Source organism: Pinus tabuliformis, chromosome 2_2 (genome assembly GCF_031772625.1).
Source record: "Pinus tabuliformis cultivar Carrire ecotype Pingquan chromosome 2_2, CPIR1, whole genome shotgun sequence".
In the NCBI taxonomy this organism is placed as follows: domain Eukaryota; kingdom Viridiplantae; phylum Streptophyta; class Pinopsida; order Pinales; family Pinaceae; genus Pinus; species Pinus tabuliformis.
The window spans coordinates 1,315,364,090-1,315,652,447 of record NC_142300.1 but is presented as its reverse complement, the minus strand read 5'-3'; the positions used below and the strand labels follow the sequence as shown (position 1 = coordinate 1,315,652,447).

Here is a 288,358-nt window from a genome sequence, read left to right as displayed (position 1 = left end):
AACTTGACGAGGAAGGAAAATTTATATTAGAACCAGAAGCAGTCATAGAAACAAGAACTCGACAGCTACGAAATCGATCAATTTCGGAGTATCTTATCAAGTGGAAGAACTTATCCACTGAGGATTCACCATGGGAGGATGAGAATTTTATACACAAGCATCCAGAACTACTCAAGCATTGAGGACAACACTTTTTTTGAAGGAGAGGGGCATGTTGGGTCCCTATAATACAAGTGATTACCCCATTACTATTGTATTTGCATCCCTTATTAATATTGTTGTGCCCCTATTATCCCCATATTGTTATTATTGTGCCCCATAGAATCCCTCTATTGTTATTTTTGTGGCTTTATATTATTATTGTTAGGTCGGCTGTGTTATATTGTGACTCCTTAGACTCCTATATATTGAAAGGAGGTTTTGTCATTTGAATCATCCAAGAATTGTTCATTTATGTAATGTAAAGGAGGTTGTCCCTTCGAAGAGGCTGAATTCTAAGGCGTTGATCTATCTTTTCTATCTTTTCTTGAGTTGGTTTCATAACACTTTTTCTCTATTGAATAGTGGATGGATGAACCTCTTAATGCAAGTTTCGGAAATTGTGGTGAAGGAGGGTTTAAAGGCCTAAAAATGACTCCCTTCAATGTAAGCCTTTCAACTTTGAGGCACAGAATCCACTTAGAAGAATGGAGGAATTTTACCAACAATGCAATCTAGATATGGATAATTTCCCGATCCTAGTGAAACTAATATTAGGGGGATCCTTTTGCTTACAAGTTACAAACTCATATCTTGTCTTTTCCCTTATGATGAGGATACAAAAGATGGTGCACATTCCTCATGGATGCTTTTTGCTCATTCATGAAGGGCAACAACTTTAGGATCAAAATCCCCTCAGTGAATATGGCATATCCAAGGATGCCATGATTCACATTGTAGCAAGAATTTGAGTTGGATCCAAAGGGGGAGGTGCATCCACCTCATCCCCACCTAGATCGTCTAAGGATGTTCTAAAACCAGGGCTTCCTTTGCCAAACCCTAAATATCTCTCTGCACTTACATTTGTGGTGGCGCAGACAGTTAAAACTCCTTCTCTCGAACATTTGTGGTGGCGCAGACATTTTTGGTGGTGCAAATGATTATCTATCGTTTCAATAGTTTTTTCCTTCATCGTCGACTCTTAAGTAGTGGGTACTGTTAGATTTTGGTAGCATATTATAGGTGTTCTAGTCTCAATTTGTGTCTAAGAGGCTAAGGAACACAAGATCTCCAAAACCTAGAAAAGGTTTCAAGAGAAAACACCTAGAGACCACTCAATTAAGTTAATCAATCAATAATTAAAATTCCTAAGTCTAACTTAGGAAAATTGATTAATTAATGAGAATTAGTTGAGGATATCGACTTATGCTTTAGAGACTTCTAGAAAGTGACTTGGATCAATTCTAAGATGTTATTAGCCATCGTTCACGATTAGATCTTAGTCGTTGATGCCACAATGAGAGATTATAAGAGCAAGTCAATGGGAGGGAGAAAGACATAAGAGGGAGAGCAAGTTACCTAAGACATATTGAGCTACCCAACTGCAGTGATTCAACAAGGGTATAGTTTGAGCCAAAGAGAGAGCATCATAGGGAGGGAGAAACATATAACTTGAGGAAGATATTTCAGGAGGTTTTCCAACATCTCTCTAACGCTGGAGTGGAAAGAGATAGGAGGCTGAATTATCTACAAAGAGGGTCACAGAAGCCAGTGTGAGTAGCCAAAAAACCCAATGTGATTTGTCGAGAGGATTCATTTTAGTTGTCAAAGGTTGGGAGAATCATTCGGGAGGCAGGGCAAATATTTCCAGAAGCAGAGGGAGGATGGAAAAATCACTTGGAGCTAGTTTGAAGGCAGTGTGAGTTATTTCAGGCCAACAGTGCACATTTCTAGCAGAGTGTGAGTTGAAAGGGAGGAATACAAGCAAGCCAAGTTGATTTGCAGAGAGATAAAATTATCTCCCAGGTATTTTTCCAGTATATTTGTCAGGGGATTTCCAGTTGGGCATCCAGATTATTGTACTCTCCAAATATGTTACATAATAATAAAATAAGCCCTCATCTACTGCACCAGTTTTCCCCTCGGGGTTCTTTTAGGGAGTTTTAGTCTAAAATAATTGTGTCGGTTTTTATGTGTGTGCATTTATTTCTCAGTTTTTTATTTTACTTCCATAGCATATTTATTTTGTGAATAATTGTAGTGTGATTTATTTTAATTGTCATAAATAATTAAATTTTCAATCAGTTAGGAGAATAAATTCCAATTGCTACAATTTCAAGGAAATTTCACATAGAATCATAGCATTATTGATCATATCGGAAGCTCAAAGGTGAAAGATAAGTAGATCATGCAGTTTCAAAGGGAGATCTGAAGCACGGGATTCAGATCTGCGCAGGTCAAGCTAGGGGTGTGAATTGTTAGGCTGGAATTAATTTCCAAAGCCAAGGTGTAGGAAAAGTTCAATTTTCTTAGAGGCAGAATTTTCAAGCAGTGTGGTTGTTGGATAAAGGGTTCCGGTGAGCAAATAAATTGATTCACTAAGCATATTTGGGTGTAGAAGATTTGCAACAAGGTTGTGGCCACATATATGAGTTGGGCAGGAAGAGAAAAAGCACATTAAATTATACCCATGACTTTTCCAGTAAAATTCTTAGATTTATCCAGTATGGATGCAAAGATATTAAAAATTTAAGAGGCTATGGATTTGTCTTCCAAATTTGAGGAAAAATTCGCTTAGACAACTTGCTTCTATATCTCAACTTGAAGAGGAGTCTGGTGCATAGGCATTCAAGCGTTAGCTCATATAACAAGAGTTAGAGAATACTTATCAAACTATAATGAGGAGAAAATGGACTTCTATATTTAGATTGGAAACAAAAGTAAATGTACTCCAGTTGGAGTAGGTACCATAGATCTTTAGAGGGAGTTAGGAGAAAGCACCAATGTTATAGATGTGTTGCATGTGATCGACTTGGGCATGAACCTAATTTTAGTGTCCTGGATACAGGAAAAGGAATATAATGTCCACTTTGTAGGGAATAAGGTGTTCATCAAACACCAAAACTAGAAAAAGGTGAAATAGATTGGAGTCCAAAGGAACAGTTTATACATGTTGAAGATCGAATCTCCAAAGGCACTAGTTAGAAGTAATAAAAATGATAACAGTAGTAGTGGGAGAACCCTAAATGAACTATGGCATAAGAGAATGGGGCATTTATGCTATGGAGCACTTAGGATGGTTAGGGAGACAGTAACAAGTGTTCCATAATTAAGCACTGAGTACAATGATGTGTGTAGGGGGTGCGTACTTGGGAAATATGCTAAGGAAACATTCCCAAGAAGTGATAGTAGATCAGATGGTATGTTACAACTTATACACTCAGATATTTGTTGCCCTATGTCCACTAGATCTATCAGAGGGTATGTGATCTGAAATGGAGCAGATTAGTAATGTTGTGTTGATTCCCCATTCAGAAATAAACCCAAGATGCTTATAATCTGCTTTTCAACTGCTTAAGGATTCAAAAACTTTTGCAATTAACAGATTCCCATGAGAGTTTCTTATGTCAATGTTATAAACAATTTAACATAAAAACATATGTTGAGAAACAACAATATAACAGTAATGAACATCAATATACAACACATAACAAGAACATGATAAAGGAGTTCACCCCGCCTGGGCTACGTCTCCTTGGCCCAGCTTCCAATGGCTTGGACCTCTCTATTATGCTCAAATTACAACAAAAGTGTGTTTACAGTGCTCATATGCCTCTGAAACATGTCTCCTTAAGTTCAGAATACCAAAAATTGCTAGAATTGACTATATTTGCATTCCATTTGGATAAGAACTGAAGGAGTTATTACTTTTCCCAGTTCCTCCACTATTTGTTCCACAAAAATTCTCCACAAAATCCGCTAAGTAAGCATGAAATTCGTCATTCAGCAGGCTATATTTTGTCGGCCTTATCACAATTACAATCGATAGTGTTGCGGGCTCTTAACACAACAAATGTTGCGATGCGTATTGCAGGCCTGATAGGATAATGAACTGCAATATATCAATTTTCCACATCTGGAACCTCCCGCTCATCGCAATCGAGGATCGGCTATGGGCAAAGGTCTTGTTTACACGACCGAACATTGCAATTGCGATTTTGCAAACCCGCTGGGGTGTTGAACTATGGCATATAAACCTATCATGTCCGAGGTGTATTGCAATCGGAACTCCACTATGTTGGGGTTGATTCTTGTTGACGATGCAATTCTGATATGCAATTACATCGCATCGCAACATCAACCTTGTCATGGCCGAGGCCAATAAGTTGTTATGTTCTCCCCTTCATCGATTTCGATTGCGATTTGTGATTGCCTCATCACATCGCAACCCTAAACCTGCCGGGGGACGATTTGTAATAATAAAACACTTACCACTGCGATATGCAATTTGCGAAGGCCAATGGTGGGCTGCCACTTGGCGCCTCCTTATTCACTAAAGACTTGCAACATCATCCTAATCCTGCCATGTATGCAAGTCAAACTTGAACTTTGACTTGCTCTAACTTTTGCATACGAACTCGGATTTGAGTATCATTCACATCATTGGATTCAGAATGACGAGATATTCAATCTAGAGCTGATTTTGAGAAGATTCTAACACTTTTGTGAGAATAATTTCGGCAAAATCACATAGAAAATCATTTGTCGACGCGTTTCGAACCAACTAGTGTGGTTCATTGTCAGGACAAGTTGAAGATCAAATCTGAGCAATAAGTTAAATAGGGAATGCAGGTCCTTCCAACAGCTATATTTGACTGGGCAATGGATAAAAAATACTTCTAACGGCTAGATTGACCAGGGCCCAGGTGGGAGGGGTCGAGGTTGTTAAAAAATCTTTTAAATAAATTATTGAAATAAATATATATTATTAATTTAAATTAATATTATTATTCTTATAATTAGTATCAATATTAGGGAATAATTGAAATTATTTGTCATAACATTATCACCTTATGGTAGGACAACTAACTCGTTTGGGGACGAACGAGCGAGGAGGGCTCTGCAAATTCGAGGGTTTCATCAAAACCTGTGGCAAGGAGCTTCAATGGCGACGGCATGTATTGTCAAAGTTTTTTCACCTCACGATTTCGTCAGGGCTTACGCCGCCCATCTTAAGGTTTCGGGAAAGATTGAGCTTCCCCACTGGACCGATCTTGCTCAATATGATTCTGAATGGCATCATGACAGTGTAGCTTCTATGGCATGTAAGATTTACCTGAGAAATGGAATCGGGTTTGGTCCTTTCCGCAAGATCTATGGTGGCAGCCAGAGAAATGGGTCTCGTCCACCACATTTCTGTAAGAGCAGTGGTTCTGCATGCCATACATTGCAGCAACTGGAGAAAATAAACATTACTGAGAGGGATCCCAATGGAGCGCAGGTCAGATCTCGCAGGAGGCTATGCGGCTCTATGAGCAGCGCTACTGGGATTCCCGGGCACAACAGGATCCATGCAAAGGACGGCGCACACAGATATTCTTTTGAGCAGAGGACTTCTGGCAGGACGAGATCGAAACCCGTTGGCGGCCAAACGGGGCCCAAATTTTTCAGATCCCAGGGTTTTGTGCTCACATCCGGCCTGGATCTACACGATCAGGCCAACACTCGAGAACAATCAGAACCCAGGAAGCAGATCAGCGGCAATAAGCAAAGATCGGGCAGAGGGTTGGTGGATCCAGGCATGCACAAGGAAAAACGACCCGACACGAGGCCAGATCCAGAAGATGGTTTACAGATGGAACAGGTAATAACAACTCCTTTTCAGATTTTTATTAAAACCCCTGTGGGGAAAACCTGCTTAGTGTGGGTACATGCAGAAAGCACTATCTTGCAGCTGAAAAAACAAATATGGGCAGTAACGGGATACCCGGTACAGATCCAACATTTGGTCAGCGGTAGGTGGTCCCTCCAGGACAGTAGATCGCTGAAAAGCTATGAGATAAGTCCAGGATCAATCATTGCTTTAAACCTCAGGCTGAGAGGAGGGGCTACGCCTCAGGGACAGCCAAGCTCCTTAGGAGGAGACAAGGGGAAAAAGACAGCACCTCAGCATCAACCCAAGGAAGGTTCCTCATATAAAAACATTTTACAGGGCAATAAAGAATCAGCGGCCTCTCCAGATCAAGGTGGATATACACCTCGGCCATACATAGTAGATCAGCTAGGGCAAACTCCAGCTCTAAACTTTGATTCTACCGGGCTTGATGATTTCGTTAAGTCCTATGAAACGCAGGCCCTAATCTGCCGTTTTAACAGTTTCTGGCCAAAACCAATGGACCTATTCCACTGGATCTTCACCAAATGGACCATGGAATGTGATATACACCTATGCTCCAAGGGGTTTTTTATAGTAATATTTGCATCCAAGGAAGTTAGAGATACAATCATCAATGCTGGGCCTTGGTTTTGGGGAACATCAGGGTTGTTTATGACCCCATGGTTCCCAGATTCCGATCCAAACAAAATGACGGTATCCAAAGTGCCGGTCTGGGTCCGCCTATACAACCTTCCCCTTCACTTTTGGAGTGAACGAGTACTGGAAGGAATCAGAAACAGTATAGGGAAATATCTCAAAACAGATCTGGAAAGGATTGATGAAAGGGTCTATACTTTCGCACGTATTTGTGTGGAAGTAGATCGAAGTAAAGGGTTGCCAGACAACATCAGGCTGATCTACAAACAAAAAAATTGGTTGCAAACACTAGACTACGAAAACACTGCATTCAGATGTAGGCTCTGTAGGCAGACAGGACATTTGCAAAGCACATGTCCAGAAGCAAAGAAAGTAAACAGCAAAAAGAAGCAGAAAGGGAAGCGGAGGAAGGGATGGCAATTTCCACCCCCCATCTCAGAGGATGAAGAATCAGAAGCAGAAGAGGAAGATACCCCCACAGAGAATGCAGAGGTCTCTCAAGGAATGGAGACCCAGAAGGGAACCACATCAGATAACAAGGCCTCACAGTTCCACACAAATCAGGGAGAGAAGGCAAACGAGGATCTGAATATGGGAGGGACCAAAAGGCATCATCACTCAGACACTTCAGATTCAGACAAGGAAACAGCTACACAGAAAGTAGAAACATAGTTAGTCATAGCTTCGATCGAGCCAACTCAAGGTGAGTGGCGCAAGGTCGAAAAGAAAAAGGGGAGAAAAACTTGAAGGGTGAGTCCATTACTCACTACCGGTTTTCAGTTTTTCTGCCTTCCCCCCTTATTCTCTCTTTCTCTTTTTCTTCTTCTAGTGCACGTTAATTTTTTAACGTTGCATGGGGTGTGAAAGCACTTGAGCCCTATGGGCATAATACAGAAATGCTTAATGCATCTGCAAGTGTAACTTTTCATTTTTTAAATAACAGGTTACCGTTTTTTTCCTTGGAAAAAAAAATATTATGGAATAATTCTATTAAGAATAATATAGAACCTCTTGCAAGTGAGTCAGTTGACGGTAAGCTTTTAGGTAGGAACCTCTCCGATCTCATCAATGGTAGTTTTTTTAGGTCTCTCAGTATTGATTCTTGTAATAACGGAGTGATTAATAATGGTGATAATATTAATTTTAGTAATGTATATGGTATAAACAAGGATAAGAATAATAATATTATTAATAATAATAATAGTGAAGTAAACGATAATAATAATTATTATTATTATTAATATTATTATTATTATTATTATTACTACTACTATTTTTTTTTTGCTAAGTAAGATTAATCTATTATTTACAAAAAGAGAATACTGTTACATCATTTGGGTCCTGATAATCATCGTGCCCGAGAGATAGGCCGAGTGAGCAAGTCTAGTCCAAAACTGTGAGTTGAGATAAGATATCCCGCGCAGGGGAATCACGAAGAGTCATTTGGGACTTGACTAAAATATCGACACATGAACATACACTGATACATGCGTTTATCGCTGGAACATGAAACATAACAGTAAATCCAACACAAGAACAAACACATATGAGCCGACAAACAGAACCAAAACTGAATCTTGTCCAGATGACCAAAAACCTAAAGAGGATTTGTGACATGGGATTAAACATCTGGGGGCTCTTCAGCAATCCTGCAGCCACCTTCGTCAATTTCCGTCCCTTCCATCTGAGCTGGATCAGTTGATATAGTATTGACAGCGCTGGCAGGCTGTGAAGTCCCGTAGTGCATTGCAGGAGGAGGTTCAGGGGAGTGAGGCAAAGTGATACCAGGCTCGCCTTCATCTTGGGTATCTTCCAGAAAAAGCACAGAGACATGAGCAATAATTCGGGGTCGACTGAGAGCACAGTTGAAAGTGAAAGTGGCGGAGCCGAAGGACGGCGAGCCGGTAGAATCTGGAGAACTTGGATTGATAAATTGACCCGGTCTCATGACGTTTTCAGATCTCAGAGGGTCTGGGACCTGCTCCTTGGAACCCGGCCCAACAGAATGTCGAGAGGGGCTGCCACGGTCGAAGCCCCTACGGCTTAACAAACGCTGACGAGGTCTCGTCATAGCTATCCAGAGATTGCAAACAGCAAGATGAAAATAATCAACCGCAGGCGGATATCCACAAGTGACTTTGAGAGAATTACCTGCAACCGAAGGAAGATTAGGCTCAACAGTGGGGATTTCGCTACCATCAGCGAGCTGTCCTTTACCGTGGCAGCCTCCTTCAGCTACGAAAGATTTCTTCTCCCCAACTATAAACCGGAAACAACAAACAGAGCCAGACCAACCCAAGACCTTTGCATAACCAAAACCCAGAATGTAACCGAATATCATGAAGCATAGTAGCATTTCGCTGCTGCCCGAATTCTTAAATAAACAGGCGTTGCTCCCTCGATCTTCACCCGCCATTACTGTGGCTATCAGGGTGGTTGCAGGCGAGTAATCCTCAGCGCGTGCGGAGCCAAACTTCTGATTAATGGCTAGACCCTTCATTCTGTCTGCTTTAATGCTTGCCTCGCTTAATTTCCCTTCTTCCCATCCGGTGTTCCGTCCGGCGCGCATGCTGGACATGTGCCTTTCACACCTCGCCGTCCTCCATCTCATCGCATTAATGGCTATGCAGAGCACCCGCATCCGGGGATTATTACTACTACTATTATAATAATAATAATAATAATAATAAGGACATTCTTAGTAACAATAAAAATAATTATTACAATATTAGTATTAATAACGACAATCATACCCTTGATCATAATCGTGGAAGATATTCTCGCCCTCTACCTCCTAGCAATAAAGTGGTCAATCTGTCCAGCTTTTCCTTTCCCCCGTCTATTTTCAGTCTCTTAGGTAAGGGTCTTAATTTTTCCTTAGCTCCTAAGAAAATTCCGGTTGAATACATCATCTGCGACGTGGAATTTGGTATTAAGAGCCTTCCTGATAAAACTAAGGACACGATTAGGCAAGATTGTGTCGTGGCCCTAAGGAAGGCAAAACCTCCCCGAAGTAATATCAGCAACGCTGAGTTTGAGGCTCTCAAAACCTTAAACCATAATCCCGATGTCGTAGTCTTGAAAGCTGATAAAGGAGGGGCAGCCGTCATCCTTGACAGAGAATATTACCGCAACAAGATGTTAGATCATCTTTGCAATAGTGGAAGCTATAAAAAGCTTTCCAAAAATCCTCTTAAGAAGGTTTCTAGAGCAGTTGCTCTTGCGATCAAGTCTTGTAATTCCACTAATCCTTTATCCCAGAAACTCATAGAGAGCAACCCCATTACACCTAGGATCTATGGCCTTCCAAAGATCCACAAGGAGGGGGTTCCCTTGAGACCTATTGTCAATACCATAGGTGGTCCTACTTACCTCCTTGCCAAATTCCTCACCTTGAAGCTTAGACCCTTGGTTGGCCGCACGGAGTCCTTCGTCAAAGACTCTGCATCGTTTGTTGATGATCTTAAGAGAATAAAGCTTGACCCTGAGGACATTCTGGTGAGTTTCGACGTGGTCTCCCTTTACACTTGTATTCCCATCAATGAGGCCATGGAGGTTATCAACAAGCTCACTGACCCAGATACCACTCGGTTAGTTGAGTTGTGCCTTACTTCCACCTTTTTCAGCTTCGAAGGAGAGTTCTATGAGCAAACCTATGGGGTTGCCATGGGCTCCCCCCTGTCCCCTATTGTCGCTAATCTTTTTATGGAGGATTTTGAGTCCAAAGCTTTGACCTCCGCCCGTCTCTTACCGAATCTATGGAAGAAATTTGTAGATGACATAGGTTTCATTTGGTCTCATGGTCATGATGAGTTGGATCTTTTCTTTTGTCATCTCAATAATCAGTCCTTCGCCATTAAATTCACTATGGAAAAGGAAGTCAATGGTTGTCTTTCGTTCCTTCATGTTCTCATCTCTAAGAATAATGATGGTTCCTTCTCCCACCAGGTATTTTGGAAAAAGACTCATACTGAGCAATATCTCCATGCTAGCTCCCATCATTTCCCTGCTCAGAAGTTGGGCGTTCTCAACACGCTTTCTACCCGTGCATTAAGAATCTCTGATGAAACGAGCGTGGAAAAGTAGAAGGCTCATATCCTAGATGTCTTTGTTAAAAATGGTTACAGTAGAGACCTGGGTCAGAAAGCCTTCCTCAAGACCCGGAAGGATCCTTCAGTCCATAAAGATCTTAAAGACTGGGTCTTGGGGGTTCACCTCCCTTACATCCAAGGGACCACTGATAGGATTTCCAGGATTCTTAAGAAGCACAATGTTCCCTCGACCTTTAGACCTCTTAATACCATCCATAGCTCCCTACGATCTGTTAAAGATCCTGTCGACCCTAAAGACATGAAAGGTGTCTATGTCATTCCCTGTTCTTGTGGGACCCCATACATTGGTGAGACTGGTCGTTCTATTAATCAGAGGATTAGTGAGCACTCGGCAGACTTAAAGCATGGGAGGGCCAAGTCCTCTGCCCTTGCAGAGCATGCCGAGAAGACTAAACATCATGTCTGTATCGAAGAGGCTTGTGTTATTGCGAAAGTTGTGCAGTTTCACCATCAAAAATTTAGGGAAGCCCTTGAAATCGAGAAAAGGCCTAATAATCTCAATAGGGATGACAACCAGAAGATTAGTAGTTGCTGGATCCCAACCCTTTCTTCCTAGCCTCTTCATCCCGTTCATCGTTTTTTCCTTTCCTTGGCCTTTTGGTTTCTTTAGCTTTCCTTTGTCCTTTGTTATCTTATATCTTCCCTTGATTAGGTTTTAATTGTATTTATTTACTCTTTAATAAAATATTTTAATAATTAGTAATAAATGAATTTTTTACCCTAAACAACTTTGGATTCTTTTTTTTTTCAAGGGATCGCTCGAGCTGCTGCGTGCGGCCAAGGGTTTCAGCATTGCAAGCATCTGGTTCCTCAATCATCGCCTATGGCCCCTCCGGAGGCTCCACCGGAGGGGAACGACATTCAGTAGGCCTTTTCAAATCTGGTAAAATCACTGCCTCCTCAGCGCCCAAGACCTGCTGTTAAAAAATTTGTTAAGAAACTTGAGGGCCTTCAGGAAGTTCACTTGCCTCCTACTCCACCTCGCTTGGCCGCTCTTTCACTGGCAAAAAAAGGGCTCATTGGACAGTTCACGGGCCTCTGGCCCTCTCCGAAAACCGTCCAGAGATGGGTTGAGAGAAACTGGTCAGATAAGATACAAGGGAAAATATCCATAAGATTCTGCGGGAAAGGGTATTATACATTTCACTTTGAATCCAAAGAAGACAAGGATTTAATCTTCAGAAGCGGGCCCTATTTCATGGATTCTAGGGGCCTGTATCTCAATAAATGGACCCCTGATTTTGATCCCGAGCTTGATGTGCCCAGCGCTGTCCCAGTTTGGGTTTGGCTCCCTCACCTCCCCCTCCATTGCTGGGGGGATGACTCGGTCCGAGCCATAGGGAATGCAGTGGGCAAATATGTTGACCGAAGCGAGCCCAAGGACAACATCCAAGCTTCTTCTTGGATCTGTGTGGAAGTGGATCTCGGCAAAGGCCTCCCTGAAGCCATCAAGCTAAAGGTGGATGACTGGAGCCATATTCAACAGCTGGACTATGAGCAGATCCACTTTGAAAATCGATGTACTAAGCTTATTAATGTAGAAAATGATTCTCAAGAGGAACAATGGGAAGTTGTTAAAAAAAAGAAATCGGCCTCCCTCGCAAAAGTCACCCAAGAAGCAGGCCCATCGACTTCAGCTGAAGGCCATCCTCCCTCCTCCCCTCATGTACCCTCCAAATCTTCCCCCATCTCCCCTATTCCACCCCTTCATCGAACCCCTTTTCAATTCTTTCTCTCCCTGAAGACCATTCTCTTGACCCTCCCTCCCATGAGAGCCACCCCAAAAGCCCTCCCAAATCCTCCCTGCCCCTGATCACATCCTCTCAGCCCCTTCAGGATCCTCCTATAAACAGAATTACCAGAAGCTCTTCTAAAGATCATGGAGGATCGAGTGATACTTACAAGAAGCCTGGTCCGGGCAGGAGATCTGCCAAGCAGCACCGGGACGAGAACGCGCAGAAAGACATCGCTATGGGAACCCAGACACCCATAGAATCCTTCATCCTGAGTCAGCATGATAAAGAAACAGCCAATAAAGAACAAGGGGGGCGAGCACCACCCCGGACATCACACCTGCAATGATAAAAATCCTTTCTTGGAATAGCAGGGGACTCGAGCACCCCTCCAAGATAGTTGCCCTCAGAGATCTCATTCACCAAGAGAAGCCTGGAATTATTTTGTTGCAGGAAACTAAACAAGGCCAGCGAGAAATGAATGGTATCATTGAACAGCAGAAACAGTTTAAAGGGAGTTTCAGCGAAGCAAGAGGAGCTTCAGGTGGTATAGCCACTATGTGGAATCATAACAAATGGAACAGCAAGTCGGAAACCATCAACCAGCACTGGATCAAAACAGTCTTAGAAAACAAGGAAGACATGCAAACTGTAATTATTTACAATATATATGTGCCCAATCATTACAGAGACAAGGACCGCTTCTGGAGTGATCTAAAGTCTAATATTGATGAAGAGGAATGTTATAACATCATATTGGGCGGCGATATCAATCTAATCCTCCACGACAATGAAAAGAGAGGCAGCACTTTCATAGCAGATCAATACAGAACCAGCTTGGAAAACATTATGCAGGAAAACGATCTAATGGATATCGTTCCCAAAAATCGGAGATATACATGGAGCAACCGCCGGTTTGGAGCAGGCAACATCATGGAACGTTTAGACAAAATATTAATTAACGTCTTGTTGCTTTCCAGATTTTTGATTGGGTATGCCAGCATTTTATCATGTCCTGTATCAGATCACTTTCCCATCATGCTCACGCTAAAAAAGCACAGCAATTTGGGGCCAATACCCTTCAGGTATAGCTCTCTTTGGAACAGCATACCAGCAGTAAATGAAATCGTTCTCAGAACCTGGAGACAGCATGTAGAAGGATCCCCTGGATTTATCTGGGAGTCCAAACTAAAAAGAACCAAACAGGCCATTAAAGAATGGGCCAAAACAAGCTATAAAGAACCTGAAGAAGAAAAAAAGGAGCTTAAAAATAATCTCAATAGCATGCAAAAGGAGATAGAAGAGTTTGGACTCACCCAAGAAAGCAAACAACAAGAAGACGACCTCTATTCACAGCTGTGCCGAATTAAAAAAGCAGAGGAATTAAAATGGAGGTTAAAATCCAGGCAATTGTGGCTGCAGGAAGGAGACAGAAATACAGTGTTCTTCCATAAACAATCAACTGCTAGAAAGATAAGGAATAGTGTAAGCTACATTATAGATGCTGAAGGAAACAAACAAGAGAACCAGGAGGCCATTCGAAGGGTAGCAACTGAGCATTTTCGAGACCTTCTAAAACCAAAGATCAGGAGGATTACAATGACCTTTTACAACATCTTCCTGTGGGGATTAGTAAACAAATAAATGACAGTTTAACCAAAGAGATTGACAAAGAAGAAGTGAGAAGATCGGTTTGGGCTCTTCAGCCTGATAAAGCCCCAGGTCAAGATGTCTTCCCAATATGTTTTTACCAAACGTTCTGGGGAATAACTAAAAGAGATCTGATAAAAATGCTACAGAGGACCCAACGAAAGTGCAAAGTAAGGGGATTCACCAACGCCACACATCTGGCCCTTATTCCCAAAGAAAATAGACCCTCCTCATTTACCAGATTCCGCCCAATATCTCTTTGTAATTCTTCCTACAAAATTATGTTCAAAGTCATCACCTCCCACCTCAAACCCTTTCTCCCATCCCTCATTTCTGAGAACCAAGGGGGGTTCATAGCAAACCGCCACATAACTGACTCCATCCTTCTAGTACAAGAAGCCATTCATTCGAGCCAATCCAGGAATGAGAAAGGATTTGTTCTCAAACTAGATTTGGCCAACGCTTTTGATAAAGTGAGGCACTCCTATCTCTTTGCAGTCCTGAAGAAGATGGGATTTGACGTAGGCTTTCTGAACCTCATCAAAGCCTGTATTATCAGACCTTGGATCACGCCCCTTGTCAATGGCAGACCAGGAGAAGTTTTCCAATCCACCCGTGGCTTTAGACAAGGTTGCCCCCTCTCACCTTACCTTTTCATTCTGATGACTGAATCATTTAGCAAATTTCTGGACTTCCATCGGAGAGTTGGTCTAATAACAGGAATAAAATTCAGGAATGGAGTTAAGAATATCAATCATTCGCAATTTGCTGACGATACCATGCTAATTTGGGGGGCCTCCATCACAATAGCTAGGTGCTTCAAAGTCCTTCTGGACAAATTCATGGATTACTCTGGCGGCCTGGTTAACCAGCAAAAAAGTTGTGTTTATGGCTGGAACACATCAGTGCAGGTCCTCCACAACATAGCATCAACATTTGGGGTCTCATGTAACTATGACTGGTCTCGTTTCTCATATCTGGGCATTCCTGTAAGCACAGGGAACTTAAGGGCAGAAGTTTGGGACACTATAATCGATAAGATGAAAAGGAAAGTCCAGCAATGGGGCTCAATGTGGCTGAACCTAGCTGGCCGCCTCATTCTTCTCAAATCTGGTATATCCTCTTCGCCTCTATACCATTTCACTCTTCTCCAAGTCCCATCCTCCTTTCACCACAAAATGGAAGGCATCCTTAGACATTTTTTATGGCAAGGAGGGAAGCAGGAAAAAAAAAATTCAATCTGATCAGATGGACGCAGGTAATTCAGCCCCAGGACCGAGGTGGTTTGGGAATCAGATCCCCTAGATTCCCCAATTTAGCATTTGGAGGCAAAATTGTTTGGAGACTCATAACTGGTCTCCCTGCTTGGTGGAAAAGGGTCCTGGAAATCAAATATTTAAATTATCCAAGGCATCAGCTCCTCGATCAAGACATCCCCAACAGAGATTCCACCAAAATCTGGCGCTTATGTAAGAAAGCAATTCCCATAATCACTCAAAATACCTCCAAAATTCCTAAGGGAGGAGCCAGCATTAACATTGGAGCGGACAAAATCATGGGGTAGCAACCCATTAATACGCAAGCAGGAGTTAACCCCATCCTCTCTTTTTTCAAAAGATCTAGTATCCACCATTTGAATCAGATCTCTCAGTGGGATCCTTCAACCCAACTCTGGGCTGGATGGTCCTTTCCAGCTATTCCCAACAATCTCCAAGTCAGCCTGTCAGCTCTTCAATGTCACATGCATAGCATAGCTCCTGTAAAAAAAAATGACTTAGATGGCTTCAACTGGGACCCTACCGGAGCTTCATACACCATTAAGGCGGCTCACCATCTCCTCTGCAGTAGCAACCACCCGATGCCAATCTGGAATCATTGGAAGGTTGTTTGGAAGTCCGAAGCTCTTCCAAAAATCAAATTTTTTATGTGGACTCTCCTTAAAGGCAAGAATCTTACCGTTGAAAATCTGCAACGGAGGGGCATCATCGGCCCTTCTCGCTGCCCCAATTGTATGGCTGCAGAGGAAACCATTCCTCACCTTTTTATTGGCTGCCCCTTTGCCACAGAATGTTGGGGAAACTTATATCAGAACAATCAGATTCCTTGGACCAGCCAACACACCATAGGCGAAATCTTAAACAAATGGAAAAAGAATTTCCCATGGCAGAGAAGAAAGAACAGCATAGCGAGGAGGGTATGGGACCTTCTTCCCTATACCATGGTATGGAATCTATGGTTGGCCCGTAACTGAAAAAATTTTAAGGACAAGGGATCGAATGCTAGAAGCCTTTGCAATAAAGCAAGGGGCCTCACCCTTGAAATCATATCGGCCAAAAATCAGAGGGGAATAGACATCACCGAGCTCAGTGTGGAAGAACGAAGTTTCATTGGCCCCTTGTTGGACTTGCACAATAGCAGGCACACAGGTAGCATATATAGCAATAGACAAAATGTTGTCCCTCAGAAATGGAAAATAAGGCTCAAAGAAAATGATTTTGCTGCCTGGATTCAACATTCCAAAAGGTACAGTCTTTTTTTTATGGGGCTTCAAAGTCGAATCTAGGGGTTGCAGGGGCTGGAGGAGTGATTCTTGATGAAAATGGAGAAACTGTTTTATCATATGAATGGGGTTTAGGACATATCTCCAATAACAGGGCAGAAGCCCTGGCACTATATCAAGGACTTCTTCAGCTTGGGAAGCTAGGCATCAAAGCAGCCTCCATCTTTGGAGATTCAGCAATGGTCATCAGTTCCATGGCCCAGAAGAGAGAACCCCTCAATGTGCACCTTCAGCAGACCTTAAGCCGTTGTCAATGTCTAGCTCACCATATGAAAGATCTTCATTTCTATCATGTTTTACGCAGCTTAAACAAAGGCGCAGATAACCAGGCTAATAAGGCGTGTGCCAGATCGCAGGGTTGCTTAGCTTGCAACGGAGTGGAGACTATCCATTATTTGCCATGACTGTCTACAGCATATCTCTCAACCATCTTTGCACCAAACCAACAAGGATAGACGCAATGGAAGGATCGAAGAATCTTAACTCTCTCATTGTTATTAAGATAGACAAAGGTTTCAGGAGCGCTCAAAAAACCAAGGGAATGAGATTCTAGCTAGGTGGTCGCCCCACCAGATCCCACCGCTTCAGCATTCTCGACACAGTCCCATCTTTTTCTAACTTTGCTCAAAATAACGCTCGGTATATGCTCAGCGTATGCACCCCTCCCACATGGATTCTCTACTCGGGCAACATCCTTCAATTATAGAGCATCAAGAGCAGAGTTCCCACGGCATTGCATCAGGACCAAGCCTCGGTCCACTCAGGAATTGTTTTCTTGCCCATTTTTGTCGCAGATCAACCAGAATCCACAATTAAACAATCAGGCCCCTTCTCTTCATTGGTGTGGAACAGTGAGGCATATCATTTTGGCTTCTCCTTATCTATCAAAGTCAGGCACAACAATCACCTTATTATTAAGTGAAAATGCTCTGCAAATGTTGCTTTTTAGTTTTTCAATTTGTCAGGATATACAGTAGCTTAGTTTTCATCTTAAAGCCTAAGTGGCGGGAATCAGGAGGATGTCGTAAATCTCTCACTCCCAGCATCACTCGACGAATAATCATGTATTACAGGAGAGCAGTCCCATTTTCTCCTCTTTTTTTCGAAACGTAATATAGCAACCGATGATGTTAAAAAAAAATGAATTTTTTACCCTAGACCATTATATTATTAGTATTATCTTATTAATATATTTTTAACATTAAGTCACTTTTATTTTTAGAAATGAATTTACCCTAATAATAAAATTTATAACAATATCACTATTATCATTAACAATTATAAATAATAAAAATAGTAACAATAGTTAGTAATAATAATATTATTCTTTTAATGGAATTATTCACATTATAAATTAGTAATATTGGATTATTTACCCTATGCTAGTATTATTAGTAATATTAATTTCAAGTTAATAATAATAATATCACTATTATTTTTTACCCTAGACTATTATTAATAATAGTAATGGTATTTATTTGTGAAGTTAATAATGATAATATTAACATCTATATAAGGAAGAAAGGAACAGAGCTGCAGCGGCGACCCAAGATCGAACCGGCGAAGGAATGGCTCTCACCCGCGCCTGCCAAACCACTGGAATCTCCCAAAGAAAGAAGCGTGAACCAGCGCGAGGGGTTTTGATCAACTTTGCACGGCCGAGAGCAAGGATACCACTAATTTCGCAGCAGTCAAAGGCGAAAAGAAGGGCTGAAGTGCAAATCTGGAGGGATCTGCAACAAAAGACGGCGAAAACTGCTGATAAACCCCTGAAAGGTCCAACAGGGGCGGCTCTGCCTACGGAACCAAGAAGGATCGAGCTATTGAAAGTCCGATCTGCGGCAGCAACTGCATCGGTGGGTGTTGTCCCGAGTCAGAATGGAGATCACAGGACGGCAGAACGTCAACAAAGCAAAAGGTATGATGAATTTAAAAAGCCCTTTACAGGTCGAAACTCTGATTTGAACTGTCGCGCAGATCTTGTCTTCCATATGACCAATCAACCGCCGATGAGCCCAGATTGGGCAGCATATCCACCGACCAACAGCACTGTGCTCAGACCGAGTCATGGGCCCTCAGAACAACCGCCGTTGAGCCCAGACGGGGCATCATATCCATTGAACAATAGCTTTGAGCACAGATCGGGTCATAGGCTTTCTGATCTAGACCTCTGTAGAGCAGATCTACCCCTATGCAGGTCAGATCTGGAAATACACTCACCAGAAAAGACGATTGAAGATAGAAAAAGCTCTCTCTTTATTAGATCTATGGGAGGGAACACAATATGCATCGAAATTGGGAAATGGGAGGCAACAGAAACCCTCAAACAGAGGATACATGAAAAGACTGGAATCCCACCATGCAAACAACTACTCCTCTACGCAGGGAAGGTAATTCAGGAGGGGTTCAAGCTAATGGAATACGGTATAGCAAAGGACTCTACCATCTGTCTCAGCATGAGATTGCGCAGAGGCTGCCCCGGCTCAAGTTCAAAAGCACCTACTTCCTTCAAAGATGCAATCAAAGGGAAGATGGAACCACAAAAGAAACCAGAACAGTAAGCTACAGCACCAGGGGCCTACATTGTTGAGCAGACAACACAGAACCCTGCTTTAACAATCTCCATACCAGAGGTAAATGAAATACAAGCTGATTATTCAATTAAAGCAGTGATATGCAAGTTCAATGGATTTTGGCCCAAACTGGAAGCCCTTCGTCAATGGATTTACTCCATAAGGACAGAAAACTGTGATATCCATCTCTGTTCAAAGGGATTCTTTATTGTCAAATTTGACACCATAATGGACAAAGAATATGCTTTGAATGAGGGAACATGGTTTTGGGGAAACGCTGCCCTTTTCTTGAAATCTTGGTTCCCGGATTTCGATCCAAACAGCATGGTGGTCACCAAAATGCCAGTCTGGGTAAAATTGTTTAACCTACCTATACACTTTTGGCACTACAAAGTACTGGAAGGAATTGGCAACACCCTGGGATCTTTTTTAAAATTAGATCATGAGCGCCTATCCAAGGATATCTACACATTTGCCAAGATATGTGTGGAGGTAGACCTCAGTCAAGGCCTACCAGAGCACATTCTCCTAATCCATAATGGAAACCAATGGGCACAACCACTGGATTATGAAAACACTGCCTTTCGCTGCCGCATATGTCGACAAAGAGGTCATCTTCAGAGTGCATGCCCACAAAACAAAAAAGATAGGAAAAGGAGACAACCACCAAAGCCGAAAGGATGGCAATTTACAGCCACATGGGCAGAGGATATAGAAGAGGAAAAGAATGCAGAAACCACCAGCATTCTACAAGAAGATGAAGACGGAAGGAATAATCCATAAATCAGCAAAGAAAGCTATCCACACCACCTACAGAATAATGAAAATATGATTGAAGGAGCAATAGATACAAATGCAAGTAACCCACAGCAGCAATATGAGAACTCCAGGCAGGAAATTGGAGGCAGCAAGCGAGAATACTCATCAACAAGCTCAAATTCTGAAAAAGACATCATGGCTGCCACAAATGAAGCACAAATGATTATTGTAACAGCTCCGCCTAACAATGAAGGCTGGCGGAAAGTGGAAAAAAAGAAGGGTAGGAAAGCCTAGATAGACTATTGATTGATTATTAGCTCCTGATTTTAGCAGGACAAGTTTTGTTACAGCATATGCTATTACAGCATCTACAACATGTAATTTTACTCATAATGAATAAAATTACGATTTTTCCAGTGGAAAAATATTAACATCTATATAAAACAATGGTCACTTTAAATATTGGATTTACCCTAAGATTAAAAAATTTAATATTAGTATATTATTCTTAATAGAATTATTCCCTAATATTGATACTAATTATAAGAATAATAATATTAATTTAAATTAATAATATTATTAATAATATAGATTTATTTCAATAATTTATTTAAAAGATTTTTTAACAACCTTGACCCCTCCCACCTGGGCCCTGGTCAAATCTAGCCGTTAGAAGTCTTTTTTATCCATTGCCCAGTCAAATATAGCTGTTGGAAGGACCTGCATTCCCTATTTAACTTATCGCTCAGATTTGATCTTCAACTTGTCCTGACGATGAACCACACTGGTTGGTTCGAAACGCGTCGACAAATGATTTTCTATGTGATTTTGCCGAAATTATTCTCACAAACATGTTATGGATCACAGAAGTCTCAACTCTATAAAGATTCTAACACTTTTATTTTTTAGCATAATTATGAGCACCTGATCACTCCTCCCCACTGGAAGCCTTTTGGACTCCAAAAGGGTCACTTTTAGTTATTGAAAAGATGAGGGTATTATTCCCTCACCTTCCCCACTTCAATCCATTTGGCCTTTGATGGATGTGTACCTTTGAGACCCACTCGAAAATAATCAATATTTCCTCTTTTAGTTGTCCTTGTCCTTCTGTCAAGTATAGTGTCTTGCTAAAGCACATCAAGGTATTCTGGAGAAAATTCTTGAATAGATGGAATTTGAACGTTCCCTCCTTGATCTTCAATCAAAGGAGGTTCATATAATCTCAAATTTTCAACATTAACAAAGAAATAGATTTGCATATATGAAGGCAAATCAAGCTTGAAAGCATTATTACCAATCTTTTCAGAATTTTAAATGGACCATAACGAATTGGTTTCAGCTTTTTACCTTCACCTTGAAGCCTTTCCTTGCTAATGTATAGCCAAACTTCATCACCTACTTGAAATTTATGATCCACACGATGCTTATCATGCCTTGTCTTATAATTACCTTGACTCTTTTCTAGTTGTTCTTGTACTATTTTGTGAATCAACTGAATTTCCTCAATGAATTTCTTTGCCTTGTCTATGTCACTATGTCCATCTATAGCTACATCTTTCTCAAAGATGAAATCCAAAGGCGTTTTAGGGAAATAACCAAAACATGCCTCAAAAGGCGAAGTTAGAGTAGAAGAGTGTTTTGCTCGATTGTAAGCATGTTGAATATATTGCAATTGTTCATCCCACGACTTAGGATGTTTGTTGCAATATCGTCTTAGCAAATGAATTACTGTCATGTTTACCACTTCAATTTGACCATCTGTTTGTGGATGGAAGGTTGTACTTTTCTTCAATTTGGTGTCCATTAAGTTCCATAAACTTGACCAAAAATTCCCAACAAATCGAGAATCATGATCACTTACAATAGAAGTAGGCAATCCAAAATGAACCCATACATTTTGAAAGAAAAGTTGAGTTGTTTGTTTAGCAGTAATTTTCTTTTACAAGGCATTAACATGCACATCTTGTTAAACCTATCCACAACTACATACAAATAATCATGACCTTTCCTTGACAAAGGAAGACCTCCTACAAAATCCATAGAAACATTGTCCCATGGTCTTGAAGGCACTGGAAGTGGTGTGTACAATCCTAGTTTCCTGTTACTAGGCTTATTGACTGCACACAATGAACAACCTCTGATAAAACGTGACACACTTTCAAGCATACGAGGCCAATAAAAATACCTCTGAATATTTGTCATTGTTTTACTTACACCGAAATGTCCAGCAATAAGAGAAGTGTGTGATTCCCTTGTGACATTTACTCTCTCTCCCTGTGGAACAAGTTTTCCCAAATGATACAACAGATTATCATGTACATGGTAGTCTAATTTCTCAACTTGGTGGCCTTGACTCAAGTTTAAATATACCTCTTGAAAGTCAGCATCCTATGCGTATTGTTCAACATAACTTTTAGGCAAAACATAATATTCTATGAGTAAAATGGCTACATTTACAACCGGTCTAGAAAGCATATCAACGACTCTGTTATAAATGCCTTCCTTGTACCTGATTACCAAGTGGAATTGCTATAAAAATCCCATCCAACAAAAGTTCCTTGACTGTTGCAATTTGGTTTGAGATTGCAGATATCGCAAAGGCTGATGATCAGTGTGAATAATGGTTTATTTTCCCGTCAAATAATGATTCCATTTCTTCACACTTTATGCCAATGCATAAAGCTCTTTATCATACGTAGGATAGTTTATAACAACACCATTAAAAATTTCAGAATGAAATGAAATGGGTTTACCATGTTGTAAAAGAATTGCACCCATGGCATAGTCACTTGCATCTCTATGTATTTCAAAGGGTTGTTTCAAATCTGGCAATGCCAAAACTGGGGTTGAACTGAACTTTTGTTTCAAAGAATCAAATGCTTTTTGTTGTTTGCCTCCCCACTGGAAGACAACCTTCACGCTGGTCAATGCATGTATTGGAGCTTCTATGGAGGAGAAATTGGCAATGAACTTCCTCCAGTACTGCGCTGCTCCTAAAAAACTCCTTACTTTTGTGACTGATTTGGGTATTGGCCAATTCGTAATGACCGAAACTTCAGAGGGATCAATCTTCAGCTCACCTCCTCCAACTATGTGGCCCAAATACACTAAGGAAGTTTTTCCAAATTCACATTTAAACATCTTTAGAAATAACTGTTCTTTTCTCATGATATCCAAAACTTTCCTAACATGTTTGACATGCTCTTTTCGGGATTTGCTGAATATCAAAATATCATCCAAATAGACAATTACAAATTCATCAAGAAAGGATCTTAAAACATCATTCATAACTCTCATGAATGTAGCTAGAGCATTGCAAAGACCGAAAGGCATAACCAGCCACTCAAACAATCCCTGTTTGGTTTTAAAAGCAATATTCCATATGTCCTCCTCATCTATTCTTACTTGATGATATCCACTTCTCAAGCCTAATTTAGTAAAATACTTTTCATTTTTCAATTGATCTGGAAAATCATCTATTCTGGGCAGTGGGTATAGATTATTTATTGTGATCTTATTTAAAGCTCAATAATCTACACACATGCGCCAAGTTCCATATTTCTTGGGTACCAATACTATTGGTGAGGCACATGGCAAAGTAGAAGGATGAATTACACCTTTATCTAACAATTCCTGGACTTATTTTTTAATTTCTAAACTTTCCAGAATTGACATTTGATACATACCAATGTTTGGGAGTGGACAGTCCTGTTGTAGCTGAATTTCATGTTGAATTCCTCTTTTTGGTGGCAATCCCTTTAGTTCTTGAAACATGTCTCCATATTGATTGACCACATCAAACAATTCAGATTTTAGCTTTACATCACATCCTACAAAGGATTTCTGCTCCGTGTCATTCTTTTGCTTGATCATCAGGAACACGAGACTCTCGTTGGAATTAACCAGTCATTTCATTTCACCTACGTTTTCCAAAGACAGATTAAGTTTCCTGCGATGGGCTCTCACAGTGTACTCCACTCTGTTTTTGAACAAATGGTATTTGTTCTCAAATATGTGGAAAACAGCATTCATGTCATACAAATATGGACTTTCCAACACAATTCATGAGATATCCAATGGCACAACATCTAATTCAACTTCATCAATAAAATTAGCGGTGATTGCAAACCTGAAAATACATTTCCATGTGACCTGTAAATTAGCATCCTTGGTTATCCATCCCAACAGATACGTTTTTTCATGGGGCACAATTTCTAGATTCATTTTCTTAACCAAATCCGCAGAAATTAAGTTGGCCTGCAATCCACTGTCAAACAGCGTATCGATTTTCATATCTTTGGAAATGACTCAGATATGGAATAGCTCTATTTAGTTTTCCTCATTTGAAACATTGTGGGTATTATTTGTTGTGTTGGTACTTGCTACAGCTGCCTCTTTGTTGACCTCTTTGCTTGCTTTTGCCACGACTTTCCCTTGGTGGCTATGGCTGCAATTTTTGTTTCATCTCCTGAGTCTGAACCCAAGTCTTGTTGTGCAACAATGTCGGTCTTTTGTTTCCCTTTATTGTTAAATTTCTTTTGTCGCAATTCTGAATGAAGCTTCCAACAATGTGCTTCATCATGTCCCTCCTTGGAACAATTCTTGCACAGTGTCTCTCCCCTTCTTTCTTAACAGAAGCATTTTTTTCTTCTTTCTTTCAAACTTCTTCCCTTTTTCAACACTCTGAGATGGATTCTTCTTACCTTCCTCCAATAAATTTTTCCCTCTTGCTTCGACGTGTGTAGCTTGAACACAGACCTCATCAAGATTCGTGGGACTGAACATAAGAATGGTATGTCGAAGATAACTATGCAACCCTCCTATGTATTTCAGCAAGGTATCTTGTGACTGTAAGTCTACTCCTAGCATAAGACCTCTTTTCCTAAACTCTTGATTATACTCTTGCACATTTTTACCTTTCGACTATTTGAAATTTTGCCAATTCATAATGTCTTTTTTCATATGAGATAAAGGGTAGAACTGTATTTATATAGTAGCAATGAAATTAGACCAAGAAATAGAGATCTTACCATGTTTTTTTATCTCGTCTTGAGTCTTTGCTTCCCACCATACAAGTGTTGCACCCTCCATTCTCAATGAAGCCAACTGAATCTTGATATCATCCTCTTGAAGCTTCTTAATTCTACAATACACCTCCAACTGAAGAATCCAGTTATCCAGCTCCTCTACATTAACTTCTCCATTGTACATAGGTGACTCGAATTTAACATCAAGCTTCTGAAAAGGTGATTTACCAGCCCCTTTTTAAGAATGATGATGAGTATGAGTAACGTGGTATTAGTGGAAGAGTGTGAAGATGATTTTGAAGAAGAAGATGAAGAATATGGTGTAGATGGTGGAGGCTTGTCTCCATTCCCATTATTTCCTTTTCCTTTATCTTCCTTTCCATTACCTCCTCCTGAATAGCCTTCTCCATTGGGAGGCTCAAAACTTTCTCATTGTAGTTTGTTGTTCCTCTCTTCATAGAGGACCTTAACCATCTCTATTATATCAAAGAAAACATTTCTGAAGGTCTTCTCATCTTATGTCATGATAGCTTCTCCTTCATGAGACATGGTCTCTAAAGACTCAACTACAACTTGAGGTTGTACTGGTGTTGGAATCTCAACTTCAACTTCTGCAACTTGAGGTTGAACTAGTGTAGAAGACTTTGGAAACCTTTCTCTTCTTCCCTTTGACCCAACTTCAGGGCTTTCAACCGGCTTTCCTTCACCTCTTTTAAGTTTTAACCTTGTGAGCATGACATAAACTTGCAAACAATTAAATCCTTCTTTCACAAAGAAAATATAGTAAGAAAAACCAGTGCTCTGATACCAACTTGATATGAAAAGGAGCATATTAGTAATGTTATGCTAATTCCCCATTCAGAAATAAACCCAAGATGCTTATCATTTGCTTTTCAAGTGCTTAAGGATTCAAAAAAAATTGTAATTAACACATTCCCATGAGAGGTTATTATGTAAATTGTTAGAAAATTATATATTACGGAGCAATGAAACACCTAAAATATTGCAGAAATATAAACACAGAAAACGCACAAAACAAGAGAGACACAAATATACGTGGTTCGCCCATTTTGGGCTACGTCCACCCCGAACAGCCAGTCCTTCCTTTCTATTATCCAGCAAAATGAAGAGACACAACCTACAGCAAATCCGCTATAATATCCTCTGTTTTCTCTCACAGTCTCACCTCTCTGTTTCTCGCTCACCGAATACACATCTATCACATAGCCTCAAATACAATGCCCTCATACAAAGAGAGGGGTTGCCTTCTAAGGCAAAAAACCCTAAACTAAACATAAGTTCTACCATCAGATCATCTGCCTAATGAACGACCCAGATTGACTAGAAATTACTATACTTTTACAAGGCAATTTTACAGCTGTTTTTAGCTTCGGGGGCGCTGCCCCCGAAACCCCCCACCAGGGGGGGGGCTCCCAAAGGTCACAGCCGCCCCCCCTGGACCCCCCCTGCAGCGAATATGTTACGGGCGGCGTTGCCACCCCCATTTCGAACTGGAGTCCAATGTGGCGATACCTTTGAATATAGAAGATAATCAGGCTCCACACCCAACATAAATGTTATAAACAATTTAACATAAAAATATATGATGAACAATAGCAATATGACAACAATGAACATCAATATACAACACACAACAAGTATATGATAAAGGATTTCACCCCTCCTAGACTACATCTCCTTGGTCCAGCTTCAAATGGCTTGGGCCTCTCTATTATGCTCAAATTACAACAAAAGTGTGTTTACAATACTCAAATGCCTCTGAAACCTGTCTCCTTGAGTTCAGAATACCAAAAACTGCTAGAAATCACTATTTTTGCATTCCATTTGGATAAGAACTGAAGGAGTTATGACGTCTCCCAGTTCCTCCACTATTTTTTCCACAAAATGATCCAAAACCGACCAAAAACCATTTTTCCACTCCAAAATCCGGTAAGGAAGAGTGAAATTTTGTTGGGTTGTGTTATATTCTTTCCATGACTAACCCACGTAGTTAACCGGGCGTTAGAGGGGGGGGAGGTCATAGGGGGTTTGAAGGGCACCCGTAACCCCACTTTATGGGGTCCGGGGCAGCGCCCCAGAAAATTTTGGTTTTGGACCCTATGTTAGGTTGTGCGGACCCACCTATGGTTTTGTGCATCATTTTCGCACATGCTTTTTTCACGTGATGGTTTTCGGTCCATGGTATTGGATGCTTCGACATGTATAAATATGTATTGTAACAATGAAAGGAACATAATGAAAAAATCAAGCTAGTAGTCTCGGTTTTGGGATCCAGGGGAAAATCTCTGCGTATATGTGTTTTATGTGTTATGATCTTGCATTGTTTATTTTATGTGTTTTAGAATTCGTATGCAGGTAATTTCTGTACGGGGTTAAAACCTACAAATTTTTCATTCTATGGGCTATATTATTTCGGCCTTATCGCAATTGCAATTGGCAGTGTTGTGGGCTCTTAACACAACAAACATTGTGATGCGTTATTGTGGACCCGACGGCATAATGAACTACAATTTATCAAATTCCCGTGTCCGGAACCTCCCACTCATCACAATCGGCGATCGGCTACGAGAAAAGGTCTTGTTTACCCAACAAAACACTACGATTGCGATTTCACGGACCCACCAAGGTATTAAACTGTGGCATATAAACCTATCGCATCCGGGGTCTATCGCAATTAGAACTCCACTGCATCGGGGCTGATTCTTGTTTTCGATTCGATTGAGATATGTGATTGCCTCGCATCACAACTTCAACCTTTCCGGGGTCGGGGCTAATAAGTTGTTCTATTCTCCCCTTCATCGATTGTGATTACAATTGCGATTTGCAATTACCTCATTGCATCACAACCCTGAACCTGTTGGGGACCAATTTGTAATACCGAAACACTTACCACTACAATATGTGATTTGTGATGTCCAATGGCGGGATGCCACTTGGCACCTCCTTATTCACTGAAGACTTCCCACATAATCCCAATCTTGCCATGTAGGCAAGTCAAACCTGAAATTTGACTTGCTCTAACTTTTGCATACGAACTCGGATTTGAGTGTCGTTCGCGATGTTGGATTAAAAATGACGAGCTCTTCAATCTGAAGTTGAGTTTGAGAAGATTCTAACACTTTGGTTTTTTAGCATAATTCTAAGCACTTGATCAGTATGAGTACTTTGCCACCTTCATTGATGATTATTCCATAAAAACCTGGATATATTTCTTGAAGACCAAGGATGAGGTCTTCAGTTTCTTCCAAGAGTTCAAGGCTCTAGTGGAGAATGTAAAAGGAAAGAAGATCAAGGTGCTTCGCTTAGACAATGGTGGAGAGTACATAGACAATGGCTTCACAGGTTTTTTTGCAAAGGAAGGCATCAAGAGGGAATGGATGACTCCATACAATCCACAACAGAATGGAGTAGTGGAGCGAAAGAACATATTTACAATTGGGACAATGAAGGCTATGTTATATGACCAAGACACGTTGAAGTTTCTATGGGCGGAGGCATGTAACACAATAGTGTATATACATAACAAGGTTAATCACAAGGCATTGGGGAATATAACAACATAAGAAGTCTTCTTAGGGAAGAAGCCAAAGGTTAGTCACTTTAGGATATTTGATAGTGTAGCTTACTACCATATACCAGTTGAAAAACACACTAAGTTGGATCATACAGCTAAGAAGGAATTTTTCATTGGGCATAGAAAAACCTCAAAGGAATACATGATCTATGTTCCTAGGAGTAGGATGATTATTGTGAGACATAACGTAAAGTTCATGGAGGATAGATCCTTCAAGAGATATTGCGAGATGTCAGTAGGTGATCAAAGTGAGCCAAAATAAACTCCATTGGTCCGAAATCAGGGGAAACCTTAGGGACAGTAGCAAGGATAGTCACAAGGATCTAGTATAGTTACCAGTATGAGAATGACATCAGGTGCAGGAGATCCTATGAGTTTGTAGCAAACGAAGTAGCAGAGGCAGGATAAGGAGTTGGTCGATCCTGCCACCACTAGTGGTCAAACTAGCAGGGAAGTTCGTCCGATGCTGAAGGATGTAGAGGAGTTCATAAGAGCATTTAGGACGAACAAGAGAGAATGCAAACATCCAGATAAGTACAAGACATTGGTGGCACAAGATGTTGAACCTTCCAACTATCAAGAAGTTGTATAACATCAGGTGTGGGTGAATTCCATTGTAGAGGAGAATAATTCTATCATGACTAACGATGTTTGGGAGGTAGTGTCAAGACCTGTGGATAGGTCAGTTATGGGCTCTCAGTGGATCTATAAGATCAAGTACACTACAGATGGTAGCATGGAGAAGCACAAGGCGAGGTTCATGGAAAAGGGGTATGCACAAAATGAAGGCATAGATTATGAGGAGACCTTCACCCCAGTTGCTCGATATACTTTCATCCAATCTATTATATCTCTAACAGCATAGATGGGATGACACGTTCACTGGATGGATGTAAATATAGCTTTATTGAATGGGGTGATAGAGGAGGACATATACATCAAATAGCCAGAAGGATTTGAGACACGTGAGAGGGGAACACATGTGTGAAGACTTAAGAGAGCTATATACAAGTTCAAATAGGCTCCCAGGGCTTGGTATGGTTGGATTGACAGTTACTTGCAGGAAATTGATTTATGAAGAGTGACGCAGATCCCAACCTTTACTAATTGATGGTAGAGGGTGAGCCACTCGTTCTAGTGTTGTATGTGGATGACCTTTTTCTGACTAGATCATTAAGGCTCATAAAGGATCTGCGGGATCCCAAAATGTACCCATACTCATTCAAAGAAGAGTTTGGTAGTGTCCTCTGTGATGATACTCTTCTTGCAGGCCACCAATATAGCCATCTTAGAAAAAAATTCCACGACCACAAATACATAGCCATTACCATGCTTGGTATAAGGGAGGCCAGGCATATAGTCCATGGAGATGGATACCCATGGATGGCTGGGATTAGGCAGAGGAGTGTAGAGGCCTTGCTTCTTGATGGTTGGCTTGGCGATGGCGTAGGTAGTGCAGGATCTGATATATTTCACAACATCTAGTCAGAGTTTGGCCCAATAAAAGTACTTTTGTAGTACAGCTACAAATTTCTCCACACTAAAGTGCCCTGCGACCCGACTGTAGTGCGCGTCCCAAATCAGATTGGCACGCTTGCTTGAAGGAACACAAAGGTGGCCTAGGTAGCATAATAATGCGTCCTGGAGGTGGAAATCAGGAACTTTCTTTCCATATACTAGCATCTAGTATTTGGAGGTGAACTCTAGATCATTTTTGTATAGTTGCAACAATCGAGAGGTCTCATGGCCACAAGAGTTGAGAACAATAATCAGTGCTGCAATTGGGGGTCGTCTGAGGTAGTCTACAACATGATTGGTGTTGCCCTTTTTGTATTTAATTCTCAAGTGGAATTGTTGCAAATATGTAGACCACTTCTGATGGTTATTGTTCTACAAATTCCCCTGTGTCTGTATAAACTGAAGAGGTCAGTTATCGATGTGGATGACCGTCTCCTTCCCCATAATGTAGTGCTTCCACTCTCGGCAAGCCTGCACGATGGAATAAATCTCTTTATCATAGCTGGGGTACTTCCGATTTGTATTGGAAAGTGTCTCACTGTGATAGGCCATTGGATGCCTATGTCGGGTGAGGACTACACCAATAGCACAGTCTGAGGTGTCTGTCTCGATTTCAAATGGTTGTTGCAGGTCTGGCAATGTGAGTACCGGTGCAGATCAGAGGCGGTGCTTCAAATTAACGAATTCCTTCTGTTGGGACTCGAACCAGGAAAACTTTGCTTTCGCCCCACCCTCAGTAATTTGACTCAAAGGCCAAGTAATATGGGAGAATACCAACACGAACCTCCAATAAAAATTTGCAAGGCCCAAAAAGTTGCGAAGCCCCGTTAGAGTGGTCGAGGCTGGCCAATCCAGAATGACTTGGATCTTAGTCGGTTCCACATGGACCCTACGCTCATCAATGATGTAACCCAAGTATTGGACCTGGCTCATGCCAAAGGTGCATTTCTCCAAGTCGGCACACAGTTTGTGCTGCCGAAGGGTTTGAAGGACCTGCTGAATGTGTTGCAAGTGTTCTTCCAAACTCTTGCTGAAGATGAGGATGTAATCCAGATAAACTAACATGAACGAGTTAGTGAAGGGCCGCAAGATTTCATCCATTAGCCTCATAAAAGTAGCAGGGGAATTTGTCAACTTGAAGGGCATAACCAACCATTCGAAAAGGCCTTCCTTGGATTTAAAGGTTGTCTTCCATACATCTGTAGGCTATATTGGAACATGGTGATAACCAGACTTCATATTGATCTTGGTGAAATATTTGGCCCCCTTTAGTTGCTCCAACATGTCATCAATCTGTGGGATTGGATACCTGTTCCTGACAGTGATTTATTTTAATGCCCAGTAATCAATGCAGAGCCTCCAGGTCCCATCCTTCTTCTTTACAAGTATAATCGGGCTCTCATAAGGTGAGGAAATTGGTCGGATGTGCCCTTTTTGTAGAAACTCCTAGATTTGACGCTTGATCTCTTCATTTTCTAGAATGGAGTGACGATATATCAGCGTTTTGGGTAGAGGTGCTCCGGGAGTTAGATCGATCGAATGCTTGACCTGATAATGAAAGGGTACCCCTATGGGTGAGGAGAAGATGTCCCTGTATTCTTCCACGACCGTATCCACCTGCTTCTGCTACTTGGAGGAACCCTTCCAAGGGGCCATGGATGTGACTACGACCTTCCCCTTACTTTGAGAGTGAATCGGAGAGAAAATAAATTTCCCAGTCTTGGAGATGACCTTACTACATTGCTTAGTGGAGATCAAGGAGATGGAGGTAGGTGGGGCTACCTCTGGTATGATGTATAACTTACTACCCAAATAAATAATAACAGAGCAAGGTATAGACTCATATACAACATGTCGCTTCCATAAGTATGTTTGTCCTAATAATACACCACAAACTTCAAGACGAGAAACATCATATAATGCCTCATCCATGAAGTGTTTGATGTTATAGGGAAGGCGACATTGCTAGCTGACGTGGATATTTCGTCCTTGGTGAAGCCACCCGATGGTGTACACTACAGATGTGTTGTAGTCGTAGGCCCAGCCACTTCATGACCTCTACTGAAATGAAGTTCTTTTGGCTCCCGTTTTCAACAATAAACTGCAGTGGAGAACCCTTCACCCACATTTGTGAGTGGAATAGGTGTTCCTCCACTTCTAGATCTTCAGGCTCGATCTTCTAGATATTGGTGGTGGCCATAGTGGAACTGGGCTTCGCATCAATGATCTGTTTCCCTTTTTCATTTCCCTTGTCAGGTTCTAACTCAGAGTCAGAACATGCATCTAACTCAGAAGCCTTCAACTCGGCCACCAATGACTGCTTGGCCTGACACTCACTTGTGTTGCGAGTGGAGATCTTACAGAACTCACACCACTTTCTCGTGTCCTTCCTTGTCTTTGTGGTGTTGTTCTTTGCTTATGGCTTCGGTGGGCTATCATGGGTCACCCTGCCTTGGCTTTTCCCTTTGTTCTGCGATTTAGGGGCGCCTTTCCCTTGCTTCAAATTCGCATATCGAAAGTCTCGTTTTTTTCTGTTTAAACTTATGCTCAATCTTGACAACATACCGGTACATCGTGCCAAGTGAGGAGATGTTCAGGAACTCCATCTCATACTAGATGTACCTATGTAGGCAATCGCGGTACTTGAGTACCAATTGTTTCTCAGAATCATTGATACCCAACTTCTTGTGAAGGGTATGGAAAACATTGGTAAATTCCGACACGTCCTAGTCTCTTCCCTGCCACAGCGTGGTCCACTTTATGTATTTATCCTCATAGCTCCAGAGAGGGTAGTAATTCTCCTTGATGGCATCCCAGAATGAATTCGAAGTGGGTGCGGCTGAAAACAATTAGGGTGTACTTTCATCTTTCTTCTCACAGTAGGTTTCCCACCAGTCCTTGACATGGGGGTTGGCTTTGAGAAGTGCAAAAGTAATCTTTTCCTGGCTAGAAAAATCATGAAAAAAATATCCTTCTAGCAGATTTAACCATTTATCTATGGCATCCGCGTCTATTTGACCTTCAAATATGGGGATGTCAAAGTTAACTTATACCTTAAAGTGTTTGGCGCTACCAAAGTAGCTGTCGGAAGTAGATGTCTCACCTTTGGGTAGCCGCTGAAGGATATGGGCAAAGTTGTCCATCATCGCATTCCTTTGTCGTTCGAGGGCTTCTTCGAGCAAGATTTTGAAAGGATATCCTTCCCCCTTGTCTTTCTTCTCTTCCGCCATGGGAGGTCGTCGAGATTTGTGAGGCTGGTCTTGCAAAGGTTCAACCAGTTCGAGTCCTAACTCCTTATATCGCATCCTCATTGGGGACATGCAAAGAAAAATAGAGAAAGAGAAGACTACTCTAATACCACCGATCCAAACTTAAACAAGAATGCAACAAATTATAGATATAACCATAAATACAGAGATGCAACAAAAATAACACTTCATTCCATTACAATCAAATATTGAAATATGCTTACAAACAGAATGGAAATAAGACTAGCTCGGGCGATGGTAGCTTATCTCTAAGAAGAGATGTGGTGGCTACATGCCTCTGAAATGTGTTACAGTGAGGCTCGAGGCCTATTTATTATTGAAAAACATGATAAAACCCTAAACAACCAAAACCCTAATGCTAGGAGATGTAATGCCAAGAGTTTGTGGGCTCCATTGGGGTTAGTTGGGCAGCCAACTTTCCAGGGTCATAAATTGGTCATATTATCTTCGTTTGGTGCATACAATACCTTTTTGGAAAGGTCTCTCCAAGTACTACAATATTTTCCATAGGCCCTTGCCTATGGCTTTGGGCCTGCAGCGGACCTCAAAAAAACGTTGTTTAGGGGGGTCAAAACTGCTCCAGAAGTTCAAGACCCAAAAAATTGCTAAAATAAACAAGGAAACAAATGAAACCAATAGGATGTATAAGTGGAATAGGTGGGTGGCCACCCATATCCACTTGGATCAAAGCACCCAAAACAAACTGCATAAATCTAGACCATCATTTTGTCTCATCCTTTTATTCCTCCCTCTAAGTCCCATCATCTTCTCATATAAAATACCCTTTTTCAGGTCTGGTTTCCTTTAACAAGCACCTCTTAACTTCAGATCTACCAAGCGTTGAGAGGTATCAAATCTCTTAATGTGTAAAACTCTTTTAGAGTGAAAAGAAATTTGATCCCTCTCGACACTTGGTAGGTCCAAACTTAAGATGGATTTGGGCTAGCTATTATTATTATTGCACTGAGAGGCGCTCCCCATCCTACTATGGAAGAGATGTTGTAATGTTATGTAAACATTTTGACTTGATCAAATTACCAGTAGTTTTTGGACTCTCGGTTTTGAAAACCCATGGTTTTTCCTATGGTATTCTTCTCTAATGTAGCCAATTTAAATGCATAAAAATCCAATAAATTTTCTTTTTTTTTTCCAAAGATAAGGATTTGATTGGGGCATAACCCAAGTGAAAATGCTAGGTGTCAATTGATATCTCAAAAAAATTGTTAGGCATTGGATAATCCAATAGTCCTTGTGTGTTTCGCGACATGTTATTAACCACCACTAGATGATCTATTAACTATGGAAATGTGTCCATTTACTAACACCGGCGGGTTTTGGTGTAACGACAATTATGATTCCAACAAGTGGTGTCATAGCCAAAGGCCTCGAGTTTGAAACAGCCCTCGATCGCATTGGGGGGGGAGATTATTGGGCATTGGATAATCTAGTGCTTCGTGTGTTTTGTGACATGTGCTTAACTGCCTCTCGAGGATCAATTAACTCTGGTGATGCATTCGTTTACTAACATTTGTGGGTTTTGGTGTAATGACAATCGTGATTCTAGTAAAAACAACTTTGTATTCTATAACTGATGTATGGTCATGTTGTTGCTCTTTCAATGAGGCCTTTTCCATATTTTACAACACAAGAAGCTTTGTGGTAGAAGGGTTACAAAATTTATAATTTGTGCAGGTTTGCTTTTGTTACAGGTCGGGTTTGTCCTCGAGGAAAGTTTCAACTAGCATTTGATGTAGAGGAAATGTGTTATCTACTGAGTGGAAAGGTGAAGGTTTTTCCCAAGGGATATTCTGAATAGGTTGAGTTCAGTGCTAGTGATTTGGTAGTTCTACCCAAGGGCTTCAGCTGCAGATGGTATGTCTCTATAGTTGTTGACACACATTAGATTTTACCACTAATATAATGGAACTATATCATTCCTTCCGCTTCCTTTTTTGGTTTGATTCTTGAGAGTATCATGTGCAGAAGTATCTATCAGTTTACGATTTATAATGCATGCATATACCTCTGTATCTGTTTGAAACTCTTCTTACAACTCTGAAGAGACGGGGACTTTAAACTTTAGACGATGTTTGTGTCCCACTACTGGAAAAAGATATCGAAAAGGCTAGTAATGATATTTATGGGAAATATCATTTGATGTTTGGTATTTATATTAAAACCATCTCTACCATAATCATCCATAACATCGTCATATTATAGCAAGGATTATATAAGAACAATCCATAGCTGATGGACCAAAGTTTGTAGAACATTTGCTAATTCAACCTCTTGGAATAGTTGTTGCAATTTTTACTTTCCAAGTTTTCTGAACTCATTGGACAGAAATACACCCATATCCAATAGCATGGAAAGTAAACTACATTTGGTTTTATCAAGAAGGATTAAATAACTTTAGAGTCTAGGTTTCGTTTACTATAATTTCTTAGATAATCATGTATCTTTGTATTCTATCTTTCTTCCTTAACTCTTTGATTTATTCCTAATAATTGGTCAAGGGTCCAATTTCTCATTTTATAATATATATTTAGAAAAAATCAAACCATACAAAGATCCAATGAGCCATTAATTCTCATGCATACACTAATATGAAGTAGAAAAGATATTTAATTGAGCAGCGAAGATACTGAGAGAAATCTTATGATGGCTTTCCATAGTCCAAACAGACTAATTAAGATGATAACTCCAGATCTATCAAGTTCCAAGAGGGATCAAATCTCTCAAGGTGCAAACCTTTTTCAAGTTTTGCACTCAAAAAAGAGGTTTGCACCTTAAGAGATTTTATCTCTCTCGACACTTGATAAATGGGAGTTAAGATGGATCTAGGATAGTTATTATTAATTTTAAAAAATAATTAATATATAAGTTAAACATATCTATATTTAGAAGAACATGTAACAAAATTCTTAACCATGGAGATTCACCCCTACTTTACCATGTATATTCTTAACCTGTAAATATGCTTTGTTACAATACCACTAGCCAATAGAATAGCTTATCAATACCACATGTCCAAAAAACCATAACTCATCTCTCTCTCTCTCATGACAAATTGTTTGAATAGTATATCCACAACAATTTACAAATCACTTAGCCTCGGCACCACTCCAAATTTTTCCTTGTCTTGCTACCACTCCAAATGTTTCCTTTAAACACAATTATGATATTGTTTTTAAGAATATCTATATCATGGATTGCATCCTTATCCACTTGCTCCAAATGGTCTAACTAAGAAAATACATCTCTTGTCCAACTACTTTTGAAACTTAAATGACCTTTACTAAGCTCAGAGCAATGAGAAGAAACCTATCGTTTAACTTATTATTATACATTAAAAGTTGGGAAGTAGAAGTCCAACTTTTAAAAGAGGATTGGATAAGGTTTATTGCACTTTATGTTTAGTTTATTTATTATTAAATGTTTATGGTTTTGGTTGGCCTCTTCTAAGTTTCTCTTGAAATGTGACAACCCCAAATCTTAGAGCCATGTGAAATCACTAGTGTAATAACAAGGGTATTGAAAAGTAGCTTTTATTTTCCTAAAACCAAAATTATACAACGTTGCAATTGTTTTCAAGGTGAAAATAACATTTCCAATCTCCATCAATTATTTTTTCAACAACATAATTTAATTTAGCTTGTGATGGAAACAATTTCAAATGCCTTATAAAAATGGGGCTTTTCTATGTAGATACTACAATAAAGAGTGAGTTAATAAGTGGACAAATTCAAGCTTTCTAAGTTTGCATGACCTTTTCTAAGTTTTTCTTGAAATGCTACAACCTCAAATCTCAGAGCCATATAAAATCACTAGTGTAACAAGGGTATTGAAGAGTACCTTTTCTTTTCCCAAAACCAAAATTATACAATGTTGCAATTGTTTTCGATATCAAAATAACTTCTCCAACCTCCATTTTTTTTTCAACACTATAAATTAATTTAGCTTGCAATGGAAATCAATTCCAAGTACCTTACAAAATAGGGTTTTTTTTTAAATTTATATTATCATAAAGAATGAGTTATTAGGTGGAAAATTCAACCTTTCTAGGTTGTTTTTTTCACCCAACAAGGTAAAGTTCTTCATTGATCATCACATTTTTATTTTTTCTCAATTATTTAAATCTTATTCGTAGACGATTTTATTTTATTTTTTAATTTCAATTATTTAAATATTATTCATAGAACAATTTATTTTATTTTTAAATCTTGTTGGAACCGTGTATAGGATTATTATCCTATCCAATGCTTTGGGTGGACACTCCACCCATCATAGGGGACCAAAGAATATTGAATGAAATTGAAAATAGAATATTTAATTCTTTTGAAAATACACTAAAACCCAAAAGAGTAAAGCTCCATGGTCAAAGTTCTCATTAATTCCTTGGAACTATAACATCCAACAAATTTGAACCAACAAAGGTTTGAATTTGTACACCTTTTAACATATATGATTTGTTTTAATTTATTTATTATTACTTTTAATTTATCCATATTTATATATATGTCAAATTAATTATTTTTTAATAAATTTAAATTATTTATTGAAAAAATATATTATTTAAAAGCAATAGCATCTCCTACATTAAAAAAAAGGGACAATAACTTGTTGAAGAATCTAGGGTAGTTATAGTTAATGAGATTCTTCTTGACTTGATAACTATTTGTGAGGCATTTTTAATTTTCTTATTAGCACAATCTTCTCTTTGACATTATTAGAGTGTGTGTTTCTTATTTCATCAAATAGCTACCAAAAGACAAAGAGACAAGAACACAAGATGTTGGCATTCTTCCAGGGCCAAAACCTCTCCCTCTTGGAGAGGAAAACCTACACATAATTCTTCTTATAGAGATTCCAATTGACGAACACCAAGACCATGACCCTTGACTTACTATGCCATTCCAAGACCAAGACACCAATCCTCTCCTTTGTCACTGTTGAGTTCTTCATCATCACTGTTGCTTCACTGAGGAAATCATTGTTGCACACCATTGCTGCCCCTTCGTTGATATCCTTGTTGCTTCTTTCCTGAGACTGAGATCATGGTTGAGTTCAGTATGCTGAGAAAGCATTACTATGTGATCACCGAGCTTCTTCTTGTCACAGTAAGATCACTGTAATCCTTCTTGTCAAGACAGTGACTCCATTCAGTATGTCGAGATAGTGATATCATTACTATGAGATCATTTTACCATGATTATGTTGAGATTGTGCGTACTACTATGTAATTTGAGATCATCTTCATTATCGAGATCATTATTGTCTTCTTCCTGTGCTAAAACCTTGTGACTATGTTCTCCTTGCATCGATAGCTTTATTATCATATTTAAATTGAGACTAATATCATTGAGAAGGTTACATTGTCCACTAAGATATCCGAGACTCTATTTTTCCTACACCCATCCGAAATTGCAGACTAGTTCGAGATTCACTGTGTTGTCCGAAGTTTCAGAGTGATCTGAAGTTGTGTGTTTCCTATGGTGACCCCAACGGGGTATTTATAGTAGTCACGTCTCCATAAATAAGTTGACATTACAATGTGAAGCGTTGTGTCTATTTATTGAACCAAAGTGAATGAATCTAATGAGTGTCTTTTACCTTGCTTTGCTGGTGTTCTTCTTCTTTAGAGGATGGTGCTTGTCTTCGAGGGCTACTTGACACTAGGTTGACCCATAGACATGCTCAAGAAGAGTTATTTAACATGACTTTGATTCTTTGACCTTTATAGTCCTATGGAATGAGCAATAAACTCATTCAAATAATTTACAAAAATAATATTTGTTTTTCTTGACAGGTACAAAGATCAAAATTACATTTACAAATATTGAACCTAGTTACACTTTTCTTCAATGCTCCCTCTTAACTAGGGAAGTATTTATAATGGTACTTGGTCATTCTCAATCTGAAGAGTTTCTCATAAGAAGAATCAGATTAGTATCCCATGTGTATAACATCAGAGTAACCAACATTGTTTCCACAACAAGGCCTTGACTGACAACTCTATCTCTCATTAGATCAGAGCACAATCTTGGTGAGACCAATGACTATAGGGACCTTCATCATTGTCTCTCAAGGTACATACCCACCCGGATGTTAACTGAGTATGACCTTCTAGAATATTCTTATCTCGAGTTGCCAGCCCTAAAAGAATATCGGTCCTCTTGCCTACTCTTGTCTTCGATGCCCTACGCATCCTCAAAGATCATCGGATGCCAGATGATTACCCAATCATCCATTCTTTCTTCCAAAGTGAAGACATTAATGTTGTGTCTATCATGTGTCTACATTTCCATTCATGGCCTTCACCTATACTTACGACTGTTAGTCCTAGTTTAGTGCATGACACATGAGATAGAAAAACACAAATGTCACTCCTTTTTAATCAGAGGTGATCTAATCCAAGCTCCCTCTTGATCATGGACCAGTCAAAGCTCCTTTTTAGCTACAGACTCTTCCATACACCAACAACTTCTTCTTCGTGGGTCTTTCAACTGCTTGATCAACTTCTCTCCTTGATGTCATGAAAAATAGTTGAGCTTATTTCTTGTAGAGAAACAACCATTGATCACTTTCCTCCTTCATTCGCCATGTCATTCCCTTCTTCATGGAAAGTGTCATTCTTCATATCTGGAACCTTCATTATAAGAATACTTCTTTCTCATCATGCTTTTTCCATCCACCACATGAATGTTAGTTGTATTTGTATTTACAACTCTTGTTCGAGTAGTCCTTCATTATCCAAATATTATTCAAAAAATCAAATCATCATATTAAATTAAATCATACCTTATGAGATGGCTCTTTCTCATGACATATTCTTGTAGGTATCAACATCCTGCACACATATTGACACATCTCCAAAGATATCCATTGTGAAGGGTCTTCATCTTTTTTAGACTTTCATCAAAGTCTTCATATCTTTCCGAGAGATTTCCTAGTCAAATACTCTTTTTCTTTTGGATGTTAATCGCCTTCGTCATGGTTGCATATCTTATGATCTCTTCCTTCCTTACACTGTCCATTCCTAGTAGCTTTCAGTCAGAGTTTCTTCACTGTAGTCAACCACCTCATACTTTATATGAGAACATATTATGTTGATTTCATCTAGTATGACTTATGCCTTCCTGCATCCTTTCATAGGAGGAGATCTTTTTCTCTTGATTGTGCTTCTCAAGATAGAAGCAATGATCCATGTTACCTAAAACCATATGACATGCCATTATAATAATAAACTCAAGCATACATACCTTATTTTACCTTTAGGTCATCGAGGCTTCTTCTAGCATCTTCCTTGATTGAAGAGGTCTTCAATCCCTTGATCTTCTTCATGTCATCACACCATCATCTCATGGATTTATAATTTGGAGCTCTTGTTGAAACACTTGGTTCCTGATCAGGTGCTTAGTATTTGGCTCAAAAATAAAAATTCTTAGATTGCATTGAAAATTGTACGACTGCGTCCGTCTTGTCAAGACGGTTGCAATGCAATTTGTTTCACCGACAACAAAGTCTGGATGAAGGAGAAAAGCCCTGATGTTTGTTTTCTCAAATAGCTAAAAAAATTGTAGAATAGGACAAAATGGTGACATGGCAGTCCAATCAGCAGTCCAGTCAGCAAGGGGAATCTCTTCTTCAGTTTCTCCCAATAGGGCTGTGACAAGTATCACCTCTGGATTCGCCAGTTTCGTTGTGTGAAGGTAAAATTGCCTAATTAGGGTTTTAATGTTTGCAAAATGGTGATGCTTACAAGGTTAAAGTTACAGAAAGGAGAAGGGAAGCTATTGGTTGAAACTCCTGAGGTAATTCCTAGAAGAAGGAGAGCCACAAGGCCACAATATCCACCACCCAAAGTTCCAATTCCAGCTGCACTTGAAACTCCTCAATTTTTGTCTTCAACTGAGATTGAAGAGGTACAATCAATACAAATTTTTGAGCCTCAATCCATAGCCATTATGTCTGGAGAAAGAAAGCCTGAAGGTCCCTCTTCAGAAGAGGAAGAATTCAAGAAAGCTTTCTATACTTTGACTAAGATGGTTAAAGTCTTCTATGAAGAGAGGAACACCAGAATGGTTGGAGAGAGTTCTAAAACTCCACATGGAGAAGGAATCTTAGAGGACAAAAAAGATGAGAAGAAGGATTCCAAAGGGAATGGTGGGAAGCCACCTCCATCTCCACCATCCTCATCATCTTCACCATCTCACACAACATCATCTTCCAGTACCACCATTGAAAATGTCCATACTCATTCCAAAACCCCAAAAGGAAACACTCCATTACTAAAATTGGACATAAAAATTGAACTTCCCATGTACAATGGAGAGGTGAATTCAAAAAAGTTGGACAATTGGATTCGACAGTTGGAGTTATACTGTAGAATTCAGAACCTTCAAGAAGACGATATAAAGATCTAGTTGGATTCATTGAGGCTAGAAGGAGCTGCACTAGTTTGGTGGGAAGCAAAGACTCAAGAGGAAATGAGAATCCATGGTAAGATGTCCATTACTTGGTTTGAATTTGTTTTTTCAATTAAAAGATAGTTTTGTCCTTTAGCCTATATGCAAAAATCCATTATGAGTTGGCAGAATTTTAGGCAGCTTAAAGGCCAAACAGTCCAAGATTATACACAGGAGTTTGGGAAAAGGCCTTTGTTATTAGGAGTGAATTTGAATTCCCAATATACACTACTGAAATATATTGGGGGTTTACATTCCTATCTTAAACATACTATCCTTATGTTTAATACAAAAAATTTGGATGAAGTATGTGAGCAAGCCACACATCTTGAATCTAGAGGAAGGAACATTCAGGAAGAGGGTAGTAATAAAAAGCCACCTAAGGGTAAGGAGAAAGAAAAGGGTGGAAAATGGAAGGGAAAGAAAAATGCAAGTGTGAAGAAAGTAGGGGAGAAAATCACATGCAAACATTGTTCCAAAGAGGGGCATGATGAAGCCCACTGCTGGAAATTGCATTCAGAAATGAGACCAAATAAGTTCAACAATAAAGGGAAATAGAAAACCACTGCTATCACTCAAGAAGATTTAGGTTCTGAATCAGGTGATTAAAACAAAATCATTGTCATGGAGATCAAAGGAAAACAAGATATTGCAAGCTCTAGTTCACATAACTGTAACACTACTACTACTCCAGATGAAAAGAGACGAATTGAGTTATTTCATGTTAGGTTCATATCTAAACACACCAAGATTGAAACACTCTTCGATAGTGGGTCACAAGAAAATCTAATCTCTGAAGACTTAGTCAACATATTGAATCTTGAAACTGTACCTCACCATAAACCATACCCTTTTGAATGGATAACAAGAGACACCAGTTTATAGGTTACAAGAAAATGTTTGTTTAAGTTTACAATCACTGCAAATTTTGTTGACGAAGTAGAGTTATATGTGGTATCGCTTGATATTTCAGGTGTGGTGTTGGGAAGTCCATATTTGTATGACCGGAAAGCAATCTTTTACTGCCATGAAAACAAGTATCACTTGTTCAAGGATGGTGTGGATTATATAGTGAGAGCCCATCGCAAAACGCTGAACATTTCTTTGGTTAATAATGGATAGGAAAAAAGACTAGTGAATTCAAGTAAAAGTTTAGTACTTCTCATGTTCAATCCAAATGATGATATTGTTTATGAAAATGTTGTTACATGTAATTCAAGTTTCAATTCTGATTTGGTTGTTTCAGTTCATCAGAGTGATGAAATATTTCAAGTTGTGGAAGAATCGTCCTTCAAGGAGAAAGAAACTTCACATGAAATATCTTTGCAGCAAGAGGTTTCTCTTTGTGATGTTAGCATGCAAGGGTTGACGAAATTTCAAAGTGTAGAGACACCAGTGCAATACAAAATTTTGTTGAACAATGGGCTCATTCAATCATCCCTTATGTCATGTTGTGCACTGATGGTTATGGTGCCAAAGAGGAATGGTGAGTATTTCAAGAAAGAGGACAAAAGGAGTAGTTTTCACCAGAGCAAATTTGTAAAAATAGGTTACTGCAAGAATATACATAACACCAAACAAGAAAGGATTATATGGTTTTAATGTTGTATGTTCTTTGTAGCACTTCTACTACATACATGTATTTGAGTTATGGCAAAAAGGAGTCATTCCTTGAAGAAGTTTTCCACTTGGGTGACATACACATGTTTAGAAATTTTTCTTATGCGCATGTCATCTATGAAGGAAAATTGTTTGATATTTTGAAGATATCAAAGCACAAGTTGGGTTTCACTTCTTTGATGCATTTGGGTCATGATATTAGAGGAGGTAAGTTGAAGGCAAGCCTCTCCAAGTTGGATGCCATTGTTGATTGGTCAACGCCCAAGATCATCATTTTGATAAGAGGTTTGTTGGGAGCAGCCCAATGTTGGAGGAAAGTTGTTGTTGGAATTTCTTCTTTCGAAGCTCCTTGGCATGCATTGTCATGTGTGTGCAAAGTCTTCTGGTGGGGAGGAAAACAGCAAGAGGCATGTGTTGCTTCAAACCAAAAGATCAGTTCAATTCTTTTTTATGTTCTTTCAAACTTGAAAGGTTCATTTGAGTTTCAAGTTTATGCAAGCAACTTCACCATCTTATTTCATTCAGAAGATTTTCATGGTGTAAAGATTAAGTTGCAGCGATCCATACACTTTCATTGGATAGATAGTTGTAAAAAATTTCACTTGGTTCGAAGGTACAAAAGAGGTATAAGCAACAAGTTCATTGTTATGCCTTTTAGGCCTATTGGTTATGTAACTGTTGTACTCAAGCGTCATTATGTTTTACATGAAAGCTATGTTTAGAAAATTTATACTTTCAATATGTACAATTGGGCTTGAGTCATGAAAACCAAGTAGTGAAATTTGTCGTCCATTTGCATTATATTTTGTTATGTCATTTTGGTAAGAAGGATGTTGCTTTTGATGGAGACATGGAAAAAACCATGAGTTTCTATGAACGACTGAAAATGGTGCAACAAATAGTGCAAGATCAGTTTTAAAAGGGCAAAGACAAGTACAAGTATTATAGAACAGGGTCCTCAAGGCAAGTGAATGTTGATTTCCTTAAAGAGGAGCTCAAGGAAACAAATTCGTCAAAAGCCAATTGGATCGAGCTTGGAAAGGTGGGGTGGTTGTACCCTCATCTACTTGTAAGATAATAGTATCTTTTGGGGTCCAAAAGGCTTCTAGTAGGGAGGAATGATCAGGTGCTCAGTATTTAGCTCAAAAATCAAATTTCTCAAATTGGCTCGAAAATTGTACGACTGCGTCCGTCTCGTCAAGATGATTGCAGTGCAATTTGTTTCACCTAAAACAGATTCCAGATGAAGGAGAAAAGCCCTACTGTTTGTTTTCCTAAACAACTAAAAAAATTGCAGAATAGGACAAAATGATGATATGGCAGTCCAGTCAACAAGGGGACTCTTATTCAGTTTTCGCCCAATGGGGTTGTGGCAAGTGTCACCTCCGGATTCGCCAGTTTGATTGTGTGAAAGTGAAATTGCCTAATTGGATCCAAGAAGGAATTTGAATTTGTTTTTATTTAAATATTATATATAATTATTATTATATTATATCATTTTTTAACTATATATATATATATATATATATATATATATATATATATATATATCTATAATAAACATTATAAACCCGCATTATATCAAACTTCCAAACTATATTCAATCCAAAGTCCAAACTATGCCAAAGTTCGCATATACATTAAATGGCACATTTAAATTTGGTGTGGGTAAAATGTATATGGGATGAGCGAAGGGCAGGTTTGAACCCATGACCTCCCCCTCCCAAACTCCATGTCATACTAATGGACCATCGGCAAATATATTGAAAACCAATGCCACGATATTGTATTAATTGCATACAGTGTCGACGGCGGGGGAAGGAGGGGTGCCAGGCCTGCGGGTCAGCCCCCACCCCATGCGACCACGCGCCCAAACCAAGGGCTCGGGCCAGCGCTAAGTGCGCCCTTAATCACGCTTAACGAATAATTAAACATGTTTTACATTAATTAGTTGGATTTTAAGTTGGCGGTGATTTCAGCGGAGCGCCAAGTTCGGTGGAACTGCCAGTTTTGGCAGTGCTAACTGGAGTCTCCTCCAGATTTAGCAGGGTTTCCTAGGGAAAAATTAAATGAAGCATATCTTGCTCAATTTTCGACCAATTTTGGAAAATGAATAGTCAATTTTGGATGATTTCGACCTTCTGAAGACATTGGTATAGGTTTCAGAGGCAATAGAAGACTTCTACAGGTGATTTTTCCATAGGGAAGTTCAGGGAAGCCTAGAGCCACCAAGGAAGGGGGTCATACCCAGAGCAGCCAGAGTCAGTTTTCAGAGATCCAATAGTCATTTTTGGCTAATTTGGACATTTTGAACACATTGGTACATGTATCAAGAGCCATAGAGCTTTGTAAACAACATTTTTTCCACATTGAACTAATATAGAGGCCTAAGCCGTGGAAGCTGGACCAAGGAGTTGTAGCCCAAGAGGGGTGAACTCATTCATCAAAACACTCTGTTAATGTGTCTCTTTGATGTTTTGTTGCACTGTACATGTTTGTTGTCCAATATTTTTTCTGAATCTATTTTTCTTATGAATGTCTTGTTTAACTTAAGGGAATTTACCTGTTTGTAAGCACCAAAAACTAAGGAAACCTCAGCACAAAAAGCAAGAAGCAAGAACATGTTTATAAATCTGTAATTGTTATTAGCACAAAAAAACTAATCATACAAAAATCGATCTGTTATGAAACCAGCTCAAGAAAAAGATAGAAAAGATAGATCAACGCCTTAGAATTCAGCCTCTTCGAGGGGGCAACCTCCTTTACATTACATAAATGAACAATTCTTGGATGATTCAAATGAAAAAACCTCCTTTCTATATATAGGAGTCTAAGGAGTCACAATATAACCCAGCCGACCTAACAATAATAATATAAAGCCACAAAAATAACAATAGAGGGATTCTATGGGGCACAGTAATAACAATATGGGGATAATAGGGGCACAACAATATTAATAAGGGGTACAACTACAATAGTAATGGGGTAATCACTAGTATTATAGGGACCCAACATGCCCCTCTCCTTTAAAAAAGTGTTGTCCTCAACGCTTGAGAAGTTCTGTATACTTCTGTATAAAATTCTCATCCTCCCATGTGGAATCTTCAGCGGATAAGTTCTTCCACTTGATAAGATACTCCGAAATTGATCGATTTTGTAGCTGTTGAGTTCTTGTTTCTGTGACTGCTTCCAATTACAATATAATTTTTCCTTCCTCATCAAGTTCTGGCAATATTGTTTGAACTGGGAGCTTGTCGCCTATAACCTTCTTTAAACATGAAACATGGAAAACTGGGTGCAATCGAGAAGCTGCAGGAAGCTCCAATTTGTATGCCATAGTACCAATCTTTTGCAACACCTTGTATGGACCATAATACTTTGGTGAGAATTTATTATCCTTCTTAGCTTGCTTGAGGGACATTTGCTTATATGGTTGTAGCCATAGGAATACCCAATCACCTACATCAAAACTTCTTTCGCTGCGATGTTGATCTGCCTGTTGTTTCATTCTATTCTGTGCCAACACGAGGTTATACTTTAAGAGTTGAAGGACTTATTGTTGATATTCGATGTGATGTGCCCTCCTAAGGGAGAAGTGTGCAATTCCATAAGAATCTTTTGTTTTAGCTGGGAATTCTTACAGAGGTATAAGCGATATTTGTACCATAACGAATCATTTTGCCAACGAAATGTATCAGACATACTGGAATCTTGTTGTAACTTTCGAATAAGTGCCCACACTTCTTCATCATTCTTCCATTCCTCCCTTGCTTCGTTTATCCAATCTGGTTGGATAATAGAAATGGTGCACAACAATGCTTCCACATCCTCATCCTTTCTTGAGAGTGCATCTGCCACCACATTTTGCTTCCCTTTTTTGTAGATGATTTCAAAGTCATAACCCAACATCTTTGTGACCCACTTTTGTTGCTCTTCAGAGGATAATCTTTGTTCTAAAAAGTATTTAATGCTATCATGATCCGTTTTTACCTTGAAGTGTCTTCCCATTAGGTAGGGTCGCCATTTCTTAAGTGCATGGAGTATTGCCAACATTTCCTTCTCATAAATAGCTTTGTGTAAAAACTTTCCCTTGATTGGACGACTTTCAAAAGCAATGGGTCTTTCATTTTGCATTAAAACAGCACCAATTCCATTTCCTGAAGCATCACATTCCACAATAAAGGTTTTTGTGAAGTCCGGTGTAGCTAAGACCGGTGCTTGGAACATTGCCTCTTTAAGATGTTCGAATGCCTTTGTTGCTTCTGGAGTCCATGAAAATGCATCTTTCTTCAATAATGTTGTTAGAGTTGCTGCTATTCTCCCATAATTCTTAACAAACTTGCGATAATACCCTGTCAACCCGAGAAATCCTCGCAGATGCTTTATGGATGTGGGAATTTTCCATTCCTTAATGGCTTTAATTTTGTAGGGTCTACCTTAACTCCTTCATGAGATACAATATGACCCAGATATTCCACCTCTTGTACTCCAAAGAAACATTTGGATCTTTTTGCATATAATTGTTTCTCCTCCAATAGTTGTAGCACCCTGTCAACATGTTCAACATGATCCTTCCAAGACTTGTTGTAGATTAGTATATCATCAAAAAATACTAACACAAATTTTCTAAGGAATGGTTTGAAAATTGAATTCATCAAACCTTGAAATGTTGAAGGTGCATTGGTAAGGCCAAAAGGCATGACCAAAAATTCATAATGACCCTCATGAGTTCTAAATGTTGTTTTTGGAATGTCTTCAATCTTCATTCTTATTTGAGTATATCTTGAACGAAGATCCAACTTGGTGAAGTAAATTGATCCATGCAATTCATCCAGTAATTCATCAATGACAGGAATGGGAAACTTATCTCTAATAGTGAGCTTGTTGAGCTCCCTATAATCCGGACACATGCGCCATGATCCATCCTTCTTGTGCACCAATATGAATGGAGCAGAGAAAGAAATTTGACTTGGTTGAATTATACCAACCTCTAGCATTTCTGCAACCATACGTTCAATTTCACTCTTTTGGGCATAGGGATATCTGTACGGCCTGATGTTTGGAGGAACACTTCCTGGAATCAGATGAATAGCATGATCATGATCACGAATAGGTGGGAGACCTTTGGGAGTCTCAAATACCTTGGAATGATTGTCCAAGACTTTTTGGAGATCTGGAGAAATATATGATTCCACTGTGGATACATCTAGCGAACATAATTTTGAAATTACACCTCTTTGTTCCTTTTTTAGAAGCTTTGTCATACCGTTAGAGCTGATTATCTTTCCTGGTTTCCCTGCAATACCCCTTAATTCAACTTCCTTTCCTTCCACAGAAAATTTCATGAAAAGTTCTTGAAAATTAAAAGCTATTGTACCCAAGGATTGTAGCCATTGGACTCCTAGTACAACATCAGCACCTCCCATTGGAATGGAAAGCATTGGGCTAGTCAATACATATTCTCCCATGGATAGCTTGATATTATGGCACTTTCCCGAGAAATTTATTGTTCCTCCATTTGCAACCATCACTTGACACTCTGGTGCTGGATATAAGAAGCAATTCAATTCTCTTGCTACCTTACAATGAATAAAATTCTGGGTACTTCCTGAATCAATCAACACTAATACCTTTTTCTTCTTGATTTGTCCTTCTATCTTGATGGTTTGAGGAGTGGTAATTCCCACCAATGCATTACAAGATATGGTCGGATTCATTTCTTCTTTATCTAGGCTTTGTTCCTGGAGTATATCCTCTTCTTTTGACCTTTCTTTCTCCTTTTCTTCTTCCTCTTCACAATCTATGTAGAATAATTTCTTCTCAGCACACTTATGACCTTTAGTGTATTTTCTATCACAACTATAAAAAATCCCTTTTGCTCTTTTTTTTCTTCCAATTGTTGTGGTGTTAACCTTATAGGTTGTGGAAGACTAGCGGCAACAACACTTCCGTCTTTATAGTTGTGAGTGGTATGCTTCCTGGTTGCCATAATTTTGCTTTCCTTTTTTCTTGCTAACCTAAATGCCTTCTCTAATGAATCAGGTTCCAAAAGGCGAACATCATGTTGGATATTATCCTTTAAAGACCCTATGAACACATCAATCCTATGCTCCTCTGGAATATCTTTTACCCTTATGTTCAATTTTTGGAACTCCTCAATGTGCTCCATTATTGAACCCTTTTGTTTGAGACTTATCAATTGGCTAAAAAAAGTGTTGCTTTTTGTATCATCATAATGTGCTATCAATTCTTCCGTAAAAATTGCCCAAGTGATAAATTGTTTACGAGATCAAAGCCATTGATACCATACAAACTGATTTGGTTCCAAATATAAAGTTGCAATACGTACCTTTTGTGTGTTTTGCACATTATTGAGATCGAAAAATTGCTCCATCTATAATATCCATGTTGCAGGATCCTTGCCATCAAACTTCCTCATATCGATTTTTGGAATATGGTGAATCTTTGATCCAACATTAGAGTCTATGGAATCATGATTAACATTTCTTTTTCTCTCATCGTGAGTTTCCTTTACTACCCTTTCACCATTAGTGACCCTTTCTTGTAGCAACTTATTCATATTTATCTTCAATTCTTCCATGTCTGTCTTCAAATCTATGTTCAAATCATCCATCTTAGCTTCTACACCTTTCTTTAAACAATCCATCTTAGCTTCTATGCCTTTCTTTAAACCATCCATCTTAGATTCTGTTCCTTTTTGTGCAAGGGACAGTTGTTGCACTTGGTCTTGTAATTTTGATATATCATGTTGCATTTCTTCCTCTTCTTCATGAGTCATGCTAGAGCTTTCAGGTTCCTTACTAGGTGTTTGCATTTTCTTTCCTCGGCGCATCAGTTACCGATAATAATGCTCTACTATGCCCTTTGAATTCCTTCAAAATAAATTTTAAAACCAAGCTTAAGCAAAAATTTAAGAAAATCTAAACACCTTTTTTCACTTTGTAGGAGCTCGATATTGCCTCTGATGTATCTCTGTACTTTCCAATCATCTAGATCTAAATTTGTGACCTGCAGTAGCCCTCTGTGTCCTCTTTCCAATGCCACAAGTCTGACCCAAATTGGATTCTCCAAGGAAGAGTTATGCGAAATCTCCCACACTAACTTGATTATAGACTAGTTCAGTAGAGCAAACTTGTACGTCGTGCCACGAGTCACTGTTTCAACCTTTGTGCATACAAGAAACTAGAGTCCGTCCTATTTTTGTACCTTCTTACGAAATTTCAATTCGATCCCCAGAGAGAAAGTTATGACGCTTTTCCCCAAGTCACCTATTTGGAATGTAATTCAGGAGTCTGCAAAAAGACCAGCTTCCTTAGGTCATATCTCCGCAAATATAGCGCGAACAGCTCTGAAATTCAGACCCGAGGTTCAACGCAATTTCTTCTCAAATGGGTTTTTTTTGTAACTTCTGAAACGTTGCAAAAAAAAAAAAAAAGGTTATAGCGAAAATGCCACAATGACCTGTTTGGAGCAGCGAAACCCTAGAATCCAAAGCTCTTATACCAAATGTTATGAAACCAGCTCAAGAAAAAGATAGAAAAGATAGATCAACGCCTTAGAATTCAGCCTCTTCTAGGGGGAAACCTCCTTTACATTACATAAATGAACAAATTTTGGATGATTCAAATGACAAAACCTCCTTTCTATATATAGGAGTCTAAGGAGTCACAATATACCCCAGCCGACCTAACAATAATAATATAAATCCACAAAAATAACAATAGAGGGATTCTATGGGGCACAGTAATAACAATATGGGGATAATAGGGGCACAACAATATTAATAAGGGGTACAACTACAATAGTAATGGGGTAATCACTAGTATTATAGGGACCCAACACGATCAGTTCCTTTCTATATTAGTGAACCTTCTAATGAATATTATATCAAAGAATTTTTTAGGATCTTGTATATCCCCAACTGGCAGATGTTTCCTTTTTTAGTTTGATGTATGATGACCCTTGTCCTATATGACTCCTTCCTTTCCTTTAATGCCCACTAAGGTTCCCAAGAGCTATATCATTCATGTTTTGTCTGTCATGGATTTTTGTCCTTCATGATTCCCAGTCACGAGCTCTTGTTTATAATGTTTCCATGATCCTACGATGCAGCTTATCATCATTGTCATATATTATAACAAAAGCTTATGATAGGACCATTTTGTGAGGGATATTATCCCAATCATAGAGATATGTTACTCCCTCTTTCCTGGGCCCTTTTCTTTAACTTCCTCCATCTATCTAGTGATATGAGCTTCCATAATTTTAGCTATACCTATTCTGCCTTGTTCGAGGACCAAACTTCCCTTTTCTTTCTGCACTTGATTTAGTCCTTTACCCTTCAATACTTTTGTCATCCACTTGTATTTCTCTATTTAGCATAGAGACCATAAGTTTTCGAATGTGGTAACCTTCTTATCCCATGGATATTTGTTACCTTGATTATATGTTAGTGCATTATGGTTATCTTCCTTTCTAGGTCTTGTAGATGGGAGATATCCTACATCCTTTGATATTCTTTACTTTCATGTAGATCAGATTTCATGTGACCTTCTTCATTGCATCTTTAGAGAATGAGTTTATCATCTCCATCACTTTGATGTATCCAATATTGCTATGTGAGGGGATCTTTCATAAGCATCCCTTTCCATAAATTCAAAGGAGACCTATTGATATGCTTAATGACTTCAACTTCTTAGAGGACTATGACTATCCTCCTTATTCATGCAAGGAATCTTGATGACCCATCCAACGTATAGATGTATTTGCAATCATGAAATCATTTAACCAAACTTAATTATAAAATGAAAAGATGCTTACTTGTCATGTGAAGATGAAATCTTCACCTTGATCATGTTGATGATCTTTGAAGAAGATGTATGCGGGCTTCTTCTTGGATGATCGTCTTTCAAGTGAGAAAGCCTTTCCTTAGATAGAAAAGGTTGCTCCCTTTTGCTGAGGATGGTTTGTTGCTTCCTCAGATGATCTTCTTCTAGGGCAAGGAGATGACCCTTTCTTGATTTCATAACCTTGGAGATGACAGTGCCTTCAACATGCTTTGCCTTCTTTTTTAGATCATGGTTGCTCCCAGGGTTTCAAATTTCTCTAAGATGATGTGATACTCATCTTGAAATCCTTCGAGCTGTCTTGTTTTGTATACATCTTGATGAGGGTCTTGGTAGCCTTTTGATGATGAAAGTGGAGACATAAGCTCTTGCTGCTGTAGACTGTCTCCTTGATTGGATAGACAAACTTGCTGATGTAGACTGTTGTTGTAGATTGCTAGGATTTGATCAAGATCAGGGTTTGTTTCTTTAATGCAGATCTTGATGTCCTTAATCTTGCTTTGATGCCCTACTATAAATTTTATTCTTGAAATGTCTCTTTTCTACCCTTCCTTTGACTGTAACCATAGATCTGATACCATGTTAAATAATCTAGGGTAGTTATAGTTAATGAGATTCTTCTTGACTTGATAACTATTTGTGAGGCATTTTTAATTTTCTTATTAGCAGTATCTTCTCTTTGACATTATTAGAGTGTGTATTTCTTATTTCATCAAATAACTACCAAAAAGCAAAGAGACAAGAACATAAGATGTTGGCATTCTGACAGGGCCAAAACCTCTCTCTCTTGGAGAGGAAAACCCGCACATAATTTTTCTTATAGAAATTCCAATTGAAAAACACCAAGACCATGACCCTTGACTTACTATGCCATTCCAAGACCAAGAAACCAATCGTATCCTTTATCACTGTTGAGTTCTTCACCATCATTGTTACTTCACTGAGGAAATCATTGTTGCACACCATTGTTTCCCCTTCACTGATACCCTTTCTGCTTCTTTCCTAAGACTGAGATCATGGTTGAGTTCAATATACCAAGAAAACATTACTATATGATCACCGAACTTCTCCTTGTCAAAGTGAGATCACTGTAACCCTTCTTATTAAGACAGTGACTCCATTCAGTATGTCGATACAGAGATATCATTACTATGAGATCATTTTACCATGATTATGTTGAGGTATGTGTACTACCGTGCAATCTGAGATCATCTTCATTATCGAGATCATGACTGTCTTCTTCATGTGCTAAGACCTTGTGACTATATTCTCCTTGCACCGAGAGATTTATTATCATATTTAAGTTGAGATTGATATCACCGAGAAGGTTACATTGTCCACTGAGATATCTGAGACTCTATTTTTCCTACACCCATCCAAATTTGCAGACTAGTCTGAGATTCATTGTGTTGTCTGAAGTTTCAGAGTGATCCGAAGTTGTGTGTTTCCTGTGGCGACCCCAACAGGGTATTTATAGTAGTCACGTCTCTATAAATAAGCTGACATTACAGTGTGAAGTGTTGTGTCTATTTATTGAGTTGACATGAGTGAATCTAATGACTGTCTCTTACCTTGCTTTGTTGGAAGTCTTATTCTTTGGAGGATTGTGCTTGTCTTGGAGGGCTACTTGACACTAGGTTGACCCATAGACATGCTCAAGAAAATCTCTTTAACATGACTTTCATTCTTTGACCTTTATATACCTATGGAATGAGCAAGAAACTCATTCAAATAATTTACAAAAATATTATTTCTTTTTCTTGACAAGTACAAAGATCAAAATTACATTTACAAATACCGAACCTAGTTACACTTTTCTTCAACATAACTAGTGTTATCTTATTTTTTGTTATTTTTCTCATTTTCTACTAGTTTTTTTTTAATGCTCTCCTCATTAACTTCAAACAAACATCTTCATTTGCTCGTGAGTGAAGTATGCACTCAAAAGTTTATATGTTTCACACAAATGCCATAGTTCTTTATGGAAATCACAACATATACTAATGTTATTATTCCTTATTTTTAATCTTTATTTAACTTCTCCTCATTTTTAACATTTTTCTCATTCTTTCAAACATACATTTTACATATATATTTTTTCAATTATTTATTTTTTCATTTCCATTTTTTTCGTAAATGAAGGCTTTATATTAATTAAAAAAACAAAGATATATAGTTCTTCCAAATTTCTCCCTGAGGCATCAAATCCTCCTATATACATTATGATTGGTAAACCAGGACTGGTCATTCCCCAAATATGCCCAAAAACAAAGGTACCCATATCCATCTTCGTTCCAAGACCGATGTCAATTCCATCAGCCCCTATTACAATACATATCCGACAAATATTTCATCAAAAATATACCAAACATGATAGCCACAATGGGCTTATAAATTACAAAAGACTTAACAAATATATCATAAAATATACCATACATAAGAGCCACAACTGACTCGCGACCAACAATACTAAGACCAAAATGCCAAAGCCAACAATTAACCAAACTAAAATTAAAACCAACAAAGAGACAAGAGACTTGCTAATTAGGCCAAAGACAACCACATATGCCAACCAACTGCAACAACACCCTGTTGAATCACTGGTCATTATTCCAGGAAGAAATTGTTGCAGCAACCCTTGCACTTGAGCTTGGAGGATGCACCAGGTTACCATTGTCCGATTCACAAGTAATGTGACCTTCCTCATGCACCAAGTGGGAGTCAATCTTGGAAATCATCTTAATGTCTTCCAAGGTGGCAAAGACTTTATATCACTCCACGTTCTTGTCTTACAAGACTAGACCCAACAAGGTCTTCATTTCCCAATGCAAAGACACATAATTCAAATATTTCTTCTTCCTGCCCTTAGTGTGTTAAGGGTCAGAAACTCGTGCTGACATGCCCTCCGTAATTTCAAAGTTTGAATGGGATTGTCTTTCAACCACCACTTGAGTCTCAAGCTTACAAATTTCCTTCCTTGTATATAGCAGAACAACATTGAAGTGCTAGTCGAATCATAAGCGAAGATTCTCGCTCCTCTCTGGCCCTACGGAGCACTGCCACCTCTCCTCAATCTATATTGCATTCTTTGTCTCAATGGCATATTTAAGACATGAGGGCCACACCTAGGGCAATTGTTGTGAATACTTCTACTTGCAAAGAAACAAGAGAAAAAACCAAACCCACTTTCTAATAGACTAGGGTACCAACCCACAATATCATCATTGAAACTCCAAACACAAAACTCAGACATGAAAGAATCCCCAACAAGAGAGACAAAGGACATGACAAGATCGAGCAAGCACTTACTCTCTGATACCATTGAACAAAGGAGCAAAAACCAATAAAATTGAAGACCACGAACACCTGTGGGATGTGACCATCCATGACATTCAACCCACAGGGGCTTTGTTTTCCACGATAAAGGCATCAAACACCAGTGCCCACAGAACTTAAACCAAAAAAAAGAAAAACTTGCTTGACCAAACTTAAATCGTTTCAATAATCCCCGAAGTAATACCATATAATAGATGACAAACCACCCCAAGCCCAAACAGAGTGACATAAACCTTAGCACTTCAGACCCAGACATAATGAAAGAAAGAAACCTAAACCATTGCCTTGCAAGAAGAAATTGATGCCTTCGCCAACCCACTAAAATTCCATATTCCAGACAACCATGCATGGACCAAGGCGACTAGAAATCTCCAAAACCAATAAAATTGAAGACCACAAACACCTGTGGGATGCGACCATCCATGACATTCAACCCATAGGGGCTTTGTTTTCCATGATAAAGGCATCACACACCAGTGCCCAAAGAACTTAAACCAAAAAAAAGAAAAACTTGCTTGACCAAACTTAAATCGTTTCAATAAGCCCCAAAGTAATACCATATAATAGATGACAAAGCACCCCAAGCCCAAACCATAGACTGAAACTTAAATTCCAAACAGAGTGAAATAAACCTTAGCACTTCAGACCCAGACATAATGAAAGAAAGAAACCTAAACCATTGCCTTGCAAGAAGCAATTGATGCCCTCACCAACCCACTAAAATTCTATATTCCAGACAACCATGCATGGACCAGGGTGACTAGAAATATCCAATCTTTATTTAAAGAGCATGGAGGGTCATTTGTAGGGTAATCCGTCTATGAGAGAAGCATATGTAAATTTTCATTCTTTTATTAATAAATTGCCTGAAGTGGCCGCGTTGGCTCAAGCCGTGGACTGTTTCCCTCTTTGAGGGTTTTAACCACGTCAAAATACTGGTGTATTGATCTGTGATCTGTTTGTGAGCGATGTCCTTTGGTGTTCTGTCAGAGGAACTTACCCTGTAAATTCCTACATGGTATCACTGATGAAGCACTGCAACAAATTACTAAAGTCTTTGGAATTAAAAATGAACTTAAAGCCCATCAACTTGAAAATGAATTGCTTACATTGGACCCCAATAATTTTTCTTGCATTGAAGATTTTTTGTCCAAGTTCAAAACCCTTAGACTTCTCTTGGAAGGTGTTAAGGTTAAGAAAGAAGATAGTAGCCTTATCTATTTCATTCTTACTAAGTTGGGACCAGCCTATTCTGTGTTTGTTTCCAACTACCATTCTACAAGAGAAGCCTCCATTTCTCAAGGACAAACCTACAAGTCCCCTTCCTTTGATTCCTTTTGTGATTCTTTAATAAGAGAACAAGAAAAACTCTTACACCTTGGTCTTCTTCATCTTGGAAAGCTTCTAAGAAAGCGTTAGCCGCCCAGCAGCAACCAAATTCAAAGAATCCTAAGAAGTCGTATCCTAAAAAGAATGGTCCTAAGCAATTTCTGCCTCAAAATGAAAAATCATTTCAACAAAATGATAAGACAAATAAAAACAAAGGGAAGAAGACTGATAGACATTGCAACTTTTGTAATCGAGATGGCCACTTAGAATCCAAATGCTTTAAGAAGATGGAAGCCTTGGAAGCAGCAATGAAGAAGCATAACATCCATTTGGAGCACTCTTCAACTTCAACTTCATCTTCAGAAATGGCACTTTCTGCATGTGGTTGTCAAGCATCTCGGTCCGGTTATGCACTAAATGTATCTTCTTCTTCTCATTCTCATGAGTGGCTCATTGATTCTGGAGCTTCTTATCACATGGCCAAAAACAAAGCCATGTTTTCTTCTTTAAATGATTGTAACACCAAAAATATATATGTTGGTGATGATAGATCTCTTAGTGTTGTAGGGACTGGAACTGTTCATTTAGACAATGGTCAATTTAATGATGTATTATGTGTTCCAACCTTATCCTGCAACCTTCTATCTGTATATCAGATAACCCATTCAGGTGAAGGTAAAATCGTTGAATTTTCACCTCACGATGTTGTAATTAAGGACCTAAGAGATCCTAGACAGATTTTAGCTACTGGAATTGCTGATGATTCTACAAGGTTGTATAAGTTTCACAACTTTGGGTCATCAAATCTTCCCTCAGTATTTGTTGCTCATAATGATGAAGTGAGCAAACTTTGGCATGAGCGATTTGGTCACTTAAACTATCGCTCTCTTCAGAGTCTATGTAAAGGAAATATGGTGACAAGTCTTCCAATGGTATCTTGCAGAGATGGTGTTTGTTCCGGATGTGTACTCGGAAAACATCATCGGGACAATTTTGAAAAACGTGCCTCTTGGCACGCCTCAGCCCCTTTACAGCTCGTGCATAGTGATTTATGTGGTCCACTTCCAGTTGCTTCATTCTCTGGCTACAAGTATTTCTTAACTTTCATTGATGATTTCTCCAGACACACTTGGGTATACTTCTTAAAACTCAAGAGTGAAGTATTTAACATGTTCTTGGCCTTTAAGGCCTTTGTTGAAAAACAATATGGACATCAAATTCTTAAGCTAAGATCTGATAATGGCGGAGAATATGTTAAAAACACATTCATCAACTTTTGCACTGAGAATGGAATTCAAATCAACATACTGTTCCATATACTCCACAACAAAATGGTGTAGCTGAAAGGAAGAATCACACCTTAAAGGAAATGGCTAATTGTATGCTTCAATCTAAAGGACTTAGTCTTAATTATTGGGCAGAAGCAATTAACTGTGCAAATTACATAATAAATGGCACTCCTACTAAGGTTTTAGAGAATATCACTCCAGAAGAAGCATGGAGCTCAATCAAACCAGATGTAAGTCACTTTCGTGTTTTTGGAAGTGAAGCATGGGCCCATATTCCAGAGGAGAAACATAAAGCTTTAGAACCTAAGAGTGAAAAATGTATCTTTGTTGGATATTCTGAAGATGTCAAAGGATATAGACTTATTCCACTTAAGTCCAAAAATGTTATCATTAGAAGAGATGTAAAGTTTGATGAAAATATATCGGCCTGCGAGCCTAGTTCGGCAGATGTGCCACCTCTCCCTATCTCTTCTACTTTTGAAAATATTTCTTCTTCAGATGATGAAAGCGAGGATGAAAATCCTCCCCCACCTTCTCAGGATCCTCCTTCAGCTCCTCAGATTCCAAAATGGTTCCGTGCTACTCGGGATGCAGCAAGTGATCTTGCCGGTGATCCTACATTTCAGCGACGTACACGTTCTCAGTTCGAGAGAGCCTCTTCTTTACTGGCTCAAGCTTCAGTGAATTATGATCCTGACACCTTTGCAGAAGCTTCAGGCCATCCAGATTGGGAAGCAGCTATGAATGAAGAATATCATTCATTATTGGCAAATGATACATGGGATCTTGTTCCTCTACCAAAGGGACGAAAATTTGTTAGATGCAAATGCGTTTATAGAACCAAGTATGGACCAGATGGGAAAGTTGATAAACATAAAGCTTGTCTTGTTGCTAAGGGTTTTTCACAAGTTGAAGGCATTGACTACACTGAAACCTTCTCCCCTGTTGCCAAAATGAACTCTATCTGCCTTGTTCTTTCCCTTGCTGCTTCTTTCAAATGGGAAGTCCATCAGATGGATGTTAAATCTGCCTTCTTGCATGGGAACTTGCATGAAGAAATATATATGGAACAACCTATTGGCTTTATACAAACAGACTCCAGCCTTGTATGTCAGCTTAAGAAATCCCTTTATGGTCTCAAGCAAGCTCCTCGAGCTTGGTATGCCAAAATGGATAACTTTCTTTTAGAATCTGGCTTCTCTAGGTGTCATTCTGACAATACTGTCTACACCAAGAAAGTGGGCAAGTCTCTTATAATTCTTGTTCTTTATGTTGATGATATTATCCTGACTGGTAGTGATCCCAACCTTATAAACCATGTGAAGTCTAGCCTTAAAAGGAAGTTTGAAATGACATACTTAGGACACTTACATTATTTTCTCGGTCTTCAAGTCTTGCAATCCAAGGAAGGTATTTCCCTTTCTCAGTCCAAGTATGTCTGTGATATTCTACGCCACTTTCACATGGAAGACTGTAAGCCAGCCCCTTCTCCCTTTCAGTCTGGAGTCAAACTTTCAGTCACTTGTACTTCTCCTGAAGTCGATGCTACCTTATACCGTCAACTTGTAGGAAAACTTTTGTATCTAACCCATACTCGTCCTGACCTTTCCTTTGTTGTTGGCCTTGTTGCGCGGTTTATGCAAAACCCACGTGAAAGTCATTGGAAAGTAGCTAAAAGAATACTTCATTATGTTCGAGGTACAGTTCAGTTTGGGATTCATTACAGTGCCGAAGCATCTCCTCTATTGGTTGGTTTCACTGATTCCGATTGGGCTGGTGACCCTGATGATCGGAAGTCTACTACAGGTTATGTGTTCACTCTTGGTTCAGGACCTATTACATGCGCTTGCAAGAAACAAGGTGCCATATCTCTTTCTTCAGCAGAAGCAGAATATCGTGGTGCCGTAGAAGCTAGTAAGGAAGCCTTATGGCTTCGTCAGATCCTGTCAGAGTTTGGCTTTCAGCAGCAGCATCCGACTACACTTTGGTGTGATAATCAAAGTGCCATTCAGCTATGCAAAGATCCAGTCCAACATCAGCGCAGCAAACACATTGAACTGCACATGCACTTCATCAGAAAGCTCATTCACGACCATGTTCTTGAAGTGCAATATTGTTCAACAGATGATCAAGTGGTAGACATCTTTACAAAGGCTCTCACAGAGGCGAAGTTCACTAAACTTCGATTTATGGTTGGAGTTTAGGAAGTTGTCACTAAGGGGGGATAGGCTCTAGCGCCTCCTTCCTTCTCCTATCGTGTCATATTTGTAAATCCTTCAATCCTATCCCAAGTTGTTCTTAAGGGGGGATGTTAGGATATTCTGACACATAAGAAATAGTTAAGTACAACTTGGTCTAGTATAGAGTTAGGTAAAGTGTGTTTCTTTACTATGTACATTTTGTAACTTACAATCCGACGGTCACGATATGTAGTGATCGGACGGTTCATTCTCTCCTCGGTATTACCGACACTTGATCCGTGGCTTAACACCCGATTGGTCCATGATCTCTATTTAAATAGCATGGAGGGTCATTTGTAGGGTAATCCGTCTATGAGAGAAGCATATGTAAATTTTCATTCTTTTATTAATAAATTGCCTGAAGTGGCCGCATTGGCTCAGGCCGTGGACTGTTTCCCTCTTTGAGGGTTTTAACCACGTCAAAATACTGGTGTATTGATCTGTGATCTGTTTGTGAGCGGTGTCCTTTGGTGTTCTGTCTGAGGAACTTACCCTGTAAATTCCTACAATTCTAGGGTGGGGTTGATGACCTCCTTATAATATCTTAATTTTCTTTTAGCTGCTAAATCTTTCTCACACCACATTTTTTCTTTGAACTTAGAAGTAACAATATTTTTAATGTTATTAATGTTTTGCAATGCAACATTCTCGTCGATCTCCCAATCGTTTAACCAGGCCGTGGTGTCTTTATACCAGCCTCGCTTGAGCCTTAGGTGGTTTTGGCTGGAATTTAAAGTTAGTTTAGGAAGTCTATGGTTTCCTATGTTATTGAGTTCGTGCTTGTACAACAGAAGCCTAGTCATAGCTAGGCTCTCGATAGGGGAAAGACCCACTTCTATAAGGAGAATAGGATAGGGTGTGTTGCTTTTAATTTTGAGGTTATACGTTCTAAAACGCTTCTGGATTTGCTCAATCTTTCTCCAAGATTCTCTAGAGATGCTACAACCCCAAACCTCACATCCATATAAGATAACCGGAGTGACTAAAGTTTCAAAAAGGAACTTTTTTCTATCCCACATTACAAGGTTTATCGTTTACAATTATTTTCAAGACCAAAATAAGCTTTCCACCCCCCATTAATCCTTTTCTCAATGCTATAGTTCCAGTTGAGCTTGTGATGAATATCAATTCCTAGGTACTTGTAGGAAGACACTTCCTCCAAGTTACTATTTCCATACATAAAATTAGCGTAAGTGTCCTTCTTGGATTTGATAATCATAACTTTTGTTTTGTCAGTATTAATAATCATACCCATGGCAGAGCAGAAATCCTTAAGAAGTCTAAGTTGCTTATCAAGATCAGATGGGCACCTTGCAAGAAGAAAGATATCGTCAGCGTAGAGAAGAAGGATGATGACTATCCCAGCTAAGATCATGCCAGCACATCCTGCTTCCTCTAAACAACCTTCTAGCTTGTCAATGTAAATGCCAAATAGGGTAGGGGAGTGGGGGCAACCTTGTTTAACTCCGATATTACACTTAATATCTTTCGACCACCCCTCATTGCTCTTTAACTTGGCAATTACATTCTCGTATAACCTTATAACAGCAGCTCTCAACTCAAAAGGAACCTTTAGCTCTTCTAATCTATTCCATAGGTTGTTTCTAGGAACCGTATCGAAAGCCTTTCTAAAGTCCACAAAGAAACAGAAGAGATTGGATTTATCATTGCAGAATTTCTCCATAATGATCCTAAGCGTAACGAGGTGGTCTGTTGTTGAGTGTTGCCTTCTAAAACCCGCTTGGCCTTTAGCCCACTTACCCTCACTTTCAAGCCATATGCTCAACTTCTTTTCCAAAATAATACCATATAACTTGGCTAGGAGAGGGCTGATCATAATTGTCCGGTAATTAAAGGGGTTATTTGTATCCCCACTTTTAAAAAGAGGGATAATGAGGCTTTGTTAGCATGGTTTAGGGAACCCTTGCTTGACCGCTTGATTGAAAAGCTTATGGATGTGGGGGATGAGGACAGGACCTCCAATTTTTAGGATTTCCGCCTGGTAACCTTCAATGTCCTTAGCTTTCCCATTAGCCAAACGATTAATCCCAAAATCAATGTCTTCTAATGAGAAAACTTCTTTTGTAGTGAGCAGGGTTTCAAAGTTATCCATGACATTTGGAGATTCATAAAGCTTTTTAAGATAGGAATTCCAATCGTGTAAAGCAATTTTATTATTATCTTTAGTTTTCCTAGTTAGAATCTGCCTCCAGAATTTCTTAGGAGCTACCTTAGAGAGGTGTAAGATATTCTCTGTCTTTTAGGAATATACTGCCTTTTTTTCCTTTTAGTTAGGGCTTTGTATATTTTATCTTGTCAATTTGAAGAGATTCATCAACAGCTTCCTTAATTGCTCTCCTCGCACTTTTACAATCTTTGTCATACCATGGGTTGGTTTTGCTATTTATTTTATTACTTGAAACTTCAATTGAGAACTTGTTAATAGAATATGAGAGGGTTGTAGTAAAATTATGATAGAGTTCTTCTATGTTGTCTATGCTAGATAAAGGAATCAAATTAGTTTTTAATTCATTTAGAAATAGATCTTTTTTATTTCTATCAGAGATTAAGTTCTTTTGGTTATAAGTATTACCTTCTATGGGATCTCTATGCATGACAAAATTGAGAGTTATAAGTGAAGGCCTATGATCAGAGTCAGGCTCATGGTCGTTTAAGATGTCAAAATTTATTATTTCATTGTATAAAGGGAGATCGGAGATAACATAGTCTACCACACTGCTACCAAGCCCATGGATGCAGGTCATCTGGCTAGAATTGGGCCACTTTTTTAGACCGTTGAAAATTATGAGATCCTGATCACTACAGAGCTTGACTAGCTCTGATCCAAACAAATTATCCCCTTGGTCTTTAGAGCTCCTTTTGTACTGGCTAGCCAGAGGAAAATCTTCATCTAACCAAAAAGGATTAGGGTTGGAATGATTGCTTAGAAGGATAGCTTGGTTGCTTGAAGTTCGAGCATTAAAGTCGCCCATTAAAAGAATATTGCCTTGATTCCTTAGGCTAAAAATATCATTCTCTAAACCATTGTAAGGACTATTTTTATCTAGATTCTTTTTCTTATAGAAATTAGCACTATCATAAAAATTTAAATTTCAAATTGTGTAGTTTACACACTCCAAATACTTCAAATTTTTTACACCACTAAATCTATTTATATTTTCAAAAATATATTTAAAATGATAAAAAATCACAATTTATTAAGGTATTTAGACTTCTGTGATCCATAAATAAAAAATTATATTATCAATTTCAAATTAAAAAATCAAAACATACCGCAATTAAATTAAACCATGGTCTTCTTTAATTCTTCACCAAATCTCACCGAAGTAAATAAATATAAATATTGTTTATAAAGAGAATACATTTTGATCATGATTCTCAAACCCGAATATAATCATTGATCATTATTCAAAATTGAGTGCTCCGTAATTATTTCATTCAACGAAGCGTAAAATTGACATCAATTTCCTCGATTATTACCATTTAGTTCAGTGAATGAGTACATAAAATTAGTTAATTTCTAGTGTCATATGATATTGTCCACCTATTGTCCTCGTCACGGGTCATGTCTTAAATGACATTTTCCAACTTTACCTGGGCGACATGGTCCATCAATTCCGAGAGATGGGGCACGTTTTGACTTACGTTTTTAAACTTTACTTGGGAAACGTGCAACATGTTATTACTGTAGTTTCAATTTTTGATGATTTTTATTTTTATTTATTTTTTAATTTTAATTTTAATTTTAATTTTAATTTTAATTTTAATGTTAATGTTAATGTTAATGTGGTTGTTTTAAAAATAAATAAATGGAATTAGAAATAAAGAAAGGAAAAAATTATTTTTTAATATTTATGAGGTTAAAGATAATTTATGGGATAAATTGATTTGTCATTGTATTTTTGTATTCAATTTTTTTCTTGTGAAGCCTCACAATAAACGCTCCAAGTTTCTCGACAAACCTCTCACTAAATAAATTATCCCAAGAGCTAGCTGCCAAAATATCTACATAACTTTCCCTAATGTCTTTGAAGGTCTCATATTCTAAAATGAAATGCTTTTTTGTTTCCCCTTTTTCGGAAGAGCAAAAAATACCTACTCTTTCTTCCCACGCTTCTTTTGGCCTTTTCCAATGCCCTATTTCAAAACGGAGTTGATGAGAATTAGTCCTTAACTGAGCAATAATAATTTTGGCTCTCGAATAAATATTAGCCCCTATATACATTTTTTGTTGATGGTTAAGAGTGGGATTAAACTATTCAATATAGTATTGTTTCTTTCTCCCTAGCTTCTCATCCCAAGTATACTTGTGGAACTTATCCATAACTAAGACTTTTATCTCTTTGTTCTTTATGGGACACATGTTCAAGCAAATACCCCATTTACTAAACCATTTGTTGTTTTGCCACATCCAAGTCTTCTTTCTTTTGCACAATATGTCAATAAAGACAACCTTATGCCACATGCTCTCTTCCATTTGCTCAATTTTTTTTAAATATCTTATGACTCGCACCATAGCAATTGCTTTAATAGAAGTAACCCCCATTTCACTTAAGAAGATATCACAAGGAATTGCGCTTTTAATTTTGAACTTGTTTGTAATCATGCGTTTCTAAATTTTCGCAATTTATTTCCACTGCATGTCAAATGTATTGCTGGCCCACAATTCACAACCGCAAAGAACCACCAGAATCACTAAAAGGCCAAAAAGATTCTAGTCCCATAGCTCTGCCTCTCTACTCCTCTTTGAAAAGCATAAAATTCTTTCCAACCCCCCAAAGTTCTTTTCTTTCTACAAATGTCCCAACTTAGGTTTTTGTTGAAGTCAATTATGAGGTATTTGTAATCCACAACTTCTAGAGTGCTACCTTCAAAGTAGAACTTATGCTAGTTATGTTTTCTTTTGTTAGAGAAAACCACTACTTTTGTTTTGCTAATATTGACTTGCATCCCCACCCTTCTACAAAATTGTTTAAGGGAAAGTAAGTGCTCTTGCAAACCAAGAGCAGATTTAGCAATTAGGATAAGGTCATCCGCATACAAAAGAAGCCTTACAACAAACTCACCCAAATGGACATCGTCACCCCCTTGTGTATTTAGCTCAATTTTGTCAATATATAAACCAAAAAGGGTGGGAGACAATGGACAACCTTCCTTGACCCCAATATCAATTTTAAAACTTTCAAAGATGCGTGTTGAAGTTCTAATTTTGGCTTTCACCTCTTCATACAACCTATGCACAACTGCTCTAAGATGTCTAAGAATCCTAAGTTCCTCCATTATGTACCAAAGCTTATCCCTAAGGACCGTGTCAAAGGCTTTTCTGAAATCAACAAAGCAACAAAAGACTTCTTCCTTTTTCTCCCAAAAATTTTCAACTAAAAAATGATAACTTAAAAAAATAGAATTATAAATTTGAGTTGTTTAATTTAATTAATTTGAATTTCTAATTTTTTTTAAGGTATTGAATTTATTTATAAATTTAAAAACACATTTTAAATCTCACACAACCTTATATTTAAAAAAAAGTCAACCTTATATTTAAAAAAAGAGTCAACCTTATATTAAAAAAAAAAAAAATCAAAATAGCCATGTACATGTATTTAGATAAGTATACAATAATAATATTGAAATATTTATATAATTTTTTTAAATGGTATCAAGAATTTATTTTAGTGCATTTTAATTTTTTATTATATAAAATATTTTAATTATTTTATAATGATTATATATTTTATTGAACTATTTTAATTATATAATAATATTAAAAGTATTAATACTAAATTGCATTAATAATCACTATTCTTACTATTTATTTATATGAAAAATTGTAACATCTCCCAAAGCTAGGACGATGCTACTCTCACACACATATATTTATATAACATAGCTAAAATGACATAATAACATGCATGATAGTCATAATTACCATAAACACATAAAACATGTTTGAACGCTTATATGATACAATCCACTGATTAGTTGTAGACCTCAGACATTCTACTCAACAATTGACCATGTTGCTCCTAACCTCTCAACAATAGGTCACCCCCAACTTGGGGCCATGTCTACACATGGCCAATAACTTACCTAAAGCCAAGTACATAACCAGTGCCAAACATGATCAAGGGCAAGATACTAAACTCTAGCTGCCTCCAACCAACACACTCACGTCCCCTATCAACCCACACAACCCAAGGTAGTTCACCCCCTTGTGTGCACTTGTAGTCCATTAGGTTGTGCCACTACCCTTTCAAGGTTTCCAACTTAGGGCAACTAGGGATGTCTCAAAGCCCTGTGGCTCTCAGAATTTTCAACTACCCTTAAGGATATCTAGATACCCTTTAAGCCCATACAAGGACACACGTCCCTACACTTCTCTCTTCGGGGCTCCAACCTCCCCCAAGGTAGCCCAAGGAGAAGTGCATTCGTACCCAAACCGGCCTAGGGTCCTTAGGGTGGAGTAACCAAGGATCCTTTGGTTCTGCCGAAACCGACACCACAATCATCACCTTGGTAGTATTTAATAGAAAGGAAGGTTGAATATCTAATTCCCCCCTTTACCTTTTATTTACGACTCAATATAACTATTCTTATATTAAATTATATTATAACATTATAATATATTGTAATATCATCTCATAAAGTTGCTTTAGGAATTATACATTAGTAAAAGTTATTTGCACGGTAACCATGCCTTGGTTTTTCCTTCTCACCTTTCCCTTTTATGGAGTCTTAGCCCCCCATACATTTTTCATCCTCTGGTCTATAGTCTTGAAGTCATTTATTAATACATATGTTTTTACAGGTTACATATGTTAGGCTTGTTGGCCTTCTAGTTCATAAGCTCTCCAACCTAACCACATAGACACTCCGACCTCAGAACATATTTGTACCCACTCCAGTAGGCCAAATACACTTACACACACAAACACGTAAACCTCAATAGTACCCAACTCACTAGCCGAAATATCATATGTATATATTCATTTACAATTCGAGGGTCAAGTCAGGGGCATTACATTCCTCCCCCCCCTTATTTATTCATTGTTCTCAGTGCATGTAGATGATGGTTCTATCTTGGAGCACCTCGATCTTTGTCCATGATGCGCACCAATGAGATCAGGAAGTCTTCATCATGCTTCGCTTTTACTGATATTCAACATCGAACATCTTTCAATATAATCATTATCATGCCTATAAAGCAATGCAATGAAAGGATTAGTACATGCAGGCAAAAACTCATGTATAATCTTAGAAATATTCAAAATTAAAAATTGTAAAACTCCCTTAAATATTTGAAGCTCAATGAAGCCAAGTTATTGGACCACTTTCTTAACCAATCTTGCATTTTCATTTTCAAACATCAAAATGAGGAGCATGAAGAAGACAACCTTTAGTTTTTGCTTGTTCTAACAACTTCCAAGATTTATCAACATTGCCTCCTTTAACAAAGTATTGCATGCATCTCAGCTAGAGCAATCAACAGCAATGCACCATCAACAGGTACAAACTTCCTACTTTTTCCTTTCCTTCTAATTCATCATTTAACTTCATGCAATGACTTTTCAAATTATAAAGGCTTTCTATTATTCCTCGATAATCCATTCTTGAATTTACATTGAAGTATATATCTTTGAACTAATTATCATGAGCATAGAGAAGATAAGGTTGCATCTACAATGTTCTTGGATTTTAGAGTGTCTAGAGTCTGCTTTGTCAAAATCACTGTCATGTTATGTGGGTTTAACCTATTTTGAAAATCCCAACAACACAATACAAGCATATTGAAATAGCAACTACCCAACACCTTTTTGCTTCTTAAGAGAAAGGTCATCGATAAATAATTCCAGAACTTCTTGTTTGGTGACATGAAATTCCTATTTACAAGATCCTCCTGAAAGGTTTGTTCCTCCTCTTTTGTTCATTTTTCTGATACACTTTCACCCATGTCATGAAATCTCCATGAATAAAATGCTTTACGAAGATTCAATTTTCAACATCTCCCAATATTCTCTTTGACACGCCTTATAATATTTGAGTTTGGATAGCTACAATATGTATAACTTTTCTTTATCATATTTAAAAAAAATTAAAAAATAATTAATTTGTTTTAAAATTGATTCACATGAAAAGTGATTTTGCTTTATCATATAATAATAAAAAAATCAGTTAGTTTTAAAATTTTGTTTTTATATTTAAAAGAATTATAGAGAATATTTCTTAGAATTTTATAGTTTTGATTTGTTAAGAGTTTGTGAAAGATCTACAGTAAACACAGATCTATCAAACACCGAGAGTGATCAAATGTTTTAAACATTGGGAGTGATAAAAAAATTTAAGGTGTAATATTTTTATCATTTAATATGAAGGATCCCTCTCAATGATTGATAGATCTTGGTTTATGATGAATATATGCTATTTTGTGTTGAAAATGCAGCAAGAAATTCCTAATTTAATTTTTCCCAAATTAATTAGGAGAAATTCAAATTTCTAGTTCAGTAAAATACTTGGAGGTAGTTAACTGAGGTGACATGGCCTTCTTACTCAGTTAACTCAGTTAATTCGAGTTGGAGACACTTGAGTTATGTTTAGATATGATTGATTGCTAATTTCTAGCAATCAGGTTCAGTTAATTTGAGTTAATATGAGTTTAACTAATTTTAATTGATTAAGAACTAGTGGAGGGTCTAGTAGTGGGGTGTAACTTCAACTGATATTTCAGTTAACTCTTTAATTAGCCCAAATAATTGATTCATGCAGATAACTCGAGTTACTTAGTTGGGATTGGAGTTCAAGGACAGTGTACTATCAATTGTATAACTTTCCAGGTTGTACAGGTGGTGCATGTAGTCAGAGAAAGGACTAAGGGAACTACGCAATTCTCAATGAGCAATTTCCCTAATTAATAGGGGGTTATTTCCTTATTGAACATCACAAGGAAATAGGAGCTTGGGCAGGCAGAAAATCGGCGACGTATTGGTCGGGGCCAGTTTGTGAAGCAATGAGATAGATTATACTAGTGAATAGGTTGCTTAGGCTTGAGCAAGCATTGCATTTCTTCTCTATTTTATGATTAATGCAATACAAATAGGAAGGGGTTTTGAGCAGTTACTTTCCCCTAGATAAAATTATGACCATGTGTGTTGAATCTTGTCTCATGTTTATGTTGTGATTTCTCGATTGATTAATTGCTTTTCGATGATGAGTTGAGTAGATTCAAGTCTTTTGTTTTAGAAAATTACATAAGCAGTTTGAATCTACAAGGAATTTCAACATGGTATCAAAGCAGAAATCACAATAGAGAAGAGAATTTGAAGTTGTCTTTATAGGTGGATCAAAATTGCAGGATCAATTCTTCAGAGCTAGCAGGATGGCTTTCTATGGACTAACACTCAAGTATGCCCTTGAGGGTAGCTCGAATTATTCTGCATGGAAGGAAAAGATGGAGGCAATGTTGGAAGATAATCGGCTAAAGGAATTCATAGGTAATGATATCCCGAAACCTCCAACATCTGATGCTCAAGATATAGCAGAATGGAAGAAGTGTGTAGCAAAGGCGAGGAGGATAATATTGGATGGAGTTTGAGACCATATTGTCTCGAATCTCCATGGGAAAGGGACTCCATATGTAATGTGGCAAGCATTGATAGATCTATTCCAGAATAGTAGTGACCACAAGAAGCTGACACTCTAGGACAAGCTTCAGAATATCAAGATGCAGAAGGGTGACACAATTCCACAGTACCTCAGCAGGTTCACTCAATGTTGTGATGAACTTGGTCAAGTTGGAGTTAATGTATCATAAGACAATCTGGTAAGCCTAGCACTTCTAGGCCTTCCTAAGAGCTAGCAAAAATACAAGGATTCGGTAAATGGGAGGGAGAAGCTACCTAATCGGGAATGACTATGGTCAGATTTGGTATAAGAAGCGGTAAGGTGGACCACTAGAGATGGAATCTCATCCAAGGGTGATGATGAGGAAAACTATACCTTGGTTGGAAAGAAAAATAAGGGGAAAGGGAATAAATTCCAATCCAAAGGGGATTACAGTCAAGGTAGCAAGAATAAAGACTTTCCAAAGATCAAGTGCTTTCACTGTCATGAGCTAGGACAATATTCCATGAAGTTTCCACAAAAGAAGGCTGGCAAGAATCCCTCAAGAGGAGCGAGAGGTGAAGCTTTGGCTTCCCAATTCGAATTGAACTTCGCCCTCATTGCCTACATGACAAGCACAGCGATGGGTAATGTTAGCTCTGCTACAGTTTGCAACATTTGATGCGTAAAATCAGGTCAGGTAGTGCTGGTTTGGGTTGCAAAGGGTTTGCAGCAGCTTATTTCATCCTTCCCTTTCATTTGCCTTATTCCCTTATAGCTCCCACACCTCCATTTCCTCTTTCCCCTTGAATCCTCCTTATTCTCCTTTAAACCCCTTTATCCCTGTTGTACACCCTCTTTTGGCATAAAACCCTTGTTTTCCTAGCTCCCGGATGGTTATGTTTAAAAAACCTTATAAAACCCTCATAACCCTTTTAAAACTCTGTATAAACCCATTATTTGCTTTATCCCTGGGCGCTTAAGTCTTAACAATTAAAAACACGCATGACCATAGTCATAAACCCACGCCCTCACCTGTCATATCAACTAAAACACATGTTTTAATCTGTCGACCGTCGAATCATCCTGCAGATATCTGACGGTATACGCTTTCCCCGCTCCGCGAAACCGCATGTCCGTTAATCGGCGAGAAAGTGGTTTTCCCTGCCGTCCTGTCAGCCATGTGTCATATTTTAATTGCATCGCTTGCCCTCATACGGATACCACCTTTGCCCATAAAGCGGTGCGGGGAGACCGCTTACCACCCTTCCGGTACGGTCCCCCGCTTGTTAACCTGTGCGCAGCTCCCGCTCCCGATAGCTGTCCGATCTTCCCCGCTGCGATCTTACGGCCCAAATCTATCTCCACCTGTCTTCCCCGATAGTGCCCTCCAATCCAATCTGCACCGTTCGTTTTCGTGATCCGACGGCTGCTATTGATCCCTGCGCCTCTGTGTCATCCATCGCCGCCCCATAGCTCCCCAAATCTATCTTCGCCGTCCATTTTGTCATCCAAAGGCTAATACTAAGTCTCAAGCCCTCGTTCATTTGCCATGCATCTTCTGTGTTTGACCTGCCTATGCACGCGAAGAAGGAAAGAAACCATAATGCGGTACTCTGCCCGTTAAATTCTCAGCGACCTGTATTCAAGAACAGCACGACCAAGGACGAGAATAATGATCCTCGAGCAGTTCAATGACTGCAGCAGTTATTGAAAGTCATGCAGTCAATATTTTACCTGTTCAGGAAGGACATCAAAGTACAGAAAGAGCCATTTTGTTCATTAAAAACAATCAAACTGTTATCAGAGACCCATATCTGATTGTAAATGTGGTTGGTGGACAGTTATGACACCTCCACGCATGAGTTATGCAGAGAAATTTTGTATTCAACCTCCATATATACCCAGAGAAAAGATGTAATAAAGGTGATGAGTGTTATTTTGTTGTAAGGTTCAACTTCTGGAGATTGTAACTGCTACGATACCTGCAACGTCTAGTCTTCATTTTCAACTAATGCAAGCTTCTTTTGTTGTTAATTGCTCACTATCCACTTCTTCTTCTTGTTCTAGGCTATGCATGTTTTGTATTTATCCATGTGTTGTTAATGTTTAGCATTAGAGGGGCTCTCATCCCACCTCTGTGTTAGGATTTAGCATGTATCATTGAATTTGTATGCAGGTTTCTGTTGTTTTAATGCCAGAGAGCTGTCATCCTGTCTATGCATTAGAAAATAGATTTACATACCTTTTAACTGGTTGCAGGCCGGCCATCACAGGGTCCTGTGCATCTGCTGGTGTGGTCAGTCTTCTCCATCATCACATTTTATCTTAAACTGTGAGTAATTGGTGGTCTAAAGCCTTGTAGTCTGGGGTTGTTCACCCATGTTTGGGGTTAAGCACAGTAGAAGTGGTTATCTGGCTTGAATATGCAGCATTTGTTTCATTCATCCACCATATATCCAACTTTTTGTTGAGTTTGTAATGTTCCCGAGCATCTCTGAGATACAACCTAGGAGAGTTTCTTGGGGTGATAACATTAATTGGCGCTATTGCCGGGGAGAGGAGAATTGAAGCTCAACGACGCAGCTTCAAGCCTTGATGATAGACAAGGTTTGAACACAGTTTTTGGTTGTAATCATCTATCTGGCAACTCCATTGGTGGAAGACCAACCTTTGGCGACTCCACATTGCAGGTCAGTTGGTGAGGCATACTCAAAGAAATCCTCAGAAATCACCAGCTGAACCAGTGCCTCAACCTGAGAGGACTGTTAAATCGAAGAAAGCTTCATAGAAAGGGGCATCAGGATCAGGTAAGCCTAAGAAGTCTCATGCATCTCTGAAAGATAAAGTTGTTGCTGAAGATTTACAGTTTGAAGATTTAGAACACAGCACTGTCAATAAGGAAAAACCTTCAGAGATTAGTTCAGCCCCTTGTTCAGTTAGTTCCCCTTTGAATCTCAGTCCAAAGAAAGCTTCCCATTCAGTCTAAAACATCCCTTAATCTCTGCCATCCATCACATTACTTCCTACCATTCAATCTGCTAGTGTTCCTCCACATATCCCAACCATGGCAGGACAGCAAGCACCTACAAGGATAGAAAGAATTGTAGCTGCCAGATATGGACCATTGGTATTGCCTGTGCCTTTAAATCCTATGCCTATATATGCCTAAATTCACTAGCACAGAGGGAGTAACAGCAGAAGAACATCTTGAAGCTTTTTATAGTTATGCTGATAATTTAGATATAAGTGAAAATGATGTGTGGATGAGAGTTTTTGTCTAGAGTCTTGATGGAGAGGCTGGGAAGTGGTTTAGAGAATTACCCCAGAGATCTATAACCAATATTGAAGCATTAGATGATGCGTTTTTGAAGCAATGGGGAGATAAAAAAGATTTGCTATATTATCATACTAAGTTTGGTAATCTGAAGAGGGAAAATGGTGAATCTTTGCCTGATTTTAATAAAAGATTCAATCGAATGTATAGTAAGATACCAACTGAGGTAAAGCCTACTCCTACCTCTGCCAAACTCACTTATGCCAATGCTTTTGACTCTGATTTTTCCCTGTTATTGAGAGAAAGGAGATGTGCCACGCTAGCAGACATGCAGGATGCAGCCCTGGAAGTAGAGTCTAATATTTTGGCTGCAGAAAAGCTTAAAAATCAGGCTGACAGAAGGAGGAAGAGAGGTCAGGCTTCTACTTCTTATGCATCATCTTTAGAGCCTAAATTAGACAAAATTACTAATATGATAGAGTCATTGGCTGCTGAAATTTCTAAGCTAAAGGTTGAGCAGAATTCAGCAAAAACAAGGCAGCAAAACACATTTGCTCCAAGAAATCCAAATCCTTTCAGAAGAGCAAATGAGTAGTTACAAATAATGCAGAGGGGTGAAGAATCAAAAGAAGAACAGAAAGTTAAAGCTCCTTTCCAAAATGTAGTCATGGAGGAGGAACAATTTGAAGAGAATGAGGATGAAATTCACCACATGGAAGATAAAGGCAGCGCTGCATTTTTGACATTGGCTGAGTATGAACAATCATTGCTGCAGGAACAAGAAAATAAAGAATGGGATGGAGGAGTTGTTCTACAAATTGGTGACTAGCAAAGATATAATCTGAGATCCAATGAAAAAAATGCCAAGTAGAATCCTGCACAAAGAGCTGCTGTCCAAACAGAGCCACATAATATCAAGCAGAGAAGACCAGCAACTGATCCAATCATCCTCAAAGCTCCAGTTCAAGAGGTAAAAAGTTCTTATAAGTCATCTTCTTCTTTCAACTTTGAGTCAGAAGTTCAGAAATTGAAAATATATGTGCCTCTGGTTGAGTTGGTAAAGAGTGAAGTGTTTAGAAAGCCCATCCTTGAAGCCCTTGAGCCAAAAACCAAACAAACCTCCACTTATTCTGTTAATTTGCAATATGACAAGGTTGCCATTGTGCTCAGCGCCATGTTTGAACCTGTTGATAATAATTCTCCATCTTTTTATGTCTCCTTGACCATTCATGACAAAATCCTCCACAATTGCCTACTAGATACAGGGGCCAGCCACAATCTAATGCCTAAAGTTGTCATGGAAGAGTTAGGCCTTGATATCACTAGACCCTATCATGATTTATTTGTTTTTGATTCAAGGAAGGTGAAATGTCTTGGATTGATTAAAGATCTGGCCATTACCTTAACTCAACTGCCCATGAAAAGTATGGTGATGGATATTGTGGTAGCAGATGTCCCTCCTAAGTTTGGCATGTTGTTGTCCAGAGGGTGGATTAAGAGGCTAGGCAGGACATTACAAAATGATCTATCTTATGCAACTGTCCCAGTTTTTGGAGGAGAAAGTAGGAGGTTATATAGAGAAGCACAGTTGGCATACATCATCAGTGATGAAAAGAATCCTACTAATCATCTTATATATGCAGTGGACATTGATTTTGGAGCATGTATTCTCCAAATAGAAGAATCTCATAAGGCCTCAATGCAGATCAGGAAACCAACAGTTCAGGCCGAGAAAGAGCAAGGAAGTCAAATTTTGGAGTTGTTCTTTGATGGAGCATGTTCCAGGGAGACTGCAGGAGCAGGGGTGGTGCTAGTGTCTCCAGAGAAAGAAAGCATTCAGCTGTCTTTTAAGCTGGTTTTTCAAGTGACAAACAATATAGAAAAATATGAAGCACTGTTGTTGGGCCTTAATGCAGCAAAAGACAGAGGAATCAAGAATCTAAAGGTGTTTGGAGATGCTAATTTAATCATTCAGCAAGTGAATAAAACATTTCAAGCAAAGCACCCAAGGCTGAAAGCATATAGAGATGAGGTATGGAGAATCAGAGACTCTTTTGATTATTTCTGTATTTCATACATTCCTAGAGCCCAAAATCAGCTTGTTGATTCCCTTGTTGTTTCTTCTAGTCTATTTATACCTCCCATGCCTCCTAGACTAGTTTATGAAGTCCAAATGAAATACAGACCATCTTTGCCTGATAATGTCCACCATTGGAAAGCTTTTGATGATGATGATGAGTTGAATAGGTTCTTGCAAGTCATTGATGAATTTTCTGAGATGAAAATTGACCAAGAAAATGAAGCCTTGTTAGAAAATCCCCAATCCCAGCTTAGAAATAAAATTGGTAAAAATAGCATTGTCCAGCTTCCTAGTAATCATATTCCTAAGGACCTGATTCCTCTTGAAATATTGTTTGACCAAAATGATGTGCCCTACAAGGCTACCCAAAAAGAAGACTAATCTGTAGTCTGTAAGCATGATATAGGAAGTCCAGGTCAGCCTAGATATGTAAATCTGTCCACTCATTTGTTAGCTGATCAAAGTACTGAATACTGCAATTTAATGAGGCAATTTGCTGATGTGTTTGCCTGGGAGTATAGTGATATGAAAACATATGACAAGAACATAATTCAACATAAAATCCCTCTGGAGAAAGACATTGTTCCTTTCAAACAGAAGCTGAGACCAATAAATCCTATGCTTCTTCCTCTAATTGAAAAAGAAATTAAAAAATTGCTGGCTGCCAAGATCATTGTTCCTCTCAAGTATTCAAAATGGGTGGCCAATCTAGTGGTGGCGAGGAAGAAGAGTGGAGAAATTAGACTGTATGTTGATTTCAGAAATTTAAACAAATGCTCAAAGAAAGATAACTATCCTCTGCCCAAGATGGAGCATTTGTTACAGAAGGTCTCAGAAGCCAAAGTAATGTCTTTCTTGGATGGTTTTTCAGGCTTTAATCAGATTGTTGTGCACCCAGATGATCAAGAGAAGACTGCATTTACCACTCCTTGGGGCACTTTTATATAAGCTAAAATGCCACTTGGATTGATGAATGCTGGAGCCACCTTCAAGAGAGCTATGGATATAGAATTTGTGGAGAGAAAGACAAATTTTTGCTTATCTACCTTGATGATATAACATTTTACTCCAGCAACCATCAAAATCATTTACAACATTTGAAAAAAGTGTTTCTAAAGTGCAGGAGGTTTGGAATATCAATCAATCCCAAAAAATCACAATTTGCTTTAAATGAAGGCAAGTTGTTAGGACATATTGTGTCTGCTGCAGGTGTTCAGATTGACCCAGAAAGAGTCAAAGCAATACAGACTTTGTATATCCCTAGATCAAAGAAAGATATTCAATCCTTTCTAGGCAAAAGTAACTTTGTGAGGAGGTTTATTCCAAATTTTGCAGAACTAGTGAAGCATATTACCTCCATGTTAAAGAAAGGGGCAGAAATCAAATGGACTGATATGGCAAGAAAATCATTTGATTCCATAAAAAAGGCCATTATGGAAGCTCCTACACTAAGCAGCCAAGATTACAGCAAGGAGTTCCATATTTTCTCATTTGCCTCTGAAGACACCATTGCAGCTGTTTTATTGCAGCAAAATGAAGAAGGTTCAGAACATCCAGTAGCATTTTTCAGCAAGAATTTGAGGGATGCTGAACTGAGGTATGATATTATTGAGAAACAGGCATATGCTCTCATCAAATCCTTGAAGGCTTTCAGAGTTTATATCTTGCATTCAAAGATAATCGCATATGTACCTTCTGTTGCAATTAAAGATGTCTTGACACAACCTGATGTTGATGGAAGAAGGGCAAAATGGATTGTAAAGATGATAGAATTTAACATAGAGCTGAAGCCCACTAAGCTGGTCAGAGGTCAAGGTCTTGCTAAGTTATTGGCTGAAGAAAATTGCAGATCTTTGGATATTGATTTCCTATGCACAATTTCAGAAAGTGGTCAAGCAGAAGAGGAAAAAACAGCTGAAACAGAGAGAAAACAGTCAGTTGTCGAGAATTTAGCTTCTTGTGATTGGTATGCTAAAATAATTAATTTCTTGCTGAAGCTAGAAATCCCTTCAGAATTTACTCAAAGTCAAGCCATAACTTTAAAACTTAGAGCAACAAAATATTGTATCAATGAAAATCTGCTCTACTGGAGGGATCCATCTGGAATATTTTTAAGGTGTCTGGACAAAGAACAGTCAAAAGAAGTTATGCAGCAGTTTTGTAACAGCATGTGTGGAGGGCACCATTATTGGAAAACTACAGCCCATAAAATTCTTAGAGCTGGGTACTATTGGCCCACTTTATTTTCTGATGTATTTGTTTTTGTTAAAACTTGTGACAGGTGCCAAAAATTTGAAGGAAAACAACAGTTGAAGTCCCTGCCCCTAAAACCAATACTTGCAAAAGGACCTTTTCAGTAGTGGGGTTTGGATTTCATTGGTGAAATCAATCCACATTTCAGTGGCCAGCACAGGTGGATATTAGTAGCCACTGATTATTTCACAAAGTGGATTGAAGCAGTCCCTACAAGGAAGGCTAATCATAGAGTGGTCATGAAGTTTTTGATAGAGAATATCTTCAGCAGATTTGGTTGTCCACATAAATTAATAACAGATAATGCAGCAGCCTTCAGGGCAAAAGAATTGGTAGAAATTTGTGATTCATTGGGTATTAAACTTGTTCATTCCACCTCATATTATCCACAGGGAAATGGTCTGGAAAAATCCTTTAATAAAAGTTTGATCAGGATAATAAAAAGCTATTAGAGGACAATAAAAAGAATTGGGATTCAAAGCTCAAGTATGCACTGTGGGTTGACAGAGTGACCATTAAAAAATCCACAGGGAATTCTCCTTTCAAGTTGGTATATGGCAGTGATGATGTATTTCCAATTCAGCTAACCCTCCCTGTGGCAAAATTCCTTCAAGAAGAGCAGAATGAGGAAGAAGAAATGGCAAAGAGAATCACTGATTTGGCAGAGTTACATCAGATTAGAGAACAGCTGGTTGAAAAGGCTGCAGCACATCAGAGAAAGATTAAGGAAGCCTTTGACAAGAAGGCAAAAACAAATAATTTTCAGGTTGGTGACTTGGTTTTGAAATGGGATGCACTAAAGGAAAAGAAAGGCAATCATGGGAAATTTGATGCTTTCTGGACAGGGCCTTTCATCATTTCATAGATTCAAGGGAACAACACCTTCATACTGAAAAGTATGGGAGGAGAGACAGTTTTTGATGGCCCAATTAATGGGCATTTTCTGAAAAAATATGTTGTTTAAGGCCTTTTGGCTTTAAAGCTGTAAATATTGTGTTTTTATCAGTTTTAGTATATATGCAATAGACTCCATGCCCAATGGAACACTAGGAATTTTGGTTAATTTGTTTGCAGCTGGAAAGGCATTGATCTGCAGGTTCTTAAGACCTCACAGGGAGGATCTCATCCCCAGAAGGAGCCAGTGTTAGCTCTGCTACAGTTTGCAACATTTGATGGGTAAAATCAGGTCAGGCAGTGCTAGTTTGGGTTGCAAAGGGTTTGCAGCAACGTATTTCATCCTTCCCTTTCATTTGCCTTATTCCCTTATAGCTCCCACACATCCATTTCCTCTTTCCCCTTGAATCCTCCTTATTCTCCTTTAAACCCCTTTATCCCTGTTGTACACCCTCTTTTGGCATAAAACCCTTGTTTTCCTAGCTCCCAGGTAGTTATGTTTAAAAACCTTATAAAACCCTCATAACCCTTTTAAAACCCTGTATAAACCCATTATTTGCTTATCCCCGGGCGCTTAAGTCTTAACATTTAAAAACCCGCATGGCCATAGTCATAAACCCGCGCCCTCACCTGTCATATCAACTAAAACACGTGTTTTAATCTCTCGACCGTCCGATCATCCTGCGGAGATTCGACGGTATACACTTTCCCCGCTCTCCGAAACCGCATGTTCGTTAACCCGCGGGGAAGTGGTTTTCCCTGCCGTCCTGTCATCCATGTGTCATATTTTAATTGCATTGCTTGCCCTCATACGGATACCGCCTTTGCCCATAAAGCGGTGCGGGGAGACCGCTTACCGCCCTTTCGGTACGGTCCCCTGATTGTTAACCTATGCGCATCTCCCGCTCCCGATAGCCGTCTGATCTTCCCCGTTGCGATCTGACAGACCAAATCTATCTCCACCCGTCTTCCCTGATAGCACCCTCCGATCCAATCTGCACCGTTCGTTTTTGTGATCCGACGACTGCTATTGATCCCTACGCCTCTGTGTCGTCCATCGCCGCCTGATAGCTCCCCAAGCCTATCTTTGTCGTCCATTTTGTCATCCAACGGCTAATACTAAGTCTCAAGCCCTCGTTCATTTGCCATGCATCTTCTGTGTTTGACCTGCCTATGCACGCGAAGAAGGAAAGAAACCATAATGCAGTACTCTGCGCGTTAAATTCTCAGCTACTTGCATTCAAGAATAGCACGGCCAAGGACGAGAAGAATGATCCTCGAGCAGTTCAATGGCTGTAGCAATTATTGAAAGTCATCCAGTCAATATTTCACCTATTCAGGAAGGACATCAAAGTACAGAAAGAGCCATTTTGTTCATTAAAGACAATCAAATTGTTATCAGAGACCCATATCTGATTGTAAATGCGGTTGGTGGACAGTTATGACACCTCCACGCATGAGTTATGCAGAGCAATTTTGTATTCAACCTCCATATATACCCAGAGAAAAGATGTAATAAAGGTGATGAGTGTTATTTTGTTGTAAGGTTCAACTTCTGGAAATTGTAACTGATGTGATACCTGCAACGTCTGGTCTTCATTTTCAACTAATGCAAGCTTCTTTTGTTGTTAATTTCTCACTGTCCACTTCTTCTTCTTGTTCCAGGTTGTGCCTGTTTTGTATTTATTCATGTGTTGTTAATGTTTAGCATTAGAGGGGCTATCATCCCACCTCTGTGTTAGGATTTAGCATGTATCATTGAATTTGTATGCAGGTTTATGTTGTTTTAATGCCAGAGAGTTGTCATCCTGTCTGTGCATTAGAAAATAGATTTACAGACCTTTTAACTGGATGCAGCCGGCCATCACAGGGTCCTGTGCATCTTCTGGTGTGGTCAGTGTTCTCCATCATCACATTTATCTTAAACTGTGAGTAATTGGTGGTCTAAAGCCTTGTAGTCTGGGGGTGTTAACCCATGTCTGGGGTTAAGCACAATAGAAGTGGTTATCTGGCTTGAATATGTAGCATTTGTTTCATTCATCCACCATTTATCCAACTTTTTGTTGAGTTTGTAATGTTCCCGAGCATCTCTGAGATACAACCTAAGAGAGTTTCTTGAGGTGATAACAGGTAGTGTGGGGTATATGGATAGTGGGGCTTCTTTCCATATGTCAGGAAACAAAGAATTCTTCAGTGACTTAGAGGAGAAGGATCTCCAGATGCACATTGAGATTAGAGATGATGGAAGCTATAGCGTGACCGGTATTGGTACAATTACTTTTTAGAAGGATTTTGGCTCCCCTCTCAGGCTCAAGGATGTAATGTATGTACTGGGTCTGAAGAAGAATTTGATTTTCGTAGTGGTATTGGAAGACTGTGGCTATGATGTGATATTTAGAAAAGGGAAGGCTTTCCTGTGGCACATTTCCATAGGACAAGTGAAGAAGATTGGGGTTCAAGTGAAGAACCTATACAAATTACATGTTGGAGATCGTGCAACATTGAGCACAAAAGAAGAGAAGGTACAAAACCGAGACATCGATGAATTATGGCATAGGTGACTTGGCCATTTTCACCTGTTGGCATTATGATACAGGTGTTGTTCTTGATGACAACTCACTCACAGGGCAGTTCAAATTTGATAAAGGGAAACTCACATTGTAACGGGTCAATTCAGAGGTAACAGGGCATTGGTACAGAAGAACAGGAAGCTGGAAAAAAGCTCTACTAATCATAATCAAGAAGTTGAAGGAAATGGATGTTGTAAGGTAGTTTAAGTTGTATACATAGGTTCACCTTGTCAAAGCAGTGTATACACATGGATTAACAGAACAAAAAGAGCGTATACGTATGCACGCACTTTCACAAGAGGAAAAATGCGTATGGGTTGGAAAATAAAGGAAATTCAAGATTAAAGAATACCAAGGGTCAATACCGTGGTATTAGCCCACAATATTGAGCGAAGTAACGACTATTTCATCCTGTCCAAGAATACCACAAGTTCTAAGTGTTGTTTTGGTCTGAGGTATTGAGAAAGGCCAAAACCTATATAAGGAGGAGAAGATCAAAGGGCCAAGTGTACAAGTGAAAGGGTTTCTCAGGAATACTTCTATCTGAAGTATATTTTATGTTGCAAGGGCTATGATTATGATATAATCTGAAATATTGTGTGCACCTTGAATTCAATGTTGGATCAGGATCATGAGACCTGAAATGACTTATCATTGAATGATTTGATATTGATTGGGCTAGATCTGATTTCTTACACATGTTTTATTCTTTAATTGTCATGATCTGGGTATGCCTGAAATATGGAATAGCAGCAAAGTTTTAAGTTAGTATTTGCAGATCTATACGCTGGTTCCCCTTGGGGAAGGCGCGTATACACGCTGGTTCGAATCTTCCAAGTAGCGTATACAAAAGAAAAGCCTGTTATTAAGAAATCACTGATCTATCTCATCAGTGCTACTAGTTTACTGTTGTCTGTCAATGATGTCTTCTTAGATCTGAAAGTAGAACTGAATGCATAAGGAGATTGAGTCTGTTTGATTTATTGATTAAGTGAGAAGGGTGATATTTACTGTTGACTGTCTAGATCTCTGTAATTTGACAGTAGATGTTCAGAATATTACTGGTTGGTACAGATTTTATTCAAAATTTTTTATGATTCAGTAGTTTTGTAGGTATACGCAGGTTTGGTTAAAGGAAGTAGTGTATACACACAGGTTGGGTTCATTAAAGTAGCGTATGCATTATGATGTATGATTTTTGAGGTTGCAACTGGTTCTGAATGATGACGCAGGTTTCTAGGTTCAACACAGTTTTCTGGTGACAGTGATTTGACTATTTAGATTGAATTATTATTGGTTGACGCAATTATTATTACAGAGTTTGGGCTTCAAAGTTTCTGATGGGTCCAATGTGAAAATTTGGTGAAACGAGGCCTTCATATTGTGTTGTTGTGTACCAGGAGCATCTAGTCTGAAAATTTATGAAACGTGGTCCCTGGAGGAAGAGATAAGGTCATAGCCTTCTGTAGGCCGACGCCTACATACTAGTAAACATATTGGCTAGTACAAGAGCTAGGGGGTTGTAGCTCCCTTCCAGTAGAAGCTGGAGAATGAGAAAAGGTTGTAGCCTTTTGCAGGTGGGTGCCTGCGTACTGGTATGAGTCTGTACCAGTACAAGATTGTAAACATATTTTCTTTATATTAAAAAGAAGGCAGAGATGAGAGAAGCAGGTGGTTTTTTTCCCGCATTGGGTTTCTACCTTAAATATTGGTGTTCATGTGTGTTGCTTATGTGTGATGGTTTATTATGTTATTACTGCACATAGTTACTGTATAATAAAGTAATGATGCACTGATTAAAGATCAACACATGATGAATTAACTAAATCTCTGGCTATACGCTGGTTTCTTTAATCACAATTGCGTGCACATGCAAGTTCACTTCACTGAAGTAGCCTATATAAATCTGATTGGGAAATGAAAAATGATTGAATTGTAAATATTGATTCGCCCCCCCTCTCAGTATTATTTCCAACAATTGGTATCAGAGCAGGTCCTCCAAAAGAAGCTTGATTGCATGAAAGGAGATCTTTCAAGATGAACAATCACGAAGGCATGGGATCTATCAGACCACCAATCTTCAATCGAAACAACTTAGTATATTGGAAAATAAGAACCAGAGCCTATCTTCAGTCACTTGGAGCCGATGTTTGGGAAATTTTGGAAGGAGGATACCAATTTCTAGCAACAATACCTAGAGATACAGCAGGTAAGAAGTTATACGAAACCAATGCCAAAGCAGTCAATACTTTATTGGGAAGTCTGTCAGAATCAGAATTCGTCAAAGTCATGCAGCTCAAGACAGCTAAAGAGATATGGGACAAAACCATTCAGAGCTATGAAGGAGACTCCCAGGTAAAACTAGCTAAGCTCCAAACTCTCAGAATTCAGTATGAAACTCTCAAGATGCATAGTGATGAAATTATTGCTAGTGACTTTTTACGTGGAGATGAGATTGTTAATTGTATGAAGAATCGGGGTGAAGAGATAAAGGAGGATACTTTAGTAGAGAAAATTTTGAGATATTTGTCTTCTAAATTTGAGTCAAAAGTATCTGCCATAGAAGAAAAGTAGGATCTTCAATCTATTACTGTTGTTCAACTTCATGGAATTCTAAATGCCTTTGAAATGAGGAAAGGAGGTCCATCAGATATGACAGAAGTTGCTTTCAAAGCTTCAGCAAAGGGAAAATAAAAGGAAGAGCTCAATGAATCAGGATATATTTAAGAAGAAGAAGATAAGGTAAACTTTGTCAAGAAGCTTCAACGAGGTTCCGGAAGATTCATAGGTAAGCTACCATTCAAATGCTTTGCTTGTGGTATAGTTGTCAATTATGCTTAAAAACGCCATCATAAAGATAATCATGAAAAAGGAAAGGAGTCTACAAAAGGCAATAGCAAACAAGTTGTTAATAGAATAAGTTACTATACTCATGAAGATAGTGATGGATTATCTAATAGTGATGAAGATGAAACTAAACAAGATTATAAACTACTCATGGCTTCTGACAATGATGATTTTTTGGATGCCTTAGAAGAAGAAGACCTTCTTGAAGAAATCACTAAACTCAAAAGCTGTTTGGAAGAAAATAATATGATCATAGACATGTTGACACATCAACTCACTGAAAGAGAAAAGCACAATGAAAAACTAGAATGTAAAGTTGTGGGTCTAAGAAAAGAACTTGAGAAGACAAAATATCTTAATATTAGATTTGCTAAAAGGTCAGAAACTTTAAATGAGATCATCAAGGTTCAGCGTTCTCCTCTTATAAAGACCGATCTTGGATATACTGAAGAATCATCCCAATCACAAAAACCATCAGCCTCCACCAGAAGCTATCTTGATGCAGCAAAGACCAGTGAACAGCATGTCAATCGTCAACAAAAGCTTAAAATTACTCGTCAAGTAAATCATGCTCAATTTACTCCAAGGATGAACATCAATAGAAGCATCAACCAAAAGGTAAACAATACCAAAAGATTCTATGATCACATAAACTTTTTTAATGGACAATTATTTTCATGCCATAACTTTGGGCATAAGGCTGCTCAATGTGTTGCTTACAAAACTATCATGACTAGAGAAGCACGAAATCAAAGAAGTGTAACAAGAATCAAGAAAAGTTCTTATAATAACTTTTCTCCTCTTGAAGATGAAATTGAATGTTCATTTTGTAATAAATTTGGTCATGAATAATCCGAATGCAGGAACAAATTTCGGCCAACACTTCAAAAGGAGAAAACATCATCAAATTCCAAGGTATGAAGAAAGAAGGAATTTCAATCAAAAAGATGTGGCATAGCTCTGTTTGCAGAAGGACAAGAAAATCAGTGGTACATTGACAACAGATGTTCTAAACACATGACAGGTGATAAAGAGAAACTTCATTCATATAATGCTTTAGAAAAAGGAAAAGAATGTCTCCTTTGGAAATGACACACCAGTTGTCATTAAAGGTAAAGGCTTTGTTTATTTGAAAGAAAAGGTTAAAGCTGGAAATGTCATGTATGTTGATGGCTTCAAACATAACTTGTTGAGCGTCAATCAAATGTGTGATCAAACGGATGTGTGGTTCATGAGCTTGATACAGGAAAGACGGTAATCAAAGGCATAAGAACTCCAAGCAATCTATATATACTAAAAGGAGGACAAAAACAATGCTATCTAAGAAAAGCATATGAAAATTGGTTATGGCACAAAAGATTGGGGCATCTAAGCTTTTCTCAAATAAGAAAAGCATGCAGACTCAAGGCGGTTCGTGATCTTCTAGATATCAGCATCCCAGAAAATACCATTTGCAAACCATGTCAAGTTGGTAAGCAAACCAGAGTTCATTTCAATGAAAAAGAAGGATCAACAAGTAAGCCTCTTGAACTCATCCATACTGATTTGTGTGGACCAACAAGGAAAAAGTCACCTCGTGGAGAATAATACTTTATTTTATTCATTGATGATTTTTCTAGAATGTGTTGGATAGGTCTACTAAATCATAAAGGTGAAGCATTTGAAAAGTTTAAAGCCTTCAAAGCTTTAGTTGAAAATGAATCAGATCGAAAAATCAAATGTCTCAGATTTGATCGAGGGGGAGAATTCATATCAGATGAATTTTTTGATTTTTGTGAACAACATGGAATAAAAAGGCAGTTCTCTATTGCCATAACTCCTCAACAAAATGGCGTAGTGGAAAGAATGAATATAATAGTTCAACAAATGGCTCGAGCTATGCTTGATGAATCTGGAACTCACGCCACCTTCTGAGGTGAAGCTGCATTTACTTCCGCGACTATTCTCAACAAAGCTAATGTTCGGGTAAATAGTGATCAAACTCTATATGAACTTTGGTATGGTAAGCCTTCTATTGTAAAACACTTTAGAGTTTTTGGAAGCAAATGTTTCATAAAAAAGGCTGATGAAAAACTTGGTAAGTTTGAACCTAGAGTAGACGAAGGAATTCTTCTTGGTTATTCATTTAGAAGTAAAGGATACAAATTTTATAACAAGAGACTTCGGAAAATTGTTGAATGCATTGATGTAGTAATTGATGAAGCATGCAGAAATCCAGAACAGATAAAGTCAACAAAGGATGATGACAATGAGGAAGACGATGAATGCTTTCCCGTATCAAATCAAAATGATATAGAGGAAGAAACCAATGAAGCATCAGAAGAAGATACAACTGACAGGGAAAAAACTCCATCCAGGTATGTTCAAAAGAATCATCCAGAATCTCAAATTCTAGGAGAAAAAGGGTCTAGAGTACAAACAAGAAGAACTCTTGTAGGAACTCCCAGTTATCTAGCATTCCTATCCTCCATAGAACCACAAAATGTTAATGAAGCTAGAAAATATGAGTGTTGAGTTAAGGCAATGAATGAAGAACTTGACCAAATTGAAAAGAATGATACTTAGGAACTAGTTCCTAGACCTCTTGATAAAATGTTATAGGAACAAAATGGATATTCAAGAATAAATTGAATGAAAATGGAGAGGTTATTAGAAACAAAGAAAGACTTGTTTGTAAAGTGTATGCTCAACAAGAAGGTACAGAATTTGAAGAAACATTTGCACCTATTGCCAGACTTAAAGCCATAAGAATATTTCTTGCTCTTTCAAGTTTTCATAAATTCAAAGTGTATCAAATGGATGTAAAATCTGCATTTATTAATGGAGAGTTAGAAGAAGAAGTTTATATTGAACAACCAGAAGGATTCATTCTAGGAACTGATGCAAAGCTTGTATGCTCAAAAAGGCTCTTTATGGACCGAAACAAGCTCCAAGGGCTTGGTATTATTGCCTTGATAAATATATACAACAACAAGGGTTCACAAAAGTATCTGCAAACAAAAACTTATACACCAAGATTGAGAATGATAAACTACTAATTATTATTGTTTATGTTGACGTTATCATCTTTGGCAGCAATGAAGAATCTATGAGTCAGAACTTTGCTTCGGTTATGCAGTAAGAATTCAAAATGTCTTTACTTGGTGAACTTACTTATTTTCTTGGTCTACAAGTACAACAAACAAAAGATGGTATTTTTCTTTCACAAACTAAATATCTCAAGTAGATTCTAAAGAAGTATGGAATGGAAGATTCTAAACCAGTATGTACTCCAATGGTAACAGGATGCAGTCTCAGTTCTAATGATGAATCACCTACAGTGAATCAACCAGCATACAGATCTATGATTGGAAGTCTGCTCTATCTAACAGGTACCAGACCTGATATCATGCATGCAGTAGGAATTGTTGGAAGGTTCCAAGCAAATCCAAAGGAATCACATCTTCAGGCTGTAAAAATAATATTCAAATATCTTCAAGGAACTCAAGACTTTGGTCTATGGTATCCTAAAGATACAGATCTTACTCTTCATTCATATACAGATGTAGATTGGGCAGAAAATGTTGATGATCGAAAAAACAATAGTGGAGGTGCATTCTATATTAGATCACGGTTAGTATCTTAGTTCAGCAAGAAATAAAGTTCGATTGCCTTATCTACAGCTGAAGCAGAATATGTGGTTGTTGCATCTTACTGCATACAACTACTCTAGATGATGCAAACATTGCAAGACATTCAAATCACATTTTCTCCACCCATCTCCATTTTATGTGATAATACAAGTGCCATCAATATTTCGAAAAATCCAGTCATGCACTCCAAGACCAAGCACATACCCATTAAGTACCATTTTCTACAAGAACAAGTGCTTGAACAAAAGGTTAAATTGGAGTATGTTCCCTCCAAAGAACAGGTTGCTGATATATTTACCAAACTGCTTCCTAGAGAAACATTTGAATATCTCAAACAAAAGCTAGGAGTAGTTTTTGTTGCGTGTGGAGCATGATTATCTTCTTTATTTAGAGGTATCGGCACATTGGACCCCATTTCGTAATGTGGCGGCAACACCGCCTGTAAAATGTTCGCTGCTAGGGGGATACAAGGGGGGCAGTGCCCCCAAAGCTAAAAACAGATGTAAAATTGCCTTGTAAAATGTTGTAATTTCGTAGTTAATTTGGGTTGTTCATTAGGCGGAGATCTGACGGTAGAAGTTATGTTTAATTTAGGGTTTTTTTCCCTAGAAGGCAACCCCTCGCTATATATGAGGGAATTGTATTGCACCTATGTAGATCTGTATACTGAGTGAGAAAGAGAGAGGAGATTGTGTGAAAGCAAAGAGGGAATTACAGTGGATCTGCTGTAGGTTGTATCTCTTCAGTTTACTGGATAATGTAAAAGGAAGGACTGGTTGTTTCTCCATCGACATAGCCCAAATTGGGTGAACCACATATCTGTGTCTCTCTTGTTTTCTGTGTTTTCTGTGTTTATATTTCTGCAATATTTTATGTGTTCCACTGCTCTGTAATATATAATTTTCTAACAGTGTCTGCATCATCCCGCTGTTAAATCTAGTTTCCATAATAAGGTTCCTATACGAAGGTTTCATGAAGGATAGTCATGTATATACGTGAGTTTCTGTGGCTACATGAGCGTATATGTTTTTCTGATAGAAAAACAGTGGGTCAGACTCTGACATGGGTGCTCAGTCTGATATTGATGATTACAGTCTGTTGATATGTTTTGTTCATTGATTTTTATCTAACTGATGAAGATGCCTTGATGAATGATTTGTTGACAATGGACAGGTAGAACAGGTTCAGGGGAAGCATTAGCCTTCACAAACATTCTGCATTGTTGGCATTATGGTTGTTGATTTCAACTATGGTTTTAGATATTCATATCAATTCTTGCATAGGTCATGTAAAGATCTAGGGTGTAATATGTCTCCTTCTGTCATAGTCTATTTTTGAATGAGTCCTATTGGACATATGATGTAATTTGTATCCCCACTATGTATGGGAAGGATGATGTAATAATTGCTATATTTCAGTCATGTATAAACAATTGGTATATCCCCACTTGGTTGGGTGATTGATGTATGAATGAGTCATTGGTGATAGGAAGGTCATACTCACATAGTTGAGTTATAAATTCATGTTATTCTTTTGAAAAATATCTCTGCAAAATCTGCATGTACTCAGGGGGAGCATAATGTATCTCAAAGGGGGAGAATATCTTGATCTGCCCTTTGCCCTTGATGTCAAAGGGGGAGAGTATTTTGGTGTTGCTTGATATTTTGGTGTTGCTTGATATCTCTAACAGGTTCAACAACTTGAAGTAATCAACACCAATATGGTTTCCATCAAGTCCAAAGGGGGAGATTGTTGGCATTATGATACAGGTGTTTTCCTTGATGGCAACTCACTCACAAGTTAGTTCAGATTTGATAAAGGGCAACTCACATTGTAACGGGTCAATTCAGAGGTAACAGGGAATTGGTACAAAAGAACAGGAAGTTGGAACAAAGGTCTACTGATTAGAATCAAGAAGTTGAAGGAAAAGGATGTTGTAAGGTAGTTTAAGCTGTATACGCAGGTTCACCTTTAAAAAGCAGCGTATACACATGGGTTAACAAAACAAAAAGAGTGTATACGTATGCGTGCACTTTCACAAGAGGAAAAGTGTGTATGGGTTGGAAAATCAAGGAAATTCAAGATTAAAGAATACCAAGGGCTAATACCATGGTATTAGCCCACAATATTGAGTGGAGTGACGACTATTTGATCACGTCCAAGAATACCACAGGTTCTAAGTGTTGTTTTGGTATGAGGTATTGGGAAAGGCCAAAAACTATATAGGGAGGAGAAGATCAAAGGGCCAAGTGTGCAAGTGAAAGGGTTTCTCAGGAATACTTCTATTTGAAGTATATTTTATGTTGCAGGGGCTATGATTATGATTTAATCTGAAATATTGTGTGCACCTTGAATTCAATGTTGGATTAGGATCATGAGACCTAAAATGACTTATAATTGAATGACCTGATATTGATTAGGCTAGATCTGATTGCTTACACATGATTTATTCTTTAATTTTCATGATCTGGGTATATCTAAAATCTGGAATAGCAGCGAAGTTGTAAGTTAGTATTTGCAGATCTATATGCTGGTTCGCCTTGGGGAAGGTGCATATACCTAAAATGTGATTACTTGCTGAAATATTTTCATATCTTGTTGACTGTACATCATCCATAAAGTTAATTTTATCATGCCTTTGTATCAATCATGAGGTCTTCATGTCATCTTGAAATTCAGTCCTTCAAGGTCTCGTTAGGTCTTTTAAGGTTTTTCAATGTTTCATTAGGTCACTAGGTTTCATTTTCCAAGGTTCAATAATACTCCATTTCACTGCATAAGGCCAGCAAAAAAGTATGAGAGTAAGCAAAATAATATCCCTTTTTCATTTAAAGAGGATTTGCAAACATGTAATTATGGTTGCCCCAGTTCTAATTTTCATTTCAAGTATGAGTTTTATTTTAGATTATAATTTTATTCCAAAAACAGAGATGTAATTTATTTTCATTTTTTATGTAATTTTATGTTCACTATATGTAATAAGTATTGTTTCTAAGCTGCCAACTCAAACTCTATATGCCAACTTCATCAAAGCAAAGTCAAAATGTTGCTCTATGGTTACCTCAGCTAGACTCTTCCTCAACCTTGGAGATCTGAAGGAGTGATAACATACTGGTGTCGTTGCCGGGGAGCGAAAGCTCTATCTTCCCCAAGAAAGAACGACAATGATTTAGATCTAATTGTTGATGGTGAACAATAGTTGGACACATAGGAAGGCTGTACCATTCACCTGGCGACTCCATTGACTGAAAGATCCAGAAAATCAACACTTCATGGCGACTCCACTTTTCAAGAACCAGTAGTTTGAAAACCTTCTTGGTGACTTCATTGTTGTCAATATGAGTTCTACTGCAAGAAGAAATCCCAGGTATGCTCCTATGGATCGATCTTAGATCCCTGGATTTCCAAATCCTATGCCTCATGTTGACTGGTTTACAAATCTTCCTATATTTAAAAATGAACAAGAAGATGATGCTACTTTTCATTTAGTAAGGTTTCATGTACATGTATGTAGACTAAGAGTTGAGTTTCCTGAGGACTGTCTCATGAAGTTGTTTATGGCTACCCTTGAAGATAAAGCTAGGGTATGGTATGAAGGGTTACCAGAAGGAAGCTTATGTTCTCTAAAAGATTTCCATAATGTGTTCTCCAACCATTATGTGAAGTCTTATCTTTCTTTACAAAGCTGTTGTGATTATAGTGAAGGTTTCATTGCATATCTTGAAAGTATTGATGATATCAAATGTATGGATGATGAAGAAATCATTGAAGCCTTCTCTGATTTTTCCCTTCAACAATAGTCAGAAGAAGCCAGTCACTTTGATACAAAAGATCATAATCAACATACATTAGCTTCCTCTTTGCTTGAAGATGAAGGAATTTTTCATATTAATAGTCAAAAGGAATCGCATGAAATGAATCAACAGTCTGATGAAAATTTATATACTCCTTTGCTTGAAATTAATGAAGATATTCAACATGCTTGTCAAATTTTAGGAGGGAAAGAAGACAATTGTTGTTTTGTCCAAAGAAAACAAAGAGTACTTCCTCCTTTAATTGAAGAAGAAATAAAATATATTCTCAATTTGAAAATCCATATTCCATCCATTAAGAATGATGATGTTATTGTATAGCCTTGCCAGTTTCCAAGTGAGTATGAAGAGGAGAACAGTGATAAAGAAGAAGTTGTTTTAGAGCCCCTTGCAGATACAAATCTTACTCAAGGTTCAGAAAATGAAAGGTCTATTGATGAAAATGAGTTTGCCCCAGATCCTATAGATATGGACACTTATGCTGTTGAAAATATTATGGAGGATCCTTTTGCTAATTTGTTACAACCATATGTAAATAATGCTTATTCTTCTCCTTTTATTGATTCACAAAAGGTAATGCTTCATAATTTTCAAGATCCCTTGGACAACCTTTTGCATTGGAGAAGATGAATGTTGTTTTGTTTACCATCATAAAACATGGTTTCAGTTTCATTGTGTGTTGCCTACATATATATCATTCTGCTTGCTCAGGGTAAGTGAGAGTAGAATTTCAGTAAGTAACCATCTACTGGATTGGTTACACTGGAAGGATCATTTCACCCAATCAGCAATGGTGGAATAAGGGAAAAAAGTGGAGGAACATGCCAATGTGTTGCCTCTGTCTCATGAAGATGAAACAATTCAACTTGATAGTTGTTCTGATCTTTCTGTTGATCATCAAGATCTCTTCTTTGCACATGCTTTACAAGATCCTTTTACCAGTTTGCTGCAGTAATCAGATCATGATGGTTATCTTGTTTTGAATCATATTTTTCAGCTTCAATTGTATGTTGAGTTTCCAATCTTCAAGTTTTTTGTAGATAGTGTAAATAGAGGACAATCAGGTATCCAGTTGCTTGATTGGCTTCATTGGCATTTTTCCTTTACCTGATTTAGCAATTATTTTCAGCAATTAGAATAGAATAGGGTGTGGATTTTGTTTCAGTAGAAAATTTCTTTCAAGTTCAGTTTTCAACAAGTGATGATAGAATTCATCAAGGTTTGAAGCCCGAGGAGAAGGCCCTAAGGCTCTGATGATCTAATAGTTTGGATTGAAGTTTTTAGTGTTCAATTTGGTTGTTAGTTTTTGATCGTATTGGGCCACATGGTTAGGCACTTGGTTTACGGTGTTCTTAACACCTCCAAGGAGCTGCCATCCCCAATAAGGCCGATGTTAGTTTCAGTATTTTCATACTGCCATCAGTGATCAAAACTCCTCTTTTCATATTCATATTAGGGTCTCACTCAGAAATTTTTGTCATTCCACCTGGCTCCTCATTCAAAAATTTACTCATTGATGGTAGTCCTAGTCCAAAAAAAGAACACTCTTCCCTAAATGTGATTACTTGCTGGAATAGTTTCATATCTTGTTGACTATACATCATCCATAAAGTTAATTTTATCATGCCATTTGTATCAGTCATGAGGTCATCATGTCATCTTGAAATTCAGTCCTTCAAGGTCTCATTAAGTATTTTAGGGTTTTCCAAGGTTTCATTAGGTCACTAGGTTTCATTTTCCAAGGTTCAATAATACTCCATTTCACTGCATAAGGCCAGGAAAAAAGTATGAGAGTAAGCAAAATAATATCCCTTTTTCATTTAAAGAGGATTTGCAAACATGTAACCATGGTTGCCCCAGTTCTAATTTTCATTTCAAGTATGAGTTTTTATTTCATATTGTAATTTTATTCCAAAAACAGAGATGTAATTTATTTTTACTTTTTATGTAATTTTATGTTCACTATATGTAATAAGTGTTGTTCCTAAGCTACCAACTCAAACTCTATATGTCAAAAGGTTGGTATGTGGTTACCTCAACTGGAATCTTCCTCAACTTTGGAGATCCGTAGGAGTGATAACAACGTATACAAAAGAAAATCCTGTTATTTAGAAATCACTGATCTATCTGATCACTGATGCTGGTTTACTGTTGTTTGTCAATGATGTCTTCTTAGATCTGAAAGTAGAACTAAATGCATAAGGAGATTGAGTTTGATTGATTGATTGCTTGATTGATTGAGAAGGGTGATATTTACTGCTGATTGTCTAGATCTCTGTAATTTGAAAGTAGATGTTCAGAATATTACTGGTTGGTACAGATTTTATTCAGAAGTTTTTATGATTCAGTAGTTTTGGAGGTATACGCAGGTTTGGTTAAAGGAAGTATCGTATACACACAGGTTGGGTTCATTAAAGTAGCGTATGCATTTGGTGTATGATTTTTGAGGTTGAAGTTGGTTCTGAATAATGATGCAGGTTTCTAGGTTCAGCACAATGTTCTGGTGACAGTGATCTGACTGTTCAGATTGACTGATTGTTGGATAATGCAGTTATTATTATAGAGTTTGAAATTCAAAGTTTCTGATGGTTCCAGTGTGAAAATTTAATGAAACGAGGGCTTCATATTATGTTGTTGTGTACCAAGAGCATCCAGTCTGAAAATTTATGAAACGTGGTCCTTGGAGGAAGAGAGAAGGTCGTAGCCTTCTGTAGGTCGGCGCCTACATTCTAGTAAACATATCAGCTAGTACAAAAGCTAGGGGGTTGTAGCTCCCTTCTAGTAGAAGTTGGAGAACGAGAGAAGGTAGTAGCATTCTGTAGGTGGGTGCCTGCATACTGGTATGAGTCTACACCAGTACAAGATTGTAAACATATTTTCTTTATATTAGAAAGAAGACAGATACGACAACAGCAGGTGGTTTTTCTCCCGCATTGGGTTTCCATCTTAAATCTTGGTGTTCTTGTGTGTTGCTTATGTGTGATGGTTTATTATGTTATTACTGCACCTAGTTATTGTATAATAAAGTACTGATGCACTGATTAAAGATCAACACATGATGAATTAACTAAATATATGGGTATATGTTGGTTTCTTTAATCACAGTTATGTGCACATGCAAGTTCACTTCACTGAAGTAGCGTATATAAATTTGATTGGAAAATGAAAAATTATTGAATTGTAAATACTGACCCCCCCTCTCTATATTATTTACAATAACACCATGATGCTTTGAAGATCATGCAACAAATTTCTACAGGCCTTCCCAAAGGTGCACTAGAGCAGCGAGATACATGCAAAGGGTGTACATTGGGGAAGTACACAAAATCCACCTCCAATGATCGAGACAGTAAGGTGCAAGCAGTGTTGGGAATCATGATTGTCGTTAGAACAAAAAACACAAGTCTTAGTCAAGGATCGCATCGCTAGAGATAAGGATCCACGAGAGGTGGTTAGTCCATGTCACGAAACATAAGGGGAGTGTTGGTTTATCCAATGTCCAACAATCTTCCCCCCTAATGCAAGTCGAGTGTGTATCAAACTCATGACCTATGCTTTGATACCAATTGTTGGAAATACTGAGAGGGGGGGGTGAATCCGTATTTCTTTTCAACTGTTATTTTTACCAATTAGATCACTTATATTTAGAACACAAAATGAACAATAAGAATAAAGGATTTTATTAATTTATTCTTTACAAAAAATCAAGTGCAATATATATAGGGATCCAACCCTAGATGAAGACACCGATCTTCAATCTCCCAGGCTCCAACTTGTATTTTTCCAAGCACCAACTTGAACTTCCAAGGCACCAACCTTGTCTTTTCGAGGCGCCAACCTCTTGGGCTTCAACCCTCACTTTACTTCATCAAGATGTATTTGGTTACACTCCATGACTTTCAATGTCTTCTTCAACGAGCCCTATGAATCTTCAACTATCCCTTCACTACGTCACGTCATCAATGACAACCTTGTCTTCTTAGAAGGTGTCATCACTGCTCTTCATCGTACCCAAACAATTTCTCCAATTCACCTCATAATGGCTTCAACAATGCATCATGGACTCCAACAATGTCTTCAAGATCAATGAAAGATTCTCAACAAGATGTCTTCAATAATCCCTCAAGGTGTCATCAATAGGCTGCCCCAAGAACTTTCCAAGGTGTTCAAATGTTCTCCAATATATTTGCACACCACTCTTAGAATGTTCTTCAACAGGCTATTTCACCAAAACTTAAAGAGTCCTTCAATTATTCTTCAATACAAGATCAACCTTCAATTAGGCCTTAAGTTATGCTTCAAGTGTTTTTCAGAATTTTCTCAACAATGATGTCTTCAAATGTTCTTCAAGTCAACCCAAGTCTTCACTGTTCAAGCCTGTCCAAACTTCAAAGCTTCTTCACTACACCTTCGAGAGTTCAAGAGCTACTTCCAAAAGGTGTTTTTACAATATTTAATAGGGTTGCTCTAAAGAAAATGTTTCAACAAACTTCACTAATATTACTCCAAGGAATTATTTCTGTTTTTTATTCTGTATGAGGTATGTTATTCATCCTACGTCAAGGTCTTCAAAAGTATGTTCAAACAATGATACAAGTTCCCAACTGAGATAAGGAACTAATGACTTTGGGAATGTTCAAAAAACTCTCCAAGATGTGTCTTCAAAGCAATTCTAGAATTGTACCTCAACTTGGTCTTCTATTCTGCTTTAATCTGCTCCAAGGTATCCTTAATTTTGTTACCAGGTTTCTTCGAAACAATGCCTAGATACTTCTCTCAAAACAATGATCCAAGTGTACATAGTTCTTGGTACAGATTTGAGGATGCAGGTTCAAATAAACTCGTACATCTGCAAAAGGGTCAATAAATCCTTTAGATCTGCTCCAAAGTGTCTTCAAAGGTTGTACCAAAAGATATTTTGAAGTGTTTTAAGAGAAGCTTAAGAGATAACCAATGTCTCAACAAAAAAAAACTGATTTGTCACAAGTTCTGCAAGAGGTATATGCCTAGAGGTAAATCATAGGTCTAAAATGCTTAAGCCACAGATCCGAATTTCAAAGCACAATTCTGAACTTTTTATACCACAGATCCGAGCCTTAAATGAACTCTCACAAATGGTTTTCTGAGCTTCAACAATGGTAACTGTCCACAGTTCTAGTCTCCCACAGGTCCGAGGTTTGTCACAGGTCCTCTAGTTTGCAATTAAGGTGACAGGGGTCTGAAATTACAGAGTTGCAGGGGCCCGAAATTACAGAGTTGAAGAGGCCCAAAATTATAGAGTTGCAGAGGTCAATTATCCCAAAAAAATATTCTAGAAATGCTTCTTGACCTTAAGCTCTTCCTTAGTCCTATATTCTTCTTTCCCTCGACCTCCTGTACCTTTTCCTTCTCTTATGAGATACCTTCACCGAAAATTATTGGTCAAATGAATGTTTCAAATCTTCTTTCTATATGAATTTGACGTTGAAATGAAAGGACACGTCTTTCTAGAGGTAGGCCCGACATGATGTCTAAGTGTAAGTTGGCTCAATATCAGAAATATATTTTTAAACTTTAAAAAATCATTTTCTCTTCAACCACCAGGAGTTTAAGGGCAAGTAAGGGCTCGTTAGAAAGAGTTAAAAATCCTCTTTAAGATGGTGAAGGAATCAATGCAAAAGGATGCCTCCAAGGTTTCAAAACATATTTTTCTTTGTGACTGTGTTTGAATTTTTTGTAGTGCAGACCATGGGATGACTATTTTGGAATTTTTAGTGAAGAATATAGGGACTATAATTTAAGGGATTTTTCATTGTCATCATGAGCAAGGACATCATCATGGTTTTAGGGATTTATCATCAAGAGCAAGGATATCATAATATGCATGAGATTATGACATATTCATGGTTAGTTCAAGGACATCTAGGGCACTATGATCAAAGGGAATCTAGGGCAACATCATAGCTCACAAGAATTTACCATATTGACATCAATGACAACCTTGCCTAACGGTCTCCCCCTTTGTCATTGATGGCAATATTCTTGCTCTTCAACATTCTCTCCCCCTTTGACATCAATGGAAAACAAGGTGCCCAAGTACTCCCCCTATCAAGCGGCTTCGCTTCATCATATTTTCTTCATCAATAATAGTTCTTCATAGGCATGTTGCTCCCCCTGTCATGGTTCTCTTCCTTATGACAATGTGGTCCATGATAGATGTGTTTACATTACTTCGAGAATTTCATAGGGCCCTTTCAAGGATAGCTTCTGTAATAATGATTAAGAACCATAAGCTCCCCCTAACTGTATGCATGGTATCCTTTTTGGTAGAGTCTCACCATTAAATACTTGGAATATCAAGGATGACTTCATCAACAACATGTGTTGTTGGCTAGAGTTTTCAAGAGACTTTCGGATTCAATTTTCTTCTTTCTCCATACTTGTGTAACTTTCTTTTCTGGCTTGGTTGTCATGGTTCTAGCTTGTGTAGGGACCCAAGTCAAGTTACAATCACGTGCCATATGTCCAATGTTATGGCAATTGAAGCACTCCATCTTGTTTATGAATGAGTAATCGTGACTTCTTCTTGCAAAATTGCTTCTAGGATATTGACGAGGATCATTATATTTGTCTTTATGATATGCCCTACAATCCTTTTCCATGTGCCCAAAGTTTGTACAAGAATAACAATAACCAAGAAATATACTTTGGTACTTGGAAGATGAAGATTTCCTTGACGTACTTCTGAAGTCTTTTTGCTTTGGGATTCTTTGATGATATTCATTGCCTTTTGTATTCTTGACACCATTTGCAAGTCTCCTTGGAGTAGGATTCCTTCCATTGTTGTGTTGATTCTTCTCCTTGCCTTTGGGAGCATCAACACTTCTTTTTGGCTTCCTCACAACATTATCATTATTGCTTGAGTATTCACCTTTTTTATCACTCCTCCGGATCTCCAAGGCTGAGGAAGAGTCCTGTTGAGGTAACCACAAACCAATCTTTTGACTTGGTAGCTAGCCCTACCAAGTCGGAGGGGGTTCTCTCCAACAAATAACAGCCAAGAGGGCTGGATGGATTAGGGTTTTAGGTTAGGTATAAAGTGCAGAGAGTTTTGTTTGTTTGATTGGGTTGTTGGATGAGGATTAGGTCAACTAGGTCAAGACAAATGAGATATGATTGCAGACATTCCAAGTGGCAAGGTAGGCATAAAAACTAACACTTAAGGGTATTTGTGTGGGATGAATTAGACTGATGAGGAGCTAGGAAAAGCATGAAAACACATGAATTTTTCCTAAACTGAAGAAATGATTACATACTATGAAAGTTTCCCCAAAACAAAGCATGAAAACTCATGAATTCTGTTCATCAACTTGAAAACTATCACAAAATAGACATGAAATGATTGCTGGAATAAACAACACATTCAAACATATGAGACAATAGAAGAAACAATGCTAAATGTTCATACCACAAGTATCCCAAGGAAATAGTTGCAACTCATCTATTAAAACTGGCCAAATTCTGATACAATAGTGTCTCTGATCACTAGTACAACATCCAATTGAGTCCAACCTCTTCCAAGAGTGAAGAAGGGAATGATATAGACATCAAAACAACCTTCTCTCATCCTCAAGGGTCGAATCCCTGATTCGAGGAAGAGATCCACTAATATCTGAACTGATACCTAGAGTATAGGGAGCTCTAAGCGACTCCTCCCTAATTACATTGAAACTGATTCATTTGACTTGATGAAGTCTTTTACCTAATGTATTTACCCCTAGGTAATAGTAAAAGACCAAAATTACATTTGAAATATCAATTACACTGGTAAAAAGTTGATTTCCAAAGATGAAAATCAAATCTGGAGAAAAACAGTGAAAAATCAGGAAAATGGTCAAGTGCGCCATCTTTATGTCAAGTGTGCCCTCACAGTGTCATGTGCGCCCTCCATGTTGCAGACTGCTTTTGACTACCTTCCCAGTGTCCAAATTGAGCCCAGGATAGCTCATTGGAAAGCTTGTCCTATCTAGTTTCCAATTCTACCTTCAGTTTCCAAAATGGATTTGATCTTATTCTCCAAAACTTCATTTTCCAAATACTGGTCTGTGCGCAGTACCTCGGCAAAAAATGAGGCAAAAACATTTTTTTTGCTGGTTTTTTGCCCTTTTCACCTGCCAGTTTTGCAAAACAAGGTTGGAAACATGGTTTTCTTAGATGTATTTGTCATTTTGCATCTAGTAGTGGTCTCCATTTCTTCAAAAAGTTCCCCAAAGGCGCTACACGTTTGACCATGCTCCTGATATTAAATTGCCTTAAAAAACACAGAAAAGATAATATTTACAAAAAAGAGCCAAGAGGTTTCAAAATTGGTCAAGGAGCTGATGTTTGGTGTGGCTAGGCTTGGAGTGAAGCCTCTGCAAGTATATCAAGCTTCTTCTTCTCTTCTTGGTGAGTTAGGGCTTCAATTTTTGCCTTTGCAGCCTTGAGCTTTGCCCTTGCATTTCTTTCTCTGTTGGCATAATGTTTTTCCATCTTCCTCTGAATGTCATTTTGCTGATTAGCCTTGTCTAGGAGCTTCTCTAAATGTTGATTGACCTTATCAAGCCAATGCTCCCGGTTCTCATTGATCAAGATGGAAAACTCTCATTCCATGTGAGCTCATTTGCAAGCTCAGCCTCCTTTTGTTTCTCTAGTTCTAGAGCTCTTTTCAGCCCTCTAGTCCTAGGTCTACTTTTTGGTTCTTGCTCTTCTTCAGGTTCACCATACCTGTCATAGGCCTCATCAAGCAATGCCTTGACTTTCATTGCTTCCCTTTTTGCCTTGATGAGCTAAATCTCCATGACATCATGTTTGGCTTAAAGCTGCTCATTCTCCTACTCATAATATGAAATGATATATTTTGACCTCTTGATCCAAATTGGATCCTTAAACCCTCTTAAAGTTACCCAAACTCTATAAAGAAACTCATGCCGAAGTTCAAAGTCTTGTAGATATCGAGCTTATCAGAAATAACCTCTAAATAATGGTAATTTACAGCCAGCACGAAGCAACGAGGACCTTCGGTCAAAGCGCTTGACCGTTGGCCCATGGAGACTGTGCATGGTGCAAAAATGGTAGTTGGGAAGCTCAAACCCAGAAATGGAGGCTATTTTTATATCGATGGGAAAAACCCCTTGAGAAGGAAAAGCCCCGAGCGCTCGGTCACAAGGGAAACCAGGAAAACTGTGGGAAAGCGCTAAAACTGACAGGCGGTCCCGCACTCAAAACTGACGGAATATCGGAGGCATTTCGGGTAGTAAGCGGGTTTGGCCGAGGACCCAACGATTCCATACACTGAGTGCCGCGTGTCCGGCGGGGAGAGAGAAAAACTGCTTACATCGCGGACTAACGGTCGAGCAACTCAACCGCGCGATACAAGTGAAGATAGTAGGATTTGGGGGTCCCAGATCAATGGCGGAGGTTCCACCCGATGGATGACCGGACCCGAGGGAGAAATAAGCTACGACGCATAAAGATTTGAAGTCTGACAGGGACGATGAGTTGGCATAAATTCGTGTTTCACAAGCATTCTTGGAGTAAACGGAAATTATGGCCGTTTCAAACGATCGAGTGTTTCCGGTGAACCTGACACTTATCCGTTACGGAATAGGTGGCCACTTCCTTGTGAGGTGTGATGGAGTGACTATAATAGCCGAAAGAAGGGATTCAAACTCATAGAGGCAAGGAATGAGAGAGTTGAAAGTGGAAAAAAACAGTCAGGAAGCAGATGGCTTAAAGCCACAGACTGACAGAGATAGAGGAGGGGGGGATAGAAGAAGAGAGGAGAACGAACAACGAGAAAAAGCTGAATGCACAGAGAGTCTTTGGAGTCACTCGGAGGTCGAGTGAAAAGTCAAAGAACTCAATTGACAGTAGCATATTGTGTTGAAGTTGCTTGGAGGTCGAGCGACTCACAGAGGCATGCAAAGGATGAGAGAAAGAGCTTAGAAAAGCCAAAGAGCTCAATTGACAACAACATATTGTTGTTGAAGTTGCTTGGAGGTCGAGCGACTCACAAAGGCATGCAAAGGCCAAGAGAAAGAGCTTAGAGAAGCTAGAGCAGAGAGCCGCGAGCCACAGCCAGAGCCAAGAGCCAGAGCGAGCGCCAGAAGCGAGAGCTAAGAGCCAGAACCAGAGCCCGCGCCAAAGAGCCAGAGCTAGAGTCAGAGCCAAGAGCCAGAGCAAGAGCCAGAGCCAGAGCCAAGAGCCAGAGCTAGAAAGCCGAAGAGCTCCAAGAGCCAAGGGATAAGATGGTGTTCTGAGCCCAATGTTCCTGTGTAAAACATTGGAGTTGAGTGTGGAACTTGTAAAAGAACTGTTGCCATAATCCCAGGGAGCCTAGTCAAGTTGACTAGAGCTCAAGGAGACGTAGCCCAAGATATCAGGGTGAACTCCATATTATATTGTTGTCTTATGTGTTTGTTTTTACTGCTACTTTAACTACCATTATATGCATTTATATATCAGTTAAGCACATTCCCATATCAACACAAACAATAGATTTTAAAGTAAATAATCAGCTGAAAACAAATACAAGCATACACCTGATTTTCAAGCATTTCTTAATTCCGCATTGGTTAATCATTAAGGCTTGGGAAAAATTTAAAGCTTTGGAAGTGGGAGAGGTTCTTGTAAGTTAGACAAGAATCCTGACAGCCCCATTTTCAGATCACCTCTCTAAGTTGATCTGGAGCTCCCTGACGAGTGCATATTTTTCCTTGATGAAAATGTTGGTGTCCTTATTGTCATCGTGCTCACCTAGGACAACCAAGTCAAAATCCTGCTCTGTCTCATGGAGGTCTTCCTCCTCATGCTGAATCTTTGTCTCTGTCATCTTCTCTTTGCCTTTGTGTACCTGCTTTGTTGATGAAGAAGGCAAGGTCCCTCCCACAATCTGTGGGGAAAACACCTGCCTATGGCCTCTCTGATAAGTGTGTGCCAAAGTGCCCAAATCTGCCCCTTTAGGCTTGATGACCTCAACCTGCTCAATCTTCTCCGGCTCACTGATCTCATCTCTACTAGGTGACTCAATATGCTCATGAAATGGTGATGGTGGGGGTGATGGTGGAGGTGATTGATCTGATGATGATGAAAGACCTATAGGCTGAGATGGAGGAATGGAGGTGGAAGGATGAGATGATGAAGGGACATTTTGAACATTCTGGATAGATGGATCAATGAATATGGGATTGGCTATGAAGGTACTCCATGCAATGTTCAGCTCTTTGAGATGATAGAGGACTATGATTTTGATGAGGGAATGATGAAAAAGACTCTTCATTTGATGTTCATATTCCCTTTTCTGGACAATATAGGCCATCTTATCAATGCTCCAGAAAAGGTAGTAGGGTATGTTGAGCAGTTTTACCCTAGTGAAATGCATTAAGAGCTAGATGTGATAGGAATATAACCTAGAAAATCTACCTTCACATGAAAAATATTTCATGATAATCTTCATCATTGGGGCACATCTATCCAGGAGGTGAGAAAAAGGAAAATAGCCCTTTCTTTGATTTCGGTACCTTGGTTTTATGAAAGGATCATAGTAATATTTCTCCAACTCACCTTGTTTAAACCATTTCTCCCCAACATCTAGGATCCTGGTGGCAGCTGATATAACTGCAGTAGATAAAGTAAAAGTGACATCATCTAGACTAACTTGGTTGTCATGGATTTTGGATATGAAGAGTCTAGTCAACATAGCATGGTGTTGGACTGCTTGAATTTGCTCACAGAAATCATAACAGCCAAGATATTTGAAAGATGTCACAACCATAGGAGATGCCAAGAGTTCCCTGAGATCTATTGGCTCAAATCTAAGTATTCTGCCCCCTTTGTGTGGTTTCTTCACCTCTATTTCTTCTCCCTCACTGTGTGGTTTATTTCCTCTTCTACCATGGTGTTTTAATATCAAACCCTAGGGAGGTATTAGGTTGTTGGAATATGGTTTTTTAGGAGTAAGGAATGGGGAAGGGAAATTGAAGGAGATGGTTTTCGGGATTTATGTAATGGAGGAGGGGATAGGGAGTATTTAGTCAGATGGATTTTTAGGATGGGGAAATTGTTTACAATGTTGGGGGTTTGGGAGCCTAGGTAGTTGTAGCACCTAGGGCTTAGGGTTTTGGGATAAAGGTTATAGAGTATTGGGATAAAGGGTTTAGGGAAAGGGAATGAAAGTGTATAGGAATGTATGAAAGTGTAGGGGAGTATATGAAAGTGTAGGGAAGTTGAAATTTGGGAATTAAGAGTGGAATGGTAGTTTTAAGGGAGATACTAGGGTTTTGATGTGAGAATAACACCAAATCTTCAATAAACTTTCAAAACACCATATGAGTGACTTTAGGAGGAAGAAGCATGTTATCTTTAGCTGTTACATACTTGTTTGGAGGTTGAATACAAGTTTGGTGGAGCTTTGGAGGCGATTCTAGCTTTCATGGACAAACACACAGTGCCACAAGGAAGTGTGTAGCGCCTGAAGGGTGTGCGTAGCCCTTGAAGAAAGTGCGCAATGCCTGAAGGGAGTGCATAGCGCCTGAAGCAAGTACATAGCGCCTGAAGGGTGTGCAAGTGCGCAACGCCAGGTAAGTGCGCAATGCATGAAGGGACTGTGTAGCACCTAAAGGAAGTGCACATCGCCTGCTCTGTTTTTTTTCAATTTCACCCATAATAGGAGGAGGATGTCCAAAATTCTGCCTTTTTGGACAGCCTCCTTTAAATTCATTCTTTAATCAATTTCGTAAAATGACTTCGTGTTTACAAGGATATCTATAAGCTGGTTGGGTCATCGAAATTCCTTGCATGGATAAGGAGGATAAACATAGTCCTCGAAGAAAGTGAAGTCATTGAACATATCAATGGAAAGGTCTCCTCTGAATACATGGAAAGGATCAAAGGGCTCAAGAGATTCTTATGTAATTAGTTAAATATCATTGTTATGAATATAATTCATAACAAGTAAATAAATAAAATAAATGTAAATATTATATAATCAAATATTGATTATGTTAAATAGTCTGTAGTATACCTAGGGGGGATATTATGGGGTATAGAGGAAGGTACTCAAGGGAATAATGTAATAATGGGATGGGCCATAGTTAATAAATAAAGTGGTTAACTCGCATCATGTAAGGGACCACAAGGAGTTAGCAATAATGTGATAAGCCCATGGTATTATATATATGGTATTGAGAGAACCATGGTAATGTCCCATGGTATTGTATGTATGAATCCTATATAGAGGCTAGAAACTCCCCATTGAGAAATACTGCAGTGGCAAATTTCCCGAAAACTTGATCCTTCCCAATGTCTTGCGAAAATCGGGCCCAGACTATAGCAGCCACAAGCCTTACTACGCAGAGGGTCAGATCTGCCTGTGAAACCCCAACGACTGAATGTGAGTTGTACTGCGGTGGCAGAACCCCAACTGGTGGATCTGATTGGTGCAGCGGCGACAGAACCCCAACTGCTAGATCTGAATGGTACTGCGGCGGTAGAACCCCAACTGGTGGATCTGATTGTGGCAGCGGCGACAAAACCCCAACTGCTAGATCTGAACCATACTGCGACAATAGGGCTTGTGGCTACTATAGTCTGTGCCCGATTTTCGCAAGACATTCGGCAGGATCAAGTTTTTAGGAAATTGACCACTGCAGTATTTCTCAATGGGGAGTCTCTAGCCTCTATATAGGATTCATACATACAATACCACGGGTCATTACCATGGTTCTCTCAATACCATATATATAATACCATGGGCTTATCACATTATTGCTAACTACTTGTGGTCCCTTACATGATGCGGGTTAACCACTTTATTTATTAACTATGGCCCATCTCATTATTACATTATTCCCTTAGGCACCTCCCTCTGTACCCCATAATATCCCCCCTAGGTATATTACAAAGAGGTTGTCCTCTCCAAGTAATTGGAGGAACGATACAAAAAGGAAGAAATCTACCGGAAGAAAAAATCAAGAGCGCACTTGCTCAAAGAGGGAGAACACAACACCTCCTCCTTTCACAAATCCACCATTCAACACAGTACCAACAATCAGATCTCCCTCCTCCGAATGAAATCAGGCACCAACACAAAGACTCGGGAGGACATATAACAAGAATTTGTCATCTACTTCTCCAACATTCCCCAGGAACCACCCACATAGCACAGAGAAGCCATCAACCAAATCACTGCCAATATCCCTCATCTCGTCACTGTAGAGCACAATGTTGCCCTCATGAGACTAGTCACTGAATTTGAGGTCTGGGAAGCTCTCTCTCAAATGGCAGACAACAAATCCCCTGAATCAATAACCGGAGAATCCATAGTATGAACATTTTTATACCAACGTTTCAAATCCCAAATGGGATCCATCATCAGGATATTTAGAATGATGATAGAAGAAGAGCTATTTTTGAGAATAAACAATAATGAGGAAATTTTTTAGGGAACCACATACTGTCGGCTTGGAATAATAATTTAATTTTTAATTTTTAATTTTTAATTTTTAATTTTTAATTTTTACTTTTATTTTTATAAATAACTTATAATTTAATAATTAATAAATTAATACAAAACCTAAAGATAAAATTAGGGAATAGAAAAATAAGACTAATATAATAATTTCTATATAAATTAAATTAATATATTAAACTACTTTATATTAACAATTATAAATAATAAATATTTATAATTGGTTAATATAATAATTAATATATTAATTAATCGTTATATCGAAATTATTATATCCAAGCATTAAAATGCCAATTCTTATATTAAGAGGTTAATTAAAAACATTAGGGAAACCTATATTAATTTCTATATAAATAAACCTAATATATTAAACCAAATCATATTAACAATTATAAATAATTAATATATCAATTCATAGGTATATAGAAATCAATATATTATAGAATTTTATGCTAACTTTTCAACCTTGATATTAATAAAATGTACAGGCTAATAAAATAGAAAAGGAGAGGGATAACTTACCTGTTGAATGCTTTACCTGGGGATGCGTTGGCGTCTTTGGCGTTTTTGATTTCCCTGATCAAGGGAAGCCAGCTCCCGCTAATCTCCATACCATTGTCTCTGTACAGATTTTGAGGATGCTTGATAATTTCAAGGGCTTCTCTGATCTTTCGTCTCTGATGCTGCTCTTCCCTTGCGATAATGGATGATATGTAGCATAGAGGATGGTATCAGTAACCTTCCTCTGGAAGATAAAGAAGCATTGAGACAAGAATTTTCTCTCATCATGAGGAAAGCCAAAACTCCCAAAAGCAACTTAAGTAAAGAAGAACATAAAGCCTTCAAATCCTTGCAGAGCAATGACAAGGTCGTGGTTCTTAAAGCAGATAAAGGTGGAGCAGCGGTCATCTTGGACAAAGAAGAATATGTTCGTAAAATGAATGATCACCTAAATTGTGGCAGTTATAAGAAGCTGAACAGTAATCCCATCCCCAAAATCATGAAGGATGTAAAAAGGATCATCTCAGATTCCAACCTTGACGAAAAATTAAAAAAGAAATTAATCCCCTCTTGTGAAACTATCCCTAGAATCTATGGATTACCCAAGATCCATAAGGAAGGGGTCCCCCTTAGACCGATAGTTAATACTATTGGTTCCCCTACCTATGAACTTGCTAAATATGTTGCTAAAATTCTTAAACCCCTTGTCGGAAATACTGATTCCTTCATCAAAGACTCCCAGGATTTTGTGAATCTTATTAAAAATGAAAAGATGGAGCGTGATGACATCCTTGTAAGCTTTGACGTGGTATCGTTATTCACAAAGATTCCTCTCGATGAAGCCATTCAAGTTATAAAAGATGTTACTGATCCAGGGACTGCAAAGCTGGCTGAAATCTGCTTAAGGTCAACTGTGTTCACCTTCCAAGGAATATTTTATGAGCAGACATCTGGAGTGGCAATGGGATCACCCCTTTCGCCAATCGTGGCCAACCTATACATGGAATACTTTGAAAAGAAGGCTTTGGAATCATATCCGTTAAAACCAGCTTGGTGGAAGCGTTTTGTCGACGATACCAATATAAAATGGACTCATGGTAAAGCAGAACTTGACAAGTTTTTCATTCACTTAAATTCTATCTCTCCAGAAATAAAATTTACAATGGAGCTTGAAGAAAACATGAGCATTCCTTTTTTAGACGTTCTAATCATCAGGAAAGAGGATGGCTCGCTAGGCCATAAGGTTTTCAGGAAGTCAACCCACACAGAAAGTTACCTCCATGCTGATTCCCACCACCACCCAGCCCAGAAGTTTGGTGTTCTAAACACTCTTGCCATTAGAGCCCTTCGAATTTCCGACTCAGAGCATCTGATCGATGAAAAGAAGCATTTAGTTTCAACTTTTAAGAATATAGGCTACAAAGAGCAAGAAATTAAAAAAGCCATAGAGAAAGCTGAAAGAAAGTTGTCATCTCATGAGCCCAAAGCTCAGGACCAACCTCAGTATGGTAAGGTTTTTCTTCCTTATATCCATGGGGTTACAGACAAAATCGCAAAAATCCTAAGAAAGAAAAACATTGTCACTCATTTCTCAGCCCCTGGTACGATCAGGCAAGGTTTGAAGTCTGTAAAAGATGATATTGACAAGCATCAGCTTAAAGGAGTCTATAAAATAGATTGTTCCTGTGGAAAAAGCTACATAGGTGAAACAGGTCGCTCCCTCCAGACAAGGCTCAAGGAACATGGTGCTGATATTAGAAATGGAAGATCTCGTACTTCAGCCCTGGCAGAGCACTCCTCAAAGACTAAGCACCATATCTGCCTGGAAAGCGCATCCATTATCGCAAGGGAAGAGCAGCATCAGAGACGAAAGATCAGAGAAGCACTTGAAATTATCAAGCATCCTCAAAATCTGAACAGAGACAATGGTATGGAGATTAGCGGGAGCTGGCTTCCCTTGATCAGGGAAATCAAAAACGCCAAAGACGCCAACACATCCCCAGGTGAAGCATTCAACAGGTAAGTTATCCCTCTCCTTTTCTATTTTATTAGCCTGTACCTTTTATTAATATCAAGGTTGAAAAGTTAGCATAAAATTCTATAATATATTGATTTCTATATAACTATGAATTGATATATTAATTATTATATTAATTAATTATAAATATTAATTATTTATAATTGTTAATATGATTTGGTTTAATATATTAGGTTTATTTATATAGAAATTAATATAGGTTTCCCTAATATTTTTAATTAACCTCTTAATATAAGAATTGGCATTTTAATGCTTTGATATAATAATTTCGATATAACGATTAATTAATATATTAATTATTATATTAACCAATTATAAATATTTATTATTTATAATTGTTAATATAAAGTAGTTTAATATATTAATTTAATTTATATAGAAATTATTATATTAGTCTTATTTTTCTATCCCCTAATTTTATCTTTAGGTTTTGTATTAATTATTTAATTATTAAATTATAAGTTATTTATAAAAATAAAAGTAAAAATTTTAAATTAAAAATTAAAAATTAAATTATTATTCCAAGCCGACAGTATGTGGTTCCCTAAAAATTTTCCTCATTATTATTTATTCTCAAAAATAGCTCTTCTTCTATCATCATTCTAAATATCCTGATGATGGATCCTATTTGGGATTTGAAACGTTGGTATAAAAATGTTCATACTGTGGATTCTCCGGTTATTGATTCAGAAGATGCAAACCACAGATCTCTAAAAAAACAAATCCCTTGGTTTGGATGGTTTCACTGTGTCCTTCTTCAAAATATGTTGGAACTTCCTAGGCAGCGAAATACATGACATAATGGAGGAGTCCAGATGCTCCAGGTCAATTCTCTGGGCTTTCAACACCACCTTCCTAACCTTCATTCCAAAGGAGGACAATGTGACATCGCCAGGTAAATACAGACTCGTAGCTCTATGCAATGTCATTTACAAAATCATCACCGATATCATTGCCAGCGGACTTAAACCTATCCTTCCCCTCCTCATCTCCCCGGAGCAATCAGGTTATGTGGAAGGGAGGAAAATTCTTGACGGCATCATCCTAGCCCATGAGACCATACACTCTCAAAACTCTCAAGAAACTTGGCATGCTGCTCAAGCTGGATATGTCAAATGCCTTCGACAAACTATGTTGGGACTACATTGAAAGCACCCTAAAAGCATTTGGATTATGTGCTCACTGTGTAGTATACCTAGGGGGTATTATGGGGTACAGAGGGAGGTACCCAAGGGAATAATGTAATAATGGGATGGGCCATAGTTAATAAATAAAGTGGTTAACCCGCATCATGCAAGGGACCACAAGTAGTTAGCAATAATGTGATAAGCCCATGGTATTAGATATATGGTATTGAGAGAACCATGGTAATGACCCATGGTATTATATGCATGAATCCTATATAGAGGCTAGAGACTCCCCATTGAGAAATGTCAAGGAATATTGTATTGGCAAGCATATGGCTTGTGGAGCGTTCTCCTTCCTTAAGGAGTAGTTGTATGGTGTTACCCTACCTCAAGGGTTTTCATTAATAAATAGAAGAATTTCTATATTTAGATCTTGTTATTTCTGGGCATATTTCTATTTCATATATTTGCAGGTCAGATCTTGGTTTCCTCGGAGTGGCCTTGAAGGATTATTTCTCGCTGAAGGGAGGCCATAACTTTTTCGAGAGCCTCTTTTTCCTGGTAGATATTTTTGAACTTCTCCTTGTTTCATTTTTTGATAAGGAGCTTGATTTGTTTGAGTTTTTGTTGAAATATGAACATTTTGGATCCCTTGTAGTGGCTCATCCCTCTCCACCAACCTTCAATCTTGGAGATGAGGTTGGGGTTTGTGAGCCATAATTGCTCGAATATGAAGGGTTTCTTCATTGGTTTGCCAACATTTCTCCAATAGAGGGCGATGGGCCAATGATCGAAGCTTGAGGAAGGTAGGATCACTACAGAGATCTCGTTCCCTTGACCAAGAAGTCTTCGGAGACCAGAAATATGTTAAAGTGTGAGGATATTTGGGTTGATCCCCCTCTTTTATTGTTCCAAGTGAAGAGGTCGTTGGTGGTTTTTATGTTAGCTAGGTTGGATTCCTTTATGAAGGTGCAGAGCATTTCATATTCATGGTCCAACTGTCTGTGACCTCCCTTTTTTTCTTTAAGGGAGGTGATGATGTTGAGGTCACCACCTATTACCCATTTAGAAGGATCTAGTTGGCCCTTTAGTGAAGACAGATATTCTAGCATAACTTGTTTTTTGGAGGGGGCTTGAGGTCCGTAGACATTAGAGATGTTACCACGAAGATTGGTTCCTAGAAGGTGAAAAGAGGAGGTAAGGACATCAGGGTTTAAAAAGAGAGGTTCCATACCTATTAGGGAAGGGTTCTAGGAAATATCGAGGCCGCCAGATGCTCCTTCTACGTCCACTACTAGACTTTTGGTTGAACTCCAGATTTTGGAGATTACGGTTGCAAAGTCAGTGCTAGAGCACTTGGTTGCTTGGATGAGCAAGATAGTAGGATGATCATGTTGGATCTTCCTATGAAGAATACTATGCTTTGAGGGGTTCTTTAGGTCCCTTATGTTCCAGAAGATTATCTTCATTATGGAAGGCCAGGTTGGAAGTAGTAAATATGTTAGATATGCTTACATTGTCCTCATTCCACTAGCTAACAACCTAGAGTATACAATCTTTGGAGTGTGGATTTCCTCCCTCGCTTCTTGAAGTCTTTGTTGCTTCCCTTACCTTCTTTAGTTGTGATGGTTTGAACCCCTAACTGAATCTTGGCTTTCACTTTTTTAAGAGCCACTACTAAAAGGTGATTTTTCTTATTTGGAATCAAGTTGGTTGCATTCTTGTGATAGGCGGCTTCCATAGTTATGAGGTCTAGCCCCCCCAAGTCATCGAAACCCTCATCTTCTGCCATGGGGGCATCCTCTTCTTGGGGTTGCAAGTTTGTCGATTCAGGGTTTTCCATGGGCACCGAGCCTTTTTACTTTGTCCATGGCCATGGTCTAGCCTTTGGCTTTGTTGGGCGCTACTTCTACTTGTCCTTTTGGGTTGTCTAGGGTATCTTCCAAGAGATCCTCCAACACTTCAAAGTTGTTACTGGACGCCAGTGGACCGGTTTGTGCTGGTTGACTCTTCTTCTTCGTGTGCCTCCACTTGGTGGGGATCTTTGTGAAGCCGTCCCCATCTGTTAGATTCACATTGATGGCTTCTGGCTTAGGGTCATTAAGGGGACAATCCCTGATCAAGTGGCTATGTTGATGGCACTTCCTACACCTAAATGGAAAGTGCTCAAGGTCGAGCATTTGAAACTAGTCCCTATCTTCTGATTCAAGGGCAATAACTTATGGTAGGGTTCCAAATATGTCCATGTAGATGCACATTCACGCATAAGCAAGATAAAATCCTTGGTGGGTTTGCTTTGAGAGGCATACAAACTTCCTCAGGCTGTTGCCTATATCGTGAAGAGTGTTAGGGTCCCAATATTCATAAGGTAAGGAGTAGAGTCGGACCCATACTGACGCCCATGAGAAATCCTCCTTTTTAGGGATGAAGCGTGGTATTCATTGTCGCATGTAGAGGCTTGCAAAGTTGAGGAAATAGGGGCCTCCTTCTAGGACAAATTTGAGGTCATATTGACGTGTAATGACCACCATGAAGAAACCCTTGGAGCTCAACTTGACGCCATAATGTGCTTTTGGTTTCCATCGCAGGGAAATCTAGTGTAGAAGGGTTTTCTCTATTGGCCAGACCTCGATGAACTTGTAAATTAGTGCATGGTCCTACATGTACTGAATATTGTTATTCAACCTTGCCAGGGGGATATGTAGTATGAGGATCTTTTCCAATTTAGCCTTGCATGTACTGGTGCTTCTCTACTTGGGTTTTGGGTGCGCCTGGGGCTCTTGTATGACAATATCCACATATTTGTCGTTTAGCGATCTTGTCTTGGCAGAATGTGCAGAGGGGTCAGGAGGGTTCGGATCAAAGGCTGTAGAGGCAACCACGTGACTGTGGGGAACAGAGGAGCTCGAGGCTCCTCCCCCAATGGGCGCCATGCTTGCAGAGCTCAGTGACCAAGGGGTTTGGAGGATGTAGGGGAAGAAGGGAGGGATAAAGGAGAGGGGACGGTTGCTAGTAACAAGGGGAGGAGAGCATCTTGTATGACAATATCCCCATATTTGTCGTTTAGCGATCTTGTCTTGGCAGAATGTGCAGAGGGGTCAGGAGGGTTCGGATCAAAGGCTGTAGAGGCAACCATGTGACTGTGGGGAACGGAGGAGCTCGAGGCTCCTCCCCCAATGGGCACCATGCTTGCAGAGCTCAGTGACCAAGGGGTTTGGAGGATGTAGGGGAAGAAGGGAGGGATAAAGGAGAGGGGACGGTTGCTAGTAACAAGGGGAGGAGAGCGCGCATTGTAGAGCTCCTACTGAAATCCTCTTAGATAAGTTCTTCTACATGTGTAATCTAACTTATAGACGAAATATACTTTTTTACCGCAATCTGACAAAACAATTTCAAGAAAGAATGTGATTTTTTTGTTAGTTAAAATGGATTTAACACCCTGAAAAACCAGAAACATTCAAATTTTATAAATTACATTCAAGTTTTATAGATTAAACAACTTAAACTAAAGTTTTTAAAAATCTCTGAAGAATTTTGCTTAAAATTAACCAAATTTATTATTATAAAAAACTCCATTTTATTTATAAATTAAACTACATCTATCTCTATATATAAAATACTAAAACTTTTGAACACATGTGAAACAATAGTAAAATACCACTCTCTACAAAGAATTTTGAAAAAGCCTCTAAATACGTGTGATGTAAGTGCGTCATGATCCCCCCTTTAGCATGAAACATCTCAATGAAAAATTAGGTAGTAAGGGCATATAATGAGTGTTGAATGGCCGAGTGGATTTTTAGTGGATTCAATGAGTGGGTTAGAGAGAAGTGTGTCCCACCCTTGTCCTCACCCCACCCACAGGTTAACAACTCACGGGTTAACAACTCCATGTGCATGGATGAGCATCGGCGTATGGTCGGGTAGGACGTTCCTGTCACTCTAACTGAAGGTGGTTGCATTTTTCTTTGCTTTTCTCTGAAAAGTGCAATCTAATTTCTGGTTAGTGTGGAATGGAATAAAGTCGAGGCACAGGAAGTGGGTGATCACCGAAGGGATACGTTCCGAAAGAAAATGATTTATCGTAGTTCCACGCTTTTGCTTTTTAGCTTTTTCTTGTTCTTCGTTTTTTTCCAATTTCATCGACCGCTGTTTCCTCGCTAACTGTTCTGCCATGAGATGCTACGACTGAATTCGAAAGACGACAATGGATGCCACAGTAGAAGTGATATTGGAGTTTCTGAAAAACAACAATTTCAGCAACACGGAGTCCGTACTGAGAGCCGAACTGATGGCAATGAAGGCTTCGACACCTTCACCAGCTCTTGCTGCTGCTGCTGATGAACTTCCAAGGCTCCCGCCTGTAAGACTTCAATTGGGGAATTACAACAAGTTGAATGGAAATTCTGAGGATGGAAATTCTGGTGGGAGCTTCGATTCTGCTACGTTTCTGAGCATGACTGATACACCAGAAGGATTTTTCGGGTTGGGCTCTTTCATGGGTCAGGACACTTCTTCAGGTATGAATCATCATCATCCTCTGACACTGTATTGTTAACTTACAAAACAAGCCTTAGAATTCGGCATTAAATATTTCAAATAATTTTTTGGGCCTCGCAAAATGAGTTCATAAAGGCTCTAAGGCGTTCCATCTAGCTAGTTTCCTAGATGCTCGATGGGTCTGTAGAACTTGATGCGCGTATAGATGTTTTCTTTTTGTTCGAATTGGAAACAACTATTTTTATCGAAGTGAAATTTGCAATGTATTGAAACTAGTCAGAGTCCGAGCGAACTAGATACGAACTGGGTTTCCAGATGGTTAAATCCAAATGAATCCCTTTTTCTGTAGGGAGAACAGCTTAGTGGACGGTGCCTGTTTGCTCCGCGGGCTCTTAATTGGAATGCCTTCAATTTTTTCAGGGATGAAAATTTCATGCGGAAGGCTATCGGCAAGTCGGGGGATGTCAGAAGATTTATCAGACCGACTCTCCGGATTCGCAACAGCCGCCGATGGTGATTGCCTGAGTGAATCTCCTATTGATTACCCTTGCCAAAATTGGGTTGATTACCCTGGCCAAAATTGGGATTCCGATGCATATGAAGATGATGATGATCCCGGGTACCATAGACAGCAAATTGAAGATAAAGCGTGGTTTTTGGCTCACGAAATTGATCATCCTAGTGGCGATGAAGAGATGAAGTTGGAGAATGATTGTAGTCTGGATGAGGATCCTGGAAAATTGGGTGGCGATATCAAGGGAGTTACGGAAGAGGAGCCTTGGAAACCAAGGTTGAGGAATATGCTTCAGGAAGGAGTACAACCCAATGTGGATGGTGTGCTTGTCCTTCATGAAGATAGTGATGTAAAAGTCTATGAAGGAGAGTTCGTAGACTTGTTAAAGATGAGAAATCCTTGGCGTTGTGTGAACGAGGACACACAGGTGAAAGTTGGTGACAAGGATGCTTGCGGCAAAAGGAGTTACCATTGCTCAACAGAACATGGTGCTATATTTTCTGAAGTGGCAAGATTAAATAGCATATTGATAAACAATGATGTGTTAGTTTCAGGAAGCGAGTGCGTGGCAGAGGAAAACAGCGAATGCGTGGAAGAGGAAAACAGCGGAGGAGATATAGAAAAATCAAGAAAGAGAGGGGCAGGGGTTGAGGAATCCATGCATGCTTTATGCCGCCAAAGATCCAGTTTTCAGGAGTTTTTGATTCCGTCTAGAATCGATCATCTTGAGTCAGAGTATGCAGCATTGAGGCCTCTTGAAGATGATTATAATGAGCAATATGGCTTTCGTGCATACGGCAATGAGTCATTAAGGCAGAATTTAGACTTGCAATTACCAGACAAAGTTTTGCAGGAATTGGTTGGTTTGCATTCAAGTAAGAGATCCAGGCTTTTCCTCATTATTAAGATAATCGTAGATTGGGGTTTGAAGTGTTTCTGATTATCTTCTTGAAGTATAGTGAATGCAACATCTTTATTTCTCTGATTATTCCTAGAAATTATGTAGAATATTGGTGACAATTCAAACTTGAGGAATTAAAATGTACCTTCTGATGTCATTGTAGCTGATCGGAAATGCCTGAGCAATGAATCCTCTTTCAGCAGCAGTGTAAAGAGTAAAGAAATTCTCAGCTTGGGTCTTTATGAACATTCAGATTTGTCTTCTCAGACCACTAATGACTATCTTTGCATGGAAGCAAAAGAGGAGGGTAAAGAAGAAGTGGATATATGCAAAGAAAGTGCCTGTGAAGGTTCTATATCAGCAGAGGATGAAGATATGGAAGCTGCACAGGATCAGATTCAGAGAATAGTAAGTGATGAAGATGAATACGAGGAATTTGATCTAAAGATTATACACAGGAAAAACAGGTTTGCCAATCCGGTGTTTATTTTGTCTTGCATAATATCTCATTTTCTGTTTTTTAGTTGATCAGGTACTCAGCATTTGCACATATCTGTTATGTGCAAAATATTTAAAGATTCCTAATTCTTGAAGATTGTTATTTTTTTCATATCTTCACAGAACTGGGTTTGAAGAGGAAAAAGAGATACTTGTTGAGGTAAATTCTGTGATAGCTGGGAGATATCATGTTAGTGAATACCTGGGGTCAGCTGCATTCAGTAAAGCTATTCAGGCACATGATCTGCATACAGGAATGGACGTTTGTATGAAAATAATTAAAAACAACAAAGATTTTTTTGATCAGAGCCTAGATGAGATCAAACTTCTTAAGTATGTAAATAAGCATGATCCTGCAGACAGATACCACATCTTGCGTCTTTATGATTATTTCTATCATCGGGTAAGCTACTTTTGAGGTCTTTTTATATTTTTATCTGGTTGAATTTAAAATGTCAATTTATAAAGAGAAAATATTTACTTAGCATTCCCATTGACCTATTTGTGGTCATTTGTTGAACATTTAATAAATTTATCACATTTTATCTAATGTATCAGTTTTCTCTTTTTAGTTACAGTTTCTCTGATACTGAGAACCAATGAAAAATTGCCACTTTCTCCTAAACCTGAGAGATACGTTGTTTGTTTTACACCCACCCACAGTTTGGTTGAACTATTAACACTGCAGTATTAAGAGACAAGTAATAAATATATATTAATGTAAAATAAAGGTCACATTATGTTGAGACTAGTGATTAGAAAACGATGGCAGGCCTGCTTTTTTGACTGAAACCTGTTGAAAGCAGGAAGTGCATCAGAAATTCCATTTTTGACATCCATTTCCCAATTTTGGACCAAACATGGGCTTGGTTCCTTGAGAAATGTAGGTAGACAAAAAAATACACATACACACCAGAGGAAAAAAAATTAAGTCTTTAGCATCTGGCTAAACTCTTCTACCTGGCAGAAGCAGCCATCTGTGAGAACACAGTTTCCATGCACATCTTTTTTCACACATGCTAGTTTTTCTAGGTCATACCCATCTGATTTACTCTTGTGATCTGAAATGGTTCAGAACCCATGAATGGTTGTAAGACTCAGTACCTGTAAGATTAATTTAGTGACTTATGAAGGTTAGCAAACATTGTAAATCAATGCAAATGTAAAAGTTGAATAAGACAAAATGAAAATGAGAAGGAAAAATTGAACAACTAAAATATAAAATAAAATAAAATAGGAGAGAAGGGTGAGGAATGGGAAATGGAGGGTCATGGCTACTGGCCTTAACCTTCCAGCTCTCCCTATTGCCTCTTTTAACTTCATTCTCAAAGGGCCTTTTGGCCAAGAAAGGAAGAGGTATAGACTCTAGAGAGCCATGAAAGCATTGTAATCTGAGATTGCTGGAATGCATCATTGGTCCCCATTTGAAACTGGTTTCCCATTTGGGTTTCCAAGGTAAAATTTTGAGTCCACTAGATCAATGGTTGTGTTTATTGTTGTGAGGATATTTCATATGTGCTGATATTGTTCTTGTTCATGTTAAATTGATGCTTGGTTATTTTATGGTGTGAGAATTCATTTTCTGTGTGCAAGTGAAGTACATTTACAACTACAGAATGTCCACCATCCAATTCCCTTCAAAGTTTGAGATCTATGGCTGTTAAAAATTGGCTGTTGCAAATTCTTTGCTGAGTTTTCAGTGCTCAATTATCGTAATTTACACTTGCATACACTTTCCCTCTCTAGGAAATTCTTTTTGGTGATTTGCATACATTTTACTATTTGCTTTGGTGATTTTCTCTTTCCCCAGAGGCATACACGCTCCCTTTCTAAGAAATTGTCGTTGTCTGGGCAAATTCATTACCCCCTTGAATGTAATTCCATTTCATGGGGCACATTTATCCTCCCTAGGTTGTTTCCACTCACCCATACTGCTGTACAGCGTCTCTATAGCCCATATGCTGGTCATATAGGCTATGCACAATTGTGTGAGATGCCTCGTGCTCCTTGGCCATTTTCTCACTATTTGGGTCGCTTTGTTCTTGTACTTGGCCATTCTCGCTTGCCAAGTTGACTTAAGTCGACTTAAGTCAGAGTTGGTCGTTCATTCCTTGTTTGGTCGATTAAGTTTGTTGCTAGCCGATTTTCCTTTCGACTAGTCAATTCACACTTGCTTGGTCGACTTCTTCATAGCTTGGGTTGAATCATTATAATGCTAGTCAATTTAATTCATAGCAAGACAACTTGTCTTTTGATTGGCTATAGGAAAATTGTTGATGATTGTATCTTTGACAGGTATTTCCGCAAAAGCAAGTGTCTGAGTTGTGAGAATCATCATTAAATGACTCTTAGACTTAGGACTCAGGAGTTCACTTAATTAATAAAGTAAATGTCTTTTTATAAAGTGAGTCTAATTTTATAAAGTGCCTAAGTTTGGGTACTAGTGATTTAAGTTGAATTTAGGACCATTGATTTCAACTCAAGATTAGATTTAATCTTGACTGTTGAGATTAGGGATTTGGCCCAACCCAAAATTATTAAAGCAAGCCAAGTGAAAGAGAGGACACATTAACTATCTTTATCAAGAAGGATTTTGAGGGACACGTTAATTGTATTTCTCAAGAAGGGTTTTGAGAGAGAAAATCAAAAGGACCTTTTTGATTATCCAGGCAAGGAGAGGAATTGCAGCAGCAGCAAAGGAGAGGGAAGCCATTAATTTGTAGGCTGTATATACTACATACTGTATGGTTCAGCACAGAGGTGATCCGGGGCACATTTTCGAAAGTTGGAAATTCAATTTTGCTGGGTTTTGTTTGTATTTTTTTTTTCTGAGAGCCATTTTCCCAGTATGGGCACTCTTGTAATTTTGAAAGTTACTTGAATGATGAATTGATGTTGAAGAACAGAAAAATCGTGCATGCACAAGATTTAGCTTTTTCTTTTCCTACCTTTTCTTGCTTTTCTAAGTTTTTTACCGTTGCCTTTATTTGGTTAAAGAATTCCAGGTGTGTAAATCTAGGTCTAATCTATTTACCTAGGCACTGGTTTTCAGAAATAAACAGGTTTTTGTGCATTGTAATAATCTATGCATTGCTTGTCCTATCTAAATAGGAAAAGTTTCAGGACCTATGATATCCCTTTAGAGGTTGGCTTAAATTCAGCTAGGGAAGACAAATCTTATGTTATTTGTAAGAGCAATTTTAAACCCCTATATTGGACATTCGAACAACAATTTGCACGACATAAGATCGATGGTTGTTATTTGAGGCCTAGAGATCATCTAGGATCCGGAGCCATATAAAAAAATGGTTGAAAGTTTTGGTGCCCCATCTAAGTGTTGATTTTGGGTAGCATCGGATGTGCTTTAGCTCTGAAATTTTGTGGAAGGGCTAGGACACATGAGATCTCCAAGACTCAGAAATCGTTTGGAGAAATTCCACCCGGATAAGGAGTTATTAAAATAATTAATATTTTTAATGGGTTCCTAAGTCTAAACTTAGGAAAATAAAAATATTAATGGGTATTAATAAGAATATGGGTGAGAAACTTCTAAGTGACGAGGATCAAGTCTGTTTTAATCTTAGCTGTTGATTAGGGACTTAATCTTAGCCATTGATTCATCAACGGGAAAAGTATAAGAGGAGGCTTGAGGGTCAGTTGGAGACACACCATATTGATTAGTCAGTTCGATATGAGTTGCAGCAGAGGGGCAGGGATAGTTGTGGTTGGAGGATCTTCTTTGAGACCCTGAATACTCAGCAGAGAGAGGCAAAGATAAGCCAGAGGAGCCAACGCAGACCAAGGAAGGCTATCGCTGGGCCAGGAGGACCCATGCATTGCTTGACGCAGTGCCAACGCAGGGGAAGAGATGCCCTTCTGCAAAAGTCTGAATTTAGCGGGGAGTAGTAGGATCAGCCGAGAAGGCTAACGTCAGAGCTCCAGGAGGCAGAGGAGGCAGCGCAGAGCTGATGCAGTGTCTCAGAGTGCTCCACGCAGGCCCACACAACTACTGCGAAGGGGCAGCGCAGTTGTAGCCGGGGATAGTTAGTCCAGTTTCCAAATCAGAGGGATTTTGCCAGGTGAAGTGAGGTAATCTCACTTAGGTTTTTGCCAGTATATTTTATCTCTGTAACTGGATAGCCAAGAGGGCATCCAAAGTTGTATTCAGAATTACTGCTTAATAATAGAAAACCCTCATATTTGCTGCACCAGTTTTCCCGCATTGGGTTTTTTTGGGGATGTGTTGTCCAAAAATAATGGTGTCCTTTGTGTGTTTATCTCGTATCTATTTCAGTTTATGATCTGTATGTTAGTGTAGTCTGCAATAATGTTTTTCATCAGTGTTTAAATAATTGAATAACTTGTTGAACGTAAAAACAAGTAGGAGATGATAAACCAGTGATTGCAGTAGGATTTCTAATGTGTAGATTCAAAAATTTTCACACTAAGATCTAAACTCCAATAGCTAGAAAAGAAATTGCTGCTAGAAAAATTAGAGTGATACAAGGACTGTTGAGGACCACAGTTCAAAACACCCTAGCGGGATGCCACCAGAGGGAGTATAAGGGGAAGGGAAGAAGCCTTAGTGCCGATCTCTTGTAGAGGAGGGAACACTGCGTTCTTTTGGGTCATCCATCTTTGTATTGCACTTAGGTCAATCTTGTATCTTGGATAGTGAAGTGGGCTTAGTCTTGAGTAGAGAATATTGCCCCAACTTATGTCTTAAAATTCTTTAACACCTTCGGATCCAACTAGGAGTGGCCCCTAGTGTGGCATCTCCTATTTTTAGATCAACTATTCGGTGAGTACTACCCTTCTAGTTGAAGTTACCTCCTATAAGATTGGTCCAACCTTCGTCCAAGTGACCCACCCACAACAAAAGAAGGAAGGGGACTAGCACCTAGTCCACCTTTTTCGCATGGCTATGTAGCCCCCCATTATATTGTTCCTCCAACTACTGTGTAATCTTACTTAGTGTGAACATTTTTTTTTTATATTAAACCTGATCACAACAATGATAAGGAAAATGCAAAGTAGGAAAAGCCAACCCACACAACGTTTTTACATAAAGGTTTGCATAATGAGTTCTTTATTATGGAATATAGTGATCTCACAAATCAACAACCACTTGAAAGAGAGGAGTTTCTAGCCTCTTGTAATTTCTTTTCTAATGGCTAGGTCAACCTTGTTGAAAATTGTGTAACTAGGTTCGGTCTTCATAAATATGAAATGTACTTTTGATTCTTGTATATTGTAAAATGAAAGAAAAATTATTATTATTGGAGCACGGGTTTCATTTTCAAGGTCTTTTATTTTAGAGGTCAAGCACCCATTGAGTGCTTCCAGGGTTTGTCCTAGGCCAAGAACTCAAAAGAGTCATTGTCATAAGTTGAAGACCCCATCGAGCACATTGTAACTTGTAAAGAAAATTATTTTTGTCATTAAAAGTGTCAAAATACCCTTCAAGGCCAAGTCGGCCTGGAAACTGAGAAGTCAACCTATTTTGAGGAGCCACGTCCACCTTAAGAAGCCTATATAAAGGAGTGAACTCGACCCCCTTGAGACACATTCATCACACTCTCATTCTAGCGAAGGAAGAAGAGGAAGAAGGCAACGAAGAAGGAAGAGGATGAAGAAGATTTGTTTTGGGCTAATTCTTGTTAATCTAGGTTGTCATTGATGTCAATATGGCAGTGGCCGGGATGGCAAATATTCTTGAAGATGCCAGAGGATGACTGTAACTCTTGCTCAATCACGTATAAGACAAGAAGTGTCAATCATGCCCTTGATGATCTAGAAACCCTTGATGACCTTGATGACATATGTTGACCACACTTGATGAAGGACTAGATGATGTCCTTAACTTTGATGGTCATGATGATTGTGTGAAGCCATAACCTTAAATGTCCTTACCTCCGGTGATCTTGATGATGGAAGGCTACATGATGACATGATGCTGCATATGATTGATGACATATCACTGCACTATCTTAATGACATGGTGAATTGATGAGATTGACGATGACATTATGACCCTATGATGAAGAAGGCAAACAATGAAGAAATCAAACTATGAAGAAGCTTAACACTCGAAGGCATTCTGCTCTACCTCCATTTCTGCACTAATACATGACCAGTCACATTAAAGAGTATTTTTACTACCTTAGAGGCAGAATTTCATCATGGCACCTGCACCATCCTTTAGAACATAATTTTGCTTTTCCAATGAGCTATTACTTGGCCCGAAACTTCAAACGGTTAGGGAGAACGAGAATTTACAAGTTAAGTGTATAATTCTGACAGTGAGCCGACTTGTTTTAAGTCGGCCCTCATGTCGGCTCTCTCTCCAATAGTCGTGTCCTTTCAGATATGGTAAATTACTATAAATATAAACCACGACTCCTCAGTTTTGACAAGTAAAAATTTGGTGGAAAATAAAAAGAATATAACGCAGCAAGAAGTTCACAACTCGTGAACTGTAGGAGGCTGAGAAGAAGTGTTTAAGGGTAAATCTGAATTGGATAATCTAAAGAAGACCTCCTCTGGCTTGTTTTCATTGATACATTGCAGTTTTGACGGCTAACAGAACCTCAGTCCAGTATTAAGAAGCCTCTATACACTCGGACCTATGACAGGAGTTTAATCTTCAGACCTATGACAAGAAGTTTAACTCTCGGACCACTTTGCATCTTTGACTGAAGAACTCAGATCACTTACAACACTTCAGTCTTGGTTTTGGTGCAGCTCAGATAGTGGCTTGGACTTATGCTTATGTGCCTTGGACCGATAGTCATATGTGGAAGACACTTGTAGTGCAAACCAGTGACCTTTGCTTGGAGATCAGAAAGGATAGTGGAGGATTGATGAGATAATAAACTTTTGGAAGGCTCGGTGAAGGCCTAAATAACTATGGAGTGGTTCAGCTATATTTTTGTGGAGGCTCAAACAGTCAAGGCTTGAAGCCTTAAGCTCAAACCTGTGGTGTAACCAAGACCTATGGATAACTCGTTGAAGGGATTTGTTAAAGGGATTTTTTAAAGGGATTTTTTGAAAAGGGCATCATTGGAGAAATTTGAAGGCAGACTTGAATATGAGGAATTGAAGGAACATACCATATATTGGAGTAATATTAAATAATCATTGAAGTCTTATTGGTGCAAGAATTGTCATTGCTGAAGTCTTGGTGCAGCATGGTGCGTTGGACAGTAGTGTAGTCTCGTGCAAGGATTGTCATTGCTTAAGTCTGGCACAACATGGTGCGTTGGACAATGGTGTAGTGTGGTGCAAGGATTGTCATTGCTGAAGTCTTGGTGCACTGGGCAGTGTGATATTTGAACAATGGTTTGATGCAGTGAAGGATTATTGCTCATAGGAAGATTGAAGCTTGGGTCTGAATTTTATTGACTTGTGAAAAGAACAGTCACTTGGAACCTGAGATGTGTGGATGAGTAAGACTTGAAGAAGCCTTGTAAACATCCTTGGAGACATGATGCTGTGCTGAAGTCATCATGAAGTAAACTTGGAAGATTTGATTGGGTACCATGAAGAACAATGGTGACACCTTCTATATGACAAGGTTGTCATTGATGACGTAAAGTGGAAGACTACAGTGAAGCTGAAGATTGACAGGGCTCGGTGAAGAAGATTTTGGGAGCCGTGAGTTACTACCAAACATATCTTGACGAAGTATTGCAGTGGGTTGAAGCCCAAGAGGTTGGAGCCTCGAAAAGACAAGGTTGGTGCTTTGGAGGATAGGGTTGGAGCCCTAGAGGATCGGTGTCGTCAAGAAACCAGGTCGGACCCTGTACCATAGTAGGGGTGGTGCCCTAGGGGTTGGAGCCTCTAGATGCAAGGTTGGTGCCTTGATAGGGTCGGTGCCCTAGAGGTCGGAGCCTCACAAAAGTCCAAGTTGGTGCTTGGCAACAGGTTGGAGCCTGGGAGATTGAAGATCGGTGTCTTCATTTAGGGTTGGAGCCCTATATACATTGTACTTGATTTATTGTGAAAAAGAAATTAATAAAAGCATTTATTCTTATTAGATATCATAAATCCCCCATATTTATTCTTATTGTTCATTTTGTGTTCTACATATAAATGATCTAATTGGTAAAAGTAACAATTGAAAAGAAATACTGATTCACCCCCCTCTCAGTATTTCCAACAATTGGAATTAGAGCCAGTACCTCCACTCAAAGCCTAATAGCTTGAAGGTTGATCATTAGAACACAAATGGCGAAGCCAAGGAAGAAAGTCTCCAATCCTCTTAAAGATGTGTCTCCCTCAACCACCAAAATTGAAAGCAATCAATTTGTGAAGGCTCCATTGTTCAATGGAAACTTTGATATATGGGAGGCAAGAATGAGGAATTTCTTAAAGACTCAAGGCACTGAAGTCTGGAAATCGGTGATTGCTGCTAGCATGATGGATGGAGAATCTAAGGAACATAATACAAGAGCAATGAAAGCAATCTTGAATGGGCTACCTGATTCTATGAAAGCCAATTTTGAAAAATGTTCGTCAACAAAAGGCATATGGGATAAAATTCATGATCTTCACTCAAAAGGAGCATTGACAATGATCTCTAGTCAAGAAAATGATGGAAAACAAGAAGGAAATCCAGAGCCCATCAAGGAAGCTGAAGATAAGAATGATAACATCAAGGCTAAAGAAGACCTAGAAGATGAAGAGAATGAAGAAGATTTTGAAGAAGATCTCCTCACTAAACTTATGGCTGCCATGGAAGAGATTAACAATTTGAAAAAGGAAAATGAGGAACTTAAGAAGAAAGCACAAATTGGTGACCAAGACAAGACAAGGAAGGAAGTTGACTTTGTCAAGCTTCAAGTACAAGAAAGAGATGAGGAGCTCACCAAGATTAAGGAAGAATTTCATCAAAACAAGAGAAAGCATCATGAAGAAGTCATATCCATGACAAATCAATTGGATAAGGCAAAGAAACGAGAAGATACCTTGTCAAGCCACCTTGAACAAAGGGACAAGAGCTTGAACAAACTTGAAGCGGAGATTGGTCAATACAAGGAAGAAGTCGCCTCCCTTAGATCTCAACTAGAAGAAGCAAGGAAATAAGCAGAAGGAGCTGAGAAGGTGATGGAAGCTTTAACATTCATAGAAGGACAAGTTGATGAAGTAGAAAAGGAGAGAAACACCATGATGTGCCAACTAGAAGAAAAGGATGATGACATCACCAAGTTAAAATCAGAAATCACTTCTCTTAAAGCCCAATCATGTGAAGCAACCAAGATGATGGAAGAAATGAAGCAACAACTAGTTATGAAAGATGAAGATTGTGAAAAGTTGAAAGGAGAATTTGCCTTTCTTAAAAAGGAAGTTGACTTACTGAATAAGAACTTGAAAAGCTCTCAAACCCTAGATGACATCTTAAATCATCAAAGGTCTCCCCTTGATAAATCAGTTCTTGGCTATGCCGGTGAATCCTCAAGCAAGGATGATAATGCTTCAAACAAGAAGGATGTGAGGAAGCCTGGAAGAAATGTTGATGCTCCTAGCAAAGGCAAGAGTCAAGTTGACATTGGAAGAAATCCTACTCCAAGAAGAAATGCAGATGGTGTCAAGGATGCAAGAAGCAATGGTTGTCATCAAAGGATCCCAACGCAAAAAGACTTCAGAAGTACATCAAGGAAATCTTCATCTCCCAGATACCAAAGTATATTTCTTGGTTATTGCTATTATTGTACAAACTTTGGGCACATGGCAAAAGATTGTAGGGCATATCACAAAGACATGTATAATGGTCCCCGTCAATCTCCTAGAAACAATTTTGCAAGAAGTCTTGGTTTCTCATTCATGAACAACATAGAGTGCTTTAAGTGTCATAACATTGGACATATGGCACGTGATTGTAACTTGACTTGGGCCCCTACACAAGCTAGAACCGTGCCAGAGAAGAAAGTTACACAAGTGTGGAGAAGGAAGCAAATTGAATCCAGAAGTCTCTTGAATGCTCTAGCCAACAACACATGTTGTTGACTTGATGAAGTTATCCTTGATATTCCAAGTATTTGATGGAAAGACTCTGCCAAAAGGAAGACCATTCATACAGTTAGGGGGAGCTTATGATGATTAAGCATTCTTGTAGAAGCTATTCGTGATAGGCCCTATGAAATCCTTGATGAGCCACATGGATAATCATCCGTTGATAGATCATCTCTCGGGGGTAGCTCCATTGAAGAACATGATCCCTTATCTATCTGATGGATTGTTGTTAAGATGCCTTCCACTTGATCAACTAGGTAGGTAATCTTTCCTGAGCCAGAGGAGGTTGTGCAGGTAGGAGAAGCTGTTTCATCACATGAAGAAATGCAAACATATCATGGACCACATTGCTAGAAAGAAGAGCACCATGACAGGGGGAGTAACATACCTATGAAGAACTACTAGTCGTGAAGAAAAGGAGCAGATTGACAGGGGGAGTTCTTGGGCACCCCGTTTGCCATTGATGTCAAAGGGGGAGAGAATGTTTGAAAGGGCAAGAATATTGTCATCAATGACAAAGGGGGAGAGAATGTTTGAAAGGGCAAGAATATTGCCATCAATGACAAAGGGGGAGATTGTTAATCTAGGTTGTCATTGATGTCAATATGGCAGTGGACGGGATGGCAAATATTCTTGAAGATGCTAGAGGATGACTATAACTCTTGCTCAATCATTTATAAGACAAGAAGTGTCAATCATGCCCCTGATGATCTAGAAGCCCTTGATGACCTTGATGACATATGTTGACCACACTTGATGAAGGACTAGATGATGTCCTTATCTTTGATGGTCTTGATGATGGTGTGAAGCCATAACCTTAAATGTCCTTACCTCTGGTGATCTTGATGATGGAAGACTACATGATGACATGATGTTGCATATGATTGATGACATATCACTGCACTATCTTAATGACATGGTGAATTGATGACATTGACGATGACATTATGACCCTATGATGAAGAAGGCAAACAATGAAGAAATCAAACTATGAAGAAGCCTAACACTCGAAGGCATTCTGCTCTACCTCCATTTCTGCACTAATAAATGACCAGTCACATTAAAGAATATTTTTTACTACCTTAGAGGCAGAATTTCATCATGACACCTACACCATCCTTTAGAGCATAATTTTGCCTTTCCAATGAGCTATTACTTGGCCCGAAACTCCAAATGGTAAGGGAGAACAAGAATTTACAAGTTAAGGGTATAATTCTGACAGTGAGCCAACCTGTGTTATGTCGGCCCTCATGTCGGCTCTCTCTCCAATAGTCTTGTCCTTTTAGATGTGGTAAATTACTATAAATATAAACCATGACTCCTTAGTTTTGACATGTAAAAATTCGGTGGAAAATAAAAAGAATATAACGCAGCAAGAAGTGCACAACTCGTGAACTATAGGAGGCCGAGAAAAAGTGTTTAAGGGTAAATCTGAATTGGATAATCTAAAGAAGACCTCCTCTGGCTTGTTTTCATTGATACATTGCAGTTTTGACAGCTAACAAAACCTCAGTCCAGTATTAAGAAGCCTCTATACCCTTGAACCTGTGATAGGAGTTTAATCTTTAGACCTAGGACAAGAAGTTTAACTCTCGGACCACTTTGCATCTTTGGTTGAAGAACTCAGATCACTTACAACACTTCAGTCTTGGTTTTGGTGCAGCTTAGACTAGGGTTACAAAACTCCTCACCACAGAAATTTGACCCTTGACTATAGTAGAGCAACATTCCTTTTGAGCTCGAATAGTGGCTTGGACTTATGCTTATGTGTCTTGGACCTATAGTCATCTATGGAAGATACTTGTAGTGCAGACCAATTACATTTGCTTGGAGACCGGAAAGGACAGTGGAGGATTGATGAGATAATAAAATTTTGGAAGGCTCGGTGAAGGCTTAAATAACTATGGAGTGGTTCAGTTATATTTCTGTGGAGGCTCAAACAGTCAAGGCTTGAAGCCTTAAGCTCAAACCTATGGTGTAACCAAGACCTGTGGATAACTCGTTGAAGGGATTTGTTGAAGGGATTTTTTGAAAAGGGCATCATTGGAGAAATTTGAAGGCAGACTTGAATATGAGGCATTGAAGGAACATACCATATATTGGAGTAATATTAAAGAATCATTGAAGTCTTAATGATTCAAGGATTGTCATTACTGAAGTCTTGGTGCAACATGGTGTGTTGGACACTAGTGTAGTGTGGTGCAAGGATTGTCATTGCTGAAGTCTTGGCACAACATGGTGTGTTGGAGATTGGTGTAGTGTGGTGCAAGGATTGTCATTGTTGAAGTCTTGGTGCAGCATGGTGCATTGGGCAGTGTGATATTTTGAACAGTGGTTTGATGCAGTGAAGGATTATTGCTCATAGGAAGATTGAAGCTTGGGTCTAAAGTTTATTGACCTGTGAAAAGAACAGTCACCTGGAACCTGTGATGTGTGGATGAGTAAGACTTGAAGAAGCCTTGTAAACATCCTTGGAGACATGATGTTGTGCTGAAGTCATCATGAAGTAAACTTGGAGGATTTGATTGGGTACCATGAAGAACAGTGGTGACACCTTCTATATGACAAGGTTGTCATTGATGATGTAAAGTGGAAGACTACAATGAAGCTGAAGATTGACAGGGCTCGGTGAAGAAGATTTTGGGAGTCGTGAGTTACTACCAAACATATCTTGATGAAGTATTGCAGTGGGTTGGAGCCTCGAAAAGACAAGGTTGGTGCCTTGGAGGATATGGTTGGAGCCCTAGAGGATCGGTGTCCTCAAGAAACCAGGTCAGACCCTGTACCAGAGAAGGGTTGGTGCCCTAGGGGTTGGAGCCTCTAAACACAAGGTTGGTGCCTTTGATAGGGTCGGTGCCCTATAGGTCGGAACCTCACAAAAGTCCAAGTTGGTGCTTGGCAACAAGTTGGAGCCTGGAAGATTGAAGATCATTGTCTTCATTTAGGGCTGGAGCCCTATATACATTGTACTTGATTTATTGTGAAAAAGAAATTAATAAAAGAATTTCTTCTTATTGTTCATTTTGTGTTCTAAATATAAATGATCTAACTGGTAAAAGTAACAATTGAAAAGAAATACTGATTCAACCCCCTCTCAGTATTTCCAACAGTTCTCTTCCACACGTGCGAAAGGAAGACCAGGGTTTCTGCTGCTGGACTAGGGTTTTATTACTGCAAGATCGAACTTGAAGAAAGAAGAGAAATAAGGTCAGCGAAGGTCACATTAGGTCATCCTCAAGCACTGGAAGAAGGAGAAAGCCAAGTGAAGGTCTGAAGAAGCCTTAGGAGGCCAGAATAAGCTCACATGTGTGGTAACAACTGTTGCTGGGAAGATTGAAAATTTTAGACCCGCAGTAGAGGCCAAAATTCTGCAGCTGAGGGGTTGAAGTTGTACTACTAGAAGAGATTTGACTGGGTTTGACTTGGACAAAGGAAGCACATCATCTAGAAGGGTTGGACTTTGTCTTGGAGGTTATTGGCCTTGGTCTAGAGGTCTTGGAATTCATCAATTGTAGAATCTATAAGAAGAGAAGAGATTTGCGCGTTTTCCTCTCAAGTGGAGAGATTTGGCTCTGGCTTGCAACTTATATCTTGTGTTCTTGTGTACTATTTTTCTTCTTGTTTTGGTAGCTGTTTGATGATAAAGAACATTAAAATAAGTGAAGAAGCTAATAAGTAACAAAAAGTAAAAAGAAATCACAAGCAGTTATCATAGAAGAGAAATCATCCTATCTATTGCCCTATTGATTTCTCAACAAACCTCTCTCTCAAAAGATATATATTTTTTACTTTTCATCCACGTGTGGGAGACTAGGTAAATAATTTTTAATTACAATGATTTGCCCACTAAGGGGTTCGACTTGGCTCATTTGTCCCTTAGAATTCCAATGTCCCACTTGCATTGACCCCGAAAGAGAAAAATATGAAAATAGTAGTAAAAAGATGCTCAATGTTCTACCTTGACGACTCCAAGGGCTAGTTGAAGTGGCTAGTTCCACTAACTTGTTAATTTTATAGCCCCAACAACTTGTCCAATTACTATCTAGCAGATTCCTTGCATTAATATTTAATTATTATGTGGATCTATTGAATAAAAGACACAACTAGGATCTTAATAAATTATAACAATAAAAGCAAAACAATATACCAATTTCAATCACATGCACACAAGATTTTCAGCCCTTGAAATCATTTCTTCATTCAAATAACTTTAGAACTCACAAGGGCTTGCTTCTTGGGATAGTAGCTCTTGGAGGAAAATACACACAAAAATAAACCTGGAATGGATCTAGTTGATCAAACCCTTGATCTATTGGCTGATCTAGATCCTTTCGTTGATTCCCCTTGCACTTTTCCTCAAACCTTGCACACTTGAATGAAAATCTTGCTCTACCTAATCAATGAAATCTCACTCTCATTATGTATTGTGCTCAATACGTGTCTTCTCCCTTAGCCTAACCTTCCTTTTATATGTTTGAGTTATTGACCGAATCCACAACCACATTCTTCAAAGTGTTTGATGATTGAGATTAGATCTCAACATCACTTGAGATCAACAATTGAGATTCATCTAATTCATTAATGCAAATAACCTTTGTATTATAATAGATTAACTCACTTCATTTTATAAAAGTCATTTTGTTTAATAGTTAAAGTAATTGCTAAGGTTAAGGGTTAATTAGGTAACTTTCACATGCCTAGACACTTGCTAGATGCCATGAACATCAAGATAACTTTTGTCAATTTGGTCCTTGGCAATTCAACTTGGTCCATGGAAGCTTTCTTTGTTTGAAAAGATGATTTGACTCTTGTAATGACTACTTTTTCTCCACACAATGGTCCAACAGTCCATTTGACTCCCAAACGGCTAGTTTTGATCCCCAATGTTCCTCTTGAATTGAATTTAACAACTACTAAGAGGGTCTACTTAGCCACCTTGGCTAGATCTTTAACTCTCGAGATTTTGAGGATTCCGACACATGGGTTATCTCCAACTAATTTTTTAAATAAATTTTGATGTATTGCATCCCCTTTTATGCCAATTCTCTTGAACCATATATGCCACCTCAACACAGGTAGAGAGGGATCACCAACACCCTAGGGAATCTAGAGAATCTGCCACCTCGGTATTACTTGGTTGATTTTGTCGATCACTTTTGACATATTGCATGTCAAATTTTGTTAATATTTGCCCTTGTTATGCCACTTCGAAGCCCCACATGCTATTAGGTCACCTTTGGATTCCATTTTCTTGATGATGCCTTCACATTTTGAAAAAATTATAATATCGCACGTCATCTAGATCTTTTGTTGAGCATTTTTGACTCTTGAGACAAAGTTGACTTTTTGACATCCGAGACCACATACATTGGGAAACATGATCTTCCTCGGGAAATGTGAAAATGAATTTTGTGAGATTGCCATATTGAGAGCTATCTTAGGATTATTGCACCAAGTAGGCCACATACAGATTCAATGACACACATAACCATGTGGTAAGACGTAGGTGCACCTTGATGCAGGTTTGATTAGCCCATACATTGGTGATAACCCCTACATAAGCAAGGCTCCTTTAAAACCATGGGTCCCCCCCCAAAGATCGATCTAGAACCTCTTGATGCTATACAGGACAAAGAGACCAAGGACTTAACCCAAAAAGATAGGCCATGGTTGACCATGACAAGGCATGGACATCTAAATACAAGGACTCACATGTTTTTTACAAGGCTTTTGACTTGCGACCTTGGGATTGCAATGGTGATAATGCAAAGTGAAAATTTTTTATGTACCCCTACTGACATGAAGGGTAACACAGGACCCATGGTGTCCATGTTTGTTAGTAGCACCAAAACAAAGAGTGTAATTGTTTAAGTGGTGTTCAACAGGGGTTTGGCCCATGTGTGGAAGAATGGAGACCTGGTGCCTCCCTCATAAAGAAGGTTAAGTACCATTGGTTTGGGTATGAAGAAAAGATGGAGAGAGTTTTGCGACTCCCTGATGTGATAATCGAATCATTCTTGCATCACATAGTGTAGATCATAGTATTCAAAACCGAAACCGGTGCTCCTAATAAACCGGGTTTCAAATAGAAATTGAGCAAACCGAGACTAGTTAGATCTCAATGAACCGGTTTTAAAAAAACACATGAAATAATTAATTTTTAATAAAAAACTATTTTTAAGATTTAAAACCATGATTCCAAACCAATAGAGACAAAACATGCAAAGTTTGCTCATATATATACCATGTAAAGATGAATATATCAAAATGGCATCAAGTGCAATACATATCAACAACAAAATATATAATCAATGAGGCTCTAAATGGCGTCTAAGGTCCAAAAGTAAAGCCTACAATCTATGGGGCCATTGGCCTACTACAAGTCTACATATTATTGATCAACATTATCACTTGAAACTTCTCGTCATGATCAAGCTCAGTTGGTTGAGTCTTGACTCTCAAACTTCGCAACTGCTTCATTCACAAACTTCTCAGCTGATTGAGTGACTTGAGTCTTAAACTTTTGAACATATTTTGCCCTAATATGCCCTATTACTTCATTTGGTGCTCTACATGGCCTCTTATCCTAGCCAAGTGTTGCTTGAACTTGTTAATACCCCTTCCTTCAATAGAATTTTGGGAATATTTGCATATCATTTTCCATCAATCGTATCACAATGAGCTCGTGTAGTATCCTTGGCTTTTGGAGGCATGGTGGCTACTACTTAGCCCAAACGCTTTGCTGTTCCACTACTCCAGCAAAAGCTCAACATTCAAGCTCATAATGAAGCTCACAAAAACTCCAAATGAGATGTGTGAGGCAAATGAGAGGGTAGACATCCTTTTAAAGGCTTAGAGGGCTTGTTTTTGGAGGGAAACAACCCCTAGTTTCCCTCAAAACCACTTGAAAAACCATGAAACAACCTTTTGTGGGGTCCGCGGCTGGCTTGGCAATAAACTAACCGGTTTATGACGGAACCGACCGATTTGTGGGAAAACCGACTGGTTTATGGCCGGTCAAGGCCAAAATTTGTGGGTTCGCTAAAAAAATGGGGTTTTCAACCAATTCGATGGCTGGGACTAATGAACCAGCTGGTTTGATAGGTTTACGGTTCGAACTGGACGGTTTTGAATACTATGGTGTAGATAGGACTCTAGAAAACAAAGTGCTTCCTTGACTTGGTCTCTTGTAGATGACATAGTTGGCATATCTTATCTTCCCATGGAATTTGATGCTCAACTTTGATGCAAAGCCTATGTGAATTACTCAAAACTAGTCTTAGGATACTAAGCATGTGCATCTAGTGTTTTAGCATGTATGGGTGTTGGAAAAATGAGGCCATTTTTTAGCACCAAGAAGTGCTCTACGTAGAATGGTATCTTGGACCTCAGTTCCCTTGGTGGGTTGAGACAAGTGCCTTGGATATATTGCTTATAATTGTCATATTGAGTAATGTTGTTCAACTCTTGTTTATTTGGTAGTTGATGTTTGAGGGCATCCAAAGAATAGGTGAAAGGAGGGACGTGGTCCATTGAGATGCCATTTGATAGGAGAAGGCATGAGACCTCTAAAAAGCAATGACCATAAGCCTGTCTACTAGGTCTGTTCAAGGCAACGGTCTATGAGGAGTAGTATGCAAGATATGTGTAATGGTCCCTACCAAATGTCGAGTTAGCAAAATCCTAGATATGATGTAGAGATGAGACCAGTTTGAAAGTGGTCTCGATTTTGAAAGGTTGGGCTATAAATTCTATTTGAATAATGGCATGGGAAACTACCCTCTTGCTCTTTTTGATATAATAGAGCAGGAGGGCTTGTACAATCGTTGCCTTGGCATAGTCTAAATCAAGTAGACAAGGCCCCCACACCTTCAAACCATTAAGAACCATGCGTTGAATGGTAGAGTCCTTGAGATCTAGCTTTGATGATATGTCTTGGTAGTGGTTTAGGAAGCATTGCCACTCAAGGAGAGCATGGGACCCATATCCCTTATTTTATTCAAGGTTTGATTGTCTGCCTCAACCCAAAACTACGTCCTAAAAACTGGACCACCAAGTATGTGTAAGTCATGGTAATCTCGACCTTCCACTAGAAAAAAAATGGAAGTCTATAAGGACATTGTTCAAATTGTTCATGGTCATCACCTTGGTTTTACCTAGTTTGACTTTGAACTATCAAAGATTACAAAATTTGGATAAGGCATCCAACTAGCTTTGCAAGCCCTTTAGGGTAGATACTAATAGGATCACATCATTTGCAAAGAGGAGGATATATATGTAGACTTGATGCAAAAGACAACCATCCTTGGGTTGTATATTCTTATGTAGGAAGGACCCTAGCTTATCGATATAAATCTTGAACAAGGTAGGGGTAGGAGGCACCCTTAATTCACCCTAATTGTGCTCCAGATAAAGTTAGCAACCATTTGTGTAGTGTGGAAGTGATGAAGAATGGAGTCATATAGGCACATGATGGCGGGAATGGTGGTCTCCAAAATATCAATGTTTCGAAGCTGCTGTATGAAGGCCTCCCTTGGAATTTAGTCAAAAGTTTTCTAAATGTCTACAAAGTAGCATAAGGCTTTCACATGGTGGTGTCTTAATCCTAAACAAGGTAGGGGTGGGATGGCACCCTTATTGTACCCCATTGGTGCTTTGGATAAAGTTAGAAACTAGTTGTGTAGTGCGGAGGTGACAAAGAGTGAACTCATATGATCATGTGGTGGTGGTGATGAGAGTCTTTGAAATGTCGATGTCTTGAACCCATTGGATTAAGTCCTCCCTTGGAAATGAGTCAAAAGCTTTCCAAAAATCTACAAAGTTGCAAAAGGATTTCAAGGAATGGTGTCTCGCCACCTTAATGATTGCTTCGTGGGGAGAATATGGTCAATTGGCTGATGCTTGTGGTGGAAATCTACTTGCCCTTTGGTCCATAGTTGACGTCTCTAAAGCTTGCTTGTTGGATTTGATGGCATATGTTAAATCCTTACTATCACAAATCCAATGAGTCCATTTTTAGGACATGCAAGAGATTTTGAGGGTCTGCTAATTTTGACACTTGGAAATTAGAGGGCTGGTATGGCAAAACAAACAACATATTCTTGTTCCTTGGAGGCACGTGAGGCAAATGACCCTTTCAACAACATATGAGATGGTGCTATTTCTAGCAACATGTACTTTTAGACATGTTATATATAGTAAGTGTTTCCATTGGTTGTATCTTTGGTATTTTGAGTTTTGATGGGGAACTTTAGATTTTTAGTGAGTTCTATTTTTAGAAGGTGCTAACATTAGCATGGACTACATTGAGAATGTAGAAGGGCTAGCAGCGGTTGAAATTTGGTCATGGTGGTGAATCTCAGTATTTCTTGACAATGTTTTTAGAGGTTATTGCTATTTTTTTTGTAGAAGATAATTTTTAAATATATGAAAAACTGTTTATATCAGGAGAAGAAAAAAATGGAAGGGTATATACAATGAAATTTACATCCTCTTTCTTATTACAACTAAAACAGCCATGCAATTGGAATAAGTGGCAGAATCTAATAATTTGGCATGATTAACCAATAATGCCTATCTTCGCAGCAGTTGCATACATGCCTCCTGTCTCCATAACTGACAAAAAAATATCAAAGAATTGACCTCATTATTGAACACATATTTGCAATGGAGTTTTTACAGAACAAATAGTGCCGAAATTTTCAAACAATGCTGGATACCAGCCAAAGGGTCATGAATCACATATTTGGATACCCCCGACAACATTTCCCTCCAATGTAGATGCCACTAAAGAATACTCGCCAACTGCAATCAAACCTCATCCCAACAAGACCTCGCAAAAGAGCACTCCAATAAAGTATGCTTTAGAGTGTCCCTGTTTCGACAGGAGAGGCAAAGTCCATTTGAAAGGCCACTCTTGGCCAATCAAGCCTTAGAGGAGAGACCTTGATAGATCACCAACCAAGCAAACACACAGAGCTTATATAAAACCTGCACCAACCAAACACTATGCAATCTATGATCCAATGAATCTCAGCATCCAATTGAAACCCATCGAGCATTCAGAACTGGGCCTAGCACATGCCTCTGATGCAAACTGGGGTAAAGGCTACGAGAATCATAAGGAGTCAAAGGGTGTCCAAAACTCTATTTCCAATCATGCTAGAAGGGACTTGGCATATCAATGTTCATCTTGAATATATCATTCCATGGGATGAGCACAACAATCTCCAAGAAGGTGAGCCAATCTGCAGGACACAATGCAGACGCTTGAGCCACTATGCATCAATCCTTCCAAGAGTGAGAATTGGGATCCCACAAATCCCTCCCAAAAAATATTTTCTCACTACTTAGATTCCTTGCCTGAAAGAATGGATGATCAAAGAGACATGCCTTCCATCTTCGAGCTTCGAATTGGCCATCTGGCCAAGTCCCACCCAACTTAGTTGCTTGATGCCTGTGAACAAACCAAACCTGCCACCTTCCTTTAGGTTGCCCAAATACGTTGACTGCCGATAGATTTTCTCTGGGGATATCAAGAGGAATGCCATATCTGCATAATGAATCAGGTGTCATTATTCACCAGGACAGACTTCGGGATGGGTTGATTTGTATGATAATGTGCTGAACTGAGGTCAGTTAGTCCTATACTGGGACCGCCAGCAAGTTTCCCACATCAGAAAGACATTGAAAAGGGCATGTGGCTGTGTAATACAGTTGTGGTCTGCTACAGGGATGCATTATTTAGAAGCTGTTTTCTCTTTGTAAGGCTACAAGTCTTCCCCAACTTACAATGGAGGTTGGAGAGTGCCCAATTAAAGAATCCTCCTGAAATATTCATTCCGATTAAAAAGGAAACTTGTGCTTGCTGCACTCGCCGATGGGAAATGCAACCAGTTTTCATTAGATGTCATGTTTTCTAGGCCATTCGGGTTCTCACATAGTAGCACAATAGGATGTTTATTCTTCATTGATCATACCACAGTTGTAGAAGATGCAGATGATAGAAGGGGAGGATACAATGACTCAGACTCCAATTCTGATGATGATTGGGAAGCTTGGATTTGTTGGAAATACTGAGAAGGAGTGGGGGGGGGGGGGTGAATCGGTATTTCATTATTTTTAACATATTTTCACTTAGTTAAAACTTAATTCACATCACACAAACAATCATTCACAATATATGAACACCAAGATCAAAGTGCAAGTCATAACTTGAAGAAGAAACACTTGAAAATAATCTTCAATTTATTACAACCATTTGTAAGGACACCAATCCTCTGTAAGCACTAACTTACAAAAATTGTAGCCTCCAACCTATTGAGAAGATGAGGACACCGATCCTTGGTAAGCACCAACTTACAACTTTCATAGTCTTCAAACACAACTGCTTCAAGAGTGCACAAAAGGCCCTTTCCAACCAAGTCTTCAAGGTCTCTTCAAAGTTGCTCTAAGAGGCAGACTTCAATACTCAAATTTTTCTTCAACTATACTTCAGAGATACTTCCAGAGGATGCTCCAAGGTACTCTTCAAGATCTGTTGGCCAAGAACCTTGTGTCTTCTCAAGAATAGGCAGGTTCGAGTTGTTGTCCACACATTGGGCCAAGCTTGTCTCCTCACACAGATCCAAACTTGTCACAGTTCCGAGCTCCTCTATCACAGGTTTGAGCTCCTTCCACAAGTTCAAGCTTGCCACAGTACCAAACTCTTCTGCTACTATGCCACAGGTCCAAGATTATACCACAAGTCCGAATCTACAAGCCTCCATAGGGCCGAGGTTGCAGGCCTCCATAGGGCCGAGGTTGTAGGTCTCTACAGGTCGAAGTTGCAGGCTTCCACGGGGTTTGCTACTCCTCTGATTGTCCTTACCAAATCTCTCCACAGGTTGAGCCTAAGGTCTGAAAAATGATCTTAAATCAGAAAATAGTCCACAGGTCCAAGATTTCTTTGCTTCCTTAGACGAGTTCAGCTCCTTATTGCAACAAACAAAGGGGTCGAGGTCGCTTCCTTCAAGGCCAAAGTTTGCTCTTACTAAGACCAAATTGCAACAGGTCGAGATATGCCACAATTCTGAGATACTTTGCCACAGATCCTAGTCTAAGATAAAGCAAGGTCAACTGATCTGAGTTTGAGTAGCAAAATAGGTCTGCACTAGATGTCGAGTAGTCCTTCACAAAACGAAGTATAAGTCCAAGATCCAACCACAGAAAATACGAAGAAACAATACAAGATTTGCCCAACTGAAAAGTCCAAACAATCGTCATCTCCCTTGCCTCCTTTAGTTCACGAGTTGTGAACTCTTTTTGCTTTTGCTCTGCTCCTCTTCTATGTGTGAACCGAGTTGGATGGCCAGAATGAGGAGTCCAACTTATTATTTATACACGATTGCCCTATTGTGAAGAAACACATCCCTTTGAAGAGGAGCCAACTTGTTTTTATGTAGGGTCATGTCGGCTGGCTTCAAAAATATAAATTTTCAACTTGTAAATTCATTTTCGCTCAAACTATGAGGAGTTAGGAAGCAAGTGCTCGTTACAAAGGGTTTGATGTCCTCTACCAGCCTATGTCATCATTTCCTTGAGCTGGTGTCTCTTTTAACATCAATAACAGTTTTTCTTCCAACAATTGTTATGGTTTCTATATGCTAGTTCTTATTGAATATTTTTCTAAGAAATCATGGCAAAGTATTGTAGCATTACCATTTAAAATTTGTGTGACAATCCCTTGAGTGATCCTTCATGTTAAGTTCTCCTAGATGACTTTATTCCCTCATAAAATGGTAGCTAGGGTATCAAGTACTGGCCTTTCCACATCGGTGGTCACACCATAAAAATCTTTTGAACCTAATTCCTCTCTCTCCTCTAATTTTCAGCCCTTTAAGGCAAGTCACTAGGCTAGGGTTAGGGCCAAATTCAACCAGGGCAAGCGCATTTTGCTTTTGGAAGGTTTTTTGGAAATACCGAGAGGGGGTTGAATCAATATTTCTTAGCAATACTAGCTTATTAATCTTTTCAGAGCATTAGTTAATATTCAGCATCAATTCAAAGCATAAATAACCAATAGACAGTAGACACCATAATTTTTGGGTGGAAACCCCTGCGGGACAAAAACCACCGAACGGTTTTCTAATAATTTTGTGAGTACATCAAATGATTCAGCGCCAACTGAAAAGGGAAGCCCCGACTCCCTAATACTCTAGAAAAGCATTCAATTTTCCATCTCCAATTGGAAGGATGCTCCAATGCCCTGGGTTTTATCAGCTAACGCTAAAAGGATGCTCCAACACTCTAGCAAGCTCCAACTTGCCCTAGCACCACTCTACCACATTGAAGTGTTTTTAGGCTCCAACCTGAAGGTGACTTCAGCCACCTGCCTAGTACCCCCAACCACCCTGAAAATGATAATGAATTTTACAACTATTTTGGGCTCCCGTACAAGGGACAATGACCCACTTTACAATAAATAGACTGTTGCAACTTTATTGGGCTCCCATACCAGGGACAATGGCCCACTTACAATGAATAAAATTACAACAATAAAACCCTTACAATTGCACAATTCTAATTCAGAAACCCAACTGCAACTTGCTGCAAGATGACAAGACATGGCTGCAAAGTGAGGCCAACCTCTTGATTGGCAATAAAAGCACTGCTAAGAATAATTTGCTGAAGATGATGAAGGCCTTTAAGAACAATCCCCAACCACTGAATCAAAACTTTATCCTTCTCTGTATGAGTAACCAGACTTTCTGTATCATCTTGACAAGACAAAAACCACATCAAGTGGCATATAACTGCACCATAAGCCAAGTTTCTTAATACTGTCACTGTAGGTTAGGACCACTTCTTGTGTTACAGTGACTCTTGAATATGGTCGGCTTAATTTCTTTTAAAGAGACACAAGCACATGTATAAGCATATACATTTCAATTCCAGTTAATTGTAAATCATGCAAGGCTTCAGAAACAAACCACTGTGTTCAATCACCTTTTCAAATCTATCTTCTTTCTTGGAGCTGAATATTACCTAAGGACAATGCACAAACGATACCTGGATGCTAAGGCAGCAATAAGAGATTTCCACTTACAAATAGAACTCTGAGAAACAAAAAAAGCATAGTTCAACACTATAAATTTCAGATTTTGGATTGCATAATTTGATGTGGAGAGCTCTGCCCAACAACTAGACCATGCCATAAGCATGTGCACAGAGGTTAGGATATAAGGCCGCAGGATTTATGAGTAGTTTGGTCACAGTTCTGAATGGTATTCAACAGATCTGTATCTCATGGCCGAATGCTGCACAAGATGCTTAACTGAAACTTTTATGCCACAAAACCATATTCCTCGGTCTTTTCATCAGAACACAAGCTTAAGGTGATTACAGTGATGATTTTAGGGCTTCGTTTTTTTGGGTCTAACCTCAGAACTACGTTAACTTCACAAGTATCTTCGTGCCAAAAAGATTCAATACCGTATGCCTGAAATGCACAGAAGTATGCCTTAAACAAAGCTAATCCAAAACATAATTTTACCAAACTGAGTGCCCAGAAGACTGTTGAATAAGAAGGTCGCAAGACTAATTAGGTCATTGTTTAGTTTTACATACCTCTTCGCTGGTCCAGCCCAGAACTTAGATTCCAAGAAAAGTCGTACAATGTATAGTTGTTTCTCAAACCAAAGTCTACAGAAGTCTGAACTGTACTGATGATTGAAGTGAAGTGATTCGTCCACAGAGTGCACAAAAGAGTGACGTTTCTGCTCAGAACTTAAGCCATCCATGGATTGAAAACCTTACACAGATGTTTTCCCCTAATGAGGGTTGAGACCCTTCTTCCTGCACAGGTGACCAACGAGTCCCAAACTAACAGAAAAACAAGTGCAAAAACAATTGAACCTTAATCCTTGGACTTTCAGCTCCTTTGTTTGAACCTGCAATTAACCATAACCCCAAACGAAAACTCCTATCCAAGAACCTTTCTGCCTCTCGTCTGATATTTGAATACTCCTCAGGGCCAAATGAAATTGCAGAAGATGATCACAAAGAATATGCATTAAAGTGCATACTTTGGAGGAGAGATCGAGTGCCTTTTTATAGTTTTGGAGATCATAAGGACCAGTCCGAGCTGTAATATTGGAGGGAGACCAACATTTAAAATTTGAATTTTCAAAAGTATGGAGCCCAAGAAATGAGGTGGTCTGCCTTTAGATAAGGAAATGATTTTTATTTGAAGTCAAAAACCCCTTTGTGACTTGTGAATTTAAAAATCATCTTTGGAACCCTTCATAAAATATTTAAATCATGGGATTTTGATGTAAAACCTATTTTTATGATTGGTATAATATGTTGGCCATTGATGGGGTGCCACATCACCATCTTTTGGGGTTTTTACCCCCAATTTGGGTTCTTCATCTTCAAATGGGCATAACTCACAAACCATGAGGGCTCTCGGGGCATGCCACATAGCACTGTAATCGGCTTGACGAGGAGAATCCAACAAGGATGATCTGGACTCGAAACACCATGATTTTTCACGTCATTTTGGTCAACTAAAGTGGGGCATTGTCTAGTGTTGCTTGGTTGACATCAATGACAACCATATTTCAACTGTTAGTTTTTGATAGCATCAAAAGTACTCTAGCCTTGAAAATTGGTGGAGAGGCTAAGGTACATGAGTTCTAAAGAACCTAGAAACTGTTTGGTGAAATTCCACCCGGATTGTATTTTATTAAAATAATTAATATTTTTAATGGGGTTTCTAAGTCTAAACTTAGGAAAATTAAAATATTAATGGGTATTAATCAAAATATGGGTGAGAATGATTTAGAAGGCGGATCAAGTCATGTTTTAATCTTCGCTGTTAATTAGAGACTTAATCTTGGCCGTTGAAGATTCAATAGGAAAAGTATAAAATGGAGGCTTGGGGTTCATTTGGAAACACAGTGAGAGAGATTGAGGAAATCGATTTTCTGAGGTGATAAGTTCTTTGGAGGAAAATCAATTGGGGAGATCTTGCAGCAAAGGGGCAGTGAGAATCTGGGAGGAATTTATGGAGAATACTGACAGAGAGACAGAGAGCTTGCAAAGAGGTAGCGCAAAAGCTGGGAGAGCTGACGTAGAAAAGTTGCCTGTCACGCAGAATCCAGAACTGTAGGAACAACTGAAACTACTGGGAACTGCTGGAACTGCCCAGAACTACCGGGAGAGTTGGCGCAAAGGCAATGCAGTAACCGGGAGAGCTGACGCAGAAAAGCTGCCTGTCACGCAGAATCTAGAATTGCCGGAACAACCAGAACTGTTGAGAACTGTCGGCAATCGCCTAAACTGCCGAGAACAACCGAAACAGCCGAGAGAGCTGATGCAAAGGGAAGAGAAGGTGATGCAGGGCTAAAGCCTGATGCAGAGCCAACGCAGAAATAACCGAGGTTAGCCAGTATTGTGCCGGATCAGCCGAAATTCTGTTGGGTGAAGTGAGGTAAAACTCACTCAGATTTTCCGCCAATATTTTCTCTGTAAAGGATTGCTAGATGAGCATCTTGATTCCTAGATTTGTATTCAGATATTTCTCCTGCATAATAATAAACCCTCAGACCTGCTGCATCGATTTTCCCGCATTGGGTTTTTCCGGGGACTATTGTGTCCAAAAATAAGTGTGTCCTATGTATCTTGTTCTTTGCTCTGTTTTTTGTTTCATTAGATCAAATATTTAATTAGTGTAGGTTGCAAAAGTAATTTTCTTCAGTATTTAGAAGAATAACTTGATGAATGTAATTTAAGAATCAAGTAGGTGAAGTAGATTCAGATTTGCTACAGTTGGGGTTCCTTCGAGTGTAAGAATTTTCACATGGTATCAGAGCATTGATTTTGAAACAGGAAGAGCAGATCCAGTGCTGAGTAGTGAGGTCGAAAGATTCGAATCCCCTTGAAGGGATTGCATAGTCCTTGCCGAGAGGCAGATCTGAGGAATCTCTCTTTGAGTGAGACGACAGAGAGGTACGGTTTCCAGTTCGTGAGTTTGTAGAGGTAGAGGGAGGATGTTGAAATTTGGTACCGGAGGACAGGTGGTTCCCTAAGGCTTTGATCTTTGGCCTAGGGAAAAGTGTCCAAAAGAATTTAATTTTTCTCCTAAAGTAACTTTATAATTTTTATAAAGTTAAATCTAATTTGAAAGTGACTTTAAGTGATAAAGTTACTAAGTCTAATTTTAAAGTGACTTTATAAAGTCAATGAAAAATTAGAAAGGAAAAGTGACTTTGGAAATAAATGACTAAGTGGGTCTTTATTAAAGTGGGGTGAATTAAAAAATAGAAAGTGAGATTTAAATGAGCATTTAATCTCAGCCATTGATCTAAATCTATTTCAGCCATTGGATTTAGGGATCACCCAAAAGTCATTTAGGGTTGGGTTAAGGGAGGAAAAGGTGGAAAAGATCATTCATTCTTTCATGAGCAGATTGGGAGAAGGAGAGCAAGAGAGCAAGGGAGATTTCTGGACAAGGAGGAGAAAGAGGCAGCAGTTTGGCACACACACCAAGGCAGCATTTCAGCAAATCTGAACAGCATAAAGAACAAGCAGAAAAAGGCAGATTTAGTGAACAAAACAGTGAAAAAATTATTTTTCAGCACGAATATCAAGGAGGCGATTTTCTGCACTTTTCCCGAGGGCTGTCCGTACAAGTCCGTACGGCCGTCCGTACAGTCCGTACAGTCCGTACATCCGTACGGTCCGTACAGCTCTTCCAGCAGTTTTCAGATTGTCGTTTGGGCTGAAAACAGATAAGTTTTGCTTGCTGGAAAAATTTCTGTTTTGCTGATTTTTTGCTGAAAATATTTTCTCTGTAAAAGGCATTTTCCAGAAATAAAGAAGAGCTCTCAAACTGGTTTTCCCCAAGAGTTGTAGGGGGTTTTTCCAGGGTCAAGTTGACCAAAAATCACTGAGTTTAAATGTGTTTTTATGGCTGTTTTAATTGCTGATTTTTTATTTCTGCAATTTCCAGCACTCTGAAAAATTTCCAGAATTTGTGTTTTCAGCAATATTTATTTTTTCAGTCTGTTAAATGTATGGCTATGGGAATGGGCATTTAACTATATGGGAGAAATAAGGTGAAACTGAAAACCGGGGTGGGAAACAGAAAATTTTACATGGTATCAGAGCTTGAGTGCTGAAGGGCAGTTTGGGACAGCAAAAGAGAAAAAATACAGCTGCTGATTTTTTCAATCAGAAAATTCCAGCAAGCTGATTTTTCATAAACAGCAGGTTTATCTTTACAACAGCAGTGCTATTTTTTCAGTTTTAGGACAGCAAGATGTCATTGGGATTGAGGGTGGAGGATAGGTTGGATGGGCATACAAATTACAGCGTTTGGAAGGAGAGAATGCAGAGTATCTTTGAGGAGGCAGAAGTCTGGGATATCATGGTGCATACAGCACAGCACCCTGTTGTTGTGCCTACTGATGCTACTCAGTTGGCAGCTTATAATAGAAAGAACAACAAGGGTAAGAGGCTGATTCTAGACGGAATCAAAGACCATTGCATTCCTCATGTGAGAGGAAAGAGCAATGCCCATGAGATGTGGACAGCATTGTCCAATCTCTACCAGAGTACCAATGAGAACCGGAAGATGGTCCTGAAGGAGAAGCTGAAGAACATTAAGATGGGGAATGATAGTGCAGCTGGATATCTCACAAAGATTACCAATGTGAGAGATGAGTTGGCAGCGATTGGAGAGGCCATTCCATCCACTGAGTTGGTGCGTATTGCAGTGAATGGCCTCCCCCGTTCATGGTTGAACTTTGCTGATGGGGTTTGTGCACGTGAGACCCTTCCCACATGGGAGAGGTTTTGGGATGATTGTATACAGACAGAGATCAGGAAAGGACAGCTTGGGGCAGCCAAGCCAGTTGAGCAGGATGAGGACGTAGCACTGATGGCAGGAGGCAAGAAAGGCAAAGGGAAGAAGCAGGCTTCCACAAGCGGTGGTGGAGGCAAAGGCAAAGGTAAAGGTAAACAGGGTAACTCACAAAAGGACTATTCCAAAGTGAAGTGTTGGAATTGTCAGAAGATGGGACACTATGCAGTTGTGTGTCCGGAGAAGAAGAAGAAGAAGGGGAAGACCCAGGATGTGGCAGCGTCAGCTGAGATTGAGGACTTTGCAGGTCGTTTTGACCGGGAGTTTGCGTTCACTACATGTGAGTCCTCTAGTGCAGGATCACCTGCCACACAGGTTCAGAGGGAGCATGCTTTTCCCTCGATTAGCGGAGCATCTACAGGTATCTGGTATGTGGACAGTGGGGCTTCACGTCACATGACAGGAGTCCGGGAGTACTTCTCAGAGCTTTCAGAGAGTGGCACTGATATTGAGGTAGTACTCGGTGATGACAGAGTTGTTAGAGCAGTCGGGGTGGGGACAGTGACATTTCAGAGGGAGTCCAAACCTCCCTTGAAGGTGTCAGAGGTTCTTTATGTGCCAGGGATGAGGAAGAACCTCATATCCGTCTCAGCGTTGGAGGACAGAGGATATGAGGTACTGTTCAGGGAAGGACAGGTGTTGATGTATCCCAGGGGCTCTCCAGCTGATTCAGCTAGAGTGATAGGTGTACGCCATGCAAAGGTGTACAAGTTTGCATTCCAGCCCCCTTTGGCATTGAGCTGTAGTACCGACAGCAGAGCTAGCAGTTCTGAGCTATGTGAGATTTGGCCCCGCAGGATGGGGCACATGTCTCATGGAGCCTTGAGGACATTGCGGGAGATCACTACAGGTGTGCCAGATTTCAGTACTGATCACCATGATACTTGCAGAGGTTGTGCGATGGGCAAGTTTGCCAAATCCCCTTTTCCCAGCAGTGACAGCAGAGCGACGGGGATACTTGATTTGATTCATTCCGATGTGAGCGGTCGGATGTCTCATGTTTCCTTGAGTGGATATGAGTACTATGTCTTATTCATTGATGATCACTCCAGGAGGACCTGGATTTATTTCTTGAAGACCAAGAGTGAGGTCTTCAAGCGGTTTCAGGAGTTCAGAGCTCTTGTGGAGACTCAGACAGGTCGAAAGATCAAGTCCCTGAGGTCGGACAATGGAGGAGAGTACACCCTTGGAGAGTTTGTTGACTATTGTGCAGAGGCAGGCATTAGGAGGGAGTTCACTGTTCCTTACAACCCCCAGCAGAACGGGGTTGCGGAGAGGAAGAACAGATCCATCATAGGGGCTGCCAAAGCCATGTTATATGATCAGGGGTTGCCATTGTTCTTGTGGGCAGAGGCCTGCAACACAGCTGTTTACTTGCAGAACAGGAGTCCGCATCGTGCCTTGGGGCACATGACTCCGGAGGAGGCCTTCTTTGGGAAGAAGCCTGATCTTGGTCATCTTCATATCCTTGGATGCATTACATACTCCTATATACCCAAGGAGGAGAGGACCAAACTAGAGCCCACCGCAGAGAAGGGTATCTTTGTGGGCTACAGTGAGACCTCAAAGGCCTTTCGGATTTACATTCCTGCACAGAGGAAAGTTGTTGTCAGAAGGGATGTGAAGTTCGAGGAGGACAGGGCCTTTAGGAGGTCACGGGAGTTAGAGTATCTGGATCAGCCAGACCCTCAGCAGCAGTTGAGTCAGTCGCAGGGATCCAGTGGGCAGGGATCAGGAGGATCCGGAGGTACATCTATGAGGATGTCAGGTCCGTCAGTGAGCAGTGGCTCATCGAGCCAGAGGGGTGGTGCTCCGGGCAGCATGCAGAGCAGTTCACTAGGGAGTCCACTGATGGACAGTTCACACGGTACCTCAGCTTCTACAGGTTCAGGTGCAGGCAGGAGGACAGCAGACAGACAGTCAGGAGTTCAGGCTACTGATGGGGATGAGGAGGAGGAGTTTCATTCTCCTATGGGAGAAGCATGCTCAGGGAAGAGGAAGCCCAAGTGGCTTCAGGACACCTTGAGAGATGCCACATCTGTTGCTGAGCCGAAGAGGCCGGTCAGAGAGAGTAGACCACCTGAGAGATTTTGTAGCTATATGGCGATGGTTACCAGCATCCTTGACTCTGAGCCTTCTAGCTATGAGGAGGCAGCTAGCCAGCAGGTCTGGAGAGAGGCCATGCAGGAGGAGTATTCTTCTATCATGAAGAATGATGTTTGGGAGGTGGTGCCGAGGCCTGAGGGCAAATCCGTGGTTACTTCCAGATGGCTTTACAAGGTAAAGCATGCTGCAGATGGCAGCATTGAGAAATTCAAAGCAAGGTTTGTGGCTAGAGGGTTCTCACAGGTAGAGGGAGTTGATTATGAGGAGACCTTCGCTCCCGTGGCTCGATATACTTCGATCCGCTCCATTATATCGATAGCAGCAGAGATGGGTTGGAAGATCCACCAGATGGATGTGAAGACCGCATTTCTCAATGGCTTCATACAGGAGGAGGTGTACATTGAGCAGCCACAGGGCTTTGAGGTGCATGGGAAGGAGTCCCATGTGTGCAGATTGAAGAAGGCCCTTTATGGCCTGAAGCAAGCTCCCAGAGCTTGGTACTCCAGGATAGATGCATACTTGCAGGGGATGGGTTTCACAAAGAGTGAGGCAGATCCGAACCTTTACTTTATTGTGATTGGTGAGGAGCCTCTCATTCTGGTGCTGTATGTGGATGACTTGATCATTACAGGTGCAGAGAGACTCATAGAGCACTGCAAGAGAGATCTTGCAGCGGAGTTTGAGATGAAGGACATCGGCTTGATGCATTACTTTTTGGGTTTGGAGGTGTGGCAGGAGGAGGGGCATTTCTTCCTGGGGCAGGGGAAGTATATTGTGGACATCCTTAGCAGATTCCACATGGAGGATTGTAGACCCATGTCGACACCGATGATCACCAACTGGAAGAAGCTTCATGCTTCGGATTCCGAGTTGGTGGATCCCACATTGTACAGGCAGCTGATTGGTTCCTTGATGTATTTGGTCAACACCAGACCAGATATCTGTTTTGCAGTCAACACGATGAGTCAGTTTATGTGTGAGCCTAGGAAGGTTCACTGGGTGGCTGCAAAACACATTTTGCGGTACTTGCAGGGGACAGTGGATTATGGTCTGGACTACAGGCAGGGAGATGGAGTGAGATTGGCAGGATACACTGATTCTGATTGGGCAGGTTGTGCTTCTGATAGGAAGAGCACTTCAGGGTGTTGTTTTGGGTTGGGTTCAGCAGTAGTGTCATGGTTCAGCCGGAAGCAGCAGTCAGTAGCACTGAGTTCAGCGGAAGCAGAGTATATGGCAGCCAGTCTAGCTAGTTGTGAAGCCATCTGGCTTCGCAAGATGTTGTTTGGCTTATTTGGTCAGCCGTTGAGACCTTCAGTGATTTACTGTGATAATCAGAGTTGCATTAAACTCACGGAGAATCCAGTATTTCATGACAGGTCAAAGCATATCGGGATCAGATATCATTTCATCAGAGACCATGTTCAGAAGGGAGCTGTAAAGCTTGAGTATATTTCCACTGATGAGCAGGTTGCAGATATTCTTACCAAAGCCTTACCACGGGGCAAGCATGTCTACTTCAGAGACAAGATGGGTGTGGTGAGGAACACCTTCCTCGGTAAGAGGGAGTGTTGAAATTTGGTACCGGAGGACAGGTGGTTCCCTAAGGCTTTGATCTTTGGCCTAGGGAAAAGTGTCCAAAAGAATTTAATTTTTCTCCTAAAGTAACTTTATAATTTTTATAAAGTTAAATCTAATTTGAAAGTGACTTTAAGTGATAAAGTTACTAAGTCTAATTTTAAAGTGACTTTATAAAGTCAATGAAAAATTAGAAAGGAAAAGTGACTTTGGAAATAAATGACTAAGTGGGTCTTTATTAAAGTGGGGTGAATTAAAAAATAGAAAGTGAGATTTAAATGAGCATTTAATCTCAGCCATTGATCTAAATCTATTTCAGCCATTGGATTTAGGGATCACCCAAAAGTCATTTAGGGTTGGGTTAAGGGAGGAAAAGGTGGAAAAGATCATTCATTCTTTCATGAGCAGATTGGGAGAAGGAGAGCAAGAGAGCAAGGGAGATTTCTGGACAAGGAGGAGAAAGAGGCAGCAGTTTGGCACACACACCAAGGCAGCATTTCAGCAAATCTGAACAGCATAAAGAACAAGCAGAAAAAGGCAGATTTAGTGAACAAAACAGTGAAAAAATTATTTTTCAGCACGAATATCAAGGAGGCGATTTTCTGCACTTTTCCCGAGGGCTGTCCGTACAAGTCCGTACGGCCGTCCGTACAGTCCGTACAGTCCGTACATCCGTACGGTCCGTACAGCTCTTCCAGCAGTTTTCAGATTGTCGTTTGGGCTGAAAACAGATAAGTTTTGCTTGCTGGAAAAATTTCTGTTTTGCTGATTTTTTGCTGAAAATATTTTCTCTGTAAAAGGCATTTTCCAGAAATAAAGAAGAGCTCTCAAACTGGTTTTCCCCAAGAGTTGTAGGGGGTTTTTCCAGGGTCAAGTTGACCAAAAATCACTGAGTTTAAATGTGTTTTTATGGCTGTTTTAATTGCTGATTTTTTATTTCTGCAATTTCCAGCACTCTGAAAAATTTCCAGAATTTGTGTTTTCAGCAATATTTATTTTTTCAGTCTGTTAAATGTATGGCTATGGGAATGGGCATTTAACTATATGGGAGAAATAAGGTGAAACTGAAAACCGGGGTGGGAAACAGAAAATTTTACAGAGGACGCAGAGCCTCAACGCAGTGCTTAAAGGGCCCAGTTTCTGTCAGGGCATAAATCTGTTGGAAAAGAACGAAGACATGTAGAAAGGGAATTTTCTCCTCGTAGAACTTTCCGCCAGAAAGTTCGAATTTCTCAGTTGCTGAGCAACTGAGCAGTGACTAGAGGAGTCAGTGCAACAGTTGGGTGAGATGGCATCGCATGGGCTTAGAGATCAGGACAGGTTGGAAGGTGCTTCCAACTATGTCATATGGAAGACCATAATCTTAGTTGTTATGGAGGAATATGATTTCCAGGCCTACATCAATAGTGTTGTAGTTGTTCCTGCTGACAATGATCAAAAGAAGAAGTACAAAGCTGAGCAGGGGAAGGCAAAGAGGCTCATTCTTGATGGAGTTCGAGATCATGTGGTCTCACACTTGTAGGGCAAGGATACAGCCCGATAGATGTGGGAAGCCTTTTCTTCTCTGTATGAAGGCTCTTCTGAACAGTGGAAGATGTACCTAGAGCAGAAGTTGCAGCAGACTTTGATGCAGAAAGGAGAAGGGGTGAACCTTTATTTTCGGCATCTTCAGGACACTAGAGACCAGCTTGCTGCAGTGGGGTTTATGGTCGCGCAAAGTGTCTAGGCATTGTGACAACGCTCAGAGTAAGGGCTGTCACTCTTGATCCTTACTCCGTTTAGACTCTCTCCTAGACAAGTCAAGGGGGGTAGTCCCTAAGGTAAATGGATGGGAAAGCCTGTGGATCACGGGCTCTAGGAAATTTTAATGATGGACTTTAAATATATGTGACGAATAATGACAATCATGAATAATCAATATAAATGCCCAAAACTGTATCACGCAAGATATTCCAGATTTAAAGTGATTATCGTTAATGACCAAGATCTAGAATTAATTAACTTTCTCCAGCAGTGAATATAACTTAAAACAATTGTTGCACCTCGACCATAGAAAAACATGCATTTAAGATTTAGCATTTAACATTGGAAACACCAAGGAGCATTTCAATCATTCCTTAGGAAATTAATTAAATGCAACAAATGAAGAAATCAAAATTTCTTCAATGACAAAGTGAATCGAAAGGTTCAATCAATCAAAATTTTAATGGACCATAGGCCACATTAAAATTTTCAATGTGAAAATGCAAGCCCTTTAATTTATTTCTCTAGCCACCAAAATTAGATTTTTATGATTTTTTTTTCTAATTTTTCTAATTTTAAATTTTTAAAGATTTTAAATGTTTAGGATTTTTTTGAAAGTTTTTTTAGATTTTTATGATTTTCTAATTTTTAAGATTTTAAATATTTTAGAATTTTTTTAAGTTTTGAGATTTTAATTTTTTTTTTTAGATTTTTTAATTTTGAAAGATATTTTTAGTTTTTAAAATTTTTAAATGTTTAAGATTTTAGAATTTTTTATTTTTATTTTTTAAAGAATCAAACTAAAAAAATATAGAATCGAATTTGAAAATTAAAAAAAAGGGGGCTAGCCTAAGTTGAAAACCAAACCAAATAATAAAAAAAAAGGACCTACGCTAACCCTAACTCTAATAATATACAAAACTAAAATAACTAACACACAAAAAAAAGTCGAAGTGTGTGTTTGCTGTTGTGTATTGTGCAGGTCAATCCGACGGCGGAGAGTGAAGGAATGAGGGTTTTGTAAGGGAACAAGGTATGGCAGCGAAGTGCAGCGAATAGGTGAACTGAGGGTGAAGGTTGAGACTCCGGCGTTGAGGGAGTGGACGGAATGTAGAAGGGACGCGAATGAGGAGAAATGCGATTGGAGGAAGGAGCTGAGCAACGTTGGGAGGACGACGAAGGAGGAGTTGTGGGTATAGAGCTCGACGAACAGGGATGAGGGTTGTGAGGCAGGGTTCAATGCGGACGCGGGCAAGCAGCAGAGGAAGGAGCAAGTGAGAACGGATTTGAGATATAGCTGCAGGTATGCGTGGAAGGGGCAGTGTGGAAAAGGACGTGCAGATATCAATGGGCTGTGGATTAGGAAATAGCAGTTGACAGCAATGAGGTAACGAGAGACAAAGGGGTTTGCGGTAGCAGCGTGGAGAGTGAGGCCTGACGGGGTGAAGAATGGATGCGTGAGGGGGTTGATGAGAGCAAAACGTAGAAGGGCAGCGTGCTATGAAATAGAAATTGATGCGCAGTGTTTGCAGGTGGACGGACAACGAGTTGAAGGACTGCGTTAGGATGGAAGAGATTTCGAAATGCTGTCGGCGAGGTTTTGAGGATCTGGAGAAGGCTGCGTTTGAGAAACAAGCATATGGCAAGAGTTGCGTATAGAAGAGAGGGCAAATTTGATGGGCAGCGTAGAGAGCTATGGAGTGAAGGCCGAGGAATCTACAAGCTATGGCAACAACAGGAATGAGGCTTTAAATGCAGATGGAAAATGCAGATAACAGAGGGTAGTCTGAGAGGGTCCTTAAAAAAAATTCGAAATTTGAACACTGAACTGTTGTAGATCTAACCCAAGAATATTATAGATCAAATACGAAAATATAAGATAATGCAAATAAACCCAGAAATAATATGAAATGATTCTTTATTGATATCAAGACCCTTAAGGTAGGGCAACACCATACATTCACTCCTTAAGGAAGGAGAATACTCCACAAGCCATATGCCTGTTCATACAATAATACTTCTCTTCATTTCTCTCCATGTGGAGTCTCTAGCCTCTATATAGGCCTCATACATACAATACCATGGGTCATTACCATGGTTCCCTCATACTATCAACTAATACCATGGGCCCATTACATTATTATTAACTACTTGTGGTCCCTTACATGACATGGGTTAACCACCTTATTTATTACTATGGCCCATCCCATTATTACATTATTACCTTGGGTACCTCCCTTGGTACCCCATATTATCCCCCCTAGGTATATAACATTCCACCCCCCTAAGCATGTTTCGTCCCCGAAACATGGGAAGAACACAAATAATATGATCTACTCAAAAGAGTAGTCCACTGATACCATGCACGTGCATCTAGCCATCCAAGAGAAAGGTGAACCATCGATCTCGCTGGTGCCTCGCTCGCTTGAGATGGAAGTTGACCGTGGCAGTTCTTCTGTGTTGATGTATAGTAGGTGGATCTTTGTTCCTCTCGATCTGTCCTGCGGGGTTTGTTGTCCATGTGGCTAATTGGTTGCCATCTTGATTGTTGTCTTGCTGGGTGATGTGGGTGATGATATGTTGAAGTTTTAACCCACGATGGCTTTTTCTTTACTTCACCTTGCTGTGGTGCCTGTTGTGGTGTCTTCTTTTTCAATATGACTTCAACTACTGAGCCCTCCTCTGATGTATCATCACCTGTAACCTTTTCTTCTGCAGCTTCTGTTTGTGTTTGATTGTTGATCATCAAAGGCTCATCATTTGATGTGTCAGTCCCTTGAACATCTTCTGCTTCAGCCTCCTTGGACTCTACCTGCTTATTAATGGAAATATCCTGTAATGTAATTTTCTTCTTTTTATACCAAAGCTTCAGGAATTTCTTCTGCACATTAATATCGGTAGTACCCACTAATTCCATCCAAGGGTATCCCAAAACAACATCCATGTTATTCATATCTGAAGCATAAAAATCACCATGAAACACATACTTATCCATAGAAAGCTTCAAATCCTTATAGATTTGAACATCCTTATCATCAACCTGTGTACTTTCAATTTGTTTCGCTGGAACTTGCAATTTTTTTGCCAAGTTGACATTTATGAGATTATGCTTGCAACTAGGATTTATAGACACAATGATTTTCTCCTTCTGAATCAATCCATGAACCTGCAATAAGGATATACCAGTAGAAAATAGACCCACATGTTTCTCCTTATCTTGTTTTCTGGCATGAGACCATCTGTCTAAAAGTAACTTTTCAAATTCGTCTTCGGGCAGGTTGGAACACTTCTTTTGGTTAAGTAATCCCCACCATGTGGTTGCCTCATCTCTAAAGTTCTGCACTACCCACCATTTCCAAACGGGTCTAACTAACCTCTTGTATTTATTTATGTATTCCTCAATAGTAGGACCATCATCTTTTCCTGTAAAATGTAGATCCTTGCTAGAAGCCATGAATGGTTTGGAAAAAAATTCACTGACTTGGCGAAAATTTGAAAATGTCACAGTTTTGTCAATCTTGCTCAGAATCTCTATTATAACCTGTTTTTGGAAATGGAACAACCATTCTGCATCTACCCATGTGATAGAAATCCTGATTCAGACACTGGAATTACAGATCTGCGCTGCTACTTTCCCGCCGTCACCCAAAATTTCTGAAAAAAGAGCTGATTTTAAATCAGCGATATCTCCCTCATCCGGACTCCGATTCGACTGATTTTTTTTTGAAGTTGGGTATTTTTCCCCAAAGAATCCAGATCTGCAATTAGATTTTGCAGATCTTGTACCAGGACGTCTAGATCTGCGCCGCAAAATCGCTGCCCTGAAAATTGTCTGCAACCCCACTGATTTTTAAATCAGCGATATCTTCTTCATCTGGACTCCGATTCAACCGATTTTTTTTTGAAATCGGGTGTTTTTTACCAAAGAATACAGATCTACAATTAGATTTTGCAGATCTTGTGCCAGGACGTCCAGATCTGATCTGCAAACTCGCCGCCCCAGAAACCCTGCAAAAATGGAAAAAAAATTCTCCACGGTTTGCCCAAGAAAGAGCTCTGATACCACTTGTTGTAGATCTAACCCAAGAATATTATAGATCGGATACGAAAATATAAGATAATGCAAATAAAGCCAGAAATAATATGAAATGATTCTTTATTGATATCAAGACCCTTAAGGTAGGGCAACACCATACATTCACTCCTTAAGAAAGGAGAATACTCCACAAGCCATATGCCTGTTCATACAATAATACTTCTCTTCATTTCTCTCCATGTGGAGTCTCTAGCCTCTATATAGGCCTCATACATACAATACCATGGGTCATTACCATGGTTCCCTCATACCATCAACTAATACCATGGGCCCATTACATTATTATTAACTACTTGTGGTCCCTTACATGACATGGGTTAACCACCTTATTTATTACTATGGCCCATCCCATTATTACATTATTACCTTGGGTACCTCCCTTGGTACCCCATATTATCCCCCCTAGGTATATAACCCATAACCCAAAAAAATTTGAGAGGGTAGTCTGAGAGGGTCCCTAAAAAAATTCGAAATTTGAACACTAAACCCAAAAACTTAGGCAACAAACAAATCTGCAAAATGGTAGCCCCGAAACCCCTTTTAAAATAAAAAAAAATTCCTAGAAATCTTAATTAAAATTTTAAATCCTTCTGCTTCAGATTTTCCTGATGAAACCCTCACGAAATTTTCCAGATCCGAAAATAAATAAATTCCCTGAAAAAATGATGCTGATGGACCTCCATAGATCCAGATCTTACCCTCCAGGGCCTAGATTTGGATTCTGCACAACTTTCAGCTTCAGATCTGCAGTTACATGACAACAAGAAACACCCAAACGATATATACAGTGACCCAAAAAACTAAAACCCAAAAAAACCCAAGTTAGAAAACTAAAGAAAGTTACATATCTATGTACATAAATAGCAGATTTATCAGATCTAGGGAGTGTGAGTCTGACTCCGCTCCCAGACCTGATGATCTGAGGCTCTTAACAACTAGATCTAACGATTTAGCACAAAAATTAAATATTTTGAATTTTAGAGGAGGTACTGAGCTCGAAACCCTTCATGCATCACCCATAAAAATATATCTTATGATAAGCTCGGGATCAAATTTAAGCTGGGCTCTTCAGAAAACACGGATCGCGAGATGGCTGGTTCAACCGAGAACTTCCCCAAACGCCCGATGATCTAAAATTCAAGACTTTCCTGCAAAACTTAACTCAGCCATCAACATAGAGCGAGAAAACGATAATAAAATTTAGATTTAATAGAGATACCTGCTATTATATTCAAAAAACTTAAATTATCATTCAAACCCCAGCCACCGAGCAAGATACCTGTACTCAAATCGCTCTTGAGAAAGCTATCATCAATGGCTAAAAAAGAAATTTATGCATGAAAATGACACATCTTATAGTATTTCCACGAAGAGTAACACCAATAGAAATTAACCCCAAAGTCTTTCTTTATTGCTCATAAAAAATTACAAGAGAGCTTTTCGCTTAGTACACGATCCAGAGATCGGATGATACTGACTGACAAATGACCTCCTATTTAAAGATAAATCCTCCAACGGCTAGTTCGAGTGATCCTTGTCAAAGCAATCTCGATCGTTGATGAGGATCAAAATTTCTTTTAATCTCATTCGTCGAAATTTTAAATATTGAGGAAATTTCGAATTTTTCAATTAAATGCATTTTAATTAATTCAAAAATTAAAATTTTGAATTAATTTCCTCAAAATTTTGACTTTGACTTAACCCCAGGGACCAAAGGCATAAAATTTAGCAAAATAATCAATTAACCTTAGTCCCTGGACCTCTTAAAATTTAATTTTTTAAAGGACCCACGAATTTTGCCTTTGGAAAATTTAAATTCACTTAGGACCTAGAATTAATCAAATTTTTGGCTTAGGATTTTAATTAATTTTGGCCAAAAAATTTAATTAATTAACCTATGAGGGGATAAATTATTTTTCCAACTCTCAGGACACTTTTACATCGTGATTTTTCACATTTTTTACATCTCAAGGGGAAAAACCCATCTGAAAAGGACCCTCACAGACTACCTAGTTCTGCAACAGAAATATAATCTAGTAGATCAAGCAATTTGTAATAAAATAACCTAACCAAATAGTTAGGATTATTCCCAAATCACTTTTACATAGACTCGATCTAGAACACTAGGACTCCTCTAAGATCCCAGTGACAAAATCCATTCCAGCTTTGGGGTAAGGCTGAAGGAAAACTTTGCCGACCATCCGAGAATGGATCGGTGAGACAAAAAACCTCCTAGAATGTAGATCGTCACCAGAAAAGTAGGTTTACCTAGGTGATTACATACACGACACGGATCTGCTGAGATTATTTACATTATACACATGCAGACTGGGTTTACATTATAAGATGATGATCAAGTTGATGATGATAGCTGGACGACACGAACACATCGATTAGGCGCTATCCCTTTTGTGAAAAAACGGGGTGTACTGCTATGGGTCGTTGACACGTAGTGGTCAACAGGGTCCACTCCTCAGCCAACCGCGATGGTGAGGATAGCCCTGAATGGAGTCTCGGATGAATGGCAAGTTTTCGTCCAAAGCATATTGGGCAGAGAAAAACTACATGGGAGGCTCTTTAAGAGGAGGATTTAAGGAGGGACCTAGTGAAGGTCAACCTCAATGGCAGCAGTGACTCGTGAGAGTGGCACAAAGATGAAGGAGGAGGAGAACACAACTCTAGCATCGAAGGGACAACAAAAGCCGAAGCGAAAGGACATTTCGAAGGTGAAATGTGTTAGTTGTGGTGGGATGGGCCACTATGCATCCCAGTGTCCCTTGAAGAAAAAGGACAAGGATGAGAAACATGATCCGAAGGCTGCTTCAACAAAGATTGGCGAGGATGAGTATGCCATGAGTGGCCACGCATCTCCATGAGGGAGACGGGGCGATATTGAGCTGTAGTCGGGAGGACTACATGTGAGCAGGATCCTTGAGGAGTCCACCTCTTGGATCACTTCCTTGCTACGGGATCCCAAGATTCAGTAGTAGCGAGATGCACTTAGTGTTAGATGATGTAGTGGAGTGTTTGGAGGACAAATGTAGTAGATGAGGACCAGAGACTGATCAACGCAGAGCAAGGTTGGCAGCAGTGCAGTTGGCACAATGCAGGAGTCAGCAACTATGCAGAAGATTTAGAGGGTCAGAATCAACAGTAGTTAGATTCCAACATTAATTGTATTATGCTGAACACAGTTAAGTTCAACTAGTTTTGGATGCTTTTTAGTTGCTTCTCTCGAGTCTCAGCAACTGAGTTGTAGTACGGATGCAATGTTAGCAGTGGCAGTGCTAGAAGCATAGCCGTGGCAGTGCTAGTAGCATAAGAGATGCAACATTTGAGAGGGAGATGTAGTACAAATGCAGCAGTGGCAGTGGTAGTGTCATGGGTAGCAGTACAGTTGCAGCAGGAGTATAGTGTTGGTGGTAGCAGCAGTGCAGAAAGGAGGTGCTTCAGAAACAGAGCAACATGCAGGTTGGACATTGTTGCTAGAGCACTTTCCTCGCTAAGAGGGAGTGTTAGTTTTTGGTAGCATCAAAAGTAATCTAGCCTTGAAAATTGGTGGAGAGGCTAAGGCACATGAGGTCTAAAGAACCCAGAAACCGTTTGGTGAAATTCCACCCGGATAGTATTTTATTAAAATAATTAATATTTTTAATGGGGTTCCTAACTTTAAACTTAGGAAAATTAAAATATTAATGTGTATTAATCAAAATATGGGTGAGAATGATCTAGAAGGCAGATCAAGTCATGTTTTTATCTTAGTCGTTGATTATAGACTTAATCTCGGCCGTTGAAGACTCAACAGGGAAAGTATAAAATGGAGGCTTGGGGTTCATTTGGAAACACACACAGAGAGATTGAGGAAATCGATTTTCTGAGGTGAGAAGTTCTCAGGAGGAAAATCAATTGGGGAGATCTTGTAGCAAAGTGGCAGTGAGAATCCGGGAGAAGGACTTTCCGGAGAATACTGACAAAGAGGTGAAGAGAGCTTGCAGAGAGGTAGCATAGAAGCCAGGAGAGTTGACACAATAGTCCCCGGAAAAACCCAATGCGGGAAAACTGGTGCAACAGTTCTGAGGGCTTATTATTATGCAGGAGAAATATTTGAATACAAATCTAGGATGCTCATCTAGCAATCCTTTACAGAGAAAATATTAGCGGAAAATTTGAGTGAGTTTTACCTCACTTCACCCGACAGAATAATGATTGATCCGACACAAGACTGGCTAACCTCGATTATTTTTGCGCTAGTTCTGTGTTAGCCCTGCGTCACCTTCTTTGCCCTCTGCATCAACTCTCTTGGCAGTTCCGACAGTTCCCGATAGTTTCGGCTTTTCTGGATTCTGCGTGACAGGCAGCTTTTCTGCGTCAACTCTCCCGGTTGTTTTGGAAGTTCCCAACATTTCCGGGAATTCCAGGGAGTTTTGGCTGTTCTGACAGTTTTGGATTCTACGTGACAGGCAACTTTTCTGTGTCAGCTCTCTCGGCTACTGCGCTGTCTCTCTGCAAGCTTTCTCCGCCTCTCTGTTCTGTATTTTCCGGAAAGTCCTTCTCCTAGATTCTCTCTGCCCCTCAATTGCAAGATCTCCCCAACCGATTTTCCTCCTGAGAACTTCTCACCTTGGAAAATCGATTTCCTCAATCTCACTGTGTGTGTTTCCAATTGAACCCCAAGCCTCCATTTTATACTTTTCCTGCTGAGTTTTCAACAACCGAGATTAAGTCTCTAATCAACGGCTAAGATTAAAACATGACTTGATCCGCCTTCTAGATCATTCTCACCCATATTTTGATTAATACCCATATTTTAATTTCCCTAATTTTAGACTTACGAACTCCATTAAAAATATTAGTTATTCTAATAAAATACAATCTGGGTGGACTTTCACAAAATGGTTTCTGGGTTCTTTAGAACTCATGTGCCTTAGCCTCTCCACCAATTTTCGAGGCTAGAACACTTCCGATGCTACCAAAAATTAACTCTCTTGGCATGAGCGGAGAATTCAGTGGGGCTGCTTCTTTAGAAGACATTTCTTGTTCCACCATTCTTGTTTCTTCTTGAATGCATCTCGACATCAATTCTTCAAACCCTGGAATTCGATCATTGTTGAGTATAGTGGTTCTAAATAAATACCACTCAGGTGGGAGTCCTCCAAGGGTGGTGAGAGTAAGTTCCTTGTCAGGAATGACTTCTCCAATCGAGAGTAGATCATTCTTGATCTCAGTAATCCTCAAGAAATAGGATTGAATGTCCTCATCCTTGCCTTTCTTAATATCCTTCAACTTATTCTTGAGAAAAAGAATTTGATTAGCATTACTAACCTTGAACATGCCGAGCAACCGGTCGTAGATCTCCTTGGAGGTCTTCAATTCAGAGATATAGACCACCATATGCTTGTCAATGGAATCCTAGATAATCTTCTTCGCTTTCACTTCAGCCCTATTGTACTTGGTCTTCGCAGCAGCCGATGGATTTGAAGGAGGTTCAGGGATTCTACCATGCACATAATCCATCACTTCTTTTTCTTCCAAGATCAAATCAAGAGACATCTTCCATCCATGATAGTCAGATTTATCATGGAGCTTATCTTCAACCGGGAAGTAGGATGAGGAACCCATTGAGTCTTTTGTCCTTGTCCAACTATCTTTGGTGATTGGTCTTTCACTCTTGCTTGGGCTTCATCTTCACCTCAACTTTGATACCATGTTAATTTTAGGCAACAATGGTATGTTCTATGCTTAGAGCAGTTTTATTTCAATTTCTTTAGTAGCCCAATATCAATATCCAGTTTAGCAATCGCATCAACATGATAGTAAAATGCAGATAGAACATATACATAAACAGTAGAAGACAAGAGGACACAAAATGTGGCACCAGCCAGGGACAAACCCCAATGTGGGGAACCCTTGATCAATTCTTCTTATAGTCTTCAATAGTTCAATAGAGAGATATAGTACAATTTACAAATTTATAATAGCAGCAAAAGAGCCCTAACCAGAAAAGTCAACAGGGCAGATTTTACCCTCAACAATTCGGTCAACTTAGTCAACTTCGGCCTCCAAACAACAAGATGAAACAACCCTCAAAAAAACTGAATTCTGCCCAATCAAAGTCTGGTCAAACAGTCAACCTCCGGTCATCTGTAACCACAGTCAACGCTGATCAAACATTCAATGGATTGCCTCGATTTCTGTGCCCAGAAATGGGGCGTGCCCAATCAGAGATAAACCTCACAAATACGTAGTTAAACAGGGCAACGCTTGGTCAACGGAGCCCAAAACAACCTTCTGGAAATTCGGTCAAACTTGGTCAACGTCCAAAACATAAATTTAGCTGTCCTTTCCTTCACACGTGTGGAGAGATAAGCTGCCTCGAAATGTGTACCCAATCAGATGAGGAGAGAGAGAGACGTGTGAAGATGAGTGTGTCCAAATGAAGAGGAGGCATCATGTATTTATAACAATCATTGAGGATGGATAGATGTGACTGTTGGGCTTCTGAGCCTACATATGCTTGCTGGCCGACCTTGAAAAAAAGGGAGATAACAAAAAAGCAAAAGTTTGAGTAATTAAATATCAAGGGGGAGAGTATTTAGAGATTTTATTTTTGAAGACAATCACCAAATACAAGAAAATTGAAAATGATGAAGGAAGGAAGATTTCCAGAAACCTTACCAAGTTGTGCTAAAGTACTATTTAAAATTGAAGGAACTCTCGCAGGAAAAGATGTCACTATTACTATCTCACCCATCGAAGATAAAAATTATATAACTCCTAAAATCGAAAACCAATTAGTTGTTCCAAAATCAAATATAATTAAAAAACTAGACTGTTTCAAAAGAAAACAATACGAAATAACTGATTTACAGTTAAACATTAACGATTATACATTTATATCGCAATTCTCTATTCAATCCCTATGGAATGATCCAAGTGACATTATTCTGGGATCAACATGGATGGAAACCTTAGGTTCCTTCATCCTGAATATGAAAAATAAGTTTTTGACATTTTCATACAAAAAGAAAAAAATAACACTTCAAGATGTTACATTGAAGCCAAATTCAGTAACGCCAAACGACATACAAGATATTTCAAAAGTAATTTTTCAAGAAGGTAAAAAAGTTTTACAAAATATGCAAGGAGAAGTTGACAAGATCACTGTTGACAAAAATGAAGAAGTTTCTCGGCTTAAAAACCATAGTGAAAAATTGCTGACGCAAATTAAGAAGCTTAAGAAGGATAAGAAGTCATTAGAAAACAAGGTACAACAACTTATCGAGAAGGAAGCATCAAATGTAGGAATTCAATCTAGTGAATGTCACAACTCAGGAAGAACACAAGCAAGTTGAAGCAAATACAAACTTAAATGTTGTAGTTCAGACAATGAACATCCCAAGTGAATATTCCGTAACCAATTCGACAACATATTCGCCAGAAGAAAATAAAAAAATTAGCCAAAAAAGTTCCCTATCGACATCCGAATCATGAGTAGACAACTCAACCATGCTACATGTCGGGAGCATTCAGAACATAAACAACAAACTAATGTTCCAAAGATATTGATGTAACCTCAATCCAGTCCTATGATGACAATTCGTTACAAAATTCCAGTGATCAAAATATTCCACAAAAGATTAATCTAGGATGGTCTGATCCCTTCTCAGTGTGACATTTTTGCATTTTTGTTTGTCACTTAGAAGATCATATCAACTTGTATCAACGAAGATGACGGTGCCGAGACGAGAAGACATTCAAAACCAAAAAAGAGATCAAGTCTTTTGCATCAACAAGCTTTGAGGACAAACCTTTTTTGAGGAGGAAGGCAATGTTACGAATAATATATATATATATATATATATATATATAGTAATTAGTACTTAAGAGACATGTCTTCATGGGACATGGCCTTCCATGAAGAGGCACCTTTCTAGTATATAAGCAGGCCTCTCATTCTCAATCGTATCATCATCATTCTTATTCTTACATATTAATATATATTCTTGTATCTCAATGGAGATCTACATGTTTCAAGTCTTCTGGAGTATTTAAACTGAAGGACGAACTTTGTTCGCTTAAAAAATAATGGAAGGTTTAGGGTTTGCAATATTCTAGAAGAATGTTGACCAAGGCCAAGCAAGTTGAAGCTCTAGTACTGCTTCCCAAAAGAAGGACAAACCTCAGGTACAGTTTGAAACTATGCCCAAGCCAAAACCTCAAAACCCTGATGTTGCTTTGAATGCTGATATGACGATGTTTTGGCTAAAGTAAATTTACAGGTTCCTCTTTACGAGATAGCAAAGCTTGGGCCTCAAAGGAGGCAAATTAGGAAGGCTTTCAACTTTGAAGAAGAGCTTGGAGATCCTCGAGTTATTTTACAAAACATGTATATTGATAAAAAAAATGGAGGACATCAACCATTTTTGTTGTCTTTGGTGATCAACAATCTCATTTTCCATAACTGCATGCTTGTCTACGATGTCTTTGGAAATGTAATTCCTTTAAGAGTCATGCATCAATTGCAGATGGATATCACCAGGCTTACAAAAATGTATGTGGTTTTGATTCGAAATCTATACCCATTTATGGCCTTATTGAAGATGTCAAGGTATCTCTGCCATCCAATAAAGATATATCTATGTTGATGGATATTATAAACATTGATGTGCCTGATGCCTGGGGTATGTGATTATCAAGAATATGTTGTGCCTCAATTGGAGGGAAATTACAGATGGACCTATCATATGCGACCATACCCCTACCTTTGATGGAACACCATGTGTCTTGTATAGGGAACTGCAAATGCTTGATCATGTAGAAGATATGGAGTCATTCCCATTCCCTAAGACCATAGAAAAGGCCAAGCTCAATAGAAGTCACAAGGGTATGAGTCAAGATCGTTCCAAAAGGTCCCCAAAGTTGAACGAACCCAATTCTCCTCAAGATGTTTGTCATATCCAAAGCAGCAACAAAAGATAAACGATTGCGAAGAAGCAATGGGTCCAAAAACCAAAAAGAGAATACCAAGTAGGTGACCTTGTGTTGATTGATAAGGACCTCATCCCTGTTAGGATCCATGCCAAAGTAGGGGTTGGTTACTTCTATATTGCTAAAATTGATGGTAAATTCTTACCTTCACCTGTTACTCTGTTTAATGGAAACTAATTTAATTATGCATCTTAGTTAGTTGCATTGCACTTTGTTTGAGCATTCTAACATCCCGCGTTTTCATATTGTTATGTTTCATTATAGATTAGATTGCATTTAAATAGATTTCATTTTATGTATGGATTTTTATTATCATATAAAACAAGGGTGATAACCTACACCTAGTGAACATGCTCCCAAACAAGTTGACTTGGATGTGTAGGTTACAGGTTTGCGAGCCTAGGGATTGGTGGAGTTTTCATGAACTTCCCATTTGAGCATATGAATCATGCACTCTATGGTGGCTCATGTCCTTGAGTTGGAGCCAAATGTTACCCACCAAAATGAGTAACCCCATAGGAGAAAACTTTTCTCCTACATTTGACAGCCAACTGGCTAGCAACTCTTGACAACCACTATTTCATGATGATATGCCATGTGTTTCCGCCATTTACATTAGCCATATGCCTCTCACCATCCAACGTTACCACTTGGATGATGGTGGGCTACTATTCAAAAGGTGCTTTGATCATTTTGTAATCTGGTGCTTGGACTTGTTTGTTTTGGGCATTTAGTATGGATAAAGGGCCGATTTGGAAGATTGACCGATGTTGACTGTAAATCTGCTCTCTCACCTTACCAGGGGGGTTAATATTTAGCCCCAGTGGGACCTCCCTTGAGGCCTTAAGGTTTTAGGAGGGGCACTACTTGGAAAACCTAGATTGAGATAGTGTGTTCATTATCCTCTATACCATACTTGACACTTTCCATGCCACATTACAAACCTCATATACCACATCCATTCTTTGAGTCTAACTTGTCATTTGTTCTTTTGAATTTCGCACCCATATGTTCACACTGCTTGAGTAGGGCCAAAAAACATTGCCTTGGAGGTTGATGCAACTAAAAGAATGAAAAAGCATATCACGGCCACAACAAAAGCAAAAGAAGAAAATCAAAATGCAAAAGATGGTCAAGGACATAAATTAGCTTGTGGGAAAAAGCCTATCATGAGCTCTAGCCTCCTCATTAGCCATCACCTAGTTCCTGAGCACATGATGCTCATTTACATCAAAAGGTACCCTCGCATGTCCCAACCCTGATGAGTGATGAACTTTCTCATCTTAAGGGATAATAAAAATGTGACATTATAAACAACAAGCTCTAATTTAAGGACCTGACCCAAATTAAGCCACTAATTTCTACAGAATTTACCAGTTACAATTTAATCATAATTTATCAATTTAATTCACATATGCAAACCTGGTTTTCGAGTTTGACGTCGATTCCATGCTGATGTCGACCCAGTTGCTCCTGATACCAAATGACCAAATCCACCCAGCCAAATTAAGCACAACCTTGGTACCCAGCTCCAAAATACTTCACAATTGGAGTATTTTGGCCCTTGTGCCCAAAAGCTTCAAGAACAATTGCTCAAATCTCAAGTTTTGATTCGAATCTCCAACTCTGATTCAGATCTTCCGTTCTCCTTCCAATCTTTCTTACCCCAAAAACTACCCTCCCTTGGTGTCTCTGCGTACTCGGGATAAATACCTTACTAGGAGGCCACCGCCCTCTTCCACCGCCCTCATCTGATTTTATTTGACAGATATAACTTCTAGCCCCCGTGCCCAAAACTCCAAGAACAATCAAGCTTAATCCGTGACTCTGTTAGAAGTTCCAGCTCAACTTCCAAAATTTTCTAGTCAGAATCATACCCCGCTTCAGTCCTTCTTAACAGCCTTATATGCCCAAATTTCACCGACTCCCCCTCTGATTGTTAGTTAAATTTTCACAGTTTGATTTTCACAGTTTAGGCACTACATTCTGGGGCACTACATCTAACCCTTGAAATATATGTAGTTATACAAAGCATTATCCCCCTCTGATTGTTAGTTAAATTTTCACAGTTTGATTTTCACAGTTTAGGCACTACATTCTGGGGCACTACATCTAACCCTTGAAATATATGTAGTTATACAAAGCATTATCAAGAAGTAAAAGGTGCACAAGAGGGGTGGAAAAAACAGGCCAAGCAAGGTAACTCATTGTTGAAGTTTCTAAGTCTACCTGTTAAAAACCCTTCATGGACTTCACTGATTTATTCCTACCTACTTGTTCTGTTAATTAACAAGTTATTTACCATGTAAATACTGGAAATAAATACAAGTACATGCTCAACACATTACAGATCATCAATTGAAGGGAACAGAAACAAGCACACAAGTGACACCGTTGTTTTTGGACTAATGTCCCCGGAAAAACCCTATGCGGGGAAACTGGTGCAACTATCTAAGGGTTTGATTTATTAAGTAGTTTCAGAATACAATTTGGGTGCCAAATTCGGCTCACCAACAGAGAAAAATCTCGGCAGTAGTACCTCTCTACTCGGAAGTAGATATTCCGACTGAAACCCCGGATAAACACACCGGCAGCTTCACAGCTCCAATCTGCCCCACAAAACCCTAGCGTCAGCCCTTTCTGGCCCAACGTTTGCCCAACGTCACTCTGGCTTGGCCTGCATCAGCCTCTGGAGACACTGCGTAAGCCCTTTGGCCCTCTGCGTCACCCACACTGGCCCTCTGAGGCACTGCGTAGCCCCTGACTACCACTGCGTGAGCCCTGGATGGCTCTACGTGAACCCTTGGCTGGTTCTGCGTCCCTCTCTCTGGCTACTGTGTTGATCCTCCCAGTCCTATCTCTGCCTCTCTGCTTCTGTATTCACTGCGCCTCAACTGCAACTCTGATCACTCTCTCAACTTTCTCAGCAAGCCCAGCCCCAGAAAGTCGAAATCTTGATCTCTTGGTGTGTTCTCCAAGTGACCCTCAAGCCTCCTCTTATACTTTTCTCGTTGACAAATCAACGACCAAGATAAAGTCCCTAATCAACAGCTAAGATTAGATCTGGCTTGATCCATGACTTTTGGACCATTCTAACACAGTTTTATATTAATTCACATCAATATTTTATTCTCCCTAAGTTTTGACTTAGGGACTCCATTAAAAATATTAATTATTTTAATATTTCCCAAAGCCTCCTCTTATACTTTTCTCGTTGACAAATCAACGACCAAGATAAAGTCCCTAATCAACAGCTAAGATTAGATCTGGCTTGATCCATGACTTTTGGACCATTCTAACACAGTTTTATATTAATTCACATCAATATTTTATTCTCCCTAAGTTTTGACTTAGGGACTCCATTAAAAATATTAATTATTTTAATATTTCCCAAATTGTTTAGAATCCGCCCAAACTTTTTCTGGGTATTGGAGATCTTATGTGCCTTAGCCTCTTCACCAATTTTCATGGCTAGAGCGCATTCGATGCTACCCCAAATCAACACTCCCTCTTAGCGAGGACTGTGCTCTAGTAATACTCCTTACTGAGCATCACTCTGATCATCCGTCTTCGGTCCTTGTGCTGATGCTAGGCCTGCTGCCCATCATCTGCACTGCTGCATTCGTATTGCAACTCCCTCTCATCTGGTTGCATCGTGCTGCCCATAGCACTGCCATTGCTAACTGCTGCACTGCAACCCAGTTACTGAGAAGTAAGTAACTGATCTCCCAACTCTGACATCTCTGTCAGGATAGAGACACCCTCGATGTTGAAAATCCCTCTATCGCTGACAAGTTCTCCCTCTCTGACCTCTGCGCTGCTGCAACGACTCCATGCATCTCACACCGTTGCACACCTCTCTGTGCCATCGTGCACTAGTGCAACACTCCCGTGCTTCTCCACTGCTGCAACACTCCGTGCTTCTCACACTGTTGCCTCACGTTGTTCTGGGACTCCTGCACTATAGCTCCCTCTGTCGCTCCATCCGCATCTGTCTCTATCGACATCCGCCAGTACTGCTACTCCTCTTCGGGGCTCCCGTAGCAAGGTCTAATCCAAGAGGCTGGGTACCTCGAGGATCCTGCCCCTCATCGCTTGTAGTCCGTCTGACTACAGCTTGATGTCTCCCCACTTCTGCTCAAGTGGTGTGTGTGCACTCATGGCATAGTCATCGTCTGTCTCTACTTACTTCTTTGCCCTTGCTGGCACAACCTTGGTCTGAGAGGCTTCTCCCTTGCTCTTCTTCCTTGGACACTGGGTCGCATAATGACCCAACTCCCCACAGTGGAAGCATTTGACCTTGGAGAGGTCCTTCTTCTTCCGTTTCTCCTGCTTTCCCTCAGATGCTAGGGGAAAATCCACCTCCTCCTCCTCCTTGATTTTGATCCCCTTGTCGCTGCTTCTCGCCTTGCTCAACCTTCTGATTTCTTCTTGGCGAAGCGCCACCCACATTTCCTCCCAATCTAGAAGTGTTGCCCTGCCTAGTATGCTCTAGACAAACACCTCCCAGTCTTCTGAGACTGCGTTCAGGACTGTTCTCACCATCAATTTTTGATGCGGCGTGGCTCCTATGGAAGTCAGTTGATACCGGATCTCTTTCAATCAACCGAGGAAGGGGTCAATCTGTTCTCCCTTCTGCATCTGGTATGATTGCAATTGATTTTCTAGTAACATCCCTCTTTGCACAGAAGTATGCTGGTACAATTTCTTTAGGGCCTCCCACATCTCATTTGCGTGTTCTTTTCGACAATATGTGGTACTACATGGTCCTTGACTCTGTCAAGAATGATGCTCTTGGCCCTTGCCATTGCCTCCTCGTACTTGTCGTTATTAGCTGGGTCAACTGGGATAGCTATCGTCCTCAAGGCGAAATGCTTGACACAATTCCTGTCTAGAACGGATAAGATTCTGGCCTTTCAAATTACGAAGTTTGAGGCTTCGTCCAGTCTGTCATGGTCTCTTACCCCGTTCACTGCCATCTAGCTGCTCTTCTACTTCCCTCCTGGAAGTTCTTGGTGTGACTCCCTCTGAGTCTCAATTTCCCTCCTGGAAACCATTCTGCCAATGTCGAGATGCTCCTACTCCGATCGTTAGTGTAGTTGCACCACTGATCTGGATTTTTAGAAAATTATATATATTATGGAGCAATGGAACACATAAAATATTGCAGAAATATAAACACAGAGAACGCACAAAACAAGAGAGACACAGATATACATGGTTCACCCAGTTTGGGCTACGTCCACCCCGAACAGCCAGTGCTTCCTTTCTATTATCCAGCAAAATGAAGAGACACAACCTACAGCAAATCCGCTGTAATATCCTCTGTTTTCTCTCGCAGCCTCACCTCTCTGTTTCTCGCTCACAGAATACACATCTATATCTCAGCCTCCAATACAATGCCCTCATACAAAGAGAGGGGTTGCCTTCTAGGGCAAAAAACCCTAAACTAAACATAAGTTCTACCGTCAGATCATCTGCCTAATGAACGGCCCAAATTGACTAGAAGGCCCGCGGGGGGGACAAGTCCCCCCCGCACCCCCCGCGTGGAGGGGTGTACAAACTTCCTGGAGTATACATTCGTCTGAAACAAAGACCTCTGAACAATCATGCTCCACACACAACATGGATTTCTCGGCTAGAAATCCTCGGTAGCAACTTCCTCCTCCTTGGCCTTGCCTTGCTAGGTACTATTCTGACAACAGTACCCCACCAGCTCGACTCTGCAACTTACCCACAGCCTCCTAAACCCCAACAAACTGAAGGTTAGAGCTCCTAGGCTCTGCGCAATCCCCGCACCTGCAAACCAGCTTCCTCAGCCAACTGCGTCAGTCCTCCTGGCCTCTGCCTGAGCTTTGCCTCCCTCAGCCTATGTGCGGCCTCTTCCTGGCTCGAACTTGATGACGCAGGCACTGCATCACCCCTTCCTTGTTGCTTCTCTGCTAGGAGCAACTTCTGTCACTTGGGACAACTGTTTTTTGCTGTTGTTGCTCTGCATGGCTGATGTCCTCAGTTCTCCTGTGATCTGCAACCACGCTCTGATAGCATGTTGAAGTTTCTAAGTTTACCTGTTAGAAACCCTTCATGTACTTTACTGATTTATTCCTACCTACTTGTTATGTTAATTAACAAGTTATCTACCATGTAAATACAGGAAATAAATACAAGTACATGCTCAACACATTACAAATCATCAATTGAAGGAAACAGAAACAAGCACACAAGTGACATTGTTGTTTTTGGACTAATGTCCTTGGAAAAACCCAATGCGGGAAAACCGGTGCAGCTATATGAGGGTTTGATTTATTAAGCAGTTTCAGAATACAATCTGGGTGCCAAATCTGGCTCACGCAATAGAGAAAAATCTCGGCAGTAGTACCTCTCTACTCGGAAGCAGATATTTCGACTTAAACCTCGGATAAACACTTTGGCAGCTTCACAACTCCAATCTGCCCCACGAAACCCTAGTGTCAGCCTCTAGGGACAACGTAAGCCCTTTCTGGCCGAGCGTTTGCCCAACGTCACTCTGGCTTGGCCTGCGTCAGCCTCTAGAGGCACTGTGTCAGCCCTCTGGCCCTCTGCGTCACCCACGCTGGCCCTCTGAGGCATTGTGCAGCTCCTGGCTGCTTCTGCGTGAGCCCTGGCTGGCTCTGCGTGAACCCTTGGTTGGTTTTGTGTCCCTCTTTCCGGCTACTGTGCTGATCCTCCCTGTGCTATCTTTGCCTCTCTACTTCTGTATTCACTGCCCCTCAGCTGCAACTCTGATCACTCTCTCAACTTTCTCAGCAAACCCAGCCCCAGAAAGACGAAATCTTGATCTCTTGGTGTGTTCTCCAAGTGATCCTCAAGCCTTCTCTTATATTTTTCTCGTTGACAAATCAACGACCGAGATTAAGTCCCTAATCAACGATTAAGATTAGATCTCGCTCAATCCATGACTTTTGGACCATTCTAACACAGTTTTATATTAATTCACATTAATATTTTATTTTCCCTAAGTTTAGACTTAGGGACTCCATTAAAAATATTAATTATTTTAATATTTCCCAAACTATTATAATCTGCCCAAACCCTTTCTTGGTATTGGAGATCTCATGTGCCTTAGCCTCTCCACCAATTTTCGTGGCTAGAGCACAACCGATGCTACCCCAAATCAACACTCATGCCTCCACAATTGCTCCCTCCTTTACATTCATACACTCAAGATGTGGATCAATTGGTCCCTTTGACCATAACACTTGGCCATGAAGCCTTTCCCTCCCCATTATAAATTTTTTTCACTAACACCTATTAATTAAGAAGTTGACCTTAGAACTATCACTTCCCCTTGAGGGTTGGAACCACCTAATAGGGTTGAACATTAGCCACTTCTATCAAGGTAGGGAACCCCTTTACGGGACTTGGTCTTGTTAGATATCGGAACGTGATCCTTGTTTGAAGTATTGATATGCCCTTACTATTCATGTTTGGTCCACTTAGACACGTATATGATCTTAGTATCTGATGGATGGTTGCTTTCACGTGAGTTCATATTGTTTTGTCAGGTGGTCCACAGGTACCCAGGCATCTTCAGAGAGATAGATAGCTTAGTAGATACAACATTGAGAGAGTTCAACCACTTGATGAGTTGTGTAGATGTTAAATGTCCCAAAGCACCCTCATGACCCAAGACGTTGGTCTACTTTGACCTAGCATTGAGGATTCTTCATGATGACACCACTGGACCCAACATGCACCTAGGTTGGCCTTGACACAACTTAATGGGCAGGACTTGATTCAAAGCCCAGATGAGGATGGTCTCCCATTGAGACACTGGGGATTGTTGCACTCGAAGAAGCCCTAATACTAAACAGAGGAGGCCCTAATTTGACAGTTGGAGATCCATGGAGCTGACATGATGGCACCCCCGCTGATTTGGGATTGTAGAGGAGGATTTGAGGTGTATTTGAGGGACCTTCCTCAAATTTTGGATGATTCTAGCACTATGGCATATTTTCACACCTCGTCACACCTTGACATGGCATTTGGAGCCCTCAAAGGGCATTATGTCAACACTTCTGGAGGTTAAGGCACACACAAGTGCGCATTTATGGCCATTTTTGTTGCTTAGCTAGTGGGTTGGCTTGTAACGCAAGGTTATTTTGTGTCAAACTTAATTTAGGGGTTTCATTAATTATAAATTTGTTGTGGAAGACCTCATAAATAGAGGTCCACCCCATTTGTCTTTTTATCATCACTTGTGGATCAAATCGACCTATTTGAGAGATTTTGGCCTAGCTGAAATAGACATATATCCTATGGAAATGTGATCTTTTGTGGAGTATTTGCTTGTGGAGACTCTCTTGCTTTGGAGACATCATTTTGGAATAATAAAAGATTGGATCATGCATTTTCTTGCAAGTACTTTTTGTTGTTGAATATCTTTATGGCTATTCCATGGAATGGATATTGTTAGGGTTTCTATGTGCTAGTTTTTATTGAATATTTTTCTATGAAATCTTGGCAAAGTATTGTATGTATTACCCTTTAAGATTTGTGTGACAATCCCTTGAGTTATTCTTCATGTTAAGCTCTCCTCAATGACTTTATTCCTCATAAAATGATAGCTAGGGAATGAAAACTACGGTTTTTCATTATCCCTTACTCCATTCTACAGTTTGATTTTCCATAAGTAGATCTCCTTCTAGACTCCATCACCCAAGATCATCATACCATAAAAATCTCCTTAAACCTAATTCTTCTCTCCTCAAATTTTGAACCCTTTAAGGCAAGTCACTAGGCTAGGGTTAGGATTGAATTCAACTTGGCTGTGTTTTGCTTTTGAAAGGATTCTATGTTGAAATTTGATGACTAAAAAAAAGTTTCCTGCAATCCCAACCCGGATTTAATTTCACCTTATCATTCCCATTCAGTTAAATGCCCTTTCCCATAAACATACATTCAACATATAAAATTCTGGAAATGAAATTTTCAGATTAAAACACATAGGACTATCAACACATGCTGAAAATAAATATGGACATAACTAGACTAGCAACACATAAAAATACACAGATTTTTGGTCAACTTAGACCCAAGCAAAACCCCTCAATCTTCTCTAGGGAAAACCTGTTAGAGAGCTCTTCAAATTTATTTATCTTTCAAGTTAAGGAAAAATACATTTGCAGACAAAACAAAACAACAAAATACAACTTATTTCTTCAGCCCAAAACTCCTTGAAAACCGTGCCCACTTTGCCTCGATTTTTGTACCCATTTGAAGTTGAAAATATGTACTGTACGGATACGACTATATGGATTGTACTCTACGAATTTTTTTTTCAATTTTTTTTCAAAAGCTTCTCTCGAACAACGTGCAACTCATAGCATTTCAATGTTGTTCGTACTGTACCTTCCTCTGTCTTCTATGTCTTGATTTCCATGCCCAACTTTGCCCAGAAAGCACTCCTTCAGCTTGCTGCAACAAATTTCTCCTTTAGAACTTTCTCCAACTCTCAACCTTCTTTCTCCAATCTACTCATGAAGAATGAATGCAATCTCTCTTTTCTTTTCCCCCTTTTGTTTCCCTAAACGACTTTGGGCAACCCTAAGATCTAATGGCTCAGATTCATTTAGATTAAGGGATAAGAATAAATGTGCATTTAATTTTCACTTTCTATTTTTTAACTCACTCATTAAATAAAGTACCCACATTGTACTTTATGTCTAAAGTCATTTTTCACTTTATAATTTAACATTGACTTTACCACTTATAAAGTCACACTTGGGAAAATAATTTTGGACACTTTTCCCTAGGAAGAGACTAACCCATGGGAAACCACTTGTCCAAGGTACATTAAAAATCAATATTTTACATGTGGTTTGTAAGTCATTACCTCAAAATCACCCCATTTCTTTAGTGGAATCTTCCATTTTAGGGTTGGGGTCACAAGCCCTAGGCAAATTTTCCCTAAGGTAAACCCTAATATAGCCCTAGGCTTCAACATCGGGCTTGTTGAACTTGAAGGCTTGTTGTCCCAAAAATTGATCATATTCATCTTGTTGAGCCTTTTCTTGGTCTTGTGCACCTTGGTAAGCCCATTATCATTGCTTATTCACAAAACCCTAGGTTGCGTATGCCCTAAATAGGCCTTTGGAGGGTATGCTTTACCTTGCCTATGCTTGTTTGTGCCCTGTCCTTAAGTTGAGTGTTTTTTGTTGGCCTATCATTTTCACCTTCTGGCCTTAAATATATAATATCCATTAGGTAACCTACGTAGGGATGCCTCCCTTGTGGTGAAAATCCACTAAAGAGCAGGAGGTGGTGGCTATGGTGACATTGGGCCCATAGTTTTAAAAACCATATTCGGTGACCAGACCAGTCCACCTAATAAACTAGGTTTGAAACCGGAACCGATCGAACAGGGACTAGTCAGATCTAAATGAACCAGTTTTAAAAAAATTACATGAAATAATTATTTTTTAATGAAAAAAACTAATTTGAAGATTTAAAACCATGATTCCAAACTAATAGAGACAAAATATGCAACGTTTTCTCATCTATATACCATGTAAAGGTGAATATCTCAAAATGGCACAGAGTGCAATACATATCATCGACAAAATACATAAGCAATGAGGCTCTAAATGGCATATAAAGTCCAAAAACAATGCTACAAGCTATGGGGCCATTAGCCTACTACAAGACTACAAGTCTACTGGTACATATTAGTGATCAACATGAGCTACATATCAATGATCAAATTCATCACCACTACTAGACACAGGATCATCAACAGGAGCTACATAAACATCATCTGGATCAGAGTCTGAGGATGCCTCAACCTCATCTGCAACCTCAGTTGTAGCACTGCCACCAATAACAATAGAAGTGGACCTAATGGAAGCACAAGTTGGTCGAGCTGCACGACTAGTGCCTTCCATTGGTTGTTTGCCTTTGCTTGATGCGGCTACTAATTTTGGTTATGATGGCAATACCAAATCTACTTCATCCCCCTAATGCCATGTCAATATCAAAATTGGCATCAAACTTAGGATCTTCACTCTCCTCCACCCATTTTGATGTTGGATCAATATTGTCCAACACAATGGGATCTAGATCAGGTCTTCTGTTCATTATTTGGTTGCGCCTTCATCGCACGAAGACAATATCATTTAACCATTTTTGTTCCAAACAATTTCTCTTCTTCGTGTGTATGCGCTAAAACACAGACCAATTGTGCTCACAACTTGAAGCACTGCAAGTTTGGCTAAGGACTCTAACGGCAAACTTTTGCGATTAAGGACATTGGCTGCCAAATGACTCTCACCAATGTGTTGCAAAGAAAAAGACATTAATTAGTAACTTAGTTCATTTCATTACTTATTTACAAGTATTTACAGATAATTTGAATTGTAAATTTGTAAACAATTGAACTTTAAAAGAAAAACAAATTGAAATTGCTTACCTAGTTGATCCACAATCTTGCCATCTTTGCCAAGTTTTTGCCAAAGGTACCAGCTACCATACTAAAAAGATTAAGTTGTCTATGTATTTCGAACTGGTCAACATGGTTAGGGACCATGCGCTTCAAGCAATCATACAGTCCATCTTTGACCTCCCCAACCTGCAGATCTCCTAGCTGAGATTTATAATGATATTTTGGGTTCAAAAAATACCCAACTGCATGTATAGGACAATGGAGTTGATTGTTCCATATGTTATCAATGATCTCCCATATACACCCATATTTAGCTAACTTATCCTTGTAAGTTGCATGTATCTGCTCCTTTCCTTGATCCATAGCCTCATAAAAGTAACCCATGGCCAATTTTTCCCCATCCACCATCTGTAACACCTTAACAAGGGGATCGGTAATTTTCACAAGCTCTGCAGACCTTTTCCAAAAATAATTGTCAAAAACTTTCTTTTTGGTGTCCTTTCCATCTTGTCTACGAGCCCACCGAGATTCATTCCATTAATAAAAGGAAAACATTTTCCGCAATTTATTTTGTTGAGAATTGAGACATTGCAACATGAGGAAGTGAGTTGCAAATCTCGTAATTGTAGGCCTAACAAGCTCTTTGCCCCCAATGTTTTTCCTCATTAGGCTCAATACCCATGAGTGGTTGTAGATGTATTTTGTAATGCACTTGTTATGCTCAACAATGTTTTTTACCCACTCCGCTTTGCTTATCTCCTCAAACATGAGGTCTATGCAATGTGCATCACATGGAGTCCAAAATATGGTCTTATATTTGGAATCAATCGTTTTTTCAGCAAGAACATAGTTTGAGGCATTATCTGTGATGACCTGCACAACATTCTGCTCCCCCACTTCTTGAATAATGTCATCCAAAAGCTCAAATAGAAGGGTCACATCCTTCACCTTATCAGATGCATCAATTAATCTAAAAAACATGGTTCCTTGAGGGCAAGAAACAAGGAAATTAATGATAGTGTGGTTCTTTCCATCGTTTCACCCATATGACATGATGAAACAAGCTGTTTTGGGCCATGACTCTTTATACACAACCAAATACTCATAAATGGAAGAAATCGCTTTTTGCAAAAGAGCTCCCGTAAAGTCATGCATAGTAGGGCCTTTGAAGCCATTCTTTGCAGCTATAACGGAGTCCCACATAGGTTGGTAATTAGGTGAGCGAGCAACATTATATGGGATATCTGCATCATACCACCATCTAGCAATGTATTGAAAATAAGATTCTTTGCATTGTTTTTTCCAATGTTCATCCAAAGTGGGTTGACAACTTGGCTGGGAGGAAGTGGGATTAACATAGGCAGTGGTGGCAGAGGATGAGAAATAACTCTGGATGTTCGGCCTCTTTGTTCCTCTAGATTGTTGGCCTTGATGCTAAGGCCCAAGAGCAGGAGGAACATAGTGAAAGGGGTTATTGGTGGAAGGGATAGAAGAGGAGTCTTGAATCTCAAAATCATCACACCCACTCTCTTTCATGGCTTGTAATATTTCCCTCTTCCTTGCAATTTCTTCTTGGATAGACTTCTCCCTAGCCTGATTCTCCTCAAACTTCTCAAAGTAGGCAATGTATGCTGCCCTAACAGGACCTAACACTTCATTTGGTGTTTCACATGGCTTTACTTGGCCTCTAATCCCAACCAAGTGTTGTTTCAACCTAAGAATACCCTTCAAACACAACAACTTACAACTCCCCTAGCTAAGCTCTAAGTCAACAACTTTGTAGGCACCTACCTACAAGAGACTCCAATCTCCTCAGCTAAGCACCAACTTAGCAATTTGTAGGCCCCAACCTATGTCTTCAAGTTGTTCCTTGTACCTATCAAGTTTCAACAACGCTTGTCTTTCTTTAGTAGGGATTGTCACCTAGACATGCCACTTTTGGGTTTGCACCTTCAAGCTTGATCATCGCCACTTGTTCTTTTGATGGTCTGGTATTGTTGCCTCAAAATCTAGCTGGTCTTGTAAGAGGTCTCATTAAACAAGGACTAGACCAATTGACATCAGTATGAGGTGGGGTCCAATCATAGTTTTAAAAACCGGCCGGTCTCAACCGGAAGCCAGTCAAACCAGCTGATTCACTGGCAAATCGGGCCGGACCGGGCAAAAAACCAGGTTCATGGCCCAATTTCGCCTTTTTTCCGCATAAACCGGCGGGTTCCATCATAAACTGACCGGTTCACTGCCACAGAGCCTTGGAAGGCTGACGCAAACGCTGAGGAGGCCAGCGTAGGTGACACAAAGGCAACAAAGGTTGACGCAGGCAGTGCAGAGGGCTGCAGAGATGACGTTGCGCTGAAGATGCAGCGCTGAGGAGTTTTCATAGGGTAGACTGAGAGCTGAGAGGCAGACATAGAGCAATAAAGGGTGACGCAGTTCCAGAAAGAAGCTTGAAGCAGCTTTCGCTGTCTAGCTAAGGAACTATTGAAGTTGTTGTGGGATCAATCTTTCGGTTGTTGATCAGCCGAAATATCTGTCTCCGAGGAGAGGTACTTCTGCCAAGGAAAATCTTTGAAGGGTGATCCATTTCTGGCGCCCTAGTTGTATTCAGAAATTGCATAATAATAAAACCCTCATATTCACTGCACTAGTTTTCTTGCATTGGGTTTTTCCGGGGACAATTGTCCAAAACTAACGGTGTCCCTTGTGTGATTGTCTCAGTTATTTTTGTTGCTGATCTGTATATGTGTTGAGGCTGCATTTGTGTTTATTTCGATATTTATATTTATAAATAACTTGTTATTGGAAAGCATAAGTAGGAGATAATAAACCAGATAATGTAGTAGGAATTTCTGATGTGTCAAACTTAGAAATTTCAACATGGTATCAGAGCATTGCAGATCACAGGAGAACTGAAGGCACCAACAATAATCTGAAGAATTTGTAGCAGTAGCAGCGGTCCCAAGAGACAGCGCTGTTCCAGAGCAGAAGCAGCTAGAGAGGAAGTGACGCAGAGCCTGTGTCATCATTTCGAGCCAGGAGGAGGGTCAGCGTAGAGGCAGAGAGGGGCAGATCAGACCTACGCAGTGCCCGGTCATCTTTCTCAGCCAGGAAGGATCGACGCTGTGGCCAGGAGGTGCAGATTCAGCCGTTGTCGGGATTGCATAGAGCCTGAAAGGCTCAGTTTCTTCGATTGTTGGGGCTTGGGGAGCTGTGGGCAGATTGTGATTTGAGGAGCTGGTGGGACGCTGTTTCTGTCGAAGCAAAACAGTGTCTACGGAGACAGAACCAAGGTAGAGGGAATCGCTACCTTGATGGATTTCCAGCGAAGAAATCCAGATCTGAGTCGCTGTTGCAAGGAGGATTGGAGAGGAGCGGTTCGACAGCTGGCCAAAGGATTTCCTAAAGGGAAGTCGAGACTCAGAGGGAGTCCATAAGAGGAGCTAAAATGGCAGTGAATGGATTGAGGGATCAGGACAAGTTGGACGGGGCTTTCAACTTTGTTGTCTGGAAGGCCAGGACCCTGGTAGTCTTGGATTGACATCGCATCAAGGACTTTGCCTTGAGATCCGTGGCTATCCCAGTTGACCCAGCTGAGAACAAGAAGTATGAGGATGCAATGGCGAGGGCGAAGTGCATGATCTTAGACGGGGTCAAAGATCATGCCATACCACATTGCTAAAAAGAACACATCAAAGGAGATGTGGGACACCCTGACCACCTTATACCAGGGCTTTTCCGTGTAGTTGAAGATGCTATTGGAGAATTAGATGCAGTCGTATCAGATGCAGAAGGGAGAGCAGATAGATCCATTCCTTCTTAGGTTGCAGGAGATTCGCGACCAACTTACTTCCATGGTGTCTACATCGGATCCAGAATTTATGGTCGATTGTCCTGAATGTAGTCTCCCAGGAGTGGGAGACATTTGTCCAAAGTGTTTTGGGTAGGGCTACTCTTTCCGGTTGGAAGGAGATGTGGGCAACTCTTCGCCAGGAAGAGATTAGGAGGATGACTAAGGCGGGGAGTAGTGGCAAGGGAGGTCGAATCAAGAAAGAGGAGGAGGATGCGACTTTAGCATCTGTTGGACAGTAAGGGAAGGCGAAGAAGAAGGACATGTCCATGGTGAAGTGCTTCCATTGTGGGGAGTTGGGACATTATACATCCTAGTGTCCCAGGAAGTAAAACAAGGGAGAGGCTTCCGATTCAAAGGTAGCTCTAGCTAAGGCGGAGAAAGAGGTTAAGACTGATGACGATTGTGCCATGAGTGCTCATGCACCTCTAGAGAAGAGGTGGGGAGATAGAGTTGTAGTCAGGAGGACTACATACTAGGGGCAGGATCTTTGCGGTGCCCAATCCCTTGGATCACATCCAGCTACGGGAGCCCTTAACGACAGTAGCATGATGACAAGTGTCGGGTGGAGCAAAGTGTGGTGGAGCAGCAAGGTAGGGCCAGAGTGCAGAGTTCTGTAGCAATGCAGTAGAGGTTGCAGCAATGCGAGAGGCACATAAGAGGTTGCAGCAGCGCAGTGGCAGCAGAAAGAGCACGTGTTAGCAGTAGAGGCAACTTCAGCATCATGAGGCTTCTAGACTGACCGGGATGTCAGTACTTGGGTGAAGTCTGTTACTTACTTCTCGGTAGTTGAGTCACAGTGCAACAATTAGCAGTGGCAGTGTTGTGGGCAACATGATGCAGCATGTTGAGAGGTAGCTACAATACAGATGTGGCAGTGGCAGTGTCATGGGAGACAGTACAAGAAACAACAATGCACGGGATGTGAGGCAGCAGGCCAAACATCAACACAGGTACTGATGCGGAAGATCAGTGTGATGTTTCTATAGTGAAGCATTACTAGAGCACATTCCTCGCTAAGAGGGAGTGTTGATTTTTGGTAGCATTGGATGTGCTCTAGCCATGAAAATTGGTGGAGAGACTAAGGCACATGACTCAGTGTGTGGCATCGGGCGGGACTCGGTCAAAAATGCTTACCGCCTCGAGGCCTTTCGATACCCTGCCAGTTTTGTGGAATCCACGGAACCAAATTTATTACTTTTCCGCATTTCATAGCCATTTCGGGTCCGGGCACTTCGGGACTTTCCTTCACTGAGGGGGATGCCCTGCGGTACGCAGTTAGCGCTTTATCAGAAACCACCCCTGTTTCTTGAATTAGCCTTTGGTTTTGCCAATTTGCGCCAGCGCACGTTACCATGGGCCAACGGTCTGCACGCTTGACCGAGGGTCCTCGTTGCTCCGCGCTGATCACAATTGCAACTGTCGCGAGGATTCCTTCTGATAGCTTGATCTTTCTAAGACTTGAATCTGTTTGACATAATTTGAACGGGTTTATGAAAACTTAGAGAGTGTTTAGGATCCAATTCAAATCAGTAATAAACATTGACCCTAGACACTAGGACTCACCCAAGGCCTCACCATCAAGCTGTACTCCAACTTTGGGGTATATTTGGAGGAAAAAACTCAAATTAATTATTAAGTCGTGGTAGGGAGATGATAATTAACTAAGTGAAAAAAACCTCCCAGAGTAATACTCACTTGATGACAAGGTCCCAAAGTTACCTAGGCCTGTTACACGACTCAAAACTCCTCATACTAGCATCGCTTTTACAATGTTCCCGCAGGGTGTGGAATTTGGGTACAACAGAAAATGATGAAGAAGAAGAAGTAGAGTTTAAAAACTCTTGAAGTATGATGATGACTGATGGTACAAGCATCCTTTGGTAGATCCTTGGGCATGGAGTCTTCAGATAATCTTTAGGTGCCACTCTAGTGGTCAATAGACACCAAGCTTAGAATTATGCCATAATCTATTTTTATTTGTGAAGATTTATTTATGTGTGGAGTATTGCTCTCACCTGGAAATTTCTCTCACCTGTATCCATTAGCTTTTGGATGTGTTGGTGAGGCCATTCCTTGGGGTATAGCGTGAGTCTAGTGATAGAATTTTTTGGAAGGAGATGATTGAGCAATTGTTGAAAGTCTTTTTGGAGCCTAAAGAGCATAACATCTATTTTTATTTGTGAAGAGTTATTTATGTGTGGAGTATTGCTGTCACCTGGAAATTTCTCACTTGTATCCAGTAGCTTTTGGATGTGTTGGTGAGGCCATTTCTTGGGATATAGCGTGAGTCCAGTGATATAATTTTTTGTAAGGAGATGATTGAGCAATTGTTGAGAGTCTTTTTGGAGACTAAAGATCAGAAAACAGGATTGAGTAGAACATAGTAAAATAAAAACTAAGTTGGTGATGGATCTAATTAATTGTCTTTTCTCCCCCGAACTACTCCCTAAACGAAAAAAATGAAGATTTAACACTGTACTTTTTATTTAACATGAGAACAAAAAGTCACATGTGTAGGAATTTACAGGGTAAGTTTCTTAGATAGAACACCAAAGGACACCGCTCACAAACAGATCACAGATCAATACACCAGTATTCTTGACGTGGTTAAAACCCTCAAAGAGGGAAACAGTCCACGGCCTGAGCCAATGCGGCCACTTCAGGCAATTCATTAATAAAAGAAATAAAATTTACATAAGTTTCTCTCATGAACAGTCACTTTACAAATGACCCTCCATGCTCTTTAAATAGAGATCATGGACCAATCGGGTGTTAAGCCACGGATCAAGTGTCGGTAATACTGAGGAGAGAATGAACCGTCGGATCACTTAATGTCTAGAACATATCATGACCGTCGAATTGTAAGTTACAAAAGTACACATTAAAGAAACACACTTTACCTAACACTACACTAGACCAAGTTATACTTAACTATTTCCTATGTGTCGGAATATCCTAACATCCCCCCTTAAGAACAACTTGGGATAGGATTGAAGGATGTACAAATATGACACAATAGGAGAAGGAAGGAGGCATTAGAGCCTATCCCCTTTTAGTGACAACTTCCTGAACTCCAACCATAAATCGAAGTTTAGTAAACTTCGCCTCTGTGAGAGCCTTTATAAAGATGTCTGCAACTTGATCATCGGTCGAACAATATTGCACTTCAAGAACATGGTCATGAATGAGCTTTCCGATGAAGTGCATGTGTAGTTCAATGTGTTTGCTGTGCTGATGTTGGACTGGATCTTTGCATAGTTGAATGGCACTTTGATTATCACACCAAAGTGTAGTCGGATGCTGCTGCTGAAAGCCAAACTCTGATAGGATCTGACGAAGCCACAAGGCTTCCTTACTAGCTTCTACGATGCCAAGATACTCAGCTTCTGCTGAAGAAAGAGAAATGGCACTTTGTTTCTTACAAGCCCATATAATAGGTCCAAAACCAAGAGTGAACACATAACTTGTAGTAGACTTTCGATCATCAGGGTCACCAGCCCATTCAGAATCAGTGAAACCAACCAATAGAGGAGATGCTTCTGCATTGTAATGAATCCCAAACTGAATTGTACCTCGAACATAACGAAGTATTCTTTTCGCTGCTTTCCAATGACTTTCATGTGGGTTTTGCATAAACTGAGCAATAAGGCCAACAACAAAGGAAAGGTCAGGATGGTATGTGTTAGATACAAAAGTTTTCCTACAAGTTGATGGTATAAGGTAGCGTTAGCTTCAAGGGAAGTACAAGTGACTGAAAGTTTAACTCCAGACTGAAATGGAGAAGGGGCTGGCTTACAGTCATCCATATGAAAGTGGCATAGAAGATCGTAGTGTTGAAGTTTCTAAGTTTACTTAGTTAGAAACCCTCCATGCACTTTATCTGATTTATTCCTACCTACTTGTTATTTTCCTTAACAAGTTATTAAAATGTAAATATTGAAAATAAACACTAGTGCATGCTCAACATATTACAGATCAACAAGTAAAAGAAACAAGAACAAACACACCATATGACACCATTACTTTTGAACTAATGTCCCTGGAAAAACCCATTGCGGGAAAACTGGTGCAACTATCTGAGGGTTTTCTTATTAAGCAATATCAAAGTACTATCTGGGTGCCAAAACTGACCTACCCAACAGAGAATTTCCTTAGCAGTAATATCTTTCTGTTTCAGACAAATCTATTGGATGAAACCCCGGATAATCCTTCCAGCAACTACTCAGCATTAATTTGCCCCTGAAACCCCAACGTCTGCCCAATCTGGACTGCTTCAGCCTCTCCTAGCCCAGCGTTGGACTTGCGTCAGCCCCAGGAGGCCCTGCGTCAGTTCTATGAGCCTTTGCGTCAGCTACACTGGCCCCTTTGGTGCTCTGCGCAACACTTAGTTGCCTCTGCGTGGCCCTGCGTGAGCACTGGCTGCTCCTGCGTCTCTCTCTCTGGCTGCTCTGCTGCTATGCCGACACTATCTCTACCTCTTTGTCTCTCTGTACTCAATTCCTCTCAGCTGCTCTCCTGATCACTGATTCTATCTCTCTTAGCAAACTCCGCTCTAGAGAATAGAATCACTGATCACTTTGGTGTGTTCTCCAAGTGACCCTCAAGCCTCCTCTTATACTTTTCCTGTTGACATCTCAACGGCCGAGATTAAGTCCCTAATCAACGGCTAAGATTAGATCTGGCTTGATCCATGTCTTTTGGACCATTCTAACACAGATTCATATTAATACACACTAATATTTTATTTTTCATAAGTTTAGACTTAGGGACTCCATTAAAAATATTAATTATTTTAATATCTCCTGATCTGTTTAGAATCTGCCCAAACCCTTTCTGGGTATTGGAGATCCCATGTGCCCCAACCTCTCCACCAAATTTCGTGGCTAGAGCACATCCGATGCTACCCCAAATCAACACTCCCTCTTAGCGAGGATTGTGCTTTAGCAATACTCCTTATTGAATATTACTCTGATCATTTGGCATCGGTACCTGTGCTGATGCTAGGCCTTCCTGCCCAACATCCTTTGCACTGTTACATCTTGTACTGTTGCCCATGGTTCTGCGACTACCACCGCTGCATCTGTACGACAACTCCCTCTGCATCCGTGTTGCTGTTGGTCCTTTGTCCCAGCACTACATCTGCACTGCACCTCCTCTCATCATGTTGCATCGTGCTGCCCACTGCTGCACTGCAACTCAGTTACTGAGAAGTAAGTAAGTGATCTCCCAACCTAACCTCCTTGTTGGGCTAGAGACACCCACTGATGCTGAAGCTCCCTCTGTCGCTGACAAGTGCTCCCTCTGTGACCTCTACGCTGCTGCAACAACTCCCTGCATCTCGCACCATTGCACACCTCTCTGTGCCATCCTGCACTGGTGCAACACTCTTGTGCCTCTCGCACTGCTGCAGCCTGCTAGCCTCGCACCGTCTCGGGACTCTTGCACTGTAGCTCTCTCTACCGCTCTATTCGCATCTGTCTCTACCCGACTCAGCCAGTCCTGCTACTCCTCTTTGGGGCTCCCGTAGCAAGGTCTAATCCAAGAGGTTGGGCACCTCGAGGATCCTGCTCCTCATCGCCTGTAGTCCGCCTGACTACAGCTCGATGTCTCCCCACTTCTTCTCAAGTGGCACATGTGCACTCATGGCACAGTCGTCGTTTGTCAAAACTTCCTTCTCTGCCCGTGCTGGCGCTGCCTTAGTCTCGGAAGACTCTACCTTACACTTCTTCCTTGGACATTGGGTCGCATAATGACGCAGCTCCCCACAGTGGAAGCACTTGATCTTTGAGAGATCTTTCTTCTTCTGCTTCTCTTGCTTTCCGTCAGATGCTAGGGCCACGTCTTCCTCCTCCTGCTTGACTTTGATCCCCTTTCTGCTGCTACCCGTCTTCTACTGTCGTTTGATCTCTTCCCGGCGAAAGAGCTGCCCACATCTTGTCCCAAGGTGGGAGAGTCCCTCAGCCCAGGATACTCTGGACAAATACTTCCCAATCTTCTGAGACAACATTCAGGGCTGTCCTCACCATAAGCTCCTGATCCGGTGTCGCTCCTATAGCAGGTAACTGGTCTTGGATCTCATTCAGTTCTCCGAGGAAGGCGTCAATCAATTGACCCTTCTTCATTTGATACAACCTCATCTGGTTCTCGAGCAACATTCTTCTTTGCACAGAAATATGCTGGTACAGCTTCTTGATAGCCTCCCACATCTCAAATGCCGTTTTCTTCTCGGCTATATGTGGTACCACATGATCCTTGACCTCGTTAAGGATAATGCACTTAGCCCTCGCCATCGCCTCTTCATAACTGTCATTATCATTGAGGTCGACTAGGACAACTATTACCTTCAAGGCGAAGTTTTTGACACGATTCCTGTCAAGCACTGATAAGATTCTGGCCTTCCAGATTGCGAAGTTTGATGCTTCGTCCAATCTATCCTGGTCTCTTACCCCGTGTAGTGCCATGATGCTCCTCTACTTCCCTCCTAGAAGTTCTCTGTTCGACTCCTTTGAGTCTCTACTTCCCGTCTGGAAGTTCTCTTTTGGCCTCCCTCTGAGTCCTAATTTCCCTCTTGGAAATCCTTCTGCTGCTTGTCGAGAGGCTCCCTACTTTGATAGACTTGTACAGTTGCACTTCTGATCTGGGTTCCTTAGATAGAAACCCTCGGTAACAACTCCTATAGCCTTGCTCTGTCAGGTACTGTTCTGACTACAGTGCCTCACAAGCTCCACTCTGCAATATTCCTACAGCCTTCTAGACCCCAACAACTGCCTCTCTGTGAATTGCGTCAGCCCCTTTCTGCCTCATGCTGGCTCTGCGTCACCCCGGATGGGTCTACGTCAACCCTGGGATGCCCTATGTCAGCCCCTCTTTGCCTCACGCTGGCTCTGCGTCACCCCGAATGGGTCTGTGTCAGCAATGCTGGCCTCTCTAAGGCTCTGTGCAGTTCCCGGCTTCTTCTGCGTGGATTTCGCTGGTTCTACATCACACTTCCTTGGCTTCTGCGCTGCTAGAAACAACTTCTATCACCTCGGGACAACTGTTTTCTGCTACTATTGCTCCGCTCGGCTGATGTCCTTTAGTCCTCCTGTGATCTGCGATCACCCTCTGATACCATGTTGAAGTTTCTAAGTTTACTTAGTTAGAAACCCTCCATGCACTTTATCTGATTTTTTTCTACCTACTTGTTATTTTCCTTAACAAGTTATTTACAATGTAAATACTGACAATAAACACTAATGCATGCTCAACATATTACAGATTAACAACTAAAAGAAACAAGAACAAACACACCATATGACACCATTATTTTTGAATTAATGTCCCCGAAAAACCCATTGCGGGAAAACCGGTGCAGCTATCTAAGGGTTTTCTTATTAAGCAATATCAGAGTACAATCTGGGTGCCAAAAGTGGCCTACCCAACAGAGAATTTCCTTAGCAGTAATACCTCTCTGTTTCAGACAAATCTACTGACTGAAACCTTGGATAATCCTTCCAGCAGCTATTCAACACTAATTTACCCCTGAAACCCCAACGTCTGCCCAATCTGCACTGCGTCAGCCTCTCCTAGCCCAGCCCTGACCCCGCGTCAACTCTCTGAGCCTTTGCGTCAGCTACGCTGGCCCCTCTGGTGCTCTGTGGAGCACTTAGCTGCCTCTACTCTGCTGCTATCATGACACTGTCTTTGCCTCTCTATCTCTCTGTACTCAATGCCCCTCAGCTGCTCTCCCGATCACTGATTCTATCTCTCTTAGCAAACCCCGCTCTAGAGAATAGAATGACTGATCACTTTGGTGTGTTCTCCAAGTGACCCTCAAGCCTCCTCTTATACTTTTCCTATTGAAATCTTAACGGCCGAGATTAAGTCCCTAATCAACGGCTAAGATTAGATCTGGCTTGATCCATGTCTTTTGGATCATTCTAACACAGATTCATATTAATACACATTAATATTTTATTTTCCCTAAGTTTAGACTTAGGGACTCCATTAAAAATATTAATTATTTTAATATCTCTTAATCTGTTTAGAATTTTCCCAAACCCTTTCTGGGTATTGGAGATATCATGTGCTCCAACCTCTCCACCAAATTTCGTGGCTAGAGCACATCTGATGCTACCCCAAATCAACACACAGGAATACTTGGACTGGCAAAGGGAAATACCTTCCTTAGATTGCAAGATTTGAAGACCAAGAAAATAATGCAAGTGTCCTAAGTCTGTCATTTCAAACAGCTTTTTAAAGCTGGACTTCACATGGTTTATAAGGTTGGGATCATTACCAGTAAGGATAAGATCATCAACATGAAGAACAAGAATGATAAGAGACTTACCCACTTTCTTGGTGTAGACAATGCTGTTAGAATGACACCTAGAAAAGCCAATATCTAAAAGAAAGCTATCCATTTTGGCATACCAAGCTCGAGGGGCTTGCTTGAGACCATAAAGGGATTTCTTAAGCCGACATACAAGGCTGGAGTCTGTTTGTATAAAGCCAGGAGGTTGTTCCATATAGATTTCTTCATGCAAGTCCGCATGCAAGAAGGCAGATTTAACATCCATCTGATGCACTTCCCATTTGAAAGAGGCAGCAAGGGAAAGAACAAGGCGGATAGAGTTCATTTTGGCAACAGGGGAGAAGGTTTCAGTATAGTCAATGCATTCAACTTGTGAAAAACCCTTAGCAACAAGATGAGCTTTATGTTTATCAACTTTTCCATCTGGTGCAAACTTGGTTCTGTAAACCCATTTTCATCTAACAATTTTTCGTCCCTTTGGAAGAGGAACAAGATCCCATGTATCATTTGCCAATAATGAACGGTATTCTTCATTCATAGCTGCGTCCCAATCTGGATGGCCTGAAGCTTCTGCAAAGGTGTCAAGATCATAATTCGCTGAAGCTTGAGCTAGTAAAGAGGAGGCTCTATCGAACGTGTATTTCGCTGATCTGTAGGATCACTTGCAAGAGCACCTGCTGCATCCCGAGTAGCACGGACCCATTTTGGACGCTAAAGAGCTGAAGGAGGATCCTGAGAAGGTGGGGGAGGATTGTCATCCTCGCTGTCATCATCTGAAGAAGAAATATTTTCAGAAGTAGAAGGGATAGAGAGAGGTGGCACATCCGCCGAACTAGGTTCGTAGGCTGATATATTTTTAGCAAACTTTACATCTCTTCTAATGATAACATTTTTGGACTTAAGTGGAATAAGTCTATATCCTTTGACATCTTTAGAATATCCAACAAAAATACATTTTTCACTCTTAGGTTTTAAAGCTTTATGTTTCTCATCTGGAATATGGGCCCGTGCTTCACTTGCAAAAGCACGAAAGTGACTTACATCTGGTTTAATTGAGCTCCATGCTTCTTTTGGTGTGATATTCTTTAAAACCTTAGTAGGAGTGCGATTTACTATGTAATTTGCACAGTTAATTGCTTTTGCCCAAAAATTAAGACTAAGTCCTTTAGATTGAAGCATATAATTAGCCATTTCCTTTAAGATGCAATTCTTCCTTTCAGCGACACCATTTTGTTGTGGAGTATAAGGAACAATATGTTGCATTTGAATTCCATGCTCAGTGCTAAAGTTGATGAATTTGTTGTTAACATATTCTTTGCCATTATCAGATCTTAGCTTAAGAATTTGATGCCCAAATTGTTTCTCAACAAAGGCCTTAAAGGCCAAGAACATGTTAAATAGTTCACTCTTGAGTTTTAAGAAGTATACCCAAGTGTGTCCAGAGAAATCATCCATGAAAGTTAAAAAATACTTGTAGCCAGAGAATGAAACAACTGGAAGTGGACCACATAAATCACTATGCACAAGCTCTAAAGGTGCTGAGGCATGCCAAGAGGCATGTTTTTCAAAACTATCCCGATGATGTTTTCCGAGTACACATCCGGAACAAACACCATCTCTACAAGATACCATAGGAAGCTCTGTCACCATATTTTCTTTACATAGATTATGAAGGGAGCGATAGTTTAAGTGATCAATTCACTCATGCCAAAGTTTGCTCACTTCATCATTATGAGCAACAAATACCGAGGGAAGAGTTGATGACCCAAATTTGTTAAACTTATACAACCTTGTAGAATCATCAGCAATGCCAGTAGCTAAAATATTTCTAGGATCTCTTAGGTCCTCAATTACAACATCGTGAGGTGGAAATTTAACGGTTTTACCTTCACCTGAATGAGTTATCTGATATAAAGAGAGAAGGTTGCAGGATAAGGTTGGAACACATAATACATCATTAAATTGACCATTGTCTAGATGAATAGTTCCAGTCCCTACAACACTAAGAGATCTATTGTTGACACCTAATCACAGGGATTGGGTGAACAACTGTAATTAGTGTAAATAAATAATAGAGGAAATGGAGAGTCATCGGGAGATGAAACTGAATAGTGGCTCCCTCTTGTATATAATAATGAACAACCTAAATGAATAATACAATTTCATTTGAGGAGTTACCTCCTGGCCTGACATGGTATCAAAGCCAGCGCCATTTTTAGTTTTCCTTACCTTGAAACTCCCTTCTGTCATTTTCTGCAATCTACCAAATTCCTGTCATCTTCAAGCAAGGAGTGATTCTCGCTCCCTGTCTACCTGATGCACATGACCATAAGTTCTACGATGGTGTATTTGAAGATCGGTGTGGAGATTGAGTTTGTTGCCTTTGGTCTGAAAGGAATGAAACAGTGGCATTTTCTGAGAGATGATGTGGTTGGTGTGGCGAGTTTCAGCACCTTACCTTGACACAATAGTTTCAAGTGTTAGTATGCGGTCTGGTATATCTGGATTGTTTTTTAAACACGGTGAATGTTATTGTAATGCGTTATTATAGATTGTTACCTGGTGTATGCATTAGGCACATTTAATACCTCTCCAATGCCCAAAAGCAGCAAACGTTGTCTCTATCCTCCCGGTCTTGTGTATTAAATCTCAATCCGCTCTCAGTTTTTTAAATCCGCTCTCTGCTGTCTCAGCTCTACATTGAGCATACAAATGCTGGTCCATACAAATGCTATCTCGGCTCTGCGTTAACCATACAAATGCTGGCCCATACAAATGCTTTTTTGGCTCTGCGTCAACCATACAAATGCTATCTCGGCTCTGCGTTAACCATCTCTGCTCCAATAAATACGCTGCTTCTTGCTCTAATACATATCCAACTCTTGGTATATGCAGCCTCCTCCCAATATACGTTGCTCCTTGCTCATATAGCAGCCAACTCTAATTCGCAGCCAGTGCCTCTCATATGGACATGGTATGCAATTTAAAACACGCATTGTATTAAGAACCTCTGATATATATATCTATATTAGAATTGTAATTTTTTTTTTACAAAACTACCACTGGCAGTCCTATTTTTTGGCAGCAGAAGTATATTTTTACAGTACACATTTTTTTTTTTGCATTCATTGATATCTATTGTGGGAGTGGTTCTCACTGGCAAGGAGAACTATCCTGAATGGTCATGGAAAATCAAACACACTCTCATTTTTAATGAGCCGTGGAAAGGAGTGTGTGTTGGAGACAGAGACAGAACCAGAACAACCTACCTTAGACAAGGAATTCACCATTTGGGAAAATAAGAATAGCAAGGCTTATGCATTGATTGCAGCATCAGTAAATGAAGAGCTGAGTCGCCATATTTTGCCATTTTCAAATGCTTTCGAAGCCTTACAAAAACTGAAGGAACTCTATGACCCACACTCTGCACTTGAAGTTGTGCAACTCATGATTAAATTGTTCACTCTTGAATTACAGAATGATGATTCTCTTGCTCTTGCATTAGAAGTAAAATCTATTATGCATGATATCAAAGTCACTAATATTGAACTGGACATTACTCTGATAGCTTTTCCCAAGGCACTTTATTCCACTCACTCGAATTATCTTGAGTCATTACAAGCAAATGGAAACCTCAAGGATATTACCTTTGACTCCCTTGTGAAAATTTTTGCTGAAAGAGAGAGCTTTTGGGAAGAAGACAGCTCCTCAGTCTTCTGAAGAGGATGTGTGTCTTGCACATAGAGAGAAGAATCTTGCTCAAGATTCTTCTAGAGGAAGAGGTGGTCGAAGAGGAAGAGGAAGAAATTTCAGAGGCAGGGGGGGCAGACACTCTCAAGGAGAAAAGTCAGATTTGCACTGCATATGCTGCAAAAGAGATGGATCACATGATGCATCCACATGCAAGTTGCCTTGGGATAGAATTGAGCAGGAAAGAAACCAACCCAAAGGTAAAATTAATGACAGAGAGAAAGGTAAAGCACCCAAATCAGCTCACTATGTTGTGGCACACTGTAATATTGGAGTAAATGAAGATTTATTTAATGCTTCACTTGCTTCTTGGAAAAATGATCGGTTGCTTGATTCAGGAGCAACTTGCCACATGACTTTTAGAAGAGATTTTTTTGAATAATTTACTGACAATGTTGATGGAGCAGTGTACTTTGCAGAGAAATCAAAACTCAAGCCATCAGGGCTTGGTCAAATCAGGCTTAAATTGCTTGGGCTTCCAGACTTTCTTCTGCATCATGTTTTATATATCCCACAATTGAGGAGAAACTTGTTGTCCTTGGCCCACATCCGCCAGCAAGGACACTCCATTCATATGTTTGATGGCAAGCTTGAGGTGAGAAAAGCATCAGACCACTCACTTGTCATGACGGGGATAGAAGAAGAAAGGCTTCTCAAGCTGCAGGGTACCTTTGCTCGTGCACAAAATTTCTCATACAATTGACATTATGAAGAAGGTACATTTCCAACAAGTTTATTATGGCATGCTAGATTTGGACACTTGAACTATGACAACCTCCGATTGTTGAAGAAAAACGGTGTTACTGGTTTACCTACAATTCCTAGGAAACTTAAGCAATGTGATGCTTGCATTCTAGGAAAGCATAGCAAACAGTCTTTTCATGATTCACATTCCAGAGCACATAGAAAACTTGAACTCATTCATTCAGATTTATGTGGTCCAATGCCTGTTCCTTCTGCAAATGGAAATAAATATATGATGACATTTATTGATGACTACACCAGAATGTGTTGGGTTTATTTGTTGAAGAACAAATATGATGCTTTTAAAACATTCAAGAACTTTCATACATGGATTGAAAATGATGCACAATCCCATATTGACTCTATTCGCACTGATAATGGTAAAGAATACACTTCAAATGAATTTGAAAACTATCTTCGCCAACATGGGATCAAACATCAAACAACTGTGCCTTATAATCCCCAACAGAACGGAGTAGCTAAAAGAATGAATAGGACAATCTTAAATACGGTGCGCTCCATGATGTTTTTCAAAAATGTAAAATTGATGTTTTCGGCTGATGCAGTTCTATGTGTTGTATATGTAAAGAATAGATGTCCATCTAATGCTATTAGAAACAAGACTCCTTATGAAATGTGGTATGGGCACATTCCTTCGGTAAAGCATCTCAGGGTCTTTGGTTCCACACATTATGCCTTGATACCAAAGGAACATAGAAACAAACTTGGTGCAAGAAGTCGTAAGTGTATCTTCCTGGGGTATTCAAACACCTCCAAAGCATACCGTCTCTATGATGAAGTCAATAAAAAGTTTGTTGTATCTAGAGATGTAATCTTTCTTGAATTATCCAAAACTGACAGTGATGTTGAGCGGCAATTTGATCGCTTGGATAGATTTGCAAATGCAAAATCATTTCAAGAATATGATAATCAGATTCCACATCCTGAAGGGGGGATTCCTGTACTAGATCAACCTGTGGAATTTCCTTCGGAAGCACTCTCTCCCCCGCATGAAACTCCGACAACGGATGATACTTTGAGTGATGTCATTGACAGAATTGGGAGACTCAATCTTGATTTAGTCCCAACTCAATCAACGGAGCAGTGTGGACCATCTCAGAAAGGTCCCCCGAAGTGGCTGACAAAGACACTTGAAAGTGTTCATCCTGATGAGGTTGGAAAGACAGGAACTAGAAATTCAACCCGACAAAATGGAGGTGATGTAGATGACTTTGATTCACCTGTTGATATGGATGTTTCTTATGATTGTGAATTGAATTTGTCTATAGATTTTGAACCAACTTCCTTCAAAGAAGCTGCTTCCCATGATGAATAGAAAGAAACAATGCAAAAGGAGTATGATGCCTTGATAAAGAATGGCACTTGGAAGTTGGTTGATCCTTCATTGGGAACCAAACCAATTGGCTGCAAGTGGGTCTACAAGAACAAGTATAAAGCTGATGGCTTACTTGACAAGCACAAAGCCAGGCTTGTGGCAAAAGGTTTTGCGCAGAAGGAAGGGGTCGATTATGAGGAGACTTTTGCCCCCACAACAAAATGGGCTACCATCCAGACACTCTTTGCCCTAGTGGCTCAGAACGGTTGGAAAGTACATCAAATGGATGTAAAAACTGTTTTCTTGAATGGAGATCTAAAAGAGAATGTTTTAATGTCCTAGCCTGAAGGATTTGCTGTGAAAGGACATGAACATAAAGCATGCAAACTTGTGAAATTCTTGTATGGCCTCAAACAAGCACCATGACCTTGGTATGAAAAACTAACTGAGCATCTTCTGAAACTCAATTTCAAACATTATGATCTTGATGATGCAACTTTGTTTGTCAAGAAGGTTGGCAAAACAGTTGTATATCTTGTGGTATATGTAGATGATCTTTTGATGAGAGGGAACAGTGAGAGCTACATTGCATCCATAAAGAAGGAATTGAGGTAAGGTTTTGAAATGTGTAATATTCCTAATTAGCTATGGCTAATTGGAATATTTGATTTTGTTCAATTTTTACCTTCTATAGTTATTTGTAAATAAAAAGTGAGGAAGGGGAACATAACTCACTTTAGAATAAAAAGTCACTTCCTAGGTAGCACAACGTTGTGACTTAAAGCGGAGCCAAGGGTGCCAAAGGGGGACGCAGAAATGGAGCCCACACATACACATGGAGGAACTGCGCAAGAGGAAAAGAACACATGGCAAGAAGGGAATCACGCAGGAGGAGGTGAGCCTAGGGATTGTGAGAGGCAGAGGTTATAAAATAGGTATGAGCCCCCTCATTTTGGATCATTCAGTTATGTGCATTTTGAGCTAGTCGTTTCGACTTCTGAGCACGCTGGCTATTTAACTGGTCTGCAGCACTGTTTAGTGCATTGAGTGTCTCCGTTCGAAGATCTCACCCTTAGCCCCGGGGGACTTCGAGTGCCTGCTTGGGCAAGGTATTTCTATCGGCATTTCAGTAGTAGTTTCATCAACATTTCAGTAGTAGTTTCATCGGCATTTTGGAAGACTGCGCAGCACTTGGAGAGGGACGCAGTTCTTTTTGGTTGTAGTGTTCGATCGGGGTTTGCAGGTGGAGTTATGCTGGGAGATTGAGCAGAGGTCCAACTCTTGTCTCATTGGAGGATTTTAGCAGGGTTTCAGGCAGAGTTTAGAGGGGTTTCTTCAGCGGCAGCGCAGGGCATTGAGGAACTGCGCAGAACCCCAAGGGGGGTGATTTGTAGGGGTCGGCCATTTCAGGAAAGCTTTATGGGTTTTCCTGGGTTTCTTGAGTAGAGCCCGAATCCAGAGTTTCAGTTTTTTCTGAGGAGGGGAGCAACCCCAAATCATCATTTGTTTCCTAGCAGCAACAGTAGTACAGTGACAACATCCATGCAGAGAGGCCATTCTTGTCATTCTGAGAGTATTTCTTCACTTGCCTTGTGCAAGTTGAGGTGCCATCTGTCTAATCATCTCTTGTACTCATTTTATTGCTCAGTATAATAAAATGGCTTAGCATCTCTTGCTGCATTTCTTGTATCTGCTTATATTTCCAGTTTACATTATTATATGTTGTTCCACTGTTATTTTATCACTTCTGGGTTATTATATCATTTGCACATATTTGGTTGGAGTTTTTGCTGGGGTTTGAGGAATATTTTGGGTTAGGAATATTACAGTGGTATCAGAGCATAGATCTGGCTCAGCCTGTGGAGCTAGCAATCTATGACACTAGGGGAAAAACCCTACATTTGTTACAGAGGTAGGAGGTACAGAGACACTGGACATAGTTTGGAGAATACCTACGGGGAGGGAGACTACGTTCCTGTGGTGGACGCAGAACAGGTGGAGCCTGTGGTAGATGTAGAACAGAGAGAGCCAGTAGTGGACGCAGAGCAGATGGCCGACGAGGACGGGAAGAGATTTGCGGATATGCTTCTTAAATCAGTGCGGGATCTGTCGAGGCAGATTGAAGTGATGGGGCAGAGGTTCACGACAGTTGAGGCTAGACAGCGTGAGAGCCCACGAGTTTTTCAGATTGGTGAGGGATTAGGTGCATCCCATCACTTGCCAGAGCAGCGTGATACTGCGCAGCAGGTGGCCTCACATGCCCCTACACGCTTTACCATGCCCACTTTCTTAGGAGCATACACGGGGGCCGTAGCCCAGCAAGAGGCAGAGCTCGGACATATGGGCGATTATTTTGCAGAGTACCAGGTCTATGGGCAGGAGTTCAAGGAAGCCCTCTCATTCAAAGATTTTGTTTAGCTCCAGCGGGATAGCAGACCGCGCGACCATCACAGAGGGTACCGGTATTACCATGATGGCGACACCCACCGTGCAACGAGTAGATTCCACTTGCCTACGTTTGATGGCTCATCAAACAGTTCGGCAAAGTCTTGGGTGGAGAAGCTGGACATTTATTTCCAACTTAACCAGATGTTGGAGACAGAGGCCATCAAGGTGGCAACATTGCATTTGGATGGCAAGGCCTAGGATTGGTGGTTTCATGGGATGGTTACACTGGGGCACTCCACAGTAACGACATATGTCGAGTTTACTAGGAGAGTGATGGAGCGATTTGATCGGAGGGATCCAGAGCAGCATTTCGTTGAGCTGACGAGGCTGAAACAGACAGGGAACCTAGAGACCTACATTGCAGATGAAATCTCCGTGATGGTGCCAGACCTATCCACAACACGGAGGGTCTATATGTATGTTGAGGGGTTAGCAGAGCCACTTCGGGGTCTAGTCTGATCCACTAGACCAGCCACACTCCAGGACGCTATCAATAGGACCCGGGACTTACAGGATGTTTTACCCAAGACCCGGACACCTTACCCCAGAGACAGACTTTCCAGTCTAAGGGGAAGGACGTGAGGATTCCACCTCCAAAGGGGAATCCAGGACGAGTACAGCTTGATGATGATGCCAGGAGGGAGCTGAAGAAGAAGCGGTTGTGCTTCACATGTCAAGAGCCGTGGGCACTGGGACATAGATGTGCTGCTGGTAAAGCACATTTTATTGAGGTCTTCTCCGAGAGCAGTGGAGAAGAGGATGACGAGGATGATGGGGAGGTAGGAGATAGCCATGCCATACAGGGACCTTTACCACCTCCACCACCAGCAGCAGGAGGTGCATCATTTGCACCTACCGGAGGGGCCCTTGCAGCATTGCGAGGAGTACCCAAATATCTGACGCTACGCGTACGGGGGACAGTACGTGGCCAGCGAGTATCAGTTTTGGTGGACAGTGGGGTGACCCACAACTTCATCGATGCCCAGATGGTTGAGCGGAGAGGTATACAGATAAAGAGCTTCGATGGGTTTTCAGTCTTGGTCCCAAGAGATCAAACCATGACGTGTGCTCGATATGTTCCCGAGCTTTCAGTGACGGTGGGCACCTACACATTGATTGACGACTTTTTCGTGGTCGATATTCCGGACACCAACATGATACTGGGTGTTCAGTGGCTTATCACTCTAGGGAAGGTCACGACAGATTGGAAGACCCTGGAGATGGAGTGGGATGATGAGAAGACAGGTAGGCATGAGAAGATACGGGGATAGCACACATATCCACCTTAGACTGTTTCGGCTGATCGGATGGAGGCAGTTTTTCGAAAGGGGGACATAGAGTGGGCAGTGGAGTTGCGTGCATCAGAGGCAGGGATTACAGGGCAGACAATACATCCCGAGATCCAGTCCATCCTCGATCGGTATGCCATAGTGTTTGGAGAGATTCCACCAGGACAGCCACCGGATCGGGGGTTTGTGCACACTATCGAGCTTGAGTAGGGCATCCAGGCAGTGATCACCACCCCCTATAGGCACCCCAAGGCCTATCGGGAAGAGATTGAGCGAGCTATCCAGGAGTTGCTGGCTCTTGGGCACATTCGACCGAGCACGAGTCCTTTTGCTTCTTCTGTGGTGTTGGTGAAGAAGAAGGACGGTACACTGAGGATGTGCATTGACTACAGGTTCCTGAACAAGAAGACCCTGAAGAACAGGTACCCCATACCCAGGATCGATGAGTTGATGGACGAGTTGAGAGGGGCACGTTTCTTCTCAAAGATTGATTTGAGATCGGGGTATCATCAGATTCGCGTGAGGGAGCAGGACATTCCCAAGACCGCCTTTAGGTGTCATTATGGGCACTTCGAGTTCTTGGTTATGCCTTTCGGGCTAACCAATGCCCCAGCTACATTTCAGTCTTGCATGAATCACATCTTCCATAGTCACTTGAGGAAGTTTGTGTTGGTATTATTCGATGATATTCTCATTTACAGCAGGACTTGGGAGGAGCATCTCCAGCACATTGAGACAGTATTGCGTATCTTACAGGAGCAGCAGTTCTATGCCAAACGCTCCAAGTGTGAGTGTGGGTTGACGGAGATGTTGTATTTGAGACACATCATAGGGGTGGACAGAGTGAGGGTCCACGAGGAGAATATGAGGGCCATCAGGGAATGGCTGGAGCTGAGAAACGTGACGGAACTTCGAGGATTCATTGGCATTTTCACTTACTATCGGAAGTTCGTCAAAGGTTTCTCACAGCTTGCTGCACCCCTGACAGATTTGACGAAGAAGTGGGCATTTAGTTGGTCCGATACAGCGCAGCAAGCCTTTGACAGGCTTAAGGAGGTTATGAGCAGCTACCCAGTGCTTGTGTTGCCAGATTTTACGCAACCTTTTGTTTTGGAGTGTGATGCGTCGGGAGAGGGGATCGGTGCAATATTGATGCAGGGAGGTCACCCTATAGCATTTGAGAGCCGGAAGCTCTTTCCGCACGAGAGTTTGTATTCCATATACGACAAGGAGATGCTGGCCATCATGCATGCATTGGCTAAGTACCGACAGTATTTGGTAGGCAACAGGTTCAGGGTGAGGATTGATCACAACAACCTCAAGTTCTTTTTGGAGCAGAAGCAGCTACAGGAGAGGCAGTAGAAGTGGATTAGTAAGATCCAAGCATATGACTTTGACATTGAGTATGTCAAGGGTAAGAACAACGTGGTAGCAGATGCCCTTTCACGTAGACCAACCACATTGTCTTTTATGAGCTTAGATACAGATTGGAGGCCTCGACTCTTAGCAGAGTACTCTAAGGACAGGTTTGCATGTGAGGTTCTGGATGGGCAGGTGGCAGATGACAGGTACAAGGTGATCGATGAGATCATCTATTACAGGGACTGGATCTTCTTGATTGAGGGGTCTCAGCTCAAGAAGAAGGTACTCCAGGCATCATAGGATTCACCTTTGGCAGGACATCAGGGGTTTACCAAAACCTACAGGGCCATTAGAGAGAGGTTCTTATGGAAGGGCCTCAAGGAGGACGTGCTACAACACATCCGGGAGTGCGATGTTTGCCAGAGAAACAAGGGAGAGATGAGCCATCCCGCGGGTTTATTACAGCCTCTTCCCATTCCGGAGGGGAAATGGGAGAGCATTTCGATGGACTTCATCACAGGGTTGCCCATGATACAGGGCAAGGATTGTATCTTTGTCATCGTTGATCCACTGACGAAGTACGCACATTTCTTTGCCATATCCGCACACTATACGATAGCACAGGTGGCCGAGCTGTTCTTCAGGGAGATCTTCAGGCTACATGGTCTTCCTAAGACCATCGTCAGTGACAGTGACAGCCATTTCATGGGCGGGTTTTGGCATGAGCTTTTCCGATTGGTGGGGATGGAGTTGACACCGAGTACCAGCTATCACCCACAGACGGATGGGTAGACGGAGACAAGTGGCTGGAGGGCTACTTGCGTAACTATGTCAGTGGGCAGCAACGAGCATGGTTGAAGTGGCTGCACTTGGGGGAGTACTGCTACAATACTTCTCATCACATGTCCATTGGTATGTCACCATTCTATGCCTTATATGGGTATCATCCTTTATCTTTTGTCGACGTGATGTTTGGTGATAGCAGGGCTCCTAGAGCCAAGATTTGGGTCCAAGAGAGTTTGGATATCCTCCGAGCTCTCAAGGATAACATGGCTACAACGCAGAACCAGCAGAAGCTGTATGCCGACAGGGGTCGGGTGGAGAGGCAGTTCGAGGTAGGGGACATGGTCTACCTACGATTACAGCCATACCGACAGTCATCATTGAAGCAGAAGGGGGCTGAGAAGCTCAAGCCCCGCTTTTATGGGCCATACAGGGTGATACGCAGGATTGGACAGGTTGCATATGAGTTGGAGGGGCAGCGAGATTCATAACATTTTTCATGTATCATGCCTGAAGAAGGCATTGGGGCAGCAGGTGACCGTGACAGATGAGCTACCACCCATGGATGATGAGGGGCATTTGGTATTGCAGCCGGAGGCTATCATTGACACTAGGGAGAGGCAGCTGCGGAGCAGGACGGTCCGAGAATTCTTGGTGAGGTGGAACAATTTGCCGGATGAGGATGCCACTTGGGAGAGTGAGAAGATCTTACAACATCCATCACTTTAGTTGCTTGAGGACAAACAACATTTTGCCGGGGGAGACTATAATATTCCTAATTAGCTATGGCTAATTGGAATATTCGATTTTGTTCAATTTTTACCTTCTATAGTTATTTGTAAATAAAAAGTGACGAGGGGGAACATAACTCAATTTAGAATTAAAAGTCACTTCCTAGGTAACACAACGTTGTGACTTAAAGGGGAGCCAAGGGGGCCAAAGGGGAACGCAGAAATGGAGCCCACGCAGACACATGGAGGAACTGCGCAGGAGGAAAAGAACACGTGGCAAGAAGGGAATCACACAGGAGGAGGTGAGCCTAGGGATTGTGAGAGGCAGAGGCTATAAAATAGATAGGAGCCCCCTCATTTTTGATCATTCAGTTATGTGCATTTTGAGCTAGTCATTTCGACTTCTGAGCACGCTTGCTGTTTAGCTGGTCTGCAGCACTGTTTAGTGCATTGAGTGTCTTCGTTTAGAGATCTCACCCTTAGCCCTGGGGGACTTCGAGTGCCTGCTGGGGCAAGGTATTTCTATCGGCATTTTAGTAGTAGTTTTATGAGCATTTCAGTAGCAGTTTCATCAACATTTTAGAGGACTGCGCAACACTTGGAGAGAGACGCAGTTCTTTTTGGTTGTAGTGCTGGATTGGGGTTTGCAGGTGGAGTTATGCTGGGAGATTCAGCAGAGGTCCAACTCTTGTCTCATTGGAGGATTTTAGCAGGGTTTCAGGCAGAGTTTAGAGGGGTTTCTTCAGTGGCAGCGCAGGGCATTGAGGAACTGCGCAGAACCCTAAGGGGAGTGATTTTCGGGGGTGGGTTTTTCTGGGTTTCTTGAGTAGAGCCTGAATCCAGAGTTTCAGTTTTTTCTAAGGAGGGGAGCAACCCCAAATCATCATTTGTTTCCTAGCAGCAACAGTAGCACAGTAACAACATCCACGCAGAGAGGCCATTCTTGTCATTCTGAGAGTATTTCTTCACTTGCCTTGTGCAAGTCGAGGTGCCATCTGTCTAATCATCTCTTGTACTCATTTTATTGCTCAGTATAATAAAATGGCTTAGCATTTCTCGCTACATTTCTTGTATCTGCTTATATTTCCAGTTTACATTATTATATGCTGTTCCATTGTTATTTTATCACTTCTGGGTTATTATATCATTTGCACATATTTGGTTGGAGTTTTTGCTGGGGTTTGAGGAATATTATGGGTTAGGAATATTACAAAATGACTGATTTGGGCTATGTTCATTATTATCTTGGCATGACTGAATGCAATCCTCTGACTACTTCAATGGAACAAAACTTAAAGCTCACATCCATTGAAGGAAAAGAATTTGAGGATGCAACAAAGTATAGACAACTTGTAGGAAGTCTCAACTACCTGACTACTACCAGACCAGACATTTCGTTTGCTGTTGGAATTCTCTCCAGGTTTATGCAAAAGCCTTGTGAGGGACATTGGTCTGCTGCAAAAAGAGTTCTAAAGTACTTGAAGGGAACTCAAGACTTTGGACTCAAGTATACATAGGATACTCTGATTCAGACTTCGATGGAGACAAAGAAATTGGGGTATCTACTTCGTTTTATGCTGAGTCTTGGATCAGGCGCTATCTCCTGGAGATCAAGCAAACAATCAGTTCCAGCAGATTCCACAACAGAGGCTGAATATGTGGCAGCAACTGAGACAACAAAAGAAATTGTGTGGCTCAGGAAAATTCTGGAAGATTTGTAGGTAAAACAAGTACAATCGACTCCACTCATGATTGACATTACCTCGGCAATAAAGTTGGCCAAGAACCCAAAGTTCCATGATTGAACGAAGCACATCAATACAAAATATCATCTGATTCGAAATCATGTTGAGGCCAAAACAATCCATTTTCGCCATTGTTCCACTAATGAGCAGATTGCAGACATCTTCACTAAAGCGCTTGGAAGAGAAAAGCTTGAAAGATTCAAAATTATGCTTGGACCCCCAACATCCCTTCAGATTAAGGGGGGAATGTTGACACCTAATCATAGGGATTGAGTGAACAGCTGTAATTAGTGTAAATAAATAATAGAGGAAATGGAGAGTCATTGGGAGATAAAACTGAACAGTCACTCCCTCTTGTATATAATAATGAACAACCTAAATGAATAATACAATTTCATTTGAGGAGTTACCTCCTGGCCTGACATCTATCATCACCAACATATATATTTTTGGTGTTACAATCATTTAAAGAAAAAAACATGGCTTTGTTTTTGGCCATGTGATAAGAAGCTCCAGAATTAGTGAGCCACTCATGAGAATGAGAAGAAGAAGATACATTTAGTGCATAACCAGACCGAGATGCTTGACAACCACATGCAAAAAGTGCTATGCTTGAAGATGAAGTTGAAGGTTAAGTGTGCTCCAAATGGATGTTATGCTTCTTCATTGCTGCTTCCAAGGCTTCCATCTTCTTAAAGCATTTGGATTCTAAGTGGCCATCTCGATTACAAAAGTTGCAATGTCTATCAGTCTTCTTCCCTTTGATTTTATTTGCCTTATCATTTTGTTGAATTGATTTTTCATTTTGATACTGAAATTGCTTAGGACCCTTGTTTGGTTTAGGACCATTCTTTTTAGGATATCGCTTTTTAGGATTCTTTGAATTTGGTTGTCGGTGGGCGGTTAAGGCTTTCTTAGAAGAGTTTCCAAGATTAAGAAGACCAAGATGTAAGAGTTTTTCTTGTTCTCTTATTAAAGAATCACAAAAGGCATCAAAAGAGGGGGACTTGTAGTCTTGTCCTTGAGAAATAAAGGCTTCTCTAGTAGAATGGAAGGTGGAAACAAACACAGAGTAGGCTGGTCCCAACTTAGTAAGAATGGAATAGATAAGGCTACCATCTTCTTTCTTAACCTTAACACCTTCTAAGAGAAGTCTAAGGGTCTTGAACTTGGACAAAAAAATTTCAATGGAAGAAAAATTATTGGGGTCCAACGTAAGCAACTCATTTTTGAGTTGATGGGCTCTAATTTCATTTTTAATTCCAAAAACTTTAGTGAGCTGTTTCATTGCTTCATTATGGGTATCAAGTTTTGCGATATGGAATCTAAGGTTTGGAGAAATAGACATCCCTATCAACCCACATGCTTGATCTTGCCCATTTTCCCATTTGGATGCCTTATCTTTATCTTTAGGTTTAGTTTCTTGGCCTGAGGTTATTCTGTAAAGATCTTTACTTCTAAGTAAATCCACAATGTAGGACCACCATTGGAAGTAGTTGGCGCTGTCAAGAATAATTTGGCATGGACTTTCCATTTTAACTGAAACTGAAGCTGTAGATGCTGAAACTAAGTGTTCCAATGGAAAGTTCTCGAAAAATTAGGCCGATAAAGAAAACGGCTTTGAAAACGGTTTCCGGATGAAGAAGTTATGGCTTTTTGAAGAAAAGTTATTGAAGATGCCGATGAAGTGTGTGAATGTGCGGAAGTGAATGATAATGTTATATTTTAAAAATAATCCCCTCCCTTTCCAAACTTATTCTAATTAGCTCACTTAAAAAAAAAAAGATTTTATGTGACCCACTTTTATAGATAAGTGAAAGTCACTTTTACAATGGCACTTTATGAGCTACCCATTAAAGTGTAACTTAAATAAAAGATAAAGAGACTTTAGAATTATAGTGATTCACTTTTTATAATGGGTGAGAATACTTTTACATAAAGTAACTTTAAAACATAAGTTACATGTGCTTTTTGAAAAAGTAACTCAGCAAAAAGAAAGACTTGAACTCAAGGCTTCTATTCTCATAAAGTAACTTTGGACCAAGTGAGTTAGTATAAAAGGTTAGTAATTTTTGGAAAAGAGGAAAGGGGGAGTTTTTTAGTCATTGAAGCTTTGAGTGCGTGCTTATTTGAAAAAGCCCTTTTTACCTACAAAACAAAAAACCACACAACCCAACGCGGACATACAAAAAAAACCAAACCTTATGGATTGAAGTTAGCTTTCGTCGGAAACTAAATATTTTCCTCTATGTTTCTGATTTTCCGAGATCACACTCTGACGTGGCGGAAAAGAGCATACGAATGAGAAAAATTCTTCCTTTCTGTTTCTGATTTGCCCAGATTGCACAGAGTCGCGGGGCAAAGAGCATACACAGAAATGAAAGGTATAGATCAGGTAATAAAAAACAGAAAGATAAATAAACCGAAATAAAGAGAGAGATAAATAATTAAAATTGCAAATAAACATTGTATACCTTCAAATCTTAAAAATGACATAGTTAGGGCTACCGGAAACTTTTTCGTGTGAACCGAAATGGGTTCTTCACTGGAACAAATGCTCCTAACACAATAGAGCAGTCATCTCGGCCCGAAAGCGGTAAAAAACAGTAGATCTAGGGAACGACAAGCGGATGCAGCTGTACAAGTTTCCAATTTAGATCACCAATGGATGTAGCCCTCAAATGGCTCTGATACCATGTAGGAATTTATAGGGTAAGTTCCTCAGATAGAACACCAAAGGACACTGCTCACAAACAGATCGCAGATCAATACATCAGTATTCTTGACGTGGTTAAAACCCTCAAAGAGGGAAACAGTCCACGGCCTGAGTCAACGCGGCCACTTAAGGTAATTTATTAATTATAGAAAGAAAATTTACATAAGTTTCTCTCATGAACGGTCACCCTACAAATGACCCTCCATGCTCTTTAAATAGAGATCATGGACCAATTGGGTGTTAAGCCACGGATCAAGTGTCAGTAATACCAAGGAGAGAATGAACCGTTGTATCACTTAATGTCTAGAACATATCGTGACCGTCGGATTGTAAGTTACAAGAGTACATAATAAAGAAACACACTTTACCTAACTCTACACTAGACCAAGTTATACTTAACTATTTCCCATGTGTCGGAATATCCTAACAACATGTATGATTTCATTTCTGAAAACCGAGCTTGGGAAAGGGAGATGAGACCTGCAGAATTCAATCATTTAGTTTAATTGTTCAAATCTGTATGGCTTTATCAGATTATAATAATTTTGTGGTTAAACACTAAATATAGAAATTACAGCTGCCCTTTTATGGTTTTGACATCTTATAACAGAACTGATGGAATTCTAACATGCACAGGAGCATCTTTTTATAGTATGTGAACTTCTGAGAGCTAATCTATATGAATTCCAAAAATTCAATAAAGAATCAGGTGGGGAGGTTTATTTCACTATGCCTCGTTTACAGGTATGTTGCTTGTAACTTGTTTATTAAATACATTTTTAATATTGTCAATTATTATTACCTTATCTTTTTCTAGATACTGCATCCTAAATGTTTGCTTTCTAAAATATGGCTATTTGAGTGTAGCTTAACCTTTACCATATGCTACTACCACTTTTGTTTTGGATGCTCTGAAGGCAGTTTGTTTGTACTCATTATTATATATATATATTTTATTGCAGTCTATAACTCGTCAATGCTTGGAGGCTTTGGGGTTCTTGCATGATTTAGGACTTATTCACTGTGATCTGAAGCCTGAAAACATTCTTGTAAAAAGTTACAGTCGGTGTGAAATAAAAGTTATAGATCTTGGGAGCAGTTGCTTTCAAACAGATCACTTATGTTCGTATGTACAGTCACGCTCTTATCGTGCACCAGAAGTCATTTTGGGCCTGCCATATGATCAAAAAATTGACATCTGGTCCCTCGGTTGTATCTTGGCAGAACTGTGCTCTGGAAATGTAAGTTTGGATTTCATGTTTGAAGAGTCTCTATGTTTTGCTGATCATTTTCTCAATATAGCAAGATAAAAATGGAAGGATTGTTGCATGTCTCCTTGGTGTGTGGCATTATATAGTACTATTTATAAGTTGCCAAGCAAGGGAATTGTTTGAAAGTTCTGTCTGTCCAGAATAGTTGTTGCAAGTTAATGGATCCGACTTTCAATCACTTGAAATGGTTCCTTTGGGAAATCAGTCCCAAGGGGGTCGATTGAACATGTAGAGAAGGTGCCCGTCACTGGCACAATCCATATCTCTTTGGAACTAGTGCATGCTAGCTCCAAGGTTGCAAGCCTTAAAAAGGAAATTCTATATTCTGATTTGTTTTAAGAGTGCTAGGGGACAAATTCAATGGGTGATGGAGAGAGTCTGGAAAATATAAATTTGCAAGGTAATACTAGATTAAATCTTTCTACCTAAAATCCCTAAATCTGAGATCATAAAGCAAAATACAACTTCATAGATCAAACAAAGCTGCTTTCATTAATCTGAGACAGAAATTCACAATTTGGTATAAATATAAGTTTGTCCAAAGGAACCATAGGGGACATGGAACAATAGTCACTGGTCAAGATCTTGTTGATTTACAAAGATAGCCTAGAGTGGCTTTTGTACTCAGACACTAAGACTAGATAATAAAATGACAAGGAGACTTAGATGGTGTAGAGGAATAAGGATGGCACTGATAACTTGGTCATGAATTTATGCTTAATGCTGTTTCTAATGTGCACTGCTCAGGGTTAATTTGGTATGCTAAATTAGGCTTTTTGTTTCTCCAACTTCTTTTTTCCCAAGATAACACTAAGGGTTTCAGCATGTTGGGTGCCTCCACATGATAACCTCCAAAATATTTCTAAACTGGTGCACACTCCATGCTGGTCAAATATGGTTCAAAGCATGCATGGCAGGCTGCGGCATCCTCCTCTGCTGGATATCTTCATAAACAGTCCTGTCATAACTTCCCAGGGCTGTGCCCTGTTTTGCCCAAATATAATTGCAACCAATTAACAAAAAGTTATTAGAAATGAAATGATGGGATATTTATAATTTTTGTACAAGTGCCAAATTGAATAGGTGATGGAGAATGTCTGAAAAATGTAAATCAGCAAGGTGATAATAGAATAACTCTTGGTAACTAAAATCCCTAAAACTGAATCATAAAACAAAGACAAGTTCATAGATTAAAATAACCTGCTTTCATTAGTCAGATATACAACTGCACAAATTTGGTACAAATATAAGCTTGTTTCAAGGAACTGTAGGGGGCATGGAATAATAGTCATTGCTCAAGATCTTGGTGATCTAAAAAGATAAACTAGAGTAGCTCCTAGACTTAGACACTAAGACTAGATGATGAATTGGCGAGGAGACTTAGATGGTGTATAAGAATGAAGGATGCACTGATAATTTGGTCCTGAATTTATGTTTTTAATGATTGTTCTAATCTGCACTGTTTGGGCTGAACTTGGTATGCTAAATTAGGATAATTTATTTTATTTTTAATTTTTTACCAACTGCTTTTTTCCCAACATATCACTATGGGTCTCAGCATGTGGGCACCTTCCTTGGAGGAAAATTACCACATGATAACTCCAAAAATAATTCTAAACTTGTGCACTATACATGCTACGTAAAAATTTATTTAATTTAATTTTCTAAACTAAGGGGCACGATCAAAGATCGTGGCCCCTCATGTAATGGCTCCCAGGCTGTATTTAAGCCAGGGCCTTCCACAATTGTAAGCATCAATCATTCTTGTTATTAATAAAAATATATCTTTTGTTCTGTCAATACTGAGCTATACGCTCCATTTGGTATCAGAGCCTCGTGAGAGCCCTATAGCAATCTCAGCCCTATCTGTTAGGATTGTTGCACTCGCTCAGTCAATTGCTGTCATTTAGTCACCTCCTCCTCTTGCCACCGTCCACCGCTGCCACTTATTGTTGCGACTCAACCATTGTGCTGTAACCGCCCTAGTCGTCCCTGCATTGCCATCGACTCCCACTGCCGCACTCCTGTTCCACCTTTGTCTCCGTCATCTTCCGCTCTCGTCACCCTCGTCTCCACCTTCGACTCTATCGCCTTTTGTTGCACTGTAAACACCTTGACTTCTCCCCGCACTGTTGTAATCCTTCGACAACCCCTGCATTCCGTCACCAAACATCATGCTGATAAATCCGTCTTCCTTGTCATATCCACCTTCTATTTCTCTTTGCCGTGTCTTCCATTTCACCGGCCTATCACCTCTCGAACGACACACCTATCCAATGCCATTTTCTATCTCTCTGCCATTCGTAACCCTTATTAAATTGATTCCCTAGTTCATAATTTTAATAATTAAAATATTAATATATATTTATGTTTATATATTAATATACTTATATATATTTTAAATAATATATATATATATTATAAAATATATATAAGTATTTTAATATATATTTAAAAAAATAGGTTCAAGTTATAATTTTTTTATTTTTATTTTTTTAAGTTTCGAGTTAAGATGGATAAATATACTCCACCACACACCCGATCAATGTCATTGTCAATGACGATGAGCGTCTTTAATAAAAAAATGATAGATTTTGAGAATAAAGTCACATACCGAAGAAATCAAGGAGCTCCAAGAAACAACAAAGAGAATAGAGAATCAACTCGAGCAGAATCATAACGAATTTAAAAAGGATCATGCAATCCTTTCAAATAAGGTGGATCGAAATCATAATGCAACAATAATGGTTCAAAATGAGGCAATGGCGACGTTGAACTCTATTCGTGAAAAGCTGAAAATTACAATTGATCAACTACTCCAGAATAATGAAGCTACTCAACACCTAGATCCTTTGCATACATCAAACTCATTAGACTCACATCATACCCTTGAGTCTCTAGAAGCATCTTTCATACCTGTTGCACTCAATTTGTCAAAGTTTCAAGGAAGCGGAAGTACAATTGCTTTCAACAAGATCAGATCATCTATCAGCAGTCTTATGTGTCATTGTAAACCCATTCGACAGGTTATGTAATGTAAATGATCCTAGTAAGACCTTGAATGTATGTAACAACCTATGTAAGCCCATTATTTTGGAAAAAAAGTTTCATCGTAGGAGGTTTTTCGTTTCACTGACTCGTGTGTTTCTAAACACAGATGGTTGACAAAGTTTTTCCCTCCAACCTCACCCTAAAGCTGGGGGGAATTCTTCGTCAAAGTCTTAGGTGAGCCCTAGTATTCTAGTTGAATCTTATGTAAAAATGGTTTGGGAATAATTTAAGCTAGTTGGCTAAATTATTTTATTACAAATCACTTGGTCTACTAGATCATGTTATGTCGCAGAATTGGGTATGTGTCTCGAGCAATGTTACTTGGGAGCGGGAGCGGGAGCGAAAACGGGAGCGGGAGCGACCATTTTCAGAAGCTCCCGGTTTGGGAGCGAATCCGGGAGCGATTTTTTAAAAATATATATATTTTTTAATTTTTGATACATATATGTCAACAAAAACATGTAGAATGATGAATTAGACATAAAAAACATAAAAAAACATAGATTGATCATTGAACCATATCACATCAATCATCTAGAAATTATAATCGTCATCAACCATGTCCACAAGTTAGTAAAATACATATTACAACTGCAACATATTGAGTCTTATAAATCATGATTCATCAAATTCAATCTTAAAGTTTCAACTTCAAGCTTTCAGAATTGAAAATTCAATAACATTTATCATCATTGATCACCAAAGTTGTACTTGTAAGCTAAGTTTAACCATTACAAGAAGTAATATCGAAGATATTTCTAAGTCCTAACTTCTAACTGTTAAGATGATATGAAATGTTAAAAATTTATAAAATGAAACATGAATAATGAGATGAAATGAAACAACTTTAGTCTTTCACAAAGCATCATATTCATAATTCACAATCATTACAAATGAGTTATAATTGCCAAGGCCCAACTTCAAACTTCAAATTTTCATTGTCACAGTGATATAATGTTTACAAAAAATATCATTATGATATGAAAGAGTCAAGAGTCAAGAGTCAAGGACTCAAAACTCAACAGTTATGAAAACTAAAGTCTAATAGAAACTAAAAAAGACAAGTAAACTGTAAATCTACATGTGGCCCTTGCCACGAGAGTCTCCAGGAGTATAAGCAGGTCGTGGTGGTCTTCTAGGAGTCTCCCGCACAGACCGACGACTAGAACTAGAACCTCCACGCGAGGGTGTAGATGGAGGTGGCGACAGCAAAGGAACAAGACTCGGACCTCGAGCACTGCTACTGGATGGTGGAGGTGGAGGTGGAGGTGGCATGGCTGCTGCAGCTGCTTCAGTTTCATCCCTTACAAGTTCCTCTTCTAGTTCTTCAATATGTACAATGCCATCCTCCAAATTGTCATCCTCTGGGTGATTGTCCCAAATTTTATATGTGGGATCCTCATTAGCTCGATCACAATAATGACTCAACAACCTCAAGTTGTAGTGCACATAAACCAAGCTTTCTGCTCGGTTTTCATTGAGTCTGTTTCTTTTCACATTATGTATATAGCTGTAGGTGCTCCAACACCTCTCTGCAGAAGAAGAATTTACAACCTCTGAAAGAACTTTTTTTGCCAATTTTGGCAAAAGTCCGTGGCCGCCATATGTTTCCCACCATGTGACAGATTCAAATTTATCTTTGTCGTCCATTGCATGGAAGTTACCATACAAACTAGTGCCACTGAAGTATCTGCCTAGTTCAAGGCGCACAGCTGCACATTCCTCCCTGTCAGGTACCAACTTTTCTAATGCTTCCAAATATCCTTTAGTTACCTCTGGATCTAAATGGGGTTTGGTCCTAACCCCACCCCCTACTGCAGGTTGGCCCAACCAAGATGTAGAGTAGTATTTTGGCGTAAGGATATACGCCAAGCAATGTAGTGGAACATTAAGCTTATTCCACCGTTCACACACACAATCATGAATTAGTTTGTACAAGTTGGGATCTCTACTATGAACAATATCTTTTATTTGCCCCAACATGGTATCCATTTGCTCACACACCTCGCCAATCACTGGTTTGTCTGTATCTGCAAACCGAATCATGTGATAAATTGGCTTGGTGAAATCCAATACCTGCCTCACACTTGTCCAAAACTGCCCATCAAGAGCGGCCTCCTCCACCATTTCAAAACCTCCCATGTCAGCTGCATTTGTAGCCCTTTCCTTTAATACCTGCCAATGTGGACTTGATACCATGCTAGCTAATGCCTCTCTTACCTTCAAAAGGCGCTTGGAGGTGAGGTAATAGCTACCAAATCTAGTCTTCGCAATCTTCAGCAACTCCAATCTCGAGTGATTGCGGAAAAGGTCATGGGTATTGCTATGATTTGTAATAAATTTTATCATTTGTTTGCCTTTCTTGTACAAATTACCAATCCATTGGTATTGTTCATTTTTGTTTTTGACAATATCATGCAACAGAAGGTTCAATGTGTGAACCAAACATCCAGACCAAAATATGTTGGGGTATTTATCCTCAATAATTGCTCCCGCTGCCTTACAATTAGGAGCATTATCAGTGATGACTTGGATGACATTGTATGGGCCAATACGCTCAATTGTTTCAAGTAATGCTTTTGCAATGTTGATGGCGGTCTTGAACTTGTCTGAGTAATCATGTGCAGCTAGAAAGATGGGACCACTAACAGACACAACAAGAACACTTATCAATGGCTTGCCTTTTACATTTGTCCATCCATCAGATACAATGGACACCCCATGGTCAGTCCAAGAATTTGTCATTTTATTCAAAGAATGTGATATTTTTGCTTTTTCATGATCAAGGCCAACGGTTCTTGCCTTGTCATACCCAGGGCTCTTGTATTCTTTAGGGGCATCATTTATGGCAGAAACCATTTTGTGCCAATAAGGTGAGTGAAGAACATTGAATGGTATCCCACATGCATAGAGAAACCTGTAAACTTTTGAATCCACATCATTCCTACACCCCTCATCAAGGAAATCTGATATGGTTCTACGCCTTAAAGATGATGACCCTGTGCCTCCATGTCCATATCCACTGCCTTGGAGGATGCTGAAGGAGTTCTTTGTGATTGTGAGCTTGGTTCAAAGAAACCCCTTGATTTTTTTGTTCTGTATTGGGCTTCCTCCTCTTCCCTTATGTATTTGGCTCTATCCGTTGCTGACACCGCTGTACAAGTTTTGATTCCTATTTGTTTCTCTCCATCCCATGGCCTTTTCCCGCAGAGGTGTCTTCTAGCACGGGTGTATGAACCTGTGTAATCAGTGTTGCAATGGGGGCAATGAAATTTAGTGGTTCCACCCCCTCTCCCTGTTTCAGCCCTGTTAACATATTTCCACAATGGAGTTTGGTCTTGTTTAGTTTTTTGAGGGTCATGTTCACCCTCCTCCAGCTCCTCCTCACCGGGGTTTTTACCCATTTGACTTTCTCTAGCTTCTTCATCCCCCTCTTCAGTTTGGGGTTGGCCCCTCCGTTTCCTACTCTCCAGCACCATAATAACCATAAAAGGGACTAGGAAGAGGAAAATGCCAAGAAATATAGCCAGGTCCATGGTGTTTGATGATTGTAGGGTTTTGATTCTTGAATCTGCAAATTAATTTAATTTATTGGGACTAATTAATTTAATTTAAATACATGATTTTTAAACTCAATAAGCTAAATTAAATTAACTAAATTACTACCTAACCAGCGAAACTAACTAAATTACTAAGTTACTTACCTCTGCAGGCTTGCTCCTCGCTCCTTGGCACTTGCTCCTTGCTCCTCAGCACTTGCTCCTCGCTCCTTTGCTCTTGCTCCAGCTCCAAACTCAAGCTCAATGAAGTAACAATGAATATTTTTTTGGCCCATTGGCCTTTTAAAACCAAATTTCTTTTAAATATTTTTTTTTTTTTTTTGTTCGGGTCCGCGGAATTTCTTTCCGCCGACCCGCTCCCGGCCCTGTGCGAATCGCTCACAGAGCGCTTTTTAACGCCCGGGAGCGATCACTCCCCGATCGCTCCCGGGCGTTAAAAATCGCTCCGGGAGCGCCGGAGTGATCGCTCCCTATGGCGATTCCTAACAGACCAGGGAGCGTAAATTTTTTTGAGGGAGCGCGCTCCCGAGCCGCTCCCACCCGGAGCGCGATTCGGGAGTGGGTTCGAGGGGGGGGGGGGGGGCGCTCCCCCGCAACATAGGTCTCGAGGATCTAAGCCAAATGTGTATTCCCCCTTTGAGGGTTGTAAATGTAAACATCTTATGTGAATGAGGGTGGAAAATTATTAATTTCCCTCATGTGTTAATTAATTAATTTTTCTGGCAAAATAAAATTAAATCCTAAGCTAGAAAATTAATTAATTAGAGTCAAATTAAATTGTCTTAGGAAAATTAATTCTCCAAGTGGAAAAATTCGTGAGTCCTAAAATAATAAACTTTTGAAGGCCTTCCATTTCAAGAAAATTTGGACCCTTGGAGTCTAGACCTTGGTGGTTAAGTCAAAGTCAAAATTTCGGGGAAATTAGCTCAAAATAACTAATTTTGGGCTAATAAAAATGGAATTAAATGATAAATTCAAAAATTCTTCAAAAATAAAAATTCAACGGCTAATATGAAAAGATGATTAAGTATTTTTCGACGGCCGAGATTATTTTGACAAGGATCAAAGAACCGAGCTGTTATTTTTCCACTTGGAGGATTTATCTATAAATTAGAGAGTCATTTGAGTCTCTAAGCATCTGATTTTTGGCTAAGCAATTGTTGTTGAAGCATTCATGTAAACTATTGTCCCGAAGGGAACTATTTTTTCTATCATAATAAATACTTTGGGGTGCAACTTGAGGTGTTGATGTTCATTAATTTGTGGTATGTACTGACTACAGGCTTTCTTATGTTGTGCCGATAAATGGTAAGATTTATTTTTCATTGGATGGAGATAAAATCATGCTATTGATAGCTTTGGGCTAATCTTAGGTGATTCGATTCGCCATATGATTAGTAGATTGTCTTGAGATGAATGTATAGTGTTTGTAGGTACTTCAATCCTTGGTCACCAAGTTCACAAATTGTGGGTAGGGATCAACTTTGCTTGGATCGTGAATATTTATGTGGTGGATTAAATCTTCGCTAAGGCTATAATGTGCATTGGGGTTTCTAAAGCATTTTTAGCCATTTATCAAAGAAAATAGCCATAAAAATCTTATTTCTCAAAAAAATATTTTTCAAAGCCCTTGTATATGTGTAAATTAAATATGTAAATAATTTTTCTAATTGGGGTTTTAAGTTTTTTGTATATATCAGGGTTTTGGGGTCTTGTAATTTTATTTGTGCAGGTTAAAGCTGAAGAATTTCGAGGGCTTCAAGAGATTCAGTCCTTGAAATATTTTCGTGGAATTTCTAGTGGTGGGTCTAGGCCTAGGAAGGTAAGATCCACCACCTTTTCCTCCTCCAATTTCAATGCTTAGGCTCAAGGAAAAATTGTGAGCCTTTAAGGATCTTTTGTTGTGGTGTTTTGAGGTGGAACTTCAAGATCTGAAGCAGATCCAGAAAATTTGCAGAAGTTTGATAAATTTTTACTCTTTGTTGGCCCTCCGAACCTAGCCATTGTTATTTCCTACCACCATCCCTTGGCCACAGGCCAAATTGAGCCTCCTAAAGGTTGTTGTAGCCCTCCTTCTCTTTTCCGTGGGCATTATTGCCCTCATAACCCTCACGAAAACCTTCCCTTAGCCGGTTGTAGCCTCCTTTCCCTTCCGCTCAACCTTCCTTGCGCTCTTCCTCCCTCTGCTCATCCTTTCTCCCTTGGTGTGGCTTGCTGCCCCTCACTCCAAGTTTGTCGCAAGCCTAAAGGCCTTATCCCTGCCCTCCGCAACCTTCTCCTCTACCCTTTTTTCCCTCGGCTCCCTTCCTCCCTCCTTCAGCTCCTCACGACATCCCTCACCTGTCCTCGCAACTCGCCTGCCATTTTCTCTCCTTATCACCCAAACGCAGCCCTACCGTAGGCTTTCCTTAGGCATCGACCTCCTCCGCTGCCCTCTATGGGTTTTGCCTCCTCCTTCCGGGCTGCCGCAGTTTTTTTCCCTTTTCTTCTAGCCCCTTGGATCGCTCTGCTCCCTCCGCTCAGCCCTTCACCTTTCCTTATCTCTCCTCTCCATCCTTCCTTTTCCTTTTGTTGCCTTACGCCAACATACCTTAGCCTCTACCGTGGGCTTCCAACCCCTTCTCACTCTTGTTTTCCCTTTCCTACACTAAGCCACAACCCTCTAAGGCTCAACGTCCCCTCTCCTAGCCTCACCTTTACCCTTATTACATTCTATGTCATTGTTGGTGTTTATTTAATTTTCTAAGCTAATTCTTGGTGAAGTTGTAGAGGATTTGGATCACACATTTGTTGTTGCAGGTGTTTCTCCATTGGAAAAAATTTGGGAAAAATTTTCAAGGCCATAGGCCCTAAGGGTTTGACTTCTAAACCCTCAACCTCCTCACAGTTTGTTGCAACTAGACAAACTACTTTATAACAGTGCCAAATATTTAATTCGAACACCATAAAATCACATATAAGTTGCTTAACATATTGAAAAATCCATAGCTCTCTTTTGGCCTACTTCATGAATTGTTGATCACTGTCACACTACATACATAAGATCTTACATATATCAGTGGCTTAAACATATTTTTCAATGTTTTCTCTCTAATCTAAACAAAGAAAAGGAGATAAGCAGACTGGAATGTTTTAACACTTTGACATAATGGATTGCTCACTGTAATTTATTGTTGTTATAACTTCGAGTAGCTTGACTGTTGTCATAAGTTTATTTGACGCTCACTGAATATCCTTTTGGCATAAGTGACTTACTGCTAGCATAGGGATTGTCAATTGTATATGCTGTATTGTTGAAAGAGCTTGTTGTTAAGACAAATTGTCACATTGTTTCTCAGGCATTAACGTTTGTTGTCTTAATCCTAATTCTCTCACTCACATGAGCTCACTTCCTAAAGCACTCTAGTCTCAAGTTGCATCACATTGAATGGTTTAATTTATCACTTCTCTTTAGGAGATCTAATCATTTTGGGCATTTAAGCGATTTGCTCAAATTATATTTTGAATATCTCTAATGTGTCAAGAAGCCTTGGTTATTTGAGAATCTAATTATAGCAGTGGTATAATTGCAATATTGGCATACTTGAGGAAGGGCTATAAGGGATTTGCTAAATCAGATTCCTAATTGTCTAAAAGGTCATTGTTAATCTTATATCATTAGGTAATCATCTTAAGTGAATAAGGAATCTTCTCCTCTTTTTTCCATCATTGGTTATGTTACCACTCAAACTAGCAAAGGACCTAAGGGGAATCCCTAAAGGGCAAATGCTAGGCCAAGGGGAACAAATGGAGTCTTAGTCCACTGTCACCTCAGCTAAGGCTACCTTCTATTTACGGACTTTCACTGTTGGGAGGAGACCCGGTATGTGTGGAGTCACTAATGAAGAATAAGTCAGTGGATACGAGTGACTCGAATAACCCTTTCCCAGAATTTGAAGGATAAAGATTGCTTGCTTTGTAGGCAAGGTACTAGGTAACCTGGGGAAAGGAGGAGAGGATTTGAGGTTTAGGTTTATTGGATAAGACTTGTAAAGGAGTTTCCCAATCCCTAAAATCCTTGTTAGAATTGGTATCCCAGATGGTTCTTGAAGAATGGTCTTTCAACAGAGTGGGACCACACAGGGCCAAGTGGACCCAGTTTAGGATATGAGGAGGGTGTGAAGCAACCAATGATATTCTTACCCTAGACCAAGTGGGGGAAAGGATCAAGAAAAGAATTTCACTTGAAGATGTGGTCTTGACCCTATGAGGCACTAGCCTTAGGGATGGCAGGGCAAGTTTTGATCGGGAAGCTAGGGCTTGACTTTTCTTCTAGCTTCACCGTCGGAATGTCTTCAAATTTGGAGGAGGGCTAGAGGAAAGGCCAACACAGGAGACCCTAGGAGATTGAATTTTTTCAGTGGGTAGCTTGTCGGGAAATTGATGCCCTAGTCACCCTAATGTGGCTAGACTTGGGAGAAGGTGAAAGAGTAAGAGTTTGGTGACCACCCTTGGTAGATCAATGCCTTAATCCTTGGGATAATGGAGTCTATGTCGATTATGTGTAAGACTTCTTGGTTCTCATTGGAGGCCTCAAAATTACTTCACAAACCCTCTAGGTCAAGTGAAAGCAATCTTGCAGCTTTTATACTTCAAGTGCACAAGAGGAATGACTTATCAAGGTCAGATTTTACCCCTAGGAGATTTCGCTCACACTACATGGCCCATACATGGAGAGAACGTTATAATAGAGGCAATCCCACAATATTAAGCAATAATTTGCATGCAACAATTAGCCCTAAAACAATGAAAATCCCAATCCAGCATATATGACAAAAGTAACAGGGATAGCATCAAAATTTCCTAATGACATGCAATAGAGTATATCCAACCATTCACAAATGACAATAGAGAAGCTCCATAACCATACATCAAAATTCATCCATAAATGCTCCAATTCATCCTCTAGAAAAAAGTGTGAATTTCTCTAAAGAAATGGGAGATCCAATCCAAAGTGATGATGAGAAATGATCTCACCTCACTTGTATTTATAACATCTTAGGAGTTCAAATTAGCCTCCTTGGCCTACATAAGCCCCCAAAGTAAAATAATGTGCTAATAATACAACGTTTGGTGACAAACCCACCGAACTAGCCCATAAATGAAAAAGTAAGCCTCTCAAGAGGTCAAATAATAATCTATGCATGTTGTAGGGCCCTCTAAGAGGCCTAATGAGGTCCATGGGTGCCATAATGAAGAATAGGACCCTCAAAAGCAGTGGACAAGGGGTTGGCTCCTTGTAATAACATGTGGTTCTCCAAGTGGCATGTGGGGGCACACAAGTGTCCTCATGGGTCTCCAAACAAATCAATGATTCCTGTGAGTCGCCTGCAAGGGCTAAGATGATAGTGTAGGTGATGCCACATCATCATACAAGTCTTGGATGATCTGCCAAGTGTATGGTGTAGATCTGGGGCCAACTGGGCATGATGGATCAAGTGTATCCTCCTCGTCCAATAAGTGAACAACGAGCAATTTCTGAATGGTTGCGGGGATCCATGAAGTGCAATCTGCTGCTGTGGAGGCCCATGGCTCTCAACGCTCACCCTATATGTGCTAATGTCGCCCTCTGGAGGGTTAGAACCCCGTATAGGGAGACCAAACCCCAAATGGAAACCATCTGCAATCTTGCATAAGATCCAATGCGTCCCCTAGCCTTCCAGTACCACATGTCATTAGAGAAATCGAGTAAATGAGCTTACATAATCATGGACCACAGGTGGGGACTTCATAATGGCTTGCCCTTCCATAATGGGTTTCGGGATGTGCTAATGTCTCCTAAACTCCTAATGGGTTAACCAAATATCCTATTAGGTGGTTTCTACCTCTAAAGGGGATAATATAGTTAAGGTACATCTGTTAAAAGGTGGTGGCATGTGACATATAGGTGAATGAAGTAGGGGATGAGAAGGGGTAACCCTGGGCCACATGCTGGGGTACAAGGGTAGCTAATAAGAGGGAAGCCCACACTTGGGTTTATAATGTGTAAGAGGGAGAAATCGTGGTACATGAGGTGCCTCGACCTTGATTTTTCCACCCTTCTTTATATGCTTTTTTCCTTTTTATGATTTTCTTTGATTCACTGCTTGGGGCTCAAGGGGTTAGAGCATGATGTATAAGATATAGCAGTGAATTCCCCTGTTTAAAGTGGGGTGGCTCATTGCCCACTAGGGGTTGGGACAATCATGGGTTCCTATATGATGAAGAAGGCTCATAGAACTTGTACGAACTAGGGTGATGGCCATGATGATGGGGTAGAGCTCATGTATTGGTTTTTGCCGACGTGCTAAATGTTTTTGTCTCGACCATCTTTTGCATTTTGTGGTACCTTTCTTATTGAATGTGGCCATATATGCTTTTAAATTTCTTTTCTGTTGCATCAACTTCCGTGCTTCATTGTAGGCCATGACCCAAGGTGTGGGCAAGGGGAAGGGGCGAGCTAACCCTATGATGGAGGAATGCGGACCCAGGTGGGAGAAATGATGGATGGGGTAGTAATGAATGGAAAGAAGCTAATATGAGCGGATAAGGGAGTGGGACCACACAACCAAAATCGTGGTTTTCTGTGAAATACCATCCCTGGAACCAAATGGTTAGTAAAAGAGATCCCACGGGACTAAGATGCAAGGTTAATTCCTAAAAGGGGTCTAGGGGACAAAAGCAAAGACCTAGCCCATTCTTTTCGCCGAATTCCACCATTAATCCATACCCAGAAGTGTCCATGATAAGCAAACTACAATACTCATTGTCCAAATGACAAGGCACACCTTTAGATTTCGGGAGGCCCACCTTCAAACATACGATCATGGAAGATGGGCGAGGGACCACATGGCTAGCTTAGGTGGCGGAGAAATAACACAATGTTAATTTTAGGATAACAATGGTATGTTCTATGCTTAGAGCAATTTTACTTCAATTTTCTTTATTAGCCCAATATCATATCCAGTATAGCAATCACCTCAACATGACAGTAAAATGCAGATAGAACATAAACAATAACAGTAGAAGACAAGCCCAGACAAGAGGACACAAGATATGGCACTAGATAGGGACACACCCCAATGTGGGGAAACCCTTGATCAATTCTTCTTATAATTCTTCAAAAGTTCAGAGAGAGAGAGAGTACAATTTACAATATTCACTTGCCCAAACTGATCAGTGAAAACAACAGAAACAAAAAGCCCTAACCAGAAAGTCAATGCTGGTCAACATGGCTGAAATTGACCTCCAAAACAACTCGGTCAACCTTGGTCAACTCGACCTCCAACAACAAGATAATGTAGCCCAAAATAGTTAGAAAATAACTAGTGAAATCTTGTCAACAAAATTCAATGCAACAACATGAATTAGGGTAGTCAACATTGGTCAACGCAAGGGTCAAACTGCCTTGGTTTTTGTGCCCAAAACAATGGCCTGCTCAAACAAAAGTTTCCCTCACAAAACTGAAGTCAAACAGGGTCAACACTAGGCAAAGTCAGCCTTGTGAAATTTCAGTCAAATCTAGTCAACGCATCAGCTAGAAAAGACAATCTTCCGTTCGCATGTGTGGAGAGAGAGAGGTCCAAAAGTCCATACCCAATCAAGATGAGAGAGATAAAGATGAATGAGATGAGATGCCAAAATGAGGAGGAGGCACTTTGTATTTATATGCAACGTTGAAGGCTGTAGGAGGTACCTTGTATTTATATGCAACATTGAAGGCTAGAGGAGGCTAACTTGATGGCTGGCCGACTTTGACAATTTGTCCATGATCAAAATAAATTCATAACTTCATTTGTACATGTTAGAATGGGATGATCTTTAGATCAATTCTACACCTCTTGGAAAGAGGAATCCAAGAAAAATATCAGTTGCCTCATAAGAGCTATCCAAAGTGATGTTTGGCCCTAGTTGCCAAATTTAACACACAATGAGCTAGTTGACGGCTACAAGGGGTTGCTGGCTGCCGGTTGCCGGCTAAGGACCATCTTGGAGAAAAAAATATCTGCTAGCGATATTACCCACAAAGTGGTGGGTAACATTTGGCTCCAACTGGCACATGATCTCTCGAAGAAGTGGGTGAAGCTACTTGAATAAGAGGTCTCTCTCTAGCATCCATTTGGTCCCTCCTTATCCCTTTAAGCAAGTCATCATGGATGACTTGTTTGCCCCATGTCATTTTACTAACTTTCTTCATGATATGGAAGAAGAGGCCATTCATAAATTGCCCTTGTTCTCGGTTGGTGATTTAGCCACTGCTAGAAAGCATCTCTCCAGGTTTACTCATATAATAACCAAATATTGTCTTCCTTCACAATGTAATCATGAAGGTGTCAAGATGCGTTTATTTGCCTTTTCTTTAGAAGCTGATGCTTTGGATTGGTTTCGTAATTGCCTTGAGGATTCTTTTGCTTCTTTACCATACATCATCAATGCTTTTAAAGGTAGATATGGACATCAAGGTGGCTCTCCTTGTACCCCTAGTACTATGCAAAATGATGAAAGTGATATTATAAAGAACCGAACTATCAATGAAAGATTTCAGGACAATTCTCCTTATCAAAATATGCCAAATTGCAGGAATTTTGAATGTTCTCATGATGAATCTAATGCACCGTTGCAAGACAAATCCATGATAGTGGAAAAGCAGGAACAAGTTGTCAAATCAGTATTGATAATGAAAGGGAAAATGATAAGCATCTTATTAAAAAACTAAAGCAGCTGGTAAAATACGTGGAGCTTAATCAAGAAAAATTGATAGCTGGTTAGGCCAAGGATATGAGAACTTTGTACGCCCAAATAGAAAAACGTGATGAGGAGATAGAAATCATGAAAATTAACCACTTCGCTCACATGGCCACCATAGTAGAAAAGTGTGCTCAGAGGATGAAGGCTATGAGGACTGACATGCAGAAGAAAGAAATGAGTACTATTTAAGTAAATCATAACATAATGATGAAGGACATGGGAGCTGGTCAGATTTCTCTTCAGAACAGATTGTTATCCATGGAGGAAAACCAAGTGCAATTAATAAAAGATATGGAAGCTAGTCAGATATGTTTTCAGAATAAATTGTTGACCATGGAGGAAAGCCATGCCAAGGAAATCAATGCTATGAAGGTTGAACACTCTAACCAGATTGATGCCATCAGAATCGAAAAGACCACTCTTCAAGATAAACTGCAAATGCTGAAAAACACACAAGTTCCAAGATTTCAGGTTAGACCAAAGCACAAAGGGTTTGTCACGACATACGGATCTCCCGGTCCACTGAAGCATTTCCCATCTCATCGCAAGGAGGTTACTTTTCCCATTAAGGACAAGTCGACTTTGGTTAAGGAAGATCAAGTTTATGTATCACCATTAACAGAGTATATTCAGAATAAGATTGGGCATACTTCAGATTTTTCAGATCTTTCATCCAAACATCTTCAAAGTCAGGACAAGAAACCCATGGTGGTCTCATTGTTGACATCACAAGCCACCTAGAAGGAGAGCAAAAGGTAGAAAAGAAGAAGGAAGCGATTTGATGCATCTGATGGCTGAGAGTAGCTCGATTTTTGGATAAGACAAAGTCCTACAATATGTAGGATCAGGCATGGCACATTCGAAAAACAACCCACAAATTTGCCAGAGAACAGGCAAATGCTCAGAATGCACTATACTGAACACATCTAATGCCACAGGGCATCCTTTGTATTGTATTTCTAACCCTACACCTTGTCATTTCAACGTTTCATTTCTGTTTTAGGATTATATTTATTTTTTATGTTAATAAAATTGTTGATGAGCTTTTATTTCATGTACTTAATGTTATATGATGATTTTTGGATTATATTTGGATGGACGCTACTTATGTCATTCTGGGTTTTCTTTGGGTGCAGATTTTGGATTCTCATATTTCTTCGATGAAGCAACATGTCCCCAAGTAGAGCTAGATGTTGACCACTCCATGTCAACTACCCCATATCTGTACATCATTATCAACTATATGTACATTGGATTTTTGTAAACCCATTTTGCATTTTGTAATGTAAATGATCCTAGTAACACAAATGTATGTAACAACCTAGGTAAGTTTAATTTTCTGATGATGATTTCTATTCTAGGAGATTTTTTGTCTTATCGATTCATGCGTGTTTTTAAACACGGATGATCGACAAAGTTTTTCTCTCTGGCCTCACCCCAAAGCTAGGGTGGAATTTGTTGTCAGGATTTTAAATGAGTCCTAGTGTTATTTATCGAGTCTCTGTAAAAGTGATTTGGGAATAATTCTAACTATTTGGTTAGATTATTTTATTACAAGTCACTTAGTCTACTAGATCATATTTTTGTGTTGTAGATATGGGTAAATGTTGAGGGTCTATAACGAACGGTTGTTCCCCCTTCATGGGTTAGAAATGTAATATTTCATGTAAAAAAATATTTAGTGCATGGTCCTTCATAGTTAGACACCATGGCTAAATATTAGAGGGTTGGAAAAATTAATAATCTCCTCATGAGTCAATTAATTAAAATTTCTGGCTAAAATAAAATTAAATGCTAAAGCCAGAAATTTAATTAATTAGGTCCTAGGAAAAATTAAATTCTCCAACATTTAAAATATGTGGGTTTTAAAGTTTTTAATTTTTGGAGGTCCTCGGCCAAGGGAATATTGAAAATTTCAAGATATTTTGAACCCTTTGTTGATTTTTGGTAGCGTCGGATGTGCTCGAAGTCTCAAATTTTGCAGGGAGGCTTGGACACATGTATTCCAAAGACCTAGACAACGTTTTGGGAAATTCCACCAAGAGACAGTTTTATCAAAATAATTAATTATTTTTAATAGGTCCCTAAGTCTAAACTTAGGAAATTAAAATAATTAATGGGTATTAATCTAACCGTGGGTGTAACTTCTAGAAGACGAGGATCAAGCAAAAATGATCTTAGCCATTGATTAGCTTCTAATCTGGGTCGTTGAATGTCAACGAGAATATTATTTAAGGAGGCTTGAGGGTCATTTGGAAAACACACAGAGAGTTGATAAGTTAGATTGAATTGCTAAAGCTAGAGGCAACGTAGTGATTTGTAGTGATGATGCAGAGAGGAGCAGAGGGAGTTTTGGCTGGAGGATCTTCTCTGGAGCCAAGAATACTCAACAAAGAGGCAGAGAGACACACAGAGGAGGTAGCGCAGAGGCCAGAGAGGGTGACGCAGAGCCAGGAAGGGCTCACGCAGGGCCCATGCAGAGCAGCGCAAATCCTTCAAGCAGAAGTCTGAGATTTGCTGGGAGGCTGAAGTTCTGAGCCAGGAGGGTTGGAATCAACTCTTGAGAAGCAAATCGATTCCCAACAGAGGTGATGCAGGGCCTTAGAGGCTGATGCAGGCCCACGTAGGGGCAACGCAAAAGTAGCCGTGGAACTCATTGGTTCAACTGCTGGATTAGCTGGGACTTGCAATGTAGAGTGAGGTAATCTCAATAATTTCTTCTGTCGAGTGATATTCTCTGTACAGGATTGCCAGCAAGGCATCCAGAGATTGTATTTAGAAATAACTTCTGCTTAATAATAAAAACCTGCAGATCTGTTGTACCGGTTTTCCCGCTTTGGGTTTTTTCGGGGATGTTTGTCCAAAAACAACTGTCATTTGTGTTGTATCTTTCTCTAGTGTTTAGTTTCTTGTTTCAGCATATTATTTTAAATGGTGTAGGCTGCAGTGTATGTATTTCGATGTTTGCCGTAGAAAACTGCAAATAACTTGTTCATGTAAATCTAACAAGTAGGAGAAATATCATCAGTTGATGCAGTAGGGATTCCGGTTTAAGGAATTTTCACATGATATTAGAGTAGTGCAGGTGAGACAAGAAGAATAGTGCAGAGAACCTAGCGCGGAGCACAAAAGGAGATCGAAACAGTGGCAGGAGGTAGCAGTTCGAATCCCGGAGGGATTGTGCTGTCCAAGCCAGGAGGGTTGAATTTTCGAGGCAATCTCTCTTTGAGTGAGTCGACAGAGAGGAAGGGCTTCCAGATCGAAATCTTGCCGTGGCAGAGGGAGTAACACTGATCCTTAGCGTGAGGAAGAGTTGGTGGGATGTATTTTTTCGGCAGGCAGATTGCTGGGCTGAAAGACGTTAGAAGAGAGAGGAGAAGCAAAGTGAGAATTTTTTCTCAGTAGACTTCCCGCTAAGAAGTCCATTTTCTTATTGCAGCAATAGTAAGAAGCAAAGAGGAGTAGTTCGACATTTTCGTGGTAGAGATGGCAACTAGTGGGCTGAGAGATCAGGACAGGTTGGATGGAGCATCCAACTACGTCATTTGGAAGGCAAGGATGTCATTCCTTCTAGATGAGCATTCTCTCAAGACCTATGTCAACAATGTCATGGCTGTGCCTGCAAATCTAGATCCATCGAAGAAGTACCGAACAGAAACGGCGAAGGCCAAGAGGATGATCCTGGATGGAGTAAAGGATCACATGGTTTGTCACGTCGCTAGCAGAGGGACTGCTAAGGAGATGTGGGATGCCTGGCAACGCTGAATCAAGGATCTTCCGAGCAGCAGAAGATGTACTTAGAGCAGAAACTGAGATCTGCGAAGATGCAGAAGGGGGAGCGCATAGATCCGTTCCTCACAAAGCTTCAGGAAGCCTGGGATGAGTTAACAGTGGTGGGGTCTACACCTCAAGGATTTGAGTTGGTTAGACTGGCCCTCAATTCAGTCTCAGAGGAGTGGCAAGTCTTTGTCCAGAGCATCTTGGGTAGGGCGACTTTGCCAAATTGGGATGAGATGTGGGCATCTCTTAAGGAAGAGGAGCTGAGGAGAGACTTGGTCAAGTGTAAGCTTGATGAAAGCAACAATAGTGGGTCGAAGCCCAAGGAGGAGGAAGAAAATGCAGCCCTTGCATCCAAGGGGCAGTAGGAGCAGCGGAGGCGGAAGAAGGACGTCTCGAAGATCAAATGCTTCAGGTGTGGTGAAATGGATCACTACGCAACACAGTGTCCTCTCAGGAAGAAGGACAAAGACGAGAAGCACGATCTGAAGGCTGCATCTGCAAAGATCGAGGAGGAGTTTTCCATGACAATCGAGATACCTCCAAGAGGGAGGTGGGCTGATTTAGACCTGTAGTTTGAAAGAGCTACAAATGGGCAGGATCCTTGATGATGTAGGAGCATCTGACCACCCTTAATCAAAAATCAAAGTCAAAGCTATGGAGGGGGAGACGTGGACAATCATGTAAACCGGGAGCAAAATTCTGTTAAAACAGAGCTAATTTGATGGAATTGATAAGTCTCGAGAAGACTTAAATTAATGTAATTATCTGCCATGTATGTGTGTTGAGAGATTTAGGCGATTTGTAAGAGGAAATCGTGGATTTGAGATGATCCATGCTTCTGTAATTTCCTATATAAAGAGAGTCTGTATTGTGAGATAGAAGGAGCATAGACAGAGAGATATGATACAATGTAGTTGAAGGAGAATTTGTGACTAAGGTTGAATTGCCTTAGACTGTAACCAATTCTGTATATAATTAAAATATACGTGTTATGTGGATTTCTGTATGCCTGTGTACAATTTACTTACATAGTCTTTACTGTGAGTTAAATTCTGTGTTACGAGATTGTTGATCGACCATCGATCACTATAAGGGACGATGGCGATCCAGCGTTAATACGATATATGTGTGTGAGTGTTTAAATAGAGTGTGGTAGAGTTAGTCTGGGTGGAAATGCGAATTCCATCATAAGCGAACAAGCGCAGAGGGAGCCGTCGGATCGTTTAGATCGACGGATATTAATGGCGGAAGAAGAATAGTGGAGGAATAGATCTGGATTGACAAATCTGTTAGATCGACAGTGATCAACAACTACGGGGGAGAGGAGAGTACAGATTTCCTTGATCGTCGCTAAGGTCCCACACTAAATCCTAGCGGTTGATTTCATTTTCAAACTCTTACGTCAAAGTCAACCTCGGGGGTTAAGCTGTTTGGTAATCCGTGTGCTAGTTGAAGACCTGCAGGCCGTAGATTTGATGACCTCGTATATCCAACGGATATCGAGTCATAAAGTGATCGGACGTTAATCTCAGAACGGACCCGAACATTTATAGATTAAGGATTTATAATCCTTATCGGCTCCGTAAGGCCGGGTAAACGTCGTGCAAGATTCCCGTGCGATATTGCTACTGACCGTTGGATCAAGTGGGCTTTGATCAATGACGGAGATTGAAGCCGATAAGGCTTGAGCCTGAGCAGAATCGAGAAGTTTATGGATGCGGGTTTATTTTATTTGGGTTCCGGTTTTGTGCGTTTAGAGTGGGACCGACGTTCGTTGGCGGATTATGTGTTAAAGCGTTGTTTGGTGATTGGTCGGGTTTTTGTTAAAACCACCAATGTAAACGCTTCCGATTTGTATAGGTGGGCCATAACCCACAGGTTCACGTAAGGTTATTATGAAAATCAGGGAAATTGCCTTTAGCCGGTTTTTCCTGCATCAAAGTGGTATCAGAGCAGTGAAAGATTTCCTGCGAGCAGAAAGAAGATTTTGTGTGCGAAAGGAGGAGGTACAATTATGTTGAAGACTGGAGAGTTTATGATCTTTGTACTGTTGATAGTGGCAGCAGAGGGTGAGAAAACTTGCAGCCTAGAGTATGAAATGCTCATATGGTTCCACATAAGAGAGAACCAGGGAGATGCTGAAAGACTAAGCTAGAAGAGAAGCTTGGTGAGGTATCATGTAGCAGAGAAGGCTGTTATTGTAGAGGTATGTTGCAGCTCACAGAAAGATTATGAAAGCAGTTCCACTGAGGAAGTGGGTAGAATTGCTCTAGTATGAGGAGAAGCATATGACCAGGAGGTCATAAATTTTTGTGCCTCGGGAGTCTGAAGCAGGAGCATCTGACCACCCTTAATTAAAAGTCAAAGTCAGAGCTATGGAGGGGGAGACGTGGACAATCATGTAAACCGGGAGCAAAATTCTGTTAAAACAGAGCTAATTTGATGGAATTGATAAGTCTCGAGAAGACTTAAATTAATATAATTATTTGCCATGTATGTGCGTTGAGAGATTTAGGCGATTTGTAAGAGGAAATCGTGGATCTGAGATGATCCACGCTTATGTAATTTCTTATATAAAGAGAGTCTGTGTTGTGAGATAGAAGGAGCATAGACAGAGAGATAGGATACAATGTAGTTGAAGGAGAATTTGTGACTAAGGCTGAAATGCCTTAAACTGTAACCGATTCTGTATATAATTAAAATATACGTGTTATGTGGATTTCTGTATCCCTGTGTACAATTTACTTATATATTCTTTACTGTGAGTTAAATTCTGTGTTACGAGATTGTTGATCGACCATCGATCACTATAAGGATTGATGGCGATCCAACGTTAATACGATATATGTGTGTGAGTGTTTAAACAAAGTGTGGTAGAGTTAATCTGGGTGGAAATGCGAATTCCATCATAAGCGAACAAGCGCAGAGGGAGCCGTTAGATCGTTTAGATCGACGGATATTAATGGAGGAAGAAGAATGGCGGAGGAATAGATTTAGATTGCCAGATTGACAGATCTGTTAGATCGACGGTGATCAACAACTACGGGGGAAAGGAGAGGATGGATTTCCTTAATCGTGGTTGAGGTCCCGCACTAAATCCTAGCTGTCGATTTCATTTTCAAACTCTTATGTCACAGTCAACTGCGGGGGTTAAGCTGTTTGGTAATCTGTGTGCTAGTTGAAGACTCGCAGGCCGTAGATTTGATGACCTTGTATATCCAATGGATATCGGGTCATAAAGTGATTGGACGTTAATCTCAGAATGGACCCGAACATTTATAGATTAAGGATTTATAATCCTTATCAACTCTGTAAGGTCGGGTAAACGTAGTGCAAGATTCCCGTGCGATATCGCTGCTGACCATTGGATCAAGTGGGCTTTGATCAACGATGGAGATTGAAACCGATAAGGCTTGAGCCTGAGCGGACTCGAGAAGTTTATGGACGTGGGTTTATTTTATTTGGGGTCTAGTCTTGCGTGTTCGGAGTGGGATCGACGTTCGTTGGTGGATTATGTGTTAAAGCGCTGTTTGGTGATTGGTCGGGTTTTTGTTAGAACCACCAATGTAAACGCTTCCGATTTGTATAGGTGCGCCATAACCCACAGGTTCATGTAAGGTTATTATGGAAATCAGGATATTTCGTTTAGGCGGTTTTTCCTGCATCACTTGAGGAGCTCACCTCTCGGATCAATTCCTTGTTATAGGAGCCCAAATCAGTAGTAGCAAGTTGGACTAAATGTTAGATGGTGCAGAGGAGTGTTGGAGCGACAGATGCAATGGCTAGAACGCCAAGTCTGAGCAGTTCAGTGCAGAGTTGCGGTAGTGCAGGGAGGCATAGTGTAGTAGCAACAGCAAAGTAGTGGCTTCAGAGGGACAACATGGGACTAGCAACAATCAGATCTTAAGCATCGAGATGCATCTATGCTGAACACTTATTCAGTAATTTGGGATGTTTCTTCGTCGCTGATGCAGTAGCAACAACAGTTTGCAGTGTAGGGGCAGTTGGCAGTGGCAGTGCCAACGACAGCACGAATGCAGAAATTTAGGAGCTGTGGTACGGTCGCAGTGTTGACGATGGCAGTGTCAGCAGTAGTATAGTTGCAGCAGCGACGCAGTGGTTGGTGGATAGCGTGTCAAACATCAGCAATGCAAAGGGCGATGTTATGAAGTCAGGGTGATGCTTCAGCAGGGTACATTGCTAGAGCACATTCCTCGCTAAGAGGGAGTGTTGATTTCTGGTAGCATCAGATGTGCTCTAAGTCTCAAAATTTGCAGGGAGGCTTGGGCACATGTATTCCAAAGAACTTAAAAAGCGTTTTGAGAAATTCCACCTAGAGACAATTTTATTAAAATAATTAATTATTTTTTTATAGTTCCCTAAGTCTAAACTTAGGAAATTAAATAATTAATGGGTACTAATCTAACTGTGGGTGTAACTTCTAGGACAAGACGAGGATCAAGCAGAAATGATTTTAGCAATTGATTAGCTTCCAATCTGGGCTATTGAATGTCAACGAGAAGATTATTTAAGGAGGCTTGAGGGTCATTTGGAAAACACATAGAGAGTTGATCAGTCAGATCAAATTGCTGAAGCTAGAGGCAGCACAGTGATTTGTAATGATCACGTAGAGAGGGGCAAAGGGAGTTTTGGCTGGAGGATCTTCTCTGGAGCCAAGAATACTCAACAGATAGGCAGAGAGACGCACAGAGGAGGCAACGTAGAGGCCAGAGAGGGTGATGCAGAGCCAGGAAGGGCTCACATAGGGCCCACGTAGAGCCGTTAAGCAAAAGTTCGAGATTTGTTGGGAGGTTGACGTTTTGAGCCAGGAGGGTTGGAATCCGCGCCTGAGAAGCAAATCGATTCTTAGCAGAGGTGACGTAGGGGCAACGCAGAAGTAGCTGGGAACTCATTGGTTCAACTACCAAATCAGCTGAGACTTGCAGTGTAGAGTGAAGTAATATCGCTATTTTTTTCTACCGAGTGATATTCTCTGTACTGGATTGCCAACAAGGCATCCAGAGATTGTATTCAGAAATAACTTCTGCTTCATAATAAAAACCCTCAGATTTGCTGCAACGATTTTCCTACATTGGGTTTTTCCGGGGACGTTTGACCAAAAACAACTGTGTCATTTGTGTTTCTTGTCTATTGTTCAGTTTCTTGTTTTGGCATATTATTTTAAATGGTGTAGGCTGCAGTGTATGTATTTCGATGTTTGCCGTAGGAAACTGCAAATAACTTGTTCATGTAAATCTAACAAGTAGGAGAAATATCATCACTTGTTGCAGTAGGGATTCCAGTTTAAGGAATTTTCACACCCTTAGGCCATAGTAGTTAAGTCAAAGTCCAATTTTTGTGGCAATTAACTCAAAATAATCATTTTTGAGTTGATTAAAAGGAAATTAAAAGTGAAATTCGAATTTCCTCAAAAAGTAATTTTATTTCAATGGTGATGATTAAAAGATCATTTGATCTTCATCAACGGTTGAGATTGCTTTGACAGGGATCAAGCCAACTAGCCGTTGGAGATTTTTCTATAAATTAGAGGTCTCTCTCCATTATTTGGATCTGATTTCTTAATCATGCACTTGCTCTAAGAAAACTCTTGTAACTTTTTTTGGTTACTAAAACGCAAAGACTTTGGGGTTTCAAACTATGGTGTTCCTCTTTCAGATTTATGTGGTAATATTGTTCTTAATACTCTGCTGCTTTTATTTGCATTTGCTGGTTAATAGCCTTTGAGGATTGATTTGTGCACAGGTATCTTGCACAGATTTATGGGTTTTTAAAATGTCATTTTGATTTGATAAAAGTTGCAAGTATCTCTATTTCTTGATAATTTTATGATTATTTTGAATCTTTGTTAATCTAACAATCAGATCTAAGTGTGCAAAAGTTATCATTCAGGATTGGTCGTTTGGGGAAATCCTCAGTTGGATCAACTGACATTTAGATTACAGAATCGAAAGAGCCCATTGTTTTTAATTTCTGAAGTCATCTTACAAAACAATTTATTTGTAGGGTTTTTCTTGGCTTGTGCCTCTTTAAAATTTCTAATTTATTTCTAAATTTGTCCAAAATTGTTTAAATCTGGTTAATAGAGGGCTTTGATCTGTTAGATTTGTAGAATATTATTGTAGATTTGTAAATATCAATTTTTTTGGTTTATTGGGGTTTTGGGTATTTCATATTTTTGTATATACATGCTCTGGGGTTTTCTATCTTTTGTTTGTGCAGGGACAGATCCGAGGATTGCATGTGATTTTTGTGGATTTCGGAGACAGATCTTGGCCCCAGAGGGCATCTCCATTTTGTTTGCAGGTTGAAGAGAAATCTCAAGAAGATAGTGGACAAATTTTTTTAGGGCCTCGAGGCCCTGCGTTGGCCATCTTCAACCTCCTTCTCGGCCTCCCTTTCTTCATTCTTGGCCTCCACCCATTGTCCATTGCAGCTACCTCCTCAGGCCTCTCATCTTTGCAACGTTCTTAACCATAATTTTCTCACTAAATTTTTCTAAAAAATTCCCAAAAGTTTTAATAATTTTTTTAGCAAATTTTTCTCAATTTTTTTTTGAGTTTGACATTTGGAATTAGAGGATTTCCAGTGATTTGGGCAGCATACCTCCACGTGTCTTCAAGCCCCTAAGGGTTGACTGGTGCACACCCTTTAACCTTTCTTCATTTCATTTTGAAAGCAAGGCTAATACTGACATAGGTTTGCAATTAGCTGGAGTTTAACAACAAATTTAATTTACATTTTTTATTGCTGTACAATTGCAAAAATATAATTACTTTCGGAAAAATTTTCATGCCATTTTCTGAATATTATTTCACAGCTATTCAATAATTTGTTTCAGAGTTTTTAGATCAAATGCATCAGTAGATGAGAAATACTTAAACTCAGAAATTTTCTGAATTGTTAGTTATTAGTTTGTCATGCGAAGTTTCTACTGTTATACATAGAAGAAATCTGAATTTTGCATGGTTATAGGACTGTTGGTTTAGAATATATTGCTGACATTAATATTTGATTTAAGAGCATATTACTAAACTGATATTTCATTGATGCAATCTGAGTTTAAACACTTAGTCTAATTTATGAAATACATTTGTTTTTACATGCTCATGCAAGTAGGACTAATCTAGTTTTACTATGCATCTAATGATCTTTGATTGAGTGGCTCATACAAATGGATTTCTGAATTTATAGTGTTTTATTTCCAGCATTTTACATTTCAGTAATTACTTGTGCAAATTTTACATTTTACATTGCTGGTATAAGTACCTGTTTTCACATTAAGATCACCATTTTTCTGAGCCTTAAGTTAAATAACACTCATAGCATAACTCATAATAATTCATATTTTAAGCCCTCATTTAACTAAAGTTAACCAAGTCCCCGCATTTCACATAGCTTTAAGTTTTGCATCTGCATGTAAGACAATTGAATCTTTCAGCAGTAGTTTCCCATCCTTTACTTGGACTTTATTTCCTTTGCAAGATAGTTGACTCCACAAGGCACTGGTATCATTCTCCTCATATCAAATTGAATCCTGCGAAATTTTGCGCAATCTAAACAAGTATTGGTTGTTTAGCTGTGTCTCCCGAACTGGTTGGTTCCCAACTAGTTTTCATTCATCCCATTTCTATTGGGACTACCCCCATTAGTCTACTAGAGGGAGACAACTCAAACAGAGTGATTGGGGATCAATGTGACAGCCCCTGATCTGAGTCGTTGTCGCGGTGCCTAGACATTTTGTGTGACAATATGACCAAATACCATAACCAAGTTGTCAACATATAAAAATTTAAATAATTGCGTACCTGATGAGTGAAGATTCCTTACTGAAGTTTACGGTGTTGTGACGTGATTGCGCTGATCCGGAACCGCTACCTTCAATAAGGATTTGGGGACGACTCTCCATCCAACCATAGGCTTAACTTCTCAGTGTATTTCAGCAGCTGGCCACTCCCGAGCCCTCAACCAACTTACCACTGCCAATGGTCTATTCCCTCCAATATTTCCTTCCTCAAAAATGAGTGAATTAATGCTTGCTTCTTCTTCCCCCTTCTCCGCCATTAAATAGAACAAATGGCTCTAAAAATCGTAAGGGGATTGGAAAGGGATCTACATGTACACCATCCATGTGTCCATGCCAACTTTTATTTTATTTATTTATTATTACATTTTCTTCGTTGTTTGTTATTTTATCTTTTCTTTGTTATTTGTTGTTTTATTTATTTATTCATATATTTTCTCTTCGTTAATTGTTAGTTTATCTATTCTTCGTTAATTGTTATTCTATTTATATTAATATTATTTTATTTACTTTATTATTATTATTATATATTTATCTATTTATTAATATTATCATTATTATTATATATTTATTTATTATTATTATCATTATTATTATTATATATTTATTATTATTATTATATTTATTTATTAATATTATTATTATTATGGGATATTACATACTCCCCTTCTTTAAGGAACTTCGAGACCAATGGATAGATTGCCCTGGTCAGGAATCTAGTCCATGGCATTGCGGTGCCTAAATTTCTTCATTGTTCAAACTTCATATAGTTTGAGATCTTCCATTGTACTTGTGTATGATGAATACCTCCCTAGTTAAGAGGGAGTATTGGATGATGTAACTAGGTTTAGTCTTCATTTAATGTATTTGAGTCATCTTGTAATGTACTTGTCAAATGAACAAAGAAAATAATTTTTAATTCTTAAAGCATGGGTTTCATGCTTGGGTCACCTTGTTTTAGGTCAAAGTCCCCATTGAGTACTTCTAGGATTTATTCTGAGTCAATAGATTCGTTGTACTTTTAAAGAGACCCTTCTTGGGCTTTTGAATCATGTAAAAAGGTTAAGTATTTAGTCAAATATGATTTATGTAACCTCCACACCAAGTCGGCCTAGAAGAGATCAAGTTGGCCCAAGGACCCTAATTCGACCTCACATGGAGCCTATAAATACAAGCACATCGAATTCATTTGGAACACACTCTCTCACAAGAAGTTCTATATATTGTAGCTGGGAAAAGTGCGAAGTCTGTTGCTCAGAAGCCAAAGAAAGTGCGAGTTGGGTGGAGCCTAAGGAGAAGAAGAAAATCGAAATTTTTGGTACCTCTCTCTTTGTTTCGTGCCCTAGATTAGGAGATCGAAGTCTTCCATGTTTCACTATTGTCGGATGTTGCCAGTTGCCAGAAACTACTACCTTGTCGAAGTTGCTGGAAAGGGGTCGAAATTCTGGGAGGCTGGCTTGGTGTGGAGGGAATGTCTGGTCTTGGTCTAGGGTGAAGAGTCTCAAATAATACTATTGAAAGGAAGAATTTCTTGACTGGGTTTTCCCCTCGAGGGGGGTTTTGCCTTGGCATAATGCATATATCTAGTGTCTATTGTTTTATGTGATGTTGCTTTGGTAATTGCTTGATGAGCTAAAATAAAGAAGATATAAAGAATCGTAATAACAAGAAACATCATAAGTAATTATCAAGAATAAGAAAATCTTTCTACCTTTCTGATTTTCTAACAATGTGGTCCAAGTGCATCATCATCATCGAATAACTGGGACACGAGCAAGCCATGGGTGGTGCTGAAGGATCCCATGGTGTGGCTATCTGCTTCCTGTTAGGGTGGAGGCCCATGGCTCTCAACACTCACCCTAGAATTTCCATTATGACCCACTGGAGGGATTGGATCCCGTATAGGGAGACCAAACCCCAAGATGAAGACCCACCTGCAATCCTGTATAAGATCCAATGTGTCTCCTCACCTTCCAGTATAACAATTCATTAGTGCAATTGCGCAAATGAGCTTACAAATAATGGAACCAAGTGGACACTTCATAGTGGCATGCCCTTCCATAACGGGCTTTAGAATGTACAAGTGTCCCTAGGCTAAAGAGGGAGGTTAATCAATCACCCTATTTGGTGGTTTCAACCTTTAAGGGAATGACAGGTCCATGGTACATCCGTCAAATGGTAGCTGTCATGTGATATAATGATGGAATTGAGTGGGGTAGCAAGGGGTGGCTCCAAGCCACATGCCATGGTACAATCACAACGATAATGAGGGGAGCCCACACATGGGTATATGGATGTAGGTGGGAGCAATCATGGTACATGAGTTACCCTGGCCTTTGTTTTTCCACCCTTCTTCATATGCCTTTTGTTTTTAATTGTTTTTTCTCTCATTTAATTGCTCGGGGTTGCAGAGAATGAGAGCATGATGTGGATGATATAAGAATGGATACCCCCTTAAAGCTGGTTAGTTCATCGCCCACTAGGGGTTGGGACAATCATGGGTTCTTCAATGATGCAGGGGGCTCACATAAGGGGCCCTAGGAACTAGGGTGATGGCCATAATGATAGGGGTAGAGCTCATGTTTGGCTTTTGCCCACGTGCTAAATTTTTATGTCTCAACCATCTTTTGCATTTTATGGTACATTTCCTGTTGTAAGTGGCCAAATTATGCTTTTAACTTTCTTTTTAGCTGCATCAACCTCCGGGGCATCGTTTCAGGCCTGACCCAAAGTGTGGACAAGGGGAGGGGGAAGAGGAGGATAACTCCTTGTGGATCCAATGGACAAATGTGGACATTGATGGGAAATATGTGAAAAGGGGTTATAATGAGTGGAGGGGAGTGATGCATGTGGTGTCGGGAAGCGGGACCATACAACCAAAATCAAGATTTCCTATGTAGTGCCACTCTTAAAGCTAATAGCCAGTAGAGGAGATCCCACGAGACTAAGATATAAGACTAACCACCAAGTTGGACAAGGGGACAAGAGTACAGACCAAACCCATTCTTTCCGCCGGATCCCCCCACTAATCCATGTCCCGGTGTGTCCATTATAAGCAAGCAAAACTACCCAATTACATAATGAAAAGCCAAACCTTCAAGATTGGAAGGCCCACCTTCATACATATCATCATAACAGAATGGGCGAGAGGGCACATAATGGCTGGCTCAGGTGGCAAAGATGGTGGCACATTAAGCTATCTGGGGCTGCAAGGGGTTGCTGGTTGCCGGTTGAAGACAATCTAGGAGAACAATTTCTCCTATGGGTGTCACCCACAATCTAGGAGGACAATTTCTCCTATGGGTGTCACCCACTGGTGGTGGATAATAGGACCTGTTGACCACTACGTGTCAACGACCCATAGCAGTATACCCCTTTTTTTCGCAAAAGGGATAGTGCCTGATCGATGTGTTTGTGCCGTCTAACTATCATCATCAGCTTGATCATCATCTCATAATGTAAACCCAGTCTGCATGTGTATAATGTAAATAATCTCAGCAGATCCGTGTTGTGTATGTAATTACCTAGGTAAACCTACTTTTCTGGTGACGATCGACATTCCGGGAGGTTTTTTTTGTCTCACCGATCCATTCTCGGATGGTTGGCAGAATTTTCCTTTAGCCTTACCCCAAAGCTGGAATGAATTTTGTCACTGGGATCTTAGGGGAGTCCTAGTGTTCTAGATCGAGTCTATGTAAAAGTGATTTGGGAATAATCCTAACTATTTGGTTAGGTTATTTTATTACAAATTGCTTGATCTACGAGATTATATTTGTGTCACAGAACTGAGTAGTCTATGAGGTTCTTTTGCAAATGGGTTTTCCCCTTGAGATGTAAAAAATGTGAAAATCATGATGTAAAGTGTCTTGAGGGTTGGAAAAATAATTTATCCCCTCATAGGTTAATTAATTAAATTTTTTGGTCAAAAATTAATTAAAATCCTAAGGCATAAATTTAATTAATTCTAGGTCCTAGGTAAATTTAAATTCTTCGAAGGCAAAATTTGTTGGTCCTTCAAAATTAAATTTTAAGAGGTCCCGGGACTAAGGTAAATTGATTATTTTGCTAAATTTTATGCCTTTGGTCTCTGGGGTTAAGTCAAAGTCAAAATTTTAAGGAAATTAATTCAAAAATTTAATTTTTGAATTAATTAAAATGCATTAAATTGAAAAATTCGGATTTCCTCAAGAATTATAAATTTTGACGGATGAGATTAAAAGAAATTTTGATCCTCATCAACGGTCGAGATTGCTTTGATGAGGATCACTCGAACTAGCCGTTGGAGGATTTATCTTTAAATAGGAGGTCATTTGTCAGTTAGTGATCCGATCTTTTGATCGTGTGTTAAGCGAAAAGCTCGTGTAAACTTTTTTTGGATAATAAAGGAAGACTTTGGGGTTAATTTTTGCCGGTGTTACTTTTCATGGAAACACTGTAAGATGTGTCGTTTTTCATGTGTAAATTTTTTTTAGCCATTGATAATAGCTTTTGAAGAGTGATTTGAGTACAGGTGTCTTGCTCAGTCGCTGGGGTTTGAATAATAATCTAAATTCTGAACGTAACAGCAGGTATCTCTATTTGTCTAAATTTTATTATTGTTTTCTCGCTCTATGTTGATGGATGAAATGAGTTTTGCAGGAAAGTCTTGATTTTTTAGATCATCGGGCATTGGGGTAAGTTCTCGGTTGAACTAGTCAACTCTCGATCCGTATTTTCTGAAGAGCCCAACTTAATTTGATCCTGGGCTTATCATAAGATATTTTTTATGGGTGATGCATGAAGGGTTTTGAGCTCAGCACCTCCTTTAAAATTCAAATTTATTTATTTATTTTAATTTGTGCTAAATCGATAGATCTGGTTGTTGAGAGCCTCAGAGTATCAGATCTGGGAGCGGAGATGGACTCACACTCCCTAGATCTGATAGATCTTCCATTCATGTACATAGATCTGTGATTAATTTTCAGTTTTCTGACTTGGGTTTTCTGGGTTTTAGTTTTTTGGGTCATTGTGTATATCATTTGGGTGTTTCTTGTTGTTTTACAGCTACAATCTGAAGGAGAAAACTGTGTAGAGTCCAGATCTAGGACCTGGAGGGTAAGATCTGGATCTCTAGGGTTCATCAACATCATTTTGCAGGAATATATTTCATGGTCCAGGGGTTTAATTTTTTTTTTAATTTGGAAAATTTTTAAAGGGCTTCACTGATAAATTTGAAACAGAAGTATAACGTTTTGATGAAGGTTTTATGGAAATTTCTGGGGTTTTTTGAGTACCATGTGTCTAGGTTTATTGTTTTGCTGGTTGGGTTTTCGTCTCGTTGCAAAATTTTGATTTTTTTTTACAGGACACTCGCTGCCCTCCATCGCTGCCACCAAACCCTGTATTTTCTCATCCTCTGGCATCAAATTCGTTGCTGCCATTCTGCCTGCAATTCGAGTGTTCATTCCCTCACCTGTTGTCCTCATCTGGCTCCCCATCGCTCTATCCTTCACGCAGTCTTCTCCAGCCCTCGCTGCTGCCCTCTCTCCAAACCCTCGAAACCCCTGCTATCGTTGTCCCTCATGCAGATCTCTCCTTACGTCGCTCGTCCAAGCATCCGTCTTGCAAACAAAAGATCAAAGCGGCATTTTCCTTCACGCAGATATTCCATATCTCCTCGCTCTGTCCGCGGCTTCAAAAACTGCTTCGATCCAGTTCTTTGATCCAGCTCTTTGATCCATACTTCACCTGATCTCTATACACTGCCTGCAAAACCTGCATATTGCCTCCTTCATGTAGCCTTATCCCTCTGCGGCTTCAACAGCTGCAGCCGAAATCCGACTCCTCGCTATCTCTTCTCCCCTATGTCTAAGCCCTCGTAGTCTTCTGCCGTCGAGTTCCTCCCATCCTTCTGCCGTCTGGACCTGCAAAACTCAAAACATTCAACTTTTATTATCATTGTGATATATGCGTTAGGTTAGTTATTTCTTTTTATTTTATTTCATTTGTATAATCGTAGGAGTTAGGGTTGTATATATATATATATATATATATATATATTTTGTATTCAACATTTTGATTTTGTTTTGATCCGTTTATATTTTGACTTTATTTGTTTTCATTTCATTTTTTATTTTGTAATGTATGATTTTTGTTTTATGATTTTAAAATTTTAAAACTTAAAAATCTAAAATATTTAAAATTTACAAAATTAAAAAAAAAATCTAAAATCTAAAACATTAAAAAAGTTCTTTATTTTCTTTGGGACATTTGATTTAAATTTTTTATTTTTGTTACTTTTTTGTTTTATTTTATTTTCTAAAAAATCCTAAAGAATCTTAAAAAACATTAAAAAAAATTAAAAAATTAAATTTTTTTCAAACTTTAAAAATTTCTAAAATAAAAAAAATGAAATAAACTAAGTAAATTAAAGGAGTTGAGCTTTAACATTAAAATTTGTTAACATGGCCTATGACCCATTAAAAATTCGATTCATTAACCCTTTGATTTATTTTACTTATTCATTTTTCACATTGATGTTATTGCCTAATGAATAATTAAAACACTAATCTAAAGTTCTTTGGTGTTTCTGATGTTAAATGCTAAATCTTAAATTTTCATGATTCTTCTATGGTCAAGGTGCGATAAATGTTTTAAATCATATTGATTGTTGGAGAAAGTTAATTAAATCTAGATTTGGGCAGTTAATGAAAATCATTTTAAATCTATAATCTCCTGAATGTTAAAGTTTTGGGCATTTACATTAATTGTTCATAATCATCGCTTTGCCACATCTATAAGTTTTCTTTGGATGACTTATTATTACTTAATCTATGGTTAATTCAATATAAAAGGCATTGGTCTATAATCATTTCTATCTTGTGGTCGTGTCTTGGTTACATTAGCATTTAATCTATTCATTTGAGTTAATCGAGATTCATTTACTTTCGTCAAGTTGTCCATCATTAAAATCTCCTAGAATTTGTTTTTCACAGGCTATCCTCACCCATTTACCTAGGGACTACCCCCCTTGACTTGTCTAGGAGAGAGTCTAAACGGAGTGAGTAAGGATTTAAGAGTGACAACCCTTACTCTGACCGTTGTCGCGGTGCCTAGACACTTTGTGCGACAACAGGACCTATCAAGAAAGGAAAAGAGGGCGCACCATCAACACTAGAGAAGCAACGCTACACCTAAACACACTCCAAAATAAATTACCACAAAGATTAAAAAATAATTCACTTATTAAATTGACACACAAGCCCATTGATTCTTTAACATCCATCATCAATTTGCATCAGCATCCATATTAACAAAATCTTCAAGACAACATTCTAATTAACCATCTATAGCATAACCAAAATGTAGACAGTTTTCTCCCCCCAGCAAAGTTTACAATGAAATGTGTTTCTATTATATAAATAAGAGATATAACAACCTTCACAATAGAAAAATGATATCCTCCTAGATCTAGCCTAGAAAAACATGAAAAATCATTATCTCCTCAACTAACAATATAATAAAAGGTGGTTACGCACCTATACAATCATGTTCAAAATGAGAGGGGCAGGAGGAAAAAGATGACTAATAACCTCCTCAAATGAAGCCATAAACTTCAACGATCAAAGTAACCACCTCAACCACTAAGTCATCTTCCTCAATGGAGTGAAATAGGCCACACATGTGGCACGTGTGGGCGGCTCTGTAAAGAATGCTCATAAAAGTGTGCTAGTATGTCCTCCAAAGGTGTAATGACCTCCATAAAGTGTGCAAGCAACCCATCTTAAGGTTCCAAGGCTTTGTCACAGATCCCAAAGCTTACATAGAACTTGATGTAGGTACATAGGTTTTGATGCATGTACAAAAATCCCAATGCAATTGTCATGGATCTTAAAGCAAGAGCGTTTTACTCAAAAAAGCATTTATTGCATCTAGATATGTGTCATTAAGTGATTGATCATAAATGTCATCTTTCAAATAGCTCAATGACTCATTTAACTTGTACCCTCTTTCTAAATTGACTAAGGCACGAATAACATTTACCTCTATTACATGTGAAACCCTAAGACAAGAAGTAGTTTTCAGGACATTAAGCAAAGGGTATGTGTAATGATGGATGATATGACTAGGCTGGTAACTTCATGAGTTGACTTTTATAGTGAAGTAAGGTTTGTTAAAGCTATTCATCCACATGAATGCCTTTAAATATGAGGGTGCACTTTTTGCAGGGCTACCATTTCCTTTACACTGTTTCTTACTGCCCATTTGCTTACCTTTTTCTTTATTTAATTTGTCCCATTTTCTTTAGATGTGCATTTTTAAGCATGCGACTTGGAGCATTGGCCTCATATCGAGGTGACATAGTTCAAGCTTTGTTATTTGGCTTTTGAGTTTCTTTTGCTGCCTCAGCCTCAAGATTATATCTCTTAAGATGAGGCTTTTCTCATGGGACTATGAAACATGAACATTGTTATGATATATGATGAAGCAACTGTGAGCGGGGCAATGCAATATCTGTATTGAATAATGGGGAAAATTGAAAAGTTTATAGTATGATTTGGGATATGGACACACTTCCCCTTCTTAGGCCATTAGTAGTACAACTCAACAAAAGAGTGACAACACTTATTTGTTGGAGAATATGAGCCCACCCGGGGAGAACCTGCTAGGAGACACAATTTTACAGTTTTATGAGTGATTATTCAAGCAGTCTAATGGTCATCATGTCCGGGACAAATATAAAGAGTAATATAATCGAATGCAAACAAAACATAAGATATATCAATGCATGGTACAATCTGCATTGAAAATATATGATTAGGAGAGTTAGTTGAGCAAATGTAGGGAGCATCTCTAGCCAATTTCATGTGGAACACCATTTATCTCATCTATGGAATTGTTGATTGCGATGAAAATCACAATTGAAAAAATCATCTAGTTATTCCTACATGTCAATGGATAAGAAATACCATGGCTTTACATTGAGGCCTTAGTTGGATATATAGTTTTATATTATGTATTTGTTGACTATTTGTTTTATTGGCTCGTGTATAAGGAATGGTCAAAAATCACAAAGAGATATACTGAAGATAGTATGTAATACAAAACTGGTTGTTAAGAAATGGTATAGGGAAGTGGTTGATTTGCTGTCTTAATAATATGATTCAGTTTATCGGTAAAACCTAGCCATTTTATTTTCAAATAAATTATGAAAAATAAAAAATGTTAAAGTTCATGATCTTATTCTGATTTGTTTTCTCACACATGCGGGATTGTATCATTTGATGGTATTCCTAGTGGGATTGCAGTTTCTAGAGTAATCTAATAACAAATTTGTGGATCTGTTTAAAAATGTTTGCTCTATAACATCTTTATATGCAGTGGTACCAAAATTTGTATATCTAATTGAATTGGCTTTCAATTGTAGGTCCTTTTCCAAAATGATTCCCTGGCAACATTGCTTGCACGTATAATAGGTATACTTGGTCCAATAGATCCAGAGATGCTTGCCAAGGGACAGGATACACACAAATATTTCACAAAGAACCATGTATTGTATGAGCGGATTGAGGTTTGTTTATTTGATCCAGTTGCATTATATACTACAGGTTGCAATGATTCTTTATTATTGATTGAATTCTTTAGGAAAACAAACTTTATAAACTAATTTCGTCACTTCTAGACCAAAAAGAGGATTTGCTATGTTTATCATTATAGGTTATGCAATGATTATGATGAACTCTAACATTTATTTCATACTTTTTAACAAGTTTGAGTGATGCATAGTCAAGCAATGACTGAGTGGAAATGGGATAATTAATGTTCCCTGTTATAATTTATCAATGTCAGTTCTTTTCTCTGATCAATTTAATCATGAATGCAAAAATATCTAATGGGATGTTTACGATATTGATGCCTGAAAAGGGGAAAAGAAGGCCCTTTAATGTTAGATGGTGACCTCCACATGTTTTTTGTGCCTCACAGCAGTTGGGCCCCATTGTGAGTGGCTGCTGCTTATGTTTCATGTTGGCAGACCATGCAATGGAGGCATTGATATATGACTGCGTGGCATCTAGTGGTGTATATCTTATATGCCCCTCCCTCATTCGAGTTATCATTCTCATATGTTCCTTCATGTTTAGGAATTCATTAAGACTTCTGAAGTGTTTGGGCACTAGTATGGAAGTGTCTTTTTCCATTATTGCATTTTGCATTAATTGGCATATTGTTGGGTTGTACTTGTGCATTTATGATGAGGATTGTGGAGAAGTGCAGCACTCCCATTTTCTATGCAATTGATCTACATTTGTAAGCTGTTTATACTTTAGAGGAGATTAGTTGACATCTATAGACAGTGTATTGCATGTGAAGAAGACAACGTTATCTAATTACGGAAATAATATGGTGATGTATTGCCATTGTGCAATTCTGCAAAGTACGGTCCTGTTGTCTATAAGTTTTTCCTCTGGTCCATTGGAATTTGGACCATGGCCTTGTTTTTGAATCAAATTATTATGAATCCACTTCCAAATCTTAAGACCATAGTACAAGAGGGAAATCCATTATAAACAAGGTCAACATATAACATCTTACTCAATCAATCAAGGGGAGCACAGCTATTAAGCTCTACGGACTCATTAACTTGCACCCTTAGAAAGCAATTCTGATTTTCTCATCCATCTGGGCTCCCATAAGAGACTTCATTTGTATAATCAATGACACTTACAATTATCACTACCTTATAAACAGTAATAGCTCATTAGTAACTCCATAAGCTTTTTACTAGGGCCTGTTACCTACTTAGATACAGGGGTAACCATAGGAGAATTTTTTCTGCCATGATGCAATGTTACAACCAGCAGCCTCACATGCTCCTCAGATAGCAGCCCTTTAGATGACTCACTCATTATTGATCAGCTCATTCACTTGATCAGCCTACTCATCCAATGAAGGTGGGTCTGCATCACATTAGCCATTGATTCATATGAAGTGTTTACATATAATGTTTAGGGCATTTAAGTAAGGATCATGGGTTGAAGTAAGATAATGGATCATGATGCTTGGAATTTATACTTTGTTAATTTTTCTTTGAACCTAGTCCTCGACAATTCATTGGCCTAGCAGATTACAGATCTCAGATTGCAGATCTATTGAATAAATGCACAGCTGGATTCCTAACACAATTTGCGGAAGCAAATTTATACATAACTGATCTCAATCACAATGACGCAAACATATTTTTCCCAATCAACAGTTCTTCATTAAATCTGAAATTACCTAGGCTCTTATCCCGGGATAGTGACCCAACTGAGAAAATCACGGATACAAAATGCTCTGGATCTGATCCAATAGATTAGGCCCTAGATTGGTCCTCGATCTCCTTGGTTGATTAGGACCTCCAATGCTGTCCTACACTTCCTTGGACCCAACCCTCTAGGATGGAATTCCTTCTCCACTCCATCTAGTGGTGCATCTCTCAATGTCTTGTGCTGTCGTATGGTATGCCTTTCTCCTCTCCTTAGCATTTGCTTTTATAAGATTACATTGAGCAAAATCTTTAACTCTAATCTCCAAAGTGATTGATGACCAAATTAGATCTTACCTCACTTGAGATTAACGATTGAGATTAAATCATAATCATTAAAGTAATTTACTTTACTTTTACTAAGTTTGTTTAGCTTAATTAGTCAACATAATTAATTAGGTGCTTTCCTAAGTTAAACTTAGGCTAAGTTACAATAGGGACTTGTTCACACTTGAGCAAGTTTCCTAAGGAGAACTTGGGTGACTACTACATGCCTAGACACTGAGGCCTGTGCAGAACTACCTGCCTGAGCTACAAACATCAACATACTTGTTGACTTATTTGACCTTGGTGGTCATCTTTTCCTTCTAGTAAAATGTAATCACCCTAGGGATTTTGTTTCACCATCCAAGAGGGGCATGAAAGGGAGGCCTTGATAGAGATAACGTGTCCATATTCTTTGATACGTAACACATGCCATCTATCCCTTTCTCTATAATTCTTTCTTTTGGGTTGGTTGTTGTTAGTCGCTCATATTGGTTCCTTGTTTGCCTCATCTTATGAGAAGGGGTTTGAAAATGCCCAGTGGTTGATGTTGTTGCAAGGAAAAAGGAATAAAGAGCAAATGCCAAATGTCAATATGCAAAATAGAGGTAGGCGATGAATGTAAAATCAAAGCTAGGATAGCTTGAGCTCTATCAGATAAGGCCATCACCCCAATTCCATGCATATCACACTTATCAAAGTATAAGGGATTTAATGGAAACATCTCGACCCTTATGAGCAACAAATTGCCCATTCTAAAAGGGGATTTAAATGAATTTAATGATATCTTGATTAGAAAACCAATCAAAGCAAAAGTAATACGGCTAAGTAAGGGGTGGAAAAATAAAGGTTGGGGAAAAGGTAACTCAATTACAAAGCACTTCCTTTGCAAGGGTGCTCATGGATGTTGGTCTTGCGTAGCCCATGCATAAGACTATGAAACCTCACAACAACTCCATCCATGACCATATCACTTATCACTTAGACCTATTAATTGAAAGGGTTGACCTAGGAATTGACCTAGGGATTTTTCTTTCACTATCATTTGGGAGCACCTAATAGGGGTAACAAATGATCCTCCCATACTTAAATATGGCAACTTGTGTAAGGTCTTAAGCTAGTGTGACATTTGAAGAAGATACTTAATATGATACACTTTCATGGTTTGAAGTTGAACATTAAATATGGTCCACTTTTTAGGCTTCAATAACTCTTGTACGCATGTTAGTTGGTTGCACTTGATTCCTTGAGCCCATGCTTGATGATGATTCAAACATGGTCATAATCCTTTTAGAGGATGTTGATGATGTGTCTCTTGCACTTAATGATGATGGTACACATCCTTTGTGTTGAAATATGTAACTAGGTTCTATGTACTATTGATTTCATATATTTGATGTAAAAGAGAAAGAAAATTTATTATTATTATTTTATAGCATAGGTTTCATGCTCAAAGTCAATTTGTTTTAGGTCAAAGCACCCATTGTGTGCTTCTAAGATTTGTCATAAAAGTCAAGGAGTCAAAAGAGTCATTGTCATATGTAAAAGACCCTATTGGGCATTTTGTATCATGTGAAAAGAATTTTTTGAGTCAAAAGAGTCAAAAGTCTCCCTCCAAGACCAAGTCAGCTTGCAAGAAGACAAGTCGGCTTACAGAGATGAAGTCGGCCTCATTAGGGTTGTTCGAGCCTCATAAAAGTGTATATATACAATAACATTCGACCTCATTTGAAGGGCATCCAAGCAAGGAAGGAAAGCGAAGAACAAAGGAAGGCTAGAAGACAACAAAAGAGCCGAAATCTGAACCTCTTCCTATGCATCTCTCTCACATGTGCGAAGGTCTAGGGCATCATTTGTTGTAGCAAGTTTTAAATTGCAATCATCAAAAGGAGCCGAAGTTTGGTGTCAATAAGATCAAGTTGAAATCTGAAATACTAAGGAGAAAGAAGCACCCTAAGTGAAGGAAGAAGAAGGCTTATTTTACCATCTTTTAACCCACACGTGTGAATTGGGGTTTCTGCAGTAAGGCCGAAATCTGTAGTCAGAATTTGCAGGTTCGCAGTTTTGAAGTAGTTTGACTTTTTGAAAGAGAAGCTCATCTAAAGGGAGGTTGACTTGGTCTTGGAGGGGTCTTTGTCTTGGGTCTAAAAGGTATTGGAATTCGTCATTTGAAGATTCTATAAGAAGAGAATAATTTCTTGTGGGTTTTCCTCTCTAGGAGAGGTTTTGGCCTTGGCTAGCAACCTACATCTTGTGTCCTTATGTACTATTGATCTTCATGTTTTGGTAGTTGTTTGATGATAAGAACAACATAATAAGAGCATAGGAAGAAGCTAATTACAAGTATATCAAGTCAAAGTAAAAAGAACATCACAAGTAGTTATCAAAGAAAAGAGGAATCACCCTAACCTAGCTGCCTTTGATTTCTCAACATGGTATCAGAGCTAAGGTGACAAGAAGAGGCAACTTGAAGATCACTCAATTGAAGAAGGATACGTAAGGGCCAAACACCAGAAGAAGAACATCAAGGAGGACTAGTCAAAACATCACAAAGACTTTGTCATCTTGAAGGAAGAACTCTTGGAAGAAGAAGACCTCAAGAACCCTGCCTCCACTCAAAGAAAGGACTCTACACATTTGAAGTATTCTTGGAAGCCTCCACATTCTACATTATCAACCAAAGGAAGCAAGAAGAGAACTTCATCATCATCAAAGAAATCAAAGTGATCTCCCGCATATTGAAGGATCGAGCATATATCAAACATCTTTGAAGGAAGAAGAACATCCCTCCTTATCTTGAATAAGAAGCATTGCTATTTTGAAGAAGAATGATTATCCCTCCTTATAAAGCTTATAGAAGACATCATCATCAAGGAAGCATCTAGTGAAAAACATCATCACCAAGGAGGCATCTTCATTTGACAAGTAAGTACTTTATATTTCATGTCTAAACCTACAAACCAAATGACTACTTTTTGCAAGGAGAAAAATAAACTTGTTTGGACATCTAACTACCTTGCATGGAAGAAGAGAATAGATTTGATCCTCATACAAAATGAAGTTATTGAATATATCAAGGGCTCGATCACCAAACCTCGACAAGAACATTCTCAAGCATTATCAAAGTATATGAAAGGAGAAGTAAGGGCTCAAACGATCCTCGTTGAATCGATCAAAGATTTTGTCATTCCCTATGTAGCAAAATTGAAGACATCAAAAGAAATATATGACAAGTTGGTGGAGTTGTTCTCTGTAAGTACTACAGGGGAAATAATATATTTAAGAACCGAACTATACAAGATAAAAATATCAAAGGAAGAAGGTGTAGCCTCATACCTCGTGAAGTTATCTCAAATAAGAGATCAACTACAAAAGCTAGGAGAAACAATGTCAGATCCAAAGATGACCACTCTTGTACTCAAGCACTACCAGATGAATGGGGCAACTTTGTATTATGCATCTATGGAAAGGGAAACTACACCATTCAATGATCTATGGTCATTATATAAGATTGAAGAAACCAGATTAAAGGCAAAGAATGATGTTGGATCAAATGAGCAAACAAAAGCATATGCAGGTATGACATGGAAGAAAGGGAAGTTTGGAAAGTTTCAACCTCGAAAATGATTGCAAAAGAAAATCAATATGTCTAAGATTCAGTGCTATGAATGTAATGAATATGGGCACTTCAAAAGGAATTTTCCTAAACTCAAGAAGGGCAACAAGAACATGAAATAAAGAAGTGAAGCCTATGTGATCGAAGAAGTAGATGAACAAGAAGAAAAGAAGTCAAAGAAAGAAGAAGTGAAAGAACTCTACTATTAAAAGGTCTCTCACACATTTAGTTTATTTTCAGTAAATAGAAGTTAACAAGTCCTAGTAGGAAGCATTAGAGTCATGATAAGATGCATTATAGTAGAAATTGAGATGGCATCTTTCTAAAAGCATGGAAGGATAACTGAAGTAGTAGTGTATATGGTTGGAGCAAGTCATCTAGCAAGATAGAAAAGAAGCCATAACACCTCATCATCATTAGAAAGAAGCATTTGCAGAATGAGGATCATTAAGATCCTCCATTGGAATCTTTGTTAAAAAGATTCACCTCTACTTAGAAGAAGCAAGTGTCACATTTCACCTAGTGTGGGATCTATAGTTTAGAAGGATGAAGGTATGGTGACAGAGAAGTGCAACATGACAATTTAGTTGAAGCATTTTCATCTTCAAGCAAAGAAAAGGTAAGCTGCTAAATGAAGCTTAGATGATCTCTTGAAGGAAGAGCTATGCATATATTTGCTAACTTTGATAGATGGATAAAGATAGAATGGTTAGAATGCTCTATCTCATGAGCATGATTGAAGAAGAAGGGACTCTTATGAATAATAGATGAAGGCATAAATACAATATGCCTTGAACTCTTTTGCATGATGACAAGATAAAATCAACACTATATGACCTCATGAAGAATATGAGGTGGTTGGCAACAACTGTTTCTATGTAGAAAGGAACTATGTATAGAAATTATGAAGTAGTATATGAAGAAGTTAGAAGGGGAGTTCGTAAAGATGTATATACAACCACTTAGATAAGAAGATTAATCAACATCTAGAAGGATTAGCTATGACATCTCCATAAAGAAGTTATGAAGACCCTAATAAGTATGATGAAGCAGGAAAACATTGATAGTAAATGTCTTCGAGATGGGTTTGAATAGTATGCAGGATGTTGATGTTGCATAAGTTGATATTATGACAAGAGGCCATCATGAAGAGGTAATTATATGTTTGAAGTTCACTTTTTGATTTTTGAAAGAAACGATCTGGTTGGTTTGGAACAAGGCTATCGAAAGAGGGTTGTAGAAATTCACCTACAACTAGTACACATAATATTGGATGGTTAACTTTGGAAGGAACATGACTTGGAAGAGGTAGTAGTATGAAGGATAGCCAGATGATGACGGAGAAGGTCACTTCCCGACGAAAAGAAAATGGCATGACTAGCATTACCTGGTTCAACACTATGAAGAGGAAAGGGAAGGTGATGTAGAAGATGGTTGAAGCCCTACGAAGAAGTTGGCTTCATGATGAAGAAGTTGGAGTTCATCCATGACATGATGACGCAGAAAGGAGCCCTACAAGCAGCTGATAGTACCATGATATCCACCAAAGAGCAGGTAGCTGTTGTTGGAAACGAGTCCCTAATTAAGATGGAGCTTGGGTATATTCCTTTCATATAAAGGAATGAATAGATCCTCTCTAGTTGAGAGGGAGAGATAGACACATCATTCTTGTCTTCACATTATGGAGAAAGAATGGAGGATTGGGTAAGCATCTGAAACTGATACCGATACTCTTTGAGGATGAGGTTGGGCATCCAATAGGCAAGAGTAATTGAAGAGATTCCATGAGGATGTGTAAATCCAAGATGGGAATGGTCCTAAAAGGACATACCTTGTGAACATCCGGATGGGGTATGTGCCTTGAGAGACAATGATGAAGGTTTCTATAAATCATTGTCTCCCCAACATTGTGCTCTAATATAGTGGAGAGATAGAGCTGCTAGTCAAGGACTTTCTATATGACAACGCTGGTTGATATGATAAAGATGCATTGATATAAACTGAAAATATATCTTATGAGATGGCTTACTAATCCAACTATTCTTATGAGAATTCTTCACTATGAAAATGTCCATGTACTGTGTATGTATTATGAATACCTCCCTAGTTAAGAGGGAATGTTGAAATATGTAACTAGGTTCAGTTTTCATAATATTCTATGTACTATTGATTTCATATATTAGATGTAAAAGAGAAAGAAAATTTATTATTATTATTTTAGAGCATGGGTTTCATAGTCAATTTGTTTTAGGTCAATGCACTTGTTGTCGCTCATATTGTATAGGGACTGCGACAACGACTTAGGTCGGGGGCTGTCACTCTGATCCCCTACCTCTCCGTTCTAGCTGTTTCCCAACAACAGGCTATGGGGGGTAGTCCCTATGGAAATGTGAAGATGGAAGACAAGTTGCCAACCACCAAGTCTTGGAGACACGATTGAGTGGCCTAGCTACTTGGTTAATTTTAGCAAGACTTATTCGAATGTGAGACCCATAACTTATGAAGTCAACTTCTTGCTAATTATCAATTAGAGACCAAGTAACCGGATGGACAATCGCTGCTTAGATGCTTCACTAACCTGTATGCTATGCAAATCCTAAGACATAGGTGTGATGTAAGAATCTTGGCTACTTTTAATTATATGCCTATTCTAAGGCCTTCCTCTTAACTGTTTTGGAACCAGTCTTTAGAGTAGGTTGTGGGATGTAAGCCAATGGGAAGCAAGCAAAGGCTTGATTAACGATATCGCCCCCCCCTAGTGTTCCAACCACCCGATGCCTCCGACGCTACAAAGACTGTGGTTTAACGACTACAAGGTCACTGTGTTAACCACTAGAAAGGTGCTGAATCTCTCAAGCTAAGTTAAGAAATGATGGGTCTAAATGTCTATCAACCAAGCTTATGCTTGGAGGTACATTATTAATGCAACTAGACTTAGAATGCTTGTGCAAGGGTATTAGTGATTCTTAGGTTAAGATTGCTTAATGTTTAAGTACTTTAGTTATGATTAGCTTTTATGACAAGAGTACTTAACAATAAATGGAAAGACAATCTTATCACCAAGAATGTGCCAATTATCAAGTGCCAATATTAAACAATAGATCAATCCAAAGATAAACTTATCTTCCACAAGATGCTTAATCAATGATAGCAATTTAGAACAACAATAATGACAATTACTTGAGACAATTTAAAGTCTTCCAAGATATTTTAACAAAGTAAATGCCAATGATCTTATGCCAGTATTAAGAGATGCTCACTTAGAATGATTCACCACCATAGATATTTCACAACCAATAATTCTCAAGATGCCAATGCTTAAGATAGACAATAAAATTATCAAAGCTTCTTAAGATATGATGGCAAAGCAAGATTATGTGTTTACTTTAGAGCAATTATCCAATGATTCCTTAGCAATGTTCAATTAGATGCTTAACACAATAATGCCAATTAGATGCCAAAATACCCAAGAGAGAAAGATACTTCAATGTCAATCAAATTTCAATGCCCAAAGTAACTTAACCATCCTATAAGATTAGAAGAGTAGAGCTTAGATGTGAAAGTGCTTATTGAGAGATTTTAGTGTGAAGTTAATGATTCTTAGATCTAACACAAGACAAGCAAATGTTAGATTCCAATGTTTAAGCAACCCTCTTCACAATAGCACAATAAAACAAATCTTCTCCACAATGAACTTATTAGAGCATGAAACAATGAAAACCACTTATGTAACTTGTAGTTCACTGTTAAGATAGATTTAGGACAACAGTAAACAAAATTACTTTTACTTCAAAATGACAAGCATGTATGAACCAAATATGAGCAGTGAGACATCCATTGACTTGCCAAGTGAAAATATAAGCCAACCAAGCTTCTTATGATGTATGTTTCAGTATGATATCAGATTTCAATGCACTTATGACAGCAGTAAGAAAATTGTGAAAACAGTGAGCCACCAATGTGAAAATGTGTGCCAAAATGTGCCAAACAATTTCCAAATGCCAAAACAAGCCTGTCAAACTGAAAATTTAGATTTTTTTAGCCCTTTAAGATGTATTTATGAGATCTGAATGCTCTTGTTATGCAGAGATATTCAGTCAACCAATATGCCCAAGAAACAATGCCCAATTCACCAAATGACTAGTAAATTTATACCATGATTTTCTTAGTGCATTTAGACAACTTGTATGTGATTTCTAGAGCATTTAACTTCAAATTTAATCACCGTTATGAATGTATTCAGCGAGCTGTAGCAAACAGTAAGAGAAAATAGGGTTTAGAGATCAAATAATTGGCCTCTAGGCCTAGAAGAAACTAGCCCAAATTCACCCAAATTTCTCCAATGGATGTGCCACATGAAAACACAAGTTTATTGCCAATTTATCTGCAAAACCCAACCGTGAATTAGCTTCAAAAAATTTCAGAGATGAAATGAAGACAAGTGAGGGCTAGGAAGAGGACTAGAAGGCCAAGGAAGAGGTAAAGGCATACAAGAGAGGCCAAATAGGCCTAGCGGCTAAGGGAAAGAGGCCTAACAAGCCTGCTGTGGGCCCCTCAAGGACCACAACCTAGGAGAAGAAGGGGCTGACGGGCCAAAAGAAGCCCTTAGGCCTACAACCTAGGGTTCCAATGCCTTAAAAGCCATCCGCAAGCCTTAGGAGGGCTGCGGCCTAAGGGAAAGAGGGGGAGAGGGGCATGCAAGGCCTCAAAAGAGGCTGTGACTAGGAGAAGGAAGGATATGGAGGAGAAAGAAGAGGGAGTGGAGGAAGGAGAGGGGAGAAAAGGGAGGACGAAGGGCAATCGAGAAAGAAAGGCTAGCGAAGGAGGGACGAAGGTAGAGGAAGGGCTAGAAGCCCGCGACAAGAGGAGGAAAGGCCTCAAGAGGCCTGCAACAAGAGCAAGAGAGGAGTCCGAGTGGACTAGAGGCCACGCACAGGTCTGAGGGGGCTGAAAAAGGGTGACACTTGGGCCAAGGAGGCTAGACAACTTGCCTGGAGGAGGATGATGGGCTTGGAGGCCCTAAAAAATTTGCAAACCCTTGCCAAAAATCGAATTCGCCTTAGATCTTAAATTTAACTTCAAAATTCTTCAGTAGCTGGGCCTACAAAAAATTGTGGAGGATAGATCTTACCCTCAAAGACCTAGATCTAGCTCTAATCCAACAATATTCCTTCGATCTCACTTGCACAAATGAATTTACAATAACCCAAAACCCGAATATATACAAAAAATTCAAAATCAGAAAACCCCATAAAACCCCAGTTGCAAAACAAGGGTTAGAAAATAAAATAATTTACAGATCTATTATACAAATTATATTTACAAAATATACAATTGTACAATGCTTAGAGAAATTTTGAGAAATATTTTTTTTGTAGATTTTGACGATGGCTAGATGTATTTCAAAAAATAAATGTCAAACTACAGCCTTAGTGAAGTTAGAAAACCATATAAAATATTAAGGATTCAAACATAGTCAACCTATGCGCACAGTTTGTGAACTTGGCGCCCAAGGGTTGGGGAACCTGGTGTTAGAAAATTATATATTACAGAGCAATGGAACACAAAATATATTGTAGAAATATAAACACACAAAACACATAAAACAAGAGAGACACAGATATACGTGGTTCACCCAATTTGGGCTACGTCCATGGCAAACATCCAATCCTTCCTTTTATATTATCCAGCAAACTGAAGAGATACAACCTACAGCAGATCCGCTGTAATTATCTCTTCGCTCTCACACATTATCCTCTCTCTTTCTCACTCAGAATATAGATCTACATAGACGCAATACAATTCCCTCATATACAGTGAGGGGTTTTCTTCTAGGGCAAAAAACCCTAAATTAAACATAACTTCTACGTTAGATCTCCGCCTAATGAACGGCCCAGATTGACTACAAAATTACAACATTTTACAAGTCAACTTTACATCTATTTTTAGCTTTGGGGCATTGCCCTCGATCCACCGCCAAAGGGGGCTCCTAAAGATTGTTGTCGACCCCCTCCCCCTAGACCCCCCTTGCAGCGCAAATATTACGGGCGGTAACGAATTGGGGTCCAATGCGGTGATACCTTTGAATAAAGAAGATAATTAGGCTCCACACCCAACAATCTCCCACTTGGAGACTGATTATAGCAACTCCACTGCTGCTTCATTTGCTAGACAATGACTCCACTTTGGACCTGGCTATTTTTCATCTTCTTCATCATACTTGAAGACCAATTGAAACTAAGCAGAATCTCAGTTTTTCCCTGGTTACAACTTTTGTTAACATATCTGCAGGATTCTGGCTAGTGTGTATCTTTTCCAGCTTCAACTGTCCATCTTCCAACACTGACCGTATGAAATGGTACTTGAGCTGTATATGTTTAGTCTTGGAATGAAATGCAGAGTTCTTTGCAAGATGTATGGCACTCTAGCTATGATTGTATAACCTGCCCAACTCCTGCTTCTTATCCAATTCATCCAAAAATTTTTGTAACCAAATCATTTCTTTACTAGCCCCTGTAGCAGCAACATACTCTGCTTCCATTGTTGAGAGTGCAACAACACTTTGCAGTTTTGGAACCCAACTGATGGCTGTTCCACCTAGATTAAACACATACCCTGTTGTGCTCCTCCTGTTATCTCTATCACCGACCATATCTGCATCAACATATACCTGTAGAGCAATGTTTGAACCACCAAAGCATAATGCTTGATTTGTGGTACCTCTCAAATACTTGAGAATCCACTTCACCACCATCCAATGTTCTTTTCCTAGATTGTTCATGTACCTGCTTACAACTTCCACTGCATGTGCAATATCAGGCCTTGTGCAGACCATTGCATACATTAAGCTTCCAACTGCTGATGCATATGGAACTTTAGACATATAAGCCATTTCTTCCTGAGTTTTGGGACACACCTCCTTATTTAGTTTGAAATGGCTAGCCAAAGGTATATTAACTGGTTTTGCATTTTGCATATTAAATCTTTTCAACACCTTTTCTATGTACTCACTCTGAGACAATGTTAATTTTTGATTCTTTCTGTTTCTGGTTATTCTCATACCAAGGATTTGTTTCGCAGCACCCAAATCCTTCATTGCAAATGAGTTTGCCAATTTTCTTTTGAGCACATTTATTTCCTACATGTTGGAACCTGCAACAAGCATGTCATCTACATACAATAACAATATAATATAGCTGCCATCATTTTTCCTTTTGAGATAAACACTAGTTTCTCCTTTCATTTTACCTCATATCCTTGTGGCTGCTGCAGATATATTTCTTCCAAATCCCCATGGAGAAAGGCTGTCTTTACATCTAGCTGCTCAAGATGCAAATCTTCAGCTGCTACTAGACTTAAAATAGTTTTGATTGAAGTCATTTTAACAACAGGAGAAAATATCTCATCAAATTCTATACCCTTTTTCTGTACAAACCCCTTCACCACAAGTCTAGCTTTATACCTTTTTCTACCTCCATCTTCTTCCTTCAACCTGTAAACCCATTTATTCTGCAATGTTGTTTTACCTGCAAGCAACCTGACTAAGTACCAAGTCTGGTTATGTGCTAAGGAGTCCATCTTTTCTTTCATGGCTTGCTCCCACTTCTTCCTGCTTTCTACCTGCACCGCTTCTTCATAACATTCTGGTTCACCAGAATCAGTCAACAATACATAATATAATGAAGGAGAGTATCGTTCAGGGGGTCTACTTATCCTGGTAGATCTTCTAACACCACTTTCAGGTGTTTGAGGTGCTTGTTGCTGTTGTGGTTGTTGTATTTGTTCTTGCTGTTGATCATTATGATTTTTAGGCACCTTCATTTTTTCTGTGATCTCATCAAGCACTGTGTATTCTCTATTTTCTTTTTCCTGTTTCTTTTCCTGCAACTGATCTTTATACAAAACCTTTTCATTGAATATGAAATCGCTGCTCCTAATGATTTTGTGTTTTTCATAATTATAAAAGCGATAACCAAAATCATTAATACCATATCCAATAAAGATACATTTATTTGATTTTGCCTCAAGCTTTGTTCTATTTTCTTTATTAATGTGGACAAAGGCTTCACAACCAAAAGTCTCTAAAAATTAGTTTACCTTTTTACCTGTCCATGCCTCCTCTAGAATACCACCATCCAAAGAACTTGAAGGCCCTGTGTTTATTAGATAAACATCAGTATTTACAACATCTGCCCAAAATTGTAAAGGAAATCCTACATGCAATCTCATGCACCTTGCACGCTCCATGATCGTTCTGTTCATCCTTTTTGACACACCATTTTTTTGTGGTGTTCCTGGAACTGTCTTCTCTGTGCGAATTCCATTCTTTGAACAATACCTATCAAACTCTTTGTTACAATATTCACGTCCATTGTCTGATCTGAGACACTTCAACCTTTTTCCTGTCTCATTTTCAACCAAAGCTTTCCATTTCTTGAAAGTATCAAATACATCAGATTTATTTTGAATACAATAAATCCATATCTTTTTGGTCGTATCATCAATAAAAGTAACATAATAACGAGAGCCACCGAGAGATGATAATTGAGTAGGTCCCCATACATCTGTATGCAAAAGCTCTAATTTTTCGATCTTCTTTTCTTTCCCAACTCTGAGGAATCTGACTCTTTTCTGTTTTCCATAAACACAATTCTCACAAAATTTTAAATCAACATGCTTCAAACCTGACAACAAATTTATTGAGTGAAGAATCTGCATCCCCTTCTCACTCATGTGCCCAAGCCTATGATGCCACAATGCTGTATCTGCTCCTGTAGAGGTTACAACATTAACAGAATTAGAAATACCATTGCATAAATACAATGTACCAACCTTTTCTCCTTTTGCTATTACCAGGGCTCCTTTAGTGACCTTCCAAATTTTATTTGTAAAAGTAGTTACACGGCCTTCACCTCCCAACTGCCCTGTTGAAATTAGATTTTTCTTCAAATTTGGAACACGCCTTACCTCCTTCAATAGCCATTGATTTCCATTTTGCTGTTTTATGAAAACTGTACCCATTCCAATGATTTTACAGGGTTTATCATCACCCAATCGAACCTGTCCAAAATTTCCTTGAACATAATGATGGAAATGTTTCCTATCAAGTGTGGCATGGAATGAGGCCCCTGAATCTACCACCCAGGCATCAATAATATTTTCTAATGAAAGAATCAAAGCATCTTGCAACACATCACCTGTTACATTCGCTTTATGATTGTTTTCTTGTTGCGTGTCTCCTTTTTCGTTCCGCAGTCTTTCTTCAGGTGTCTTTTCTTGCCACATTTCCAGCACACTATCCCCGATCTGGACTTGGATCTGCCTTTCTTTGACTTACTGCGATATCCTGGGCTCTTTCCTCTTTCCATTTTTATTCCCCTAGTCTCTGCAGTCAAAGCATTACCTGATGTCTCACCGAAGCTTTTCCGTCGCATTTCCTCGCTAAGGATTGTACCGACAACATCATCAAACTTTAAAGTACTAGATCCAGAGACAGAGTTACTAATGGCCATAACTAAACCATTCCAACTTTCTGGCAATGAACATAGAAATAACAAAGCCCTAATTTCATCATCAAAAGTTACCCCTGCAGAACTTAACTGACTGGTAATTGTATTAAATTCATTTAAATGATCAACAACAGATCCACCTTTTGACATCTTCATATTAAATAAATGCCTCATAAGAAATACCTTATTTGAGGCCGAGGTTTTTTCATATAGTTTGGCCAATGTTGACATTAAACCTTCTGTTGTCGTTTCCTTTGAAATATTAAAGGCTACCAACGCTGCTAGGCACAACCGTATTGTTCCAAGTGCCTTTTTATCGAGAATATCCCATTTTGTGTCTGTCATAATTGTCGGCTTCTTTGTCTTTCCGCTCAATGGTTGGTAGAAATCTTTCTGGTACAAATAATCTTCCATCTACATCTTCCATAGTTGGTAGTTTTGGCCGTTAAATTTTTCTACCCTAAACCTACCATCATCCGCCATTTCTCCCACTCGAACCAGGAACCCTTCTTTCCTGCGAGTTTATCAGTCAAATAGACCTTCGACTTTGATACCAGTTGTTAGAAAATTATATCTTACAGAGCAATGGAACACAAAATATATTGCAGAAATATAAACACAGAAAACACATAAAACAAGAGAGACACAAATATACGTGGTTCAGCCAATTTGGGTTATGTCCACGGGAAACAACGAGCCCTTCATTTTATATTATCCAACAAATTGAAGAGATACTACCTACAACAGATCTGCTATAATTCTCTCTTCGCTCTCATACAATCTCCTCTCTCTTTCTCACTCAGAATACAAATCTACATGGACACAATACAATTCCCTCATATATAACGTGTTGAAAATAGCAACAAGAAATCCAAAAAATAGAAATGCTATAAATAGCATGTCAGGTACCAGTTTTGGAAATAGAAACAAGGAATGATGAAATAGAAATGCTAAAAATAGCATTGCTATAAATAACATTTCGGGATAGATTCCAATTTTAGTTAGTCTCTGAAATAAAATTGAGAATTAAAATTCGAATTTGATCTTAGCAGCTGTTTGAAAAATATTAATTAATTCATCTTGAGTTAATTAGTTGGAGAAAACCAAACATAAAGCCTATGTGAAAACATGCAACAGTTTTCCCTTTGATTGAAGAAGTTATCCCTTAATTAAAGTGATCAGGATGAGTTGTACTTTGAGTTGTAATTAGTTAGCTTAGTTCACTAAGTTAAGTCTAGTTAGATTAGTTCCAACAGTTTGTGGAACTGATTGTGAGTTCAGTTAATTAATACATGCACGCATGTAACTATTGCACTTTAGATAACTGAATATTCTCTCATAAATAACTCATGCATGTCAGTTCAGTCAGAGACCCAGTTGAGATCAGAGGAAGGGACAGTGTACTATCAGTTGGAGGAATTTTCCTATATAGGAAACTCATCCATGCAGAAGGAATCATCTCCTTCAGGGTTGCGCAGTTATTTCAAAGGTTAGTGAACAATGCGTGAGGTAATTACACACAGGTGGCAACATTGGACCCCAGGAGAAACTGCGCAAGCAAATAGGAGGTTGGAGTGCAGAGGAGGTGGTTTGTGGGAAGCCTTTGGCTGTCTATGAGCAGCAAAGGGATTGTACTGAGAGCTGGATAGCTTGTGAGCTCAAGCTTTGTGTAATCCGGACATATTTCCACTTGTATGATAATACAGAGATCGAGGTTTTTAGCTGAGGCTTTCCCCAGAGTATTCTTCTGTGTTTCATGTGTATGATTTCTTCTTCTCTATTATATGTGTTCTGATTGATCTAGTTCAAATTGATTAAGCTTCTGCAAAGTTTGATTGTAGAAGTAGATCTAGTATTTTTCTTTAGTATATTGCGTTATCTAGTGATCTACAGTGGGAAATTCTACATGGTATCAGAGCAAAGGTGATCAAAGCGAAGAACAATATACAATGAAGTAAGAAGTTTGAAGTTTGAAGTCCCTGATTATAGAATTCGAATTCTTATCACATCTCAAATTTCACCAATGGCGTTCAACGGTTTGAGACTCGAGTATGCCCTTGATGGCAGCTCGAATTATATAGCCTGGAAGGATCGCATGGAAGCAGTATTAGAGGACAATGGTTTGAAGGACTTCATTGATCAAGAAGTCCCCAAGCTAGCAGCTGCTAATGCCCAAGAATTGGCAGAATGGAAGAAATGTGTGGCTAGAGCGAGGAGGATCCTTCTAGAGGGAGTTTGAGACCACATAGTCTCGAGTCTCCATGGGAAGGAGACACCGTTTTCAATGTGGAAAACATTGAAGGATCTATATCAGAACAACAACGATAAGAGGAAGCTCAGGTATTGGATATATTGTCTTTGAGGGGTTTTGTCAAACACGTAAGTGACATGCATGCTGCAGGTAATTTTTTGCAAAATTTGTTACCAAACAGACTTGAAAATAAATTTATTCAACTTATATCAGACTCAGAAATTATTGCACAGCTGATATATGACAATTTGGAAAAAACATGCACAAATACTCCTTTTCTTCACTTGAAATATGAAGGTACAGTGGCAAATAAAAACAATAGAAACTGGGATTTGCTTCAGCCAATAAATATGGGCACATAAATATGTTTGATAGAAGATATCAGCGCCCAACATCAAGTGCAGACCCAACAATTCGTTTTCTGAAACCTTGTGTGGTCAACGTAAGCTACAGGTACCACATTTAAAGACCCCAACGTCTACCTTCATTTACCAGTGGTCATATCATCTTCCTTTCACCTCAAATGCAACTCGGGAATGTATACTTCAGGGATTGTCAACATGTGTAGAAATGGAGAACTTAAATCTCTGGTTTGAATCAGCTAGGCAATCTCCCAACTCAACATTTCCCTTGTTGTACATTCACCATGGCACTGAATAGGGAGACTTCGGCTCTTTATAGCCACTGTCACGTTCTTCTTTAGAGTGGTCATCGCCAGAGAAAGGGAGCAGCTCGACACCTTTTATTTCTGCCACAAACTCGTCTTGGTTAGGAAGAGAACTTCGAATCTCTCTCCCTGCAAGATATACGAGCCTTTTGGCAATAAGAACTCGACCTCCACTTCTAATTTTTGACCCAAAGTGAGGCTTGGGAAAAAATAGTTCAATCCTAACACTATTTCCAACTTGAAAGAAGATAGATGAAGTAAAACAAATTAGAGATTCAACTGATAATACCTCTTCCAACTTAAGATCTCTTGCAAGTCTTTTTCTCCATTGAATCCTGAGGGTGAATCTGAGTGATTTCACTCCTTGAACCAATTAGAGTGTAGTTTCAACACTGAAATCAGCTATGGCGACTAGGGTTTTCAAACCCTAAGTTTCTCCTCCCACACTCTCTCCCCTCCAAAACTCTCTCCAAGAGCTTTTTTCTCAAAATCACAAATACACGAATGAGAAGAGTTTCCTCACTTTTTCTCTTTTATAAACTTATGGCCACTTTTGTTGCCATTTTACCCTTTTAACTTTTGTAAAGTCATTTTGTACTATTTTCACTTTATAAAGTTAAAGTGACTTTTCACTTGCATAGGAGATCTCCCCTTTTCACCACTTAGACTTTTATAATTTTTCTTTAGGCAAATTAAGTTCCCTTATTAAATTATTCACCACTTTAGCCTACGGAAACCATGTTAGGTTAGTGGACCCTGTCATAAGCTTCCTAAGTGGTCGAGGACATTACAGTCCTCCTCGCTCAAGATTGCTTGTCCTCAAGCAATTTCAACTCAGGATGTTTGAGCACTTGCTGACCTTCCTAGGTGGTGTCTTCCACAGGTAAATCCTTCCACTTTACTAGGTACTCCTTCACTGTTCTACTATGCAACTTCCTCTCCCTTGTTTTTAGGATCTTTTCTGGAACCAAGATCAACTCTCCTTCCTCGTCCAATAGTGGGAGCTCTGTGGAAGTGACAACATGTTGTCCGACGGTCTTTTTAAGGTATGAGACATGAAAAACATTATGAATCTTACATCCTTTAGGAAGCTTGAGTTCATAGGCCACTTCTCCTGCTTGTCTCAAAATTCTGAATGGCCTGTAGAACCTAGGTTTCAACTTTTTCCTCCTCGTTTCTTTCGAGTGATGACTGTCTGTGGGGTTGAAGACGAAGGTACACCATATCTCCCACTTCAAACCTATGCTCCACTTTATGCCTGTCTACATATAATTTTTGTTGATTCTAAGCCATGTGTAAATTGTCCTTGAGGACCTTTAAAATATCTTGGCTTTCCTGAATCCAGTCCTTGGCCAGAGGTGCTCGACTATCCCCAAATATCCTGTCTGCAAATGTTGGGGCGTCATACCCATATAATGCTTTGAAGGGAGTCATGTCGATGGACATGTGGAAAGTGGTGTTGTAGTAATGCTCTCCCTATTGAAAAATCTAGGGCATCATAGTTAAGATAAGATTCTTCTAGCAATGATAACAATTTGTGAAGCACTTTTTTTTTTCTTCTTGTTAGCTTGATCTTCTTCTTATTATTAGTGTATGTTCTTTTACTTCATCAAACTGCTATCAAAATACAAAAGACAAGAACACAAGATGTTGGCTCTTTGCCAAGGCAAAACCTCTCTCTCTTAGAGAGGAAAACCCTTCTTCAAATTTCTCTTATTGAAGCTTCTAATGATAAATGCCAAATCCTAGACCCTTGACAATAATATCCTCCGAGCACAAGTCAAGTCTTTGCCCTCCTTCCTCCAACACTTCGTCCTCCTTCCTCTGGCACTTCGTCCTTCTTCTGGCAATTGATAGTAGTCCTTGTTATGCTTCTTCTATAAGAGATATTCCTCTTTGTTCCTTGGTAGATTCCTTCACATATGAAGAGTACTTTATCCCTTCTCCAATGGAGCTCTTTCTTGAGGTATAGTTGCAGGTCTGATATGACAACAACTTATCACTGTTTCTTCGCACGTGTGAGGGGATTCCTTCAAGATCCTTATGTGGAAGTCCTCTTTTCTTTTTCGCTTGAGTGAGAGGCCTTATAGGCCTATTTTTTTGGCCCAAACAAGGAGATATGTATGACTGTGGTGGAGGGATTCTATGACAGCAGAGATACCCTCTCTATCTTCGCACGTACTCTAATAGACCTTAGAACAGTCCTTTAAGGTTTGGTGTCCTTCCTTCCTTCTTCGTTGCACTAGAGGCTCTCTTTATCATCTCTTTTTCACCCTTTACGCGTCCCTTCACTTCGCGGATTTCAGAGGTAGATTGCGTTGTCTTGGAGGAGTGGACAACCTCTTATATATAGAGGGCTGTCCTTTCTTTAGGCCGACTTGTAGACATGAGGCCGACTTGTCATATATAATTCAGATTTCTTCTTTGGTGATGGTGTTGCATGGAGGAAACTTGTTGACTTTGCTTGGAGGTATTCTTTTGACTCTAATACGTAAATACACATGGTGTAACATGCCCTTAAGGGTCTTCAACATTTCTTTTGACTCTTTGACTTTCATATAGCACTTTGACATGTGCTAGACCTATCTAATGAGCAAGAAACTCATTGATATAAATAGCAAAAACAATATTTCTTTTCTTTTATAAATACAAATATCAAAATTACATTTATGAAGACTGAAAGTAGCTACACTTTCTTCAACACTCCCAAGTGCAACCACTTTACCCATTCCTTTTGTTGGCTGGTTACATAATTTTGGAGATAGCCTTTCAACCATTTCCTGACTATCTCTGTTTGCCCATCAGTTTGTGGGTGTTAGCTATTTCTTGGTGTTAGATCAGTCCCCACAAGTTTGAATAACTCCTACCAGAAGCTGCCCATGAACCTACTATCTCTATCATTGACAATGGTCTTCGAAAACTGATGTACTCTGAAGACTTCCTTGAAAAACATCTCGATCACCTGTGATGCTGAATATTTTGATGACATGGCGAATAAGTGAGCAAATTCTGTGGGCCAATCTACCACCACATATATACAATCTTTTCCCTATGTTGGAGGTAACCCGGTGATAAAGTCCATGGAAACGCTCTCCTGCTTTTGCTCCGGGATAGGGAGTGGTTGCAATAAACCTGTTGGATGAGTGTCTTCTGTCTTATTCTACTGACAAGTGTTGCACTCCTTCACAAACCTCAACACATCCATCTTGAATCCTTTCCTAGTGAACCTCTCCCTAATTTTCGTGTAGGTCTTTACGTACCCCAGATGCCCTGCAAAGGGTGAGTTGTGAGATGCCTGTATAGTTCTCTCCTTGAGTTGTGATTCTAATACCAAATCGATTTGGTTTTTTTAGTAAATGATATCATTCACAACCCGGTACCTGTCATCGTAAATCAACCCTTGTAGAATCTCACAAGAAAATTTATTCTCTGAATACTCCACAAGCAACGATGACTTCCAATCATCTACCATTTCTATGAGTGAGAAGTTGGGTGGCATCCTCAAAAGAGTATCGACCACTATCTTGTTTTTTCCTTTGACGTACTCTATCTCGAAGTTGTAGGCCTACAATTTATTGATCCATTTTTGTTGCTTTATATTGAGTACTTTATGTTCCACGAGGAACCTCGGGGTGTTATGGCTTGTCTTTACCTTGAACTTGTTCCCCATTTGGCCAATGCATGCATGATGGCCAACATCTCTTTGTCATAGATTGAATAGTGTCACTCATAATCTCCGAGTTTACGACTCTCGAACGCTATGGGGTGATGATTCTGACTAAGAACTGCCCCTATTCTTGCCCTCAAAGCGTTGCATTCCAGCACAAATGGATCGGTGAAATCTGGTAGTGCAATCATGGGGCATGTACTTATCACCTCCTTCATCCTCTCAAATGTTTCTTGTGCTGTCTCTCACCATATGAAGGCTCCCTTCTTGGCGAGGTCTGTAAGAGATGTTCACTGTGAACCCCTTAACAAAGTTGATTTGGTAAGTGCAGAGACCAACGAAGCTCTTCAGTTTTATAACGTTCTTTGGGGTGGGCCAATCAGTGATTGCCCAAATTCTCTCCTAGTGTACATGAACCCCATCATGTCCAATCACATGCCCTAGGTAGAGCATCTTCGTCATGCCAATTTCACACTTGGACTCCTTCACATATAACTCCTTTTCATCCAGAATCCCCAACACCTCGTCCAAGTGCCTCAATTGATCTTCCCACGTCTTGCTGTAGATCAATATGTCATCTGTTATGAATATAATTCATAACAAGTAAAATAAATAAAATAAATGTAAATATTAAACAATAAAATATTGGTTATGTTAAGTAGTCATTAAGTTAAGTGAAAAGGCATGTCTAAAAGACATGTCCAGTCACGAAAGGACACCTGCTTGAGTATATATATGCGGATCCTCGTTGTAACAATCATCACTTATACATTTTTTTTTATAATAAATTATTATTGCAAAATACCTCTTGCATGTTTTTACATTCAAGTCTACAAGCTATCAATTTTTATGCTTCAGTGGTATCGGAGCCATGGCACACAATATAATCATGCGGGTCGTTGAATGTTGTTCGCTGCACAATGTGCCATTACGTTCACGTCCTGTTTGCGTTGATCAGTTTAGTAAAATTCAAGAAGCATTTCAGTGTTTAGAAAAATCATATGCAGAAGTTAAAACATGTTGAAAGGAAATCAATAATAAGGAAGACGATATCGATAGTGAAACGAAACAAGATGTAGTAGATGATTATAATGTTGAAGATTCTGATGACACTGATATAAATCAGGATGATAATCTAGATGAAGATGATGTGGATGAGGACTATCTTGAGAAACACGAGGATGAACAATATCATAACAATGAGGAAGATGCAGAAGAAGATATTGGTGGTGATAAAGATTCTTTTGCACCAACAAATTTCATTGAGTAGGCCGATGAAGTGATCCAAAAAGAGTTGGTGTCCTTACTAGAGCACGATAATGCAAAATATCCCCTTGAAGAAAACTCAGTCAAGGAGAAAAAAAAGGGCAGTAAGGGCGCTCCCAATGGAAGGCCTCAGGTTCCAATTCCTTATATAAATGATTTTGATGAAGAAGAATTAAATGAGGCTGCACAACTAATTGAAGAAGTCTCAATTTTGCGAGTGGGAATGGGACATGAAGATGCTTTAGTCGATGACTTTTCTGAATCTCATGATGATTGTCTTGAAGATATGATGTACTTCAGGTCGTAACAACTATGGTCTAGGTATTGTAGCTAGTGTTACTAATAAACTCGCAACAACACAAAATGATTTTGAAAATGTGAGGAATCATATGGAAGGTGAGACCAGTAGAGTTGTACGTCTTGAGAAAAAGTCAAAAGTCTTGATTCAAGGATATAACATGAGAGCAGGTAAATCATGGACACAAATAGAGATAGCCTTCAAACAAGAAGATACATCTGGGACTGAGCTTGAATGTTGTCGTTCACTACACAATCATGAGCAATTAGTAGCATCTAACAGAATTGAATCATCACGAGAAGTTGGCAATTAGCAAAAAGAATTCGAAAGACACTTACCAATTCGATATCAAAATCCGCTAGTAGAGGAAGATAACTTGCAGAGACTTTTATCGGAACGCACGGAAAATATAGCTCATCAAAAGGACTGTAGAAAGGAGAAAGCTGTAGACACTCAACAATCGGAGTCGGCGATTTCTCAGGTTGATGTTGGTCACTTAAAAAATGGCAACAGTGAAGAACAACCCTTCACCATTTCATCCAAATGCAATGCTGTTGAAATGTTTGATGTCAGTGGCATTACTGAAGAGGAAGATTTCGCTGTGAAAGCAAAAGCCCTTGAGGGTTTGGGCAGTGTCAATGTTGACAACAATATAGTTTTTTATGCCTCATCATCAAAGAAAACCAACAAGTACTTATGAAACTATTTATTGAACACATGGTTCATGCATCACTGAAAGGTTGTGGGGGCGTTGGTTAGCCCAAATGGCATAACCAAGAACTCATAGTGCCCATAGTGGAACCTAAAGGCTGTCTTCGGGATGCCCTTCTCCTGAAATTGAATCCGATGATAGCTAGAACAAAATATCAATCTTTGAAAATTATTTAGCCCCTTTTATTTCATCCATCAACTCATCAACCCTGGGGATAGGATACCTGTTCTTGATTGTCCTCTTATTGAGAGCTCGATAGTCTATCCACATCCACAAGGTACCGTCCTTCTTAGTCACACTACTGAATAAGCGAACAGACTGGAGCTTGGTCGAATATGGCCTAACCTTAACAACTCCTTTATGGTCTTCTTTATCTCATCTTTGTAGAACTTGGGATGTTGGTAAGGATTGGTTATCACAGCCTGAACACCCTCCTCTAATTCTATGACATGCTCAAAACCCCTGTATGGTGGTCTACTGGGAGGAATGTTAGCGAAAACCTTTTGGTGTTTACGAAGAAATACCTGAATGTCATCTAAGTGCTGTCATGGCTACTCTTGCTACTTGCTGTCTGTGATAAGGCACTCTACTGCCCATTCAACATCGACTCACCTCAATACTGCTTCCATGTGGTTGGATGATACTAGCCTTGGTGGGCATTGATTCATGGCCCTTAAAACTACCCTCCTGCCATCTATTGGGTCTTTGAATTCCATCTCCATATTTTGCTGGTCTGTATTATACTTCCTAATGTAATAATGCCACTAACATCTTGTTGTCGCTACGTATAACACCCTCCAAAATTGTTCCTACACATGAATTTTGGAGCCTCCATGTGACCTTACGAATTTTCATTCCAAGTTGATCGTAAATGCTTCATGGTCGGTTTATGTTTTACCGAGTGTTTAAGCCTTCTAAGATTGTAACCGGCGAAAACACTTGCTTATATATGCTTAGCTTTTGATGCATTCACAAACACACCTCTTTCTTGCATATATCATAAGAATATGCGCTAGACTCTCTGTCACACCTTAGTGTGCTTTCTGGTTGCAGTCGACACTTATGTCGTAACTTGTATTCCAAGTGTTACATTTCAGGTGTCACAGTTGGAGACAAGTGTTGTTTCACTATACGCTTGTTGGTTTTGGGTAATGTGTGTCTTATTGTCATGTGATTGACTGTATATATGTGCGTGATCATGTTTAAGACTTGTTACATGTCTTTACTCTCTCATCTCATTGATCTCACACCTAGTTAATTTTGGAGTTCATCCCTGTCCTCAGATCTTACGCAACGCACAAGCATATTCACTCCACTGGGAAAGTGATGAGTACTTTGCACACTCCTAATTCTTAGTGTTGAAATGCTTACCTCTCGGACTTGTGCACTTTGCTTATTTTAAGGACAATCTCCTCCAACAGCACATCGAGCAACCTTGGAGTCCAGACCATTTATCTAGATGCTTAGTCTTTCCAACTGCGCAGTTCATGATCCCTCCCGCCCTGGATTGGGCATTGCACAGTTGCAGTGGATAGTGAGGCCTCCTTGTGACATTGTCATGCCCAACTATGCAGTCACTTCAGATCCCTCTTCAACTACTGCACATTGCACAGTTACAATGAACAACCTTGCTTCCCTTGTCTCCTTATCCTACCCAACTGCGCAATCTCTTCATATAGTGGGCCTCCCACTGTGCATTGCGTAGTTCTAGTGAGTAGTAGGGCACCTCTAGGTCTCTGCAACCCCCAACTGTGCAATCCTTGTAATCTGCTCCTCAATCATTGTGCATTGTGTAGTTACAGTGGCTAGTCCTGTCCCTCTTGCTAACTGAAACCACTTAGTGCAAAGTACCTTGTCCAATCTTGCCCCCTACTGCACATTGCACAGTTCTAGTGGACAGTGAGGTCATCCCTCAACCCCTGTGATGCTCACTGTGCAATCTCTGTCTCTTCCTTGAGTACTGTGCATCATCAGTTAACAAGCTCATCACATTGATTCTTGCACTTGGCCGCTGTGCAGGGCCCTAAAGACCCTCTCCTTATTGCACATTGTGTAGTTCCAGTGAACAACATGGTCACCCCCTGGTCACTGTGGAACTCAACTGCACAATTCCTAGCAAGCCTCTCCCTCTCAGCCCTTGCATAGGTCCTCCACAATCAACCTCTTCCATGAGCAAAGCAGAGGTAGATTAGATGATTTTCAGACTGACCTTGCCTATGTTTGAAGAAATTTCAACCCCCACTCCGGTTATCAGTTTTCCTTATCACTCCATGCATTTAGTTTTAAATCCAATCACGATAAAAATTCTAAAATTTGGAAATGACAATATTTTCTGAAAACACAAATTTAGAGATTTCACAATTGTTGAAATTGCAGAAATAAAGCACAACAAAATTATGATAGCCACACACAGAAAATAACACAATATTAGATATCATTTTGGGATTCAACTGCGTTAAGTAAGATCATTCACGTATGACCATTTTCATGAGAGGTAGTCGTAACTGACTAATTTCTCATGATTTTTGAATAGTTCACTTAGCACTCATTGCATCGGGTGATGCTCACAGGGGTGAAGAAGTGGGATTGAAACTAGTGAAATGTGGAGAACGAATCACATAGCATCAATCATCACTTCCGGGGCTTGCACCCGGTAACCAGGACTTCCCAGGAGGTCACCCATCCCAGAACTCCTCTGGCTCAAGCGCGCTTAAGAGGGACCCTCGAAAAAACCCTCGAAAAACCCCCTACAACTCTGGGGGAAACCCAGTTTGACAACTCTTCTTTATTTATGAAAATGCTTTTATAGAGAAACTGAAATACACATTAAGAATTCCAACGACCACAAATTACAACTTATCTCGATTTCCATGTTTGAACTCCACCTTGAAAATCGTGCCAATCAGCGAACAACCAAAATAGAGAATTTCCAGCAATAAAACAACATTAAATGTTGTATGACCTGCCTCAAAAAACGTGCCCAGAATTTGTTGTATGGATTGTATGGACCATATGGAATTCAACAGTACGATTGCCTCAAAATTCGTGCCCAAATCTGCCTCGAAATTCATGTCCTTGCTACTATCCCTATTCCTTGATTTCTGTGCCTTTCTCCTACTATATGGTTTTGCCTTGGGATGCGTGCCAATAAATGCTGTAGGAATTTACAGGGTAAGTTCCTCAGACAGAACACCAAAGGACACCGCTCACAACCAGATCGCAGATCAATACACCAGTATTTTTGACGTGGTTAAAACCCTCAAAGAGGGAAACAATCCACAGCCTGAGCCAACGCGGCCACTTCAGGCAATTTATTAATAAAAGAATGAAAATTTACATAAGCTTCTCTCATAGACGGATTACCCTACAAATGACCCTCCATGCGCTTTAAATAGAAATCATGGAACAATCGGGTGTTAAGCCACGGATCAAGTGTCGGTAATACCGAGGAGAGAATGAACCGTCGGATCACTACATATCGTGACCGTCAGATTGTAAGTTACAAAATGTACAAGGTAAAGAAACACACTTTACCTAACTCTATACTAGACCAAGTTGTACTTAACTATTTCCTATGTGTCGGAATATCTTAACATCCCCCCTTAAGAATAACTTGGGATAGGATTGAAGGATTTACAAATATGACACAATAGGAGAAGGAAGGAGGCACTACAACCTATCCCCCCTTAGTGACAACTTCCTGAACTCCAACCATAAATCGAAGTTTAGTGAACTTCGCCTCTGTGAGAGCCTTTGTAAAGATGTCTGCGACTTGATCATCTGTTGAACAATATTGCACTTCAAGAACATGGTCATGAATGAGCTTTCTGATGAAGTGCATGTGCAGTTCAATGTGTTTGCTGCGCTGATGTTGGATTGGATCTTTGCATAGCTGAATGGCACTTTGATTATCACACCAAAGTGTAGTCGGATGCTGCTGCTGAAAGCCAAACTCTGACAGGATCTGACGAAGCCACAAGGCTTCCTTACTAGCATCTACGACACCACGATATTCTGCTTCTGCTGAAGAAAGAGAAATGGCACCTTGTTTCTTGCAAGCCCATGTAATAGGTCCTGAACCAAGAGTGAACACATAACCTGCAGTAGACTTCCGATCATCAGGGTCACCAGCCCAATCGGAATCAGTGAAACTAACCAATAGAGGAGATGCTTCGGCACTGTAATGAATCCCAAACTGAACTGTACCTTGAACATAACGAAGTATTCTTTTAGTTGCTTTCCAATGACTTTCACGTGGGTTTTGCATAAACCGAGCAACAAGGCCAACAACAAAGGAAAGGTCAGGACGAATATGGGTTAGATACAAAAGTTTTCCTACAAGTTGATGGTATAAGGTAGCATCAACTTCAGGAGAAGTACAAGTGACTGAAAGTTTGACTCCAGACTGAAAGGGAGAAGGGGCTGGCTTACAGTCTTCCATGTGAAAGTGGCGTAGAATATCACAGGCGTACTTGGACTGAGAAAGGGAAATACCTTCCTTGGATTGCAAGACTTGAAGACCGAGAAAATAATGTAAGTGTCCTAAGTCTGTCATTTCAAACTTCCTTTTAAGGCTAGACTTCACATGGTTTATAAGGTTGGGATCACTACCAGTCAGGTTAAGATCATCAACATAAAGAACAAGAATGATAAGAGACTTGCCCACTTTCTTGGTGTAGACAGTATTGTCAGAATGACACCTAGAGAAACCAGATTCTAAAAGAAAGTTATCCATTTTGGCATACCAAGCTTGAGGATTTCTTAAGCCGACATACAAGGCTGGAGTCTGTTTGTATAAAGCCAATAGGTTGTTCCATATAGATTTCTTCATGCAAGTCCCCATGCAAGAAGGCAGATTTAACATCCATCTAATGGACTTCCCATTTGAACGAGGCAGCAAGGGAAAGAACAAGGCGGATAGAGTTCATTTTGGCAACAGGGGAGAAGGTTTCAGTGTAGTCAATGCCTTCAACCTGTGAAAAAACTTTAGCAACAAGACGAGCTTTATGTTTATCAACTTTCCCATCTGGTCCATACTTGGTTCTGTAAACCCATTTGCATCTAACAAGTTTTCGTCCCTTTGGTGAGGAACAAGATCCCATGTATCATTTGCCAATAATGAATGATATTCTTCATTCATAGCTGCTTCCCAATCTGGATGGCCTGAAGCTTCTGCAAAGGTGTTAGGATCATAATTTACTGGAGCTTGAGCCAGTAAAGAAGAGGCTCTGTCAAACTGAGAACGTGTGCGTCGCTGATCTGTAGGATCAGCGACAAGATCACCTGCTGCATCTCGAGTAGCACGAACCCATTTTGGAAGGTGAGGAGCTGAAGGAGGATCCTGAGATGGTGGGGGAGGATTGTCATCCTCACTTTCATCATCTGAAGAAGAAATGTTTTCAAGAGTAGAAGAGATAGGGAGAGGTGGCACATTCGCCGGACTAGGCTCGCAGGCCGATATATTTTCATCAAATTTTACATCTCTTCTAATGATAACATTTTTGGACTTAAATGGAATAAGTCTATAGCCTTTGACATCTTCAGAATATCCAAAAAAAATACATTTTTCACTCTTAGGTTCTAAAGCTTTATGCTTTTCATCTGGAATATGGGCCCACGCTTCACTTCCAAAAACACGAAAGTGACTTACATCTGGTTTGATTGAGCTCCATGCTTCTTCGGGAGTGATATTCTTTAAAGCCTTAGTAGGAGTGCGATTTATTATGTAATTTGCACAGTTAATTGCTTCTGTCCAAAAACTAAGACCAAGTCCTTTAGATTGTAGCATACAATTAGCCATTTCCTTTAAGGTGCGATTCTTCCTTTCAGCTACACCATTTTGTTGTGGAGTATATGGAACAGTATGTTGCATTTGAATTCCATTCTCAGTGCAAAAGTTGATGAATGTGTTTTTAACATATTCTCCGCCATTATCAGATCTTAGCTTAAGAATTTGATGTCCAGATTGTTTTTCAACAAAGGCCTTGAAGGCCAAAAATGTGTTAAATACTTCACTCTTGAGTTTTAAGAAGTATACCCAAGTGCGTCTGGAGAAATCATCAATGAAAGTTAAGAAATACTTGCAGCCAGAGAATGAAACAACTGGAAGTGGACCACATAAATCACTATGCACAAGTTGTAAAGGGGCTGAGGCGTGCCAAGAGGCACGTTTTTCAAAACTGCCCGATGATGTTTTTCGAGTACACATCCGAAACAAACACCATCTCTGCAAGATACCATAGGAAGACCTATCACCATATTTTCTTTACATAGATGATGAAGGGAGCGATAGTTTAAGTGACCAAATTGCTCATGCCAAAGTTTGCTCACTCCATCGTTATGAGCAACAAATACTGAGGGAAGATTTGATGACCCAAAGTTGTGAAACTTATACAACCTTGTAGAATCATCAGCAATGCTAGTAGCTAAAATCTGTTTAGGATCTCTTAGGTCCTTGATTACAACATCATGAGGTGAAAATTCAACGATTTTACCTTCCCCTGAATGAGTTATCTGATATATAGATAGAAGGTTGCAGGATAAGGTTGGAACACATAATACATCATTAAATTGACCATTGTCTAGATGAATAGTTCCAGTCCCTACAACATTAAGAGATCTATCATCACCAACATATATATTTTTGGTGTTACAATCATTTAAAGAAGAAAACATGGCTTTGTTTTTGGCCAAGTGATAAGAAGCTCCAGAATCAATGAGCCACTCATGAGAATGAGAAGAAGAAGATACATTTAATGCATAACCAGACCGAGATGATTGACAACCACATGCAGAAAGTGCCATTTCTGAATATGAAGTTGAAGTTGAAGAATGCTCCAAATGGATGTTATGTTTCTTCATCGTTGCTTCCAAGGCTTCCATCCTCTTAAAGCATTTGGATTCTAAGTGGCCATCTCGATTACAAAAGTTGCAATGTCTATCAGTGTTCTTCCATTTGTTTTTATTTGTCTTATCATTTTGTTGAAATGATTTTTCATTTTGAGGCTGAGATTGTTTAGGACCCTCGTTTGGTTTAGGACCATTCTTTTTAGGATATGACTTCTTAGGATTCTTTGAATTTGGTTGCTGCTGGGCGGCTAACGCTTTCTTGGAAGAGTTTCCAAGATTAAGAAGACCAAGGTGTAAGAGTTTTTCTTGTTCTCTTATTAAAGAATCACAAAAAGAGTCAAAGGAAGGGGACTTGTAATCTGTTCCTTGAGAAATGAAGGCTTCTCTTGTAGAATGGAAGGTGGAAACAAACACAGAGTAGGCTGGTCCCAACTTAGTAAGAATGGAATAGATAAGGTTACTATCTTCTTTCTTAACCTTAACACCTTCCAAGAGATATCTAAGGGTCTTGAACTTGGACAAGAAATCTTCAATGCAAGAAAAATTATTAGGGTCCAATGTAAGCAACTCATTTTCAAGTTGATGGGCTCTAAGTTCATTTTTAATCCCAAAAACTTCATTGATTTGTTTCATTGCTTCATCAGGAGTATCAAGTTCTACAATATGGAATCTAAGATCTGGAGAAATAGACATCCCTATCAATCCACGTGCTTGATCTTGCCTATTTTCCCATTTAGCAGCCTTATCTTCATCCTTCGGTTTCTTTTCTTGGCCTGAGGCTATTCTGTAGAGACCTTTACTTCTAAGTAAATCCTCAATGTAGGACAACCATTGGAAGTAGTTGGTGCTGTCAAGGGTAACTTGGTATTGACTTTCCATTTCAACGGAAACTGAAGCTAAAGATGCTGAAACTAAGTGTTCCAATGGATAGATCTCGAAAAATTAGGCTGGTTTAAAAAAAAAACGGCTTCCGGATGAAGAAGTTATGGCTTTTTGAAAAAGAATTGGTGAAGTCGCCGACGAAGTGCGGGAATGTGCGGAAATGAAAAAATCCGCCCCCAAAAAATGGAGACTTGAACCCAAGACCTCTACTCTCATAAATTAGCTTTGCACCAAGTGAGCTATACAAAAAGTTTGAGAGAGAGAGAGAGAGAGGGGGGGTTGATGCTTTGGGTTGCGTGCTTGCTTTGAGAAGGCTCTTTTTCCCTACAAAACAAAAAACACAAAACCCAACACGGACATACAAAAAAAACGAACCTTACGGCTCGAAGTTAGCTTTAGCTGAAAAACTAAATATTTTCAAAAATGAACCTTGCGGCTCAAAGTTAGCTTTAGCCGGAAATTAAATATTTTCCTCAATGTTTCTGATTTTCCAGGATCACACTAAAGGCACAGCGGAAAAGAGCATACGCATGAGAAAAATCCTTCTTTTCTGTTTCTGATTTGCCCAGATCGCACAGAGTCGCAGGGCAAAGAGCATACGCAGAAATGAAAGGTATAAATCCGGTAATAAAAAAAGCTAAATAAATCGAAACCGAAATAAACAGAGAGAAGATAACTGTAAACTGCAAATAAACACTGTATACCTCCAGATCTTAAAAATGACGCAACTAGGGCTACCAGAAACCTTTTCGCGTGAAACGAAAGGGGTTCCTCACTGGAACAGATGCTCCCAACACAACAGAGCAGTCCTCTCGGCCCGAAAGCAGTAAAAAACAATAGATCTAGGAAATGGCAGTCGGATGCAGTTCCACCGGCTTCAGATTTGGATCATCAACGGACGCGGCCCTCAAATAGCTCTGATACCATGTAGGAATTTACAGGGTAAGTTCCTCAGACAGAACACCAAAGGACACCGCTCACAACCAGATCGCAGATCAATACACCAGTATTTTTGACGTGGTTAAAACCCTCAAAGAGGGAAACAGTCCACGGCCTGAGCCAACGCGACCACTTCAGGCAATTTATTAATAAAAGAATGAAAATTTACATAAGCTTCTCTCATAGACGGATTAACCTACAAATGACCCTCCATGCGCTTTAAATAGAAATCATGGACCAATCGGGTGTTAAGCCACGGATCAAGTGTCGGTAATACCGATGAGAGAATGAACCGTCGGATCACTACATATCGTGACCGTCGGATTGTAAGTTACAAAATGTACAAGGTAAAGAAACACACTTTACCTAACTCTATACCTAACTCTATACTAGACCAAGTTGTACTTAACTATTTCCTATGTGTCGGAATATCCTAACAAATGTTGCTGCCCAGATTTGCTGAAATGTCTTCTTGCTGCTCTCCTTCACTTCCTCATTGCTCAGAAATTTTCTCTTTGCTCTCTTTTCTCTTTCTCTCAAATTCTCATGAAAAAATGAATTGATCTTTCTCTCATTTCTTCTCTTTTTACTCTCTAAATGACCTTTTGGGTTACCCTATGATCTAATGGCTGAGATTCATTTAGATCTAGGGATGAGAATAAATGTGCATTTAATTCTCACTTTCTATTTTTTAACTCACCCACTTAAATAAAGACCCAGTTAGCCTTTTATTTCCATAGTCACTTTTCACTATCAAATTCTTCATTGACTTTAATAAAGTCACCTTTAAATTAGAATGTAACTTTACTACTTATAAAGTCACTTTTAAATTAGAATGTAACTTTACCACTTATAAAGTCACTTTTAAATTAAATTGACTTTACTACTTATAAAGTCACTTTAGGAGAAAAGTACAAATAATTTGGACACTTTTTCCTAGGCCAAAGATCAAAACCTTAGGGAACCACTTGTCCTCTGATACCCAAATTTTAACACTTGCTCTTACCGAGGAAAGTGTTCCTCACCACTCCCATCTTGTCTCTGAAGTAGATATGCTTGCCCCGTGGTAAGGTTTTGGTGAAAATGTCCGCTACCTGCTCATTTGTGGAAATATACTTAAGCTTGACAACTACCTTTTGGACATAGTCTCTAATGAAGTGATACTTGATCTCAATATGCTTTGACCTGTCATGAAAAATTGGGTTCTACGTGAGTTTTATGCAACTCTGATTATCACAGTAAATCACTGAAGGTTTCGATGCTTGACCAAATAGACCAAACAACATCTTGCGAAGCCATATGGCCCCACAACTAGCCAAACTAGCAGCCATATACTCTGCCTCAACTGAGCTCAATGCAATTCACTGTTGTTTTCGGCTAATCCATGACACAATTGCTGAACCCAACCCAAAACAACACCCGGAAGTACTCTTCCTATCTGAAGCACAACCTGCCCTATTTGAATCTGTGTACCCTGCCAGTCTCACTCCATCACCCTGTCTATAATCCAGACCAAAATCCACAGTCCCCTGCAAGTAACGAAGAATGTGTTTTGCAGCCACCCAATGCACTCTCCCGGGCTCACACATGCACTGACTCATAGTGTTAACTGCAAAACATATATCTAGTCGAGTGTTGACCAAATACATCAATTTACCAATCAGCTGTCTGTATAGAATCGGATCCACCAACTCAGAATCAGAAGCGTGAAGCTTCTTCTAGTTAGTGATCATAGGTGTAGACATGGGTTTGCAGTCCTCCATGTGAAATCTGCTAAGAATATCCACAATGTACTTCCCTTGTCCCAGTAAGAAATGCCCCTCCTACCACACCTCCAATCCCATAAAATAATGCATCAAGCTGATATCCTTCATTTCAAACTCTGAAGCAAGATCTCTCTTGCAGCCCTCAATGAGTCTCTCTGCACCAGTGATGATCAAGTCATCAACATACAATACCAGATGAGAGGCTTCTCACCCACCACAATGAAGTATAGGTTCGGATCAGTGTCACTCTTTGTGAAACCCAACTGCTGCAAGTATGTATCAATCCTAGAGTACCAAGCTCTAAGAGCTTGCTTCAAGCCATAGAGTGCGTTTTTCAATTTGCATACATGGGACTCCTTCCCATGCACCTCAAAGCCCCGCGACTGCTCAATATAAACCTCCTCCTGAATGAAGCTATTGAGAATGCGGCCTTCACATCCATTTGCTGGATCTTCCAACCCATCTCTGCTGCAATTGATATAATGGAGCGAGTAGATGTATACCGAGCTACGGGAGCGAAGGTCTCCTCATAGTCAACTCCCTCTACCTATGAGAACCCTCTTTCCACAAATCGAGCCTTGAACTTCTCGATGCTGCATGCTTTATCTTGTAGAGCCATTTGTAAGTAACAACTGATTTACCTTCAGGCCTCGACGCTACCTCCCAAACATCATTCTTCATAATACAAGAATACTCCTCCATCATGGCCTTTCTCCAGACCTGCTGGCTAGCTGACTGCCTCCTCATAACTAGAAGGCTCGGAGTCAATAATGCTTGTTTCCAATGCCATGTAACTACAAAACCGCTCAGGTGGTTTACTCTCTCTAACCTGCCTCTTTGGCACAACCACTGATGTGGCCTCGCGCAAGGTATCTTGAAACCACTTGGGCTTCCTCTTCCCTGAGCATACTTCTCCCACTGGAGTGAAAGAGTCCTCATCATCATTAGAAGCCTGAACTCCTGAAGGCCTGCCAACTGACCTCATGCCTGAATCTGTGCCTGTAGATGCTGATGTACCATGCGAACTGTCCATTAGTGGACTACCCTGTGAACTGCTATGTGGACTGCCTTGCATGCTGCCCGAAGAACCACCCACCTTACTCTGAGAGCCACTGCTCACTGATGGACTTGACACTGTAATTGAAGTACCTCCTGATCCCTGACCACTGGTTCCCTGTCACTGACTCCACTGCCCTTGAGGGTCTGGTGACCCTGGATACTCTAACTCCCGTGACCTCCTGAAAGCTCTCTCCTCCTTGAACTTTACATCCTGCCTGACAACCACTTTCCTCTGTGCAGGAATATAAATTCGACAAGCTTTCGAGGTCTCGCTATAACCCACAAAGATGCCCTTGTCTGTAGTGGGCTCTAGCTTGGTCCTGTTCTCCTTGGGGACATATGAATATTAAGGCACCCAAAAATACGAAAGTGCCCAACATTAGACTTATTCCCAGAAAAAGCCTCCTCCAAAGTCACATTCCCCAAGGCACGATGTGGACTCTTGTTCTACAAGTACACAACAGTGTTGCAGGCATCTGCCCACAAAAATAAAGGTAACCCCTGATCATGAAGCATGGCTTTGGCAACCCCTACAATGGATCTGTTCTTCCTCTCCGCAACCCCATTCTTCTGGGAGTTGTAAGGAACCATGAACTCCCTCCTAATGCCTGCCTCAGCACAAAAATCAACAAACTCACCAAGGGTATACTCCCCTCCATTGTCCGACCTAAGGACCTTGATCTTCCTACCTGTCTGGGTCTCCACAAGAGCTTTGAACTCTTGAAACCGCTTGAAGACCTCACTCTTGGTCTTCAAGAAATAAATCCAGGTCTTCCTGGAGTGGTCATCAATGAACAAAACATAGTACTCATAGCCACTCAAGGATACATGAGACGTACGACCACTCACATTAGTATGAATCAAGTCAAGGATCCCGGTCGCTCTGCTGTCACTATTGGGAAAAGGGGATTTGGCAAACTTCCCCATAGCACATCCTCTGCATACATCAAGGTGATCAGAACTGAAATCTGGCACACCAGTGGTGATCTCCCGCAATGTACTCAAGGTCCCATGATACATGTGCCCCATCTTGCGGTGCCAAATTTCACACAACTCTAAACTGCTAGATCTACTGTCGGTCCTGTCTTGGGTGCTGCTACTCAATGCCATTAGGGGCTGGAATGAGAACTTGTACACCTTGGGATGGCACACACCAATCACTCTAGCTGAAGAAGCTGGAGTTCCCGTAGGATATATAAGCACCTGCCCCCTGCTGAACAACACATCATACCCTCTGTCCTCAAGTGTTGAGATGGATATCATGTTTTTCTTCATTCTAGGCACATATAGAACATCTGACACTTTCAAGGGAGGTTTGGGTCCCCTATCAAATGTCAATGTCCCCACACCGACTACTCTAACCATGTTGTCATCACCAAGTACTACCTCCATATCAATATCATCCTCTGAAAGCTTTGAGAAGTACTCTCTGAATCCTGTCATGTGGCGGGAAGTGCCACAGTCAACATACCAAATGCTAGAAGATGCTCTGCTAGTAGCGGGGAATGCACACTCCCTTTGAACCTGTATGGCAGGTGATCCTGTACTAGTGGCTTCACAAGCTATAAACCCAAACTCTAGATCAAAGCTCTCTGAGAAGATCTCTATCTCTGCAGACGGTGCCATGGGTTTGTCTCTCCCTTTCTTGTTCTTCTTCTCCAGACACACAACAACATAGTGTCCCAACTTTTGACAATTCCAATATTTCACTTTGGAATAGTCCTTCTCTTTGTTCTGTTGCTTGCCTTTACCTTTTCCTTTGTCTCCACTGTTGGAAGCTTGTTTCTTTGCTCTGCCCTTCTTGCCTCTTGCTAACAATGCCACATTGCCATCCTCCTCCACCTATTTGGTTGCCCCAAGATGGTTCTTTCTGATCTCATTCTGAATGCAATCATCCCACCTCTCCCAATCGGGAAGGTTTTCCTGTGCAACAATGCCATTCACAAAATTCTCCCAAGTCTTGGGAAGACCATTCAAAGCAATCCTCACCAACTCAGTGGGTGCAATGATCTCACCTACGGTTGCCAACTTATCTCTCACTGAAGTGATCTTTGTGAGGTACGCTGTAGCATTGTCAGTCTTAGCCACTTTAATGGCCTTCAGTTTCTCTTTTAGGACCATTTTTCTGTTTTCATTTGAGCTCTGGTAAACACTGGTCAAGGCTATCCACATTTCATGTGCATAAGTCTTTCCTCTCACATAAAGAATGACATGATCTTAGATTGTTTCCAGAATCAATCTTTTTGTCTTAGCATTATTTTTGTTAAACTCTGCCAACTATACAAGGTTAGCAGATACTACTACTGGGTTCTATGTGGTCTTTACCATAATGCCTCAGACTTCTGTTTCGTCAAAGATGCTCTGGATTCTCTCATTTCATGCACTGTAGTTGTTATTCCCATCCAACTTGTCTTCAACGCTCAAACCCAAAGACATGTTTCACTGTCTTACCAAATTGAAATTTTCAAATTTGTGTAAAAATCAGCGCGTTGTAATTTTCACTTTGTTGTCCCAAACTGCACTTTTCAGCGAATCAAACTCCGATACCATTAGCAAATTTCAACCCTCCACTCCAGTCATCAGTGTTCCTTATCATTCCATGCATTTAGTTTTAAATCTAAGCATGATAAAAATTTTAAAATCTGGAAATGACAATATTTTTCTGAAACTACAAATTTAGAGATTTCACAACTACTGAAATTGCAGAAATAAAACACAACAAAATTATGACAGCGACATATAGAAAATAACACAGTGGTTTTTGGTCAATGTGACCTTCGAAAAACCCCCTACAACTCTTGGGGAAAATGGAAACTAGTTTGAGAGCTCTTCTTTATTTATGAAAATGTTTTTATAGAGAAATTGTAATACATAGTAAAAATTCCTGCAACCACAAATAACAATTTATCTCAATTTCCGTGCTTGAACTCCACTTCGAAAATCATGCCAATCAATGAACAGTCAAAACAAAAAACTTTCCAACAATAAAACAACATAAAATGTCGTATGACCTGCCTCGAAAAATGTGCCCAAAACTTGCTGTACGGATTTTAGCAGTACGTTTGCCTTGAAATTTTTGCCCAAATATGCCTCGAAATCTGTGCCTTTGCTGTTGTTCCTCTTTCTCGATTTTTGTGCTGTCCCTCTTCTTCGATATCTGTGCCTTTCCCCTGTTGTACGATTTTTCCTGGGGATGCGTGCCAATAAATGCTGCTGCCCAGATTTGCTGAAATGTTTTTTTGCTGCTCTATTTCACTTCTTCACTACTCAGAGATTTTCTCTTTGCTCTCTCTTATTTTTCTCTCAAATGCTCATGAAAGAATGAATTGATATTTTTCTCTTCTCTTCTCTTTTTACTTTCTAAATGACCTTTTGCGTTATCCTAAGATCTAATGGATGAGATTTATTTAGATCTAGGGATGAAAATAAATGTGCATTTAATTTTTATTTTTTATTTTTTAACTCCCCTACTTAAATAAAAACCCATTTAACCTTTTATTTTCATAGTCACTTTTTTTATTGACTTTAATAAAGTCACCTTTAAATTAGAATGTAACCTATGATACCGGATTCGTTCATACCCCCTGGCGAATCCCAAATCGTGCGAATCCGACACGATTTTGGTCGGATTCGTGTCCAAAATGCCGGGCACATCGTGTCATTTTCTGACACGTCGTGTCGCTAATGTGCCGCGGATTTCCCAAATCGTGTCTCGATTTTTTGTGCGAGTCCTGTATTTCTGATTCGTTTTGCTAGGTTTTAAACGGCTTGGTTGAGGGGCCACAGCTCATCACAGTTCACAGTTCACACAGTTTCGAACCGATTTTCCATCTCAAACCAGGAACAAAGGTTTTCGAACCATTTCAGTAGGCAGCCACCGCATTTTTGTTTCCAATGAGCCCTGTAGGCAGATGCCATATTTCCGTTTCCAATGAGACCGTTAGGCAGCCACCGCATTTCCGTTCCAAACCAAGGTCTCTACGCAGCCACCATGTAACACTTGTTGGGAAAAGCGTTCCCAAACCAACAAGCCTTGTTATAAGTTTTTACATATATGATATAACACTAAACCCACCAAGATGTGACTCTTAATATTGATTAACTAATAAATTATCAATATTAATTTTATTGATTAATATTAATCAGAATTTTAATAATGATTATATCAATATGTTTTTCTTGGATTCTAGTTCACATTTATAATCATGATATCTATCAGCGTTTATCAGCGATCTAATTTATATGGCTGAGCTACTTGTATTATCTATATACGGTTACAAAATTGTTTTAGTGATCAAAGTTCACAAAGTCTCCAATAAAATACATTTAAGTGGACGACAGATCAGTTGCACAAAGTCACCCAATGGATGACAGATCAGTTGCACAAAGTTACCCAACAAGGGATAAGAATAAAGTACATACTACAAAGTGTACTAACGTACAGGATAGATAATTGATATTTATGATACAATGTAACACTTGTTGGGAAAAGTGTTCCCAAACCAACGAGCCTTATTATAAGTTTTAACTTTTCACATATAATTGAAATCAATAAATTTGTATTATTAATTAAAATTTGTATAAGAAATATGCTAATATCTAATTTTTAATATATATATATATATATTTATATATTTAAATATATTATAAATTTATATATATATATATATATATTTTAATAAAATAATATATAACGTGTCCTGTTCCGGGGTCAGCGTGTCCCGAATCCGACATCACGAATCCCGAATCCTACGTGTCCCGAATCCCCGTGTCAGGTGACTTAGAATGTAACTTTACCACTTATAAAGTCACTTTTAAATTAAATTGACTTTACTACCTATAAAGTCACTTTATTAGAAAAGTACAAATAAATTTGGACACTGCCAGAAATAGAAGTCTTAGAAAGCCACTTGTCCTCTCATACCCAAATTTAAGTCAAAATATAGTTAGCATGTGCAGAATCTATGTGTAATAGATACCAGCATTCTCTGGATCTATGGCCGTATTTCTTTAAATTTCATGATACATATATTGGATGTTCTTATCATGGAAAAGCAATAAATCGGGATAAATTTATAAAGGTTGACAGCTTCAGGCATAATTCTGTTTGCCCCTTTGGCAGTTGGCATTGTATTGTTTCAGCAGAAAGTCTCGGTATTTATTTTCATCGTTTATCTGGGAGTTGAAACTTGATTACAATATTTTGACTCTATTATATTTCCTTCTCATGCATTTACCTTGGATGGTATCCTGTGTCTATGGGCATTATTTCTTTTCTCCTATAACTCTTGCAAGCTTTACATGTATTGCATTTCGAGTGAAAATGAGTGTTCTTGGGGATTTGCAATATTAGAACTTTTGTTTGTGATGAGTTTGTCTTTTTCTAATCAAGTCTCTTGATTTACAAGAAGTTCAAGTATACTTTATTTTTAAGATATTCTTAGTCTAGGTGTCCACGTTCTTTTAAGATTTTTAACTGTTCTGGTTATATTTCCAGGAAACTGAGCAACTGGAATATATTCTTCCCAAAAAAACATCGCTGAGTCACCGTCTTCCTACAGCAGACCCTGGTTTTGTTGAGTTTGTTGGATACCTGCTCCAGATTAATCCACTGTATCGTCCAACTGCCAAAGAAGCAATGGAGCATCCGTGGCTTTCCTACCCGTACGAGCCGATTTCCTGTTGACATAATTATTTGGAGTTAGCTTCCTAACTTGTTTGGAGCCAATAGTTAAATTACTTCTGAAGAGATCCAGATTCCATATTGTATCACATTCTGCATCCCAGTCTTTGGCTCCTTTGCCTCTTCCTATGCATCTGGGTTTTAAGTTTTCAAACTGTTTTATGCAGTGGAGCTGTCATTCTCATCGCTCATATTCAAGCATGTATGATGAAGAATATATTTTTTAATTTGCACATAGACTCATCTGTAGATATATCGTTTGAGTTATGCCTTATCTGTTCATGCCAAAAACAGGGAATGTAAATTGTAGAATTATTCATGGCTCCCAATTATTTGTGAGCGGTTTGCCAATTGCTGCAGTCATAGTTGTGAACTGTACTCTATATTTTGTCATATCAATTGTTAAACCCAGAAAATCAATTTTCCCATCACAGCCTGGAGATGTGAAGGTGGCTTCACTGCGCAAAAAAAATTGCGTGGAATTTCTTGAAGATGGGCGTACTTTGCGCAAGTGTTGTTATGTTGGAGAGTCAACTGTGATACGGTGTTTTCTTTTGTTTTACAAGTGTTACTTACAGAAAATTGTATAAAGCTTTTACACGAAGTTGGTTTCTTTTGGTCTAAAATATGATTAGATACATTTTCCTATTTGAAGATTGTGGCAGTTGAGACTTCTGTGGGAGATGTCTTCTTTGGCCTTTCCTCATTCTGCTTCTAGCTCTGCCGCGCGTTGACATTGGCATTCTTATATTTAATTGGGTTTTTGTTTCTCTATTATTTATAGTAATGTTGTCCAGCTATTTAGCTCTTTTGCTTTTTGAAGATCAGTGATAGGCACTCCCATTATACATTTGCATTCGTTATATTTTCAGTCTTATTGACCTACATTGCCGTAATTAGTCGGATATTGATAATTTGTTTTTTTTTTTTTTTACACAATGAATATTTTTTTTGACAAGTCCATTAAACTAATATCTGAAATATGTCATCAGCACTGCACTGAATTTAGATTACGAGGTCTATAAATTGACCTTGTAATCTAAATCTCTCAGGGGCGAATGGATAAATCAGAAGACTTGGATGATCCTTTATAAGTTGTACATGAAAAGAATCTACATTGATTTGCATAGCAGTTGTCTATAATGAGACTTTTTGGAAGTCTTTCCGGTGGGTTTTTGGGTTAAAATCCGGCAGCAATTTATTGGAATCGCAAGTTTGATAGCTATTTTCTGCACAATCAAGGCGTCCCAGGGGTTTTTCAGGGTTCTGAATCCAAATATGCAGTTAAAAAACCATTTTAACTGCAACAAATCAAGATTTAACCTCAATTTCTTTCGCCGGATTCCATCACCGGAATCTCCAAAAAGTCGCATTATAGACAACTCCGATTTGGATATAAATGCAGGCTATTTTTTTGCCTATTTATTTGAAAAATGGAAATTTGCAAAATTAACTCTGTTATGAATAATATATATATATATATATATATATAAATAATATAAAAGTAAATAATAATGATATCTGTAATAACGATTAATTAAATTAGTGATTAGTATAAAAGAGACATGTCTCTAAAGACACGACCATTCATAAAAGGGTATTCGTCTAGGTATATATACGGGGCCTTAAGTTGTAATTAAATCATCATATTCTCATTCATACATTTTATATATAATATTTGTATCCTCAATTGATATCTTCATATTCCACGTCTTCTGGAGTATTTAACGTAAGTATGAACTTTGTTCGTTCGTTGTTCAATCCTTTGACTGCTCAACCACTACTCGAGCCTAGTCTGATCCAGTAAGTGTTTTGCTACAAGAATTTTGGTAATTCTCCATTTTGCTGTTAGGCCTTTGGCCATTTAAAAAAAGAAGAAAGAAACAAACCTTTGGCTATTTAGAAGAAAAGGAAAATAAATTATATATTAAAAAAAATATGGAATTTAAAAAAAATTATATAAGAAAAAAGGGTCTATAAAATTATATTTAAAAAAAATATTATTAAAAAAAGGAAAAAATAAATTATAAAAATAATAATATTATTAATAATTAAAAGGACATTTTTTTATATGTTAAAATATGCAACTAGGGCCAAATTCCACTTCGGACAAATCATTTGTAGAAGATGATTATGGGATTGAATTCTTCTTTTCGAGAGGGACCAAAATTGACCTAAGGATTACTGAATTTGGACAAGGAGAAATATGTTTTTGAAGTGAAGCCCACACGTGCAATTGACCCTCCATCACATATAAATAGAAGAGACCTCTAACCTCATTGGGCACATTCACAACTCAACATTCCTTCTCTCTTCATCTGATTGGGTCGTGCGAATCACAGGCACCTTGTTATTCTCCACACGTGCAAAGATTTGACTAGGCATTTGTGTTCTTTGCGTTGATCAAATTGCAACTAGCTTTGACCTCTATTTGACTTGATTTGATTGTGTGTTTTGTGGGTTTCTCTTTGTTTTAGCAAGCCACATTTATTAGCACAAAAATCAAGATTTTTTGGGCAGGTTGAGTTGTGTTGATCACATGCTTGTGTTCATTGTTTAACTGCAGAGTAGAGTTTCTGGCTGACTGAGTTTGACTGCTCCTTTGATGACTGTTTTTGTTGTTGGTTAATCTCCAAGGAAGGATGAATTGCTTTGACCTTGACCAAGCTCAAGGAAGACACATTCACCGCTGTGTTGACCATTGTTGACTTTCTAGTTAGGGCAGAGTTTGACTGTCATTGACAAAGTGCAGAAATTGCAGATTTGACTTGGCTATTTTGTTTGGAATTTGGACAGTGGCATTGGATCATCAAATTGGCAAGTCAATTTTGTTTTATGACTTTGCATTATTGTACTCTCTCTTGGGGTTTTTCCCTGGCTTGAGCCAAATTCTTGTGTTCTCTTGTCTTGGCTTGTCTTCTGCATTTATTGCTTATGTTCTATCTACAACTATTGTCAATGTGATTAACGATTAATGTGATTGCTATTGGAAAATAAGTGGAAATTATCATTGGGCTAATAAAAGGACATTGAAGTAATTGTTATAAGCATAAAACATACCATTGTTATCTAAAATTAACATGGTATCTGAGCCCAGGTGAGCACAAGCCCAAGCAAGAGAAGAAAACCAATCACTAAGGAATTTGTTGTCAAATGGTTTCCACTTCAAGTAATGGTTTGTGTGGGAATATTTTGCAAACCCTTGTTTCAGTGATTATGAAGAGAAGGTATCTAAATTTTCAAGATAGAGAGAGAGGAAGTAGGACATTTGAATTCTAGAAGCCCTAATTAGTGATTAGGTCACAGTCTTATGGATGAAAAAAAAAGAAGAGGAACCCATGAACTCTGTATTAGAAAGCCGAGGAGCTAGTACATATCCCATACAAGGCTAAGCATCTTATTAAAGGATGCAATTTTGATATGAGGTCTAAAGTGTGAAGTGATCCACAATCTGTATTCTATATGGGTGACCAATCGTCATCTCAGAGCGATTTTTTTTTTTGGTACAACCCAGTGTTTTTGTTCACAAAGTTTGAATGGTCAGATTAATAGCCCTATTAAGGCCTTGCCTCTAGAAGGAAAACTCTCCATGGAAGATTGAAGTTCTGGGCATCTTCATTAGCCCTCTTCTCTGTGATATGACCGTAGTCCCTCTCAAGAAGAGTGAGAGCTTAAGAAGGAACGAAAGACAATTTGAGAAGGTCGAAGGACTGGTTTAGTAGCCCTCTCAAGTCCGAATAATCTCTCAAGGAGAGCGAAGTCCTATAATCATGAATTAAGGATTGAGATCATCTTCAAGTTCTGAAATCCGAATTCTAAGCATATTTGTAAGTAATCTGATTTTTGGAAGTGTTGTAACTTACATTGTATTTTACATATTATTTTTTGAGAAAAAGAAGAATATATATATATATATATAAGAAAAAGAAAAAAATATAAAAAAATGAGAAGGAATATAAAAGAACATATATAGAAAATATAACAAAAGAGAAAAAAATGTAAAAGGGATAAATCCTGAGAATTATTGGAAAATGCGTGCTAATTTAAATGTCGCCCATCATTATTAACTAGTAGATTAATTTGTTTAAACACAATTAGTGACTAATTAAAATCTTTTGATAAAGTTGATTTGATGCTTTGTCGTTTTTGTAATGATCGCGCTAATATCGACTGCCGAGATGTTCCCCGCCCAGATAAACCACCGAGGGGGGGGGGGGGGGGGTTCCGAAAAGTTGATTTGATAAAACCACCCCCCCGAAAACAATCGGTTGATTGTTCCCGCTCCAGCCATAAGAATAAAAGCCACTCCGCCTTTGCCATCTGTCCACCTCCCCTTTGTTCACTGATTAACCATTATTTATCTGTTCATTTTCCCCTCGACCGTTGCTTTCCCGTAATAAATGTCCCGCTCCTGTTAACGGGTATCCCTCCAAACGGTTAAAACCCCCATACATAAATAAAACCCATACCGTTACCTCAATTTATTTTACGCATTCCATTTACTCGCTGCATGGACATGTTCAGTACTACCGACATCGAAAACACATCCTTCATCACTGCAGCAATTGGCTAATCACCTGGTAATTGACAACCCTTGCTTAATTGTAAATTCAACATGTCTTCTAAAGAAAAATCTAATATGGTTGAAGAAAATCCAATGATGCCCCCTGCCATAGACTTAGATAAGATTTTACACTTTGATGTTACAAACAATTTAGCAGAATATGAAGCCTTACTTTTAGGACTAGAGTTAGCTAAAAGTTTGAAAGTCCAAAACTTAGGTGTATTCAGTGACTCATAATTAATTATAAAACAAGTAAGAAATCTATGCCAAGTAAAACATCATAGGCTTAGATTTTATCGAAATGAGGTATGTGATTCTGTGGATAATTACTTTCAAGCTTTTAACATTACAACAATCCCTAGAGATGAAAACATTTATGCAGACTATTTAGCAGTCTCTGCTAGCTCTTTCAGAATCCCTGATCCAATGCAATTGCAATATCAAATTCAAGTCAAGTACAAACCTTCAATTCATGACAATCTTAAGCATTGACAAATTTTCAAAGATGATGAGCAATTAAAGATTTTTTTACAAGCAATTGATGAATTTTCAACTCTACAAATTGAAGAACAAATCAATGAACATAAGTCAAATAATGAAAATGAAACTTCACAAGTAAATCATAAAATCGCTGATCATAATATCATTCAGTGGTCTAATAATTACATCCCAAAATGTTTAATTTCTCTTTAATTTTTTTTTGATAACAATGATGTTTCAAAAACTTTATTATCAAGTTCACAACAAGAGGATGTTGAAGATTGTAATATTGGAACCAATGAAGAAATCATAAATGTAAAAATTTCAGCATCATTACCTAAGCAAACAAAAGACAAATATGGTAATCTTCTGAAACATTATAAATATGTCTTTGCTTGGTCATATGAAGAACTTAAAACCTATGACACAACTCTTATTGAATATAAAATTC

The 288,358-nt window shown here is 39.5% G+C and overlaps 2 protein-coding genes across 4 annotated transcripts; both read left to right on the top strand.

The window, feature by feature from the left end:
• Positions 1 to 12,833: 12,833 nt before the first annotated feature.
• Positions 12,834 to 14,000, top strand: LOC149198368 (uncharacterized). Its single transcript, XM_089409028.1, has one exon. The coding sequence runs from the start codon at positions 12,834 to 12,836 to the stop codon at positions 13,998 to 14,000; it is 1,167 nt and encodes a 388-aa protein (XP_089265154.1).
• A 99,528-nt stretch (positions 14,001 to 113,528) lies between these two features.
• On the top strand, positions 113,529 to 283,635 carry LOC149198367 (uncharacterized). 3 transcript variants are annotated; one of them, XM_089406158.1, is made up of 8 exons: positions 113,533 to 114,113; positions 114,514 to 115,482; positions 115,672 to 115,975; positions 116,130 to 116,409; positions 204,538 to 204,645; positions 204,864 to 205,142; positions 241,558 to 241,701; positions 282,678 to 283,635. In XM_089406158.1, exons 1-8 carry the CDS (start codon positions 113,801 to 113,803, stop codon positions 282,864 to 282,866), a joined length of 2,586 nt encoding a protein of 861 aa, XP_089262284.1. In that variant the 5' UTR covers positions 113,533 to 113,800; the 3' UTR covers positions 282,867 to 283,635. The 3 variants fall into 3 exon arrangements, with proteins under 3 accessions (XP_089262285.1, XP_089262284.1, XP_089262286.1); XM_089406160.1 differs by having other exon boundaries at positions 113,976 to 114,113; positions 114,443 to 115,482; XM_089406159.1 differs by lacking the exon at positions 204,864 to 205,142 and having other exon boundaries at positions 113,529 to 114,113.
• The last annotated feature ends 4,723 nt before the right edge of the window (positions 283,636 to 288,358 follow it).

Bases quoted from the DNA above. Each gene is read 5' to 3' on its own strand.
- LOC149198368 (XM_089409028.1), top strand. From the start codon at position 12,834: ATGAATGGTATCATTGAACAGCAGAAACAGTTTAAAGGGAGTTTCAGC.
- LOC149198367 (XM_089406158.1), top strand. From the start codon at position 113,801: ATGGATGCCACAGTAGAAGTGATATTGGAGTTTCTGAAAAACAACAAT. The intron at 114,114-114,513 runs GTATGAATCATC...CAATTTTTTCAG, and splicing joins GGGTCAGGACACTTCTTCAG to GGATGAAAATTTCATGCGGA. The intron at 205,143-241,557 runs GTAAGTTTGGAT...TTTCAATTGTAG, and splicing joins CAGAACTGTGCTCTGGAAAT to GTCCTTTTCCAAAATGATTC.